Source organism: Heterocephalus glaber, unplaced genomic scaffold, assembly GCF_053883595.1.
Source record: "Heterocephalus glaber isolate CG9 unplaced genomic scaffold, H.glaber_assembly_v1.0 deba00001572, whole genome shotgun sequence".
Classification (NCBI taxonomy): Eukaryota; Metazoa; Chordata; class Mammalia; order Rodentia; family Bathyergidae; genus Heterocephalus; species Heterocephalus glaber.
In genome coordinates this window covers 17,831,798-18,120,155 of record NW_028258357.1, presented here as the reverse complement: position 1 = coordinate 18,120,155, position 288,358 = coordinate 17,831,798, and the positions used below count along the sequence as shown (strand labels likewise).

At 39.2% G+C, this 288,358-nt stretch overlaps 4 protein-coding genes, 1 long non-coding RNA gene and 2 pseudogenes across 24 annotated transcripts in view; 2 read left to right on the top strand and 5 right to left on the bottom strand.

The window, feature by feature from the left end:
* The window catches only part of Slc17a8 (solute carrier family 17 member 8), a 52,582-nt gene extending 12,336 nt beyond the window's left edge, over nucleotides 1-40,246 (bottom strand). Inside the window, exons 1-10 of one of the 3 annotated variants that reach the window (XM_087192666.1) lie at nucleotides 39,722-39,820; nucleotides 25,002-25,281; nucleotides 20,209-20,461; nucleotides 13,209-13,327; nucleotides 11,302-11,416; nucleotides 9,347-9,434; nucleotides 3,939-4,025; nucleotides 3,442-3,581; nucleotides 3,163-3,312; nucleotides 2,151-2,283 (exon numbers count right to left, since the gene is read on the bottom strand). In XM_087192666.1, the coding sequence (XP_087048792.1) occupies nucleotides 2,151-2,283; nucleotides 3,163-3,312; nucleotides 3,442-3,581; nucleotides 3,939-4,025; nucleotides 9,347-9,434; nucleotides 11,302-11,416; nucleotides 13,209-13,327; nucleotides 20,209-20,322 (946 nt within the window). In that variant the 5' untranslated portion in view covers nucleotides 20,323-20,461; nucleotides 25,002-25,281; nucleotides 39,722-39,820. Of the gene's footprint in view, nucleotides 1-2,150; nucleotides 2,284-3,162; nucleotides 3,313-3,441; nucleotides 3,582-3,938; nucleotides 4,026-9,346; nucleotides 9,435-11,301; nucleotides 11,417-13,208; nucleotides 13,328-20,208; nucleotides 20,462-25,001; nucleotides 25,282-39,721 lie in introns of all 3 variants that reach the window. The other 2 variants (XM_087192664.1, XM_004844871.3) reach the window with 2 other exon arrangements.
* A 16,418-nt stretch (nucleotides 40,247-56,664) lies between these two features.
* Scyl2 (SCY1 like pseudokinase 2) lies at nucleotides 56,665-122,499 on the bottom strand. Of its 4 annotated transcripts, none has more exons than XM_087192660.1 (18): nucleotides 122,256-122,499; nucleotides 110,706-110,908; nucleotides 101,542-101,699; nucleotides 97,768-97,912; nucleotides 86,584-86,733; nucleotides 85,092-85,313; nucleotides 84,289-84,405; nucleotides 83,585-83,710; nucleotides 82,510-82,686; nucleotides 80,812-80,934; nucleotides 73,912-74,025; nucleotides 70,363-70,495; nucleotides 68,579-68,697; nucleotides 64,464-64,564; nucleotides 63,062-63,128; nucleotides 62,844-62,936; nucleotides 60,796-60,915; nucleotides 56,665-59,846 (listed from the first exon to the last, which is right to left on the bottom strand). In XM_087192660.1, the coding sequence occupies exons 2-18, from the start codon at nucleotides 110,880-110,882 to the stop codon at nucleotides 59,211-59,213; spliced, it is 2,778 nt and encodes a 925-aa protein (XP_087048786.1). In that variant the 5' UTR covers nucleotides 110,883-110,908; nucleotides 122,256-122,499; the 3' UTR covers nucleotides 56,665-59,210. The 4 variants fall into 4 exon arrangements, with proteins under 4 accessions (XP_087048786.1, XP_087048788.1, XP_087048787.1 ...); XM_087192662.1 differs by having other exon boundaries at nucleotides 122,367-122,498; XM_087192661.1 differs by lacking the exon at nucleotides 122,256-122,499 and adding an exon at nucleotides 121,934-122,248.
* Nucleotides 74,054-80,502, bottom strand: LOC147823604 (acyl-protein thioesterase 1 pseudogene; annotated as a pseudogene).
* A 14-nt stretch (nucleotides 122,500-122,513) lies between the features above and the next one.
* LOC147823603 (uncharacterized) lies at nucleotides 122,514-131,307 on the top strand. Of its 3 annotated transcripts, none has more exons than XR_015443555.1 (3): nucleotides 122,514-122,735; nucleotides 122,836-123,192; nucleotides 131,019-131,307. It is a non-coding gene; the product is annotated as an uncharacterized LOC147823603 (long non-coding RNA). The 3 variants fall into 3 exon arrangements; XR_015443554.1 differs by having other exon boundaries at nucleotides 122,836-128,908; XR_015443553.1 differs by having other exon boundaries at nucleotides 122,836-131,307.
* A 26,217-nt stretch (nucleotides 131,308-157,524) lies between these two features.
* Actr6 (actin related protein 6) lies at nucleotides 157,525-179,762 on the bottom strand. 11 transcript variants are annotated; one of them, XM_087192649.1, is made up of 11 exons: nucleotides 179,607-179,762; nucleotides 177,128-177,245; nucleotides 176,523-176,591; nucleotides 174,088-174,211; nucleotides 172,561-172,696; nucleotides 172,410-172,466; nucleotides 167,487-167,585; nucleotides 167,313-167,391; nucleotides 161,221-161,392; nucleotides 159,470-159,608; nucleotides 157,525-158,120 (listed from the first exon to the last, which is right to left on the bottom strand). In XM_087192649.1, exons 1-11 carry the CDS (start codon nucleotides 179,672-179,674, stop codon nucleotides 157,991-157,993), a joined length of 1,191 nt encoding a protein of 396 aa, XP_087048775.1. In that variant the 5' UTR covers nucleotides 179,675-179,762; the 3' UTR covers nucleotides 157,525-157,990. The 11 variants fall into 11 exon arrangements, with proteins under 11 accessions (XP_087048775.1, XP_087048777.1, XP_087048774.1 ...); XM_087192651.1 differs by having other exon boundaries at nucleotides 159,470-159,548; XM_087192648.1 differs by having other exon boundaries at nucleotides 179,537-179,736.
* A 5,171-nt stretch (nucleotides 179,763-184,933) lies between these two features.
* On the top strand, nucleotides 184,934-287,204 carry Bltp3b (bridge-like lipid transfer protein family member 3B). Of its 3 annotated transcripts, XM_087192810.1 has the most exons (22): nucleotides 184,934-185,246; nucleotides 226,594-226,756; nucleotides 228,115-228,153; nucleotides 229,709-229,800; nucleotides 233,615-233,804; nucleotides 234,333-234,473; nucleotides 235,551-235,721; nucleotides 238,585-238,765; nucleotides 243,400-243,483; nucleotides 245,239-245,421; nucleotides 245,968-246,086; nucleotides 249,452-249,593; nucleotides 252,056-252,249; nucleotides 253,657-255,152; nucleotides 255,435-255,610; nucleotides 262,978-263,117; nucleotides 264,272-264,422; nucleotides 267,619-267,872; nucleotides 268,214-268,322; nucleotides 283,164-283,357; nucleotides 284,597-284,666; nucleotides 285,164-287,204. In XM_087192810.1, exons 1-21 carry the CDS (start codon nucleotides 185,203-185,205, stop codon nucleotides 284,627-284,629), a joined length of 4,296 nt encoding a protein of 1,431 aa, XP_087048936.1. In that variant the 5' UTR covers nucleotides 184,934-185,202; the 3' UTR covers nucleotides 284,630-284,666; nucleotides 285,164-287,204. The 3 variants fall into 3 exon arrangements, with proteins under 3 accessions (XP_087048936.1, XP_087048935.1, XP_087048937.1); XM_087192809.1 differs by lacking the exon at nucleotides 284,597-284,666; XM_087192811.1 differs by lacking the exons at nucleotides 184,934-185,246; nucleotides 284,597-284,666 and adding an exon at nucleotides 186,790-186,883.
* On the bottom strand, nucleotides 260,519-261,259 carry LOC147823602 (receptor-binding cancer antigen expressed on SiSo cells-like; annotated as a pseudogene).
* Nucleotides 287,205-288,358: the final 1,154 nt, after the last annotated feature.

The window sequence follows — 288,358 nt, the reverse complement described above, 5'->3', positions numbered from 1 at the left end:
TAATACCCACTACCTACAACCTAAGGGAAAAGGGATTTATTTCAGCTCATAGTCATAGTCCATGGTCAGGGCTCCTAGGAGGAAAACAGGGCAGAGGACATGGAGGAGGAGAGCTGCTCCCATCATGGCAGCCAGGAAGCGGAAAGAGAAGGGAGGGACAGGAGGGAGATGCACCCTCCCAGGTCATGCCCCCAGTGACTGCCTCTTCTGACCAAGATTTTCTTTCAAGTTCCAGGTTTAGTAGATCATTTTGGTCAACAGGAACACAACTGAATAACTGATATAATTATAGAACTCCTAACATTACATGGAACAGTAGTGTCCCTGAGATTTAATCACCCTTCAAAACCCTCATCTTTGAGTGCATGAAACTTGGGGGGGAAATCCAGATATAAATCGTACCAGTCTGTGGTCTGACCCCAAGCTGAGCATTCTGATCCCACCTCCTATGGTTCTCCACTCCACCCAACCATTCTGCCCTTCCTTCCTTTTATTCTCAAATACACCCTATTCATCCCTGCCATGGGGCCATTGCACTTGCTTTTCTCTCTCCCTAAAACACTTTGCTGCAAGAGTTATAACGAAGTAGCACATGATGAACTGCCAACGTAGTCATGTGGTCACAGGAATCATTGATACGACATTAAACACAAGAGGAAAACACTTGAGCTGAATGTAGAAGGATATAAAGAGAAGACCAAGTGGGAAGTAAAGACAAGAAGAACTCACAGTAAACAGAAAAGAGTGAGCAAAGCATCAGACACAGAAAAATATGTTCAGGGATTGGGGTGGAGGCCTATAAGCCAGTACCAAATTTGAATATTAGAGGAGTAAGACTGGAGGTGCTTTACTAGTTTCCATTTGCTGCTGTAATGAATGACCATAGACTTAGTGGCTCAAAACTACACAAACTTATTGTCTTAGAGATCCAAAAGTCAGAAGTCATACATGGGTCCCACTGAGCTAAAGGAAGTTGTCAGCAATGGCGTTCACTCTGGAGACACTAGAGGAGAATCCGTGTGTGCCTGCTCCAGCTCCTAAAGTCCACTTGCATATCTTGGTGGGGGCTGCATCCCTCTGACCCCTGGTCTCCTTGTCTGACACTTACCTTCCTGCCTCCTCTTAGAAGAATCCTTGTGATTCCATTGGGCCACCCAGCTAACGTGGAATAAGCTCCTATTATGATTTATATCTGATGCCCCCCAAAACCTCATGTGCTCCTAAGTGGGGCTTTGAGGAGGTGACTGGATCATGAGGCTCAGAGCTGACTCTCTATTAGGAGGTGGGGTCTGGCCAGAAGAGGTGGATCACTAGAGGTGTGGCCTGAGTCTGTCTCTTTCCTGCTCCTCCTGTGATCCCTTTCTCTGCTTCTCACTGCCCTGCCATGGACTGTTTCTCCTCTCTGATGCCCCTCTGCCATGCCACCCTGCCTTGGAGCCAACTGACTATGGACTGAACGCTATACAGACTGTGAGCCAAAATAAACCGTTCCTCCTTTCAGTTGTGGATGTCAGGTATTGTGTCCCAGCAATTATTAAATCGTTGATTTAATAATCTGCAAAGTCCCCTTGGACCTGAGAGCAAATATTCAGAGATTCTGAGAACTTGAACATGGACATCATTACCCCTACTATAGCCACCCTGAACAGCAGCCTGGATGCAGAGCCCTGGAGCTTGATCTCTGCTCCCAGAGTGCAGGGCTGCACTTGACAACATTTCATCTCTTACACAAACATTCAAGCCGAAGTCAGGCCCAAGCATCCCTGGCACAGCTGGAATGCCCAGGTTTACTGTTCAGACTCTGTTCTCAGATTGTGCCTACTCCTGTGTCCCTTCTAAATGGGCCAGACTCATCTAATCTAGAGTCGGAGCATGCCCATTTCCTCCTGTTCAACAGAGTAACCCAGTTGACCTCTTGCCCATAGAACACCTTATCTCTGCCTCCCAACCATTACAGCTGACCCAGTCCACTGAAGAGGTAGCAAATGGTGACTAAGAGTGCTGGTAAAGAGCTCAAAGACCTTGCACAGGATCTGCCACTCAAGCTAGTCACTTTCTTTTATCTTCTGTTTCACTGACTGGACATCACCTCTAAAATACATCTGCAGTCCTACAGAAGCCACGCAAACTCACTATGAAGACCACCGTACCTCCACAGTTCATGATCTTTCTGACAGCCGTTGTGGTCAAAATTTTTCGGCTTCTTAAATAATCAGCCAGTTGTCCTCCGATAGGCACAACAATCGTCATCACCATGTGTGGGACCGCTGACAGGAGACCCACCTGGAAGGCAAAGAAGCACTTGGCACCTCTGCTTTTGCTGAGAGACGCATCTCCCTGCTCACTCCCACTCCATGCCCCTACGGCCACCACTGAACTGAGTCACTTCGCATGGGGCCCAGGGAATTCAGTGAGTGAGCAAATGGGACAGTGAAGGCCTCTCTGTCTCCTCCATAGATTGGAAGCTCCCTGAGGACAGCGATGGCTTTTACACATCTCAGAGGCCCCGGTAGCCAGCACAAGGCCTGGCCCACGGAAGGGAGAATCCTGGCATACAGTGTGTTCCCCGATGGCAGCCAGTTCTTCTGTGGTTTCTTCTGACAGTAGCTGTAGCCATGCAGACATCTACCTCTGCTACGCTGCTGCTGCTCTGTGCTGTTGGGGGAAGTTTTTCTTCTGTTCTCATGATAGTTTATGTTTCCCCGTTGAAAACCTCTCTCCATGAAACATGGACAATCTAATGACAGTGGCCGGAGACATTGAAAGTAGCTCTTAGCAATGGTGGTTACTGCTACAACCAGTTATAGAGTTGGGGTGGCTGGGAAGATGAGCTTTAAGCATCTTGCTGGTACTCACTAAGAAGTTTATAGAGAAAAATGTCAAAATCTTTTTATCGTTGTCTAAAATGCAATCCTTGAGTTAGCTTCAAACACACTTTGAGTTTGGGTAGAAACCAAATCTTTGAAAGCAGCTTAATACAGCTCTGACCCTCCTTAAGAAGAAATCAAATATGCCGCACACTCTGCACAGAATATATACCTTGTCTGACCTCCAGGCTATCGAGTATCACAGAACTGTTATGAATTATGAGCATACAAAGATATTCCTGGTAGAATCAAGAGAGTTAAAGTTCAAGAACATCTGAAGTTTCTGAGTGCTTACCTTACTTATTGCAAATCCAAAGACCTCTTCAAAATAAGCAGGCTGACTTATTAGGAGCAAATAAAAGGTCCAGCTTCTGCAAAAATTTGCCACAATGATTGCATAAACTGGCAACGAAGTGAAAAATCTTTTCCATGGTGTATTAAATTTCTAGGGAGTAAAAATACCATGATATTTTAGTGGAGATATTGACATCTTATTTTTTATGAGAATAGCATAATCACGTAGAGGAATACTCACAGAAAAGAATGCAACCCTTATCAGTGCACTTATACTTACACTTAAACTAACCAAATTGGCTCCTTCTCCTATACTGGTCTCAATATAAGTCTTTTCCTCATCAGATATTGTTGGGTGAGCTGCTGGGCACTCGTAGGCCTGCAGCAGCCAAAACATGTACCAAATAATCCCAAACATACCTATAATTAAAAAAACAAAACACTTTGATGACGTAGTCTCATTTTCTTCCATCTCTAAATCTTTCAACTTTTACAATATTCCCAAATAACAATATATACAGCCAGAAGAAACCATTTTGTTGATTTTTCTGTTGCTGTCAACTGACATTTAAAGAAAGATAATATTTTCTTGTTTTAAAAATCAACTTTAAGATAAACATTAAATTAATTGCAAGGAGACAGGTATTCCACTCCATGATAAATTTGTTTTAGTAATCACTACTTTCATACAGGAATAAACTCTTAGCCAAATCCCTAGACAGGAAAAATGCCATCTCCGTAAGTCACCATGTGAACTAACGGAATCAAATCACTCACCGTAAATGTAAAAGACCGAGGCCCATCCAATGTACTGCACCAATACCCCCGCCAGGGGCATGGCAACCACGGCCCCCGCGTAGGACCCTGAAACGAGAAGACACGAAGCAAGTTGACCCACGGCCAGGCGAGCCTTGTCCCTCACTGAGAAGTCCCATGGTAAAGCTGAAGACAAACCAAACAACTGGAGTCAAACTCCTACCCCGGGGAGCTTCAGGCGAACTCCCAGCGTGCCTTAAAATGGGGTTTCCTAGGCCGGGGATTTAGCTCAGTGGTTTCGCCGCCTGCTGCGCAAACGCAAGGACCCAAGTTCGATCCCCGGTACAAAAAAAAAAAAAAGGGTTTCCTGGGGAGAAGGTCACTAGCATGCCCTTTAACTTCTCCTGGGCACCACAATCCAGAATTACGGGAGAGAAAGAATCAGGAGAGAAAAAACCTAAAAGAAATTTTGGAAATGCAACTAGCCACAATATTGGCTGCTGAAAATAGCACCCTAGGGCCAGGGATTTGGCTCAGTGGTTTCGCCGCTTGCTGCGCAAGGACAAGGATCTGAGTTTGATTCCCAGTACCAAAAAAAACAAAGAAAGAAAATAGCACCCTGAAGGAGCATATGCAGCCTGCCTTTCAGATCTCGCAGTGTGGAGGAGTCTCGGGTCTTTAACGAGAGATCCTGAACTATTAAAAGGATCACACTTTTATTAGTCTTGATTTTTTTTTAAACTCAGGAAATAGTCAAACTCCAAGATTGCAGGAGGGCTATCATTTCTACTCACTTCCTACAGGAATGTCTTTTTAAGTTTATTTCTGTTGAATAAAAATTACAAGAGGCCATTGTTTTGGATGAGGTTCTTGGGCCGAGCCCCAAAAGAACAGACTAAAGATCAACATGGGGGTCACTCAAGCTAAAGTTCCTTGCCACCAAACAAAAACTAAGCTGCTTATCTGACTTTTCAAGAAACCAGGAGATGCAGAACAAAGGAAATCACCAACAGTGAAGAGACAACTTACAGAATGGGAAGAAAATTTTGCCAGCTACTCTTCAGAAAAAGAACTAATATCTAGAATACATAAAGAGCTCAAAAAAAAATCGACTTCCTAAATTTAAGGACCCAATCAAAAAAATGGGCATCAAAAATGAATAGACACTTCTCAGATGAAGAAATACAAATGACAAATAAATATATGAAAAAGTGTTCAACATTGCTGGCCATTCAAGAAATGCAAATGAAAACAACACTGAGATTCCGTCTCACTCCAGAAAGAATGGCTGCTATCAAGAAATCAACCAGTAACAAGGATGGGGAGGCTGTGGGGAGAAAGGAACACTTCCTCCTTATTGGTAGGACTGTAAACTGATCCCTCAAATCAGTTTGGAGATTCCTCAGAAAACTAAAAGTAGAAATTTCATTTGACCCAGCTATTCCCCTTCTATGTATCTTCCCAAAAGAGTTAAAGACATAGTACCACAGTGACATATGCATACCCATGTTTATAGCAGGGCAATCTTGAAACAGCCTATATGTCCATCAACTGATGAATGGATTTTTAAATGTGGTATTTATATACAATGGAGTACTACTTTGCCATAAAGAAGGATAGACTTGAGTCATTTGTAGGAAAATGGATGCACCTTGAAACCATAATGTTAAATGAGGTAACTCAGACACACAAGCTTAAATATCACATAGTTTATCTTATATGAAAAACTCATTATATATAAAGTACAAAATAAAAGATAGATAATAGAAAAAAAGAGAAAGGGAAAAAAGGTATCATAATCCAGCACAGGCTGTGTATTTGAAAGCGTATCCTGATTTATTATTAATTGTCTCACATGTTTTATATGTTCTTTGGCCTACTAGTCTGGTTTTCAATCCGTGTATACGATAATTAGATTTATGAGGCCTTATAAGATAAATAAATGAATCTGACGCTGGAAAAATAAAAATGGGGTGAAGGGGGAAGAAAGGAATTGAAATGTCCTCTGTACTTATACCAATCCCTACAGTGAGGGTGATTGCTGGGTACCACAAATGTGTACTAATAAAAGTCAAAAGGGAAAAGGAAAAGAGAAAAGAAAGAGACCCAGAAAGCTGGATATGGTGACACATACCCGTAACCCAGCAACTTAGGAGGCTGAGGCAGAAGGATCAAGTTTGAGCCCAGCCTGGGCAACTTAGGGATTTAGACCATGTCTCAAAATAAAAAAGGGCCGGGGCCAGGATTTAGCTCAGTGGTTTCGCCACCTGCTGTGCAAGAGCAAGGACCTGAGTTCGATCCCTGATACAAAAAAAAATTAAATTAAATTAAAAAGGGCTGGGGATGCACCTCAGCGTGAAGGCCCTGGCTACCATACCCAGGAGTGCAAACAAAATGAATGAAAAAAGCAGGTGGGTTTCAACTGGCACAAGTTCCCTCTGACTTAATCCTTACTTTAAAAAAAATTACCTGGTGCTAGCCAGTTATTTTTCTACTGTTTTATGTGCTTGTTCCTGATGACATACAAGGAAAGCAACTTTGAAATAACCAGTCTGCTTTTAGTTCCTTGTTTCTGCTTTGTTTAGCCTTTCTCTGTCCATAAAACCCAACCTCTTCTCCTCAACCCATTTGGAACAATGATTCTGTTTCGCCGATTCCAGAATCTAAAATAAAATCAATTAAGATCTTTAAACTAAAATTGTTGTAATTTTGCCCTTTGATTTTTTTTCTTACTTTGCAAACACTTAACCTTGTGACTACCTGCCCTTGTGTGGATGTTTATCTTGTCTAGACAAGATTAGAGGCGCTGGAGGCCGTGGCCTGGCCTCCCTATCTTGGGCAGCTCCAGGACATCTACTAGGGAAACCCCAGCCCTGCAAACTGAATATGAACTGAATTGAAAAGTTACTATCTGAAATTTCCCCTGGCCTATGAATGAGAAAACTCTTGTTTCAGAAAATGGTAGCATGAAAGGAAATTCCATATCCCAAAATCCAATGCTAAGGAAGGTTTGGGAGAATTAGAGTAACTTGCAAAGAACTGGGTTAACTTGCATCATTCTAAGCTGGGCCTCACCCTGTAGGAAAGAGACTCATGCAGAGATGAGATTGGAGTGAAATATCTCCTGAGGTTGATTTTAAGGTGAACTACGCTATGTATATGAAGAAGCTTTGTAAGCTATAAAGGGTTACACAAATGCCAACTGTTACTGCTTCTATCATGTACAGAATGACAATGCACTTCTTTTTTAACCTCATAATTCCTCAAACTAGTAAAGCAAATGCTCCAGGCCATAGGGTAGGAAAGAGCTGCAGGTCTGACTCTGTGAGGAGGAGGTGGTCTTTTGTCTGAAGCCAAATGCCCTGCGAGGGAGAGGAGAGGGTCTGGTTTAAGTGACAAGAAGGCACATTTGTAACAAGAGGGTCAAAAATAACCAACAACTGCAGTGCACTGAGTCCTTTCTGTCCCATTACTGGGCTACGTGTCCTGTACCCGAGATTTTATTCAACCCTCTTTCAACCTGATGACTTAGTACCAATATTATCCCCATTTTTATAGGCAAAAACTAGGCTCAGGAAGGGGAAGTAAATTGGTAGAGGTCACACAGATATAAGGAACAGATTTCCTGGACAGGGACTCCAGTCTGTGGGACTCCAACACCCTTACTCTGTAATAATTCATTCCTGTCTCCTTCACACAAAAATAGCCAATGATTCTCCACTGTAAGCGTTATTTCTTTGGTAAAATTACAACTTGGCCTAAACTGTCCTTCTTTCCTGTCTATCGAACACTTTCTCATCCTTTCAGACAGGGATCCAGTCTCATCTTGTGTCATATGCCTTGAGCATACTCCCGAGAAGGATGCTCAGCACTTATCACAGCTGTCCTGGGACACAGAGCTCACTTCTGACCCTTGTGTGCTCCCTGGGGAGGACCGGGGAGGCCCTCGGTGACCACTAGTGGCATGGAGTGGGAGAAGGGCAGAGGGAGGGTGGGAAAGAGTGCCCAACTCTGTCCTCACTAGCCATGAGAATTTAAATCTCATTTTCCTCTCCAGCCTCAATTTCCCCAACTGTAAAACAACAAGATGGGACTAGATATTTTCTAGGGTTTCCTTCTCACACTAGTATCTTCTGAGATTAAGAACTGATTAGCCCCAAGCTTGTGTTTCCTTCTAATAATATTTCACCTCTGATGTTTTTTGAAACAAGGCCACACCTTAGCTAGGAAATGCAATAAGGCCTGTGACTTTGATCAGTTAACTTTCCTAGAGAATCAAATCACTTTAAATCAGCTCTTTTGGGGCTATAAAAACACACAAAGAGCGGGGAGTGGCTGGTAGTCATTCTCAGGTTTGCTGTCAAATCAAAATGAAAGGCCTCACACTCAAACCATCCAAAGAAATGAAGGTCGAGGATCGGGTAAAGCTCAGTAGCAGGGCAGAAATGCTCGTGAATTGCAAACAAGAGCCCAGAGATGGTTTCAAGAGAGGCTAAAGAAGGTAAAGATATCTCAGATACACATTCAATTCGAAACCAGGATTCCGGTGAGTACTTCACACCAAATTACTGTAAGAATTTATTATTGTCAATATTTAAAGTAGAGAAAGAGATAAATTAAAATATTCATAGGAATAAAAAGACTTATTCTCTCCTTAGTGAAGAAATACAAGTTAGCTTGTCTTAGGAAATGCATGTTAGCTTGAAAAACCAGACAGACATCTAAAGATGGAGGGAGAGAAGAAGAAGAAAAGGGGAAGGGGAATAGAAAGAATTAAGATATTTTAAGTCCCTATACCAATTCCTTAAGACGAATGGCAACATTAAATACTGCAAACATGTAATTATGAAAAATAAATAGGCATTAAAAAAAGAAAAATCAGAAAGACCAGTGAAGAACCAAACCAAGATGGCGGCTAAGTAAGATCTTCTGGAGATGTCTTCCCAGACAGACCTATTTGAACAGCTATTCATGTACCAAACCACCTTCCACAACAGCTAAGAAAGCCAGCTGAACTATGCTAGGGAATATTAAGGAGGGTTAAAGAGGAAGAAAGAGTTAATATCTTCAAGAATAAATTCTTTAATTAATAAAACAAAAAACTAATAAAAGCTGCTTTATTAGCCACCAAGTTGAAAGTAGATGCCCGTATGGAAAAATTTCTCAGTGAAAATTTCTCAGTGAAATGAGAACCCACAGAAGATTTCACAAGAAGAGCTCTGCAAGGAAAAAGACTTTGGCTCCTGGGTGAAGAATCTGATTTTCAACAAAGCAGAATGATCTACTTCAACTATAGCACTAACCCAAATTCAATGGCTGAATTGTCCTGGTTACTGCCAACCGGTCCCAAAAGAAGAGGATATGTTTGATAGCTCCTTAGAATGAAAACTAGGAGTTGAGTTATCCGTGAAGAGTTATTCTTAACTTACCACAGAAAGAAGTGGTGGCCAGTCGGCTTCTCTCCAAGGGTGGTGCCCACTTGCTCCACATCCCATGGCAGGCTGGGTAGGTCACACCCTGGCAGAAGAATGTAAAGTCGATTATTAAATTTGACTCCAGTTTCTCTTGGTGTTTAAAACTCCTTCACTCGGGCTACAATATAAAGCCAGTATATATACACTGGTGCGATTAGAAGTCTGTGCCCCACCAAATTCATGTTTAAACCTAGTCCCCAGGGTGATGGTATTGAAGATGGCCCTTGGGAGGGGGCAGTGAGTGAGAGGAAAGCCCTCTGGAAGGGGATCGGGGCCTCTGACAAGAGCCCCCAGAGAGCACCATCCCTTTCTGCCAGGTGAGGACACAGCAGATGACTGCTTAGGAACGATGCTGCTGTCCTTCATTACACCCTAATCTGCCAGCACCTGGATCTCCCAGCCTCCAGAACAGTGAGAAATAAATTTCTGTTGTTTATGGTATTCTTTTAAGGAAGCCCACACAGACTAAAACAGATACAATTCAGATATGTTATTTATTTATTTATTTTTTGGTACCAGGGATCGAACTTGGGTTCTTGCACTTGCGCAGCAGGCAATGAAACCACTGAGCTAAATCCCCGGCCCTCAGCTATGTTAATACACAGCACAGATACTAAAATTCAAATACAGTTCAAATGCAAGTGTGATGGGGAATCAGAAGGAAATCTTTATATTTATATTTTATTTATGTTTATATTAAAGAATATCAGTGTAGGAAGCGACTTCCGCCTGCCAAATCTGAGGCTCGGAGTCATTAAAGTGCTAGATCTCAGTACTCATCTCCACAGCTGCTAACGGCGCTTTTTTTTTTTTTTTTTTTTGGTACTGGGGATCGAACTCAGGTCCTTGTCCTTGCGGGGCAGCAGGCGGCACCACTAAGCTAAATCCCCGGCCCACTGCTAACGTCACTTTGCACCCTACCAGTATTTCTGAAAGCATAGTACATGTCCCTCCAGTGGGGCTAGAGGTGGACTTCAGATGTAACAACAATCCACATCCTTAATTATAATTCTTACGTGTATAATATGCTTTAGACAAATATGTAACTTGCACATCAAATCCATGATTTCAAAGATACCATTGCTTACAATGGGAGTGGTTTTGATTTTTGTGTCTTAATGGAGTTGATCTAGGGGAAACACAGTAAGAGAAGAGTAAGACAAGTTGTACGTGGAATAACAAAATATTGAAGGTTAGAGGTGAGTGTCGGAGTTTGGGGAATGTTGTTCTACATCAGGAGTTGGCAAGCTATGACCCAGTTAGACGCACCATCTGTTTTCGTACAGTCTGCAAGGTCTTTACATTTTTAAGTGGTCTGAAGAAACCTCAATATAAGATATTATTGCATGGGCACATAAAAATTGTATGAAATTCAAATTTCAACATATAAAAGCTTTCATTAGAACACAGCCAGGCCTATGTGTTTACATATTGTCTATGGCTGCTTTTGCACTGTATGGCAGCCAAGCCCAAAATATTTACCTTCAGGTTCTACATTATGCTTCCTCTTCTATCTAATTAAATCTTCATATCAGACCACATGCTTAGAAATGTACATATTCTTAATAAATGCATTTAAATTGCCCTCACTAAAAGAAAGAGCCCTTGATATGGGAACTTGTAAGTTTGGAGCTTCAATTTCATGCTCTATTTAAATAAAGACAGTTGGATTAGATCATATCTAAGATCATTATGGAATAAATGGCCCTTTATTATATTGAAATGTGTAGTCACACAAGGCATTTTAATTAAAGTAGTCATGAGGATATTTAATTAAAGTAGCCATCACTAGAGAGCTGAAATGGCAGGACAAACCAGCAGATAGGAAAAGAGTAAAAGAAGCAGGATTTTCTAAAAGACCGTGCTGTCTCTGGCAATGTGGAAAACTGTGAGGAAAGTGGACCTCCTACCTCCACCAGACCTTGCAAAATTCTGACGCCCATGACACAGCCGTAATGCACTCTGGCCGCAGAAGGGATGAACATGTTCAAAGTCGACGTTAAGAAAATGGCGGCTCCAAAGACCCTAGGACACCAAAGCACAGTGTTAGCGGGCAGGTCGATGACACATGAGGTGGTCACTTAAATGTTAAAAATGAGCCTAATGGGTCATAAAAGATCTTTATGAAAATTAAGAGAAATTAGTTCAGTACAAAAGACAGTGTACTCGGGTCTGGTGTGACCCAAGCTACATTCCTAGGCTGCTTGGATTCCCAAGCTCCAGTCACGGACACATCTGTGGCAGCACAGCAGCGTGCACATGAGGACAGTGTCCTAGGAGTTTGCAGAACAACTAGGTTGGACTTGCTGGAGGCCCTGGTCCTACCCAAGTGACCCTTCCTACTATGACTTCTGTGTCTTTCCAGTTTTGCTTCCTGCTTCCCATACTGCTCTCAGTTTGCCACGAGGGGATACTGATTATCTAAGAAGCATCATATGACCTGGGGTCACCCCAAAACAAGTCAGATTGTGTCCTCATCTGAGCCTGCTATTCCCTGCCCTGCTGACCCCACTCACCTTTCCCTGCCCTGCTCGGCCCAACAAGCAACATTCCCTACCTCTCTCCTGCATGTTGATGACACATCAACCCATTTACACGCTGGGAAATCGGGTTATGTGTGATTTCTTTTTTGAAGCAGAGGTGTAAGTAGTGCCCAAGGGGACCAGGGCAGCCAACATTTGATTACATTTTAAAAGGATAGAATAAGTAAATAACAAGAAATAAAAATAGAAATTAGACAAGAACATAAGCAAAGATAGGCATATTCATACATATTTAGATCTTATGGGAGTGGCTCTCAGATTTTTTGACACTGACCCTTAAAATATGTTTTATATTGCAGCCCAGTCTATACACATACACACAAATCAAGTTTCAAAGTCCAATAGCTACCCTTACATGTGATGCACTCAGATGTTTTCTATTCAGTTTTATTCTATTTTTTTTTTAATCTCTTCTATTTTTCTCTTTTTCCAAAAACAGCTCATTGGTAAATCACTATATTGATTTCTCAACCATCTAATAATAGGCATTTCAGAGTCTGAAAAATACTGCTTTACAAACTGCAAAATAGTTCATGAAGTAGATTTGTGTAAAGTCATGTGAGAAATATATACATTGGAAAGGACCTGAAATTATTCAGTACACGCCTTCACTGGCACATGAGACACTCTACCACATCTCCCCCAAGTGGCGGTCCTCTTGAGCTTAAATACCTCTGGCAACAGAGAACTCTCTGCCAGTGGGAACAGCCCATTCTGCTCCTGAACACTTAAGTGCTTAACCACCTCCTAGAGAGTCTGAAGAGTGTTAAAGACACAGCGTGCAGTCTGGACGCAAGCCCGTCCTACACATGGGGCGGCACCTTCATGGCTGAAGGTGGTATTAACATAAGGACAGAAAGATCTCAGTATGTCACTGGTCAAAGGGAACCAAAACACAATTCAGTCCAATGCTCACTTCACAGAAGAGGAAACTGAGGCCCAGGGAAGGAGGGCATGTGACTCTACAGAGGTAACTCAGTGAGCCAGAGAGGGGTCAGGAACCATTTCTCCTGACTCAATTAATTGCTCTTTTTTTAAACCACCAAATCACTTCATGAGTCATAAGATAAATTATACTGAGGAAGAAAAGTAAATCAAAAGAGACTCTGAAGAACAGGATTATTTGGGATCAACATCTCTGAATTGCATCTGTCTGGATGGCTCCTGTTTTTCATTCTGCACCCCCAAATTGAGGACCAGCTGTGCCGATTTTATAAAGGTACCAGGTTGAATTATAACTTGAGCAGCACTCACAATACATCAATTTACCTTACCTGTTAGCAGCAAACTTGTTTGAAATGAAACCACCTGGGATTTGCGTCACGATATAACCCCAGAAAAAAGATCCATGGATCAGGCCCACAGTCTCCGGGTCCCAGTTAAACTGTGCTGTCTGCAAACAAGAAATCAGATACAGTTGTGCTCATAAGAAAACAACTGACCACACTTCACTGATGATGCCACATATAAAAAGGACCCCATGAGGTCCTTTTTTCCTTCCTTCTGTCAACAAGTATTTCTTGAAGGCATTTTGCATACTTAAGGATATCAAGGTCCCTGCTTGATGAATCTCAGCTTCTAGGGAGAGAAAGGAGAGATAAGCACAAAGTTATACATAAAATGTGGTACACTGAACAGTGACGAGCACTAAGGAAAATAAAATAATCCGCGAGGCAAACAAATTGAGTTACTGGGTTGTTTACTATATTAGTCAGGTATCAGTTTGTGATAGCATAAAAGGAATCCAAATCTTAAATCGCTCAATTCTTCCCCCTGTGATCCTGGGGATCAAACCGAGGATCGTCCGCCTGGTAGACAACGGTTCTGCCACTAAGCTACTCCCCGGCCCAAATCTCTATTTTCTTAATGATCATAACAAACACAACCTGCCGGGTTCATCCAGCTGTTAATGGTCACTCACATCACCACTCTGAGGAGGTGGTGCCTGGCATTCTCAGACAGAAATGATACCTGATGAAGGACACTGGGAGCTGCTGACCACTGACTTTCGTCGTCATCTGAGCCCCTAAAATCCTAGAGACTTAGACATTTCTCCAAAGAAGCATGCAAATAGTCCACAGCTACATGGAAAGATGCCCCAGGTCCCTAATCATCAGGGAAATGCAAGTCAAAACCACAATGAGATATTATCTCACACCTGTTAGGATGGCCATTATCCAATAAATAAATAAATACACAAGTATTGGTGAAAATGTGGAGAAAGCAGAACCCTTATGGGTTGAATGTAGGATGGTGCTGTCAGGATGGAAAACAGTACGGTAGATTCTCGAAAGCCTAAAAATAGAACTAAAAGTACAATTCAGTGAACAAACTTTGGGTATTTATCCAAAAGTACTGAAATTGGGATCTTGAAGATACCTACTTTCACGTTCTCTAACGCATTATTCACTACAACCAAGATATGGAAACAACCTGACTGTCCACAGACAAATGGGTAAAGCAAATGGGGTGAGTACATTTAACGGAATACTCTTCAGCCTTTTAAAGAAAAAGGAAATTCTGTAATATGCAACAACTTAGATGAGCCTGGAGGACATTATGCTAAGGGAAATAAATCAGTCACAGAAACACAAATAATGCATGGGCCCACTTACACGAAGTCTCTAAAATATCACATTCATAGAATCCAAGAGTGGGCTGGTGGTTGTCAGAAACTAGAGGGAGAGGAAATGGGGTTATTCCATGGGCAGAAAGTTTTAGTAAAACAAAATGAATAAGGTCTAGAGATGTGCTGTACAACATTGTACTTATACACATTAAAATGCATTACCAGTGTAGCTGTCATGTTAAGCATTCTTTTCTACTGTGGTTTAGATCTAGAGTGTCTCCCCAGTCCCATTAATTTGGAAGGTGATTGGATCACAAGGCCCTGTGCTCACCGGGGACTGATCCACTGAGGAGCTGATAGCTAAATGCGCTGCTGGAGGTGGGGTCTGGGCCGGAAGAGATGGACCACTGGGGGCGGGCCTTTGAGAACCACACCTCTCTCCCGGCCCTCCTTTCTCTCTCTGCTTTCTGGCTGCTGTGGGTTAAACAGCTTTCCTCCCCCGGCCCTCCCACCGTGTTGCTTCTGGCTTAATAAAACTCTCCTCCTTTAAATTACCAGTGTCAGTTATTTTGCACCAGCAACAGGAAAACTAATACATTTTCTTTTCTGTTTTGGTTTGTTTTATTTTATTTATTTTGTTTTCAGTGGTGGTACTGGGGACTAAACCCAGGGCCTTCACTGAGCTACATCTCCCACCCTTACATTTTTTATTTTGAGACAGGGTCTCTGTTAAGTTGCCCAGGTAAAATACAGATTATCATCATAAAAAAATAAAACCTCCTTTCTTCAAGGAATGGCATCCACATCAAATCCCTGGAACCACAAATGCTGCCTTCTTCAGAGAATGGTTCTTTACAGATATGAAAAAGCCAGAGATCTTGCAATGAACTATCCTGGATTAATCACCTGGGCTCTCAGCCAGAGACAAGTAAGTGTCCTTGGACATGGGCAGGGAGATTTGAGACAGAAGAGCAGACACACAGACAGGAGGAGACCATGGGAAGACTGAGGCAGAGATGGATCGATACAGTCACAAACCTCGAACTCTGGGAGCCACCTGAAGCTGACTGAGATGAGGAAGTGCTCTCCACCAGAGACTTCAGAGGAAGGGAGGCCCCCCTGACACTTTGGCTTCAGACTTCCAGTCTCCACAACCATGGAAGAATACATTTCTCTTGTGTCAAAACATCCAGTTTGTGGGAATTTGTTACTGCAGTCTTGGGAACCAAATACAGGTACTTAATATAAATCACCTCATTTGATCTGCAAAGCAGTCTTTTTATTTTACAATAAAGATTAGCAAAGAATTGCTGGACAATCCAGCTCCTGTCTCGCTAAGCACACTTGCTTCTGAGAGGATTCCACCTCCACTTCCCTTCCATGGGATTCTCTCCTATTGACCACTGGGGCTGAAAGCTGCCCGAAGAGTGTGTCTTTGTCTGGTGTCTGTCTGTTGTCTCTCTCTCTCTCTCCTTCTCTCTCTTTCTCTCCCCCCTCTTCCTTCCTCCCTCCCCCTACACACACACACACACACACACACACACACACACACACTTAGTTCAACAGTAGTAGAGTAGTAGGTCCTTGAACTGAAGCAAGTTCCATGGCACTGGGGTCAGGTAACTCAGCCCATGGCAGGGCAAAGCCTCATGAATTCAGCTCTGGCACACGGGGCAACTTGCTCAGGGGCCCAGAGCCAAGAAACAGCAGGCACGTTTGGAAGCAGGTCTGGCCAGTTCTAAAGCCCACCCTCTTCACCCTACAAGACTGATTACACAGGAGAAGGACTCTGGACTTCTTCCTGAGGGTTATGAATCAGAAGGTTTCTCATACATCCGGGCATTTTTTTTTGCTTACCATGACAGACACTATTTAGGTGCTCCTTGTTCATTTTGTTTGTGTGTTGTACTGGAGATTGAACCCAGCCCCTTGCATATGCTAGGCTAGCACTCTACCACTGAGCTACAGCCCCACCATCTTTTATTTGGAGACAGAGTCTTACTAAATTGCCCAGGATGGCCTCCAACTTGTGATCCTCCTGCCTTGGTCTCCTGAGCAGCTGAGATTACAGGTGTGCACCACATACCCAGCTACTTCGTATGTTGTAACTCACAATTTTCCTTCCTTCTTTCCTTCCCTCCTTCCTTCCTTTTTCCCTTCCTTCCTTTCTTCCTTCTTTCTTTTCTTTTGCTGTTTGTGCTGGGATTGAACCCAGGTATGCTGTCACTGAGTGACACTGCCAACTTTAATTTATCATTATTAAACAAAAAAGTAATCATCTATGTATTAGCTAAAAATCACTCTTCATGCCACTTGTAGAACATATGCCATTTAATATTTGCAAGACCTACCTAATCATACCTACTTCTCTCTTTGGAAAATGAGGATTCTAAGCCAGGCACACTGGCACACAACCACAGTTGTGGCACCACAGGGCCAGCATTCTGGGAGGCTGAGGCAGCAGGATCAGAAGTTCAAGCCCAGGGGTGGGGATTTAGCTCAGTGGCCCTGCGCCTGTCTTGTAAGTGCAAGGTCCTGAGTTTGATCCCTGGTACCAAAAACAAACAAACAAAAAGTTCAGACCCAGCCTGGACAGCTCAGTGACTTAGCAAAAGCCTGTCTCAAAATAAAAATGAAAAGAAGGAGGCAGGGGTATAGCTCAATACGAAAGTCTTGGATCCAATCCTAGTACCACATCAAAAACAAGAATTCTAAAGTATCTAGTTTTCCCATAAAACAAAACAAACAAAAATGTCAGCCATTCAGAGCCCTTTGTAGACGTGCTCAGCTGATATCTAAACTTTGTTGTATTTGGGCAAGAGAGGAATGGCCTACCACAAATTGGAGTTGTACTAGAGCCTCCGAAATGCTACTAACCTCCTGTTCTATTCTTGAGGCCGGAGAGAACAAGGTAAAGCATCCTTCAGCTCTTAATCAGTTCCTCTAAGGCTCCAGAGGGCAAAGCTGTAGACACTGGAGAGAACATACTGGCATTGTCCCTGGGCTTTATCGAAATGTCGTTTTATATGCCTCAGAGGAGACTCTATTGACCTGCCCTATCTTTTCAGGCAACAAACAAATGCAAAAACAGCATCTCATTTTGATCCCAGCCTCAGCAGACGAGTTTTAATTAGCTGGCCATGCTCACAAAAGGCTGAAAGAATACCTGTGATACACATCTGCAACCTGGCCAATATACATCATCCCCTATTTTACAAATGCATGATATGCTCCTCCACCTCTATCCCAGCCCCCTAAAACTGACGCCTATCTGTTTAGGACAGATTCAGCTGTGCCATCAAAAAGAGGCTGGCTAGAACCATCTCCATGGTGCTCTTTTCCACTGCACAATAATCCTTAGTTTTGTTTTGTTTTTTAAAGCATTCAGGCCAAATAAAGACCTCTTTTTAATGGACCAACACAAATTTTCCCAAGCCAGTGCTTGGCAGGAGATCTTTCCAGGTGATGCTAATAGATGTGACACAAAAGACCACATCCCGTGCCGCCTGGTCAGGCCAGGAAATCCTGCACCCGCGTCCCCGTCCTGGGGAGTCCCAGGGGGAACAGAGCAGCACAGGCACCAAGGCTCAAAGTGTGGCCTGAAAACTGATGAGCTCCCAGGCACCAGCATAGGAGACTCCGGTCTCCAAATCCGGGTGTGGGCCTGAGAAGCATTAAATGCTTCTCAGCAAATGCAAATGTTCACAGGAGCCATTCCAGAGCACGTGTTCAACTCAATAAAATATAGGAGGGGTGATCCAAATAATGGCAAATGCCTAAGTTATAAAAATTTGTTACAGTAAAAGAAGCATTGTCCTTAATCCTCCTTTAATTACTCCCCCTAACTTTGAACACACTTAGCCCATCGTTCTTGGCCTTTTCTGAAGCAGTTCTGGAGTCCTCTTTCTTGAGTGTCTTTATGAGGTGTGATTTTTTAAAAAATATAGTGAATGTCACTGCCAAGCGTCATCGAATGGAAAGGCAGGCTTGTGAAAACATTCTGCTGTGTCCTCACCCTCCTCAGTCGCAGCGTCTGGCCCAGTGCAATGTCTGTCTGCTCCCCAAAGGTCAACATTTTGAATCAATTCAAGACATTAAGGCAGCCACGATGGTGCAAACAAAGACACAAAAGAGGACTCCAGAACTGCTGCAGAAAGTGGCAGGAATGATGGGATCCACGTGTCTGAAGCAAGGCAGAGTATTCTGAAGGGAATAGATGGCAATGTGTCTTTTAGAGTAATAAGTTTTTTGAATTTAAATATTCACCTTAATTTTCCATCACACCTCATCTATTTATTTGTTGGATGTCCACTGGGCACATGTTTTCATTTGCCTTTTTTTCCCTGCATAACCTTAGGACTTCTTTTGGCCTGTGGTTTAAGAAATAAACTACATTTCAAGCTTCCAGTGATTCACGAGACAGTATTATGAAGTCATAGCAGAGTACGCTTGGTTATGCCTGCCACAGCCTCCGCCCTGAGCTCTTATCTGCTCTCTTTCCTCCTTCAACCTGGCCTCCTCCTGCAGGGCAGTGACCATTCTGGAGCACAGATCTGGTTCTCCCTAAAGCCTATCTGTGACTCCTCACATTGGCACCGGCCCCTAATTTCCTGTGCTCCCTCCATATCTCCATCTGCATTTCCTTACTGGGAGTTCTCAACCTAGCATCTATGGATGGAACCCTGTGGATCTGAACTGGCATGGGAAAGTCAACATCTTTATTTTCCTTAACTGTTAGCTGAAATTTAGCATTTTCTGCAAACAGGAGTGTAGACAACAAGCTACAGTAGAGTTATCAGTACCCATAACTCTGTCACTATGGTAATCATAAATATGTTCAAATCATATTGTAGTTGTTCCCAGTATTGTAAGCACCCTACCACTGAACTACATCTTCAGCCCTACAGCAATTTCTGGATCCATTGCTAGATTTTGTCATCTGATGTGTTAATTAAAAAGCCAATATGTTGCTGGGCACAACAGCACATGTCTGTAATCATAGCACTTCGGAGGCTGAGGCAGGAGAATCACTGTGAGTTTGAAGCCAAATAGTGGCATAGTGAGTTCAGGGCTCACCTGAATTACATAGCAAGACTCTGTCTTGAAAAACAAACAAACAAACAAAAAAGCCCATGGGTTGCTATATTACAAATTTTATTTTTAAATAATTTAATATCTGTATTTTAATATTTGGCTTCCTTTGTAGTTCTTTATTTTTATGTTAGGAATTTAAAACATGTCTGACAAAGTATTCATAATTATTGCCAGGTTGCCAGAGGGGTTCATAGTACAGAAAAGGGAAGTGTTCGTGTCACAGTTCCTTAAATGAGTTCTCATCTGTCTCTCTCTTTCAGCCCTTCATACATGATGCTCCTGTTTTTTCAAACATTCTTGTTCCCACCCCATAAACACCCTCTGTCTGGTCCAGCCGTCATTTGCTCTGGGACTTCTCTCACAGTCTCACAGCCTGGGCTAGACCCTCCCAGGGGTCCTTATACCCCCAGTGTAGCACCCTGAACCCCAAATTGTCATCAAGGGCCCAGTCTGTGTAGCTCACCCTTCTCCCCCCGTCATCATGCACAGGGCCAGAGCACAGTGGTCAATTTCCACTCGCACCACACCATGAATGAACTGCAGCGGCCTCATGTAGCAAAGCACTGACACAACTACCTCCGGGGAGAAAACTGCCCTAGATTGACACTGACCTGAATTTCTGGTTTTCCATCTACATACACGGTGCTGTTGTTGACCATTTCCACGATTGCAACGCCAAGATTGCACCGAATCCCAAAGGAGATGCAGAAGCCCAGCCCACTCATGATGGCAATGATGTAGCGCTTAGGGAAGCCACAACAGTGGCAGTCACAGAGCGGGGGCCGGGGCCTGGGGGTCCGCACTGGCTGCCCTTCCTCGCTCAGCTCTATGCTATCTTCTTCTTCCTTGGTCCCATCGATTTTTCTACAGAGAAGAAAAAACCAGGACTGGAGAAAAATAAATTTGTATCAAGCAAAATCAAAAAGCACACATACTACAAAAAAAAAAAAAAAAAGAAAGAAAACCTAAAGTGGGATTCAGCCTGCATTTTTAAAACTTATCACCATCATTGGGGCAGAGGTAGAAATGGTCAAAGTGTGTTATATCCATGTACAAATTTGCCAAGATGAAATCCATTAATCTTTATAACTAATATTCACTAATAAAAATAAGTAAAAGTAAAAATTATCATGATCATCATTATTAAAGTCAATCCTAAGGGCTAAAATTACTGATGTTCTGGAGAAACACACAACACCACGAGCCAGCCAGTGTTATCATGGCGTTTGGTAGATTGAGGCAGTGTGAGCCCATGTTCAGAGTCCATGTCCTGAACGTCGCTGCTGTGCTGACGATTCAGGGGTCTTACACTGCGGGTCCAGCTAACTATTACACTTAACCTTATTTTTAGGGTCACCAAAGCTTGCTTACAAGGTAGACAAGAAAAATAAAGCCACATGCAGATTCTTTCCTTTCTTCTTTGTCTAGGTCTTAATTTTAAAGTCTTGAGTCTTTTTCTAAGTTTTCTTTTTCTAATGCAGTAGAAGGTAGGAAGTACATTTAATATCACACACACACCCAGTTGGCTGTGGATACTTTCCTCCTTAGGGGCTCTTCTAAGAGAGAAATATTCCAGCACACTTTATCCAAACAGTGGGATTATTCACTGACTTCCACGGGTTCAGAATATGACATGTCGACTATAGTGAATTCATCCTCTTTTTTAGCCAAAAAAATTATCAGGCAAACAGAAGATAGTGGGTTATAAAAGGAGCTGGAGTCCTCTCACATATGGTACTCTTTCTGACAGTGCCACCATGACCCAATGAGTGTCCGAGTTTTTGTAAAGAAACATAAGCAAACCTCACCAATTTTCATAAATTTTAAAATCAATAATAAACTTCTAATACAATATTTAACAAAATAGATCAAAACACAAATAATTTGTTCTCCAGTCCATACAGAAGATGATCTTGGCAGCTCTTATGACAAGGTTTAAAGTCCATGTACAGAATTCACTTCGGCTCGTCGGATTCTGACCTCTCCGGCACACCAGGCTCCATGCTAGGTGCTGGGGAATGAGAGTGAACACGCTGTCCTGCCTGCCCTCCTCCAGCCCTCAGGCCAGTGAGGAAGGTAGACACATAAATACAAGCAGATACATTTGTGGGATGATGTAGATTTTTGTTGAAATCCAAGCAAAGCAACCCCAAGACATGGGAAGGAGCTAGCTAACCAAGTTCCAGAGACTAGTTGGCTTACACGACAGAGATCTGTTTTCCTACAATTCTGGAGATCAGAAGTGCAAGACCAAGGCTTGGTTTCTGCCAAGGCCCTGCCCTTGGATAGCAGAGGGCCACCTTCTCCCTGTAACCCTTCACATCACCTTCCCTCTGTGTTCAAACTTCCTCTGACAAGGGCAGCTGTCATTTGGATTACGGCCTCCCCCAGTGACCTCATCTGAGCTGAACTATCTTGTAAAGGCCCGCCTCCAAATACAATCATTCTCTGAGGTATTGGGGATTAGAACTTCAAACTGTAAATTGAAAGGAGGGGGTACAGTTCGTCTCATAGCAGGCTGCGTCCTACACCGGCTAATCACAGTCGCTCTCTCAGATGGCTGGTGATGACAGATGCATGTAAATGATTTACAAAGAGCTTTACGTTAACCACTGCACAGTTTCCCTGAGCATCACTCGGGCAGCACGGGCATTACATCCTGACTGTCCCAAGTATCACTTGGGCAGGTGTCATTTCAACCAATCCACTTGTTTTATACTGACTCTTTTTACATACTTTTTTATTTAGAATGCTATATTTGCCTTTGATGTTGTTTCTAATGAAACCTAATGATAAATTCTGGTTATTTTCTTTTACTAGTTTTGTTAATATTATTTGTGAAAAATAATATAATTTTGTGCTACAATCTATAAAAACTCCTATAGTAAGTACATTAGACATAATTTTATACTTCTCCAGGACTCAGTGATGTTCTTTTACAATTCAAAATGAACACATTTGGGCCACTGAGACTGAACAGGAAGGAAGTGCCCAAAGATCCGCAAAAGAAAAACCTGAAATGGGAGAACTGTTAGCATATCAGAGAGGAAAAGTCTGTGTTAGGAAATGGAATGACAAAAAAAGCAGTCTTTGTATTGTCACCTATTCATAATACAGAAATGATGGAACTCGAAAGAAGAACTGAAACTAAAAGAATTCCCATCATGGTCAGTGATTATAATAATTCTGTCGGTGCTGTTGACAGAGTTAACCATCTAACATCTTACAACCAACAAGCTATTCTGTAATCAAAAAGAGAGAAAAAATATTATAAAATATGTACCTTCTGTACCAAACAATAGGGAACTTGTTCGTTATTTATTCAAATCAGGGAGTTCAAAAAGTCATTTACAATTTAGATGTGTTTAACAGACCAAATTCTTGAAAAATATAGGATAGCAAAACGCCAGCCAGGATGTGCATCATCGCTGTCTTTATCTTTACATTGAGTGGGTAGATACTTTATTGAAATTCTGCCACCCACAGGAAAAAAAAAGAAAGGCCAACATGACAGTGTAAAGTATGTTGTCCGAAGAAAGACAATAATGAAAAAAGAATTCAGAAAAAGACTAGCTACTACTGTCCAGATTATTACGATGTGTGGTGTATTGAATCTTTAAGATATTCCATATGCGGAAAAATTACCGAATAAATTTGATAAAAATGTCATTTTTATATTTCTTTTTTTTTTTTTTTTGGTACCGGGGATTGAACTCCGGACCTTGCCCTTGCAAGACAGTCGGCGGAACCACTGAGCTAAATCCCCGGTCCGTATTTCATGTTATTTTATAAAAACGAAAAAATATGCAATTTTTGGTCATCCTGTATTTAAATAATTGGACTGGGAAGTGGTTAATAAAGGCACATACTTTTGCTGTTGCTATTACTGTAATTGTTACCAGTCATAAGCTCACCATCTATATACATGCAGGTATTTTCAGTGGAAAGTAATAAAGATTAATATCTTTAGGTACTGTGGCCCGTGGGGGGGGGGGGGGGCTTAATTCAAGATGACGCCACAAGGAGGAAGCAAAAAGAAACAAAAAAAGACAATAGAAGGGAAAAATGGAAAAAAGATAACCCTAACTGCGCTGGCTCCACCAGCTTTGGCCTGGGCATGAGGACCACGCTCTTCACGGCCGCTCTCTGCCAAGGACCGAGCAGAGCAGACAGGAAAGCCGTCCCTTCCTCCACGGGGAGGCCCCTCTGACAGGCGGCTGCTCCAACAGCTGACCTCGGCGAAGTGTCCTGCACTTCAGTGCAGCCTGAAACCCGTCATCTCCCAGCCTGTTCCCTTTCGGGCTCCTGCGCAGGCGGCTGGCCACCTAAGTGCTCCCCCAGCCGCCTCCAGCTCCTTCCCCGTCTGCCCTCCATGTCTTAGGCATCTCGTCCCGTCTTGCTCCTTAGAGGACCCGAACCGGCACAGGCACCTTTTGTGCATGGCACCGTCTCAGATGTCCTGAGACTTTCCAGAGGAATGAGGCAGCAGTACCAGGCGGGAGGAGGAGGGGAAAGCAGTGAGGCAGGCAGGCATCCCCAAAGAAAGGAAGGGTGGGCTGCAGCACCTGAGCTTCCCGACCTGAAGCCGCCTGCGCTGGCCCTGCCCGGTTAGAGGCTGGATGCGGGGGCTTCGGAAAAGACTAGGCATGGGTTCCCAGTTTCCCTGACAAAAGTGGCAGCTAGGCCACCACTTCCAGGGACCGTGGGGTCAAGAGCCAGTGTGGACTGACGGCCCGAGTTGCCTGAGAGTCTTTTGCCCAAGCCGGGACAGCAGGAGGGCAGCACCAAAACTCACTGGAATTTCATTCCCACCGGGCAGGGGCCTCGTGTCAGACTTGCTTTATTTTTAAAAACATTAAAATAGTGGGAGGACTGAGGAGAGCGCTTACCTGTCATGCGTAAGGCCTTGGGTTTGACCCCCAGCACCACAAAATAATAATAGTAATAAAACGCTAAAGTGAAGGAAAAAAATACCGGGACATTTCTTGTACGAGCAAGCTCAGAGAGGAAGATGGAGGGCCACCTCACGCTGTGTAACGCAACAAATCCTTTGCATGGATAACGCGGATGTGATCGCCAACTCTGCCGCTTCTATACAACCTGTGTAACTCTGGACAAGGCAAGTGGTCTTTCTGAACCTCACATTTCCTCATCTGCACAGTAATTGCAACATTTATCTCATAGAGTTACTATTAACATTAAATGAGGCTACAGTACAAAGAGTCACATACCACCACTAATAACTGAGTAGGCATTGACTAGAAGTTAGGGTCTATCCCATCCCTGATGTTTCCCTAGGGTGGCTTTGCTTTTCGCTTTTGTGCTCTGGGGATCAAACCCATGCTCAGCACTTTCTTTATCACTGAGCTACACACCCAGCCACCTTCAAGGGTCTTACACGTACCTGGTTAGAACACTTAGCACACTGAGTTAGGATTTTTGTTTTCATCAACGCAGAAGGTGGTGAGTAAATGTTTTCTAATTTGAATACATGAATGAATGAATGATCTTCCCATGCTGGGAACTGTAAGCACGCTGAGGGCACGAGTCTCTCATCTCTATTCCCAGTGCTCACCACAGGGTCTGGACACAACGAACCGTCATTCAGTTGAGTGCCATTGGTGGATCAATACCAGACATTACTGGTGCAGTACTTAGAGGCAGGGGAAAGGATCATGTCACCTCTGGCGGAACAAAAAAGATGGCAGAGAGGAAAGTTATTTAAGAATAAGGGAGAAAGAAAGAATTCCTTTCTTAGAAAGTGGAGAACGTTAATTACCCATAATAGCTGTCTACTCTATTCATGTCGCTCTCCGTGTCTGCGTGGGCTCCGTCTTTTAGATCAGACTCTTCATTCTTTCCGGGGTGACATCGTCATTGTTACTTCTCCAGATATAGAAAGCTGCAGGCTGCCAGCCCTGCTTCACACAGCCTGAAAGTTTGTGCCCTGCTGTTCTACACAATTGCCCAGTGAGCCTTTCAACCCTGTGGATCTAATTGCTTAAGATGTGCTGAGGAGCCTTTCAGGACTTACAGAACTACTTACTCACGGTTGAAACGTTTCCACCAATTGTGGAGAAGGCTTTGCTTGGTTGTGTACATAGTATGGTCAACATTTAAAGCACAAAGCAAGCAGAACTTGCAAATAATTTTGTAAGTTTTTTAAATCCATTCACTTGCACACTGTATTTGTTCAGGGATTGTGAGCTGGAAGATGGGAGATGAATTTGGCTCCTCCAGGTTGTTTGAAGGATTAAGGGAGTTAATATATATTAAAAATAAAAACAATAAACCTCAGAGTGCTCCAAGTGGAGGAGGTAGTCAACATCTTTCGATTTTCTTCCTTTTTTGGGTAGAATAGCAACTCAGTGATTGCGTGGAAAACACAGTTTTGAGGTAAATGTGACCCTCTCAGGATGCAAATTAAATACTGTGTTTTCAAGAGGAGCCATGACAAAATACCACAGACTGGTGAGCTTAAACAACAGAAATTTATTTCCCACAGTCTGGAGGCTGGAGTCCAGGGTCAAGGCACCGGCAGGGCTGGCCTCAGGCTGGGCTGCCAGATGGCTGCCTGCTCGCTGCGTGTGCACCCTGCTGTCTCTTCGTGTGTCCAAACTTCCTCTTCTGGCAAGGACACCGATCATACCCAATCCTATCAGGTCAGGGTCCACTCTAGCACCCAGCAGAGCTGCACAGGCTTTGAGCTCTTAGCTTATGCTGTTTCTGTTTTCCTCCTGGTAATTTTGTCCTTCCTCATCTCCTCGTTCAGGCAGAGTCCATGTTTCTCACCTCCATGGGGAATCAGACAGACAGTAGGAAAAAAGACTTTTTTTTTTAATTTCAAAACTTTCAGCCACAGCTGACAGTCCTGTAGCCACCTTTGACCCATAGACATGTTTTGCTTATGTGATATAATGTGTGTATGCAGAGGTTTGCCTGTATCTCAGCCCAACATAAAAAAGGACCAGAAGCAAACATATGTAGCGTATAACCATTACTTGCGGCTGTCCAGTATCTTAGGTGCCTCTTGAGATACTCGGTCTTACCAGAACAGCAGAGAAAGCTGCTTTTCCTAGGCTGTCTTGCAGATGCAGCATGGAAGAAGAGGACTGTGCTAAATCGGAAACGCGTGAGGTGGAGATGTAGTTGCAGATGGAAGGGACAAGAAGAGGACCCAGTATGGAGGAGAAATGGCAGTGCAATTGGTGGTCAGTGCAATGGTGGAAGCAAGTGTTACTCCGTGACTGATTTGGGATTTCCAAAACAAATCATAAATATAATCCATACTTAGGACCAGGCAGTGAAGGCAGCTCTGTTTTATTCAGAACAGTGTCATGGTGATATAATATGTTGTCTGCTGCTTTTCTTCTTGGCTCTCCCAGGAATGAGAGTGCTTCCTAACATGCTTTCCTAAATTTCATGTCCCTTTAGTGAAAGTGGATTCTGTTGATTGCAACGAAGAGCTCTGAATGATAACAGTATACTGCTTTATGGACGTGGAGATCATTTCTGTACATTAATATATAAAATATATACAACAGAGGCTGGGGATTTAGCTCAGTGGTTCCGCTGCCTGCCTCGCAAGCACAAGGACCCGAGTTCAATCCCCGGTACCAAAAAAAAAAATATATATATATATATATATATATATATATATATACACAATGGACCCTCAAATTACAACTGGCCTGACAGACAAACAACTTGGGTTATGACCAGAATTTTGTTTTAATTTACCAACAAAGTCTTGAGTTACCTCCTGAATGCTGGCAGCTTGTGCTTCCAGATGGTCTCAGATATGGATTTAACCCTTAAAGAGCTCTGGAAGGAACATGACAGCATCCTTTCCTGTGTGGGGTTCATTGAGAAATTCTGGCCCATTGTCTCTCTAAGGACCCTGAGATCTGCCTGTGCACAGGAGAGAGACTTTGAAAGCTGTGTAGAGGAGCCTGAGCCTTCACTGACCAACTTGAGTTACAACCAGCCCCCAGGAACGAATTGAGTTCATAAGTCGAGGGTGCACTGTATTATATAAAATGTATATGTGTGTATATATATTATTGTAGTCTATCATACATCATATCATCTCTATACATTCAAGGGTTGGAATATAGCTCAAGAGCACAGCACATGCTTACCATGAGCAAAGGTGTTGGTTCAATTGCCAGCACCAGAAAAGAAAATGTATTTTCAGGCTAAGAGAAAATGAGAGATGATTGAAGGAGAGAAGGCTGGGTTTAAAAGCTTGTAAGTCCTGCAGTCCAAAAATGGGCAGCTGAAACGAACAGACACTTCTCAGACAAAGAAGTAGAAGCAGCAAATAAACATAAAAATTGTTCAACATCACTGTCATTCGAGAGATGCAAATGAAAACAATGCTGAGATTCCACCTCACTCCAGGAAGAACGGCTTTCAACCAACAACAAATACTGGTGAGGTTGTGGGAAAAAAGGAGCCCTGCTCCACTGTTAGTGGGAGTGCAGACTGGTGCAACCACTGTGGAAATCAGTGTGGAGATTCCTCAAAAAACTAAGATTAGAGGTCCCATTGGACCCAGCTATTCCTCTGCTGGGGATCTTCCCCCCAAATTAAAAGCACCATACTACAGCAATATATGCGCACCCATGTTTATAGCGGCACAGTTTGTAATAGTTAAATCTTGGAAACAGCCCAAATGCCCATCAACTGGGGACTGGATAAAGAAGATATGGGGTTTTTACAAAATGGAGTACTACTCAGCCATAAAGAATGATAAACTAGAGACATTTATAGCTAAATGGATGCACCTCAAGACCATACTCTTAAGTGAAATAAATAGGACACACATGTAAATATCGAATTGTTTCTCTGGTGTGAGAAACTGAAAGTGTAAATGAGGACCAAAATGTATAATAGATATTGTGAAATAGGAAGAAAAGGTTCAAAGGGGAAGAAGAACAGGTGAGGGAAAGGAAAGCAGGGAAAGAAAAAAATGAGAAAAGAAGGAAAAAGCAGAAACAAAGTTTTTTGTAAATAGGGAAGGGTGGAGGGATGGAAGGGAGGGCAGAGGGATGGGGAAAAACAAGAACCAAGATACATCATGTACAGGTACAAATTCCCAATGATGAATGTGATCATAATGTATACTAAAATGTGCCAATAAACTTAATTTTTTTTAAAAAGCTTATAGACCTTAGACCGTGCTTCTTGGGCAGACCCTTGAGGTGGGGAGTCCCTGGAAGCAGACTCCAAAGATCAGCTGCTAGCCTGAGTACTCACAGCTTGCTGGCAATGAGGGCCTGCTCAGAGCGGTAGGAAAACTATTCATAGCCTCTGATGCTCTTTAGGATCTGTTTCACCTTCCCTGTGGCCACCAGAACAATGAGAATTGAATCCCAGCACGGAACAGATGGGGCATGTACGGGGCCTCCCAGGGGTGGAGGGCAGGGACCACACACAAAGGATCAGGTTCTGACTACCACAACAGGAAGCAGGACGTATGCCCAGGATCAGATCCTGAATGTGCTAGATTTGGAGGAGGTGGGGGAAAGTTGTCTAAGGGCAACATCTGCTTTCTGCTGCCAAAAATACAACACCTAGACTGGCTGAGTTACAAAGGCAGAGGTTTATTTGGGCTCATGGTTCTGGAGGTCTAAGGTCAAAAGGCTGCATCAGGTGATAGCCTTCTTATTGGCAGAGTCTCAAGGTCATAGAGGGCAACATGTGGCAAGAGACAGGAAGCGTGTGTGTGTCTTCTCTTATAAAGCCACCCAGTCATGAAGGGCCCTCCCTAATGACTTTATCTAACTCCAATCACCTCTAAACAGGAGGTGTTATGGTCTATCATACCTCATATTATATTTATACTTTCAGGGCTGGAAGTGTAGTTCAGCAGCAAAGCATGTGCTTAGCATAAGCAAAGCTCTGGATCAGTCACCACCTCTGAACATCATAGTCAGATTGAGTTTACACCCTCTGAACACCTCCCAGTGGAGATTACATTTGAACACACAAAGCCTCAAGGGACACATGCAAACCACCTACAACATGAGGCAGGACTTGTCAATACAGAAAGGTGGATTGACTCTGGTCCTCCAAAAAAACGTGTTGAAGTCTTAGCCCCTAATACTTGTGAATATGACTTTACATGGAGTTGTGGTCTTTGCAAAATGTAATCAAGTTAAAATGTGGTCATATTGCATTAGGATGAACCCTCATCCAATGACAACTGTTCCTATAAAAAAAAAAAAAAACAGAGGCACAGGGACATGGGGCAGAAGGCCATGTGACAACAAAGGAGAGATTTGGTGATGGATCTACAAGTCAAGAATGTCCAAGGATTTCCAACAACCACCAGAATGTAGGAAGAGGCCAGGATGGAATCTTCGGAACCTCCAGAGAGTGTATGTCCCTGCAGACACTTTGATTTTGGACTTCTAGCCTCCAGAATTGTAAGATAATAAACTTGTATTGTTTTAAACCACCTACTCTGTGGTACTTTGTTATAGCAGGCCTAGGAAACTAATGTAGGGGCGCTGTCCCATAGAATAACATCCTGGACCAGCTAGAAAGATGGTTCTAATAGGCTCCTAATGTGGCTCTTGGAAGCAGAAACAAAATTCACATGTAAAGAGGAGCCTGATTATTTCTTTTTAATTTTATTGTGTACTAAAGTCCAGTCATGGGGCTGGGGATTTAGCTCAGTGGTTCCGCCGCCTGCCTCGCAAGCACAAGGTCCTGAGTTTGATCCCCAGTATCAACCCCCCCACACACACAAAAACCTAAATTCCAGTCATTACGTAATGCTCAGAGACACAGGCTATGGCCACCATAACCTCATTTTAAAAGTAACTTCAGGGTTTCTTGTGGTTCCATAAATGAACAAAGTACTTCCCGGAAGTGGGATTTGACTGTCAGTGATGTCTCTTCTGAATAACTCCTGAAGTGGGCACATGATGAAACTAGGTCGTGATCTAGTAGCCATGTTCACCTTTGTTCCTTTTATCAGTAATGCTCATTCCAACAGAGAACACTCATGATTACAAAAGTGTCTTTTCTTTCATCCAGATCCACATCCTGTTTTCTTCTGTTTCAGAAAAACAGGATATTGAATGAGCCTATTTTATAATTCTATTTCATTTTTAATAATTAGTATAAAGACAGTTCAATTTGATCCAAACATAGAGATGAATTAGTGACAATCTGCTGTTCCTTTAACTTGAGTTTTGATTACCATTATTTGGAATATAAAAATTGATTGTTATATTTTCAATGTTAATCATGCTCCTAATCAATTAAACGGTCTTTCTCTAACCAAATAAGAGAGAGAGACAGAGAGAGAGATCCAAACCATTACAGCAGGTTATAGAAAAAAAGACCAAAATGCTCAAAGAAATTGATATGCAGTAGTGGATTTAACATATAAGTCCAGGAAACCCACAAAATAACTATATTCCTCAGAAGGCCTGTAGGATACTTGTGCCCTTTACTAAGGCAATAAGGAATGGGATGGTGATGAAGATGCCAGGATGACCGAATCCTGGAATAGGAGATGCAGCATAATACTGAGGTTGAGTAGATCTTACTCACAGATGACTGACAATACAGTGCTCCTAGGGGCAAAATAAATGGGCGTGACCATAGAATATTGCTTATATACAATTGGAAAAGATCAAGAACTGATGGATGTGTAGGCTAAGGTTGGCTATCCCAGGGGAAAGTTATACTCTCTTGCCTTGTTTCTAAACCAGATTCTAAATGAGAAGCCAAAGGAGAATTTCAGTCTCCATGGCAAAGGAAATTATAACACCACAGAAGGTGTGTTAGTAGTGGTTTCCCCAGTCCTTCCTGAAAGGGATCTATAGCCATTTGTTTGAGTAGTCATAAACTACAAAAAGATTGCCTTGATTCTTGAAGATTAGTGGATAAAGGAGCAAGTTAATGTTGGTATATGTGCTGCTAAGGTGAGAACAGTGGTAAGTTCAATGTTAGTATTCGAGAGCATATGGCACTATGGTTCTTGTTAGATTGGGACTCATGAAGTTCAAGCAATGAGTGGACCTAGCATAGATCCATCTCACAGTGGATTCATAGGAAGGAGAATCAGAAGTTCACAAAACTCGATCAGTTCTCAAGGGCTGGTTGTAACTCAAGTTGGTTGTAAGTCAATACAGCTGAGATCTGGATGTTTACCTGGGTACACACTATACATAACAAGAGGCAGACGAAGCTTCCATTAACCTAATTAACCCAAGCTGTTTGTATGTCAGGGCAGTCATAACTTAAGGGTCCACTGTATATAATTAATGATCTTGTTCTATCTCAAACACAATTAGAGAGATCTTCTGGACCTTCTTCAGAACATCACATTGATCAATTGTGGGTCACAGATGACACTGCGTTATTTACACCTCATGAGCACCAAACAGCCATGGGGCAGGCTGACTTGCCAGTGATGTTAGCCAGCATCTGTCACTAGCCACCCAGTCCCAGAGTAGTGGACTTGGGAATGAAGCAACCATGGTAGCTGAGATGGAGGCTACGTAATGGCTCCCACTCACCAGTGTTGAACCCTGAAGGTGGCACACCCCTGAAGAGAATAACCAGTTTTCTGGTGACAAATTGTGTACATCAGACCCCTTCCATCACATAAAAAGTAGCAATCCATCCTGACTGGAGTTGATACATATTCCTGATGAGTTTGCCTTTCCAGCCTGCGAATCTGGGCCAGCGTCACTATGTGAGGATTCATAGTGTCTGATTTGCCAACATGGATCCCTTATACAAACACCTCAGAGCAAGAAAGGTGGTATAGCAGTGGGCACGTGACAATGGAATCCACTGACCTTCCCACACACTGTACCCTCCAGACGATGGCAGCCCCTGGAGTTGAGAAAGCCTTAAATAGGTAGCTGAGGCACCAACTTGGAAATGAACCTTTGTGAGGACAGGGTGCTATCCTTCAGGATGTGGCATATTGTTTAAGCCACCAGTTATGTCATGGTGCTACATCCCCAGGGAGTACGATTCATCCATCTGAGAAATACAAGACGACAGAAAGGGGGGCCCTTCCCCACCATTCTCAGCAGCACACCTTAACTCCGTAGGTCTAGAAGTTCTATTGCACAAAGAAGAGTCTAATTAAGGAAGTGAAAGGCCTTCGCAATGAAAACTATAGTACGCTAAAAAAGGAAATTGAAGAGGACATCAGAAAATGAAAAAAAAAATCCCATTCCTCAATAAGCAGAACAAATATGGTCAAAATGCCTATGCTTCCAAAATTGATATACAGATTTAATGCAATCCCAATTAAAATACCAACAGTATTCATCACAGAACTGGAGAAAACAACCCTAAAATTCATATGGAACCAGAAGAGACCCAGAATAACAATCCTGGGCAACAAGATAAAGAGGAGGCATCACAATCCCAGAATTAGAGTTATATAACAGAGCTACAGTGATTAAAAACAGCATGGTACTGGCACAAAAACAGACTTGTGGATCAAGGAATGGAGCGGAATACAGGATGCAGAAATAATGTCAAACAGATTTAAATATTTGTTCTTTGACAAAAGGTCCAAAAACATACATTGAAGCAAAGATGGCCTCTTTAATAAATGGCGCTGGGAAAACTGGCTATCCACATGCAGAAGATTGAACCTAGACCCATATCTATCACCTTTACTAAATAAAATCAAAATGGATCAAAGAACTAAATGTTAAGACAGAAACCCATACACATACACATAAATAAATAAAACAGAAACACTTAAACTGCTGGAAGATAAAATAGGTAAAACTCTTGAAGTCACAGGTGTAGGCAAGGACTTTCTGAACAGAATCTCAGTTACACTGGAAATACTACCAAGAATCAATGAATAGGATATTAAACTAAAATGCTTCTGCATAGAAAAAGAAACAACCAATAGAGTGAAAAGACAACCCACAGAATGGAGAAAAACTTTTGACAGCTATTTCTCAGGCAGAGTAGGATATATAAAAAAATTTTAAAAAACAAAACAATCAGATTCCTAGGTGGTCATGGTGGTGCAGGCCTGTAATCTGAGCACTTAGGAGGCTGAGACAGGAGGCTCAACATGAGTTCCAGGCCAGCCTGGGCTACATAGTGAGTTCAAGGCCAGCCTGGGCTACATAGAGAAACCTTGTCTCAAAAAACAACAGGGCTGGAGATTTAGCTCAGTGGTTCTGGCGCCTGCCGTGCAAGTGTAAGGTCCCAATTTCGATCCCTGGTACCAAAAAACAACAACAACAAAACAAAACAAAAACCAGACCCCCCCTCCAAATAAAAGACCCAATGGTAAATGGGCAAATAAAATGAATAGACACTTCTCAGATGAAGAAGTACAAATGACCAATAAAACATATGACATTGCTGGCAATTTGAGAAATATAAATTAAAACAACATTGAGATTCCACCTCACTCCAGAAAGAATGGTCATCATCAAAAAATCAAGTAATAACAAATGCTAGGAAGGCTACGGGGAAAAAGGAACCCTTCTACACTGCTGGTGGGAATGAAAACTAGTACAACCACTATGGAAAGCAGTATGGAATTTCCTCAGAACACTAAAACAAGAAACTTCACTCAACTTAGCTATTCCCCTTCCAGGTATCTTCCCACCAGATTTAAATACCTCTTACTACAAGGATCCATGAATATTCATGTTTATATCAGCACAATTCACAAGACCTAATCTTGGAAGCCTTCTATATGTCCATCAACAGATGAATGAATAAAGAAAACGTGGTACTATTCTGCCATAAAGAAAGATAAACTTAGGGGTGGGAATTTAGCTCAGTGGCACCATGTCTGCCTCGTAAGTGCAAGGTCCTGAGTTTGATCCCTGGTACCAAAAAAAGAAAAAAGAAAAGAAAGTGACAAGAAAGATAAACTTGAGTCACTTATAGGAAAATGGATACACCTTGAGACCATAATGTTAAGTGAAAGTGGACACATAGGCTTAAATATCACACGGTTTCTCTTATATGACAAACCAAAATTATAAATGAAGAGTAAAGTAAAACATAGATAATAGGTGGTAGGGAGATAGATCTGTCTGAAATGGAGAGGGGATCGAGAGATGGAGGGAGGAGGGATGAAGGGGAGGGGAAGGGAAGGGATAAAAAAGTAATTAAGTGTACGTACCAACTCCCCACAGGGATGTACACATCATGTACTGCAAACATACACTAATAAAAACTTCTTTTTAAAAAGGAAATAGGAAAAAGAAATTCCTACCAGATTAGTAAGGAGTGTGAATTGGGTACTACATCCAGTCCCTGGTTCATTCCCCTCTGCCACTGCTCCCTTACTCTAATCCCAGCCACCAGGAGCTGAGAAGATTTTCTCTCCCATCATGATACTCCTGCCTTGGAGCTAGCTCAACATGGACTGAATCCCATGAAACCATGAGCCCAACCAAACCTGTCTTTCTTTAAGTTGTGAGTGCCAGGAACAAGGAAACTAAGACATCTGATCTGAAACAGAAGGAAAACAAAGAAAGCAGGGAAGAGGGACAAAGAAAGTGGCAGGAGGAGGAAGGTGAGCTTCATTTCTAAATGGGACAGCCAGGAAGTCCTTTGTGGGAAAGGATGGTGCAGAAGCCAGAATTGGCTCTGGGTAGGTCCAGTAATAGCCAAGGAGGCCCATTAGCATTGAGTGCAGTAAAGTAAGGAAAGATGCTGAGATGAAGTCAGAGAGGCTTGTCAAGGTCCTATAGGTCACACGGGCCATGAAGGCCACTGCAAGGACACCAGCTTTAACACTGAGTGAGGTGGGAACCGTGGGAAGGTTCTGAGCAGAGGTGAGATGTGATCTGGCTTCATTGAACAGGATCTCCCTCTTGCAGCCAAGTTGCCTGAGGTCGTGCCAGCAGGGAAGCAAAGGATGTTGCAGCCAACAGAACCCAGAGTCATGTGACCTCAGAGCATCTTTAACAGGTCATGCTTGTTGATGGAGCAGGAAGCACACACATAGTACAGTTGTTTAATACACAGGCAATAAATGGCCCCATCTCTTTAAAAAGAAAATGCTCATACTGGTAAGGGGACTCTCCCTCAGGCTCCCTCGGGCTACAAACAATTAGGAGAAAATTTCCCTCAGTTCTAGAAGTTCACGGCTATATTGCAGACCAAGCAACTCAAAACGAGTGATCTGAGTGGTAATTTGATCTCAAAACAGTAAGAGGGAAGAAAAAAGACGCTTGGTTAGAGAGGTAGTGTGATGTGATGGTTAATACAGTATGTATATTATCAGGCCCAGGGTGAATGTAATTGCTGTGTACCGCAGACATCTACTGACTAAAACATCAAATTTAAGAAAAGAATATGAGTGTAGAACTGGGCATGGTGGCACACGCCTGTATTTCCTGCACTTGAGAGGTTGAGCCAGGAGGATCACAAGTTCAAGGCTAGCCTGGGTTACCTAGCAAGACCCTGTCTCAAAAAAACAAAAGAAAGGAGGGCTGGGGGTTTAGCTCAGTGGTTCTGCCGCCTGCCTCGCAATCCCAAGGTCCTGAGTTTGATCCCTGGTAACAAAAAAAAAAAAAAAAAAACCACACACACACAAAAGAAAAGAAAGAATAAGGGCATAGACATTTGCAGCAACATGGATAGGACTGGAAGACATTAAGTGAAATACCAGGCAAAGAAAGGCAAATACGACATGTTTTTACCCATATGTGTAAGCCTAAAAGTTGCTTTCATAGAGGTAGAGAGTGAAAGAGTGGTCAGCAGAGGCTAGGAAGTGAAGGGAGGCAGGTGGGACACGGAGCTGTATAGAGTACTGAAATTATAGTTAGGAAGAGTAAGTTTTCCCATTCTGCAGTAAGGTAGGAAACTGTAGTTCACGATTGTTTGCTACACATATTATAAAGCACAAAAGACAGGAGATCAGCTGCTCCTAATACAAAGAAATGATAAATTTTAAGGAGATAGATACGCTAATTTGATAGCAATACACTGTATACACGGTTCGAATGATCAGTCTGCTCCATAAATATGGACAATTACCATGTATAAATCTTTTAAAAAGTAAAAAAGAATATGAGCATAGAATGTCTGGTTTGAAGCCACCTCTGCCACTTCTAAGCCGAGTGGCCTTAGGCACATGACCTCTCTGTGCCTTGATTTCCTCATCTATAAAATTATAACTGCTTGGGCTGGGGATTTAGCTCAGTGGTTCCACTGCCTGCCTCACAAGCACAAGGTCCCACATTCAATCCCCAGTACCAATAAAAAAGAAAAAATTATAACTGCAGTAGTCCCCTCTTTATGGAATTAAATGAGTTTACAGTGCCTGGAACATGCTATGTGCTTGCCATTACTATTTTTAGGCCTATGTGATCCGAGAAAACTCATATTGTTGTTGAACTTGAGCAAATCAGCCTATCAATTTCTGGACACTTGTTTCCAAGTTTAATGCCTTCGGTATCATCTGTATAGTCCAATATTAGACCATGAGTAGATCTTTCTTCCTGCACTTCCTTTTTAAATGATTTTTATTGGTTCATGTTTGCAGCACACATGGCTGCATTCACTGTGGAGAACTGGTCCAGGTGCACAGCACATCTTAATGGATTTTTTTAATCCCTTCTCCCCCCATGTCTTGTTCCCCTTCCTTTCTGCAAAAGCTCTATCTCCTGTTTCCTGTCATCTAGATTTTATTTTGCTCCTTAATGTATTTATGCTCTGGGTTTCTCACAGGAGAGAAACTATGTGATACTTGAGCTCGTTCGTGTACCTGCTCTATTTCACTTAACACTTATAAACTATGACCGTGCCTGTTTTGCTGATTAATAGTCCAGCGGCTCCTGGCGGGGCCTCTCCAGGAAGGCTAAGAAGGCCTGACAGTAATCAGCCCCACGCATGGCGCTCAGTCGCCCCTGCGCAGCGGCCCCTCCCCTGACCCAAGGCGCCACCGCAAATCCCACTGGGAGGATGAGCTCCACTCCTTCAGGAGGACCCACCTCTGACTCCTCCCTGCGAGTCAGAACGCAGGGTTTCTGACTGCCATATGCCCCCCGAAACTGAACAGTTCTTTGTGGGTTTTGTTTTTGATTTTTTTACATTGGGCTGTCAATTGGTTTCATGTGACAATCACTAAGGTATGGAAGGAGAAAATGAACATTACAGTATATGCCGGCTCTTTCTTGGCGAGCGCTTTGCATACAATTATCTCAGAGCCTCCCCTCCCCTTCACACAGTCGCGGGGCCGCGCTGACCTCTAACTGCGCTCAAAGACCACTGAAGCTGACGATCCCTTGGATCGCTGGTCCTTCTTCTGCCAATAATTTCTACCTAACGTTGGCTGAAAAAAGAGGCTTGAGTTAGGCTTTTTTTCCCTAAAGCACTCCATAGCTAGGACTGCGATGACAACATCTAGCATTTATTCATTACATTCTCTGACTTCAGCATTTTGTTGTCTGCTCTTCTGTTGTCCTCTGATGTCATTCCGTGCAAACTGTTGGAAGAGCCCTAGACCCAGGGCTCATTTTGGGGTTGATGGCACGCAACTCAGAGATTACTAATTTGTTAGATTCCTAAGCAAACTGATTTGATAAACAGAGATCTCCATGTGCTTCATCCAAGCTCACACAGCAAAACCAGCTCTTTAAGCTAAATTTCCTATTGAACAAAGCAATTAAATTTTTTTAAAAAAGCCATTAAACAAAAGTTTCAAAAGAAAATGCCTAAATATTTTTTGCCAAGTATTTTATAAACGGAGCAGTTAGTTTCCTGATTCTAATGGTGACTGAGATCCAAAATCATAATTTTATTTCTGGAAGGAATAAAGATTCCTTTGTCATCACTTGAATAAACCAGTTAAGCCACTGTGCCTTCCTTTTGCATCTCTAATCAAATGAACGCCACCACAATAAGATGCTACCTGGGGAGTGCTCAACAGAAGATAAAACACTCTTTTAAAAATGTTACTGTAATCATTTTCTATATTTGGCTGGGTCATGCTGCTGTCACCGAGCTGGGTTTTCTTCTATATATGATAATTCAACATAGCTGGGTGAAGCCTTTTTGTTTTTAATTTCTAAAGTAATAAGGCACCCGACCTCATTCTTTTACAATGAAAGCTCATCAAGAGTGAAACAGCGAAAAATTCAACTCCAGCAGGAGTAGATGTGTTATAAAATGCAAGAAACAGAATCTCTGAAAGAGTCCTAGATTGCCAAGAAAGTGTCACTTTAAAGGCAAAAGTTTTTAAATTTAAGAGATAACATAGAAAAGATAAAAGGAGATGCCAGGTGACATATTCACTCATTGGGGTGAGAAATAATTATTCAAACACATACAAAGCTAGTCAAACATATTTTTCACATTTATTTATGTAAGAGATATAATGGAGTCACTTTACCTTGTACATAAGGAATACTGATTAATTCATCTCTAAAACCTGAGATGTTTACTACCATGTCTATAAAATATAATAAATTAAAATATAACATCAATTCATTCATTTATGGCAAACTCTCCCGGTGGTAATAGTGTATTTTACTTTTAAAATATTTATTTTGTCTTGGACTAAAACCTCACACTTAATAGTACTGAACATTTTCCCACTGTTATCATGGGAGATTTCTTGCTTTAAACAATACTATTTTTAAAAGTTACCTTCTTGAAACTGTCATGCAACTAGCCTTCTCTTTGAAAAATATTACATCAGGAGTCAGTTTATATTTTATATAACAAGCTTTAAAATCGCAAATATTTAATTTTCATTAATAGTGAAAAGCTCTTCAACTTATTTCAACTTGAAGCATAACTATATTTCTCACTACCATTGAATTTACATGAAATACTGTCTCCTGAAATCTTTTCTAGTTCTATACCAAGCATACTGTTGCAATATCATCACCATCAGTAGTGCTAATCCTGCTGGATAAATGGAATACTTGTCTTGATATTTTCCTAATTCCACCCAATAGTTCTGATGCACTTTTTTTTTTTCCATGCAGACTTCTGGCTCCGGAAGAGGCTACAGAAACCATCAAATCTGACCACTCCGTCCTCATTAAAATAAGGTTTTATAAATGCAATACAAAGTCTCACACATGGGCACGGTGAGGCTGCTCAGAAATAAGCCTAAAGTTTGGATTCAAACTTTACCTTTGTAAAATCCTCAGTGAATCTCCCACCGCAGTCTTCACTCCTTCCCTCCCGGGCTTCAGAATTTTTTCTCTGAAGGTATCAAATGCTTTAAAAGGCATTTTGGAAAGGGTAGAGGCACCTCCAAGCCGTTACCAGGAGCTCTCAGAAACTGTCATCCTCCCTCATCTCCAGTGTGGGGAGCGCTCTGTTTCCCTTGATGACCACCTGGAAGTCAGTGCTCTGGAGGGAACTACTTAACATCAAAAAGGAGACGATGCCCAGCCCCAGATCGTCCAAGGTGGGGGGGGGCGGGGCGGGCTGAGGGGTTTCTGGCCAGGAATTCAGTCCCTTCCAAAAGCTGCCAGCTCAGCAGCAGCCTGTGGCGCTGTTTCAGGCAGCCACCAGCAGACTGAGCACAGCCTCTCTTGCTAGCTCCAGCTGGAGAAGCTAATGTGGGCTCCAGCCCAAAAGGGGCCCAGACCAGCAGCATCTGTGGCTGAGCTTCAGCCTCTCCTGCCTCCCTGGCTGGTCTCTCTCTCTTTCTCTCTCTCTCTCTCTCTCTCTCCCCCTCCCCCCCCATCACAGTAATGCTGCCCCAGGTAACGCTATAGCAACCTGCACACCTGCCCCTCGGCCGCCTTGGCTTATTAATGGGCTCTCGGCCAGAGCTGGCACTCGATGAAGTTTATGAAACATTTACAAGTTCTTGCTTTTTTGAGGTCTGGCCCTGCAGACAGGCTCTCAGCCACCACTTGATGCCTTTCATTCCCCTCGTAGGAGTCGTGAAACTGTTGTTCAGCCCCGCACTGGCATGGATGTGTTCCCCGGAGAACCACCTGCCCTCGACTAGCCTGATGCAAACCCAGGCCAGACCATCTGGAAGGACACTGGTTTGCTTCTCGTCAACGGAGCAGGCTCTCTCAAGACGTGACGTAGATGCCATTGGGACCATCCAATTGAAGAGAGCTCAGTCAGCTCTGGCACCTGTTAGAGCTCCTCACTGGCTCCTTGTATCCTTAAGATAGAGAAACCCTTAGTCGTGATGCTCAAGCCCTCTGTGGGACCCAGCTTCCTTCTCCCTCTGCTGAACCTGAGCTCACCAAGCTCCCTATTGCCTCTGGGGTTTGTTTAGGCTGCTGCCCCATCATCTGGATCACTTCAGGAGCTTCTCTCCTCTTCAGATGAGGTGTCCCTCCATCATCAGCTGTCCCCTACCGAAGCAGGACCTGGCTGGGAATGGGTGGGGCCTGAAAGCCTGCTGGACTCAGGTTAATGTGCTACGCTGCTCTCAAATTTATGGGCGGCAGGACGGGTCCCCCATCAATGATGTCACCTGGAAGAAGCTGCCTTTATCTGCAAGGTGACTGCGAAACCATGTGCCACAGACACCCAGCTTTTCCAGGAGCCATTTCCACAGGGCTGGTCACTGCCCTCCACAAGTCACAGTCCAGTCCTTCTCTAAGACTGGACGTAAGCTATGTTGGAGCTGGATGCTCAGTAGGCTAAACACTGCTAATCTGCTGGAGTCTTTCTACGTGGTCCAAAGTACTCTTTATATATTATCACAATCTTTCCCATGCTGTTTTGTGATTAGTAACTTACTTTCTCCAATTTTACTTATTGGAAACTGAGGCAAAGAGAGGTTAGTCTTGTCTGAGATCACACAACTAGTAAGAGAGTCTAGTGTCACATCCAAAAGCTCTCTCTCTTCCATTCTTCCCTTTTCTCTCTTCCCTCCCTTTCTCTTCCTACCCACACTTTACTGCAGCACACTTTGCATGTCATGTCATTCACTTATTTCAAGTGGACAGTTCAATGATTCTCTGTAACTTACCAAGTTGTACAGCCATTGTCATGAAGCAATTTTAGAACATTTCTGTCATCCCAATTAAGATCTCTCATATTTACTGTGAATCCCCATCTACCATCCCCTATCCTGCCTCTGATAACTGCTAATCTGTTTTCTTTTCCTGCAGATTTGCCTTTTCTGACAATGTTATAGAAATAAACCATGTTGTACAGTCTCTGGCTTTCTTTCAATTAGTGTGATGAGTTTGATGTCTACCCAAGACCCAGCATACATCAATAGTCTGTTCCTTCCTTTTATGCTGAAGAATACTTCATTGCATGGATATACCACACACTGCCCATCTAGTGAGGTACTGATGTACATTCAGGTTATTTCTAATTTCTGGATATTGTAAATAAAACTGTTATTTATAAACATATGCCTACAAGTCTTGGTGCAGACATGTTTTCATCTTTCTTGAATAAATAACTAGGAGTGGAATTGCTGGTTCTTAGGGTGCATGTATGGTTAACTTTTAAGAAACTGTCAATTTAGTTTCCACAGTGGCTGCACTATTTTACATTCCTACCACCATGTATCAGGATTCTAATTTTTCCACATTCTCCCCAGTATTTGTTGTCTGCCTTTTTCAGTATAACCATTCTAGCAGGCATGGTAAATATATCTCACTGTAGGTTTAATTTACATTTCCTTCATAATTAATGACACTGACTATCTTTCTACATGGTCATTAGCCATGCAAATCTTTTGAGGGGTGAAATTTCTATATATATTTTCCATATTTTAAAATGGTTTTTCGTTTTGCTTATTATTGAGGTGTACCAGTATGTGTCCTGGATACATGTTCCAGAGATGCCCCATGTTTACCAGAGCTGACTTTTGCAAATATTTCCCCCCGGTCTCCTGTTCATCATTTTACTTTATTCATTCTGTATTTTGAAGTACGAGCTTTTCTTGTTTTGACGAGATCAAATTCATTTTTCTTCTTCTATGAACTGTACTTTTGCTACATCTAAGAACTCTTTGCCTAACCTGTGGCTGCAAAGGTTTTCTCTTAATGTTCTTCTAAGTTTATTGTTTTCAGCACTTATGTTAAGTCTAGGGTCTATTTTGAGTTCAGTTTTATGCATGGTGTGAGATAAATGTCTAAGTTTGTCATGTGATGATCCAATTTTCTCAGCATCATTTGTTAGAAATGCTACCCTTTCTCCAGTGAATTGTCCTGGCGTCTTTGTCAAAAATCAATTAAACAAAAATATAGAGATTTATTTTTGGACTTCCAATTCTATTCAGTTAATATATATGTCTATTATTAGGCCAGTATCACACTGTCTTAACTACAGCTATATAGTTAAGTTTTGAAATTGGAAAATGAAAATCCTAACTTTGGTCTTTTTAAAAAGAAATCGGGCTGTACTAGATCTTTTGCATTTTACATATAAATTTTAGGAACAGCTTATCCATTTCTACAAAAAAAAAAAATTCCTGTCCAGCCCTGTGCTCTTATTTTCTGGTCACCAACCTTGCCAACATAACCTCCCAAGGCTCAAAATGCTAAGGCCCCAAGAAATCACATATCTAAACACTCTACCAAGTCTACCTGGCTCCAAAGAGCTCACTTGTTTGTTGAAAGAAAATACAATCACAATAAAATGTGGTTAACATACTCTAGGGCTACGAAAGCTCTACTGGTGGGCCATCTAACGATTCCTCAGCCCACACATACCTTTAAATTTTTTATCTCTTACAGCACATAGTGGAAGCATTACTAGCCAAAGCTGTTATCAGCCTCAAATAGTTAACCTCAAATGGCTGCTGAGGGCACTAACCATTCCTGCAGAATGTTTTGCCCTTGAAACACACTTGGATCTACTAAGTTTCAGAGTAGTACTTAAGATGATTAATAATAATAATAATGTTTCTAGAGTATTTTCTGGTCCCAGATTTTAAGCATTTACTATGCATTAACCCATTTATTCCCCACAATGACCCTGAGGTAGATGTTATCACTGCATCACTTACAGATGAGAAAACTGAGGCACAGAGAGGTCAAGTTACTTGCTTAAATTCATACAGCTAAGAAACCGAATAGTAGATGGGATATGGACCCAAGAAGTGTGACATCAGAACATATACAGTGGACCCTTGACTTATGAACTCAGTTCATTCACAATGGCTGGTTGTAACTCAAGTTGATCAACTGAAGGCTCAGGCTCCTCTACATAGCCTTCAAAGTCTCCCTCCTGCACACAGGAAGATTTCAGCATCCTTAGAGACACTGGCCCAGGATTTCTCAGTTAACCCCACACAGGAAAGGATGTTGTCATGGTCCTTCCAGAGCTCTCTAAGGGTTAAATCTGTATCTGCAGATCGGGGATTTAGCTCAGTGGTGCCACTGCCTGGCTCAAAAGCGCAAGGTCCTGAGTTCTATCCCTGGTACAAAAAAAAAAAATCTGTATCTGAGACCATCCAGAAGCACAAGTGGCTGGCATTTGGGTCTTATCTCAATACTTTGTTTGTAAGTTAAAACTAAAATTCCAGTTCATAACCCAAGTTGTTTGTATGTCAGGCAGGTCATAACTCAAAGGTTCACTGTACTATTAACTTCTACATGAAAGCTGTCGATAAGTGAGATCTAAAGCCAAGGGTGGTGGTACATGCCTGTAATCCTAGCATTCTGGGAGTTTGAGGTAGGAGGATCACAAGTTTAAACCAAGCATGGCAACTTGGTGACTTGGTGAAACCCCACCTCAGTATGAAAAAAAAATGTTTTAAAAATGGCTCAGTATGTAGCTTGGTGTGATGGCCTTGGGTAGAATCCCGTTTTGAAGAGAGATGAAGGGAGGGAGAAGGAGGGAGGGAGGGAGAGAGAGAGGGAGAGGGACAGAGAGAGAAGCCAGTGGTACAGTTTAGATCTAGAATGTGGCCCAAAGGTCCATGTGGGAAAAGCTAAATCCCTAGCTTGGTGGGATGGTGGAGCTTTCAGGAGGTGTGGCCTAATGGAAGTCTTTAGGTCACTGCAAGGGTGTGCCCTTGAAAGAGATCATAGGATCCTTCTCCCTTCCTCTTCTTTTCTTTTACTTCCCAACCATGAGTGAATAGTTGTGGTCAACGATGTGCTCCTGCCATGATGCACTGCCACAGGCCCAACACAATACAGCCAACCAGTCATGGACTCAAATTTCTAAAACCATGATCCAAATAAACCTTTTATCTTTGTAAGTGTGTTATATTAGGTATTTGTTATAGCAATAGAAACTTCACTCACACAACTAGAAATGAGGCTGAGCCTCATTTCATTCATTGGTTCATTTGTTCCTTTTCTTGAGGGTCTACTAGGTGGCAGGTTCTTTTTAGGCAATGGTGATACAGATTGGACTGTGATGTCCTCCTTGAAGAAACAAATAAACAGGAAATGAATGTGTCCACCACAGAGGATTGAGTGCCACAACAGAGGGTTACGGGAATGCAGCAAGGATGCCAAGCTGGGCCTACAGACGGGTGGACAGGAGGGCTTCCCAGATAAGGGAATGGTAGTGCATGCATTCAGGATGAGACAGAAACATGTGGGAATGAAGACAAACATGAAAGACCCTGGCATATGGGGAAGCTTGCACAGTGTCTGACAGCTGGGTAGGTGTGTCCATGGGGTAGAAAACAAGGCCGGAGTAATGACCTTGAGCACTCAATAATTCAGTTGTTGCAGAAGAGCATTAAACCATATGTTCCCCATCTCAAAGTATCAAATATGGCAAAGACAGAGGAAATTATTATGAGCAGCACAGAATTCACTGCAGGACGTGAAACAAAAGCATTGCTCCATGCTATGGGTATATAAACCACATGTACACTAGAAAAAATGCCAGCCACTGGTATGTACTTGATGACTTCCCATCATCCTCTACTAAAAAACCTCTTCCCTTAGAGAACATGTATTAACCAAGATTTCCTTAGGGGTGCATGTCCAGATCATAGCAACTCCGTGTTCTCTGGGAAATTTCCAGTGTCCCCACTGTCTCTCATTTAACAGTGACAGACCTGTGAATATCCTGTATGACCTTTGGTGAATGGACCAGGAACAGGCGCTTGAACTACACTGAGCCAGTAAGGTACCAGATTCTCTTAATAATTTAACTTTGGCATGGAAAGACTGCCAGTTAACCCTAAAGCACCCTGGACTGGAATGGTGGGGTGTCTACACACTAACATTATGGGTCAGAGAAGCAGAAAATATGAGTCTGACAGAGTAAGAAGAATGAAATTTTAATAGGATGAGGGGGGAGGGTGTTTTTTATAGCATTCTAGTCCCTGTCTGTCCAAACTCAGCTGTCCCTCTGTCCTTGGATTTCATGAACTACCCATGTCCTTATAAGAAACTGTCCTCTTTTGGTTTAGTTAAGATAGTTTCTGCTCCTCACAAATGAAGAACCTTGGCCACTGCAATTATTTAAAACCCAAATTCTGTAATGCCAAGTCACTTCTACCTAACACACATGGGCGAGCCTACCTGGCCAGCTGTGACAGGTGGAACTCTAATTTGCAAGAACAAAGCAAGTACACCTCCTAGGTTGGTCATGAGCCAGGTTGTTCTAGTCTTCCACCTGTACCAAAAAAGTAAACCAACAAATACCCCCCAAAAAATGAGGACAATGTTTTCTCCAGGAAATAATTTCATAAAATCCAATTAAGGTGTTAGATGGAGAATTTTAACCAGTGTCAGGGCTAAAGACCAAATTATCCTCCTTTCTGGGCTGTGAATATTGCTCAGTGATAGAGAGCACTGGCCTAATGTGTGCAGGGCCCTGGCTTTGATCCTTACCCAAGATGTCAATGCCTGACACCTACTGAGGGCCTTTAGATAGACCCTCTATACAGTAACTCTGACTGCCGATCACAACTACAACCCTCTTCAGCTGGAAGTAGTCTTCACCCCTTGGCCCCTCACGGCGGTTAGGGGTACTTCTTCAAAGGGGGTAATATTGTAGATAGGTAAGTTAGATTATCTTGTAGGCAGTTAGACAGCCCACCCTCAAGGTACCAGCCCTCAAGGCCCTAGGCCTCAAGGTGTCAGCCCTCCAGGAGCCAACACAGTGAGGAGCCAACATTGAGAACAACTGAGATACAGTCACTGGTTAGGATTATAGAAAGAAGAGGCACTACTTCCTCTAGAGATAGACAGCAGTGATTGATATTCTAAATGGGAAATTCCTTGTGTGTGACATGTCTTCCCATTTGATCCCCACGTAATCAATATTACCTGGGTGACTGTACTTGTGATCTTATTGGTTGGTCATGGTTTTGTCCCACCTCATGCCCACCTTGTAAATTTCCACTGGGTCATATAGTTTTGTTCCACTTTGTACCCACCTCACCACATGGCTCTGCTGTATAAAACATCTTTGAAAAGCGGGTGGGTGGGCAACCCACTTTCCGGTCCCCATTCTGCCTCTCTTAGGCAGAAGCTATATTTCTCTCAATTTTCCAACTCTTAAATAAATAAATAAATAAATGAAAAACTATTCACCTTTTTGGGTAAAAGGTTGTTATGGTTTAAATATGAAGAGCCCCTCAAGACTAAGATATTGAGGGCTTGATGCCCAGTGTAGCACCACTCAGAGTGAAGCACAGAACTGCGATTGGATGATGGGGGCGGGGCATACCTCATCCACAGATCAACCCATTGGTGAGTTCACAGCTGATAAACTCAGGAGGTGGACCACAGATGGAGGAAGTAGGTGTCTGGGGTGTCTTTGACTATTCTGTCCTTAGTCCCTTCCTCTCTGGCTCTTCTCCTTTTTATTCTGCTTCCTGGCTGCCATGAGGTGAGGTGCTTTTCTCCTCCACAGCCTTCTGCCATGTTTCTGCCTTGAAGCCAGCCAAACATGGACTGAACCCTCTGGAACCATTACCCAAAATAAAATATCTCCTCATTTCGGTTTTTTATCTCCGTTATTTGGTGACAGCAATGAAAAGCTGACTAGACACGGATCCCATAAGGAAGTGAAGGTAATGAAAAGAATGTCATCTTGGGGTTCCTTCTCTCCTGAACTCAGTGACAATTTTTCTAGCCAATTCTAGCCAATTCCACTCAATACCCCACTTCCACACTCTCCTACTCAGGCTCTCCTAACATCATGAGACCAACATAAAAATTTCTTTTACCCAGGATTTTTCTCAAGCCGTTAAAGTCTGGATATTCTTGATAACTCTCATTAGTAATGACCAATATGTACATGTCACTTGACTTTTCATTGAACCCCATATCTGATTTTAATTCTTTCATTAATAGTCAAACTCGTCTACAAAGTTCTTTCAAATATGATTTGGTTCCCCTAACAATCTTGTAAAACAAATAAGCACTTAGAGAAATCAAGCCTCAAATTTCACCCAACATAATCTAGAGCCAAGAGAATTCAGAGAACTGGAACAAGACCTTACAGCCCATATCCTGGGCTTGAATCACTATGGTCCAGTTCTTTGAGATCCTATGATCCTACTATGGGTAGTACAGAGTGGCTTTAACATATCTCAAAAAAGATGTACTCACAATCTTTGTGTCTTTAAAAACTTTACTGAGCACTTAAGTATAAGTATGCTTGTGATAGCTACCACAGAAATTTGAAAAATAAACAGATGCTGATTTTCAAGATACTTACTAGCCAGGTGCAGCAGCACATGCTATATTCCAAACACTTGGGAGGCTGAGGCAGGAGGATAAAAAGTTTGGGCTAGGGCCCAGGGATTTAGCTCAGTGGTTTCGCCACCTGCTGTGCAAGTGCAAGGACCCAAGTTCGATCCCCGGTACCAAAAAAAAAAAAGTTTGGACTACTTAGCAAGTTCAAGTCCAGGCTGAACTACAGAGCAAGACTCTGTCTCCAAAAAACAAAAAACAAAAATCAAAACAGACAAAAAAAAAAAAAAGATTACATGCTAATATGTTTACTTTCATGAAAATATCCCACTGGATTTCAACCTGCCAAAGATTAAAACTAGACCCATACCTATCACCATGCACTAAATTAAGATGGAAGTGGATTAAAGATTTAAATATTAAGACAGAAACACTAAATTTGCTGGAAAATAAGTTAGGCAGAACCCTTGAAGACATTGGTATAGGAAAAGACTTTATGAACAAAACCTCAGTGGCATGAGAACTTGCACAAAGAATCAACAACTGGGATCTTACCTTATTAAAAAGCTTCTGCGGGGCCAGGGATTTAGCTCAGTGGTTCTGCCACCTGCTTTGCAAGCGCAAGGACCCGAGTTCGATCCCTGGCACCAAAAAAAAAAGCTTCTGCACTGCAAGAGAAACCACCAACAGAGGTAAGAGACAACCTACAATGTGGTGGAAAATTTTTAGCAGCTATACCTCAAAGGACTACTATCTAGAATATATAAAGAACTGAAAAAAATTAGACCCTCCAAATTCAAAGACCCAACTCAAAAATGGGCATCTGAAATGAACAGACATTTCTCAAAGAAGTAAAAGCAGCAAATAAATATATGAAAAAATGTTCAACATTACTGGTCATTTGAGAGATGCAGATGAAAACAACACTGAGATTCCACCTCACCCCACAAAGAATGGCTGCTATCAAGAAATCATCCAATAACAAATGCTGGTGGGGCTGTGGGGAAAGAGGAACCCTGCTCCATTGTTGGTGGGAGTGAAGACTGGTGCAACCACTGTGGAAATCAGTATGGAGATACCTCAAAGAATTGGGCTTAGAGGTCCCATTCAACCCAGCTATCTCCCTGCTGGGGATCTTCCCCAAAGAACTAAAAGAATCATACCACAGTGATGTACGTGCACCCATGTTTATAGCGGCACAGTTTGTAATAGCTAAAGCTTGGAAACAGCCCAAGTGCCCATCAACTGGAGACTGGATAAAGAAGATGTGGGTTTTTTATAAAATGGAGTACTACTCCGCCATAAAGAACGAGAAACTAGAGACATTTATAGCTAAATGGATGCATATTGAGGCCATCCTCTTAAGTGAAATAAATAGGACCCACATGTGTAAATACCGAATAGTTTCTCTAGTGTAAGGATAAGTGTAAATAAGGATATACATGGATAAAATGGCCTAATAACATATTTCTCAGGTTATGTTTCCATTGCGTGTCATATGATTGTATCAAAATTTAAAGTAGGGAGCTTGGCTTATGCGGAGTGTGCTAGCTAACTGGAGTTTTTTTCCAGACCACTATCTGTTCAATGTTGGTTTTGGGGATCTTTCTGAAACAAATCACATCCTCTGGTGTCTTATTGGTGCTTGAGATGCTTTTTCTTTTTCTTTTCTTTTTTTTGGTACCGGGGATCAAACTCAGGTCCTGGCGCTTGCACAGCAGGCGGCGAAACAACTGAGCTAAATCCCCAGCCCCTTGAGATGCTTTTTTAAGCTATATGAAAAAATGTTTAAGTGCTTTTCAGTTTTGTTTTGAGTTGAGTTCTACTGTATTTGAATATTATTATAGGTTTTTTTCCCTTGCATTGTTCTTCTTTGAATGGTTTTAATTTTTGTATGTGTGTGTGTTTGATAATAAAGTTATTTAAAAAAAAAATCCCACTGGAAATGAGGCCAAACTGACAATAGAGTGAGGAGAAATGAACATAAAGCATCGGTTAATTGACCATGGATTAACACTGCCACTATCTGCCTCAGACTGGAGGAGACCCTCCCGAGGGGAGGCTGATGTGAGCCTTTATTCCACTCCATTATAATCGCTCCCTCATTTGTTTTCTGACTGGAGTTTCATAATCTCATTTTAGTCTCATAAAGTAGGATGGAAAATTGGATGTGACAAAATAGAAGGTCAAATAGACATTCCCATTTTTCCTTATGAAGAAACTGAGGCTCACTCAAAAACCTCTCCAAAGTTACTGTACAAAGTTTTTGTTGGAGCCAAGATTTAAACCCACCTGATTACATATGTTCTCAATTCTACCACCCTGCTTTATTAGACCCATTATTAGACCCATTAATTTCAGCAGAGTCCAGTACTGGAGTTCAATTAATTTGGCTCTGTGTTGCTGAACTGTAGGATTTTTATACCACAATTAAATATCTCTCTGTGACACTTTGTGAATATAAATTTGCATACATGGACATCTAAGAAACCTACTAGGATCTATTTTCAGCCTATCACCATAGTTACCTAAATATTAGGTGTGATTTGTTTTTCAAAATATATTAATGAATTTTATTTTAATGGTCAAGAACTGGGTATAATGACTCATTCCTGAAGTCCCAGCACTCAAGAGGCTGAGGGCAGGAGATCCCTTAGGCCCAAGAGCTCAAGTTCAGCCTGGGAAATGTAGCAAGACCTCCTCTAAAAAAACAAAATCAGGTAGCTAAAATATAGAAACGTACGGATCCACTGCTATTAAATATTTCACACTTTTCATAATTTCCTACGCTTTTTTAACTTCTTCCTAGCTCCCATAAGCCTCACAAGGACCTACAGAACTAAATAGGGCAGACTGCTCCACTTCACTGTTCAATCCCAACACGTAGAGGTGACCAGGGATGTTTTGAGGTATCACACAGACAAGAAACCAACTCATTTGCTTGCTGCCATTTGTTGCTTATAGCAAATTACTTAACATTTCATGTTAGAGTGTTATGGCTTGGATATGATCTGTCCCCCAAAAGGCTCATTGTGTTGAAGACTTGACTGATAATGAGCTTTGGAAAAGTGATTGGATCATGAGGGCTCCAACTTTATCAGTGGATTAATGAATCTACCGAAGGATCATAACTTGATGCCATTATTGGGAGATGATGGAAACAAAAGGCGAGGCCTGCTTGAAGGAAATGGATTATGGGATGATGACCCTGGGGACTACAAATGGTCCCCAGCTCCTTCCTCTCAAACTACGGTTCTTTTGCTCTCTGCTTCCCAGCTGTCATGAACTAGCCTTACTTCACCATGCACTTCCGCCATGACATTTCTTCCTTGCCACAAGCCTAAAAACAATGGAGCCAGATGAGCATGGACTGAAATCCCTGAAATCACAAGCCATGAACCTTTCCTCCTTTGTTTTCCCAGATTTTCTCATAGAGATACTCCTTCCTGCTGCCACCAACACAAAATACTCAATTTTCAAGCTTTTAGTCTATTTTCTGACTGTAATGACAATGGAATTATTTTTATTTCATATGTTACTACCTGTGTGCTTTGAATATACACTGGTTCAGGTATAGTCTGAAAACTTTCCTTGTGAGGAAACGGGGAATGTTGAAAGAATGATTCAAGGATATTTGGGTTGCATATAAGATCAAAATATGCTAGTTTTAGTTACTTTTTTGTTGCTTGAACGAAATACCAGACATCCACAAGTTGAAAACAGAAAGGTGTATTGTAGTTCACAGTTTATAGAGGTTTCAGTCCATAACCGACTGGCTCCAAGGTGGGGTGGCACAGCAGAGGGGCATGGCAGAGGAGAAGCAATCCACGGCGGGGCAGATGGAAAGCAGCAAAGCAGCAGCACTGAGCCACTTTTTCCCTTTTATTCCACTCAGGCTACAAGCCTATTGGTTGGTGCCACCCATACTCGGGGTGGCCTTCCCATTATCCACACCCAGAACTATGCTATGAGTGGGCTAATTTAGTTATTACACAGTTAATCTACACTCACACACTCTAGATCCAGCCACCTACAAAAAACCCCACCTATGAGTGCATAAGGCATCGGAAGGATATCCACATACAAGCCATAACAATTAGAAAACCTGGCAATTTCGTAAAGATAGTTGTGTCATAATAATGCAAACTGAAATGTTGAAAAAAGTCAAAACCAGAGCATATTTTGGAAGATTTATCACCCTCTTGAAGGTGCAGGTAGAACTCCCATTGTGCAATAATTTAGATAATTTCAACATTATAGTAATGAGCAGGGGTAATATTTAGGGAGAATCAAGAGAAAACAAATCCACACATAACTTCCACAAGTATTTCTTCTTCCACAAGTATTTCTCTCGAGAGCCTATCATTTCATTGATTCAATACCACAAGCCAGATTTGAGGGAGGGGTGCAGTACTGGGAATTAAACTCAGGACCATGAACATACGAGATAAGCACTCTACCGCTGAGCTGCATCCTCAGGCCTTTGTATTTATTTTGAGACAGGGTCTAATTTGCCCAGGCTGCCTCGAACTTGCAATATGCTTGCCTTGGCCTCCTGAGTAGCTAGGATTGCAGGTGTGTGCCACCACGCCCAGCAAGTTGGATATTATCAATATTTTCTCCAGCCTGTGTTTTAAAAAATGCACCTATAACATGGCCAATATAATGACTACTTGGGAAACAGTGACATCTTCTGGTAGTTTATAAACTACACAGCAGATATCCTCCCCCACCCCAAAACCAGCTAGTTTTAAAAGAATGATTTATTTATTCTATATCTATTTATTGAGCCCCTACACGTGACTCCTTAAGTTTCTGAAATATCCAATAAGGTATAAATGATTAGATGAAAATAACATTATAGCTCACTTATTTTGCTTCTTGCCTTGCTATCATTCTTGGCTCTAATAGAAAACACTTTAAGCAGCTAACATTAATTCTACTTTTTTTAGTCATCAAATTATTTGAACAGATTTCCCTTAATTCAAGTAGTTTTCATATAATATCAGAATTCAAAAAGACTTTGGAACAGTTACCTATTATAATCTCCTCCCTAGTAAGTCTGTCTTCATTTCATATGTGATTCCTAAGTAATCATTTGATAAAAGCATTAAGTTCTTTTTAAAAGGCTCCATGCATCTGGGCTCAGGGCCTACCTTCTCTAAGGCGCTGTGCTCCTCCTCCACAGCTGTCACTGCATGCATCCCACTGTTCTGAAGTCTGCTCTTCACACGAACTCCTGCAGAGCAAGGCCTGCTTTTCACTCTATATGTCCCAGGACTCACAGCACCACAGCTAGAACATTCTTTTGGCCTGTGTGTGCACATGTGCTACTAAGGACTGAATTCAGGGTCTTCTCACTGAGCTACATCTCCAGCCCTTTTTTACTGTTTTTGTTTTGTTTCTGAGACAAGGTCTCACTGTGTTGCCCGGCTGGGCTTAAACTCATGATCTTCCTGCCTCGGCCTCCCAGAGCACTGGGATTACAGACAAGCCACCATCCTGGCTTGGCCTATGTTTCTGAAGAGTAAATGTATTCCAATTTTTCTTGGTTGAAGTTGGGTTCTTTGTTGCTCTATGTCCATCAGAAGGAAGGCACCGGTACCTACTGAGCACCTCCCCATAGCAGGAGCCAAGCCAGGGGCTCACACATTTCCCTCACTGAATTCGAATAAGCCAGTTTGTGCACAGTCGAAAGCAAAGTGTGGTCAAGGAAAACGATGTGTGGTCCAAACAAGGCAAGCCAGGCACAAAGGTTTCCATGAAGGGCTGAATAGAATTCAGAATTTCTAGAGAAACGATGGCTCAATTTGGGGCCAACTTCATAAGCATTTCTTAAAAATGAGATTTTGAATGTTGGCCAATAAAGATTGCTGCCAAGTGCTGGAGCACAGGAGCTGGTGCTGACTGAGGGCGGATTCTCACAGTCTCTGCAGCCAGAGCCAAGGACAGAAACTCACCGCTCCTGAGGCCTGGCTCAGCGAGGGACCTTCCCAACTAGTGATCAGGAGTGCCCGCAGCTACAGACAAGATTACTTAGAAGCATTTTGGGCTGTGTTCCAACACATGAACAAATGCATAAGGAATCTTGTCTTGTGTCCACAGAGCATGAATGCTATAATTTTAGTCTACATTTTTTGTGGTACCGGGGATCGAACTCAGGACCTTGTGCTTTCGAGGCAGGCACGGTGCCACTGAGCTAAATCCCCAGCCCTGTTTTTAGCCTAAATTTAAAAAACAAAACAAAATAAAAACAGACACCCACACACCCTGTATCTGGTGCACAAGTCCATGCCCTGTATGTTTCTAGTGTCCTGGGAAATACCTATTTGACTGGTCCCATCATTGTATTTAGAAAGACTGGTGGGGTTAGGGATATAGATGTGGAATAGACCTACACGAATACTGATTACTGCAAACTCTACACACTGAAGTCTATCTCACCAGCTATACACAAATGTCAAACATCGGATTTGCCAGCAACCTAGGACACTACACAAAAGAACATATCCAAAAAGTAGGCGGGAAAATCAGAACTGTATCAACTAGGTATAATTAAAATAGCAAAACTGTCCACTACTGGCACATTGCTAAAAAATTTTTAGAAAGAGTTTTAAATAAAGGATGAATGGATAAAGAAAAGTGGTATTTCCACAATGGAGTACTACTCTGCCATTAACAAAGACAAATTTGAGTCATTTGTAGGAAAATGGATGAACCTGGAGACCATAACATTAAGAGAAGTAAATCAGACACACAAGCTTAAATATCGCATGGTTTCTCTCATATGGAAAACCCAGAGTAAAAATAAAGAGCAAAATAAATATAATATGAAGTAGGGAGATAGATCTTTCTCAAAAGGGAAGGGATTCAGGAGATGGAGGGAGGGAGAGGGGAGGAAAGGGGAGGAAAAAGAGGAATGAAGATGTGCTGTGCCCATGCGTCAGCTCCCCACAAGGGATGTAAACCTTGTGTACTGCAAAGGCCTACTAATAAAAAATCAAAAGACAAAAAATTAAAAATAGGGCCGGGGATTTAGCTCAGTGGCATTGCGGCCACCTCGCAAGCGCAAGGTCCTGAGTTTGATCCCCGGTACCAAAAAAAAAAAATTAAAAATTAAAGTTTATCCATTTTTTAAAAAGGTGAGTCAGCCAAGGTGAGTCAGCTGCTTTGGAGAGGGTGGTTTCCATAGGAACACAGTGCCAGTGGTGAAGGAACGTGTCAGAGGGCGTGGCCGAGCGGCACAGTTGCCACGGTAGCAGAGCTGGATGCGACTGGCAGTGCTGGAGACCCTCTGCTTGGACTGGGGGCTTCCTATAGTGGAAAAAATGCACAAGCAGAACCCTGAAGTAAAATGGGTCTTTTTGCTGCTCTTGCTTTGCAGGGCCATGCCAGTGCCCTCCACTGATGAAGCCTAACATGCCACCAGCTGGCAAAGAGCTGAGAGTACCCAGCTCCAGGAGCACCAAGCAGGGCAGACAAGGAGAAGTCTGGAGCTATGAGATGATCGATTGTGGTCGTTTGCTCCTCTGGGTATGATGCTTCCATATATACCCTCGCTGTCTGATGTTTATTCAGCACTGGAAATGTTTAAAATATATGCTCTATCTCAAGACTGAGTACCAATAAGCAATGTAAAATATTTCACTCGGGGTTTTTTTGTGATTTACATCAGTTCCATGCAGACGTGATATTTTTGATATATTAACCTAAATTATATTAAAGTTAATTTCCCAATTTTTAATTGGCATACTAGAAAAACTTTAAATGACATATGTGGCTTGTATCCCAGGTAAAGTTATCCCTGAGTGGCCGGAATATCCAACAGCTTCATTTTGGTGAAACAGCCTTTCCAGCTGTACCTCTCCTCCTCCCCACGTGTGAGCTTTCGTTCTGTATGTATCTGGGTTCTATAAGCACCACTAACCCCAGCCCTCCTCAACTCCAGTTCAAAGAAGCAGTCCCAAAGCTGATGCCGACTTCAACACCAATTTCCAGGATAAATACATTTATAGTGCCCAACAAGCACTGAACATTTACTTGTTATGTACATGACTGAACAAAAACATCTCTGGAAGAATTCATACAATAAAGGACATGACGGGGTAAAGGGCCCTCAAGCGCAGAGTAGGAAAAGATGTCGCTTCTACTCCTGGTCTAAGCTCCTTGGGTTAAGTCATGCAAACCCCAGGCCCACTGTTTCTACAACTGCTCAGAGAAAGACAGAGCTGAATTATTTGTTTTATTCTAACTTAAGTAATAAAATCCTTTTAGGGATTAAAATTAACTTTTAAAAAATACTAAACTAAAAGGTGGAACACATTATACTTATTAAAAATAAACTCTGGCTTCAGGTACAGAGTGGCTCCAATGTAAAATGTATGTCTTACTACATGTCACAGACATTGTTGCAGATGGAGCTCTTAAAATCTGGTACTGTCTCAATTCTTACAGATTCATTTGTCTTAAAACTGTTCCAAGACCAGTAAGTCACAAAGTATGAAATCACAACTTAATATGGAAAGGTTTAAAAAGCTAAAATTTATTTGGTACACATTTTGCTTTCTATCAGGCATTTTCACATACTCCTTTAAGCAACCTTGTGAGGTATTTTACAGGTTAAAAAAACACAACTACCTCCTTAATCAAGAAGAAGGGTTATAAGTGTTGCTAAAAAAACAAAACAAAACAAAAACCAAATTCGGGCTATTTCCATTTCCTTTATGCATTCTCTACATATATCACACATTTTTAGCATTAGAAGAAAAGAGAACCAATTCAAATAAAAGGAAATCTTTTTTGTAATTTTTGTCTGTAGGTGCCCTGTAACCTATCAATTTTCTGCTCTAAGCTCAAGAGGCTTAAATGCTTTCAATATCTGAAATAATTTTAAGGTGATCTAGCACTTCAAATACTTTGTTCATATAGGAAACACATTTGCCTAAAAATAGCACAGTTTTTCAAAGGCAATTTTACAACAGAAAGAGGCAATGAATGGCTCATTTGATGGAAATGATTCCAATAAAATACCTTTGAGAAAGTAGAAAAAAGTGTAAGAACATCTTTATAAAAAATGCAGCACCGTCACTGCCTGGTGAGCAAACATTAACAAGTGAAAATTACCTAAGAATTACACAGTATTTTTTTCAAATAACCTATTTTCAGATTTAGAAGTTCAAGTCATATAAACTGCTACATTAAGGGTTTCTTCTAATTAGGAAGTGATTACTGACAGCAAGTCCTTTTATAAAATAAAAAATAGTCCCCAATAAACGGCAACTACTGAATTGTTACAAAGACAAAATCTTCAATTAAGTAATTATGCCATTTGTAAGCTTTTCCCAAGAGAAATCTTGTGTTAAAAACAAAATAGCTACTCTGGTCAAGTTGTAGATATATTTGACAAAAATATTTTGGATCTTTCTGGTTTTCTTCATTTCTTAAGACAACTTTCTTCAATAATCTTATCAGTTCTATAATCATGCTACAAAGTACAGCTCACAGAAAAACTAGATGTGAAAGCTAACTTTTATTTTTAAACACCCCCTTCCTTTACTAAATATTATCAGCAATGTCATCAAATTATAGTTTGTAATCAAATACTATCTATTAAACAGATATCGAGTGTGTATGTGTATATGTATTTTTCAATGACTATTCATAGTCAATGAATAAACTTAGTACCAGCGCACTAAACTTCATATGGTTTATTTTAAATGATTGCTGGTTCCAAATAATTAAAAACCACAAACTGTACGGGAGCAACTATACTACACAGACAATTCTTTAAAAGATAAAGTTATCACATAACAGTGGAATATAATTTTTAAAACTACAAATGACAGCATAAGGCTCTGTGGTTGAATAATCAGCAAATTAAAAACAGCAGAGAAAAGTTTTGAGAAATGAAACATGTTGCCGGTTAGGAGAACTTAATTCTTTCCTTTCTAAAAATGGCTGATTATGGACATTAAAATGCTCAAACAAAAGGTTGCTGGAATTTCTAGAAAAGATTTCAGCTGCAGTATTTGATGAGGTCAGACTATCATGGCAAGCTGAAAATTAATCTGTTGATACAGAAGATACAACTGTTCATTCGTAGTGAAGTTTAATTACATTTGAAACAATACAGCTGAAATCTCAAGTTTACTCATTAAATATAGTTTAATTCTTACAAACTTCCTTTTGAAAATGTAATGCACATGTGCTGCAACCTCATAAGTTTAAATTCAAAATGAAATATCAAGGCAGGAGTCGGGGAAATCACATCAGATTCCTTTGCCAATAATCTGTACATATCAGTACATAGCTCTTCTGCGATGCGGTAGGAAAAAACAGATCCCAAATGTATCCAAGTAAATGCAGAACAATACATAGCTATTTGAGGCAGATCATGCGAAAATATAATGTACAATGATTAGTTTGCATTTAAGATGATGTATAATGCTTTCTAAACCAATAAAATTAAGATAAGTTAAATTTTGTAGCATTTGTTCAGTCTTTATTACTAAACGTTAGTTCATCTGAAAAGTAAATGAAGACTGGAAGAAGACAAAATCTGATCATTTTTATGCTCATCATTTTCTCAGTCATACTAAATGCAAACAAACCAATACAGCATCAAGATTTTTCACATATTAAAATGAAGACTAATGACCTGGGAAGACAGACTGTGTACCAAGTAGAACACAAAAAGGGAGTTTGCAGTTACCAATTGTTTTTTAAAAGAACACAGATATACAAGGCAAAATAAACATCTGATTTAAAAATTCTACTATTCAAGATAACTCAGTTGTCCTTTTTTCTCTCTGACACTGGTAAGGATTGGGGTTTTAAAAACCTGAAGAGGAGTTTGTAAGAGGAAAAATTCCTCAGTGCTTTAAAAAAACTCAACTGGTTAGGAGTTCATACAACTACTCTGCTGGCTGGCGTGGCAACAGATGCTGTCTGTCACCAAACCATTCACTTTGCAATAATAGTTGCCTCGAGCCAAGTAAACAAAGATGTAAATTAGCCTACCCATGATTAAAACAGAAGTAATCCTTCAAAACTAGGAGCAAGACACCTCACCCAAAAAGATCTTTCAAATCATTGCTAGCTGAACTGCCACTGGTCATAGCAGTGGGTGGCTGTGCAAAGTTCTGTGGGTTAAAGAAAGGGTTACCCTGCATGCCGAAGGTAGCTTGTCCCATCATGCTCACCTGCGGTCCCACTACCGAATTGCCCAGACCTGGAGAACCTTGAGGAGGTACAAAGTGATTAAGCCACTGATTTGGTTTCTGTTGTGATAGCTGGTTCATGCTAACTTTGGGTTTCTGAGGACCAAAGAGATTATTAAGGGCAGACATATCTGCGGGTCTCTGTTGGGTCTGCTTCACGCCAGCACCCAGAGCACTGAAGCTGGGCAGGGTGGGAGGTGCCCCCGGAGTCAGAGTGCTCACTCCGGGGGTGCCTGGACTACTGAAGAAGTTCTGGTTTGTGTTAACCGGCATGCTGAATCCCGAAGTCTGAAAGCCCATATTGCCATTTAGGCCATTTGTCAAATTTCTCCTCGGATTATCAATTGGTGTAGAAAACATCATGCCCAGGCCCGAGGAAGGAACTGAAGTGAAGGTACTTGAAGCAGAAGATTTGGGGGTACTGACAGAGAGGCTGCTCAAAGATGACATATTATCCATCAATGTGTCTGTCAAGTCCTTAGTCTGAAAAATAGGAGGGAATTACGTATATCCAAGAAAACCAATTTACTTCATAATTAAACATTTGACATTAAATTATAAAGGACAAGTTAAAAAATACAATCAACAATCTATACCAAGTCAACAAACTGTGGCCTACAAGCCCAATACAGCCTGCATCCATTTTTGTATAATTTTACAGGTGAATATTTGCTATCAATTCAATGACCGTGAACACTAACATTAAACTCCAATTACATAAATCGTTAACTTCCCAGAGTAGAATTACACTTCTCATTAGTAGATCCTTATTATGAAAAAGGGATCCTTTACTATTCTGAATTTCATCAAAATTTTGTGGGAATCCATTTTTTTCTTTTTATATTCTGCTTCTTGGCCTGCAAAGACTTTCTTCTCAGAGGAAGAATTTCAGTGATTAAGAGATAACAAAAATAAAATATGTTAAAGCTTATAAGATGTAGTTATTTTTTAAACTATTAAGAGTGTAAATTCTACAAGCAGAGCCCTTGTTCACTGCCACAACACCAGTGTCTAGAACAGTACCTGCAACACAGTAAGAAATAAATACTGGTCAGGAGAAGGAGGAATATCTTCCTAACTCAAGTCACAAACCTGTCATTGAAAAGCCAAAAACTGTGATTGGCTAAAATTCATTAGGAGCATAAATATAATATTCCTGATCATTTCAGAGTGAACAGAACTGAATTGGTACTATGAGACCTAATATGTTTTTACACTCCACCTACTCATTCACCTCTCTCTCCACTGGTAACAAGCACTGGCATGCAAAGCGGTGCATTAGGCAGGTTATGGAAGAGGTGCAGGGAAACCCTTATAATGACTCTGTGGAAACTGCACATTAGAGTATTCTTTGAACTGCATCTCTTGCCCACCCTCGGAGAGTAGATTACTAGTAGAGCAACTGACATCACACAGATGGGATGACTCTGACCTGTTTTACTGGAGCGATGGTGGTGTGTACTTGTGGGTGAAGAGGCTGCTGGCTTTTCAGCTTCTGGGCCTGCTCCTGTTCTTTTGCTAATTTTTGTTTTTCTTCGAGTGTAAGTGATGCCTTAAAACAAAACAAAGCAAAACGTCAACTGGCAACTTCATAATTATTTGTAGAACAAAAGATTTTTTTCCTCTGGTAAAGTACACCTAGGTCTAGTTGGCAGTGCTTACTACAATGGATCCTTGATTACAAACTCAATTCATTTTCGAGGGCTGGTTGTTACTCAAGTTGGTCATGTGAAGGCTCAGGCTCCTCTACACAGCCTCCGAGTCTCCCTCCTGTACGCAGGGAGATCTCAGTGTCCTTAGAAATTGGCCCAGGATTTCTCAGTGAACCCCACACGGGAAAGGATGTGCTAATGTTCCTTCCAGAACTCTTCAACGGTTAAAACTGTATCTGGAAGCACAAATGGCCAGCATTCAGGTGTAACTCAAGACTTTGGTTGCAACTTCAAAGTAAAATTCCAGTCATAACCCAAGTTGTTCGTATGTCAGACTGGTCATAACTCAAGGGTCCATCGTACTTAACTGCAAAGCAAACTCCAGTGTTGGTGAATGCCACAGGTAAGTTCTATTTCTTTTTTTTTTTGGTACCGGGGATCAAACTCGGGTCCTTGCGCTTGCACAGCAGGCAGCGAAACCACTGAGCTAAATCCCCGGCCCTTAAGTTTTATTTCTAATTACTACCAGATTTAACTCTAGGGAGAAACTCACAGGATCGGTGCTAAAATCTGTCTATTAAAAGCATTCATTAGAATCATCTTCTAGACAGAAATGAGAATATCATTAATTCCATTCCACAAAACTGGGAGATCCTGTTCAGCTCTATTTCATTCCATAAAGCTATGGAAGAACTAAACCAACAAGTTCTTTCACTGTCAATGTCTGCATCAAATTTGATGCTTCTCTTTTCTTTTATCAATTTTTATAAACTAAAAGCTCATAACATCTTACAATTTTGAAAGCTGCTATGTCCCATGTTTCATTGGCTTGAAACATACAGGTATTCATATTTTGCGAATGAATAGAAGAATGACCTCAGCAGAAGTCTAAACCTGGCAAGTACTTTTTTTTACTATGCTAACCAAAATTTCAATAAGGAAGTATTGCTTTATTATTCAAAGTCAGAGGAAGAGTGGAACTTTTTCATCTGCTTTTTGTTTGGTACCAGGAATCCAACCCAGGACCTCTTGTTTGCCAGGCAGGCATTGTGCCACTGAGCTACATCTGCTTTTGAGATGGAACCAAATCTATCTTTAAAATTCTCTTGAAAATAGTGGTGATCCACCATTAGTAAGATACATAAACATATATATATATATGCTTATCGTTTCTGTGGTATTCCTGACAAAAAATGTAAAACCTTAAGTCTAATTAACAGAAAACATTAGGCAAATTCAAACTGAGCACCATTCTACCAAAAAACCGACAAGTATTCTTCAAAAATGTCAAAGAGAAAATCTGATGGGCTAAAAAAGTTAGTTGCCACCATGGAATGAAAAGAAAGTAAGGTTACTGGGCTTAATTTTAAAAACGAAAAGAAAAAGAGGAAAGTGTGGCCGGTTGTGACACAAGCCTTTAATCTTGGCTACCCAGGTGGCTGAGTCAGGAGGGCTACAGGTTCTAGGCCAAACTGGTCAATTGAGATCCTGTCTCAAAATAAACAAATCAAAAGCGCTGGGGGTGTAGCCCAGTTCTCCCTGGGTTCCACCCCCAGTACTGCCAAACGGAGCAAAACGGAACGGAGCAAAACGGAACGGAGCAAAATGGAACGGAGCAAAACGGAACGAAACAGAACGGAGCGGAACGGAGTGAAACGGAGCAAAGCGCAACGAGTGGAGCAAGATGTGATGGCACACAACTGTGCTTCATAAAGGTAATTACGGGACGTTTCCTGGTGAGGTGCCAGATAGTATTTCCCAACAAGCCTCTGGTTTACAGGAAGGCCCACGAGAGAAATGAGTAGTAAAAAGCAGTAAGATAACTCACTCTTTTATGTTTATTCTGTAACCCATCTTCTTTATTTTCTGATTCACCGCCAGTCAAAAGGTCTGTTCCAATGTTGTTAAAAACCCTGTCAATCTGACGAAATGAAAAAGTTCATCAATTGAAGAGATTTCAATAAAAAATGTAATTCACTGCTTAGAGATTAAAAGACTTAAAGCACACTGTCAAGCACTTTCGGCAAAAATTAGTTATCTTCCTACCTGATTCCCAGCATTTGTAACTTTTGTCTCCTCAGAAGTATTCATTTGATTTCCTATGTCCAAAGATCTATAGGAGAGATGAATAGGAAAACATATAAAAATAAATTTTTATTTCACTGTTTAAGGACAATTTTAATCGTTTCCACTATTTTCTACTATTAATGTCTGCTTGCTCAAAAACATAACATTTGTAGATAAGTCTTTTTAAATTCAACGTTTTGAAATTTACTGGCAAATACACAAGGGGTGCTAGAAAACAAGGCAAGCATGGCTCTTATAGCCTAATATCTCACTGAGAGAGAAGACATGATTTGGGAAACTGAGGATTCGGTTCAGAATCTGACACTAACAATAAAAACTATAATCACTGCGATGTGGATCAGAACTGTGTCTTGAAAAATAAATAGGACTTAGATAGGAAGAAACAGGGAAAGCCCCTTTTCCTCTTCAAATATTTATATTAAGTATCTGTTTCGGGGTAGGGGTGCAGCTTAGTGGAAGAGTGCAGGCTTAGCATGTGTGAGGCCCTGGGTTCAATCTCCAGTACCAAAAAAATGAATAAACTGTTTTTACCTATAATATACTTCTAAATATTATTTTCTAAGTCCCTAAATTAATGCAGCCAATGCATCAAACTTCTCACATGTATACATCACAAAACACTTGGAGCACACACAGGACTGTATCACCCATTTCTCCACTGTGCCTAGACTTCCATATTCTTCACCTTATAACAGGGCAGAAGCTAGAGTTCCTATCTGGGGATCTTGCTTATGACTGATATAAATTTTATTGTATCTTTGATTTTATTTTTGGTACCGGGGATTGAACTCGGGAACTTGTGCTTGTGAGGCAGGCAGCAGCACCACTGAGCCAAATCCCCGGGGCCCAGTATCTTTGATTTTAATAACATGTTTTAGTGAACAATTTCCATCTTTGCCTTCTTTGTTTGAATGCTAGTATTCTGCAAATAATTTAGAAAATCCTCCCTAAAAATAAGAGGTGAATGTTGTGGTACTACATGCCCTATAGGTGTTCCTGGGGTTAGAGAAAAGGACAGTGAGAAATTAAAACACTAGGGCTCATATATTTGAAAAATCAAGAGTTTACAATACCAGTGGCTAATGCCAACAAGGGACTTTTCTCAAAACACAATTTTCTTTATGTAAAGAAAATGCAAGATTTTATCATATTATGTCTTTGTACTAAGAAATGCCATTAGATTCTCAACAATATCCTATTTTAACTCAGTTCAAATTAATACACTTGAAATTTTTAAAATGTTTTACATATGGTCAAACTAAAGTCTAGCAACTTTCCTATCCCATACTGCAGAAAAGCAATCTTGGGGTAACTTTCATTTTGCCCCTGAGCCAGGTACGGTTCATCTGAATCTACTCACTTCTGCTGTTCTTGCATTATATGAAGTTGCTCCAGTTTAGTCTTATGTTCAGACTCCAATCTGCTCAGCATCTCTTTTATGACGGAAATGAAAGAGTTGAACTGGTAAAAGAGGAAATTGATAGTACTGTAACATTTCAAGTTTGCAGTAAATGTCATTAAGATAGCGCAATAAGATGATCACACTATGCTCCACTTTATCAATAAAATAGGGCTCACTCCGCACCAATGGCATAACAAGGATAGCATATTTAAACTCAGCAGACCACAGCGAGCTAAAACAATCTTTTGTGTGGTGGTATGGTTTATCTTTGTAGTTGATGAGGCTTTTAAGTTCCACAAAACATGTCTCAACAAATTTTATATCCCGAGTTAACAGCTTTAATTCAAGGGTCTTATGTAAGTTATATATTGATAATTTGTGCCTACTGGGAAATAATTTATTTAATAATACAGAGAAAATCCCTATTTATTCAGACAGTTAGAAAAATGACATCTGGCCCACATAAACCTTGTTCTCTGAAAAGCTGGCAGAAATTAAATGTACATTATCTACCTTCTAGACAATCAGCGTTCATGAAGTATACCAAACACTATTGCTTAATATACTATAAGCTTTGGTTAAACTTTGGGTAGCTGCTGATAATTCTTATGTTACTTCCAGATCTTCATAACAAGTTGTATGAATGACACCAGAAAGAATCTAGAAACCACTTTCTCCTCCTTAAATCTTATAACTGTATCTCTTATACAGACACTATTCTACTGATCTTCTCAACACTCCAGAGCAATTGTATTAGTATTTTTACTTTAGCCTTGGGCTCAATGAGAGAGACACAGCAGCCCTCAGAAACATTCCAGAGCTCCCTTGGCAGAGCTGGAAATCAGTCCCTGAGCCTGAGCCTCTCACGGCTCTGCCCGCCACACCCTCCAGCAGCAGCTCCTTCCTGTCTTCTTACCCTGAGAGTGCAAAAGGCCTATTTCCTTCTCAGTTCACCAACACTGACTTTCTGCTAATTAGACCTAAAAACCTTTTACTGATCCTAACAGAAAAGTGTAAGTGCACAGCTCAAAAACTTCACAAACTGAATGAAAAGAATGAATGGGGAGCCAGACGGAGAAACCAAACAGGGCCAGAAGCGTCCTGTGGCCCTCGGGTCCCTTCCCAGCCCCACGCCCCGGGAAAACACTGTTCTGACTTCGGGCGGGCAGCACACACCAGTTTCAGCTGTTTGGGTATTGTAGCTAAATGGAATCCTTCAGTAGATCCTCTCCTGCATTTGGCTTCATTGCTCAACACTGTGAGATTTATCCGTGTTGCAGCACACAGCTGTGCAGAGCTAACATGGCAACCTGACTGCTGTTTTCAAAGGAAGGATAGGCTTACGAGGCTGGCTTTTGCCTGGTGTTCGGGAACTTCCACGTCAGGAAGGTTCCCTTTCTTAACTAATTGGCTCGCTGTGCCTAAACTGTCTGTATGAAGAATGCTCTCTGTACCGAACACCTGCTTCCCTTCTGGGAGTCTGGAATTTGAGAGCAGATAGAGGGTACTCCTTGATTACCTCTCAATAAAAAAAAGTGGGTGCCAAGTTTCTCCTGAGTTTCCCTGGTTGTTCACATTTCACACATGTGGTCACAACTCACGACTGGGAAAATTGAGCTCACCCTGTGCGATTCCACTACAAGAGGACTCTGGCTGGGAGCCTCCACCTGGTTTCCGCAGGGAGACATTAGTAGGTTTTTCCTTCTCAATTCTGTGTTATATCCCCTCACCACAATAAGCCAGAGCTGAGAGTACAGCTTTGTGTACATCGTTTTGAATCATCCAATTTGATGTCTTTAGGAACTCTTCCTAAAGACATCAGAGGTTTTTCCGTGACTGCTGCATGGTATTTGCTATTAATCAAATTTTAAAATATGTTTTTTTCCTAAGTTAATGACTTTTTTCATTTCATGTATAATATATGTATTTTAAATCATGACTGACAGAGAGGGAAGTCTAGAGTTAGAAACCCTGACCATGAGATGAGGAGAGCAGAGCACACCCATGCTAATAAGCCACTGTAAAATACCTGATGACAGGATTCACAGTACTTCTCCAGATGAAAATTGGCCCTACAAGAACCAAAAAGCTGGAGAAAATTAATACAACAATTCAAATAGAAGTATACATCCTAAAATAAGTCCTTGAAAATATTTTTAAACATCCTCAATCAGAAATAGGAGAACTAAGGATATAAATGACAAAAGCTGCAAACTGCTTAGAAGTATCCTATTCATCCTCAATGTTCACTCCCATTTTTCTAACCCCAACCCTAAACCTGCCACCGAAGACATAAAGTGTCAAACCTGGGGACAGACTCAAAGGATGTGTCAGACTGTATACTTCCACACCTCTGCTCACCCAGCACCCCTAACACCAAAAGCACTCTTGTCTACTTCAGCTTTCTGTTTCTTTCATTGCTCTAATTCACTTTTCAGTCCCTGATTCTAAACCTTCCCTGCCTGTCCTTCTGACAAGCTCAGATGAACAATAACTCTTCTCAGTCTTTTATATCATACTTCATCAAACATCCATCCTATTGTGAATAAAAATGGCTTACTGTTTGTGACTCCAAACTCAAATTTTCTCTCAATTTTTGTTTCTGGCACCAATCTAGGGTTGAGACTACACAATGAAGAATAAGCTATGGCGACTAGCTTTAGAGTTTATTCCCTTCAAGAAAAGTCAGTATAGGGCCAGGCATTTAGCTCAGTGGTGCCACACCTGCCTCGCAAGACAAGGTCCTGAGTTCGATCCCTGGTACCCAAAAAAAAAGAAAAAAGAAAATTCAGTATAGGCACATAGCTGTGATAACCACAGCAGAGAGATAATTCCGCAGTAATTTTTCCAGTCATTACCCCTGTGCTCAAATATCTACAGCATTCCAAGTTCAAATACCTGAAGCAGACAGGGATTTAGCCTTATTCTAGTCTCACTTGATCTCATTATTTCCCTTTCTATGCAACTGAATTATTCTTTCCCTTTGGCAGACAGGCTCTTAATTCATGATCTCCTCCTTCTGTTATCTATGTCTTTGTATAATCTCTCATCTTTGAAGGCGGAAGGAGGTATGACCTGCTTCAAAGCAATGGAATGATGACAAAGGTGGTAGGACGCTACCGGCCTGACTACATCATGAGGCTGTGGCTTCCATCTTGCTGGCCGACTCTTTCTTGCTGGTTGTGATGAAACAAGCTGTCCCACTGGAGGACCTCAGGACACGGAAGTGACAGTGCATCCGGTTAACACACAGTGAGGACTCAGGACCCCACTGTGTGTTGGCCGGATTCGGCCCCAAAGACCTCAATCCTGCCTTGGACCATTTAAGTGAGTGTAGAAGGAGATCATGCCCCAAGTGGGTCTTCAGAGGAGCCCAGCAGGGACTCCAACTAAGCCCACCCCTGGCATGGCTGACCCATGGAAACTAACAGAACTGCTTTAAAACCAAAATTGGTGGTGATTTTTTTTTTTTTTGGTACCGGGGATCAAACTTGGGACCTTGTGCTTGCAAGGCAGGCGGCAGAACCACTGAGCTAAATCCCCGGCCCTGTGGTGATTTATTATGTAACGATAAATAATAAGTACAATCCCCAAACACATTCCATGGCTTTGTTCATGTCAGCTTCCCAGCCCAAATCTAAAGCAATCCCAAATGCTACACCTTCTAATGTCCCATCCATTTACCACCTCCCAGTGAGGCCTTCAATAATCTACCCTTCCACCCCACAACCCTTCCACATCTAACTCAAATTTTTCCTTGTTTTAGCAATTTTGTCTAATGACTTTTCCTTTTTGGTACTGGGGATCGAACTTGGGACCTTCCACTTGAGAGGCAGGTGGAGGAATGTTTTAGCAATTTTTAAGTGCAGTATATTATTTATTAAAAAAAAAAAATGCCAAGAAAACAGCTGAATAAGGCCTGGGGATTTAGCTCAGTGGTTCTGCCACCTGCCCTAAAAGTGCCAAGGACCCGAGTTCGATCCCCAGTACCAAAAAAAAACACAAAACAAAACAACAACAACAACAACAACAAACCAGCTGAATAAATTGAATAAACCCCAAAATAGTCCTACCTGATTAAGATTCAGGTTGCTTTCAATACTCAGGGGGATGAGATGAGGCAATACTTTCCCGGCCAGCTGCTCTTTGGTAATTCCCAACTTCTTATGAGTAAAAGTGCATTTGTAAATACCTGATAGAAAAGAATGTGACAAAATGTATGTGCTAACAGTAATTTAATAGAAATCATAAGATACTTTGATAATCAGTATAGCACAGTAAAAGTACAGGACCTACACCTTACTGACTTCTTCAGCAAATAAAACTCACCATGTCCAAAACTTAGTAATTTAATTCAACTCCACGTGATCCTTTCCTAGTGCTCACCCCTATTTGCTCAAACTTCAAAGCTTCACCTGCTACACCCATTCCACCGTCTCTTTGGCTAAACTGCTTGGGAGAATGCTTGGCATTCTCTGAACACTGTTGTATTCTAAGGGTTTTGAAATAATCCAAAGCATGAGAACACACCATCTCCCACTATTTGTGTTAATGTACACATGACTTATAATTCAAACAATTCATTATTTTATTAAACATCTTACTGAATCCTTATTTGCTGGGCACTATGCTCATTACCTTTTGTTTCACTGAATTCTCGTAAGAACCCTAGAGTGATGCTTTTATCCTTGTTCAATAAATGAAGAAGCGTTCCACTATGCCATACTTTTGCTCAAGAACACAAACTTCTTAGAGCACGAAAGATTCAAACAGTACACCAAGAGTTCTACATCTAAGAGAGGGCCAAAATAAATACTTGCTAATCATTCCTACAGTATTTACCAAGGGCTTTATATAAGCTGTGCACTACAGTAGATGTCAGGATACAGAGATGTATAATATAGTTTTTGTTAAAAATAAAGAACCTCAGCAGCACTTCAGAGGCTGAGCCAGGAGGTTCCATGAGTTCAAGGCTGGCCTGGAGTACATAACAAGATACTGTCTCAAAAAGCGAAAAATAAAGAACCTCAAATTTAGTAAGAACACACTGTCGATGCTTTTGTGCTTCTCCAGTCATGACTGTTCCTGTCAGTACGGCAGACCTCTGGCATTTTCAGCCTGCACTTCCTCAGCTCTCACTATGCACAAGCGACTTCAGAGTTTCTTGACAGAATCATTTTAACTTGCTGATAGCATCAAATGTACAAAAAGCTAATACACATGTCATTAGTGAAACATACTGGCTAAGATTCAAATATATCTAAACTTTAAAAATAAGCTCTTCTTCCATTTATCAGTTGTATGATCTTGAGTGACTTACTTTAACCTAAGCCTCAGTTTCCTTGTTTTAAAAAATAATTCCTAAATTGATAATGTAAAATAGGAAGAAAAGGTCCAAAGGGGTAGGGGTAGTGGGAGGGGCAGGGGAAAGGAAAGAAGGGAAAGGAAAAATGCTCTCTGGATTAGAGGAAGGACAAAATAAGACAATGCAGAGAAAAATACTTTACCTCTCAAAAGCTGAGTACCAAATAAATATCAAGTATTACTAAGACTGGCATCAGCATTTCAGAGGTCAGTTTGTCTCTCTTACATAGTACCTGTTATGGGGGAAACTATGCTCTCACATTTGTGAAACTATGGTTCCTAATTACCTTATTATTTTTTATAAATGTCTATTTTTACTGCTTTTGCTAAAATCAATACACAGAGAAAATTTATATTATGACATTTATCCACTCATTCTTCAATTACTGAATGTTATATACATGAAAAGAATAATGTTTTATACATTAGGAAATATATTTGCATAACTGTAAAACAATAAAACAGTGGCAAATGACATTAAGTTTTCAGCTACCTAAAATTCCCATGAGGACTGCAGGTTCCTTGGATGGAATCTGTTGTAAGAAGGGCAGGATATCATCAAGTACAAACCATTTATCCAAGTATTCCAGTATCTTTCCTAAGCACACTAATGAATTCACACGAACCTATTAAAAGAGATAATCACATTAGTGATGTAAAGTCTCTGTAACCCAGAACAAAATATTTAAGTGTAAATTTAATCTTCCTATAGATACATGCTAAAATTTCAAGAATAAAAAGTTTTGAATCCATGCTTTAATAACACAGGAAATTCACTTAATTACTAACTTTCTTGACTTGCTTCAGAAAGAATTTATAATTGTTTCACCACGACAGTAATTAGTTAAATACAAGGAATAATTTCAATTTTGTAGTATTCTAAACAAAATGATAGGGCTGGAGAAGCTTTAATTATCTATGTGTTTACTAAGAACATTCCTTTAGGAGCTTTTTAATTTTATAAAAAAGAATACATTCTCCTCACCAACTGACCAATTTCTCAGGGACACCAGTATTTTACTTTAACTCAGGTTCAGTGTGTTCTTAAACTAAATATTTTAACATTTGACGTTATCTGTATTTGTCTAACATAAAGTTTTCTATTTCTAAATATATCTTTAATACAGTTAGGGAAAACTGACATTTAGAAACTCTCCTCAAAATTCTAAACTCACTTGGCTTTTGATAAATATGTAAAACCCTACACAATCTAGTTTTTAGCCGGAATTTGTTAAGATGGAATACCCTTTTAAGTCAAGACCAGAACAGCAATAAAACTAGTTAAAAAAGAAAAAAAAGCTAATCTAAGAAAAATAGAAAATAATTTGGTTAAAATTGTACCATATTTCTGTAGGAAAAATGAATTTTCCATTTCTTTTTTTTTTTTTTTTGGTACCGGGGATCGAACTCGGGACCTTGCGCTTGTGAGGCAGGCGCTGGATCCACTGAGCTAAATCCCCGGCCTCCATTTCTGAAAAACAATGAACAACTGCTTTCTGAAATTTAAACAAGAAATACTATAAATTCTAAATGATATCTGAAGGCTTAACTTATTCTCAGAGTCAGTTGTATAGAAGAAAGCCAGGCTTGGTGGTTCGAACTTATAATCTCAGCACTTTGGGAGATTGAGGTAGGAGGCTCCCAAGTTCAAGCTCAGCCTGGGCAACTTAATGAGGCTTTGCCTCAAAATAAAAAATTAAAAAGGGCTGGGATCCAGCTCAGTGTAAATGCCCTGAGTTCAATCACCAGTAACCCCGGAACACACACACACACAAATGAACTGCTCCATCTAGTTGGATATATTTAAGGGAAAATGAAGATTAAAATACTGGTTCAACTTTATTTTCTTTTACAATATATAAAAATTAGTTCTTTTCGAAAAGCATAGTAGTGCACACCCGTAATCCCAGCACTCAGGTGGCTGAGGCAGGAGGATCAGCATGAGTCTGAGGCCAGCCTGGGCTACTAGTGAATTCAAGGCCAGCCTGAGCTATACAACAAGACCTTGATTCAAAAGACCAAAAATTAATAAATAAGTCAATCACGTGGGTCATGAATAAATATAGCTCTTAAGAGTATTTCACCTAACTCTATGCAGAATTTATTTTTCTCCATTTTCAGGGAACAATATTAAAATACAATTCTAACTCATGACATTTTTTCTTTTTTTAGGAATTTCCTAATTAGAATTTTTAAGCCTTGGAGAGTAAGTCTTATAAATGCAATTTAGAAGTACTTATTTCCCATTCTGCGGGGAGACAGGCGGACTAAAAGTATCTAAAATACACTTAAAAAGTAATGCATAAAATGCAAATTCCTTCTCCAGTTACATCTAAATTCATTCTTTATAACTCCTTGTTTTATTTTATTTTTTTGGTACCAGGGATCGAACTCAGGTCCTTGCGCTTGTGCAGCAGGTGGCGAAACCACTGAGCTAAATCCCCAGCCCTGTAATTCCTTTTAAACAGCATGTCTTTAAGTGCTGGTTAGCATCATTAAGAGACGCAAACCTCAATGGGTATGAATGCAGATCATCTAAGTATCTATGCTTCCCACACATCCCTGCACACACAGGCAGAACTGAACGCGTACTTTGAGAAAATGTATGCTAAAATAAATGTACACTGCCATAAAATAAGGGATAGTATAAGGTTTCTGGAATGGCATTTTGAAAACTGAATTTTAAGCTGCATACTAGTACCATCCTTTCTGAAAACTCAATCATAAAATGAGAGGGGCCAGGGATGTAGCTCAGCGGCACTGCACCTGCCCAGCAAGTGCAAGGTCTGAGTTTGATATGGGGAGGTAAAATTAGAGAAATTCAAAGAAAAGGGCTACATTTCAAATCCTTTTAACAATGACAGTGAAAGACACTCAGAGAGGTACAGAGACTTTCTCAAGGCCACAGGGGCAGTTATAGTTACAAAATCAGAATAAGAACTCAAGGGTCATGATTTCATTGCATCCCATGCTTACTCGTTTCCATGATTTCTTTTCCTACTATGGTCTTAGGTCTTTCATCTGCGAGCCTTTCTACCAAGAACATGAACTGTACTGGTTTAGACAGCTATAAAGTACAATCATGTCAAGGTGCTTCTGCCTTTCATTCTATTAAGCTACTAATACTCATTTTTATTGAAATTCACATTCCACCAAATGAAGATAAATGGGATTTCCAAAGAAGCTCTTACAAAATGCAAATTTAGTAATATGCTCATTATCAAACATCAATATAAAGAATTGGTCAGGAAAGGAAAAACAGGCCTGCCTTTTCTAAAGCTGCTATTTTGAAAAAACTATTTAACATTGCTTTCATAAAGAAATATCAATGTGATAAACTCTTAGATTTAACGTTACAGAAAAGTTAGGGACGTTCATTGGTTTCAATGTAAGATAATGCAAACTATGTTATTTATTCTACCTTTTTGATTATTTTAACTTAGTGTTAAAATTTTGCATTCAAAGAAACTACTTTTAATCTACATATTTTTTGTACAACTATTTCCCCTACTTACACTCATATAAACTTGTTTTATTGTCATCTACTTTTTCTAAAAATGGGTAATGGGAGATAAGAAATTTAAAAACTCATGACTAAAAATGAAGGCCATTTAAAAAGATTTTAGGCTTATATACCAAGTTAAACTCTGCTTCTTTTTTCCCCCACATTTCTTTTTCCTGTACCAAAAATGAAACTCAGGACCTTGAGCTTGCCAGGCAGGTGTGGTGCTGCTGAGCTACATCCCCGGCCCTCTGCTTATTATTTTAAAATAATAAAACTGTTGAGTTAAAGCAGAAAAGGATTAAGAAAAAATTTTTCTACTGAAGCCTTCAAAGTTAGGGAGCAAGGAATAAAATGAGGGATGCAGTATTGTAAAGTATCAGAAAAGAAAACCTACAATTCACTTTTACAGTACTATATACACGGTACAGACAAGACAAATTATAGTAATAAAATATAAGTGTTATTAAACAATGAGGAATATATTAAGCTACTGAGAAGTGGAAGACAAAGAAAAGTTAGTAATATGCAACTACTTACAGCAAGGGAAGACGTTTGCAGACAGGCATTTTTAATTCTTGGTATCAAAGCATTTTTCATGGATGGGTAGTCTATAAGGTTTGCAAAGGTTGGAATGATGTTCAGACAGAGCTCCTATTAAAAAAATAAATAAGATCAATCTTAGACAAAGATTCTCTCATGCTCTCACATATTCAAAAGCATTTTGATCTGCACGGCTCATTTGTCAAATAGTTTAAAATAAACTTCCATGTATATCATATTATTTGGTTTTCTTCAACTCTTTGCAAAAAGAAGAGTTATAATCCTTTTTCAGTTTTACAGATGAGTGAAAAGGTTCAAAAAACCTCATTCAAACTTGATCACAAAGCCAGCTGTGGTGGTGTGCGCCTGTCCTAGCACTCACAAGAGGCTGAGGTAGGAGGCTCCCTGGAGCCCAGGAGTTTGAGCCCCGCCTGGCTAAAATAATAGCAAGACCCTGTCTCCAAAAAACACAACTGACTCAAAAACCAAAGAAGTTATCCTAGGTCATAATAAGTAGCATATGCTATTCAAAATGATCCTGGTAGCAAAGCACAGGAGAAGAGACTACTGAGAGAAATGGAAGTGCAATAGATTGATGACACCATGAAAACTTGAAAACATTCATTTAGAGTAAGCAATAGAAAAGAGTTAGCTAGGAGTCAATTATCAAAGTACTGGCATGTATTTTATTCAACTCATCCCGAAATTTCCAAAAGGCAGATGTATCCACTCAGAACTATAAGAATAATGTCAGTGATATAACTTGTGGAGTTACAAGTAGCTGGGTGTGGTGGTGCACACCTGTAATCCCAGACCTGACTTCAAACCTAGTAATGGAAAAAAAAGAAATACAAGCTACAGGCAAGGATATGGTGAAACTGGTACTCTCATGCACTGTTGGTAGTAATATAAATTATCACAGGCACTATGGCAAACACTGCAGAGTACCTTAAAAGAACTGGCACTAGAACTAAAATTTAACCCAGCAATCTCACTCTTGCACATACAGCCAAAAGAACTGAAATCAGCACGCCGAAGAGATCCTCAAGCACCAGTTCACTGCAGCACTAGTCACATACCAAGAACAGAAACGGCACAGGTGTACATCAATATATGAATGAAGAAAATTGGGGAGATATGTATATTGTGAATATTATTTGGCCATGAAAAAAGAACTAGGTCCTGTTAACTGCAGCAACACGGACGGAACCAGAGGACTTTATGTTAAGTGAAGTAAGTGAGGCATTCAAAGTGAATGCTGCACACTCTTATGTGTGGAAGCTAGAAAAATAAAATAGTGGTTATCAGAACCTAGGACTGAAGGAGAGGTGGGAATGGTTAACGGGTACAGAGATGCAGATGGGTGGGAAGAATAACTTCTAATGTTGTGCGGCACAGCAGCGTAACTACGGTCGACATCAACTGAATACTTCAAAAGAGCACGTATGGAAGATTCTGAACATTCTTCACATAAAAAAAATGATAAACGTCTAAAGTGGTAATATGCCGATTACCCTGATCTGATTATTATACACTGTGTACACGTACTGAAATATTGCACTCTACCTCATAAATCTATGTCCAAAAAATTAAAAACATGTAACAGATTTTAAAATACAAGCTACATCTGAGGGGCCACTTTGCACAGCTGAGAGAATGGGCAAGGGTTAGCAGTCAGGGAGATGCTGGGTTCCTGCTACAAAGGAGCCTCCTTAAGGAAGATCACAGAAAGGGGACGCGCTGTGCTGCACAAGCCCACCCAGAGCAGGAGGTTAGAGACTACAACGCTGGGCTAAGGACTGAAGCTGGGCTAAGGACTGAAACGCTAAGCTTTCTCCCTAAGAGGAAACAGGATGAGGAATTTAAGAACAGGCGACTGAAACAGAAGAAAACCTCAGGGAAGTCTACCAGCAAATTCTAAGCAATTCTGCTTATTTTATACTTTTTCTGTAATTAGTGGTGCTGGTGGGGAGGGGGTAACGAACAGTTTCTATGTTTAATTTAATGGGTAAGTAATTCAAAATACTATGTCAAATATACACATTTATAGTGCTCCTATTTAAGGATACTATCTTCTGCAACCCATCTTGTACCTTTCTAAGCATTTTCCAGAATCATCTCTAGTATCTTAAATATTTATAATCAGCTTTACTTTTCAAATATCAGTTTAGAGCCTGGTGTGGCGGCATGCGACTGTAATCCTGACACTCTGGAGGCCAAGGCAGAAAGACAAGTTTGAGCCCAGTCTGCGCAACCTGACCGACCACTCAGCAAGACCGACTCAAAATACAAAAAGGCCTGGGGATGTAGCCCAATGCAAAGACCCTAGGTTCAATTCCTAGTCCTGCAATAATTAATTAATTTAAAATTTCAATTCACAAATGAATTTAAGAAGTTATATTCTAACCTTCTACTTGCATGAAGCTTGAGGAAAAGATTCTTGTTTCCTACTTTGTCTAGGACTCTTACAAATGTTTGGATATGCTTTATTAGAGTCTTCTCACCAGCAACAATGAAAATGGTTCGATTAGTAACCAAGGATTTATACTGAATGAGATTAAAATGCTACTTTCTAAAACATAGCAAAGTTGTACTAGTCAATTTGAATTGTATATTAACTTTTTAAATAAAATACTGGCTTGATACTTTCTGGTCAACTCTGGGGGGGATAAAGGGCCTTTCACATCCCTCAACCTCCTTTTCCACCCTTAATCTTACTGAATATAAAACCAGGTTGGTTGTACAGGGTCTGTGGCAGTGTTTCAAGAGGCTATAATTACAACTCATCCGATAGAGATGAAAATAGAGGTAAGTACTGTACATCTTCCCCATTTATCCCACGGCCTAATCATAAAGGGAATAAATTAACATCAACTTCAACTCTTAAATAAACAGTAGGCAAAGACAGAAATAAGTCAAAAAAATGATCTGAACTATGTGGTATTTGGCTCAAATTAAGAAAACGATTTAAGAAATCCCTTTGTTTTTCTTTATTAGAATTTCTTTACTGGCAAAAAGACTGTAAATTTCTAAACATGAAATCATTTGTGTGGTGAGAGGTTTTTAGTTTTTAACACAAGTATTCTTCCAAAGCAAAAAAAAAAAACTAAGTTAGTTTTAATAGCAATCCTGAATGTTTTTCCAGACAGAAAGTCCAATGAATCAGAATTTAAATAGTAAAGACTACAGAAGTAAGAGTTGGCAAAGTGTATGCTATTTTAAGGACTCCCTTCCTGGAAAAGCAGGACTATAAATGCATTAAGAATGGAAAGAAAGGAAAGGAATAAATATGAGAAAAGGAAAAAATGGAAACAAACTCTTTGTAGATAGGGAGGGGTGGAGGAGTTGAAGGGAGGGCAGGGGAAGGGGGAAAAATAAGAACCAAGAGAGATCATGTAAAGGTGCAGATTCCCAATGATGAATGTCATTATACTGTACAACCTAAAATATACCAATAAAATTAATTTTAAAAAAAGAACGGGGACACTGGGCTGGGGGTGCAGCCCAGGGGTAGAGCGCTCGCCTAGCATGCACAAGGGGCTGGGTTCAATCCCCTGTGCTGGGGGTTAAAAAGTCACATGAAATTATTCTCTTCTATTCTCTTCTCATCTATCTCTTTCCCTTACAAACTAACTTCACCACAGAAGAAACTGCATTAAGAAAAAGGCACATACACTCTAAACATTTCATCCACGATTATTCATTTAGAAAGCAGAAAGATGGTATACAACAATTCAAACTACAGTGAATCAAACTTTCCTCCATACTAGCACCTTTCTTTTTTTTTTTCCAGAATTATATTTTATTTCACATTGATAGAAACCATGAAAAACATTTACATTGCCCCACATTACAGCACAACATTTCAATGGAGTATTTCTCGCTATAAATAAGATCTTACTGATTTGCATAACTAAAATAAGTCTACAGTTCTTCAAGGTAAAGCAGAATGACATAGTAAATGATTGTTTAAAATTTTTAAATCCAGGTAAACATATGGCTTCATTATAAACATCCTAGTCCATTACCAGATTATTTCCATGATCAATTAGCACTATAAAGATGCATTCTTGCTGGGGATTTGGCTCAGTGGTGCCGCCACCTGCCTTGCAAGTGCAAGGTCGTGAGTTTGATCCCCGGCACCAAAAAAAAAAAAAAAAAAGATGCATTCTTAACATTGTTTTGGTAAGTTGAAATACAGCAGGGCCCGGGATTTAACTCAGTGGTTTTGCCGCCTGCTGTGCAGGCGCAAGGACCCGAGTTCAATCCCCTGTACCAAAAAAAAAAAAAGAAATACAGCAGGAAATTAACATAGTTCAGAAATATTAAGCATATATTTTTGCTACATTTTAAACTGTATGGTAACTCTTCCATATTTATAGGGTTCTGATTAACCTTTATTACCCCAAAATTTGTTTTCAAATAATTTTTTACTATTAATCTGCAAATTTTGACTATTTAAAATCAAATGCTTTGTTTTTGTGTTTGCACAAAAGACTAATTTTAAAAAATAATTTGAAGTGAAAATTTCAAATAAGACCATTGGCAGATAAAAATAAAGCAATTTTTTCTTTTTTTTTTGGTACTGGGGATCGAACTCAGGACCTTGTGCTTGCGAGGCAGGCAGCAGAACCACTGAACTAAATCCCCAGCCCCTAGCAATTTTTTCTAATGGATTGTTTTCTACAGTAGTTGGTTTCAAACATATGCACAAAAAAGTAATGTGGCAAGGAGACTCAATAAGAAATTAGCTTTTAAAATCAGTCTTAAATATTTCTGTATATACCAGAATATGATCTAATTATTCAACTGCTTACAGAAAAAGTAAGATTTTATTATCTGAATTCTAAATAACTAAGTCTAAATTTGAACTAAAGTATAATTATTTGAAATATATAATACAAGAAGTTTAAGTAATGTTTGGTTTCTTCTAAAGTTACATAGATTTCAAACACCATGTGTCTGTAATTCAGAATGTCAAATTATAAAATGTATTGACAGTAGATGTATATGGCAGGGAGGCAATATATTTGGTCTGTTATGAAGGATAATCACAAAAGAAAACATTTTTTTCTTGAGAAAAGAAAATATTAAAAAGAAATACCATCAAGGAAAAGAAAAACTGATCCCCCAAATAAAGGGGCCATTAAATGAAGAGAGCCATGTTATACTGACAAAAGCATTATCCCTATTATCAAGAATAATGTAATAGGGCCAGGGATTTAGCTCAGTGGTTCCGGCGCCTGCCCTGCAAGCACAAGGAACCAAGTTTGATCCCTGGTACCAAAAAAAAAAAAAAAGAATAATGTAATAACATCTAATTCTTATGTATTACGATCATTTTGAATAATGAACATATATAGAAAAATACTGACATTGCATGGTGACTAAGCAATTTTGGAATAAATCCATAGACTATGTCACAGCATGCATAAATCATTTATACCTAAACTGTTCATTTTACTTGAACAAATTATCATTAGCATACTGGTAATTTTGAAATGATGTAATAAAAAAATTTTGTTGCAGTATTTTATTATTTTGCTGAATTATATTTGAGAAAAAGAACCTAGCTGTCTCACCTATTTTTTTTTTTTTTGATACTGGGGATCGAACTCAGGACCTTCCACTTGCGAGGCAGGCGGTGGAACCACTGAGCTAAATCCCCGGCCATGTCTCACCTATTTTAATACTGGTATATTCTGGATCACATTATACAAATACATGTATAGAAACTTAAAAGATCATAAATTTCCCACAAGGAAACGTTATTTATTATATATCACTGATGTGAATTTACAAAACATTTTAACACTGCAAACATTAGAAGTTTTAATATTGGGCATGGGAAAAAGTTTAGACTCTACTACAATGCTGCCGGTGTACTTCTACACAAGGCCTCTTAGTGTCATCAATCAATTGGAGGTAGGAGTTTATCAATGAATTGCTTGACATCCATCATTTCCTGTTGACACGAACTATGCACCATGCTTTCATAGGTTTTGAAGGTTACATTGGCTGGATTTACCAACGGTTTTAGTTTTTCAACAGGGAACCAAACATTAGGGGAACTAAAGGGTCGCAATCTCCATAGCACTGGAGAATAGAAATGTCTTTGTTAACACCGCTGATAGGACCCTGAGAAAATCCTCCCAAAATAATTGTTAGAAGGAATGCCATTCTTCAACTCTTGCTCTATTAAAGCTTTTACATTTTCTGCTGCCCGTTTAATTCCAGATTCATCCTCCTGAGAATCTGGTGAAAGCCCAATGTTGTCAAACCAAGAAGGCATAGCCATGTTCACATTGAACGTTACAGGCATAACTGGCGCATGTGGGCAGATATATTTGATATGTGAACTTCTGGTACCTGCAAAAGCTTCTGCCCATCCATGCCCAGTATCTCCCAATCCATGAAGGAAAATAACCGCGGCGGTGGCTTTCCGGGCGGCGGGCACGATGGCTGGCATCGGAGCAGACATACTATTGCCGCACATCCACCGGTTGGGAGGACAGCGTGTCGGAAGCGGAAGGGAGAGCGCGCTCGGCGGCGGCCTAAGGGCGGCGTGCGAGCGGCGAGTCCCGGCCCGCCTCACAGGGCGCGCGCGCTCGAGCACGTGCGCGCCACCGCGGCGCCGCACCGCCCTCCGCTGGCCCCGCCCCGCGCTCCATACTAGCACCTTTCTAATAAAAACAAGTCTACTTCATGACACATACTTATCAACTGATTCTTTAGTTAGGCATGTACATTTTAATGACTGTATCATTAATGCAATGCAATAAATATATTTACTATTGAGTTGCACAAAACATTAGGACTTAAACCTACAAGGTATTTCACTCCTTCTGCTTTAAAAATCAAAATCATCATCAAAGAAAAACAAATCCGACAATGCACCTGGATCTGAATGGAAGGCGCTTCCAGTGCTCGGTACACCATGGGCAGGACGCTGTTCTTTATCTCATCGGGAGGGGTTTTGGTTAGCAATAAATCCATTTTTTGTAGGAAAATTAACAAAATCTGTTTTGAAAAAGGAAAAACATGCATTAACTCCTAGAATCTTTAAAAGATCTGATATATGGCAAAATTTAAAGTTTCTTCCAAAGGTGTATGTATTTTGACACTCACCATGTTGCTAGCCTGAAGGCGTGGAAGACAAAAACACACAAATCAAGTGTTTTACATCTCTGGGAACATAATATTTAATATCTGTTCTCGATTTAATCACTTAAATAGACTAATTCCCTCACTCTCACATGCCTACAGTAATAATCACTCGCCCATGAGAACCAACGATCTGGAAAGCTACTGGGTTAAAAAATAAAGTCTGAAGGCAGCAAAGTCAGCCCAAAGAAGTAGATTCCATCACTCAGCTTCTATAAAACTCGAGAGAAGAGGGGAGAAAGAAATGAGAAGGTCTGGAAGGAGAAACTCCAGGAAGAAGGATTTTTAGCTGTCCCTGATTGTTTTCAACCTAGCTGCTCCACATTCCTAACTTATAAGGAACAAACTGCCCCCTTCTATTCATGCAGAGTAGTTTTGCCAAGACTCAAATTCTTTTAAGAGACATTTTTAACTGAACAACTAAGGGGAGAGGGAGTATGCCAAAAGGGACAAAAAGGAATTCAGGTTATAGGTTTCTTAGGATACTATCTCGAGAGCCGCGTAGCTTAGGGAACCCGTGACCCTGTCCACTTCCCCCTTGATGGGGACTCTTGGAAGGGTCCGGGAGACCCTCCTGCTTCAAAGCCCAAGCTCCTTCCTTGATCGTTCCCTGATCCACAGCAACTCTGACCACACACTGCCTCGTCCCACCCTGCAAGGGAAGGACTACAAAGCTCATACATCAGACAGTGCATAGCTGAATGACAAGCTATTGCCCTACTACAGCAGAAACACAAAATATTTACTCTGTGCTGGAAATTTTCATGTTATTCCAACAACTCTTTTCATTTTAGAAATGAGGAAATGGAAGCTTTAAGATGGTAATGACTCATCTAAGTCTACCCAGAAAAAGAAGCCCAGATTCAAATCCAGGCATGTGATCCCTCTGTGCTTAAATCTAAGATGACCTTCATCCTGGCAAATACATATTGTAATACAGCCCATGAGAGAGTAACTTTTTCACTTGTGACACATATACACATCATTTCCATGGTGCTCTAAGCAGTCTCCTCTTCTACTGAAAGTATTTATTAGCAAGAAAGAGAGAGCAAACTGGCACAAATTGACTACAAATTAAAGACTGGAATAACAAATCAAACAAAAATACTTAAAAGTGCTAGAGGAAAATTAGTATTTCTTTTCCCAAACATACAACTTTCAATAAAGTCAACTGAGAGCAGTACAATACATGCAAAATTTTACTGCAATTTATTTGTAACTTATAGACAGCCAAAGACATTTCCGGCAAAGTTTAATTTTAACTTTAGGAATGGTTCAAACATATGCAAAGTAGCTTTCTAATTAATACAAAAAGAAAGTCTCTTATACTTACCTGAATTTTTAAAAAGCCATATTCACTTACTTTGTTTGCAGTAGTAGTCATTATCGTGAATAACAGTAGATAAATATGCAAAAATACCTAAAACATACCTGGATTGGCTCCTGCTGTTTAAATACAGGGCCAAGTTCAGGTAGAATCAATCTGACATATTCTTCTTTGGTGCATTCCTCAGCAATCAATAAAACATTGGGCAAAACAAAAGGAACCATGTCAGGATTCACAAATTCTGATGTCAAACAAGGCAAAATTCTCTGCACGATGACACGCTGAAAGGCAAAAGTGTTTTTATAAAAACCAAATTTATTTTAGGCCTTTGGAATTGACACTGAAGTATATAGTGTCCAATCCCTTTAGGTAAACTGACGATATAATTTATGTTAACATTAGTTTACTTTTTAGAGAAACATCGGACACTATCGCTATGCTAAGACAAACAGTGTAGGTGGGGAATGTCAGGGGTAAAGGGGAAATATGGTCCCATTTTTAGGAAACCTTCCTTTAGCCTTCACTGATGTATCTCTCTTCATTCATTAGTTACAGTTCGCATCACAATTTAAACACTGTCCTACACTGCTGACTGTCATCTCAAGCATGTCAACCCTATCTGCATTTACTGTAATAACCTGGAGAGCCGGGACAATATTCTATGCTTCCTCTTTACTCTTCGTACCATTTAAGTTCAGGGCTGGACAAACAGTAGGCAACCAGTGCCTATCTGATAAACACCGGGAACTTCTGCGACCAGAAAATACCAGCTTTACAACCAGTGCTTCGTTTAGCATTCGTCAACATTTTTCAGACTGTTTTACACACATAATTTAATAAGTCAGAGGGGAGCTAAAGGAAATGGAAAAGCTAACATCAATACAGGAGTATCCTCTTAACTACTGCTGAGACAACTTCACAACAACAGTCACGGACTTCTCTTCTGACATTTAACGTCCAACTGCTGCCTTGACACAGGTAGTATCCTTCCAATTTTTAAAATCCTGTTTATTTTCTGACCATAACAAAACTTTTGGCTTTAGTCTGTAGCCTTTTATAGTCTTTTAGGTACCCAAGGCAAAAGTTATGTTATTTCCTTGAAAGAATTATTACAGTAAGTCAAAGTAAACTTTAAATTTAAAAATACTGACTCTGAGAAAAAACTGATAAACAACAAACCTTGGGCAGTTTTGGTAGAACCTTTGGCAGTCCTTTGAAAAACTGTGATTTCTGAAGATTATCTCTTTGGAATAAGCTATCAAAATATTGAAGCGTGACTGCACCAACATCATCAAAGAAAGGAATCTAAAAATAAGGAAATAAATTATTTTTATTAACATTAAATTGAAAGTACTTCTCATATCTGAAACTGCCATATGGTGAAAAAATATTCAGAAACATTTAGCAAAATGGTAAAGACTGGTTTAATAGAAGATCTAATTATAAAACTCAGAATAAGAAAATAACTTTTCTTTTCAAATACAAATATTCAGAATTACTACTTGTGAGTTGGATGAACAACTTTTTTTAACTCTGAAAGACTGAAAGATTAAGTAAAATATCTTAAAAGCATAAAGAACAGTAGCTATTTATTAAAATCCATGTTCATATGAGTGAAAAAGGTTCTGACTTTTTTGAGAGTCCAGAATGTCTATATAACTGTGTCTCTTAACACTATTTATTTGAAATTTTTCTATCATGACACTTATGTAAATTATTTAGCTGTTGAAGAGTAAAAGAAATTGTGTATTTAATATGCTCAAAAACACAGATGCTATCTAAGGACGAAATTGACTAATATCTTGACTTAGAACTTAATCTACTTTAAATTTTTTTCTTCATTTTTGTCCCACCAGCAACTGCAGAAATCTGTGTGTACTCACCTTTATCATTTGATCTGCATCTGGTCTTACAGCTGGAGTTACATTTAACAGTAGTTTCACGTGTTCACGGACTTCCTCAGGTATGCTTGTAAGTGAACTAGATCCTAAACGACTCAACTATTCCAAAGAATAATAACATTAAACATGAGTATAAAATACCCAAAAAGATATATAATTATATTAATAGTGTGTTTACTCAGTGTAGATTGAACAAAATGCTAAATCTTCTTTCTCTTTTTTTGAGACAGAGTATGTAGTTTGCTATGTAGTTCGGGCTGGCCTTAAACTCACTATGTAGTCCAGGTTGGGCTCGAACTTGCAGTGATTCTCCCACCTCAGCCTCCCGAGGGCTGGGATTACAGGCATGCACCACAATGGCCAGAAAAATGCTAAATTTTCTGTTGCAAGATATCTTATCTTTGGCCGGGGATTTAGCTCAGTGGTTTCGCCACCTGCTGCGCAAGCGGCAAGGACCCCAGTTCGATCCCCAGTACCAAAAAAAAAAAAAGATATCTTATCTTTAATATATACCTGAAATTGTTTCCAATCTTAAACAAAATGCCCAGCATTTTAGACTGTACTTTAATACTCACAGTAGTAAATGCTGATTACAGTTGTAGTAACAAACTTAAACTAGTGGTTCATTACTTATAGAAATTACTTTTATTAAAATAATGCAAACTGGAAATTCATGCAAAATGGAAATGAGGCACTAATTTAACAATTTTCTAACTGCATTTTAGAAACAATTTCAAGAAATTTTAATACATTTTTAACACAAGTAAATATAAATAGGCAAATACCTGATCCAACTGCCTACTAAAACTTTTATATATATCTTGCTTGTTGACTTCAAATATAGGTTTCCCTTTATGAAATACAGCATACATAACAGTTCCTAGAGAATACATATCACTGGCTGTTTCACAGCTGACAGATAGTATGTATTCAGGAGCCAAATACTCAGGATTTGGAAGACATAATGATGGTAAATTCAGGTCCCATTCTTTACAAGGAAACTTAGGCTGTAATAAAACAGAAAAGAAATGACACAGATTCAATATTTCAATCAAAGCAAACCATTATCAAGCCACAGCAATCTATCTTTAAATCTGTACTGCGTCAAGTAAAACTGTCACTATCACCTTCAATTCTAAAATCTCCAAACCCCCATATCTGGAACATACATGGCAATAAAGTGAAAGATAAGAACGCTCATAACTGAGATCACTGAAGTCTCTTCCATTAAAGGAATTACCCCTAGAAAATGCAGTATGGCCAGGCAAAGGTCTGGCTCATGTTTTATGCTATACAGGCTTCAAGTTTAATGGACTTAGAGAAGACAGTTGCTTGAAACCTTGTTCTTCCACTATGTGATTAGTTAACAGCTTCAAAAGACTGTAGTAAGAATTAACATGTTCATGATGGGGCTGTGATTCATATGTCTCACTGCCAGAAGGCTTGAATCACCAGTGGTACACGCACTGTCCCATCAGGTGGCTTTTAATTAATTGTATTAGTGAAGAGTCTGATAAGAGTGACGGATCTCTTGTACCACCAGTGGCACCAGCCGCCCGATGGGACAGTCGTGCATGTACCACTGGTGATTCACCCTGGCAGGAACGTGTTAAACACATACGAAAGTCAGACCTAGCACCATGCCAGTCTATAGTACACTTAAGCAGTACTAATTCTTTCAGATTCCCTCAATTCCACCACACTGGGCAACTCAGGCAGGAGGATCTCAAGTTCTAGCCAAAACCGGGCAACTTAGTGAGACTCTGTCTTAAAATATAAAATAAGAAGGGCTGGGATATAGTTCAGTGTGAAAGAAGAAGAAAGCTGTTTAAATTACAAATCCATTTTAGGTAAATTATGGTGCCTTTAAAAGCAACATATAGTAAACATCTGAAAAATAACAGGTGCCATCTCTCAAAAGGTTTTCTTCTACCCAAAGGAGATTATTAAATTCAGTAAATCGGGGAAATGTTGCTAGGGATTCTCAAATGTAGTCAGCATGTTTGGCATTCTGAGGGCAAAAAAACCCCTATTTAACACAATAGCTATCAAATTTATTTAACTCTGGCATCCTTTTCTCAAGTAATAATAACTTCTATGGAGCTGTTGAGCTGAAGAGTACTAAATGTTCTATGAAGGTGTAAATGTAAATGTCCTACTATACACACAGTCTATCCGTACACATGAATCAGGGTTACACTAACCCTCTAGTCCATTCCAGGTATAATCACAAACTTCCATGGCTTTGAAAAATTGAAAGATGAAAACTTTCTTTACCTCTTGTTCAGAAGGATTGGTCGATGACACACAAAAATCAAAACCCATTATTTTCCAGGCTCCACTTTTATTTAAAATTATGTTTTCTGGAGTAATATTCCCATGAACCATTTTCACACTGCTGTGCAAAAATGATAATCCTTCTGAAACCTGTAAATAAAAAGTTATTTTAAGTAAAAATCCTTCCAACTGCAATAATAAAATGTCTCATAAAAATCATAATTATTGCTGGTTCTCCCAGTCAGAATTTTGTACGTCAACTAGCAGTCCAATTTTATCACAAATGCAGAAGTGTAAAAATTCTCAGGTGCCAGGACAATCTAAGCATTAGTGGGAAAAACTGGATTATAAAACCAAAGAACAACTACTGTATCTACCAAGTTCCTTTCTGTGTACATATAAGCAGAAGGAAAGAGAAAAGCAGACTCACTGAGAGAAAAATTAGGGAAATAATCCCTTTCACAACAGCATCCAAAAAATGAAATACCTAGGAATCAATCTAACAAAGAAAGCAAAAGACCTCTACATTGAGAACTAGAGCACTCTGAAAAAAGAGATTGATGAGGATATAAGAAAATGGAAATACATCCTTGTTCCTGGGTAGGAGGAACCAATATAGTGAAAATAGGCATACTTCCAAAACTACTATACAGACAGATTCAATGCAATACCGATTGAAATTCCAACAGTATACTTCACAGAACTAGAGAAAACAATCCAAAAATTCATCTGGAACCAGAAAAGGCCTAGAATAGCAAAAGTAATTCTAGGCAACAGAGACATGGCAGGGGGTATCACAATCCCCAACTTGAAACTATACTACAAAGCCACTGTGATAAAAACAGCATGGTACTGGCAAAGAAACAGACCCGAGGATCAGTGGAATAGATTAGAAGATGCAGAAACAACTCCAGAAATATTCAGCTACCTCATCTTTGACAAAGGAGCCAACCATCCTCACTGGAGGAAAGATAGCCTCTTTAATAAATGGTGTTGGAAAAACTGGATTTCAAATTGCCAAAGATTAAAACTAGACCCTATCTGTCACCATGCACTAAACTAAAATCCAAGTGGATTAAAGATCTAAATATTAAGAGGCCAGGGATTTAGCTCAGTGGTTCCACTGTCTGCCTCGCAAGCAGAAGGATCCGAGTTCAATCCACCGTACCAAAAAAAAAAAAAAAACTAAATATTAAGACAGAAATACTAAACTTGCTGGAAGATAAGTTAGGTAGAACTCTTGAAGACATTGGCATAGGAAAAGACTTTATGAACAAAACCTCAGTAGCAGGGGAACTAGCACAAAGAATCAACAAATGGGATCTCATCTTAGTAAAAAGCTTCTGCACTGCAAGAGAAACCACCAACAGAGCTAAGAGACAACCTACAAGGTGGGAAAAAAATTTTACCAGCTGTTCCTCAGACAAAGGTCTACTATCTAGAATCTATAAAGAACTCAAAAAATCAGAGCGCCCAAATATAAAGACCCAATTCAATAACGGGCATCTGAAATGAACAGACATTTCTCAGACAAAGAAGTAAAGGTAGCAAATAAACATATGAAAAAATGTTCAAGATCACTGGTCATTCAAGTGATGCTGATGAAAATAACACTGAGATTCCATCTCACCCCAGAAAGAATGGCTGGTATCAAGAAATCAACCAACAGAGTGAAGCTCAGCTGGTCCCAGCACCCGGAAGGAAGCTCCCCCACTTCCATCCCAGGCTCCTAGGGCCAAGAAGGTGAGCCAGTCCCAGCACCCGGAAGGAAGCTCCCCACCTCCATTCCAGGCTCCTAGGGCAGTGAAGCTCAGCCGGTCCCAGGACCTGGAAGGAAGCTCCCCTGCTGCCATCCCAAGCTCCTAGGGCACAGAAGTTGAGCCCCGTGGGTGCCAGAAGCACACCCCGCCCCCCGCCGTGGAAATGAGAAGACATATAAACAAGCCTCAAAAACAGACTTCCAAATCACCTGCAGCAACCCCAAAGGGAAACGAGATGGAACACTCTGATACTCAACCACCTGGACTCTCTGAACTGGCAACAAAAGAGGATCTGGGAAAAATGAAATCAGAAATAATTACTCAGATAACAGCAAAGATTTTGCTTATGGTGCAAGACATGATTAATAAATCTAGAGAGGACACACATTAAAAAAATAGAGGATCTGAGGAACATGATGGAATCCCAACATAGGAAACAAATGGAATCCATAAAACAGATACAAACAGATTTCCAAGAGATTAAAATCTCCATCGAAAGTCTGAGCAGCAGAATGAACCAATGTGAGGATAGAATTTCACATATAGAACAAAAGATTGCAATTAGTGACCAGGAAAAGAACAATTGCTTTAAAATTGTAAGGGAACATGAAAAATCAATCCAGTAGCTGCTAGACGATGCAAAGAAGAATAACATAAGACTGATCAGAGTGAATGAAGAAAGAGGAGAGAGTGCAGATGACATAAAAAAACTCTTCACAGAAGTGATGGCAGAAAACTTCCCAAGGAGGGGAAAAGAACTTGACATACAGATAAGTGAGGCATATAGGACTCCAGCTAGCCTTAATCAAAAAAAATCTACACAGAGGCATATAATAGTTAGGATTCCAGAAATCCAACAGAAGAACAAAATTCTACAAGCAGTGAGAGAAAAGAAATAAATCACATACAAAGGAAAGCCCATCAGAATCACAGCAGACGTCTCAATGCAAACCCTCAAGGCAAGAAGAGCTTGGAGTGATGTAATTCAAGCCCTAAAGGAAAACAGCCTCCAAGCCAGATTGATGTACCCTGCAAAACTATCTTTCAAAATTGATGGAGAAATAAGATACTTTGATGATAAAGAGCACCTCAGGAACTTCATGAATACCAAACCGGCACTCCAAAAAATTTCTGACAATACCCTAGGAAAAGACAATGAGGATCACAACCCGAGGAAACCCAGCAGAATGAATCCATTGGGCGTGACAAATTAAACACAAAGGGGGAGAATCCAACAAAAAGAAAAAGTCATGACAAGCCTTTTAAAACTTTTGACTTCATCTCCCTAATGAGTGTACAATTCAATCTTATTATTGTACTGCTTAGTATTTTTTTGATTCTAGAGTTGCACACCATTCCTTGTGCTATACTGGCTATTTATCATCTTCTTATGTCTACATTTTAATTGGGTTGTCTATTAATGAGCTCTAAGAATTCTTTATATATTCTGCTCATAGGTTATATGCATTGTAAATATGGTCTGTTTAAGGACTACTTTTAATTTTAATGATGTCATTTAAAGTTCTAAATTTTGATGGAATCTCATTTATCAATTTTTTTCTTTTATACATCATATCTTTTGTATCCTAGGTAGTTCTTGCCTACCCTGAATTCATAAATATTTTCCCTTATAATTTCTTCTTAAAGTTTTATACTTTTAGGTTTTCTTATTTAGGTTCATAGATCCCTTCAAGTTATTTTCATGTATAGGAAAAAAGGGTTGAGGTTAATTTTTTATATATGGATACCAGGTGTTCTAGTGCCGTTTGCTGAAGACACTGTCTCTTCCTCAGCTCTTGAATCAAGTTTATATTCTATAAAATGCTAATGTTAAATAATCTCTCAAAAATCAGTGGACCATATAATGTGTGGTTCTATTTCTAGATTCTGTTTTATTCAAATGATCTATATGTCTGTCCTTACACCAACACTGCCTTGATTACTGTAGCTTTAGAAGAAGTCTTAAAATTGGGTGCTAAACGTCTTCCAACACTGTTTTTGTTTTTGGCTTTTCTGGGTCCTTTGTACTCCTACATTAATTTTTAAATTTCAATATCCAGTTCTTCATTTATAGCAAGTATACACAGACCTGAATTTTTATATATACCTTGCGTTTTCTAAGTACAAGTTCTAGGGGCTCCTATAGCTTTCTTAGTATTTTCTCTGTAGATGGTCAGTCATTTCATCTACATATAAAGATTTTGCTTCTGCTGTGCCAATCCTATCTTAATTGTGTCATTTTATTGCCAGACTATTTTGGTGGGGACTAGGTTTCAAAGTTTAATGGACAGATAAAGAGTAAGCATATCTGCCCTTGTTCCCCACCTTAAGGAGAAAACATTGTATCTTCTCCATTCATACAAGGCGGTCTCGCTGGAAGTATGGAGTACATGTCTTTAATCTGTTGAGAAGGTTCTATTCTACTTCTAGTTTCCTGATAGCTTCTACCATGAACAGCTGTAGAATTTAGTCCAATACTTTTTCTCCAACTAGTGACAGGATCATATGGCTTTCTCCTTTCCTCTGTTAAAACAATGACTTTTGGGGGTGGATCTTCCAATGCTGAACCAACACTGCCATCCCTATAACAAAACCACTTTCTACATCTTGCCAGATCTGACTTCTAATAGTTTGTTTTGTTAAACAAATTTCTATCTATGTTCATACTTTTTTCTTCTATTATCTTTATTCAATTTTAGGATTAGCACAATGTTGATTTCCTAAAATGAGGGGAGAAGTGTTCCTTCTTTTTTCTGCTTTAATCGTTTGATATAATTTATCAATTAAAATGTTTATGAGCCTGCTGTTGTCATAAGATAAGTTTTCAAGCTAGGAATATACTTTCTTTAATAGGTGCTATTCCAATTTTATATTTCCTCCAGAGTTAGTTTCATTAATTTGTCTTCTAAGTTACTTCTTAGAAGTTGTCAAATTTATTTCAAAAAAGATCTTTGTAATATGCTTTCTATATCCTTTTAAATTGTGTAAAATCTGTGGTAATGTCTCCTAGATCTTAATATTGTAATTTTAAAAATGTATAACTGATATTGTGTAACAGGAAGAAAAGGTCTAAAAGAGCAGGGGAATTGGGAGGGGTAGGGGAAGGGAAAAAAGGGAAAGGAAAAAATATGAGAAGAGGAAAAAAATGGAAACAAGGTCTTTGCAAATAGGGAAGGGTGGAGGGGGTGAAGGGAGGGCAAGGGAAGGGGAAAAAAATAAGAACCAAGAGACTCATGTAATGGTACAAGATCCCAATGATGAATGTAACTGTATTTTATACCTAAAATGTACCAATAAAGTTAATGGGGAAAAAAAAAAAAAGAAATCAACCAATAACAAATGCTGGCGGGGCTGTTGGGAAAGAGGAACCCTGCTCCACTGCTGGTGGGAGTGTAGACTGGTGCAACCACTGTGGAAATCAGTATGGAGATACCTCAAAGAACTAGGATTGGAAGTCCCATTTGACCCAGCTATTCCCCTGCTGGGTATCCTTCCCAAAGAATTAAAAGAATCATACCACAGTGATATATGCTCACCCATGTTTATAGTGGCACAGTTTGTAATAGCTAATCCTTGGAAACCGCCCAAATGCCCATCAACTGGAGACTGGATAAGGAAGATGTGTTTTTTTTTTAAATAAAATGGAGTACTACTCAGCCATAAAGAATGTGAAACTAGAGACATTTATAGCTAAGGGGATGCACATTGAGGCCATCCTCAAGTGAAATAAATAGAACACACATGTAAATCCTGAATAGTTTCTCTGGTGTGAAAAACTAAAAGTGTAAATAAGGATCAAAATGTATAATAGATATTGTGAAATAGGAAGAAAAGGTCTAAAGGAAGAAGGAAAATGGGAGGGACAGGGGAAAGGAAAGAAGGGAAAAGAGAAAATATGAGAAAAGGAAAAAAATGGAAACAAATTATTTGTAATTAGGGAGGGTGGAGGGGATGAAGGGAAGGTCAAGGAATGGGGAAAAAATAAGAACAAAGATACATCATGTAAAGGTACAAGATCCCAATGATGAATGTAACTGTGCTGTATACCTAAAATGTACCAATACATTTTTTAAAAAGGTGAGGAAATCTTTGACTCTTGAGTTACAAACAGAGAATGTTAAGATTTTCACATACTGCACTTCACACTGAAATTTAGTTTTTCTGAATAGTACTGTGCTGAGTTTCCAAATATTCAATTGATGTTCATTTACTCTCACACTGGATTAATATTTGGTATTTTTTTTGGTACTGGGGACTGAACTCGGGACCTTGAGCTTGCAACGCAGGCGGCGGCACCACTGAGCTACATCCCCGGCCCAGTATTTGGTGATTTTTATATTCGCATCTGAGATTACCACCGGGTTTGTCACCAAAATGGAAGATTAGCTCTGCTTCCAGGGAGCAGTGCCTTTTGGCAAGCTAATGTGCCCTGACCTCAGGACACTGTTCCTGGTTCTCCTCCAACTCCACTGCTCAGTGTTTTCAGTCAGCTCCACTGGTTCCTCCTCAGTCCCCCAAACTCCTGGCGCAGTATCCAGACCACAGGCACCTGCACTGCACTCGCGCCTCCTCGGCGTCACTGCTTTCCTCCTCTGCTGCGTGCTAACTGCTCCCCGATCGCCCGCCTGGGCCTCTGATCTCGAGTCCAGGCATGACGATCTGACCGCTCTCCTGGCCTCTCTCCTTGGATGTCTGGGAATCACCACAATCTCAGGGGAATCCAATTCTTCCTCCCTGTAGTCATTCCCATGTCTGTTAATGATCATTTCACTTTTCTAGTTACTTAGGACAGAAACCTTTGAGTTCTTCTGTATTTCTCTATTTTTCTCACACAGCTAACCCTATTATCTCTAGCATCAACACATACTTAGGACACGACCCAGTCTGACCACCTTCCTACTCAGGACCATCGTTATCCCCAGCCTCGGTCACAGCAGCAGTCCCCTGCCTCTTCTCCTTGCTCTGCTCTCGCCCTTCTTCAGTCTGGCGCTCAGTATAACAGCCGGCGTAATCTGTTAGACCTACTCGGATCGTGCCACTTCCTGCTAAACCTTCTAAAGCCTTCCACTCTCAGAGTGAAGCCCAAATTATCCTCTGGTTTCTAGGCCCTGGCTCCCCAATGGCCCTCCGATCTTCTCTCCCACACTGGCCTTCAAGTTTACTCCTCCCTAGCACAGCATGTATGTCACTATTCCCTGCACGTCATGTACTATCCTGTCTTAGAAACTTTGTACTTGTGGTTTTCTCTCCCTACATCATTCTTTCTTCCAGGTATCAAGATTCTTTGAATTTTCAAGGTTTTTTCTCAAATGTCTCCTTTTCAGTGATATGTCCTTGACCACTTCATTCAAAAGTGTCTCTCATCCAAACCATTCCTCTGTCCCCTTCCTTTCATTTTCTTCTCCACGTCACTTATCAAAATCTAATTTACTGCCTGTCTTTCCCATGAGAACATCAGTTTCAAAAAGGCAGAATTTTTTTGTTTTGTTCACTGCTATACCTTCAGCACTCAGAACCATGCCAAACTTAAGCTGTCAACTGTTCACTTACAACTTTCAACATGAAGACAAGCCACCAGTGAAGAGTGTAAAAAGTATTACACAGTTTAGGAGATACCTGGGTGACTAGCCTTTTAACATTGGGCAGGTGACTGAATTTGTACAGGTCACAGTTGACACATGATTTTATTTATTTATTTTGGTACTGGAGAGCTAACTCAGGACTTTGTGCTTGCAAGGCAAGCAGTGGCACCACTGAGCTAAATCCCCGGCCCCTGACACATGATTTTAAATTGTGGTATACTGACTTATTGGTTTTTTTTGAGACAGGTCTCACTACGTAACCGAGGCTGCCCTCATGTTTGCTATATAGTCCAGACTAGCCTTGAACTTGTGATCCTTCTGCCTCAACCCCCTGAGTGCTGGGATTACAGGCGTGTGCCACCATGCCCAGTGGGAAAAACCCTAAATTTACTACGTGTTTCAGGCACTGATTTGGTAGATGTTTTTATGTAATTCTCAGTTAATCTGTGGAACCATTTTATAGTTGGAAAAAAGTTCAGATGCTTACTACAAAGCTACAGTAATCAAAACAGGGTGGCACTAGCATAAAGACAGACATGCAAAACAATTCTATCCCCAAACAATGGGATAGAATCAGGATCCCAGAACCATGATATATGATAAAGTGATTTTTGACACGAGTACTAAAACCATTCAATGGGAAAGGGCAGATTTTTTCAGCAAATGGTCCTGGGAAAAACTGATATCCACCTACAAAAGAATGAAGCTGACCCTTCTACCATTTATAAACATTAACTCAGAGCTGTGGTGTAGCACAGCAGTAGAGTGCATGTTCAGCATGGGCAAACCTCTTGGTTCAATCCCTAGCACAAAAGAAGGGAGAAAAATGCAAAGTGGATCAAAGATCTATCCTAAGACCTAAAAACCATAAAACTCTTAGAAGAAAAATAGAGGAAAAGTTTCATGACACTGGGTCTGGCAATGACTACTTAGCCATGACACCAAAATCACAGGTAATAAATGGAAAAGTATATGAAATAGGCTACCAAAATAAAAAAAAAATCTGTGATTTGAAGAGCATAATATAGAGTGAAAAGGAAACCAACAAATGGGAGAAAACCGTATGTTTGATACAGGGTTAATATCCAGAATATATAAAAAATCTTATGACTCAACAATTCACAAAACCACAACCTGATTCCAAAGTGGACAAAGGACTTAATGAGCAGATGCACCTCCAAAAAGACACAACAGCCAATAAGCACACAAAAAGACACTCAAGGTCACTAATCATTAAGGAAATGCAAATCAAAACCACAAAGAGCTGTAACACCTCAGACCCATCAAGATGGCTACTATTTTAAAAAAGAGCAGGGCATGATGGTGCACACCTATAATCTCAGCATTGGGAGGCTGAGGCAGGAGAACCATTTGAGAGTTTTAGGCCAGCCTCCGCTACATAGTGAGACCCTGTCTCAAAAAAATATTGGATAGGATATGGGAAATTAGAATCTTTGTGCACTGCTGGTGGAAGTACAAAATGACGCAGCCACTATGGTAAACAGTATAGGTAGTTTCTCGAAAAACTAAAAAGAGAATTGGCGTATCAGTTCTATTTCTGAATGTATATCACAAAGACTTGAAAGCAGGGTCTCAGAGAGATATCTGTATGTCCATGCTCATAGATGAAAGTAACTCGAGTGCCAACTGATGGTTGATGGACACCTGAGTTGTTGCTAATATGGTGCAGGCATCAATGGAGTATTATTCAGCCTTAACAAGGAGGGAAAACCTGACACATTCAACATCACAAATACACCCTGAAGACATTGTGCTAAGTGAAACAGCTCCTCACGAAAGGACAAATACCATATGGCTCCACTCACATAAAGTACACAGAATAATCAATTCATAGAGACAGGAAGGAGAATTGTGCTTGCCAGGAACTAGGGGAAGAGGGATAGGGAGTTACTGTTTATTGGGTACCATTTCATTTTTGCAAGATGCAAACACTTGCAGAGAGGGGTGATGGTCATGACTGCAAACCAATAGAACATACTTAATGGACTAAGCCGTATACTTTAAAATGGATAAGATGGAATTCTACCACAATGCTTTAAAAACTACTGTAAGAGAATTATAAGACAAGCCAAAGACTGAAAGAAAGTATCTGCAAGTTTATCCAACAAAGGACTTGTGTCCACTACATGGAAAGAAATCTTAAAATAACTTGCTGATAAATAAATAAATAAATAAATAACCCACTGAAATTTGGGCAAAGAATCTCAACAGATATTTCACCAAAAGCTATTCAGATAACAAAGAACCATATGAAAAGGTGCTCAATATCACAACTCATCAGGGAAATACAAATTAAAGCTACAATGAGCTACCAGTGCACCCTAAAATATAAAAGACAAAAACATGTCAAGTTTTAGCAAAGTAGGGAAAAACGGAACTCTCATAAGCTGCTAATAGGAGTAAAAAATGGTACAACCACTTTGAAAAAGTTTTGTCAGTTTCTTTAAAAGTGAAAGATTCAGGGACCGGGGATTTAGCTCAGTGGTTCCGACTCCTGCCGCACAAGCACAAGGTCCCGAGTTCGATCCTCAGTACAAAAAAAAAAAAAAAAAAAGTGAAAGATTCAAATACCATTTGATCTAGCCATTCCACTCAAGGTATTTACTTAATCAAGAGAAATGAAAGCATATGTCTGCTCAAACACTTTAACACAAATGTTCACAGCAGCTTAATTTGCAATAGCCAAAAACTGGAAACAACCCAAATGATCACCAATAGGTAAACAGGTAAACCAACTGGTATATGCATATAGCAGACGACTACTCAACAATAAAAAAAGAAGAAGAAACTACTAACAGGTACAAGATGGGTAAATCTCAAAATAGTGATTTTTTTAAGCATTTTTATTAGTATATGTTTGTGCTACACAAAGAATATATTCATTGTGGGGTACTGGTATATATACATATTATATCTTGATCCTCCTTACCTCCCCTTCCACTTCCCCTCCAAAAAGCCACGCCAAAAATGAGTACATATCTGTCTTATAAGACTATATAGGGGCCCAGGATTTAGCTCAGTGGTTCCAGCACCTGCCTTGCAAGCGCAAGGTCCCAAGTTCGATCCCCGGTACCAAAAAAAAAAAAGACTATATATTTTGCCTATGTGCAGTTTATTATATGCCAATTATGCATTAATAATGCTGTTAAAAAAATAAAATGATCTCTGTATCCAAGGAACTCAGAATCCACTATAAATCTTGTCTCTGAAGCAGAGGATACTAATTACTCTGATAAGCAAAGAAAGGAAAATCTGAAAAAGTAGACATACACAAAAAAGGCAAACAATACCTCCTGATATCTACTAAATTTCCTTAAAGGTATAGTATGTATTTTATTCTTACTGAATACTTTTTCTTGGATACAGGGTCTCCCTCCGTAGTTCAGGCTGGCCTTGGACTCACTATGTAGCCCACACCTCAAACTCATGGCAATACTCCTGCCTCCACCTTCCAAGTGCTGAGATCACAGGTATGCAGCACCACACCTGGCCCTAAAAATACTTCTTTATTTCAACTTAATGCTTTGTTTATAAAAGGGATTTACATAATTTAAAATTCACAAAGAACCCACCCCATCCACCAGCCAATAAGTGCTCTTCCTCAAAGGTTACCAATGTTATCAGTTTAATATACTAAATTTGTATTTGGAACACTAATTTAAATTTGACAAAAAACTACAAAAACAATTCTAGCGCATAAAAATAATTTTCAAATTACTGACAAGAACCAAAGCTTTACACAAACTAGTTTACATGGATAAGTCTGAAATAGCCAGAAAAAAATTTTTTTATACTTTTGAATGTTGAATAAAAATACATACCTGAAGCAAACCATATTTAGTCTCTACATCATAAAGTTTATAATCCTTAATGTCTGGAGGTAGAGAGGAAGGTAGATTTTCCCAGTTACCAAGAACGTTGGCTAAACTTGCAAAAACTGGTTCTGTACAAAATGCCAAGCAATCCCTGTTTTAAAAAAATAAGTCATTACTATCATTTTTATACATAATCAAAATCAAATATACATAAAATATCCAGAGGCCTTATTACACTATCAATAAGCTAGACTTTTAAAATTTGTAAATTTCAGCATAATATACTCCAACCAACAAAGTCAGGAGAATAAGAATCATAAAAAGACAAATAGCCCAATCTTTTTAAACTAACTGTTGTCACAATTTTTATATACTTTTTTAAACTTACAAAGTCAGGATATAAAATGTTTCAACTGTGCTTTCTCAGATGACTGACAGTCTCGATGAGAAACCAAAGAATGGGTATAAGATAGGGTTAAAGTACACCTTTGATCTCCTTCCTGCTAAGGCTTTGTTTTCAGAATATCCTCAAAGAAACTTGCAGATTATTTCCTACAGATGCTTCATGAGGAACAAGAGGCAAAGGAAATTCTCCACATTCCTCAATTATTGCTTCAATCAAAGCATCTTTGCTTTATTTTATGTATCATTTTGAAAGGTATAAGTGTTTTATTTTTAATTACTCCTTTTCAATTAACAAATTCACAAAATGTTAGATACTGATTTTCAATAGAAATACACTGTACTGATCTGATCAGAGCTCAGGCTCTGAAGACAGACAGATACCTGACTTCTGGTCCCAGTATTTCTGTTCCCTGGCTTGGTGACATTTTGCCCATTTGTAAAATGGTGATAACAGATACACTGTGAAGGGTTACTATGAAGATCAAATTAGATAATCGTGTAAAGTACACAGCAAAGTATCTAGTGTGCATGCTCAACAGTGCTTTCCGTTGCTATATTAGCAAGCATTCAAGCCTTAAGCCCTATCTAACATTTTAGGACTGGCACTTTGGGCTCTGGCACTAAACCAAACCAAGTTTCTTGCCAGGATAGTAACAAATATTCACTCTGTTGTTTCATAAGTCTGGAATGCTTTACCAACTTTCCTTCTGCCTTGAACCCATTTTTCAAATGCAGAAGCTTGATGTGTATGAGAAAGACAGTGTCACTTGGACTGAAGGAGGGAAAGGGTCATATTGTACGAAGGTCACTATCTTGTTCGGTACTCTCAGCATTCAGCTCCTTAACACAGTGGATACTAGACATTCTTTTCTTGAACTACTGAAGGGAAAGTTGCTCATATACTTTCCCCCAGGACTCATGTATTTTAGCAACTATTATTCTGTTCCACTCCATCTTGACCCAAAAATCATCTTTGGTCACATCAAAATCCATATGATTATGCTTCAAGCTCTAAGGCCTTATGCTCTTGCATGAATATTCATTCCCATTATCATTATGGTAATACAGCAGAAGTGCTATATCCTTTCAAGAACCACTGCCTTGAATCATAGCTTCCTTCCTTTCTTTGCCCAAACCCCCTCAACAATAAACATTTGCTATCCTTTACTAGGCAAATGACCACTAGTTTTCTTTTACTGTCACAAACTACAAACACTATAACCTTGCTGTCTTTATTTTTCAACATTCAAAACATTTATTCATAGTCTTCTTATTTAATTCCTTATTCTATCACCCCCTTAACCCACTGCTTACCTAGTAGCTACTTTCCACTTCAAAAAAAAGTACAGTTCATTTAACATGAATGAATGGCCTCATTTGTGCTAGAATTCATCTCACTATTTTACTAATTCTTCAACCATCCTCCTTTCAGTTCCTCCTACAGGACTTTACTCACATGTCTTCCCTGCTGGGCTCCTTCACATTTTCTAGTTTCAAACTGTCATCCTACTAAAATGATCAAATGTCACTAACAACTTCTCACTAGCCAAAGGTGATGGATTCTTCTCAGCCCTTATTTCCTTTTTATTCTGTCATCCTTAGTGTTAGTGGGTCCTTTCCTACCTCCTTCGGCTTTCATGACATGCTGCCAAGTTTTCAACCGCCACACGACCATCACCACTCCTTTCTCTTTCCCCGGCATTCCCACCACCACCACCACCACCATCCTATGTTTCAAGGTTTTCTTCCATGTGCTGTCCTTTTCACCCAGGTCTTGAAAATTTCATTTTTATTCTTGGTTTCAATTATAGCCTCTATGCTCTACCCATACCCAGTACCAACTCTGAACTTTCATTTGAATTACTCTCAGATTTCCTTTGGGTAATTCCAGCACCATCTCAATATTAATTCTTTGTATAGACAATTTGGGGGGGGGGGTACTGGGGATTGAACTCGGGTCCTTGTGCTTGTGAGGCAGGCAGCAGAACCACTGAGCTAAATCCCCGGCCCTTCAATATTAATTCTTTAGAAACCGAAAGTTATTTTCCCTTTCCCAAAGTGTCCCAATTTACTGTATATTAATGCTGCCATAATTTTTACACACTAACAATTAAGAATTCATAGTCTCTGAGTTGTCCCTGTTCCTGATCACCAATAAATTCCTAGTTCTATGATGTTTAAATCACTATAAAAGAAGCTGCAGGGACAAAGTGTAACACTTTGGTTCTTCTCCCTTAAGAAATTTAAAATGTAATTATGAGGTATGAGACATGGAGGTGTAAGTTAAAATAATAGGGTTATTTTTACAATAAGAGACATGGGAACATATTTCTGAGCAAGCACAGCATGGAAGAGTTAAGGAAAAAAAATGGGCTCAGCAATCAGGCTGATGAATAATTCCACTCTGCCACTTAATACCATACAGTTTATCTCTAGTCTATATAATTCTGAGACTTAAATGAACTAAACAATATAAAGCATTAGCATTAGTTTCTCATATGGCAAGTGTTTGTATTTTTTGTTTTAGATTGATAAAAAGAAGGGAGGGGGGATTACTGAAGATTCCAAAGAATTTTTCAGAAACCCAAAACACAAAATAGATAAAAGCAAAGCTATCCTGGCTGAAGGGAGATGGAAGCATGGAATCCACCAGCTGTGTCCTCCCATTGCCTGTTCCTCCTCATCATTAAAACCCTAAGGACCACAGAACACAAAAGGCAAACCACTTCATTACGATCTTCCAAACTGAGAGGGGAATACAATCTGCTAAGGAAGAAGAAATAAACTGGATGTTATAAATAATGCAGAAACGGTTTACAAAGCTATGAAAGCACCACAAACTCGACAGCCTGGTGAAAATTACATAAATCTTCACTTTCTGGTCATTCTCAGCAACATTTCCCAAACTCATCTTTAAGAAAAATACATGGCAAACTAACCGAGGGCTATGGACCAAAATGCTGATTAGAGGTGAAGGTTAAAATTATCTAAAACGGCACTTGCTACACACACAAAATTGGTCCTCAAATAGTGAATCGATAAAAAAGAGAAGAGAAATTCTAGCAAATTAGCAAAGACAGTTACTTTCAGGCAGCAACTACAGCCCATCCTTCCCTTACGTTTTCCATTGTGACTACTCCAGTGCTGGCAGAGTAGCAGGACTCAAATACAGACCGTGGCAAGTGAGAACAAAGTCTTCATGATATTTCCAAACCAACATCTACATGGACAATGCAAAGAAATCTTAAGGAAATAATCCCCTAGAACTCACCTCTTAGTTTATAGGAATTTTTCACTGATGATATTTGAAATAGACTTCAAATATAAAGTTATTTTTCATTCAAGAAGTCCTATATAGGTTTTATAAAACTTTACCTTGATTCTTCTAAAGGGTGCTGTACAGTAAGAAGTCGAGGGTGTCGTAGCCGCGTTAACTGCTGGACTCCTCGTTTTAGGGAATCGATTATTTGATCCTTTTCAAATTTTTGATATTTGTCAATCAGCTTTTTATCAAAGACAAAAACAGCCACTTCCTGACAAAAGAATTATGTCACTTATTTTAATCAAGAAATGTATAAAAGTAATAAATATTTTATTTCCATGTCACAACGTTCTTACACAACTAAAAACTAATGTCATGGAAATTTTATCACCACTGTAATATTCTTTTGATCAAAGATTTCCTTATGATTAGTAAATCTAAATATTTTTAAAGATATAAGACCCAGCATCTCCACAGGAAAAAACCCCCAACTTTGAATTATGGTATCCAACATACACATAAACTGGATGCTACAAAGTTTCTCCTATGTAATAATCTCTTATTTAACCAGAATTCAAACAAAAAATGTTTAAAATGTAAACATTACGTACTACAAATGTATAAAAAGAGAGAGAAGGGAAAGGGGAGGGGGAGGAAGGGGATGAAAAAAAGAACGAAGATGTGTTGTGTATGTGAGCCAGCTCCACACAAGGAATGTGAACACTATGTACTACACACATGTACTAATAAATTAAAATAGGAAGAAAAATGTTTAAAGTCAAAATGTTGCCTCATAATGATACGCCTGGAGTATACTATAAAATCATGAAAAGCCTTTTGAAAGGCTGTATGTCAACGAGTGCTAGCAGCTTTGACATAGGAATAAGCTATACTCTCCGTACCACCCAATCCCTGTCTCGTTACAGGAAGTCACTGAATGGCTTCTAGCATAGGAAGCTGCTCCCCAAGCACTTCACTTTGAAATCATTCATAGATTATTTATTAAAAGCACACATGCTCTTTGCCATTTTATTCCTTTCATTCTCTTTCAGTTACCCAAGGAAAAACAGTTATCTCGTTAAATCATTTTACTAAATCAATCTAAAAATAGCCCAGTTGATGGACGACATACATAACATAGTAATGTATGATTCTCAGTAGTAATGAAAAACACTGATGAGGCTGGAAGCAAAATTAGCAAAGAATGTTAGGCTTCTAAATTTCTTTGATCAAAGACTTTAAAAGACTGTTTCATAATTTCTGTAAGTCTTTTTTTTTTTTTTTTTTGGTACCAGGGATCAAACTCAGGACCTTGTGCTTGCGAGGCAGGTGGAGGCACTACTGAGCTAAATCCCCGGCCCTCTAAAAGTCTCTTTTGAAAGCCTCTAATTAAACCTACTGCTACCCAACTGTCACATCCAAGTCAGTATCTTTCTATTTACTGTTTTTCTCTTCTAATTGTTTTCTTCTTTTCAAAAAAATGTTGGCTACCTTAGGATTACTGTTTTCAAAAGTTAGCCTAGCAACATAATTATCTCACAAAGATTCACAGCAAAATTCCAAACAAATAAGTTGTTCAAATATTGCTTATTTTTAGTTGGCGGGGCTCGTTATGTATAAATGAGTTAAGGATTTTAAAGGATTGAGTCTCTGAAAAGAATAACGTAATTACAGGTTGGGGATGTAGCTCAGTGGCGCTGCGCCTGCCTTGCAAGTACCAGGTCCTGAGTTCAATCCCAGGTACCAGGGGGGGAAAAAAAGAATAACATAATTGCGAACCATTTTTGAATAGGAAAACATTTACAATAATAACAGAAGATTTAACACAGTGCTCAAACATTAACATTAGATCAGACCAAAATTTGAGTAAATTTCCCTACAACTGACCAGCTGTCTTTGGGAAAATTTTCCCAACAAAAAATGAGGGCACATAATAGTACAAATACTTCATGAGATCATTGAGAAGTAAATGACACAGTAATAGAGAATTTATCACAATACCTAGCACACTACCAACATTCAATGTTAGCGATCACTGTGAAACCACTGACTTGTACCTCGTTATGTTTCTATTACTGATGACAATTTTTTTCACTAGCACATACCTAATCAGTGATGCACATCTGATAAGTGATAGGCACATTCAAGACCAATGATCAAGCGAAAGCCTCCACACCCTGTCCGCTTCATAAAAAAGCTTAGCACATTAGGTTAAATAAAACTACGTGACGAATATCATCATCACTTCTGTGTCACACAGACATAAACATCCAGCATGTAAGAGTCCAGGTAAGGGTCCACTTTCTAAGGTCACATAAACCTGTTTGAGAATACCACTTCTGTCTCTTATTTATGCTGACCTTGAACTCAAACCTTGGTGCTGGTTATTTTCAGACCAGAGTATCAAAAGAAGAAACAAGATAAAGAATAAAATTATTATGATATATTAAAAATGATACAAAACATAAATTATAATAACTGTATAGCTAAAGTTTCAGGCATTAGTCTACCACAAAATCTCACAGTTTCCCAAGTCAACTGACTACTTATAAAACTATAATAGGTAACATTTGCTCAGCTATGTGCCAAGCATTATGCTACATCTTTTCCAGGGATTATTCTAGGCCTCACAGCAAGCCTATGAGACAAATTACTTTATCCTCACTGCATAAATGAGGACACTGTAGAGAAGATAAACGTTGTATCTAAGATCTCTCGTAAGGGATCAGATGAAGAGTCAAAGCTGAAACTCGGGGAGTCTAAGTGTAGGGCCAAAATGCCATTCTGTCTCCTCAGCACCAACATGGGACAATCTTGGAGCACCCAAGTAAAACATGGTACATGCATCAGTGAAGCTGAGGAACAGCTTTAAATAGCACTCATATTCACAGTGAGAATCCCTTACTGACATATTTGGGCCCAGAGGTGTTCCAGATCTGAGATTTTTTTTTCAGATTCTAGAATTCTGCATGTATGTGAGATGTGCGGGGGTAGGCCCAAGTCTAACATGAAATTCACTCATGTTTCTTATACACCTTACCGCATACCCTGAAGGCCATTTTAGTGAATTTAGGGGAGGTAAATTCAGTGCAAATGCATTCTGACTGCAATCCATTACTGGAGGTCAGGTGCGGAATTTCCACTTATGGCGTCATGCTGCCTCTCAAAAGTTTTGGATTTTGGAGCATCTCAGATTTCCTATTTTTGGACTAGGTACATTTTGATCCTTATGAGACACAAGACAAGTGAGAGTTTTATGTAATATTATTCTGAACTAAAAACAAATGACCTAGAAGTTCAAATTCCTATCTCACCATTCATGTGCAAAAATCTTACTTTAGCAAGTGTTCTGCTATCACACATTTTATAATTGCATCTAATTTAAGTGTTTACTTTTTCGAGATGTTTTAAGTCTTTTTAAAAAAAATCACATGAAATGCCTCTTCAGCTCTCGCATTCATTTCACATTCCAAAGAAGAAACACTGTAGTTCACAAATACAGTGGACCCTCAAGTTACGACCAGCCTGCCATACAAACAACTTGGGTTAACTAGGTTACTGGAAGATACATCTGCCTCTCGTCAGCTATAGCGTGTACCCAGGTAAACACCCAGATCTCAGCTGTACTGACTGAGTTACAACCAGCTCTTGAGAAACATGGTAAGTCAAGGGTCTACTGTAAATTTAAAAAATAAACACAAAAATTTTTTTAAAACACAGTATCTTTCTTTCTGAGACTCATTTATTGTTTCAAATCAAAGATAACAGAGCCAAGAATATCGCTCAATGGCACCATGCCTGCCTGGCAAGTCCAAAGTCCTGAGTTTGATCTCTGGTACCAAAAAAAAGATAACAGATTGGGGCAGACAATGTGGTACACATCTAAAATCCCAGAACTCTGGGAGGCTGAGGCAGAAGGATCGCAAGTTCAAGCCCAGCCTGGACAACTCAGGAACTTAGTGAGACCTTGTCTCAAAATTTAAAAAATAAAAAAGAGCTAGGGATGAAGCTCAGTGCAAAGGACCCGAGTTCAACCCTCCATATTGAATTTAAAAAAGAAAAAAAGATGACATTTCTACATAGGTCAAAACAGTTATCAACTGTCTTACAAACATTTTCTGTTTCAACCAGTTAATTATAAGTAACCAATTTCAATAGAATTGTGTTGTTGGGCTCGGGATTTTAGCTCAGTGGTTCCGTCACATGCCTTGCAAGCACAAGGACCCAAGTTTGACCCCCGGAACCAAAAAAAAAAACTGTGTTGTTAATAATTCAGGGTTCATACCCACTTACTAAAATAAAACTCTAGGCCTGCACTTCAAAACCTTTTCATCAGAATATATCATAAACTAATTTCCAACTTGTATCTTTCTTTTATTATCAGATTGGCATTGAAACTTAGATGGTCAAAACGTTTCAGACTTCAGATTTTCAGTTAGGGAGACTCAACCAGTAAAGTCTGCAAATGTCACAAATTCAAAACACTGAAGCCTGAAACACTTCTGATCCCAAGCACTTTGGATAAGGGTTAACCAACCTAAACAACAATTTCGCTGAAACATACCACTTCTGTGGAAGTCAACTCACCTTTTCTGAATGCTATAAGCTTCTTAAAGCAAGAAATACTGTCTTTCTGTTCTCCATGAGCAACAGAAGAGCTAGCAATATCTTAAGACATAGGAGACTTGCAGACATTTACTACCTACTAGCAGTCATAAAGATAAGCATTTAAAAACAGCTTTTTGTTAACTTGAATTAAAATCTTTTTCACCTTTTTATTATGAAAATTTTCATATATACAGAAAAGAGGAAATAGTGCAATCACCTAGTACACCTTATAATTACACAGCAGTTAAAACTAGTTGAAATCTGAGATTCCTTTTTACACAAATATTAGAAAAAAGTATATATAATATTTGCTATACCATTGTTTAGTCACTATTCTTAAATATACATTGGCAAAACAAAGTTACACACTGAAAAGTATTTTCTCAATAGCTTAACTTTAAGCAAAGACTATGAAAAACAATTTTCTTTTGACATGGGTCTCCCCATGTAGTTGAGGCTGGTCTGACACTCACTGCGCAGTCCAAGCTAGCCTTGAACTTGCACTGATCCTCCTGTCTCAGCCTCCTCAGTGTTAGGAGTACAGGCCTGCACCACCACGCCCGGCAGAAATTATCCTAAAAACGGTAATACACATGCTCAACTTTGGCAGCACATATACCAAAAACTGGAATATTTAAGCAACAGAGGATGCTCCATTTGAAGGAGACCTAATTTATCATTTTTAAAAGCTACTTTGGTTACTACAAAGCTCAATGCTGCTGAAAACAAGGCAGTCGGAGTAGTCATATCTAAGTGGGATGACGGGAGGCAGTGCATTCCGGACCCCTAACTGTGCTAGCCACCTCTTCAGAGCCACGAGATGTCCTTCCCTGGGACCTGTGTGGCCCCTTTATAATGGCCATGGTAACTGCCTAGCGCCATCATCTGCCCTCTTCAGGTCACAGTGAGCGAACACTCCTCCTTCAGAACAATAAAGCCGAATCTAAATTTTCATATACATTAAGTTAAAATGTATATGACTTTTGAGAAGACTGAAAGCTAACAACATATAACCCTTAAAATGACCACAGATAATCTACGATCATTTACTTTCTCTGTGGTACTGGGGATTGAAACCAGGGCAGTGATGGCAGGGCTTTCAGGGACGAGTCCCCAAACTGCAACTCAAACCCTTATTTATCGCCAAGTGCCAACAGTGCAATGAAGCCTGAATACTGAGGTTTTAATTTAGAAAAAACAACTCCTATTAACATCTTTTGTCTTAAGAGAACAACAACTTGCGTGCCATAGGTTTGCCACCACTGACCTCAGGCCTTCACACTCCACTACATCACCACCCTTCCTTTTTGTATTTTGAGTCCGGGTCTCACTAAGGCCCTACATTGCTTAGACTGGGCCCAAACCTGTGATCCGTCTGCCTCACACTTCCAAAATGGTGGGGTTACAGGTGGGCACCACCATGCCCAGTTTACGATCAGTTTTTATCTAAGCAACCAGACTAACGTATTAAGCTATGCACAACGATTTCCTTTAAAACTTTCAATTATCGTAATTGAATTATGCCTTTGGCCACACAATATTAGCAAACCTCACTCATGAATACTGGTGCCTGGATAACAAATGTGCATTTTGTAACAATGACGGGACTACGTGCAGTCCTGTATCAGTAGACTGTATAAAATATGAACAATGAAATGTTTATTATGCAACAATTTTTAAAAATAAATCAATCTTCATTAACCTCATAGAAAAAAATTGTTAACTAGAGGTGCTAAAAGGCTCCCAAAGCAGTCAGGGAAAAAAAACAAGAGGCGGGAGAGGGGCAGAGGGAGAGAGAGCAGCCAACAGTCAGGGTAGTGGCTCATTACTATAATCCCAGTACTCGGGAGACTGAGGCACACGGATCACAGGTTCATGGCCAGCCTTGGCAACCCAGTGAGATGCTGTCCCAAAATCAGGGCTGCAGACTCTATGGATTCAATCCCCAGTATTGCAACAAAACAAAACAAAAACCAGGCCAAAAAATATGTTAGTTTGAAGCCAAACTAACATCAAGGTTGCCCTATTTAAAAAAAAAAAAGTTTGCTGTAAGTCATTTGAAAGAAATTTCACAATGTAGAATTCCTCTCTCGTTTTCCTTTTTGTGGCAGGGAGGCAGTATTGGGGATTAAACCCAGCACTTTGCACATGCTAGACAGGTAGTCTACCACTGAGATACATCCTCAGCCTTACTTATCTATCTATCTATCTCTCTCTCTCTCTTTCTATCAATCTATCGATAGGGCTTTGCTAAGTTGCCCACAATGGCCTCAAACTTGCAGTCTTCCTGCCTTAGCCTCCAGAACCGCCAGGATTGTAGGCGTGTGCCACAACCACTTTAATTTCATTTTAATGAATTTAAACAGATGTGTCTAAGCCGGGGATTTCGCTCAGTGGTTCCGGCACCTGCCTCGAAAGCGCAAGGTCCCAAGTTCCATCCCTGGTAACAAAAACAAACAGATGTGTCTAGTGGCTGCCATACTGGACAGCACGGATTTCAATTACTTTCAATTATTTTAGGTGTTATCTTTTAATAAAAATGAACAAGAATTAAAATTTTCAATTAATGGAGAAACTAAAATGAGGCTTCAATGTCAAAGCTACTCCTTTAAGGAATTAACTCAATTCTGACCCCTGCAGTCTGAAGGAAGCAAAGAAAGAAAATTCAAAACTACAGCTACCAAGAATATATTCCAAAACTACCATTCACCCCCAAAGCAATAAATACAGTGGGAAACAGTCTGGCAGTCAGAAGATGAGGACAGGGCTCTACATTTGTGCCTAGCTCTGTTGTTCTATAAGCAGCAACCGAAGCTCCGAAATCATCGGGAGACTTTAGCATAGGAGCTACTGGTATCAGCACAAACACCTAGAACTTTTTTGGCCAAGCTCAGAGATGCAATTATATTACCACGTTCTTAGTAAAATGCACTGTAAATCTGGTGTTCATTTTCTCCTTATCCACAGTCATGTGCTCCACAACAACATTTTGCTCAACAAGGGACTGTATGCATGACAATGGTCCTTACAGGATTATATCTTCCAGATTACATCCCCTAATGACAGCACAGCCGTCTTTGTGAGTACCCAACAACGAAATCAAGAAGCAACATATTTCTCAGAACGTATCCCCATCACCAGCAACACATGGCCATAACTGACTGTAAAAGCAATTTATACTAGTGTCACAGAAGACTGGCCATTTACGTAACTTTAATACCTCATTAATAGTTTTTTAACAAAGTCAATACTTGAGAAACCACTTATTTTCTGGATGAGCTTCTGGCGAAGCGAAAGAGAAAATAATGTTTAAAAATGACAATTTCAAACAATCGGCATTTAAGATGCAGTAATTCCAACTAAATGGCAACAAAACTAAGTTTTATAGGTTAGGTACAAACTACATACCAGCAATCTACCACAGGATCAAGAATACCTATTTCATAAAAGGCTAACCAAAGCCATTTTTTCTTCTTTTCTCTCTCTCCCTTTTTTTGCCAGAGAACAAACTTTAGTGAGTCCTCTAATCAAGGCCAACAGCTTCAATATATTTAGCTGGGAAGTAAACTGAGTTTGAGAAGTCGCAAATACATTCCCACAATTCTATGACTATGAGTACTCATTCTAAAGTATAAATCATTTACATTTTCCATTTATTTCACTCAAAGGGAAATAAAAATATTTTTGTAAACTTTTTTTTAAGACTGCATTTCATCAGATTTGTAATCCTGGACATTTTTTATCCTGTAACAATTCTAACAGAAAGCTGCTGGTAAAAATCAACATTAATGATTCTCCAAATTTCTAAGAACCATCTGTTGGTCTCCTAAGCCAAATTAGGGGAAAAGAAAAAAGAAAAAAATAACTCATTCAAACTACCCTTCACTAAAAGAACAGTCAATTACAAAGAATAAAAACAAAAACAACCACAAAATAAATATACCCCAAAACACTACTAACTATATCCCTTACCTCCCTCTAGTAGTAAATACTATCAAGTTAAACACACACACACACACACACACACACACGCACACCCCCACTACAGAAGTCTATTTTCTACAAGGCTACAGAGGAGGGAATAAGAATCCATTATGTGGACTGGCAGAATAGCTCAGGGTAGAGTGCCTGCTGAGCATGCTCAAAGCCCTGGGTTCAAATCCCAGCACCAAAAAGAAAGAAAAAAGCTAAATAAGGCACACTTAATGTTGGTATAATTTAACTGGACATTTTGCCAGTATCCTAAAACACATACTTTGCCAAATATTACCATCTAACATGCTCAACTGACATGTTTATTTTACTGAGTAAGCAAAAGTAGACTGCAAGATGTTATGGTATGTCAATCAATATCTCTGTATCCCAGAGAAGCAGAGCACATTTAAAAGCATTTGTTTTTGTATGGCTTCATAAGATGAAATGAGAACTAAAGCGCCTACTTAAGAACCTATTAAAGAACTTTTGGTATTTCATTTTTTTTTTTCTCTTTTAAGAACGTTTGGCATTTTTTTTTTTTTTGGTACCGGGGATCGAACTTGGCAACTTGTGCCTGTGAGGCAGGCAGTGGAACCACTGAGCTAAATCCCTAGCCCCGGCATTTCTTAATATAGATACATATACTTCTTAATACTTAGCATGTGTGTCTGTCCAGCTAGACTGAATAACTTACCTGTTTTGTTGACTTTTTGGTGCCATTAAAAATTTTCCAAGCTAGCCCATTGCCACCACTGGCAATGTGTCGACCAACATCGAATTCCCGAGTGACAGGATTTCCCATGACTGCACTGGTGACATCGGCTGTCACTTTCGTAACCGTACTCTTCAATTTATTAAGCATGGACTCCATGGCTGCAGCACTGGGTACTCAATTACCTAGAAACGGCAGAACATGAGAGAACTGAGCACTTTTTGTCTAAACACTTATAATTTAGTTTGAAGAACTTAACAACCAACCACCAATGAGCAAAACAATGCTATACCGACAGTTGTGTGTTAGCTTTCTTTTTAAAGAACTCAATACACTTGAGTGCAAATTTAAGTCTAGAACCAAACTGTCCCTCTCAACCTCGGTTCTCAGAAACCAGGAAAAGACATACAGTACTCAAATTTGACAGTGATGTGGAGGAGGAGAATGAATGTTGCTGAACTTACATAACATGGATCCCGTAAGACTTAATAATGTGAATATTCACACCAAAAACAATAAAAAAACTAAAAAGATCCAATGCTATACTAAGCAATAAATTAATCTTATAAAGTTTTATTTGCTATTACAATCATAATACTGAGCTATGAAATCATTTTCTAAAAGAAAACCACGCTGGTTCAGCAGCATATACATGTAGTCCCAGCTACTTGGAAGGCTGAGGCAGGAGGTTCACTTGAACCTGAGAGTTCAAGACCAGACTAAGCAACATAGTAAGACCTCATATCAAAAAACGAAAAAAAAAAAAAAAAAAACTCAATAAAATAAGTATTTTATACAACTTTAAAAAAAAAAAAAAACAGCGGGCCTGGGATTTAGCTCAGTGGTTTCGCCGCCTGCTGCGCAAGCGCAAAAACCCGAGTTTGATCCCTGGTATCAAAAAACAAAAAACAATACAGGGCCGGGGATTTAGCTCAGCAGTTCCGCCACCTGCCTCGAAAGCACAAAGTCCCAAGTTTGATCCCCGGTACAAAACAAAAAAAAACCACAATACAAACAAGAAAAGCACTGATAACAAAAAGAAAAATGTACAGTTATGAATAATCAATAACGCAAAATAGGAAGAAAAGGTCCAAAGGGGTAGGGGTAGTGGGAGGGGCAGGGGAAAGGAAAGAAGGGAAAGGAAAATGATGAGAAATGGAAAAAATGGAAATAAAGTCTTTGTAAATAGGGAAGGGTGGAGGGGGTGAAGGGAGGGCTAGGAATGGGGAAAAAATAAGAACCAAGATGCATTATGTAAAGGTACAATTCCCAATGAGAAATGTAATTGTGTTGAATACCTATAACGTACCAGTAAAAGAATTTAATAAAAAAGAAAAATGTACAAGTATAAGGTCAAAAAATACTCTTAAAATTTTACACAACAGTTATTAATGATTAGTGTTATTAATGACTAATCGATAATTGCTTATTAAGCATAATAATCAGTTAAGTGTATTATTTACAATTGCTGGTCTTAACTTTTCTCATTTGGTCAATTAGACTCTAACTGTGCTGACGACACCTGTTGTCTAAAGGAAGCTTTCTTCAACCTAGAGGGTTCCCATCTCTGAGATTACATGAAGACTGTTCAGGGGATACATGGGCTTAACTACTTTTAAGGCAGCACTTTCTAACCTAAGAACTCAGAGAGAATTCGAGGTATTATTAAACCCACACGAGACTTTGTTATTTAATGCACTAAGCATATGTATCACCATTTCACGCTTATAAAATGTTTTTAAAATTATTTCAAAATAATTGGTTTCCTTTCTAATACTATATATAAGTTGTACATTTTAAAAATATTACTCTGGGGGGGCGGGGATTTAGCTCAGTGGTTTCGCCACCTGCTGCGCAAGCGCAAGGACCTGAGTTCGAATTCCGGTACCAAAAAATAAAAAAATAAAAAATATTACTCTAGGGCCAGGGATTTAGCTCAGTGGTTCTGCCGCCTGCCTCACAGGAAGTACAAGGTCCTGAGTTTGATCCCTGGTACCAAAAAAAAGAAAAATTACTCTAACTTCTGGCCATGTTGGAGGAACAAAGGCTTAATTCACCTTTTTATGTTTGTTTTCCATACTAGGGGTTAAACCTAGTGCCTTTGTACTGAGGTAATATCCTGCATCATGTGCATGTACTCTCTCTCTCTCTCTCTCTCTCTCTCTCTCACACACACACACACACACACACACACACACACACACATCCCTTTTTGTCAATAAACTGCCCAACCTGGGTAAGAATTTGCAATCCTTCTGCCTCAGCTTCTCAGAGGGCTGGGATTAGTCCTTAGCCTCCAGCCTGGCATGAATTCACCTTCTTAAACAGCTAGAAAACTGGGCAAAATAAATAAAACAAATGTTTCCAGACAGGTAGTGAGGGTCTGTGATCTCAGTGAGACAGAAAACTAACAAGGTGAACCCTCAGTTCATCCTGGCTTGTCTGGAGACACATTTCATACCACAGAGCAAAGTGCAGAATCCAACCATTCGCCCAGCTAAAATGTGGAACTGAAGGGACAGACTCAGAAATGCTGAGGTGGCTGAAGTTCGGGGGACAGAATTTCCAAGGGAAAGGAACTGCATATGGGGAAAGAGCACAGGCCCCCTTCATGCTTTGTTGAGCATCATGCTGCACACAGGTGGTGTAAGTCTCATCAGAGCAGGGCAAGGGCCAGCTAGAGAACTGTGAGCCTAATGGCTTCAGAGTTCACACAAGGCTGCAAATGATTCAACAGCTTCTCAGCCAGCACAGAAAGTCCTAACTGACAGGAAGGCATTTAGCAGAAACACGAGACAGACCATGCCTAGGTATCAGGACAAACCTGCACTAGCTGGGGGGGGTGGCACCTGCCTGTTGTCCCAGCTACTCTGGAGGCTGAGGCAGGACGAATACTTGAGCCCAACCAGGAGTTGGAGACCACCCTGGGCAACATGTCAAGACTCCATCTTTAAAGTAAATGAGTAGATGAATGATAAAAATGCTCTAACAATTCTCAAATGACCAAATTAACCCCAAATTATGAAACCGCCTACCAGAACAAAGCCCAATACTCATGAAAGGAAGACACACAAAATCAGACATTAAATGATGTAACATCCACAATGTTTAGCATGCAATCAATAATCATCAGACATGACAAGAAGAACATATATCAACTAAAAATATCATTCACTCAAAGAACTAGGGCTGGACGTCCCATTTGACTCAGCTATTCCCCTGCTGGGTATCTTCCCAAAAGAATTAAAAGAATCATACCACAGCAATATATGTGGACCGATGTTCATAGCAGCACAATTTCTAATAGCTAAAAGTTGGAAGCAGCCCAAATGTCCATTAACTGGAGACCGGATAAAGAAGATATGGTTTTTTTTATAAAATGGAGTACTACTCAGCCATAAAGAATGAGAAACTAGAGTCATTTATAGCTAAATGGATGCATATTGAGCCCATACTCTTAAGTGATATAAATAAAAGACACACGTGTACATACCGAATAGTTTCTCTACTGTGAGAAACTGAGAGTGTAAATAAGGACTAAAAGGATTAATAACTAATAATTGATCTTTTGAAATAGGAAAAGGTCCAAAGGGGTAGGGGTGGTGGGAGGAGATGGGGAAAGGAAAGAATGGAAAGGAAAAATTATGAGAAAAGAAAAAAAAATGGAAAGGAAGTCTATGAAAATAGGGAAGGGTGGAGGGGTGAAGGGTGCACAGGTAATAGGGAAAAAATAAGAACCAAGATACATTATGTACAGGTACAAGCACACAAAGATAAATGTAAATGTACCGTATACCTAAAATGTACCAATAAAAGAATTTAAGCAAAAAAAAAAAAAAATCATTCAATAAAAATAGACTACAAAATGACAACTGTAGAATTAGGGAAGACATGAAAAGGCTACCATACAAAATAATTAAAGGAAAACACAAACACAATGAAAGAAAATGGGAAAAGACCCAAACAAAAATTCAAGACATGAAAAACAAAGCATCTCAAACTTGGGATGAGATGAAGAGATTACACAGCTTTTAAGAAGAAAAAACTTGAAGATGGGGTAAAAAGGTAAAAAGAAATGAACAAAACCTTGGTGACTTGTAGGACACTATCATGGGTCTAACATTTTATAACTAGATCCCCAAAATGAGGCGGGAAATATTTTTTTTAAATAATGGCCAAAAGTTTTCCAAATTTCATGAAAACTACAGAAAGCTCCAAGAAATTCAATAAACCACTATGAAGAATAAAGATAAAGGAAACCATCCTAGATTTATCAAACTAAATAGCTGAAAGTCTGTGATTAAAAGAAAACTCTTAAAAAGTGGCCAAGGAAACTGGTAAATTACAGTGGACTCTCAAGTTATGACCGCCCTGACATATAAACAACTTGGGTTAACTAGGTTACTAGAAGATTCCTCTGCCTCTTGTCAGCTATAGCTTGTACCCAGGTAAACACCCAGATCTCAGCTGTATTGACTGAGTTACAACCAGCCCTCAGGGACCATGGAGTTCATAAGTCCACTGTACCTCTAGAACAAAAATAGGAATTTCCCTGGACTTCACATCAGAACTTATGCATATCAGAGAACAACAGACTAATCACTTAAGGTAGAAATAATAAAATGTATTGTTTTATAATACATGTCAAAGTAAGGAAAACGAAACAAAGGACAACAGTAAATAGAAGTATATTTCTGAAAAATCCATACATTGTATGTGAAGTACTATTAACATCATTTGAAGGTATTGTGGTAAATTAAAGACACAGATTGTACACCTTAAAATAACAACTAATGTAATGAAGAAACATTACTAAGAGGACAACAGTGATGACAAAATTGAATCCTAAAGTAAACTGAATAAATACAAAAGGAGGAAAAGTAGAAGGAGCAAAGAACAAATGTGGCAAATAGGAAATAAATAGCAAGATGATTGATGTAAATCCATCCACATCAATAATTAAGTGTACTAATTTTACACTAATTACTGAATTTTAAATTCCAGTTAAAAGGCAGATATTACCAAACTGAATTTAAAAAGCAAGATCTAACTATATGCTCCTTATAAGAAACTGACTTTAGGGCCGGGGATTTAGCTCAGTGGTTCCCCGCCACCTGCCTTGCAAGTCAAAGGTCCCGAGTTTGATCCCCAGTACCAAAAGAAAAAAAAAGAAACCGACTTTAGCTCAGCATGGTGGTGCACACCTGTAATCCTAGCCCTCAGGAGACTGAGGCAGGAAGATCACCATGAGTTTGAGGCTAGTCTGGGTTATATGGTGAATTCAAGGCCAGTCTGAAATGTATAGCAAGACTCTGTCTCAAAAAAAAAAAGACTTTAAAAATATAAGGACACAGGTAAAGGAGGCATACAAAGCTGGAATGGATATATTAATAACAGGCTAAACAGACGTCAAGACAAAGAGGACATCCCATAATGATAAGGTTGTCAATTCGTCAAGAAGACATAAAAATTCTAAATTTGTATATATACTCAATAAGAAAGCTTCCAAACACGTGCAGCAAAAATGACAGAATTGGAAAAAGTTTCTACAGTTTTATATGGAGGGGGAAAAAAAAACCAAACCAGTAAAGATACAAATCTCAACACCACTATTAAATGTTTAGGTCCCAGAGACCTGTGCTTACTGCAACTGATAAACTCCAACGTCTTAATTAAATCATCCAGAATCACAATATAAAACCTAGAAAACCAATCCTTTGCAACTATTTAAGCTCTTGACAAAAAACTTCAGACTCCATCAACATAAAAACATGTATTTCAAAACTATCAGATACACAAGCAAAAATCTGTGAAGATTACTGGACTAAAGTAGCACTTGTCCGTATCCTGTTTTCTCCACTAATTATATTCATGTAAAAAATAACCTTTTTTCTATTAAAGCTCTGAATTATAAATGGCAATTGAGATTCATATTTCCTTTTTAATTTAATGCTGTATTTTGGTAAGTAGTTACAAATGCTGATAGTGGCATTATGAAAACATTTATTTGCCATGCCAAGGTGTTCTCTCTATGAATATCCGCTACTACACTTAAAACTCTACGGCCAGGGATTTAGCTCAGTGGTTCTGTCGCCTGCCCAGCAAGCACAAGAACCCGAGTTTGATCCCCTGTACCAAAAAAAAACCTCTCTATCTAATCCTCTAACTCTGCCTGACATATCACAGGTCATGCACCTTGTCATCTACTGGGAATAGAGATGTACATGGAAACACTTCTGCTCTTTAGGGACTCTGTCCAGAGGCAAACTCAGGCTGGTAAAGTTACAGCAGTTAACTAGAGACATGAATGTAGGATGCCAGGAGCACGTTAAGATGAACTCAAAATTACGTGTTTTTTAGGTAGGAAAAAAAGGAAAAGAGTAAACAGAATAAAGGATTACTGTGTGCCATGATATGGAAGAAAGATTATGGTGTGATCCAAAGACTACAAAGGCCTCACTGTGAAAACAAAGGATATTTTCAGAGCAGATATTGAAATGTGAGATGTTTATCTATTATCTAGAGAGTCAACACAGGGCAGACACGGAAACTCACTGGATGGTTTCATTTTTATTGAATACCCACTACGTACCTGATACCATGTACAGTATTAGAAGCTGAGGAGGAAGTAAAGGAAAAACAAGCTGTGAAGGATCTACCTTAAGAAGGAAAGAGGCAGATACATAAAACCACCACAGTACCAGCCTAATAAAATGCTACAAAATATACAATGCACAGCATGTTACAGAAGCAAAGAGAACCAGACCAGAAGAATTCTGCTCCCGAACAGTAATGTCAGAGACGCTTTTAAACCCAAGTAGGAATGAACTAGACAGAGAATGGGAGAAATGTAGGAGTAAAAACAAAACAGATAATAGCTAAAGGAAAAGAAGAAAATATGGCAAAGCAGACTAGAAAAGCCAGCTCACCAAGGGCAATGTGTAGTAAAATATCAAGCTATGAGAAGTCACGGGAAGGTTTCTGGCTTGATAAGATAATTAATCACTCTGTGGAGCGGAGAAAGATACATAGCACACAGGGTGGGGTCAGGAAATATGGTCAGACTGGTCAGACTGAGAAGAACTTCAGTATGTACTTCAGGAATGACATATATGTAGTTCAGAGTAAAGCAAAAATGAATAAAGATAAAGACACATGGAAATACAGACAAGAAAGACAGGGAAGAGTTGGTGGGTGGAGAGGCTATCTGAAAGGTGACTAGTTACATGGATATTTATAATTACATATTAAACGGTGTTATGTGTTTTTATGCACTGTATTTCACATTTTAAGCAAATCTGAAAAGAAAAAGGAGTTGCTGAATTAAGGAAACAGTGAGAAAGGAGAAGAAAAATAACATACAATATAAAACAAGACACTTAGTTACGAATGAGAGAAAGGAAAGAAACACAACTAGAAATCCCATCCCCGCCCATCTCCAATGTCAGAGTCTAAAAGAAAGGAACCCATTGGCCAAGGCAGGGCATACAGGAGACAACAGCTTTGTGGAAGGAAGATCTCAACTTCAGACATGCAGAATCTGAGTTGCCTGAATGACACTCATATGAAGATAGCAGATTTTTTGATACCAAGGCCCAAAATGTAGAAAAAAATGTCTGGGCTGAAGGTAAAAATCTGGGCACCAAGATCCAGTATAAAAAGACTGTGGCCTCAAAAAAGTTACCCAAACAGACCCAAGAAAATAAGTATATCATGAGACTGACAGAAGGCCAAGAACAAAATGATTTCAATGAGCTTACAGAATAGGACCTGCCCTTAAATGAGATTTTTAATTATTACCAATAGCTATCTGACACATAAGAAACAGGCCAGGGCACAATGCCTGTAATTCCAGCTCTTGAGAGGCTGAGGTAGAAAGATCACAAGTTCAAGGCCAGCCTTGGCAACTTAGTGAGACACCTCATAAAATGAAATAAGGGAGGGGAGGGGAGGAAAAGGAGGAGAAATAAAAAGAGCTAAGATGTGTTAGGTACATGTAGCAAAATAAAAAATAGCAAAAGGCCTGGGGATGTAGCTGAGTAAAAAGGCTCTAGGTTCAATCCTCACTACTTCAAATTATGAGAGAAGGGAGGATTTTGTGCCCATGTTCCTATATACGGTGCTTATTTATTCATATCTAAAGAAAGAGGATCTTAAGATATATTTTTGAAATATACATTTCTGCTGTGGGAGTACTCAGAGATTACTAGAAGTTTTTTAAAAGAAAATTTTTAAAAATTATTTAAACCATTCTTTGATGTAAAACAGAAGTCCTGTTTAATCTTACTAGAACAGACTATACCAGCTGTACTCTTTTTATAACTACAGAAACTATCTATTACCAGTTATGCCAGAAATTATTACTTATAGGAGACAAGGCTAAGTTAAAAAATAAATACATACATAATGGCTGCAAAAAATTATTATGTATGTACTAAAGGTGAAAAGCACCATGAGAAACAAGAAATGAAACAGAGTTAGTAATTGGTTAAACTTAAAACCACTGTACAGTATGATTTAAAAAGCAACATGAGAAACTGTGAAGCAACATGTACTTAAGTATCAAATCAAATGGTAACTTGAGCCAGACATAATGTCACATGACTATAATCCCAGCAATGAGGCTAAGGCAGGACACAGTTCAAGGCCATCCTGGACTACATAGATGATTCAAGGGCAGCCTGGACTACACAAGACCTTCTCTCAAAATGCAGGGCAAAAAAATAAAAAATAAAAAAAGACAGGGCGTGGTGACATTCACCTGTAATTCCAGCACTAGGGAGGCTGAGGCAGGAGGATCACTGTGAGTTCCAGGCCAGCTTGTACTACATAGTGAGTTCAAGGCCAGGCTGAACTACATAATGAGACCCTGGCTCAAAAAAAATTTCAAGAGTTGAGAGTTTATACCCAAGTTTTCTTTTGTTTTCAATGCTGAGATTGAACCCAGGGTCCTCACACTGAGCTACATCCCCAGCTCTTTTTTATTTGGAGGTAGCATCTTGCTAAGTCGCTCAATTGCCTAGGATGCAATCAAACATGATCCTTCTTCCTCAGCCTTGCCGGTGTGCTGGGATATCGGGCATGCACCACCACATCCCAGTTTACTCCCTAATTTTTGGAAGGCTCAACTCCGAAACTCCTAAATGTAAAATAAAGTAGAATACAATGTGAAAACAAAGTGAAGTAATGTCTAAGAAAGATAAAGGCTTTCAAACTCTGGTGAACATCTAAAGAACTTGTTTAGCCATAGAAACATCTGCCTACTACCTCAAACCTTTAGATTCAGAATTGATAAAAGTTGCATCAGGCCATCTGTAGCTTGAGCTAGATGTTGCTGATGAACAGAAAAGTGTGAGAATTAAGTGTCATGCGGTTAAGTACATGATCTTCAGTAGCAAGGAAACCTGAGTTCAAGTGGCAATTTTTATATGTGGTAGAGCTGTGACCACAAATAACCTCCTTTATACCATGTATAAGCTATAGAAAGGAGGGAAGGCCACCCAGTCAGGTGACTGTTGTGAGGGTTAAAGATGATGCACGCAGAATGATCAGTTCAATTCCTGACACAATTTATTAAGTGCATAATGAATTCATTTAACATTTATTAAGCACTTACACATATCAGGAAATAAAGAATGGCTCGTTAATTTATTAAGCATTAATAAATATGGCAACTCTGCAATGGTTTCATGAGAACACACAAGGAGACTCTATCCTAATCTGTAAAGTCTTCCCTGATATGAGCCGACTGATGAATAGGCCTCAACTGGATAAAAAGGAAAGGAAGCTGAGTGAGGTGTTGCACACCTAGTGATCCCAGTACTTGGGAGGCTGAAGCAGGAGGATGGCTGGGGGTTCAGGCCAGTCTGGGGTACAAAGCTACAAAGCAAGACCCTGTCTCCAAAAAAACAAAACATTTTTTTTAAAAAGGAAAGGAAGAGCATTTCCAGGCTCTTGGAGATGCTTCCCCAAAGCATAACCAAAAGCCATGTAGCTGAAGAACAGAAAGATGGACAAGGTAACCAGAGGAGAAAAGGAATGCCAGAAAGCACTGTGGAGATGAGGCTGGAAAGACAGAGGGCCAACCACGCAGGACCTCACAGGGCATGGTAAGGAGTCCAGTTTCCCCTACAATGAGAAGCCATGGAAGGACTTCAAACATGGAGACTTGATCAAATCTGCATTTTGAAAAAGCCACTTGGTTCAGGATGAAAACAAAGGACCACAGTAGATGCAGGGAAGCTATAACCAAGAGGCCCATAAGGCCATCTACATGAGGAGTTGGAGATCAGACCCAGAAAGCCTGGTGTTAAAGATGTCAAGACTCGTGAGAAACTGAGCATGAGGCATGAGAAGAACTGAAAGCTCAACACCTATAAAAAGAGTGGAACAGTAAGAGGACCTATTTCTTTTCCTTGAGATCATGAATTGCAAAAGTGTATGAGTTGTTATTCCCAACTCCAAGTTTGACTTGCACAGAAATACTCCATTGTACGGCAGTGCAATGCGCCTGTATTTATTTTATTGAGAGTTCACGGAACTGAAGACATAAAAGAACAAGTTTCTGCATACGTGTAAAGTAGATCCCAAGAGAATGAAGGCCCTCATCTTCCATTAGGTTCCCTAGGTTCTTCACACAATCTCCACTCCCAGCAAGCTTTATTTTAGAAAATAAGTGGCAAGGTTCCGAAGGAATCTGCAACCCCTCCAATTTTCAAGCCATCGGGACTAGGATGATGGGCTGGTTTAGAGAATTTTTATTAAACTATTACTTTTTAAGAACTGAGCCATGCTACTTTTAAAACCTACACATAGAATATAATTTAAGTGTCATCATACAAATTCTGAATTTGATGTGCAAAAAAACTTTTAAGTTACAAGTCACTACTGGCAATGGAGCTTTTAAGTTACTTGAGTCTATCTCGTCGATCCCGTTAGAGGCAGACTTGATCACACTGGTGTTCTGATCACAGGTATGTGTTCAGCCGAATCCCAAGAAGTTTTTACAAGCTTTATCGATCTAACTCATCCCTTCTCTCTCGCTTAGAAAAACAAGGGGTGCAGGAGCCACCGATGGGGATATTAGCCTTAACAAAACACCTGCCCCACCCACCTCACACAATAACCTTCCATTCCCCATACTGCTACCACGGAGGAGGACGCCGGGAGGGGAGGGCCCAAGTTGGTGCCCCAGGTTACCAGAGCCGGACCTCAGAGCCGAGCGTAGCTGCCTTACGCAGTCCCAGAGCAGTGTCCTATTTTCCAAAAGGGGACCGAGCTCCCGCGCCAGCGACTCTCCGTCCGGCAGGAGACCCCGATCCCGGGTCTCCCGTCGCCCGCAGGCCGCTTCGGGGCTCTCGGATCCGCTCCCCGGCCCGGTGCTCGCCGGACCCCGCGGCCGTCACTAGGTAACCGGCGGCCCCGGAGGCCTAGCCTGCGCTGGGCCCGGCCCCGGTCTGCGCTCGCCGGCCGGGGAGCCCCGCTCGAGGGCGGCCAGAGAAGAGGCGGCTCCGGGCCGCCGCCAGCGCTCACCTCTCGCGCGGCTCCCAGGAGGGGTGGCGCTGGGGCTCGCTCCCCCCGCCCCCTAAACGCCTCCCGGCTACGCCTGCTCAGCTCCGCGTCTGGCCGCCGCCGTCCCCTTACTCCATTGCCGCTCCCAACGCCGTGGCCGCAAAGGGTGGAGCTGAAGGAGGAAAAGGGGAAGGGAGGGAAAGGACCGGGAAGGAAAAGTCCGGGAGGAGTAAAAAGGCTGAGACCCGCCGGCTCGCGCATGACGTCACTTCCGGCCTTTCCGGAAGGGGCGGGGTATGGGCCGGTGGCTGGAGCCGGTGCGCGCGCCATTGGCGGTACTTTTGACTCCGTGGTTCCGTAGTCTTCTCAGCCTTAGGAGCTTCTGGGCGCAAGATGGGGCGGGCCGAGTTCCGTGAGCCCTAGAGGTGGCTTCTGCCTGGAACGGAGGACGGATAGCCCTGTGGATTCCAGGAGAATGCAGTGTGGAGACGAGGGAAAAAGGTGAAGGGACCTCCCTTAGGGCCTGGGGTCTCGCCCCTTTCCTGCCCCCCCCCTTCCGGGTTGCCAGACGGGGCCTCTCTTTCCTAATCTACCCTTCCAGGTCCGGGAAAGCTCAGACTTTATTATATTCGCATCACCGGGAGACCTTGTTAAGGTGCAGATTCTGGTCTTCGGGTCGGAGAGTCTGCATTTCTAATGAATTCCAGATGAGGCCAAAGCTGCTGTTCCCCCGGCTACACAGAGCAACGAGGGGTACCCAGCCTGCTCACCTAACGGCGCTTAGAAAGGTAGACTGTCCGCGGAAAATGCCTATGTTCCACCTATCACAGCCTCTCAGCCTCCTGAACCCCACCGGGTGGCCTCGCCGGGTGGCCCCACCCCAGCACCTCTGCCCGCTCCGGCTCCTGGTCCCTGCAATGGACCCTGGCACGGCTTCTATTACAGAAAGAGTTTGAGGGTACTAGATTTTTATTTCTGTCATTTTGTTATAAACATCTCACCATGTAAGATTAGGCATACTATTTCCATTTACCGGTAGTCTAAGGAAGGACAGAGCATAAGTTCTTGGATTCTAACCCCCCCCCCCAAAATTATCTAGAAACAAATCCTAGATGTTTGAACTTATTCTTTTATCATTTATAAAATTTTCAATTAAAATTTTACTGGGGTAGGGGAGAGACTGCTAACTAAATTATACAATCTGGAGGGGGGACAGGGTACTAGTTTGAAGTTTAGCTTTCCAGATCTTTATTTCTATTTGTGTTTAGAATCATGGTGTAGAAATGCTTCTGTTCAGCTCATTAGTTTTTCATTTTTGGGGGGTTTTTTTTGGTTTTTTGTGCCGGGGATCGAACTCGGGACCTTGTGCTTGCGAGGCAGGCACTGGAACCACTGAGCTAAATCTCTGGGCCTAGTTTTTCATTTTTGTTTTGGGTTTTTTCTTCCTCCTCTTCCTCCTCTTCTCCATGAAACCTTCCACGTTATTCCCTTAGCACCATTCTAATAACAGCCTATTATTCCATGGTAAGGTTATGCCATTTAACCTAATTTCCTTAACTGTTCCCTAGGTGATACTATTTTGATTATTCACAAGTTTTTGTTATTTCACACCAAATTGTTTTAAACAAGAACAGCTGATAAACACATTGATTAGTATTACTCACTTTCTTGCCCACTTCCCTTTGAGGAACAGCTTGGTCACAACAGTAAAAAAAGAAGAAAGAAAATAACAAAGAGCCAGTTGGAACCACAGCTCTGTTGTAATTAAGAGTCAAATTACTTCCATGCCTTTTAAATGTATTCTAAAGAAACAGTTCTCAAGATTAAGTATAGCTGGTAGTTAATCATTTAGTGTTAAGGGTATATAAGCTCACAAAATGATGTGTTTCATCACAGTAAAGCAAGTTCCTAAATTTACTCTTTATTGGCAAATACTGTAATGTGCTAAACGGCAAATCTACTTTCGTGCATTGGCAGTTTCAATCTCGAATTTTTCTTGGGTTATTTCATAGATGATTTTTTCCTAATCCCGCCTTCTTTCTTGTAACCCTTTTAGGTATTGGATCTTCTTAACTAGTCCTCCAATTTTGTGCAGTTATTCCCTTTACTATCCATCTTTTATTTTCAACCTACTAGTAGGTGTCTTCAAATTTACCCATAAAGCCCCTGTTTGTACCTCAAAGCACAGTGAAATTCTTAGTATAGCCTTTTTCTTGACATCCAGTTCTTGATTTATGATTGCCTGTTCTGGCTACTCATGTATCTCTGCCAAAAACAGTGCCTACCTGAAGGTCCTAGAAAAATAAGAACAATCCAGACCCAAAGCTAGTATAAGAAAGGAAACCATAGAGCAGAAATCAGTGAAATTGAAACCAAAAGCACAATACAAAGAGTACATTAATTGGAGTTGGTTCTTCAAAAGAATAAACTAAATAGACAAACTCAATCTTACAAATAAAGGAAAGAAAGGACCAAAACAATGCAATTAAAAATGAAAAAGGTGAAATCACAACCAGCCCTGCCAAAATCAAGATTATTAACCTCAAAAATATTTACACCAATAAATTGGAGAATTCAGAAGAAATGGATAGATTCATAGATATACATGAATTACCAAAATTGAACAAGAAGATTAAACCCTGAATAATCCAATAAAAGGCATTGAAATTAAAACTAATTTTTAAAAAAACTACAAACTGAGAAAAACCTAGGTCCAGACATAAATACTGCAAAGTCTACAAAAATTTCAGGGAAGATCTAATACACATAAGCTCTAATACCAATGAGCTCCTCAGGCTCTTTAATGAACTCAAAAGGGAAAACATACTCCCAAAGTCATTCCTGGAAGCCACCATTATCACCCTAATTCCAAAACACAAGGATACAACCAAAAAGAAGAAACATTGACCTATTTCCTTAATGAATGTAGATGCAAAAATCCTGAACAAGGTACTGCCAAACAATGCAAAGAACCATCAAAAAGATCATACATCATACCAAGTAGGCTTCATCCTAGGGATGCAAGGATGGTTCAACATAAGCAAATCAATAAATGCAATAATCCCACATACACAGAAGCAAGGAGAAATATCACATGATCATCTTGATAGGCAAGGAAAAAGCCTTTGACAAAGTCCAACATCCATTCATGATAAAAATAACACTGAAGAAAATAGGTGTAGGTCGAGTGTGGTGGCATATGCCTATAACCCCAGCACTCAGGAAGCTGAGGCAGGAGGATCATTATGAGTGGAGTCCAGTCTGTGCTACATAGTGCAAAGCCAGCCTAAACTATATAGCGAGAGCCTGTCTCAAAAAACCAAAAAAAGAAAATAGGTATAGGACTTTATCTCAATCTGATGGAAGCCACTTATGACAAACCTACTGCCAAAATCATATTAAATGGAGAAAAAACTGAAAGCTTTCCCTCTAAAATTAGGAACAAGACAAGGATGTCCACTGTTACTACTCATGTTCAACATAGTAACTGACCATTAGCAAGAGCAATTAGGCAAAAAAAAAAAAGATATGAATGGGGGAAAAGTAAAATTATTCTTATTTGTGGATGATATGATCCTCTACATAAAAGACCCCCCAAAAATCCACCCAAACAACTCAGAATTAATAACCAAATTCAGCAATGTAGCAGGATACCAAAAAAAAAAAACACAAAAATCAATAGAATTCCTGTACACCAATAATGAACCCACTGAGAAAGAAATTAGGGAAAAATATTCATAATAGCACCAAGAAAAATTAAATATTTAGGAATTAAGCTAACTAAGGAAATGAAAGACCTCTGCAGTATTCTGATTAGGACTGTACTCTGAAAAAGGAAATCAAAGAAGGCATCAGAAAATGGAAAGACATCTCCAGTTCCTAGATAAGAAGAATCAATGTAGTCAAAATGGCCCTACTTCCAAAATTGCCCTAATGCAGTCCTAATGAAAATACCAACAGCATACATCACAGAACTGGAAAGGACAATCCTAAAATTCATAAGGAACTAGAAGAGACCCAGAATAGCAAGAGCAATCCTGGATAAGAGGACAAGAGGGAGGCATCAAAATCCCAGACCTGAAGTTATGTTACAAAGCTACAGTGATAAAAACAGCATGGACACAAAAACAGACATGGGGATCAATGGAACAGAATAGAGGATGCAGAAAAACAATCCTAAGCACATGTAATTATTTGATCTTTGACAAAAGGACCAAAAACATACACTGGAGGAAGAAAACCTTTTTAATGAGTGATGCTGGGAAAACTGGTGTCTACATGCAGAAGATTGACTCTAGCCCCATATCTCTCACCATGCACTAAACTAAAATCAAAATGGTTCAAAGAACTAAATGTTAAAACAGAAACAATCCGCTGGAAGATAAAATACGTAAAACTTGGGCCGGGGATGTAGCTCAGTGGCACTGCACCTGCCTGGCAAACACAAGGTCCTGAGTTTGATCCTGGTTAAAAAAAAAAGATAGAAAAATAATAGGTAAAACTCTTAAAATCATGGGTATGAATAGGGACTTTCTTAACAGAACCCTGATTACGCAGGAAATGGTACCAAGAATCAACAAATGCAATCATGCAAATTAAAAATCTTCTGCACAGGAAAAAACAGCATAAAAAGACAACCTATAAAATGGGAAAAAATTTGCCAGCTATTCCTTAGAGAACTACATCTAGAATATATTAGGAACTCAAAAAAAAAATAGACCCTTCAAAATAAAATACCATATATAACATGGGCAAGTGAAATGAATAGAGACTTCTCAGCAGAAGCACAAACATGTGAATACATAAGTGCTCAACATCGCTGGCCATTAGAGAAAAACAAATTAAAACAATATACTGAGATTCCATCTCACCCCAGAAAGAATGGCTATCATCAAGAAATTAAATAATGGGCTGGGAATTTAGCTCAGTGGCACTCCATCTGCCTTGTAAGCTCAAAGTCCTGAGTTTGATCCCCAGTACAAAAAATAAAATAATAACATGCTGGAGAGGCTGCAAGAAAGAAGTAACCCTTCTACACTGTTGATGAAAATATAGATTAGTACAACCATCATGGAAATCAGTATGGAGATTCCTCAAAAAGCTTAAAACTAGAAAGACATCATATTATGCTGATACATGCATATCCCTGTTTATAGCAGCACAATTCATAATAACTAAATCTTGGAAGCAGCCTATATGTCTACCAATAGGCTAATGCATACAGAAAATGTGGTACTTAGGAACAATGGGGTACTACTCTGCTGTGAAGAAGGACAGACCTGAGTCATTTGTAGGAAAATGGATGACCCTTGAGACCATAATGTTAAGTAAAATAAACCAGACACAGAAGCTTAAACACCACATGGTTTCTCTCATATAAGAAACCCAAAATATAAGTAAAAAGCAAAATAAAAGATAGATGGTAGAAGGCAGATATTTCTCACACGCAAAGGAGAGCAAGAAATGGAGGGATGAGGCGGGAAGGGAATGGAAGGAAAGTAATTGTGTTGTACACATATCAGCTCCCCTCAGAGTGTAAGTAGACACTATGTACTGCAAGCATGTACTAATAAAACAATTTTTAAGTAGAAATTAAATGAGCACATAAGTACAATGCATACATTGCACAAAATCGCTCTCCATAAATGTTTATTGAATAAATGAATGTTCATACAGTGTTTTTTCTCCTTTAGATTTTTTCATAATATACCCATATATAACTGGATGCTTTTCCTGGCCTCCCTCCTTAGGGTGTGGCCTTTGTTGTATATCTTTTTCCAGCAGCTGGTTCAGTGCTCTACCCAGACTCGGGTATTAAGCCTCCAGGCACTGGTTGATTCGAGGCTATTCATGATCTCAAGTATTTACCAAAAGATGTTAATTTGACTTAGTTTTGATCAATAATGCAAAGGTTGGAAACTCAGATGCCTTTGGAGAGTCAGTATTTAATTATCAGATGTATAGAGAAGGGTAATATATATATATTTTTTCTTGAAACCTATACCCTTCCCAGGCTATTTTAGTTCTTCCTACTTAATACAGAGAGACATGCTGGGACATCTAGTTTACTGTAGCAAAAACAACAGGACAATACACAAAATGGCAGTTGGTGGTATCACTGCCTGGCCTACAGTGGAGAATGGCAGACAGTGGTGAGCCGGAAGTAGCTGCGATTCTCAAGTGCAGGGCCTGATAACATCTACGGAGCAGGTGGCATGAGTGGTAAAAGAACTTAGCAACAGACAGAATACAGGAAAGACGAGATCCCTGAGTACTGTGTCCAGGACAGCAGGTGAGTTTCCAAGGGAAGAATGGTGCAGTCAAGATTGAGAGATTGGGGTTTTCATAGGGAAATGAACATGTGGGAAGGGGTCTGAGTTGGGAAATGTAAGCATCTTAGAAACAAATTTCCCAGGCTGGGCATGGTGACATGTGCCTGTAATCCCAGCACTCAGGAGGCTGAGGCAGGAGGATCGCCATGAGTTCGAGGCCAGCCTGGAGTACACAGCAAGACTGTCTCAAAAAACAAAACAAATTGCATTTCTCAGGACATCCTGCTCTTTGTTAATCTTTGAGGAACACCTGTGTTGTAACTAAAGTTGCACATCAAACTTGGAAATTATCAAGGCCTCTTGCTTAGTCCTCAACAGAAGGCCCTTTAGAGTCCAACAAAGGTATCTATGTTTTAACCTTTTGGAGAAAGATCTAGCATTAGCTCAGGGGAGGAAAGGATGGTTTTTGTATTTACTTTTATCTTGTGCTGTTTTCAGTCCTCCTTAATGCAGTGCTTTATGACTGTCCTGTACACACAGGCAGAAGTGTGTTGTCAGAAGAGATTTGGGTGCTGAGTACTTTAACCCTTTTGTTACCACACAAATGAAATGGCCCTCATTTATATTGGCTGATTTTGGTCAGGCATTAATTTAGGCCCAGCACTGTGCTTGTGAGGCCCTGTGATTTTTAAAACACAAGTTTAAAACCCAAAATCTAACATGAAATCTCTCTCCTCAAGGTCTTGCTGAATCGCTAAGTTGCCCAAACTGGGCTAAAATTTACAAACTTCCAGACCTTCTGCCTCAGCCTCCCAGAGTTCACCGGGGTTACAGGCATACACCATCAACCTGGCTCAAAATTTTCCATGTTAGCCAGAAGTGGTGGCGCATGCCTGTGATCCCAGCACTCAGGAGGTTGACGCAGAAGATTGCCCTGAGTTCAAGACCAGTCTCAATTACATAGCAAGACCTTGTCTGAAAAAAACCCTCCCATTTTAACACAAGATTCTGTGTGTGTGTGTGTGTTTTACTGGGGACTGAACTCATGGGCACTTTACCACTGAGCTACATCCCCAGCCCTGTTTTCTATTTTTCACTTTGAAACAAGGTCTCACTAAACTGCCTAGGCTGGCCTTAACTTGCCATTCTCCCTCAGCTTCCCAAAAAGCTGGGATTACAGATGTGCACCACCAGGCCCAGCTACAAGTCAATTTTTTTCAAAATACTTTATAACCTACCCAGGCATGGTGGCACACGCCTGTAGTCCCAGCACTCAGGAGGCTGAGGCTGAAGGATCGCCGCAAGTTCAAGGCTAGACTGGGCTACGTAGTAAATTCAGGACCAGTCTGAACTACAAAGAGAGACCTTGTCTCAGAGCAACAATAGGGCTGGGAATTTAGCTCAGTGGTTTCACCACCTGCTGCACAAGCCCAAAGACCCAAGTTTGATCCCCAGTACCAAACAACAAAACAAAAGCAAAACAAAACAGAAAAGTATTTTGTAAGCAAATAAATCATGACTGTGACCAAACTTAGTCCATAGGCCACTGGTTTAGAAGTTCTGCTAGAAATTTTCTGTAGTTATTGCTTTTGTAATTTTGTTAAATTGAAAGCTAAAATAAAACATTAATTCTAATCTGATTGCTAGGGTGATAAGAAGCTTAATTAACAATGGAAATGACCAGACTGTTGAGTTAAGATTAACTTAATATTGTGTTTTAACATAATAACAGTAATTCTGCAAGAATCTTGCTTTATTCAATAATTTGTAATCTCATTTTCTCAGTAGTGCAAAATAATTTATGTGTTTTGTATTTTTTTTGGTACCTGGGATCAAACTCGGGTCCCTGCACTTGCACAGCAGGCGGTGTGCAAAATAATTTATAAGCATGACTAATAACTTTTTATTAATCTAATGTTTGCTTTAAAAGCTGGCTAATGTCATTCTATAATCAATACAATCAGAAAATAAAATCAATTTAGTTTATAACCCTCATATCTATTTTCAGGTCAATTTTGAAAGAAAAACTGTAATATAACAAATTTAAACTTTCCTAGTATTAATTGAATTTATTGCTACTCAAGTAGTTTTCTTTTATATTATCTAGAAATGTAAGAATTTTATAATACTGATTGAATATGTGTTTTTTATTTTATCAATCTTTATATTTGCATTCTTTTTCTAAGCTGTGGAAAATGTTTGGAAACAACAAACATTGTTATGTATTCTTCAACTGATAAACCTTCCTTTCCTGGAAAATATTTTAGAACCTCCCATTAAAATATAAAATCTGCAGGGCCAGGGATTTAGCTCAATGGCACTGTGCCTGGCTCAAAAGCACAAGGTCCTGAGTTCGAACCCTAGTACCAAAAAAAAAAAGCGCTACAATTAAGTAAAGAGAGGGAGATATCGTTATTTCTAACACTAGCCAAAACAGAAAGAGTTTATATCTACTTGAGTAAGAGACTATTTTTATGCCAAATAATTCATAACTGTTACTGTTTGGGTCTAGATGTCCCCCTGAAGCCTCATGCGGTGGCTGAATCTGGAATGTGTGATGCTGGGATTAATGGTGTGTGATCACTGAACCACTACACTGATTGGCTTGGCACCACTCTAATCCCGGCAGTCTGAATAAGATAAAAGAGGCAGAAAGATGCTGTTAAAGTCCCTTGTTGCTTTTGCTATGTTCCACCGCCATGAACTGTGCCCCCTCTGCCATGTGCCACCCCACCTTGGAGCCAGCCGATTATGGACTGAAACCTCTACAAACTGAGCTAAATAAACCTTTCTTCCTTTAACTTTGGGTGTCAAGTATTTTGTTTCAGCAACAAGAGAAAATTAACTAAAAAATTATTTCACATATTTGCCCGTGGTAATTTAAAAAGTGAGAGCAGATCCATAAAATAAGCTGGTATTCCCTCTGTTTTGTAAATTAATCACTGAATTTTCATTTACTCTAACAAAGGAAGGCATTGGTTATGAACTACAAGGTTAGTAGTATCATTTACAAGAATTTATTTATGTCAGTCATCCTCTTCCTGCCCCACTCAAAGTTCTGTCACATCCATTTTATGGCCCTAAAATAATCATCACAGTTTCTATCAGTTTATTTATTCCTGCCCTAAAGAATACAGTCTAGTAGGTGAAAGATTCATGAAAGAAGAAAGTTTCAATTCAATGAGATAAGCCTTATAATGAAATCAGCCTAATTTGTGGATAAGAGATTTAGGAAACCCTATGATGTAGGAGAAATATAACTCCCAACCTGCTAGATGTCAGATTGCCAAGTTTGTGTCCCCTGAAATGGAAGAATGAATGCCAAAGACAAAGGAGGTTAAGAGAGAGCTCCTGAGAGACAGGCGGGGTCCTGGAAGTGGGTGGCCACTAAGCCCCTTTCTAGGGGCCTTCATACAGCAAAGTCACAGTCACAGTGTGGGTAGAACATGGTCAAACACGATCAACCTACAGGACTACAAGTATGTCCGCTGAGCTGATACTGATGCAAAAGGGATCAATATCAATACTGATCCAATAGGGAAGCGGGTCACAGAGCAAGGGTACATGGAAAGAATAAAGGCATTTCGGGGAAGGGATGGTCCAGATGCTGTGGTCACCCACCTGGGCAAGTAATGCCTACTTAGTGCTAACTGCAGCATAATTCCCAGTTACTGCTTATCCCTTCGGGTGGCATGTAGGCCTGGCCACTGTGCCTTTATGTCGAGTCTCGGTCTTCTTCAGACACACCTTCAGCCACAATTCTGATGTGTTTACTTTTTCTGCTAACTTCTTTGAAAGCCCACTCCCCCTTGACTGTATATTAATTTCTACCTAACTTAGCTGCCTATAATACCTGTAAACTGAGTGTGACTCCCTTCCTTTTTATTTCCAACTCCAAATACTCCAAAACCAGGTGGGAATGATAGGTATAAGATCTTTAGTACTATTGGGATTTCAGCAGAGAGACCTGATGTGATGTTTTCTCCTAAGCAGGCCAAATAAGAAAAGAAGAGCAGACTCCAAAGCTGAGGACCAGAAAGCTTCAGGTCCTGAGAGGAGCTAGCTAGTGAGTAAAACATGTGGACCCAGCCAGGCATGGTGGTACATACCTGTAATCCCAGCAATCTGAGAGGCTGAGGCAGGAAGATCACAAGTTCTAGCCTAGCCTGGGCAATTTAGTGACTTAGTAAAACTGGTCTCTAAATAAATAAATAAATAAATAAATAAATAAATAAATAAATAGGGCTGGAGATGTAACTCAATGAGAAGGCCCTGGGTTCAATCCCCAGTTAAAAAAAAAAAAAAAAAAAATGTGGGGCTGGGGATTTAGCTCAGTGGTGCCACCACCTGCCTCCAAAGTGCAAGGTCCTGGGTCCCCTGCCTCTGGACGGACCACGCCTCAAGGACTCCGCACAGCATCTGAATCTGAACAGCAGAGGCGCCAGAGGAAACATAAAGGCCATGGTTATGAGCCCCAGAAGATAGAGCAGAAGTGAACAACAGAAAAGGCCTTTGTGATGCTCCTCAATGAAAATTGAAGCCCACTGGGAAAGTGAAGAAAAACTCTTCAATAAAAGCACATTGGACCACAGTGGTTGGTAAGTTGCTGGCATCAGCACCTCCCACAGAAATCCGGACTCGCATAGGGGCAGGACGGATGGAACCTGCAGTAGAACCTTGCAGAGTTTAATCCTGCAGGAGGTCAGGGACCTCAACTTGGGCCTTGCAGCCAGAAATCAGCCTGAATCTCAGTGGACTACAGCTGGCTTGCTCAGACTACTCGACTTAGACCCACACACTGCTGCCCACATTGCCTACCAGGACAGCAGAGACATATCCTGAGGGAGACCTTTTTTTGTTTGTTTTGTTTTATATATTTTTTTCTTTTTTCTTGCCTTTTTCTCTCTATCTTTTCTGGCTCTATATTTCTCTCCCTCTTTGTTCCTGTTCCTGTCCCATTCTGAATTTTCTCTCTTTCTGTCCTCTCAACTGTCACTTTTATAGGAAGGTGAATACAATTTCTAGCTTCCCTATTGTCAGTCTGTCCTGTACTTGTCTCTGTTCTTTTGCTCTGTCTTCTCCTCCTGTCTTCAACAGATCCCCACAATTTGCATGATCTTCCCGTGTCCTCTAGCCTCACCTCTAACCTTTTCCTCTCCCTCTATCTCTCTACCCCTCCCTCCCCAATCCCTGCTAAATCCTTAGTCCTAAAGGTAAATTTCCCATATTGAAGGGTTTACTTACTACAAACATATTTTGGGCTGGCCCTAGATTTTGATCTAGCTCGAGCAGTTAAAGGTGAGAGATTAACTGCTACCACAAAGTGTCATTTTCTAAGCTGTGTTTGATGCTATTATTGTTGCTGATTGTAGCAATTGGGCTAAGGTGTTATGATTGATCTAATCAGTTGTCCTCCCTGGTATACTGAAAACGAGATTGCCTAAGAGGCATTAGAGATTCAAAGCCTAAAAAGTCCAGCTATACCTGGAAGATATCTCTGAGAAACAATCACTCCATAGGGGCTCTAAACACAAGTAATAACGATACTCAAGAAATACTGGAGTATCAGTGCAGGAATTAAAGCAAAAAACAGTACCAACAACAGAATTAAAAATGAGAAGACACCTTGGCAGGACACAAACACAGACTTCCAGTTCATCAAAGGCAAATTCTGGGGGAAACGAAGTGGAAAAATATGATAATCAACCACCTGGACACCCTGAACTGATAGCAAAAGAAGTAACAAAACAGATGAATGAGGCTCTAGAAAAATTCAAAACAGAAATAATTTCCCAGGTAACTACAGAGATGGTGAGCAGAGTGAAAGACATGATTAGAGGCTCTAGAACAGAAACAGACTAAAAAAAATAGATGAGCACAGAACCATGCTGGAAGCCATGAATGTCCAGCATAAGAAAGAAATGGAAACCATGATCACCCAACATAGGAAAGAAATGGAATCAATGTAACAGATTCAAACTGATATCCAGGAGATTAAAAACTCCAATGAAAGTATTCAGAGCAGACTGAGCGAATGTGAAGATAGAATATCAGATATAGAACACAGAACTGTGGTTAGTGACAATGAAAACAGAGATTTCTTCAAAATAGTAAGAGACCACAAGAAATTAATCCAGCAACTTCTAGATGATGCAAAGAAGAATAACATAAGACTGATAGGAGTCCATGAAAAAGCAGGACAAAGTACAAATGACATAAAAACAAATGTTCACAGAAGTAAGAGTAGAAAACTTCCCAGACAGAGGTAGAGAGGTAGATAAGTGAGGCATATAGAACTCCAACTAGCCAAGATTTAAAAAAAAGAAAAAGCTACACTTAGACATACAATAGTCAAGATCCCAGAAATGCAACAAAAGAACAAAATCCTACAAGCAGTTAGAGAAAAGAAACAAATCACAACTATATTGAACGAGAGTAGTGATAGTGGACATCTTTGTCTTGTTCTTGATTTTAGTGTGAAGGATTTCAGGTTTGGACCATTTAGTATGATATTGGCTGCTGGTTTTTCATAGATGGCTTTTATCAGATTGAGGTAGAGACCATCTATTCCAATTTTCTGTAGGGTTTTTATCATAAATGCATGTTGGATTTTGTCAAATGCTTTTTCTGCATCTATGGAGATGATCATATGGTTTTTGTCCTTGGCTCTATTGATATAGTGTATTACATTGATTAATTTGCATATGTTGAACCGTCCCTACATCCCTGGGATGAATCCCACTTGGTCAGGGTGTATGATCTTCTTGATAATCTTCTACATTCTATTTGCCAATATCTTATTAATGATTTTCACATCTCTGTTCATAAGTGAGATTGGCCTATAGTTCTCTTTTTCAGTTGGGTCTTTCTCTGCTTTGGGGATCAAGGTGATGCTTGCCTCCAGGAATGAATTTGGGAGTATTGCTTCCCTTTCAATTTCATTGAAGAGTTTAAACAGTAGTGGCAGTAGTTCCTCTCTAAATGTCTTGTAGAATTCAGCAGTGAAGCCATCAGGACCCGGACTTTTCTTAGTTGGTAAGTTTTTAATTACTTTTTCAATTTTATTGATTGATATTGGGTCATTTAGAATTTTGAGATCTTCTTTGATCAACTTTGGTAATTCATATGTATCTAGGAATCTGTCCATTTCTTCTGTGTTATCCATCTTATTGGCATATAGGTTCTCGAAGTAGGTATTGATGTTCCTCTGAATTTCTGCTGGGTCTGTTGTAATTTTACCCTTTTCATTCCTAATTGCATGGATTTGGGCCTTTTCTTTCCTTTTTCTGATAAGGTTGGCTAAGGGTTTGTCAATTTTGTGTACTCTTTCGAAGAACCAACTCTTGGCTTGATTTTTTGTATCATTCTCTTAGTCTCCATTGCATTGATTTCTGCCCTGATCTTTATAATTTCCTCCCTTGTATGAGCTTTGGGTTTGTCCTGCTCTTCTTTTTCTAGAAGCTTGAGGTTCAACATCAGGTTGTTTAATTGGGCTCACTCTGTTTTCCTAATATGTGCATTCACTGCTATGAATTTCCCTTGTAAGACTGCTTTCATTGTGTCCCATAGATTCCAATATGTTGTATTGTCACTGTCATTTAATTTAAGAAGCAGTCTGATTTCTTCTCTAATTTTCTCTGTGACCCATTGGTTATTCAGAAGTGTGCTGTTCAATTTCCATGTGTTTATGAAATTTTTCCAGTTTCTTTTGCTATGGAGCTCCAATTTCATCGCACTATAGTCTGATAATATACAGGGGATAACCTCAATTCCTTTGCACTTACTTAAATATGTTCTATGAGTGAGTATGTGGTCTATTTTAGAGAACAACCCATGTGCAGCTGAAAAGAATGTGTATTCTCATTTTGTAGGGTGGAACACTCTGTAAAGATATGTTAAATGCATTGTTCAAGAGTTCAGTTGAGTTCTAGTATTTCATTGCTTATTTTTCGTCTAGTTGATTTGTGACAGTGGGGTGTTGAGGTCCCCCACTACTATTGTATTAGTGCATGTATGACTTTTCATATCCATTGGCATTTGTTTTTTATAGTTGGGTGCACTAGTGTTTGGTGCATATATATTTATTATTATCATCTCTTCCTCTTGGATTGTTCCCTTTACAAGGATGTAGTGTCCTTTGTCTCTCTTAATCAGTGTTGATTTGATATCCACTTGATCTGCAAAGAGGATAGCTACTCCTGCTTTTTTTCAGGTTCTTGTTGCATGGAATATTGTTTTCCACATTTTAACTTTCAATCTATGAGTTTCTTCTTTAATTAAGTGTGTTTCTTGTATGCAGCGTATTGCTGGATTTTGCTTCTTGATCCATTCTGCCAGTCTATTGCTTTTGATTGGTGAATTGAGACCATTAACATTGATGGTTATAACTGATACATACTGACTGATCATTGTCATGACTTTTTCTTTTTGTCGGATTCTCCCCTTTTGCATTTAATTTCTTTTTGCACCCAATGGATTCATTCTGCTGTGCTTCCTGGGGTTGTGATCCTCATTGTCTGAACCTAGGATATTATCTAAAATATTTTGGAATGCTGGTTTGGTATTCATGAAGTTCCTAAGGTGCTCTTTATCATGAAAGTATCTTATTTCTCCATCAATTTTGAAAGATAGTTTTGCAGGGTACATCAGTCTGGGTTGGAGGCTGTTTTCCTTTAGGGCTTGGAATACGTCACTACAAGCTCTTCTTGCCTTGAGCATTTGCATTGAGAAGTCTGCTGTGATTCTGATGGGCTTTCCTTTGTATGTGATTTGTTTCTTTTCTCTAACTGCTTGTAGAACATTGTTCTTCTGTTGGGTTTCTGGAATCTTAACAATTATATGTCTATGTGTAGATTTTTTTTGATCAAGGCTCTTTGGAGTCCTATATGCCTCACTTATCTGTATGTCAAGTCATTTCCCCTGCTTGGGAAGTTTTCTGCCATAACTTCTGTGAACAGTTTTTTTATGTCATCTGCACTCTCTTCTTTCTTCGTTGACTTCAGTCCATCTTATGTTATTCTTCTTTGCATCGTCTAGCAGCTACTGGATTGATTTCTCATGGACCCTTACAATTTTGAAACAATCTTTCTTTCCCTGGTCACTAATTGCAATCTTATCTTCTATATCTGAAATTCTTTCCTCACATTGGCTCTTTCTGCTGTGCAGACTTTCAATGGCATTTTTAATCTCCTGGAAATCTGTTTGCATCTGTTTTATGGATTCCATTCATTTCCTATGTTGGGATTTCATCATGTTCCTCAGCTCCTCTATTTTTTTAATCTGTGTCCTCTCTAGATTTATTAATCATGTCTTGCACTATGGGCACAATCTCTGCTGTTATCTGAGAAATTATTTTTGATTTCATATTTTCCAGATCCTCTTTTGTTGCTAGTTCAAGGAGTCCAGGTAGTTGAGTATCAGAGTGTTCCAGCTCATTTCCTTTTGGGGTTGATGTAGGTGTTCTGGAAGTCTAGTTTTGAGACTTCTTTACATGTCTTCTCATTTTGACGGGGCAGGGAGGGGGCGCTATTGGTGCCTGCGCTGTTTACCTCCTCTGGGTTGGGAGCGGTGGAACAGTGGCCCCAAAGCCCCTTCCTCCTGGCTGGGAGCACTGGAAAGGCAATTAGACAAGAGAAAGAAATAAAAGGAATAAAGATAGGATATGAAGAAGTCAAATTGACATTATTTGCTGATGACATGATACTCTATATAGAAGACCCCAAGGATGTCACCAAAAGTCTTCTACACTTAATAACCAAATTCAGTAGAGTAGGTGGATACAAGGTCAACATACAAAAATCAATAGCTTTCCTCTACACAAACAACAGACTCACTGAGACAGAAATAGGGCAAATAATTCCTTTCACAATAGCATACAAAAAACTGAAATACTTAGGAATCGACCTGACGAAAGAAATCAAAGACCTCTTCTCTGAAAACTATAGCACTCTGAAAAGAGAGATTGAAGATGATATCAGAAAATAGAAAGACATCCCCTGCTCCTAGGTAGGAAGGATCAATATAGTGAAAATGGCCATATTTCCAAAACTGCTATATAGATTCAGTGCAATCCCAATTGAAATCACAGCGGCATACTTCACAGACCTTGAGAAAACAATCCAAAAATTCATTTAGATCAAGAAGAGACCCAGAATAGCAAAAGCAATTCTAGGTAACAGAGACATGGCAGGGGGTATCACAATCCCCAACTTGAAACTATACTACAATGCTACTGTGATAAAAACAGCATGGTACTGGCAAAGAAACAGACTTGACGACCAGTGGAACAGATTAGAAAATGCAGAAACAACTCCAGACACACTCAGCCACCTCATCTTCGATAAAGGAGCCAAACACCCTCACTGGAGGAAAGATAGTCTCTTTTAATAAATGGTGCTGGAAAAATTGGGTTTCAACTTGTCAAAGATTAAAACTAGACCTATATCTCTCACCATGCACTAAACTAAAATCGAAATGGATTAAAAATCTAAATATTAAAATAGAAATGCTGAATCGGCTGGAACACTGGTTAGGTAGAAGAACTCTTGAAGACATTGGTGTAGGAAAAGACTTTATGAACAAAACCTCAGTTGCCCGTGAACTAGCACAAACAATCAACAAGTGGGACCTCTTCTTATTAAAAAGCTTCTGCACAGCAAGAGAAACCACCAACAGTGTGAAGAGACAACCCACAATGTGGGAAAAAATCTTCACCTGCTCTTCCTCAGACAAAGGTCTACTATCTAGAATCTATAAGGATCTTTAAAAAATCAGACCTCCCAAATTTAAAGACTCAATCAGAAAATGGGCATCTGAAATGAACAGACATTTCTCAGATAAAGAAGTAGAAATAGTAAATAAATACATGAAAAAATGTTCAACATCACTGGTCATTCAATAGATGCAAATGAAAACAATGCTGAGATTCCACCTCACTCCAGAAAGAATGGCTGCTATTATTAAATCAACCGATAAGAAATTCTGGCGAGGCTGTGGGGAAAGAAGAACCCTGCTCCACTGCTGGTGGGAGTGTAGACTGGTGCAATCACTGTGGAAATCAGTATGGAGATACCTCCAAGAACTAGGACTGGAAGTCCCATTTGACCCAGCTATTACCCTGCTGGGGATCTTCCCCAAAGAATTAAAAGAACCGTACCACAGCGATATATGTGTACCCATGTTCAAAGCAACACAATTTGTAATAGCTAAAACTTGGAAGCAGCCCAAATGCCCATCAACTGGAGGCTGGATAAAGAAAATGTGGTTTTTTTAATAAAATGGAGTACTACTCACCCATAAAGAACAAGAAACTAGAGACATTTATAGATAAAGGGATGCATATTGAGGCCATACTTTTAAATGCAATAAACAGGACACACATGTGTAAATACCAACTAATTTCTCTGGTGTGAGAAACTGAAAGTGTAAATAATGATTAAAATGAATAATTGATAATGTGAAATAGGAAGGAAAGGTCCAAAAGGGCAGGGGAAGGTGGGAGGGGAAGGGGAAAGGAAAGCAGGGAAAGAAAAAATTATTAGAAAAGGAAATAATGGAAACAAAGTCTTTGCAAATAGGGAAGGGAGGAGAGGAAATGGGGAAAAAATAAGAACCAAGATACATCATGTACAGGTACAAGCACCCAATGATGAAGGTAAATGTATTGTATACCTAAAATGTACCAATAAAAGAATTTAAGGAGAAAAAAAAAAAGAATGTGCAAGGTCCTGAGTTTAATCCCCAAACTTGGTACCAAAGTTTGGTACCAAAATAAATAAATAAAATTTAAAAATAAAAATAAAGGGGCCTGGGATTTAACTCAGTGGTTCAGCTGCCTATTCCACAAGCGCAAGGACCCGAGTTCCATCCCCGGTGCCAAATAAAAAATAAAAAAGTTTTAAAAATTAAAAAAAAAAAATGTGTGCACTGCTTTAGTAGTCAGCCAGCAAGTTTCTCTTTTCACAATAGGACAAGATCCAAAGGGCTGAACTGTCCCTTCCTTCAAGTCAGGAATGATGTAGACCCCAGAAAAGAGACAGGATTCCTTTAGGCGCCTACACCGGAAACTGACAGCAGCCACACTGCCTTTGCAAACTTCTGAGAAGAAAGGACAATTTATCTGTAGGAGAAAAGCAATCAGTCACTTCTCTGCAATGTTAGGATGTAGAAGATAACTGTCAGGCAACATACACCATTCATCTGTAGGTAGAAAAGCAAGGAAGGAGGGAAGAAGGAAGATAGGTAGGAAAGATATTTGAGGATTACCAAAAATTCCTATGTAGCTGGAGATGTACCTCAAAGGTAGGAGTCTTGCCCAGCAGGTATGAGGTCCTGGGTTTGATCCCAGCAGGAGAGAGAGGGGGGAGGGGAGGGGAAGGGGAGAAGGAGGAGGAGGGAGGGGAGAGGGAGAGGAGGAGAGAGAGAGGGAAAATAAACAAATGAATGAATAAATAAATAAATAAAGACACTACAAAGAAGTAAGCAGATGATGGAGAAAGATAAAGATAGAAGAGAGCAGGGCCGGGGATTTAGCTCAGTGGAACTGTGCCTGCTTTGCAACCACAAGGTCCTGAGTTCAATCCCCAGACCAAAACAAAAGAGCAAACACTGGTAGTTGGTGCACTTTGATCTTTGCTCCACTCTGTTGCTCCCAGTTTGTACAAGTAGGTACACACACACACACACACACACACACAAATTCTAAGGGTAAAAGTTAGGGTGGAAAAAATAGAGTCATACTCTTAAGGGACATTAGAATGAATACTGACCCATTTCTTCAGTAGGGGCAGAGGCAGGAAGGGTATCCCAGGGCTGGGAGGGCAGCAGATGTGCAGAAGCGGGGAGCAGAGGCCTTTGAAGGAGAAGGCGTGAGTCATGTGAGTCACTGAGGAGTGTGGGGCTTGGGGGTGGAGGGAACCTAAACTCCTTATCTTGTTGGGGCAGATAGATAAGAAGGGAAAACAATGTGAGGTGGAGTAAACAGTGCATCTGGGTTGGGGAAATATTTGGTGTAAGTTGAGAATTCCTAATCTGAAAATCTGAAATGCTTTCAAATCTCAAACATCCACACAGAAAAAAAATCTGAATCACATCTGGTCCCAAACACTGTAGATAAAGGATATTCAGCCTGTATTTCACTTTCAAATAATAATTATAACCATGTAATAAATAATAATTCAAATAATAACTTGGTTTCAAATAATAACCACAGGGCGTGGTGGTGCATACCTGTAATCTTAGCACACAGGAGGCTGAGGCAGGAAGATTGCTGTGACTTTGATGCCAGGCTGGGCTACATAGTGAGTTCAAGGCTATCCTGAACATAATGAGACCCTGTCTAAAAATAAAAAAAATTAAAAAATAATACACAGAAGCTATCTTTCTCTCAATAAATTCTTCCTACTCTTAAAAAAAGAATAATAAAGCAATATGCATGTCATTATTGAAGCAGGAAAGTGCAATGCAAGAGATGAATGCTAATGGAAATCTAACAAAATTGGAAATAAATAATAAAAGGTGGTCAAAAATTATTTTAACTCCTGGAATATAAAAGTATGGAAAATAGAAGTGAAAATTAAATGCAAATTTTCTGAGACAGTCATGTCAATACCTTTCAGTGGACCAATTTTTATGAGCACGTGGGAGGCTGAGGCAGAAGGATCAAGTGCTAGCCTCAAACTCACAGTGACACTCCTGCCTCAGCTTCTCAAGTGCTGGAATTACAGGTGTGTGCCACCAGGCCTGGCATTGTGATGACTTTAAACAGAATGATAACAGTGGAGTTAATGAAATATGGTCAAATTCTTAATACATTTATAAACATTTTAGAAAAAATTTTATTTTAATTTCACTACTCATTTGAGTAGCAGACAGTACTTTCAGTGGCGTTACTTTTCCGAAGCACCAATAAAGAATTGTTCTTCAGTTTGTTTGTTTTTTTAATGTAGGGTGTTTTATTGGTACATTTTAGGTATAAAATACATTTACATACATCATTGGGATCTTGTACCACTGCATGAGTATCTTGGTTCTTATTTTTTTTCCCCTTCCCCTGCCCTCCCTTCACTCCCTCCACCTTTCCCTATTTGCAAAGATTTTGTTTCCTTCCCTTTTCTCATATTTCTTTCCCTTCTTTCCTTTCCCCTACCTCTCCTACTACCCCTGCTCCTTTAGACCTTTACTTCCTATTACACAATATCAATTATACATTTTTAAAATTAAAATATCAAGACCTAGGAGACATTACCATAGATTTTACAGAATTTAAAAGGATATAGAAAGCATATTACAAAAATCTGTTTTGAAATAAATTTGACAACTTCTAAGAAGTACCTTGGAAGACAAATTAATGAAACTAACTCTGGAGGAAATATAAAATTTGAATAGCACCTATTAAAGAAAGTATATTCCTAGCTTGAAAACCTACCTATATGACAACAGGCTCGTATAGATTTTAACTGATAAATTATATCAAACATTTAAAGCAGAAAAAAGAAGGAACACTTCTCCCTGCATTTTAGGAAATCAATATTGTGCTAATCCTAAAACTGGATAAAGATAATAGAAGAAAAAATAATGAACATAGATAGAAATCTTTTTAACAAAACAGACTATTAGTAGTCATATCTGACAGTATGTAGAAAGTGGTTTTTTAATAGGGATGGCAGTGTTGGTTCAGCATTGGAAGATCCACCCCCAAACGTCATCATTTTAACAGAGGAAAGGAAAAAGCCATATGATCCTGTCACTAGTTGGAGAAAAAGTATTGGACTAAATTCTACAGCTGTTCATGGTAAAAGCTATCAGGATACTAGAAGTATAACAGAACCTTCTCAACAGATTAAAGACATGCACTCCATACTTCCAGTGAGAACACCTTATATGAATGGAGAAGATACAATGCTTTCTCCTTAAGGTGGGGAACAAGGGCAGATATGCTTACTCTTTATCTGTCATTAAACTTTTTTTTTAATATTGGCAAACACTGGAGTTGAGTTTAACAATGCACTATTTTGCATCATTCTTTTACATGGTTGTATTTTTTTTTTTTTGCTTTTTTCCCCCCATTAAGTTTATTGGTACATTTTAGGTGTAAAATAGTTACATTCATTATTGGGATCTTGTACCTTTACATGAGTATCTTGGTTCTTATTTTTCTCCCCCTTCCCCTGCCCTCCCTTCACCCTCTCCACCCCTCCCTATTTGCAAAGACTTTGTTTCCATTTTTTTCCTTTTCTCATATGTTTTCTTTTCCCTTTTTTCCTTTCCCCTACCCCTCCCACTTCCCCTGCTCCTTTAGACCTTTACTTCCTGTTACACAATATCAATTATACATTTTTTAAATTACAATATCAAGATCTAGGAGACATTACCACAGATTTTACAGACTTTAAAAGGATATAGAAAGCATATTTCAAAAATCTGTTTTGAAATAAGTTTGACATTTTCTAAGAAGTAACTTGGAAGACAAATTAATGAAACTAACTCTGGAGGAAATATAAAATTTGAATAGCACCTATTAAAGAAAGTATATTCCTAGTTTGAAAACCTACCTATATGACAACAGCAGGCTCATATACATTTTAACTGATAAATTATATCAAACAATTAAAGCAGAAAATAGAAGGGACACTTCTCCCCTCATTTTAGGAACTCAACATTGTGCTAATCCTAAAACTGGATAAAGATAATAGAAGAAACAAGTATGAACATAGATGGAAATTTGTTTAACAGAACAAACTATTAGAAGTCAGATCTGGCAGGATGTAGAAAGCGGTTTTATTATAGGGACGGCAGTGTTGGTTCAGTATTCAAAGATCCACCCCCAAAAGTCATCATTTTAACAGAGGAAAGGAAAAAGCCATATGATCCTGTCAGTAGTTGGAGAAAAAGTATTGGACTAAATTCTACAGCTGTTTATGGTAAAAGCTATCAGGAGACCAGAAGTAGAACAGAACCTTCTCAACAGATTAAAGACATGTACTCCGTACTTCCAGTGAGAACGCCTTGTATGAATGGAAAAGATACAATGTTTTCTCCTTAAGGTGGGGAACAAGGGCAGATTTGCTTACTCTTTATTAGTCCATTAAACTTTTTATTTTCTTTTTTGTTTGTTTGTTTTTACCTGTCCATTAAACTTTGAAACCTAGACCCCACCAAAATAGTCTAGCAATAAAATGACACAATTGGGTTAGGATTGGCAAGGTAGAAGCAAAATCGTTACATGTAGATGAAATGATCATCTACAAAGAAAATACTAAGAAATCTTTAGGAACCCCTAGAACTTGTACTTGAATTTAGCACGATTAGAAAACACAAGGTATATATAAAAATTCAGGTCTGTGTATACTTGCTATAAATGAACAATTGGATATTGAACTTTAAAAGTTATGTAGGAGTACAAAGGACCTAGACAAGTTAAAAAAACAAAAACAGTGTTGGAAGATGTTTAGTACCTAATTTTAAGACTTCTTCTAAAGCTACAGTAATCAAGGCAGTGTTGGTGTAAGGAAAGACATATAGATCATTGGAATAAAACAGAGAATCTGCAAATAGAATCACACATATATGGTCCACTGAGTTTTGAAAGATTATTTAACATTAGCATTTTATAGAATATAAACTCAATTCAAGAGGGGAGGAAGAGATAGTGTTTTCAGCAAATGGCACTGGAACACCTGGTATCTGTATATAAAAAATTAACCTCAACCCTTTTTTTCCATACATAAAAATAACTTGAAGGGATCTCTGAACCTAAATATGAAAGCCTAAAAGTATAAAACTTTAAGAAGAAATTATAAGGGAAAATGTTTATGAATTTAGGGTAGGCTAGAACTACCTAGGATATAAAAAACATGATATATAAAAGAAAAAAACTGATATTTGAGATTCCATCAAACTTTAGAATTTTAAATGACATCATTAAAATGAAAAGTAGTCCTTAAGCAGACCATATTTACAATGCATATAACCTATGACCAGAAGATATAAAGAACTCTTACAAAAAAATAAAAAATAAAATAAAAAAGAACACTTACACCTCATTAACAGACAACCCAATTAAAAAGTAGACATAAGAAGATGTTAAATAGCCAGTACAGCACAAGGAAAGATGTGCAACTCTAGAATCAGAAAAATACATCAGTACAATAACAAGATTGAATTATACACTCATTAGGGAGATGAAGTTAAAAGTTTTAAAAGCCTTGTCATGACTTTTTCTTTTTGTTGGATTCTCCCCTCTTTGGGTTTAATTTGTCACGCCCAATGGATTCATTCTGCTGGGCTTCCTGGGGTTGTGATTTTCACTGGAGTGCTGGTTTGGTATTCATGAAGTTCCTGAGGTGCTCTTTGTCATGAAAGTATCTTATTTCTCCATCAATTTTGAAAGATAGTTTTGCAGGGTACATCAATCTGGCTTGGAGGCTGTTTTCCTTTAGGGCTTGAATTACATCACTCCAAGCTCTTCTTGCCTTGAGGGTTTGTATTGAGAAGTCTGCTGTGATTCTGATGGGCTTTCCTTTGTATGTGATTTGTTTCTTTTCTCTCACTGCTTGTAGAATTTTATTCTTCTGTTGGATTTCTGGAATCCTAACTATTATATGCCTATGTGTAGATTTTTTTTGATTAAGGCTAGCTGGAGTCCTATATGCCTCACTTATCTGTATGTCAAGTTCTTTTCCCCTCCTTGGGAAGTTTTCTGCCATCACTTCTGTGAACAGTTTTTTTCTGTCATCTGCACTCTCTCCTCTTTCTTCATTGACTCCAATCAGTCTTATGTTATTCTTCTTTGCATAGTCTAGCAGCTGCTGGATTGATTTTTCATGTTCCCTTATGATTTTAAAGCAATTATTCTTTTCCTGGTCACTAATTGCAATCTTTTCTTCTATATCTGAAATTCTATCCTCCATTGGTTAATTCTGCTGTGCAGACTTTTGATGGAGTTCTTAATCTCTTGGAAATCTGTTTGTATCTGTTTTATGGATTCCATTTGTTTCCTATGTTGGGATTCCATCATGTTCCTCAGATCCTCTATTTTTTTATCTGTGTCTTCTCTAGATTTATTAATCATGTCTTGCACCATAAGCAAAATCTTTGCTGTTATCTGAGTAATTATTTCTGATTTCATTTTTCCCAGATCCTCTTTTGTTGCCAGTTCAGAGAGTCCGGGTGGTTGAGTATCAGATTGTTCCATCTTGTTTCCCTTTGGGGTTGCTGCAGGTGATCTGGAAGTCTGTTTTTGAGGCTTGGTTCCATGTCTTCTCATTTCCATGGTGTGTGGGGGGGGTGCTTCTGACACCTGTGCAGCTCACCTTCTCTGCCCTAGGAGCGTGGAATGGCTGTAGGGGAGCTTCCTTCCAGGTGCTGGGACTGGCTCAGCTTCTCTGCCCTAGGAGTGTGCAATGGCAGCAGGGGTGCTTCCTGCTGGGTGCTGGGCTGTTCTTCAGTTTTTTAAATTAAATTTTGTCTCCTGTCCTAAGGAAACATTGATTCAAATTTTGTAGCAGTTCTGACCAACCTAACTGAAGTTTCTATTAATTGTTTAAGACAAAAGGTGGTAGTAAGCATATATAAGAGACAGTTTTCCATTTATGAATTTTGAATAAAACACACTTTAAAACTTATTTGTACATTGGTTGTTAGGTACTCTACACTTGATTTCTTTTTTTTTTTTTGGTACCGGGGATTAAACTCGGGTCCTTGTGCTTGCGCAGCAGGTGATGAAACCACTGAGCTAAATCCCCGGCCCTACACTTGATTTCTTATCAAAAACAAATATTAAGTGGCAGCCAGCTGGACTTAATGAGATCCTGTCTTGAAAACAATTTTTAAAAGGGCCTGGGATGTAGCTCATTATGAAGGCCCTGGGTTCAATCCCCAGTACTGCTAAGAAAAAATATATATATGCAGTATATATCTGGGCATGGTGGCACACAGGTATAATCCATAGCACTTGGGAAGCTGAGGCAGGAGGATCACCATGATTTTGAGGCCAGCCTGGGCTACATAGTCAGTTTAAGGCCAACTTCAACTACATAGCAAAACCTTGTCTCAAAAAGGAAAAAAATACATATGTGATATATATTACATATATGTAATAAGTGATTAGGGGCCACATTACATAAATGTTTGATTCTATATCACTTAGCCAAACTTTTCACATAAGGTTTTCTGCTAAAATGGGTGCCATTTCCAAGTGGGAATTTAAAAAGAACATTCCCTCTCTCTTCTTCCTTATCACTCTTGCCTCTCTCCATTTCTTCTTTCTTTACCCTTTCTGCTTCCTCTAAGTGAATTATGCCTCTTTCCTGCATGTGCAGAAGTTAGAAGGGACTTTTTTTTTTCATTTTTCTACTCCCTGCGTGTCACAAGCAGCAGTGTCATAAAGCAACATATTGGTTCCAATTCTGCAGCAGGCCACAAAGGGAGAAAAGGAAGTTGACACAGGCGGGCAGAGGAGCAAGCTGTAAGGACTGGCGTCTGAGGATAACCAGGCTGCAAGGGGGTCTTGCTGAGGCTGAGGCGGGAGCTTTCCGCAGGGGCTCCGATATAATGAGCTTGGCCCTGTTCCAGGGACATTTTTCTTCTCAGTCTCCCTTCGACTCACTCCTTCACAGCTGTTCAGACCTCTGCTCAAAATGTTACCTCTCCTAAAGATTTGAGGCTGTCAAAGACAGTTGCCCACCTGCATCCTCTAGCCCCTTACGCTGCTTTATGATTTATTATTATTGTTGTTTGAGATGAGGTTGGGGCTATCTCAAGCCTCCCTATGTAGCTCAGGTTGGCCTCAAATTTATAATCCTTCTGGGCCGGGGATTTAGCACAGTGGTGCTGCCACCTGCCTTGCAAGCACAAGGTGCCAAGTTTGATCCCTGGTACAAAAAAAAAAAATTGCAATCCTTCTGCCTCAGCCTCCCAAGTAGCTGGGATTACAGGTGTGCACCACCATGCCCAGAAGCTTTGTTTTTGTCACTTATAAGTACATAAAATTATATCACATATTTGCCAATGTGTTGTTGTTGTTTTGTGGTACTGGGAGTTGAACCCAGGACCTTGTGCATGCTAGGTAAGCACTCCACCCATGAGTTACATCCCAATATATTTTGTCTTTTTGTTCTTTGAGATTGTTACTTTAGGAACTGGATCTGCCTTTTCATCACCTAGTACACACCTGCATATAGCAATCATTTTTGATAGAATGAATTAAAGGGGACAATTCCATGGTTGAAATGTGACCTGAAAAGGAGAGGTCAAAGGACAGGCAGAAAGGCACTGTCTGGATACAAATTTCACACTGGCAGGGCTAGGAGTGCCCTCTGCAGCAATATCAGCCACAGGATTATTTCTCCAGATATGTGTTGTAGTCTAGGATTACCTGTGGTATAACCAAAATTGGAAAGGGAGAATTTACCTACTTTAAGAGAATAATGCTTTAGTGTACTGTATTTTAAAAACACCATTTACATAGAGACCATGTAATTACAATGTAGGATTACTTAGATGAGTGTTACTATGGAAATACAAATAATTTTTATTATTATGGGCAAACATTTCACAATGATTGCTTAACCTAGTTTCACATATAGCACATACACAAAAGAGGAAACTGGATTTTAAAACTGGATTTGCTAAAAAAATTTTCAAGTATTCACAGCCTTTAAAATTCAGAGGCCTTCTCCCACCCAACCCCTATCCCCAGCTGTAACACTCTTTATCTACCATCGGTCAAAAATAGAAATTTGTTTCCCATGTTGAATTCCTGACTAAAAAAATTTCTATTAAATATTTGGGAATCAATTTTATGCAAGCACCGATTACTTTACTGGATCTGGTTAGCAAGAAACTTCAGAAGCATCTGCGTGGAGATCTTGATGCCATAGCTGTAGAGTATGTTGAGAAAATGCCAAAAATGAGAATGTAATAATAATGTTATACCTGGTGAATGCCTGTAATCCCGGCTCTCGTGAGGCTGAGGCAGGAGGATCGCTGTGAGTTCAAGGCCACCCTGAACAACATAGCAAGACCCTGTTTCAAAAACCCTAAATAAATGAATGAATGTTATGAACGGCGATAATATGAAGGCTTTTTTTAATATCTTCCGGGCAAGTTCTTTTCGGAAGCCCTTTGATTACCTTTCTTCTCACAGGCGAAGTCTCCCCTTGTTTGTGGGGTCTACCACCTCCTCCCCTATCATCCATGCCTCCTTCGCTCGGCGCTCAAGGTTGCTCCTCGCGCTTTCTGCTTGTTTTATTCTCTCCGCCTGTCCCTTTCTTCCGGGGCAGGACGCCTTTCATACTGGCCTCACAACCTCTCCCCGGCCCCAGGGCAGCAGACTACGAGTCTTCTCACTCGGTGTCTTTCCGCAACTCTTCCGATTCTTTAATTTGGATTTATTTTTTCTTTTCCTTCTTTAAGATGTAAGCCTCGGCTCCCACCTCATCTCCTGGTCTCCGCCCCACTCCGTGCCCCTCCGCGCCGCCCCGCTCTCGTCCTGGCGGTCTCAGGTCTCTCGCTTTGCCCCCCGTTCTCCGTGTCCACCCGAGAGTCCCACATTTTATTCGGCTCGGTTCCCTCCGCTCCTCCTCGGTCTTTTCCGCCAAGCCTCGGGTCCCAGGTCCCTAAGTTTTCCCTGGGCGCTTAGCATCTGCATTCTCCAGGCTCGGGTCTCCCTTGTCCCCTGGCGTCCTTCTGTGCCTCCGCGACTCCAGCAGGCTTCTCGGGTTCCCCGGAGCCCCCCGGCCCTGAGGTTCCCACTCCCAGACCCGGAGTCCAAATCGGGGCATCTCACTTCATGTGCTTCTTTGGGTGGGTGAAATTGGGAATCATCTACGCGGGGCATAGGTAGCCTTTTTTCTAGGAGTCTGTTCTCAGCATTTGCCCACTAGTCCTTTGATATTTGGGATTTTCCTTTGTAAGGGAGATGTCTTTGGACTGTGAATAAGCTAGAATTGTGTGGTGAGTCACCCACATTTCCTGAATGTCCCTTGAGTCTGCCCGGGCGGGGGGGGGGTCGCTGCTCCTCCCCTCCTCCCCTCCCCAGCAGTCATTTACGGTGGGAGAATTAAGAAACAAGCCCGATGAGCTCCCTCCTCCTGTCAATGGAGCGGGTGGCTTGCCTAGCCTTCTTCCAGTTCAGCTTTGATGAGAACGGGAAGACAGTTGTTCTGGGGATCCCCTGGTCCCCGTCACTGGAAAACCCAGTTCGGCCTATGGGGCCTCACTGCTGTGTTTGTGCACACACAGTGCTGGTCAAGGGACACAGGCTCGTGCTGGATGGAAATGCTGTGGCAGCTGAGGGCCTCTTTACTTTTGTGGGTTTGCAAGGGACCCGGGCTTGCTTTCTGGGGCTTGGATCCCCACTGCGTTTCAGGGATATAGGTGATCTCTTGGTGAACGGCTGGGTCTCCCGATTATGGCCCTCCCCCAGCCCCAGAAGGGCTCCTGCTTGGAGGCCCGGATCCTCAAGGCAGCAGAGTTTCAAGTGTGGCCTGGGGACGTGACTGGGGCCTGGGGTGTGTCACTTCCTCTCTGAATGCATGACTGGGATGGACCAGACCGGGCTCCATTGGGAGGTCACAGCGCCGGGCTGTTTGAGGGCCTGCTGAGGGAGGACACCGTGGTTGCAGCCTCAGGTGGACCCAGCTCACCTCAAGCATTTTCCAGAAGATGCAAGCTTCGGGAGGTCCTGCAGCGAATTGTGCTCGGTGCAGTCCTGGCTTCCCTCCTCCTCTGTCCTTGGTCTGCACGACTTTTGGGGCTGGTCCTGAACACCAGGCCCTGCCCAACTGCGGAGCCCAAGGAGAAACCTGGATCCGTCCACTGCCTGCCCGGGCCCTGCCCTGGGTCCTGATCGGATTCTGCACCGCAATGCTCTGCCCAGCCCACAGACAGCTCCTCTCTCAGCGACACCTAGGCTTCCTCTCCTGCCTCTCCCTGCCTGCCCTGGGCTCGGGGCTCTCTCTTCACCTCTCCACTCAACCCTCTGCTCTGGGAGTCTTCCCTGGCCTCTCTGAGCCCGGAACTGGTTTCCCCCTTCGGGCTCAGCCTCATCTGAACACAGCAGGCTCTTCCGTCCTGTCTCAGCTGGCTGCCCCCAACTCGGCTGTCTTGGCCAAGAATCACAGGGTTCTGCTATGTATTCCAGTCAGGCCCGAATTCCTGGTGATCTTCCTGCTTCAGCCTCCTAAGTGCTGGAATTATAGGTGTGTATCAGCAATCCCAGCTATGATGTTTTCTTTCTTTCTTGGCTTTTTGCGAAAGGGTCTTGCTACATATTTACCCAGCTGCCCTCAGGCTTGTGATTTTCCTGTGTCAGCCTCCAAAGCACTGACCAGGCATGTGCTACCACACTTCCTAATTTAGAATTTTATGTAACTTCAAAGTATTTTTAATACCAATTTCCTAAGACTTTCATGTGGGAGACTAAATAGCATCATAGATGACTAGGTGCCTAGGCTGAAATATGTGGGCAAGTCGTTTAGCCCCTTTATGTCTCAGCTTTCTTATTTATAAAATGGGAACGATAATATAATCTCATAGTAGAGCTGTTAAACATTTGATATTTACATCAATACAGTAAAGGTAGGGTTGTTTTTTTTTTAATACAAGATTCGAGCTGGGCATTGTGGCATATGCCTATAATCCCAGCATGTGGGTGGCTGAGGTAGGAGGAAGGCCTGGAGGATTGCCATGAGTTCGAGGCTAGCCTAGGCTACATAGTTCAAGGCTGACCTGAACATAGTGAGACTCTGTCTTCAACAACAACAACAACAACAACAATAATAATATTTTTAAATGAAAATATAAGAGTCAAAGGCATTACTAATGTTTAAAAGATCATAGAGGAGGGCATAAATTTATGTGCTTGAATTACTAGAATTTCATAGCTACCAGACCCCCCCCTTTTTTGAGACAGGGTCTTGATACAGGGTTCAGGCTGGCCTTGAACTCACTGGATAGCCCAGGCTGGCCACAAACTCATGGCGATCCTCCTGCCTCAGCCTCCTCAGTGCTGGGATCACAGTTGTGTACCACCACACCCAGCTCACTAAGCATTTTTAATATATACTATTTCCCAAACTTTGTATAACCACCAGAACCCACAAATAAGTGTAATGCTCCTGCTTGAAATAAACTCATTTTCTAATGTGGATAGTAGATGTTCGATATTAGTCAAATATTGCCTTTTCATAGACAATCATAAAATATGATAGGGATAAGTTCAACCCAAGGAGGTTACAAAAATCTGAGGAGGATTAACTGACCAAATATGAGAGGTTCAGGCTAGGACTGTGGAAGAAATAATGCCCAAGAGGTATCTTAGAGAATTAGGAAAATATTCCAGACAGAAGGAAAAATGTGAGCAAAACCAGAAAGCACAGCCGGGCATGGTGGCGCACATCTACGGTCCCAGCACTCGGGGGGCTGAGGCAGAATTGTTGAGAGTTCAAGGCCAGCCTGGGCTACAAAGTGAGTTCAAGGCCAGGCCGGACTACATAGCAAGACCTGTCTCAAGGGGAAAAGAAAGAAAGAAAGGTGAGGGGGAGAGAGAGAGAGAGAGAGAGAGAGAGAGAGAGAGAGAGAGAGAGAAAGCAAAACAGTTCTGTGATGCTGGAAGAGAGATCTGCTCTGACATGTCGGTGGTTACTCTCAGAGGGGGAGGATATGAATGTACCTCCACTGGCTGACCTTCGAGAGTGACTCAAGAGAGAGCAGGAAGGTACTGGAAACAAGCAGCCAACCCCTCTTCCAGGAAGTGGGGATTCTCCTTACCAGGAAGGTGCTGTGTTAATGTTCCAAGACTCCGGTAAGGAGTTTCTAATCATCGGCATGAATGACAGACTGTTGCCAAATGTTCTGAAGATACTACCCTAACCCTGCGTTGCTCCTGGGAAGGTTGAAACCTTAGACAAATATCTTCCCTTTCAGTTTCAGTGGTTTTTAAAATTTCAGCTACATTGTGCTTTCTGTTGTTGGGACAAATACTTAAAATACACAATTCAAAGGCAGAAAGGTTTACTTTGGCTCACTGTGTCAGAGGTTCCAGTCCATGGTCACCTGGCTCTGTTGTTTCTAGGCTTGTGGTGAGGCAGAAATATGGCGGAAGGGCATGGAGGAGGAAAGCTGCTCCATGGGGGAGGGGCTGGTGACAAAATGCACCCTGCAAAGCCACACCCCCAGCAGGGTGTGGCAGTGCATACCTGCAATACTACCATTCAAGAGGCTGAGGCAGGAGGATCACCATGAGTTTGAGGCCAGCCTGGGCTACATAGACCCTGTCTCAACAAAACAAATCAAAAACAAAGCCACATCCCCAGTGACTGGCTTCGTTCAATCAGATCCCCCCTCCTAATAGCAGTCATGAACTCATCAATTGTCCAATAATGAAGTTAGAGCCCTTATCATCCAGTCACCTTCCAAAACACCCTCAGGTGGCAGCCAAGGCCTCAAAACTGAGCTTTTGGGGACATTTTAGGTAACAACCATAACAGGCATAGCTTTGTATTTATGAGCTTGGACCAGATAATATCAAAAGTATCTTCCCATTCTTTGGCTGCTATCAATCTGTGAGTAGCGAGTTAATGTGGGGAATGTGTAACAAGAATATGGTCTCTGTTTGCGTTGAAATGGAAACTGTTAGGAAGTGAGTGCTCTACACTAAAGACCAGAAATGGTATAATTTCAAGATGTTATTCAACATGTTTTCAATGTTTTATTTCCTGGATGTAGTGGTGCATGTCTATAATCCCAGCACTTAGAAAGCTGAGGCAGGAGGATCGCCACAAGTTCGAGGCCAGCCTGGGCTACAAAATGAGACCCTGTCTTGCAACCACTGTGGAAGTCAGTATGGAGATACCTCAAAGAACTAGGACTGGAAGTCCCATTTGACCCAGCTATCACCCTGTCTTCCCCAAAGAATTAAAAGAATCATACCACAGTGATATATGTGCACCCATGTTCATAGCAGCACAGTTTGTGATAGCTAAAGCTTGGAAACAGCACAAGTGTCCATCAACTGGAAACTGGATAAAGAAGATGTGTTTTTTCTTATAACATGGAGTACTACTCAGCCATAAAAAATGAGAAATTAGAGACATTTATAGCTAAATGGATGCACAATTGAGGCAATAAGTGAAATAAATAGAACACTCGGGCTGGGGATTTAGCTCAGTGGTTTCGCCGCCTGCTGCGCAAGGGTAAGGACCAGAGTTTGATCCCTGGTACCAAATAAATAAATAAATAAATAAATAGGACACACATGTGTAAATACCGAATAGTTTCTCTAGTGTGAGGAACTGAAAGTGTAAATAAGGATTAAAAAGTATAATAGATAATGTGAAATAGGAAGAAAAGGGGCAAAGGGGAAGGGGAAGTGGGAGGGGTAAGGGAAAGGAAAGAAGGGAATGGAATTAATGAGAAAATGGAAACAGTCTTTGTAAATACGGAGGGATGGAGGAGTTGAAGGGAGGGCAGGGGAAGGAGGAAAAGTAAGAACCTAGAAACATTATGTAAAGGTGCAAATTTCCAATGATGAACGTCATTATATTGTGTACCTAAAATATTGTAGACCCTGTCTCAAAAAACTAAAATGTTTTACTTTTTTTTTGGTACCGGGGATTGAACTTGGGACCCTCCGCTTGCGAGTTTTACTATTTTTAAATTGAGTGACATTCCTGTAACATTTGCTAATTGTTTATTTTGAGCAACATGAATATACTACTATTCAATTAAACTTGTTCACAAAGAAAAATGGAACATTTTTTGAGGGTTCTCAGGCGTTAACAGCCAAAGACAAATTCCTAAACCAGCTGTTCTATGCCACCTAGTGACAACTCCATAAATTACACTTATTAGGCTAGGAAAGAATTAAATTCCTCATGGTATTGTCCTTGGATTTTAGGGTAAACATTTTGGGGGGAACTTATTTTTCCCCTTGTATAAATAAATTCCAGCTGCAGTCACTGAAAAGCTTTTCGATAAAATTTTGATATATTTCCATGAGAATTAACAGTCTCATTGCTAATGCTTCAGACTTTGTTTAGACTTCTGAGGTGACTCATAATTTCAGGTATGACAGTCTTTGCTTGATCAAACTTTGTCAGGGCCCTGAACCTTCTCCTAGCCCCGCCCCTGTACTTCCTTTCAGAATCTGACAAAGAATGCTGCTTAGTTAGTTTAGCAGGAACTTCCTCCCCTTGATATCTGATCAGGTTGTTCATCTTCCACCTGCCAGCTGATGTCTGCTCACCCTGGCCTGACCTCAGCAAGAATGCCGTTAAGTCCCTTTAGCCAGAATCCTCTTTACCCTGAGGCTTCCTCTTACTTATCTGTCATCCCGACGCTGTCTTTGTACATTTTGTGCTGGAGTAACAGAATGTCTGAGACTGGGTACTTTATAAACAACAGATTTCTTTCTTACAGTTGTAGAGCCTGGTGGCGGGGGGGGGGGTCCATGGCCAAGGGTCCCATACCTAGCAGGGGCCTCCTGCTGCATTGTCCTGGCAGAGGCAGGCAGGCAGGATAGAGGAAGGGGGACCAATTCTTTCATCAGGAACCCATTCACGTCACAACTAACCCACTCCTGTGAGAATGCCATTAATCCATTCACCAGGGCAGAGCTTTTGTGACCCAGTTACCTCTTCAGGTTCCCACCTCCCAACACTCCCACTCTGGGGATTAAGTTTCCAACACATGAACTCTATGGAGACGCAAACCATGGCAGACCCCAGCCTTCTTGGCTATAATTCCCACTTGCATATGCTGGACTTGGAACTCAGGCCAACATCTCTCCAGGGCAAGATTGTGGTAGTGGTCTCTGTACCTATCATAGGGTCCTGAAAAATGCTTCCTTTATCACTGAATGCTTTCTTCAGTAGCAGGTTGTCTTAGTTACTTTCCTGCCACTCAGACACAATACCCAATACCCACAACCTAGATGAGGAAAGGTTTATCTTGGATCACAGGTTTAAAGGTTTCAGTCCATGGTTGGCTGGGTCCAAGGCAGGGGGCATCACAGAGGAGAAACAGTCCATGGCATGGTGGGCAGGAGGCACAGAGGGATCAAGGGAGGAGGAGGGAGATCATGCCCCAGTGACCACCTCCTCTCACCAGGATTCACCTCCCACATCACATTCGGCTGTAAACTCATCAGAGGACTAATTCTCTGCTGAGTATCACACACTCATGGTCCTTTCACCTCCTTAAAACCCCTCCTATGAGTGTGGGAGGCTTTGGGGGGCATCTGGACACTATAAACCATAACACAGGTACTATCTAGGTAAATAAATGATTTTCCAATTTAAAGAAATTTTGAGATAAAATTTTTCTTCTTTCATATAATATGTATATGTGTATGTATTTAGATAGGTGAGATAGATGTATTTCAAGACTGAAAGCCATTCTGAGACCTTTCTATTTCTGAAAATCTTTCCTTCCTATTTATAAGTGGATTGTAACTGCTTTTTTTTTTGTAAAGGTAAGACCTGGAACCCAGACAGGGCCTCAGGTACCATACCAATGAGGCTCAGAAAAGCTGTGGCATTTAACATTTTAATGTTTACTGTGAGTCATATAAAGAACTTTTTAAATAAAACACTACTAGCACACACCTGTAATCCCAGCACTCTGGGAGGCTGAGGCAGGAGGAGTGCAAGTTCAAGCCTACCCTGGGGAACTTAAGGATACAGTGAGATCCTGTCTCAAAACAAAAAATATATATTTATTTTTTGTTACTGGGAATCAAACTCAGGACTTTGCCAGGCAGGCATGGCACCACTGAGCTCTATCCCTGGCCCAAAACAATAAAAACATTTTTTAAAAGGCTGGAGATGTACCTCAGTACAACGGCACAGGGTTCAATCTCTAGTACTGCAAACAAACAAACAAACAAACAAATAAATAAAATGGTACATTTCTGCCAAGACAGTAGTGACCAAAAAATTTCAGTGAACTGGCTTTAGTCTGCACTCTTTCAAACTTACTGTAAGGAAAAAGTAAACCTTATACATACACATGGTATATTAGTTTTTCCAACTTTATTGTACATTAAGAATGACACCTTTTAAATACAATACTGTTTTAAGAGACAGAAAAATCATATAAGCCTATAAACACTTTGACGAATTATTAGTCAAAGTCTCAAAACTACCTTCTACCCAAAACTGACCAGTGAGACAGTTAAATTCGTAGCCTTCAGCTACAAAGAATTAAACTACATTCACTTTCACCTTCTAGTGAAAAATAACCTACTCTCAAAAAACAGCACAAGCAATGCTAAGGGAGTGCAGCTCCTAAATGAAAATACGGGCTGACTTATAGTTTACTGGAATAACCCTAAGAAGCCTTTGAAACATCAGCCATGGATCGAAGTATTTACATGACTTAATCTTAGACTGAAAAGTAACACAGGTCTTTAGCCTTCTTTAAGGAAATGCTGAAATTAAACTTCAGTTACAACCAATCAAGACTTGCATTCAGAAAGGTCCCTTAAATATCAAATTTCTCTTCACAGATACTGTGTCCATTTTCTTCATAGTCCTCTCTCGTCACCACCATATCTTCAAAGTCATCGTTCTCTGATATCAACTTTCCACCTTCCCAGGCATAAGTAATAGGGCTGAAAACAAAGGTAAAATAAATGAACTAAGATCATTTTACAGAAATTGTCAATGGATAATTTACAGAAATGAACAACCGAAATGCCTGAAACAGTAATTACTAAAATGTTGCAAGGTCTACCCAACTTAAAAGAAAAATCATTTAAGATATACAAGTGCTATGAATTTTCTCTTATCCCCCCAATTTATATACCCTCTACTTCCAATGAAAAAACAAAAATACAAGGAAAAGAGCAAAAGATGACTAATAGGAAAAACAATGTTGTAAGTCTAAATCCTGTTTGTGGCAAAGATATGTCCTCTGATTAATTGCTATGGCAACTCAAGATATGGCTACTAACCCTCCCTTTCAAAAACTCCCATTTAATAGATGTGAAAAAAGAGTTTTGAGAGGTACAATGGGAACTACAATTTAGTCTGGCCTAGGATTTAAATCAAAGTGTTTCTAGTCTACATTTTTGCTGCTACACTTTGTTGCCTTTAATAAATGAAACACCTCAGCTAGGCTTGGTGATGCCTTTTTTTTTTAATTTATTGAGATAACGTCTCACTAAATTGCTAAATTGCTGCCTAGGCTGGCCTCAGACTTTTCTATTCTCCTGCCTCAGCTTCCCGGAGCGTCAAGATGATAGACCTGTGCCATCATACCTAGGTAAAAATTTAAAATTTTGTTTTGTGAGAGAGTCTTGCTATGCAGTTCTGGCTGGCCTTGAATTCTGTGATAGTCTTGCCTAGGCTCCTGAGTGCTGGATTACAGGCGTGTCCACCATGCCTGGCTTTTTAGTTTTAAAAAATTCCAGAACAAGTTATGGATTGGCATAATTTCCTCTTAATGGCTTAATTTCTAAATTTCTATTTTTTTGATAAAAATAGATACAAACTTGATTTCTTTGCCTATCAAAATCTCTTAGGAACAAAGGCTCATACAAAACGGATTTAACTTTTTAATTTAGTTTAGTTATTTTCTTGGTACTGGGGACTGAACTATATAGCCTAAGTCCCTTTTATACATTTTATTTTGCAATATGGTTTATCACTAAATCACCAAGTTGCTCAGGCTGGACTCAGACTTGTGATCCTCAAGCCTCAGCCTCCAGGCGGAAGGAGTCTAATGTTAACTGAGCACTTGCTACGTGAGAAATGTTATTGTTGGCACTTTGCACTTCATGCCATTCAATTCAGACATCTAAAGTTTATCACTTCCATTTTTGAAAAAGGAAAACGAGAGCTCAATAGGTGAAATAAACCTGCCAGTGTGGCAGAAACAGCTTTGAACTCAGGTCTTCGTATAGACCACCTTGTCCATGACAGGATGTCCACGTTTCATTTCCACGTAAATGACACTTACTTCTCAGGCAGCACAACCGAAACATCATAATCTGTGGGAGTAAGACATCGAACTTCTGAGTAGACGCGATCTCTAAATCCTGGAAAAAGGGAATTTCCGCCTGTCAAAACGATGTTCTTAAAAAAATGTGGCTGCATTTCTTTAAGAGAAAAAAGAAAAGAGAATAGGAAGGAAAAAAGCATTAGGAAATCTGCTTACTCATCTTTCTGGAAAGACACAAATGGGAGTTAGGTAAGATCTGATTGTGGATTACAATTCCTCATTGGGAAACCATATCATTTTTAGGTCCACAGTTTGTAATAAGGTTATAGTTTACACAGATGGAGACATGAAACAGTAAAATATGACCAAACAAATCATTAACAGAAAAAGCTCAGCTGAGGGATGGAAGAGCTACTGACCACTTACACACACACGTGAGCCACACACAGAAGATAAACATCGTGGCAGACCTTTGCTCTTTCTAACCCTTCTTCCCCATCATGGAGAAGGTCCACTCTAGGCTGAGAGTAGAAGCTACTCTAAGAGTGAAATGGTCTTTCATGATAAACTTTTTAACTTGCAGGCCCAAATTCCGACGTTATATAAGACAGACATATTTATTGTTCAGTACTTAGCTTTGATAGTGAGAAAACAGTCTATAATGACATGTAAAGCAAGACTCGAAGTGTAAATAAATACCCATTAAGATACATGCCGACAACACAAAGTACCACCACGTGAGCCAGGAAAAGCCCCACCAGAAAATCCACCAGGAACGAATGGGTGCCGGCCACCCCACCTAGAGCTTCTGCCATCAACACAGTTCCCTCATATTGACATTGAAGATTTGTGACACAACACCCATGTGGTGTAGTACAAAATGTTGTACAGGTTCTGATCACAACTTTATATAAAATGTGAAATTAATACTGAGAATAGTTGTGAAATAATTGTTAACATGATAGCATTTATGTGACTTTCTTTTTTTAAAAGGAGACGAAAACACGCTATACGTGGATGTGTTAGGCTTTCTTCAATGCCTAGACTGTTCCTTGTGAAGCAGGAAGATAAGATGTAAAAGTACTATAAAGGACTTGAGGGCATTTACTTAAATCATGCTTCAAGAGAAACTGGAAGTCACTTGGAAGTGCCATACTTCAATCTCCTTAAAACTAATCCTGTATGTTAGTCCAAGTACGTAATACAGAATAAGCCAGTCCCATCAATACCCCCAAACCATTACATTCTAAATTTCTATTCTGTACAGATTTTGGTTAAAAAAAAAAAAGAAAAATTTTTTTTGAGTCAGGGGCTTGCAATGTTTTTCAGGCTGGCTTTCAACTCACTATGTAGCCCAGACTGACCTCGAACTCATAGCAATCCTCCTGCCTCAGCCTCCTGAGTGCTAGGATCACAGGTGTGTGCCACCAGACCTGGCTTGGTTACAGCTAGAGTCCAAGGCCAGCCTGTATTACATAGCGAGATCCTGTCTTTAAAAAAAACAATACTTTTCTTAGATGATTACAGCAACTGAATATTCATGCAAAGATAGATTTCTTCATGTTTAAACAGTTCATGATACTTTAAAATAAAACTTATAAGCCAAGACAAATCAAGTAAGAGATACTCAAGGGCATTATGGGAATTGGAAATCTACAAATAAAACAGACAACATTTGCCTGAAATCATTTAGGAGAAACAGTGTTCCACGAACTCATGATTTTTGAAAAATATCCTTATTCTTCAATATTTTACTATAATTTATGTACCTTCAGGCAAGTTTTGAATGGAATAGACTATAGCCTCTGGAATTCCCATTTCTTGGATGCCTATGTCCGAAGGGTTAAAGAGTATTTCTGGAACAGCGAATCTTTCATTGGCCAGACGGAGAATTTGTTCCCCAGATTTGTATTTTCCACTCAAGACCATCTCTTCCCTTGGCTTAAAGAAAAATGAGATGAGAAGGTTAAGTTACATTATCCACTTCACATGACTGATAATCATCACTAAGATTTAGTAATGCTAACATCTTGGCTATGTTCTCGGAAGTGTCCAGTCTCAAAAGTTAAAATATGGCTTTCCTTCCTGTTGCCAGAAATACACACAAAAATGTTGCTGACTCTAATTTGTAATTCCCTGCAAAATAACCTAGTAGCTTTATTGTAGCCATTTTAAAAAAGAAAAGAACATAGAAGATGGAACTTCACAGTATATGTACAATGGTATACCGATTCAAATTTCTAGAGAACATACACTCAATAAAAAACCCTTACTGTATCTTGTGTTTCTATCACTATCAACTTCATTCCCTGACTTTGGATGTTTATTGGACATGTAGCTCTGTTCTATTAGGATTTCTTCTTTTCCTTGTGTAAAAAGCCTACCTCTTAGTTGAGCACGATAACCCACACTTGTAATCCCAGCACTTTGGGAGGCTAAGGCAGGAGGATCTCAAGTTTTTCCCAGCCTGGGCAACTTAGTGATTCAGCAAGAAGCCATGGGGCTGAGGATATAGCTCAGTGTGAAGGCCCAGGGTTTAATGCCCGGGACGGGGTGGGGGTGGTGGGGTGAGGGGATCAGTTTTCAAATTATTTAAGCAAATACATCATCTTTGACCTTGAAGTTACTGTAAAATGCCAACTCTGTATAAAGCCTAAGTACAGCAAACACAAATTTGAAGCAAAGCTGATTCATATTCTTTGTTATTTACTTTCTGCTAACCAGCCCATTCTGTGAGCTGTGTTCCTCAAGAGGCTAGGAAAAATAAGTAAAAAAGCTCCTTCTACAATATTCTACACAATACAGTCCCTTTCAATTTTACAAAGACTCTTCAGCTCTTCTAGCTTCAGCTTTGGTCACTGCTTCATCTGACTTACAGATGCAGCTTTCCTCCCATGACAAAATACCCCGTCCTTTATATAAATTTGAAAATCCTGAGGCATCTCACTTCTGAGCACCCCCACTCTACTCGAGTGCATCCTAAAACCCCTAATAAGCCCTTCTTTGGCCTTTGACGGGTCCTAAAAATTCACTTCGCCCCATGAAGTCAAAAGGTGGGTTAAGTTCCTTATTTCAGCTTCAGGGACCTTCTCAGACCCAGTATGGTGACAGGTCCAAACATGGGGATTCATTGTATCTTTCTGTTTGTTCTTGTCTTCCAAATTTCCCTAGATAAAATGAAAATTAAATAAAAATATTTGACCTGAGCTCCAAAAAATATATATATATAAAAATACTTAAGATGTATCAATTATTAAAGAGTAATATATGTAAAAAATTATTGTTTCCTTAATATGATCAGTTATCTGTCGGTCTAGATTTCAGCTTCTTCATGGTTTTCTTTCTGACTTCCAAGTGAAAGGACCCTCTACTGTTCTCTACTATCATGCTATACTGTCACGTTACACATCTACTACCTGGCACAGTACCTGGTCATAGTAGATAGTCAAGAAATTCTCTTTCTTTTGCTTTTGAGACAGGACCTTACAATGTAGTTCGGGCTGGCCTTGAACTCAAGGTGATCGGCCTTGGCCTCCCAAATGCTGTGATTATAGCCAAGGCCACCACCACCAGCGTCTGGTAAATTCTTGAACAATGTGCTGCTCTCTGTGTTAGGCATTTTACATACAGCTGCCCACTGACCTCTCAGAAAACCCTGTAAGATAGGCATTTATTTTGGCCTGTCTGCTCACTGGGTAGCCCAGGCTGGCCTCCACCTCATGATCCTCCTACCTCAGCCTCCTGCATGCTGTGATTTCAGCTGTGTGCCACTGCTCCCAGCCTTATTTTCCTTTCATTAATGACACGGGCATGCTCAGGAAGGTTACATGACTAGCTCAAGATCATTCTTATAACAACCCAAAGCACATACAAAACGTTCCACTCACTGCCACTCTTAACCTGGTTGTGAATGATCTAGATTTCTATCACTAGAAAATTCTATGCTCACAATGCTATTTTTAAATAAAAACTTCCTGAAAATTATACAACATTCTAGGATTAAGGGAAGCTATAGATCATTTTTAACCCAATTAAACTATTGCTGTAATAACAAAAAAGATTATCATTCCACACAGGACCACAGGAGTATTCTTCCTTCTTAGGCAGAAAAGAAAATATTTCCTATAAATTTACAAGTTCATTTAAAACTGCCATCGGTTGGAATTTAAGGGATAGAACTCATTTCGTCAACACTCAACGTGAAACCGATGCGGACCTGGAGACTTTGGTTGACAAAACATTAGCGGTTGGTTATCTAGTTCATAGCCCTGGTTCACAGGCGAGCACCACACGACTGATAAACATCTAAGAGCCAGTACTGGATGTGCCTGTGAAATGTCAGCACGAAAGCCACTAATCGTTAGTGTATAATCTGGTCCTACGAGCAGTTTTTGTTTCTGAGAGTCTAATTCGAAGAGATTTTTTTTTGTGGACATAGGTGACTGAAGGAATTTACAAGGGCGGCCAGGAGGGCAGCCATGATTCAGTCGATGTAGGCCCCGATGCCTGCACAGTCTCAGAAATTCACCCCCGGGACCATTACAAAAATGACTGGTTTATGTTCTAATGGCTCTGCAAAGAGTACTCCTTACTAATGAAGAGGGCGGTTTCCCAATTTAGGTCAGACAAATGTATTACACTTTAGCAGATACGCTTTTCTGATAACAGATAAAACTGGAATTTCTATCAGTTGTAAACAGTAATGATACTGAGACCTCATTTCTATTATTATTACCAGGATCAGCACTAGAAAATCAAGGTTGCAACTTTTCCACAGGCATTGAAACCTTTTTTCCGGAGTCCAGCCTAACTATACAGACCAGCCTGGTCTCAAGCTCATGATCTTCCCTCAGCCTCCTGAGTGCTGTGATAACAGGTGCATGCCACTTTTTTGTTTGTTTTTTGAGACAGAGTCTCGCTATATAGTTCAGGATGGCCTCAAACTCATGGCAATCCTCCTGCCTCAGCTTCCTGAGTGCTGGGATTATAGGTGTATACCACCACACCAGCTAAACTAAAAATATTCTTGAGTAAACTATCAAAGTCAAAATTTTAATAATATCCTAAGTATAAAGGCTCTCAAATAAGTATCTTTATTTTTCATTTTCTAAAATAGTGTTTCTAATTCCATTAATATTTCTTAGCTTTGGTACTCATCAAAATTTTTGAGCCTTGGGTAACAACAAAAATAAGTTCAACAGTGAAGAAATTTAAAATAATACATTTTAGGATATCTTCGTGTAGACAAAATATGGATTGTGATAAAGTATATAAAATATGGATTGTGACAAAGTATACACTTTAACAATAATTGATAAAGATTTACCATTCTTTTTGAGGGAACTCAATCTACTGTTTTTGGTTTGGTGTCATTTGTTTTTTCGTGGTGCTGGGGAATCAAACCCTGGCCTACATGCCAGGCCCTGATGTAGGCACAGCGCTCATCATCCAGACATCATTTTAAAACAAATAAACATATTTGCTGTAATATTCCATTATCTGGCAAGAGCCCAGTCCAACTGACTTTGCGTACTCCGACATAAAAGTACACATTCCACATGAAAATCAGTAAAGAACTGAGTTTATATTGAGTTAATGAAGTATAATCTATAACCAGATTCTGTTCACAATTTTAAGTTTCAAACCATCTTCTATGGCTTAAACCTTTTCTCCAAAAGTAATAACTAAAAGTATAGTCAACTTGGAGAATGACTACAATTCTGCTGGCTCACTGTAGAAGGTGCTAATGTGAGAAAACAAGGCTTATGGTTTGGCAAGGAGGAAACTGGCAGTTTGGAAGATAAGGTCCAATAAACTAATGGTTTCTCATTTCCAGGGCAGGAGAAGAGTTTTTAAAAAGATAAAGTCCTAGTTGACTGTCCAATTATCCACAAAGTTGTTTGTTTTTTTTTTTAAGTTTTCAAACTTACAGACTAAGCCATGCTAGGAAAAACATGTATATCATTTTTATTTTTATTTTCTCTTGCTCTCTTTCTTTTTGGTTTTTTTCAGACAGTGTCTCACTACATAGTCCAGGCTGGCCTTGAAAACTCAGGGATCCTCCTGCCTCCACCTCCGAGTGCTAGAATTATAGGCAAGTGTCACCATGCCAGGCTTTGTTTCGTTTTTTAATGTCCTTCATGATCCAATGATTAGTAAGGTTTGGGGAGACTGGAAATCATGAGACATTACTCAGAATTTATTCCTGTCGAAATGCAGATTACCACTGTAAATTAAGGGTGCCTTAATTCTCTACAAGGTGTCTTATATCACTAAACTGTTTATTTTTATTTTGTGGTATGGGGCATTTAACCCAAGGCCTCACGCCAGGCAAGTGCTCTACCACTGAGCTACATTCCAGGCACTTTTTATTTTATTTTAGGACAGGATTTTGCTAAATTTCCCAGGTTGGTCTCAAGCTTGCAACCCTTCTGCCTCAGCCATTTGAGTAACTGGGATTATAGATGCCTCTGGCCATAAGACTATTGGAATCAGCTATAAAACAGGAAGATGATCAAATGTGTCTATCGGGATAAAGATTTGGTGTCTAAATGTTCGCGGCAGTTTTCCTTGCTGAATTATGATTGATATTTCACCCTATAATCTGGTCAAAATAAATAATTATCTAAACCATGTATGCATCAACCAGCTTAAGGCAACCTCACAAATGAGTTAACAGTCCTTTTTTAAAAATTTGGTGTTTATCATTCACATATATGGTCTTATCCTTCTTTTATATTTATACTTTTTTTTTTACTTATACTTTACTTCATATTTATGTACTCCTAAGCATGAATTATTCTGTACAGACTTAAAAGTACACAGCTTTCTAAAACTTGCTTCCTTTTAAATGATTCTAGAATTTACTCATGATCGTTTTCATTACTGCTTATACAAATACAAATATATCAAAAATCATTTATTCTCCTTCTGTTAGTGGAGGCTATTTCCAACTTCTCAGTATTCTAAACTATTCTATAATGAATGATATCGTGTCTCCTTACATTTCTGACTAGAAATTTTTAACTTCCAGACTTTAGTAAGCCAACAGCTAGCAGGGCAAACTTCACATTTACCCATAGATCTGTCTTTATCTCAGCTGATGAAAGATAAGAAATTATTTTGACATCCAAGACAAGCTGTTTCTCAAGACTTTGAGAGTGCACTGGAATTTGCCCTTGGCCTTTTTCTTTTGCTTTTGGTGGTACTGGGAATTGAACCAGGGCCTCACGCAGGCCAGGAAGAGCTCTGTGGCTGATACATCCCCAGTCCTGACTCGCCCTTTTCAACTACAACCTGATCCTACGGGACCAAACCTGAGTAAAATTTAGTCCAGGGTTAGCTCTGTCAGTAATTTTTACAACAGGAAAATGACCAGTTTCTCACGGGATTTAAGCTAATTCTTAAGTAAACCAAAAAGAGTTAATTGTAACATAGGTCATGATTCTGCTTATTTCCAACATCTGTCCCATGTCCTATCATGTGGCTGACAGATTTTTCTGAATAATTTAGTGAAAAGCTTACTAATCAAATTTGTACACTTGCACCTGGAGAAATGGTCGCCAGGAAGGTAGTCCGACTTTAAGACCCTGCCAATCCTAGCCAGATGTGAAATGCTTCGAAGAAATATTACTGAGGGTTTTTTGTTTGTTTTGCTTTGTTTTTTTTGCATTACTGGGGATTGAGCACAGGACGTCTGCACTGAACTGCATCCCAGCTCTTTCTGTGTTTTTTATTTTGAGACAGGATCTTGGTAAATTGCCCAGGCTGGGTTTAAACTTGCAATCCTCCTGCTTCAGTTCACAGAATGCTAGGATTATAGGTGTGTACCACCAGATCTGGCAAGGATTTTTCAAAGTACCTTACAAAAGCCCTTTTTAATTGTACTGAAGTCAGGCAAAACATAGTCTACCATTACTGTATTGTCTTCTCCTTTCAACCTGTAAGACAAAATAAAAGAGATTTATGAAATACTTTAATTACGAGAAGCATCATCCAAAAATCAGCTTTCCAATTCTTAGATCCTTATACATACTTTGCAATATCCATGTCTCTATAAAAATCCTGAGACACATAGCACACATCTTCTTTCACTTGATTAATAACATGTGTTTCATCCATAACATGTAGCTGTCTAGAAGAAATAAACATTATAAAATTTGAAATGGGAAAAAAATAACATAATTAACATTTCAATTATTTTTTTCTGGAATTAAAATTTGGGGTAACTGATTTTTTTTCAAATATTAAATTCTTTTTTTTTTTTGAGACAGGGTCCTGCTATGTTGTTCAGGCTGGCCTTGAACCCCAAAAGCCCACATGTTAAAGGATTGGTCCTCAGTCAGGTGCTTCCAGGCAGTGCTGGAGCCTTTGGGAGGCAGGGCCTGGGGGAACTCAGGTCACTGGGGGCGTGGTGGGAAGGGGACATTGAGATGCCAGCCCCTCTAGGTCCTCTTTGCTTCCCAGCAGCAAGGAGGGAACTCTTCCACCGAGTTCCACAGTAATACACTGCTGCTACAGCCCAGAGCAGCAGGGCCCAGTGACCATGGACTGAAACCTCCAAAATCATGAGCCAAAATCAACCTTTTCCTTTAGTAAGTTAATTATGTCAGGTATTTTGCTACATTAACACAAAGCCAACCATCAACACAATGTAGTGTTTCAGTTTGCTTCTCAGGTTTGTTTACCTTAGTTTTGTTGACAATACAGAAGTTTTAAAACTGTTTTTGGAGGAGGCAGTACTAGGGATTGAACCCAGGCCCCGGGCTGCCTGCTTATTTATTTATTTATTTATTTATTTTTGAGGCAGAGTCTTGCCATGTAGTCCAGGCTGGCCTTGAACTCACTGTGTAGCCTAGGCTTGCCTCAAACTCACAGTGATCCTCCTGCCTCAGGCTCCCAAATGCTGGGATTACAGGTGTGTTCCTTCACTATTTATATGTATGTGTATATATATATATACATTTTTTTAAAGACTTTATCTTGTTCTCTTTGAACTTTGCTTTGGTTACATGGGTGTGTTCATTGTTTGAAAATTCACTGAGCTGTACTTTCATGATGTCCATACTTTTCTGTATGTTTTACCTCAGTAAAATTTTTTTTTTTTTACAGTTGTGTGTAAGAATACATATCCAGGGCCGGGGATTTAGCTCAGTGGTTCCGCCACCTGCTGTGCAAGCGCAAGGACCCGAGTTCGATCCCCAGTACCAAAAAAAAAAAAAAAAAAAAAGAATACATATCCTTTGTTATTTTTTCACTGTTTTTTTTTTTTGGTACTGGGGATCGAACTCGGGTCCTTCTGCTTGTGAGGCAGGCAGCAGAACCACTGAGCTAAATCCCCGGCCCTTTTCACTGTTTTTATGGTTAGCACCTTAAATTTATTTTAATTTTTTGTGGTACCAGGAATGTAACCCAAGTTCTTTATGCTGAGCTATATCCCCAGCCCTTTTTCTTTTGAGACAGGGTCTTGTAAGTTGCCCAGGTAGAAAATGAACTTGTGAATCTCCTGGTTCACCCTTCCAAGTGCTGGGATTATAGATAGGTATGCACAACTTAAATATATTCTTTTTGTGGTTTTTGTTTGTTGTATTTTTTGGTTTTCCGAGACAGGGTCTCACTTTGCAGTTCAGGCTGGCCCTGAACTCACTGTGTAGCCCAGGCTGGCCTCAAACTCTTGGCGATCCTCTTGCCTCAGCCTCCCGAGTGCTGGGATTACAGGTGTGTGCCACCATATCCGGCTTTGCTGTAGTTTTTATACGTCTTAAATCCTCATGTCTGAACCTCCTCTCCCTTTTGATTTGCTATTTCTAATCTGACTAAGGTAGGGAATTAAATAGTCAAACTTTCTGAAACTGACCCCAGATATATTTGGTTCTACAGTGAACAACATCCACATAACCACATTATAAATGCTATTTATGAGCTCTCATAAATGCTATTTATGAGCTCTCATGAGCTTTCATTTATGTTATGAAAAACAGTATATAGATGTTATAAAAAGAAATGGTGCCAGGTACGATGGTACACGCCTGTGATCCAAGCACTCGGGAGGCTGAAGCAAGAGGACTGCAGGTTGGAGGTCAGCCAGGGCTACCCAGAGTTCAAGGCCACCCTGGACTAGAGACTCTCTCAAAAATAAAGGAGATGGATTGGGTGGAGGAGGAGAAAGGCAAAAAAGAGGAGGAAGAAAAATGGCACAGCATCAGATTAATGAAAAAGTCCTTCTCTAAAGGTTGCACACTATATTATTCTGTCCCGTAACATTTTTTTTTTTTTGGTAACATTGTTGAAATAACAAAAATAGACATGGAAAGCAGATTAGCAGTTGCTAGGAGACAGGAATGAGATTGCAGAGCAAATATAAAGGGGTAATAAAAGCATTCCTTTATGAAGGTACAGTTCTGTCTTGATTGTGGTGGTTACACAAATCAATACATAGGATGAAAGGGCACTGAACAGTGTTTAAATGAATGCATGTAAAAATGGGTAAAAACTGAATAGGATCTGCAGCCTAGTTAACAGTGTTATACCAATGTAGATATCATTATTTTATTTGGTACTACGGTTATATAAGATGTCACCTGAGAGCGTACCAGTCCCTTGACTATACTGGTTTTGTTTTTTTGGTACCGGGAATTGAACTCAGTACCTTGTACTTGCAAGGCAGGCATTGACTATACTGGTAATGGTGAACCTTTTCGAGACCGGGTGCCCAAACTGCAATCCTAAATCCACTTATTTATTGCAAAGTGCCAACACTGCAATTAAGCCCGAATACTGAGGTTTTAGCTTAGAAAAACCAACTCGTACAACTTGTGATGTCATCACAGAGATGGCTCTGCGTGCCCATCTTAGTACCATTCTTGCAATGTCATGGAGCCTGTAATTATTTCAAAATAAAAAATTGTTTTTAAAAGTACTAGGGCTATAGGTGCCCATCAACAGATGAATGGATAAAGAAAATACAGTGTATATCTACAGTGGAGTATTATTTAGAAAAAAAAAAAGAAATGAAAAGAAATAGATGGATCTGGAGATCATAAAGAGCAAAATAAGCCAGACTGGCAGCCACCTGCCTCGCAAGTGCAAGGTCCTGAGTTAGATCCCCAGTGTCAAAAGAAAATAAAAAGCCACACTGGGAAAGACAAATGTTGTGTGTTCTCCCTAAGACGTAGAGTCCAAAAAAGATGATGTGCAAGCAGAAGGGAAACTGTTATTAGACAAGGGGATAGGAATAGCAGGAAGGGGTATAAGGCCGGTACTGGGGGAATGATATGATCAGAATATACACACTGAAACCCTTCGTGTGAAACTAGTGCGCAGGGCAGGGCAAAGGAGGCAACAGGGGGTTGAAACGATCAAAATATGTTATGTATATGTACGAATCTGACAACGTGAAACCCATCAATCTGTACAACCAATATGCATTAATAAAAAAAGGTGTGAAATAAACAAAAAGTACTAAGACTAAGCTGGGTGCGGGCCATGCACCCATAATCTCAACTACTTGGGAGGCTGGGGCCAGCTGGGAAAACTTAACAGGACTCTATTTCAAAATAAAAATTTAGGGGCCTGGGATTTAGCTCAGTGGCACTGCACCTGCCTGGCAAGTGCAAGGTCCTAAGTTCGATCTCCAGTACAGAAACAAACAAACAAACAAATAATAATTTAAAGGGGAGTGGCTAGGGATACAGCTCAGTGGTACAGCACTTGCCTAGCATGCCCAAGGCCCTGGGTTCCACCCATTGTGCGAGGAAAAAATCCTAAGACTGGAGGGGATGGGAACTGGGGATGAGGGCTAAGGCAGGGGTCCCTTTTTTATTTTATTTTATTTTATTTTTTTGGTACAAGGGATTGAACTCAGGTCCTTGCGCTTGCGCAGCAGGTGGTGAAACCACTGAGCTAAATTCCCGGCATGAGGTCCCGTTTTTAAAGAAAATGTTCTAAAATTGACTGTGGTACTGGTCGTGGTGGTGTACAACTATAATGGAGGATCGCTGTGAGTTCAAGGCTAGCTTGGGCTACACAGCGAGACTCTGTCTCAAAAAACCAAAATAAAAAAATTATATAATTGATTATGGTGATGGTGTACATATTAAAAGCCAGTGAAACCAGATACTTTACATGAGTGAAATTGTATGATATGTGAACTATATATGTGAATTATATGGTATGTGAAATTTATATCCATAAGCTATTTTTTAAAAGGCTTGCAAAAGGAAATGCAGATTTACTTATTTTCTCATAGAAAACACAAGGTAACAAAGAGACACTAACAGTAGCTTACCATTCAAAGTTAATATTTCAAGAAACTGAGATTTAAGAATGCTATTTGAAGCCAGGCATGGTGGCACAGGCCTATAATCCCAGCACTCAGGAGACTGAGTCTGGAGGATTGCCCTGTTCGAGGCCAGCCTGGGCTACATAGCAAGATAAGATGCTGTCTCAAAAAACAAGCACATAAAAAAACCACTTAAATGTTTATACACAATGAAACTAAAAGTAGTTGCCCAAGTAAAATTCAAGATAATTCAAGATGCTGGAGAAAGCTGGGAGATGGCCAAGTGCACTAAATTTCTCATCAAAAGGATTAAAAAATAGTGGATTATCAATATTGGTTAATCAAGAAAGAAATATCATACATTAGTAAGGCTCAGAGATCTTAAAACCATAAAAACAGATATAATTCAAATACTACACTTTGTGTGGAGTGTTCTGACATGAGAGGAGATCTATTTTCCTTTTTAGATCCTTTTTCTCTATATGGATTTTTGTTACTCTATTCAATTGCATATAGTTCTGCAACTGAAACATCACAAGTATTTATGTGTTTTTAAGCAACAATAAAGAATTGCTGTTTGTAGTTACAACTAAAAGTAAAAAAATTCTTTTTAATTACTTTATAAAGTTCGTTCCTTTTACCCTCCCATCCTCCCAAAGAATCAAAAGCAAGTGTTACCTGTACGAGATGATCTCCTTTAGGTGGTTGGTTAAGAGCTTTCCGCCCACATTTATCCTAAAAGAGGAGAATTCAACTTTGGTTCAGTTATCACACATTTCATCCTAAGAAATAACATGAGATAAGAAAAAAAGAATTAAATGCAACTCACCGAATAATTGCTTCTTTTTTCTTTTTACTTCTACAATACGGAACTATATGTGTAAAAGAATATCCACTGTCTACAATAATACAGCACAACTCAGAAGGGTTGTCTCGGAAATACCTATGTGCACTGAGGGTCCCCGCTATCAAAAGAAAGCAAGAGAGAAAGAACATTTTAAATAAAAGTATACCATTTAAAGCAATAAAGAAAACTAAGGCAGGCAGAAAGTTCCCATTAACTGTAAGAAAAATGTTAATTGATAGTAATATTCATTAGCTGTCACAAGATCTTCATAATGTTTAAACTTCTAAAGTTCACACCTATGTGGTAAATATAAAAAAAAAATTCAAGATCGGTTGTTTTGTTTGCTCAGAACTGGGGACTGAGCTCAGGGCCTTCATGCTGACTCACATCCTTGACCTTTTTTAAATTTTTATTTGAGACAGGTTCTCACTAAGTTGCTCAGGCTGGGCTCAAACCTGTGACCTTCCTGTCTCAGACTCGTAGGGTGCTGCCTTGTGATGAGTTTTTAAAGATAAATTTCATGGCTTTTAACAATCCTATGACAGCAGTTAATTTTCCCCAAGCACTTACATGTCAGGCTCTATTCTAAACTCTACATAAGGGGTGTGTACGGTACAGCACATACTTTCATGTCACAGCAATACCATTTTACAGATGAGAAACCTGAGGCACAGCAAAGGGAAACCATGTGCCCCAGCCACACAATTAGGAAGTGGCAGAACCAGGATTTCAATGTGGACAGTGTGACTTCAAAGCAGGTCTCTCAACTGGGGACTACTGACATTCTGGGTCAGTAACTCCTTTCGGGGGCTTTCCTGGGGATTAGATGTTTAGCAACATCGATAACCTCTACCCACTAGATGTCAGTAGTCCCTGCCAAGTGTAACACCTACAGATGTCTCCGATGTCCCCGGGAGGAAAATCACCAGGGCTGAGGAGCCTCCTGCACATTATGCTCTTTTTTTTTTTTTTTTTTTTGGTACCAAGGATCGAACTCGGGACCTTCCGATTGCGAGGCAGGCGGCGGATCCACTGAGCTAAATCCCAGGCCCTAGATTATGCTCTTAACCACTGCCATGTACTGTTGCTTATAAGGGCATAAATCCTCGAGCAAATTATTTAAATACTTCCATTGGACACTCAGGTAATGCAATCGTAGCCTTTAGCAAACTTGTTTCTCAATATTTACTGATTGCTTTCCCTCATTCTGGCAACCGAAGTTATTAATATTAATGAAAACATTAATAATAATGGCAAGCCCAAGCTGGGTGTGGTGGTGCACATTTGTGATCCTAGCACTCAGGAGGCTGAGGCCCAAGTTCAGTCCAGCTTGGGCTACACAGTGAGTTCAAAGCCAGCCTGAACTACATAGCAAGACCCTGTCTCAAAAACAGTAACAAAACAAAAAACCAATAGTAAACCCGTGAATGACAGAAAGGATAACTAGCTCAGGCTAATCTTAGATAGTATTATCCATATAACAGAATTTCAATGAATACTTTAACTTACCATTTACTCTTAATACTGCTTGAAACTGGTATTCTTCAAATAGAATTTCATTCATTGATTCTTGAATTGAAGTGAAGTTAAAATACGGTTCTGTGATAATAATATTAGTATCTAAAAAATCAACCTAAGAAAAAAAATCCCCAAAAGTTTCATAATTTGTAGTGACTATCATCATCACTTGTTTTACACAGATAAAAAAATTATTTAACCCTCACAATAATCCTGATGATCATCCGCATTTAATGGACGAGCAAACTGAGGCAGAGAAAAGTTGAATAAGCTACTTAGGGGCTTAGCTAGAATTTGAACCCAGGGAATCTAAATACAGAATCCATGTACTGCTGGGCACAGAGGTGCACACCTGTAATCTCAGCTATTCAGGCAGCTGAGGCAGGAGGGTGGAAAAGTTCAAGGGCAGCCTGAGCAACTTAGCAAGACCATGTATTAAAAAAAATAAATAAAAAGATGAAAAGGTCTGGAGATGCAGCTCAGTGCTTCCTGGGTTCAATCTCTATCTCTCTCACACACTCAAAACAAACAAACCCCACAAATGAAAAAGCACCCCAGAATCTGTGTGCTTAACTATTAATGCAATCCTACCTCTCTGGCAGCATTAATAAAATGGAACTGCCAACCTGTTAAAAAAAATTCATGCAACAGTAACAACTGATATAACCAGAGCCACTGTTATTTTATTTTTAATGGAAAAATGGTAAGAAGCTTCCAGATATGTTTATTTGGAGAATTTATATATATAGAAAACTCAACAGTCTCCACTTCACCAATTTAGGGGCGGGGCCCCGATCCCTCGCCTTCTCCAGCTTGGCAGTGAGAGCCACAGAGGCTGGGGCCAGGACACTGCCTCCCGAGGGACGGTGGCTCTTGGCATTTGTCTTTGCAATCGGTCTCGGTGGCTTCCACCAGCTCAGCCACAGTGCCCATCTTCCGAGAGGACTCACGTGAAGCAGCCGGTGGCGCAGGTGACTGGTGAGCCAGGCTCCCCACGCCAACCTTCCTCTGACGATGTGACAGCGAGTCCCCATCGTCAGACAGAGCTGGCGGGAAGACCGAGCGCCCCAGGACCCATGTCCCGGACAGTCACTACCAGCTGAGCCTTCCTGTTCTCCACCAAAGTGGCGACACTACCGACCCCCGCTCCACAGACAGGTGGTCTCCTAAGGGTACATTCCCATGGCCACAGCTTCTGTCTGGGCCCCAGCCACTAGTCAGCTGCTTCTCTTCCTTTGCTTCTTTTCCTTCTTTCTTTCTGAGATAGAGTCTTACTATGTAGTTCAGGCTGGCCTTGAACTCTTGGTGATCTTACTGCCTGAGTGCCAGGATCATAGGTGTGCGCCACCACCTTTGTTTCTGGTCTGTACTTGTAAACCAGCTTATGCAGTCGTAGCAGACCAAGGCCTGGGTGAGTTGGTCACTGCCAGAGGCTCTTTCAGCCTCTTACAGAGGAGAGTCTTTTGCCACTGCAGAGATGCAGTGGGGTAACTGACAAAGCAGACAAAGGCCCTTTTGTGCTGGATGTCCAGTTCCTTGCCAAAATTCTGAAGCCTTGCCAGGCCTGGTGGTGCATATCTGTAATCTCAGCACTAGGGAGGCTGAGGCAGGAGGATCACCACGAATTTGAGGCCAGCCTGGGCTACACAGTGAGTTCAGGGCCAACCTGAACTGCACAGTGAGATCCTGTCTCATAAGACAAAAAAAAAAAAATTAGGCCTTTTCTCAAACATGGGATTTAACACCGTTTTTGCTTCTCGTGATAGCAGTGGCCTGGGGCGTCTTCTCCTTTGGCTTTTCTTTTTGGCATCTTGGGCAGCTGGAGGAGAGCTCTCCCAAATATTCTTTAAAAGTATTAAAACTTGAACATAGGGCTGGGGATTTAGCTCACTGGTTTCACCGCCTGCTGCACAAGCGCAATGACCCAAGTTCGATCCCCGGTACCCCCCCAAAAAAAACAAAAACAAAAACTCGAATATTCCACACAATAGCCATTAAAAGCACAAAATTTTCTTGTAATATCCAAATACATTTAAATCTGTAGGAAAAAATATTGTGAAAATAACAATGGCGCAGTGAATTTGTCTAATGATAGCAGAAATCTTGGGCTGGGGATGGAGCTCAGTGGTAGAGCACTCACCTAACATGTGGAAGGCCTTGGGCTCAGACCCCAACATCAGAAGAAAAGAAGTAGAAATCTGAAGTTAAATTTTAATCTTGAATTTCATATAGACTCTCTCCAATTTCCTCTTTAACATGGAAATACTATTCATTTGCATTTATTAAACATTTAGAAAATCAAAGGTAGGCAAAGTTAAGTGAGTGTACTGAAAGCACACTGCTAAGTCTATAAATCTTAAAATATAAGTTCTAAGTTTTCACTTGAATTAGTCACAGAAATAGAATTTCAATACATACTAATTTACCTGATACATTTCCTTTCCAAAAAGGTAATCCCAAACTTGTCGTTGGACATCCCAATTCACCAAGTAGCCCTAAAAAAACTTTAATAAATTAATTATCATGAATATTTAAACAATTCTTAAAAATCAGATTAATATTAATTCTAAATCATTCTAGTTCTTTATGCCTAATGCTTATGTTTAATGTTCTTTATGTCTATGTCTAATGCAATTTTTGGTCTAATGCTGTATGAATTTCAAACTAATTATAATGGTATTTTTGTCCCTGTAAAAGTTCAAAAATTGCAAATTAACAACAATCAAAACCTCAAGAACACACCAATATATAGAAAAAGTATTCTCTATACTTTTGTCTTAAATTAGTGTGTGTGATACCACCTACACAGATTTAGCATAAGTAAAATTCAGTATTCACAATCAGTAGCTAAATAATGGCCATTTATTTTTACCAAGACAATTTAATTTTAATTTTTGGTTTTAAATAGATCTTAGTTAAAATTTAAGTCAACTTTTCTCAGAAATCCAAAAATATTTTCATACATAGGCACAGTCTTGTAGGTACAATTAAAAATTAATTTAAATGCTAGAAATGACACATATTGGGTTACCTTTTGAAAAGGAAGGATGTAAAAGAGTCCTGAAGGGTCTTTTATTTCATCTATCTGGTTAGCAGTAAATGTTTTAAGACGTGCTGTTTTTGACCTGAACTGACAATTGGGAATAACCCTAGAACAAAGAAACACAATTATCCTGTAAATATTTAGTTTTTAAAAATATCTTCACCTAACCACCACCCCCGAGGCCAAAAGATAAGTACATTCAAAACCAGTGTTGCTCATTCTGTCTTCAAATAATTTTAAAATTCCTTTAAAAAAAAGATTCTAATATTTAACTGGTTCTATAATGGACTCTTTATCCTTCTCAAATAATCTTCCAGAAATCCTTAGATGTGAGCATTGACTCTGCTACTGCACAGATGACAGCCAGGTTTGATAAAGGTCCTAGTCTTTTGGGCTTTAATGTGGAAATTCCTTTTTTTTTTTTCAGTACCAGGGATCGAACTCGGGACCTTGCGCTTGTGGGGCAGGTGGCGGAACCTAATGTGGAAATTCTTAATACCATTCAGGTCACAAATTCACAGGTTCAAAACTCTGGCCTAAAATTAAGTTTCCATGCAGCAAAAGATTTTCAGTCAGTCAAAAGGATGCTGGCTATGGTGGCTTTCCTCAAGATAGCTGGCCCTGCTTCCTCCAGGATGTACTTTTATCTTGCTTTGTCCTCTTTTATTTAGCCCAAGCTCACTCTGCAGAGCCAGTTTCTTCCTCACTCTTCATTTTTACTTTTTCAAATAAACTTTGCCACTGCTTTTTTTTTGAGGTTTTTTGGGGGGTTTTTTTTGGTACCAGGGATTGAACTCAGGTCCCTGCACTTGCAAGGCACGCAGTGGAACCACTGAGCTAAATCCTCAGCCCATGCCACTGCTTTTATTTTAAAGGATACAGAAGTAGGGGGCCGGGGATTTAGCTCAGTGGTTTCGCCGCCTGCTGCGCAAGTGCAAGGACCAGAGTTCGATCCTCGGTACAAAAAAGAAAAAAAAAAAAAAGGATACGGAAGTAGGAACTTCTTTTAAATATTGCTGTAGCTCATCATGAACTTACACTCTGCAAAGAAAGTCAAGTCAGAGTCATGAAACACAGGTATGTACGTGTACACACACACCATCACATTGGGAGTACACCGATAAAACGTTTTGTGTCTGCTTATTTCACTTATTTACACTACAATCATTTTCCTTACAAATTTAAGTATTCTTTGAGAATAGCATTTTAAGAAGCTTCATAGACAAGGTGCAGTGACATGTTCCTGTAATCTCAGGTACTCAGGAAACTGTCACAGGAAGGTCCCCTAGACCTGCAGTTTAAGGCCAGCCTGGGCAACATAGTGAAACCTTGTTTCTTTCTTTTTTTTTTTTTTTTGGTACCAGTGATGGAACTTGGGTCCTTGCGCTTGGCAGCGGACCCACTGAACTAAATCCCCGGCCCCCTTTGTTTTTTAAATGAAGAGAGACAGAGACAGACTCAGGGAAGAGGAGATCCAGAGATACCAAGTAGCTGAGCACTTGTTAAAGCACAAAGCCCCGGGTTCCCTGGGTTTGATGGCCAGCACCAAAAGGAAATAAAGAAGCTGCGCTGCTATTAATCTCATGGTTGTATTATAATGTATTTAGCCAATTTTCTATTATTTGGTTGCTTTCCATTTTTTTGTTAACTGTACACTGTCTATAAATAATACAGAACATCCTTGTACTTACTCTTATCAAGTACCTCTAGATGATTCCATAAGTGATGACAAAATTGCGGTCAAAGACTATTAGCTATCATATAAACTGTCAAAATGTTGTCCCGAAGACTAAAAAAAATTACATTCTTATTCAGTTTGAGTTCCCTCCTTAAAAAGAAATGAGGGCTGGGTGTAGCTCAGTGGTAGAGTACTCACCTAGCATATGTGAGGCCCTACGTTTGATTTCCCAGACGCGAAAAAAATGCTTATTCGAACATAAATTTTATGAATATGCATCTTATGAATGAATTTTAGTACAGTAATTAATTGACTTTGTCAATCAGGCCAGCCATTAGGCTAAAGCCTGCAAAGTCTCTATACCTTTAGTCGGTAGCCTTTTGATTTTGTGGGTCATCGAACACTTTAAAGATCCAGTGAAACTTATAATCATGTCCTCAGGAAATACAGATACACCCAAAATGTTGCCCACAACTTCTGAAGGTTCATGAATTTTCTTGATTGAGTCCTTTCCTGAGAAATGAATGCATCGCTAAAAGCATACTCTCCTTGGCTATTTTGTTAGAAAACGAAACACACACCTCACTTGCGGAGCGCAAAGCCCAAACTAAACCAAAGTCAATTCCATTTCAAAGCATCGCAACCCCAACGGGACTCCAGCCAGAAAATCCTTAAGGCTCGGGTTAGGGCCCCGCGAGGGCGCTTGGAGACTTACGTACGGAGAGAAAACTTTGCAACCAGAACTTCTAGGTACACATGTCTTGTCCCCTGAAGAAATCGAACACTTACGAGACATTTTCATGGCTGTAACCGATTTTAGCGTTGTAGGCTCCGTTATCCAGCACTAAAGTGGTCATTCTAGTCCAAACCACACCGTATCAACCGTCCCTTTCCCTTCCGGGCCTTTCTGCTCAAGCGTCTTCCGGTTCTCTATGGTGTACTGGGCGGAGCGATAGAGCACGTTTCCGGTTACCCTGGCAACGGAGGACGCCGGAAGCCAGACAGTTCAACGCCCTGCTAGTCAGCGAGCATCCCGTTTTTTGTTTTTGTTTTGGTACCGGGAATCGAACTCAGGATCTTGCGCTTGCGAAGCAGGCAGCGGAACCACTGAGCTAAATCCCCGGCCCTGGTTTTAAATGCTAACTTGTTTAGGTAATGGCAAGATTTGTCAGAACTAGAAACCGCTAAGTGCCTTTTCGTCCATTTGGTAGTTTCCTGACTCCTCAGATTAACGTGCGCCTGCACGTTTCTTCTAACACCAATGGCTGACAGGCTGTGTATGTCTTGGAATAGTATTGTCCATACAATGACTTAAAATTCAAAACCTTTAGCAGCGTGGAATTGGATATGGGGTCTTTCTAGCCTCATTCCCTGGCATTGCACAACCGATTGTGGGATCCAATCATCATGAATTATATATGTATTGTTTTGTCAACGTCTTTGCTTTTAAGCTCACGTTTACACATTCTTCTTTCCCTGGCACTTGTTTTTTTGTTTGTTTGTTTTTTGTTTTTTTCCTGGCACTTGTTTTTCAGCACTTGGCTTACGTATCTTACCTCAAAAAGTCTTGTTGACCTCTGACAGGGGCACTCTCTATTCGGATTCCTGGAATTAGGTGACTGTTTACGTTTTCCTTTTATAGCCCATGTTTCATAATAGTTAAGAATGGATTTGGGGTTGGAATCCAGATTTTAACACAAAATGACTGCGTAGCCTTGGGCGATTTAGATGATAAAGATTAATACATAACATTTACTGAGTGTAAGTTCTTCCAATAGCTTTACATATATGAACTAAATTAATCTTTACATCTCTATGACATACATAGTTAAAAATAGAGGCTCTTGGGTCGGGGATGTAGCTTAGTGGTGCCACTGCCTGCCTTGCAAGCGCAAGGTCCCCAGTTCAACCCCCGGTACCAAAAATTAAAATTAAAAAATAAATAAAGCATCTAAATTTAAACTTCTGGATGAAATCCTGGCTCTGCCTCTAAGTGGCTTGGACAAGTTAGTTAAGTACTCTGTGCCTTGGACCTCATATGTAAAATGAAATAGTATTAATCACACTCCCTTGCTGAATTGTTTTTCTTTTTTAAATTTTTATTATTTTTTGAATTGTTTTATGAAGAATAAATAATAAAAGTCAAGTACCTGGCAGAAATTATTATCATCACCCTCTTTTATCTAATCATCTTCTTTTAACTTCCTAGATGGAAAACTCCTTAAAGTCAGGCACTCTATTTTATTGGTATCTGTGTTTATTTGTATCAAGACATCCACTGAATGTTTAAAATTAAGCATTAAAAATGTTTAAAATTAAACTGAATTTAGCCATTCTATTTTCTCCAACTTAATATTGAAATGATGAGATCTCTCTCTCTCTCTTTTCTTTGGTATGGGGAATCTAACTCAGGAATTTGTGCTTTCGAGGGAGGTGGCAGAACCACTGAGCTAAATCCCCAGCCCATGATGAAATCTCTTAAAGAATATAAATTTTATTTTAATCTTCCTTTGTCTTTCCTCTCCACTTGCATGCACTGTGGCCAAGAATATTCTCGTTCTTGACTTTAGCTGTCACTAAATACATATGAATCCTAAACCTGAATTTCTGTTTTTTCTTTTTCTTTTCTTTCTTTCTTTCTTTCTTTCTTTCTTTCTTTCTTTCTTTCTTTCTTTCTTTCTTTCTTTCTTTTTCTTTCTTTCTTCCTTCCTTCCTTCCTTCCTTTCTTTCTTTCCTTTTTCTTTTTTTTGGTACTGGGATTAAACCCAGGGCTTTTGTGATGAGCTACCCCCCCCCCCCCACTAAGTCACTAAATTGCCCAGGCTGGGCTCGAACTTGCAATCATTCTGCCTCAGCGTCCCAGAATGCTGGAATTACAGGCATGTATAGTCATGGCTGGCTCAGAATTTCCACTCTTAAATATAACCTTACAAAGTTTCCATGTAGAAATCCTGAGAAAGTCTTAAAGGCAACAAATTCAATATTGTATATTATCTCCAGAACTGCTTGTTCGATCTAAAGTTTTTATCTCAATTATTGATCTTCCCCAAGATCCACACAGTGCTTCAAAGTGGAAACCTTAATTATCTTCCCCACTTATCTTTGACTAAATCCTGGAATCTGTCATTGACTCTCCTTCATCTCTAATGATACTGCCTTATCTCTTACCTGAAATAATGCCACCACCTTCTCAATGCCCTTCCTGCCTCCATTCTCTTTTTCATCCCCTGTATTAAAGCGTAATTAGCAGGAACCGTTTATCTAAATCAGAAATATGGCTATGCTGCCCACTTCACCCACCACAGAAGTCTTCACGGCTTGTTATTGCCAATTAAATAATGTCTATATATTACACTTACAATCTCATCCCCCTCCAACACATGTTACAGAAGCATGCTAGGTCTCTAGGGGAAAAGAAGCCCTGATTTGTAGTGTTTGTCAATTTCTATGGAGTCAAATAGAAATTGTGTCATGGCTGATTTCAAACTATACTGAACGCACCAAACATAACAGAGTCGGGAAGAGATTCACACAGATGGTTCTTAAGAGCCAGTGGATGGGCTGGGGATTTAGCTCAGTGGTGTTGTGCCTGCCTTGCAAGCTCAGCGTCTTGAGTTCGATCCCTGGTACCAAAAAACAGAAAAACAAACAAACAAACAAAAAAGAGCCAGTGGAACCAGCTCCAGCATAAACTGTTCAATAAAAGCTCTGAAAAAAAAATAGTTCTGACTTTCTTCGCTTTTATACCGTGGACTTTCCCCTTCCAGGTTTTAGCATGAGTAATCTCAAGCATGTGCCTACTACTTTTCAAATACACATACATTTTGGCAATGTATAATTTTAAAAGCATTAAAAACATAACCATAAACAATGACTATCTGGAACAGATTAAATCATATTCATGAGTGAACCTGCTTTATCTCCTGTCTTGTTGGTCCTGTATTAATGTGAGTTAATAAATCTTTGATAATTATTCATTATATATTTGTATGACAGTCATACTTTTGATTTTTAAAAAAATTGTACTTTGAGAGTTAACTAGAAATTAATGAACATGTAAATTAACTTAAAAGCAATACTGAATTTATGCTGATTTTGTGGTATGTATTTTCTCAATTCAGGGAAAGTAACTGAAATTATTATTTTCACAATGAAAAGATACAGTTATTAACTTATGAAGTTCTTTACTGTTTATTAGTTTGAAAAGGAATCCATGTGTTGTTCTAATCACAGCAGGCAACTTGTCATCTATAATAGCTTTCACACTTCTGTTCTTTTTCATCATTGCATTCCACCTGCCTAGAATATTCTTTTCAGGCCTGGGACATAGCTCAGGGGTCAAATGTTTGCCTAGCATGCCAGAGGTCCCAGGTTCTATCCCTAGAAACAATAAAAATAAAATAAAATGTCCTTTTCTGCCTAGTGAATTAATAATAATGGCTAACATTCCGTTGTGCCTGGCACTCTTCTAAGTATTTTAGGGTTATTGGCTCAATCTCAAAACAACTTCATGGAAGTATATAGCACCACAAGACTGAGAGAGGTCCGATATCTTTCCTGTGATCATGTAACTAAAAAAACCCTGCAGAGCTACATTTAAAATCCAATCCTTTAATTTCAGGATCACTTATTTTTAACAACTGAAAGTTGTTTATTCTTATCTTTGAAATAATATCTCCACTGTAAATGTGTTTGAATGAATCACTCCATACTCCATACTGTGTTCTCACAGTACTTTGATCCTGTTTTTGATAATGGTAATAAATACTAAAACTAGCAGATAATGAAGTGATATGGTATACATTTTGTTAAACAACTTACATGAATAATCTTGCTTGTCCTCACAAAATGCTATGAGTTAGATACTGTTAGTATTACCTCCATTACATGAGATAAAGATTTAAAAACATGCCCAAGTTTACCCTGCCACAAAATGGCTGAGCCAGCATTTGAACTAGGGTCAAATGACAGAGCCTTAAATCTTAGTGCTTTTGAATCTACACCAGGCTGTTAACCCTTTGATGGCAGGAACAGGTTTTGGGGGTGGTGGTGTTTTGTACAGACAATCCTAGATACTTGAACAGTGCTTGGTTTATACTACATGAATGTTAAGTGAGTGAATAGTCAAACCATATATCTATCTTTTCTATTCTCATGAATTTATTTTAAGACAAGGTTTTGGTACGTTGTCCAGGTTGGTCCTGAATGCCTGGTCTCAGTCGGTCCTCTTGTGTCAGGTTCCTGGGTAGCTGGTAGTACAGGCACTGAACCATTGGGCCTGGCTCCATATCTCTTCCATTCAGAAAGGCACCTTCAAAAAGGATCAGGTTGCTGGTTCTGTACAACCCCGCCCCAACCACACACCTTCCTGATACAGCCCTCAGGGGGCGTGTCCTTTCCTTTTTAGACACCTCTCTGTAGCAGTTCTCTCTGAAAAGAAAGTTGGTTTGGGGCTGGGTGGGGTGGAGGTCTCTTTCGACAATTTCCTTCCTTTTTACAGAATTTTCAAGGGACATTTAAATACTTATTTTTCAGATACTACACCTAGGAAAGTGGGATACGATTAACGTATTTTATAAATGGTTAAAATGATGATAAAAGTAAGGAAATTTCCTGGAAGTCAACAGCTAGCAAATACTAGAGCGAGGACTTGATGTCGTGCCTTTTAATTTCTAGGTCTTAGACTCTATTGAGACACGTTGTCAGCTTTTACTTCCCTTAGGATTGGAATAATTAGCGGAGACTTTAAACTATAGCACTTAGCCAAGGGAAAGATCTTAGCAAATGAGAAAAAACCGACGGAAGAATATGAATAAAGTTGAGCAGGTCCAGTAGAGCAAGACAGCAGAGCAATTTATGGGACAGATAATTAAGTTCTGAGGAAATGAAAAAGAGAAGCGAAGGGAAGGGAAAGTAGAAACGGAAAGGAAACTGCGCGATGGAGGCAAAAGAAGGCGAAGGGGGAAGACTAAGACCCGGACAGGCTCTGGGGTCGGGAGTCTAACGACCCTTCTGCGCAGGGGCGTGGCCGAGACCTCCCGCGCCCGCCCCGCGTCCAGATGGCCCCGCCCTCCCGCGCCCAGCTCCTGTTGCCCCGCCCCTCCCCGTTGCCCCCCGCCCCCGCCCTCCCCCGTTCTCTTAGGTGATGCTGCAGTCAAGATGGCGCTCGCGGTGGCCGCGGCGGCCTGAGCGTCATGCTCCGGGCTGTCGGCGGGGTCAGTGGCGGCGGCGGCGGCTGGGGCGTCAGCCGGGGCCTTCAGTCTCTCCCGGGCGTGAGCGCCCAGGCGCCCCTCCTCCGGCCGGGTGGGGTCGGAGTAGAGACGGCCCGGAGGAGAAGAGGCGCTGAGGAGCGGCGAGAGCGCTCGGCTCCTCGCGCCTGGGCACCATGGCCAGCATCATCAAGAAACAGATCCTGAAGCACCTCTCCAGGTCAGTCAGCGCCTCGGACGCGGGGCCGCCGCCGCTGCCGCTCCCGCCCGGCGCGCGCGGGGCGGCCTGCGGGCTCGGCGCGGGGCCGGGGTCGCGGCTGCGGGGCCTCGCGAGCTGTGGTCCCCGCGGGGACCCGGCGCCCCCAGGTGCGGGCTGGACGCCCCGGCCGGAGATGCGGAGCTCGGTGGCGCGCCGGTCCTGGAACGCCCCCGTCCCTCGCGCCGCGCTCGTCCCCCACTTGGCGCTGGCGCTCGCGAGCAGTGCGGGGCGTGGCTGCTTGCTCAGTTAGGGTTGGATTTAGGCAAAGCACCGGTTCCCTGCTTTGACAAGTTGTTTCTGGAGTCAGTTGAGTCCCCCATCATTTTTACTAAAGAGCTTTGCATCCGAGACCCTTCTACTCCGGGAGTTAACATCTGTGATGATTAAACCTCCGAAATGTCATTCTTTCCATTTCATAGCGCAGTTTTAGTCAGAAACATGACTCAGTAGACTGGCAGTTTGTTACTGCTCTTGGCTTCTCCATATTTGTCTCAAGACACAGGCTAAATGCAGGAGCTGGCTCCAACTTGGTAACAGTGAATTCACAGCGCCTGGTTGGTCCTCTTCCCTTCTCTGTTATTTGTGAGCGGATGACTACTTTTAACTGATTTTTTTAGGGAAAGACTTGGATATAATGATAACTTGTGTAGTAAGCGTAATTCTTGATTTTCCAGATTGTTTTCTACCCCGGGTGGTGTATTAGGGGACAAAGCAATACTTACGTGATTCAGCAAATACTTTCCTGATTTATAACGTTGAATAAGGTAGTTTTTTTTTTAAAGTGGCAAATTGTAGCAACATTTATAAATACTACGTTTCTTAATATTGTCACTAAATGGGAAGTTCCTTTTAAACTGTACATATGGGTCGGGCGTGATGACACAAACCTGTAACCCCGCTAGGGCAGGCGCATCATAAGTTTCAGCTCAGCCTGGGCAGTTCAGCGAGACGCTGTGTCAAAATAAAAATGGGGCTGGGAAGGCCCTGGGTTCAATCCTCAGTACAAAATCAATCAGTCAATCAATCAGTAGTACCTATGATCAAATCATGAATTATTTTGGAAGGTTTTCTTTCTTATTGTTGTTATTTCGGACAAATGTGGCTTTTTCCCTCCATCTTTTGTATTATTCGCTCCACCCTTTCTCACACCCAATTACACAAGAGAATTCAGGTCGACAGGAAATGATTTTTAAATTTTTATTAGTGCAGAAAAGTGTGTTTCATTTTGGCATATTACAGGCATATAAAATACTTTGATCATTTCCACCTTCCTTTATTCCCTACCTCATCTTTAATAGAAAATAGTTTGAATGCCTGTTTTCTCACTGTCCCAAGGATGATGACAGCTAGTACCACTCTAGATGCCTAGAAGGAAATTTAATTGAGTCGGTAAGCGCCTTAGGGCATTAGTGTTTTGTTCTGTTGTGGAATTCCATTTCAGAAGGACTCTTTTGTTTGTTTGTTTTTTGGTACTGGGGATGGAACTCTGGACCTTGCTCTTTCAGGGCAGGCACTGGAACCACTGAGCTAAATCCTGGGCCGAGAAGGACTCTTTAAAAAATTAAGAACAAGGCGTAATGACTGGCTTCACAAAATAGGTAACACCCAGGTGCTGGGAATTGAGTCCTTAGGGTTACTTTGTGATCTGTGTGATTTCCTATAGATGTGTGGTAAATTGCAATGATTTTTTTCAGAGCAAAGTGGGGTTTTTTGTTGTTGTTGCAAGAGTTGTATATATTCGTTTATTAAGCAAGTTAATATTTGGAAATGCTTACAACCGTAAGTAGCACATAGTAGATAGTATATAGATTTTTTCTATTATTAATAAATTCTTTAAAATGTATCCAAGCTCAAAACAACCAGTGGTTTTATTGTTTTTTGGTTTTTGTTTTTTTTTGAAAAAGGGTCTTGATACGTAGTTTGGGCAAACTATTTAGTTGAACTCACTGTGTACCCCAGGCTGGCATCAAACTTGCAGTGATCCTCCTGTCTCAGCCTCCCAAGAGCTGGGATAAGAGTTAAGTTTTTGACACACTTCAGTTATTTCATATTTCAAATTGTCCTCAATGTAGGTGACTGAAGAATATCGAATTCATGTTTTTGCTCTTTCTAAGAAAAATACAGTTGTTCTTAAATCTAAACAGTATTCATAGACAAAACAAACCGCAGGTTTTTGATAAACTGTAGTAATTAATGTAGGAATGAAATTTTGAAATGACTAGGGCCAGTTTAACCGTATGGATTATCCATTGTCATGAAGATGTCACTATATTGATCTAGTTATAGTGGACCCTCAAGTTACGGCCCGGGTGACCTACCTACGAACAACTTGGGTTAATTAGGTTAATGGAAGATTCATCTGTCTCTTGTTATCTATAGTGTGTACCCAGGTAAACATCCAGATCTCAGCTGTATTGCCTTAACAACCAACCTGAGTTATAGCCAGCCCTTGGGAACTGATTGAGTTCATAAGTCAAGGGTCCACTGTATCTGGAATACAATTTAAAACAGTTTAACAGCAAATACTGTTGCAATCCATGTCACTTTCTCAAAGGTGGCTTTTCCTGACCACAGTTTAAAATCTGTAACATTCATCTCTTTTGTCATAATTATATTTCTATATAAGGTGTTTTTCATTGTACACTTGAATGAATGTAAACTCCATGAAGACAGGGATTTTTCTTTTGAAACTGGCATGAAGTAGGCACTCAATGGCTATTTATTGAATTAGTAGTGTTATGCCACTAATATTGTCATAGATTTGAAGATGACTAGTTTTCTTGTGGTTTTAGGAAGCAATGAGTAATTGAATCACTAAATAAGCATGGTGTCCTGGAAAGGCAGAGCTAAGAAAATAACCTAGGTCTTTCTGTCCCCCTACCATTTTTATTGGGGATCAAACACAAGGCCTTTGCACTGAGCTACATCCCCAGCCCTTGTTAATTTTTAAAATTTTGATACAGACCTTGACAAGTTGCTGAGTTGCTCAGGCTGGGTCTAAACTTGTTACCCTCCTGCCTCAGCCTCCCAAAGCAACTAGGTCTCTATATTGTGCAACTTGCCTTGAACTCTTGATCATCCTGCCTCAGCCTCCCAAGTGCTGAGATTACACAATTGCTCCACCATGCCTGGCAGTGACCTACTTGTTATAGGTGAATGTAGGGACTCTACCAGTCAGAAAGAGGACTGTCTAGGAACCAACAAGAGAAAGAAGAATGTTCACTCAGCCTTGAGATTGAAGTATAGTGAAACTGCAAGATGAAGGGCCAGGATGTAGCTCAGTGGATCTGTGCCTGCCTTGAAAGCTCAAGGTTCTAAATTCGATCCCTGGTACTGAGGGGAAAAAAAAAGATTGAAACTAGCACTGTTGTTCAGATGTAGGTTATTTAAGAAGCTGTTATGTTGGAAAAGTTATGAAAGAGGAATTGTTAAGAGATTAACAAATGCTTTAAGTAAATGGTGAACTACTTAAGAAGTGTAAATCTATAAATTTTCTTTGTTGTTTGCATTAATGAAAAGTTTTTGTAGTTGACAAATTTGAATGGAGGACAGGGAGTGTAGTTGGAGGGGGAGCAGGTTAAGGTGATTACACATTTAAGAGGTGGCACAGGCCTATAATCTCAGCACTCCAGGAGGCTGAGGGAGGACAATTGCAATTTTAAGCCCAGCCTGGCAATTAGCAAGACCCTATCTCAAAATTAAAAAAAAAATTTTTTAAAAGCCGGGGGTGTGGCTCAGTGTGAAGGTCCTGGGTTCAATTCTCAGTACGTAACTCACCCCTACACTCCCCCCCAACACACACACATGAAAGTGAAACAGGAAAAGCTTTTGAAGGAGAGATTTACCAGGATCATTCAAACTAGAAACAGCACAGGGTGTTTTGGAGGTTTTTCTAGGAGAATCTTTTCACAAGGGAATAGAGAGCTCTAAAAAATTGTTGGGCTTGGTGGTTCATGCCTGTAATCCCAGTACTCAAGAAGCTAAGGGAGGTGGATTGCTGGAAGTTCAAGGCCAACCTGGGCCATGTAGTGAGTTCAAGGCCAGCCTGAACTAGGTAGTGAGACCCTGTCTCAAAAAACCAGAAAAAGAGCTGGGGATTTAGCTCAGTGGTCCCACCACCTGCCTTGAAAGCACAAGGACCGGAGTTCGATCCCTGGTACCAAACAAACAAACAAACAAACAAAAAAAACAGAAAAAAAATTTTTTTTTTTGGTTAAATCAGATGTAAGAAAGGAGATAAGAGCAGCCGCTACCTTTCAGCCCCTACCTACTTTCATGGCTGTTTGGCTTGTGTGTGTGGGTGTGTAGACAGGACTGTTGAGCTGTGTACACTGGAGCAGTCCGGGCCTGACCAGAGTAAGGGAGGATTCAGATACGTGCCCTTGGCCCCGTCTCGCTCACCTCAGGGCTACTGTGTAAGATCTCAGATGTCCTCTGGATGAGCATTGCTTGGACAGCCGTGCCCTGGTCAGCTTTGCCCCTCCGAGAACATTTGGCAGTGTTTGGAGACCTTTTTGATTTGATCTGGGGGCGCCGCTGGTGGGTTGAGGCGAAGGGTGTGCTGGACATCCTCCAGTGTGCAGCACTTTCTCCCCGAGGTAATGTTATTTGTTATTGTATTTTGAGATCAGAAATTGGTTTCAAGTGTACAAATGTGTGTCAGATGATTAAGCCATGGTACTTTGCAAGTTGAGGTTATTCTATCTGCAAGTAAAAAAGTGCTCTAAGTGAATTTCTGTTTAAGCAATTTCTGTTTAAGTGAAATGGGAAATTAATAGGACGGTCAGAGAATCAAAGGGGGCTCTGAGCAGTGAACCAAGGGAGGAATAGGAACCTGCTAGCGCATGGATGTCTTCAGAAGAGCTCTGCACTTTCCCCTGAGCAGCATGGGCTTCCTTGGTCTCAGCATTGCCGACCAGGCTGTTCCCCGAGTGAAGAGCTACTCCGAGCCCTGTGGGATGTTCCGGTGTGGCCAACTGTCCCCTTGGAGGCAAAGTTGCTCCAGGTTGAGAACCAGAATTTTTTGTTTCCTTAAATTGACCTTATTAATTTTTAGGTAATCTCCAATAATATGGATTTTGACACTAGATGTACTAGTTTATTTAACAAATGCTTTATTGTCCCCTTTGTACAAAGTACTGCTCTATAGTCCTGGGGATATAGCAGTGAACAAAATAGACAAAAGTCTCTGTACTTGTGGGGTTTACATTTGAACCAGTAGAGGAGGATAATTATAAGAAAATAAATAAAATAAAAGCCAGGGATTTAGCTCAGCAGCACAGTGCCTGCCTGGCAAGCACAAGGTCCTGAGTTTGATCCCTGGTACCAGGAGAAAAAAAAACAAGACCTGATAAATTAAAAAAATTTTTTTTTAAAAGGGCTAAGCCTAGCACTTGGGAGGCTGAGGCAGGAGGATTGCCACGAGTTGGAGGCCAGCCTGGACTACATAGTGAGTTCAAGACAAGCCTGAATGACCCAGCAAGACCCTGTCTCAAAAAACAAAAAACAAAACCAAAAAGGGCCTAAGAAGCTGCGCATGGTGGCACATGCCTGTAACCTCAGCACTTGAGCAGCTGAGGCAGAGGATCACTACGAGTTTGAGGTCAGCCTGGGAGACATAGTGAGACTGTCTCAAAAACTCAACCCCCCCAAATTAAATATATAAATTACGTAAACAAAAAGACTGGGGATGTTATTCAGTGGTACAGCGCTTGCCTAATACATGCAAGGTCCTAGATTCCGTCCCCAACACCGAAGAAAATGGAGGGAGGGAGGAAGGGAGCAAGATTCTTGAGAAGAGACCTGAAAGAGGTGGTAGGAGCAAAAGCAGTGCCCACAGGTGGGAGGTTGTGTCACATTTTTGAAATAAATCAAATCTTCCAGTATAGGCGAAGTGGAGTGAATAGTGAAGTGAGTAGGGGAGGAAGAGATTAAAGAAAAAATCCAGGCCCTGGGCCTGCAGCTTAGCTTAGTGGTAAGATGCCTTCATGGCAAGGCCCAGGGTCGGACCTCCAGTGATGCACAACAAAATAGCAAGGAAAGGCCAGCTCCTGTGGGGCCTCAGAATGACTGACTTTTTCCCTGAAGTGAGACTGGAAGCCACTGAAAGGCTCGCAGCCAGGGCTAACCAGGCAGGCTGGTGGGAAGTAGGAGGACAAAGGCCTAACTGCTGTAGGCCAGTGAAGAGATGATACCATCTGGGTGAGAGATCGCCAGGGTAGATGCAGGTGAGCTCTGGAGAGAGTCGTTTTCTGGTTGTGCTTTGAAGGTAGAGCCAGAATTGATTGACCCATAAGATATGCATTGAGAGAGAAGAGAGCAGTAATGGATGTTGTCTTAGTTACTTTTCTTGTTGCTGAGACAAAATATCCAACACCAAAAGTTAAAGGAGGAAAGGTTTATGTAGCTCACAGTTTGTAGAGGTTTCAGTCCATAATCAGCTGGCTCCAAGGCAGGGTGGCATCGCAGAGGAGAAACAGTTCATGGCAGGCAGAAGGTAGCAAAGCAACAAGGGAGGACCACAGCTCTTTGTATCCCTTGTATCTCATCCAGGCTACTTATGGAGGGTAGCACTGACACCCTTAATCCTCGTGCCCTTGTTCCTTGCATTGCACCATGAATCAGTCACACACTCTAGATCCAGCCACCTCTGAAAACACCCCCCTGTATGATGGCATGAGGCTTTGGGGGGACGTCTAAATACAAGCCATAGCAGATATCTTCCAAGTTTTTGACATAAGCAACTGACAAAATGGAATTGCTGTTAATTAAATTGGAGAAGACTGCAGAAGGAGGAGGAGGCTTAGGAGAAAAGATCAGGAGTTTGGTTTCGGGTATGTTAATTTGGGTGACTGGTAGATACCTAAATGAGTATACTGTACCTTCTTTATATTTGTGATCTAGATTAGACTACACATGTTTCAGTCTGGCAACAGTCATGTAAGTGCTTTTGTGTGGTTATCCTTTGGCTTATGTCATAGATAACTGTGTAAAGTGAATTATGAGCTGAATTTTCAAGAAGCAGGTTGCTATTAAGAGCACAGAACTATCTGAAATAGAACGAGTGTCTCTTTCACAGTAATTTCTAACTAGAGCCAGATATTCATCCCTGTAAAAGTTACTTCCAGGAGACTGATTTGAAAACTTCCAGTGAAAAGGGGATTGGATGCATGCTTGTCTGGTAGATACAATATTATCCTAGAATCACAAGGAATCTGTTCCTGTTCAGTGAAGGAAATTATTAAAACATAATTTGTCACTTACCCAAGTTCTGACAATAGTGATGAATGTTAGGTCGTTGATCTAGTATCATTTTCTTTTCTTTTCTTTTTTTTTGATACCAGGGATCAAACGTGGGACCTTTCCACTTGTGAGGCAGGCAGCGGAACCACTGAGCTAAATCCTGGCCCATAGTATTATTTTCATTTGATTTTTCTTGCCTGTTCAGGTTGTGGTTCTCATCTAATAGTTTGCTTTTCTTTTAACTGAATTTTCAACACTTCCTTTACTACTCTTTTATAATATTTCACCATCCTGCTACAGTATGTCTGGGAGATCATTGCATTACAACCCTTAGACTCTGCACTTCTTTGAAATTGGGGAATCATTATCTTTTGACTAAGCAATTCTTTGAAGTTGAGGAACATAATTTCTCCATTTCTCTTTACTTGCATAATTTTATTTTTTGCAATATTACACTTTAAGAGCCGGGGATTTAGCTCAGTGGTTTTGCTGCCTGCTACAATATTACACTTTGCCTTAGTATTGCAGTTACTAGTCTAAACATTTCTTTAATAAGTTGATCTCTTAGCATTTATATATGCCTAAAAATTCTGCAGTAAATGGCTTAGGATGAGTAATATTTTTATTGTGCATTGGTATTAACCTGGATATTAGTGCTTTGAGCTCTGTTTTCATCTAAGTTACAACTGAAAGTCTTTTACTACTTCTGTGAGTGAAAATGAAAAGCTATATCAATATCAGGTTATAAAGATAAAATTGAGAGCTGAAGTCGGTGCGATTCAGGATATAATAATTTATTGTTTGTTTGAATTTTCAGGCATTAGATTTAGTAATAATTCATTGATTTATTTTGAGATGTCTCCCAGACAAGATGAATGTTGTATATAAATTTTGAGTCTCTATGCTAGTCTATCCTGTAAGGTTTAGTTTGATTTTTATTTCTATGTTCTCCTTCTATCTACAAATCCTATAAAGAGAGGGCTGTCTCAGAGGAGCCCCTCTGGGCTCCTGACGCACTCCAGGAAGGGGACAGTGTGCTCCCAGACGGGCGACAGGTGTCCCTCCCAGCAGGGCTGTCCCTGGGATCCTGCGCAGACTGGGGGGCAGCAAAACGGACTGTCAGGGCCAGGCCAGGCACCAGCTGTTTCCATGGCCCTTGGGGAGGAGAGAGTCCCCAAAGAGCTTCCTGGGTTGTGACTCAGTGGGAAATCGTTTCTTCCTCTTTTTTTTTTTTTCTTCTTTTTTCTTTTTTTGGTACCAAAGATCAAACTCAGATCCTTGCGCTTGTGTAGCAGGCAGGCGGGCGAAACCACTGAGCTAAATCCCCAGCCCTTCCTTTTTTTTTTTTTTAATGATGATTAATGTTGTTGCTTGTTGGTGTGAGTGTGTGTGTGTGTCTGTGTGGTACTGGGGATTGAACCCAGGGTGTACACACTGAACTTCAGCCCTTTTTATTTATTTATTTATTTGGTATTGGGGATCGAACTCGGGACCTTGGGCTTTCAAGGCAGGCAGTGGAACCACTAAGCTAAATCCCCAGCCCCCTTTTTATTTTTTGAGACAGTCACACTGTTTTCCACACTGGCCTTGAACTTGCTCTGTAGCCCAGGCTGTCCTGGAACTCAGCCTTCCAGTGCTGGGATTACAGGTGTGTGCCACCACACCCAGCTTTTTAACATTTGTGTGTGTGTGTGTGTGTGTGTACTGGGATTGAACTCAGGACCTTGCGCTTACCAGACAGGCTCAGTGTCACTGAGCTACATCCTGGCCCTTAAAAATGATTTTTAAAATGCTGCATCTTATATTGTTCTCTTGTAGGTTATTTATTTAATTATTTGAGACAGATCCTCACTGTGTTGCCCAGGCTGCCCTTGAACTTGTGATCCTCCTGCCTCAGCCTCCCAAGTATCTGGGATTATAGGTGTGTGCCACTACTCCTGACCTTTTGTGCTTTTCTAAAGTTTAGATCAGCATTGTTTTTCAGTGTTAAATGCATCCCTTGCCTCTATAGTCAACCTAAAATCTATCCAGAGCCAGTTCAATTCGGTGTAAATTGATATTATTTTAGTTTTTATGCAGTTGAGCTGAGATTACAGTTTCTTAAAACATGCTTATTGTAACAAAGATTGTTCTGTATTGATAATGTGGTTTCAGTAGAGATTGACTTGTGTTGCAAGAAAAAAAAAAGAAAGGAAAAAGAGAGGATCTCTGGTTTCCTTTTGCCATTGCTAATATAGCATCAAATACTGTTTACCTCTAATATTTTCTATTTGTAAATTTTTGTGTGTAATTTTTTGTTTTGTTTTGTTTTTGTGAGACAAGGTCTTGCTGTGTAGTTCAAGCTGCCTTGAACTCACTGTGTAGCCCTGGCTGGCTGGCAGCAATCCTCCTGCTTCATCTTCCTGAGTGCTGGGATTACAGGGCTACATTGTGTGCCACTATGCCCAGCTCTTTGTGTGTAATTTTTTAATCCAGAATTAACATTTAGAAATAAACTTAGTGATACCAGAAAATTCAGTGATTTTTAAATGATAAAACAGTACTTTTAAATATTGATTTTCTGTCTCTACTGTTTATCTCTGCTCTGTTGTAACTTTATATATAACTGAGATATACTATAAAAAGGGACTTACATAGCCTAGTATGGTGGCGCATGTTTGCAATTCCAGCACTCGGGAGGCTGAGGCAGGAGGATCACTGCCAGTTTGAGGCCAGCCTGGGTTACATAGTGAGTTCAAGACCAGCCTGAACTGTATAGTAAGCCCCTGTCTCAAAAAGCCAAAAAACAAAAAGGGAATGTACATAAAATCTGAGCATTATCTTATCATTAAGGAGTAAGTTTCATTTTCTGAGTATTTCCATTGATAGAGGTTTTTTGTTTGTTTTTTTACCAGTATTTGAAGAAGATTCTGTAAGATACAGAAAAAAATGAAAGTATGGAAACAGTCTGATAGAATTTGGAGTAGACTATAAATAAGTCTTGTGAGAAAGTCAAAGGAAAGTACAAACAGGAGAGACCATGAGACAAATGTGATTTAAACATACTAGCTTGAAGAGAAACAATAAAACAAAAGTACACAGATGACAGCTTGAAGATATAAAATGGGTAGTGATTAAATCTTTTCTTTGACTGGGACAGACAAGATAATGATTCAAGGCAAATATCTGGAGAAGTGAAGTGTAATTTTAAAGGTCATCCAGCTTGTTTGCAGTTTTCTTTTCTAATACTGTCCTTTTCTTTCTCTTCCCCACCTGCCTTTTATTCTCTCACTTCCGGCAGCCAGATGGCCCCACTTCCTTTGTGACAGCCGTCTTCTCTCAGGACTTGCTCTTCTGGTCTCTTTTCTGTGGGCAGTTTTAACTCAGCTAGTTTTCATTGATCTCCATGGCTTTGAACTCTTAGTCATAAGATTTGTTTTATTAAGGCAAAGCCTGCATTTTTGTTTGTCCTGTGGAGTGTGTCTCTGTCAGGGTGCCTTAGTTCCCAGGCCTGCTTGCCTTGTTCACCATCGTTTCCTCAGCATCTGCCACCAAAGTTGTGGTGTGCAGAAGTTCCAGAAAGCAGGTTCCATTGGCTAGAGAAGTAAATGTGTACCACCTTGTGTATCCCTTCCTGGGATACAGAGGACATGGATTGGCTATCCCGAATACTAGAGTTCTCTAATACACTTTGAATATATACTGTAGTCTATTGATCTTTTTTTGGTTTCTTTGTTTTGTTTTGTTTTGTTGAGAGAGGGTCTTCCTATGTAGTTCAGGCTGATCTTGAACTTTCTGCATAGCCCAGGCTGGCTGGCGGCCTCAAATGCCAGTGTTTTGTGTGTTTTTTTGGCACCAGGGAATTGAACTCAGGACTTGCGCTTGCCAAGCAGGCATGGCACCATTGAGTTAATCCCTGGCCCACCCAGAGATCTTCTTGCCTCAGCCTCCTGAGTGCTAGGATCTTTTTTTTTCTTTTTTTTTTTTTTTTGGTTTATGGATTATTTCTTGTGGGTGACTTTGTGCCTTAGTATTGTCTGAAATAAGGATTGCAGTTGTAATTGAGGCTTTTGACAGATAAACTAATTGTATAATTTGTATTTGTAGGCTGCTTATTTTGTAGCATGCTTATCTTGATTCATTTCATTTGACACTGTGGCTCAGGCTTTGTACAACATTGCATCTTATTTTTGTTGGTTATCATCTTAATATAAAATTCTTTTTCAAATATGAGTGTAATCACTAGTAGGAATACCAAAGGTAGAGAGAAAGAATCCTAAATGTTTAATTCCTCTTAGAGTGGAGGCAGTGTTCACCTTTAGTTAATCCAGTGTGAAATCCAACCGTATTTTTGAGTGCATCACAGCTAAATATTTTGATCCTGTCATTCTTCTCTTCTTCCTTCCCTTAAATTTGCTCCCTTCTGTGTCCGCTGCGTCCCCATCCCCTGCAGCGTCCCCTGCTGGCTGGTGTGCTGTGAGTTGCATATTCACCTAAGTGAGTAGCAGAAGTCTCAGGAACCCTGGCACCTGACTGCTTGCTTTTTCCAGGAGTAGGGGCCTCTTGTCTGAGTTTCTTGCCCGCAGGTAATGCTTCCATCCCCCACCCTTCTGTTTTTTTTTCTTCTTTGTTTCTTTACACAACAGCACTTACTGTGTCCCACATAAGGGTACTTGGAATGCAGAACTTTTGAATTCTTATTATTTCAGTCAGATGCCTGTTTCTTGTTCTTCACCATGTAGCTACAAGCTCATATAATTCTCCTCCTAGAATGTCTTTTCTAACAGGTAAGGTTTGGCCACAGGCACGCTTAACAATGTAGCCAGCTCCTGGCAGTGTTGCAAAGGAGAGTTTTACAATTTACAGTCAGCTGTTTGGAAAGAATAAGAGCAGTTGATCTGCTCTTGTGGATAAAGTTTCATAATTAATATAGTTAGTAAGGTATGAAGTTTGTCTTGATCATGAGGATGTTTTGGTCAGTTTTCTCATCCACCATCGAAAGACTTATGAGTTGATTTTCTGTGTTTAATATTAATTATTATTATTATTTTTTTGTACCAGGGATCAAACTCGGGTCCTTGCGCTTGCACAGCAGGCAGCGAAACCACTGAGCTAAATCCCCAGCCCTTTCATATTAATTATAATCTTTATCAAATAGATTGAAATAACTCACAATAGCTGTGTAAATGAAATTCATTTTTGCACAATATATGGGTTTCCCACATTTCCATTCTCTCCTTCCCCGTGCCTTTAAAAATTTTATCATCAGGGAAGGCAATTATGTTATAAAACCACTCTCATGGAAATAGCGAGTTTGTTTCAATTTAGGATTCAGTGGAAAGCCCAGAATCTTGTATCATTGAACACTTATAATCCTTTGGAAATTTATTCACCTAAGCAGTTTGGATATTCTAAAACTGTCTTGGTAAAGCTAACTGTGCACTGGGACTACAGCCCAGTGACAGAGTGGTTGCCATCACATGCGAGGCCTTGTGTCACTCCTCAGTGCTGCCAAAAAAAGAAAATAAAAACAAAAATAAAACACCATGAGTGGAATCATGCAACTCATTATGTACTTAATGTATTCATTATGTACAGTAATGGAACAGTTAATAAGTTTCTTATATATTGGCTAGTAATTATGTAGGTGCGAAGACTTAAATATTGCTTTTCTTTCTTATCTGCCATGATTCCATGCTATCACTGGGAAATCTGGATTTCAACCAGAATTGCCAGAGGAAAGATGCCAGTTTTTACTCTCAGGTAGAAACTTTTTATTTTATTTTGTTTTTTACTCTTTGGTACCGGGTATTGAACTCAGGACTTCACGCCTGCCAAGCAGGAACAGTCCTGCTAAGCTACGTCCCCGGCCTGTTTTTAAATTTTTATTCATTCATTCATTTATTTTTAATTTTTTATAAGGTAGAAACTTTTGAGATTCACTTTAGTATATTAGTAGTTAAGATCTTTTTTTTTTTTTTTTTTTTCCCCTTTGAGATAGGCTCTCGCTATGTCACTTAGGCTGGCCTCGAACTCACAGTGATCCTCCTGCCTCAGCCTCCTGAGTTCTGAGATTATAGGCATGTGCCACCACGCCTGGCTAGTTAAGGTCTTTTTTATAATGGCATTCAAACATGGTTCTGGTTTTGTTTATATCTCTAACAAATCCTCTGGGACAGTTGCCTATGAAGTATAGTCACAACTGTAATCTTTTGCTTTTTCTCAGTTATGCCTCTTTAACATATCTTTTTTAGTATGATTTGTGCTTAGGTGATATGAATGTATTCTAAGTTTAAACCACAGCTGTCTGTGTGTATATTCAGGTCACCACAAAGATTAAGTCCTTTTACTTTACCTTCTCATTTTAATCAATGACATTTCCTTTACTTTTTTTTTTGGTACCAGGGATCGAACTCAGGTCCTTGCACTTGCACAGCAGGCGGCGAAACCACTGAGCTAAATCCCCGGCCCTGACATTTCCTTTTTACTTAAATAACTTTTAAGTTTTTCCTCTTATTCCAAACCTAGGGCATAGCGGACTGCTTGTCACAAATTTGAATATTTCTGTTGTCAGTGCCCAGATTTAATTCATCGTTTCTTGCATCAATTGTTGCGATTAAATATTCTTATTTCCTTCTGGTCTCACTTCTCTATTCCATCTTTGGCATTGTTACCAATAAGATGTTTTAAAAATGCTAATCTTGCTAAAACTCTTTTAATGGTTCATCTTCAAACTTCTAAAAAAATTTTCTTTACAACAGGTTTTTTCCCCCCAAAGAATTCTTAAGATAGAAGTTCACTACATAAAATAGACAAAAGTAGAACTCTTCTCCCATCCAAGTATTAACCAGGCCCGACCCTGCTTAGCTTCTGAGATCAGGTGCATTCGGGGTGGTGTGGCCATAGACAAAGTAGAAGTCTTCCAGCTGAATTGGTTATGGGTGAAGAGGAGTCACCCGGGATATGCTTTCCTTTTTTTTTTTTTTTTTTTTATGCTTTCCTTTTTTATTTCTTCTCCCACCAGGGATGAACCATGAACAGCACCCTTAGGGCACTGTTGAAACAACAGAGATGCATAACATGAAACCTGTATGTTCCTTGTTATGGAAGACAAGTCCTTCATGGTCATCTCAAAGCATGTCATTCCTTTCCAAGCTATCCAATGCCTTATTGTACCTCTGTGCCTGCTGTATGTGACCCTGTAACCAAAACCATGTGGCTGCATGTCTGAAATGTCCTTCTCTGCCTTACCCTCCCGGCAAAAACTTACCCTGAAAAACATAGATCCAGTGCTGCCTCATCTGTGAAGCCTCACAAAGCAATCTTCCTTATTGCTAACAGAATTAATCACCCTTTCCCATGCCTTCATTATCTTGCTCTCATTTTTATTGGATCATCTATTACATCGTCCCGAGCCCATACGAAGATGGTAATGTACTGCAATGATTTGTTTACTTGCTTTTCTCTAATAATAAACTTTGAGATCCCTGAAACCAGTAACTGTTTTATTTGTTTAAGTTTCCCGGGTTGCCATTCGTGCTGAAAACACCAAATCAGCCCGCTGCAGACAGGCAGGTCTGCAGGTACGGTCCCGAGGTCACCAGTTGTGCTGAACACACCAAATCAGCCCACGCCCTGGCAGCAATCCACTGCCCCCCCCACTCCCCTGCTCCTTTGGCCTCTTCTCTGTACAGCCACCTGGTTCCACACTACAAAGATGCAGAGGACACTGGACCACCAGACCACTGTACTGGAGCTAATCAAATTCTCAGCATTTAAAGAATTCCTGCCCAGAGGTAGGGGCTTCTGAGCCGCTGTCCCACTGCTCCTGGTCCGGAGGAAAGGGCCGCCCGGCCACCATCCCTCCCTCTCCCAACCCAGAGGAAAGGGCTTTTGGGCTGCCATCCATCCCGCCACTCCCGGCCCAGAGGTAGGGTCTTCTGAGCCGCCATCCCACTGCTCCTGGTCCAGAGGAAGGGGCTTCCGGGCTACCAAACGTTCCACTGCTCCCGGCCCAGAGGAAGGAGCTTTCGGGCCACCATCCCTACCACTGCTCCAGGCCCTTGGCCCACCTCTCCCATCTCAGAGGAAGTGAGCCACGCAGAAGTCAACAGCACCCCGCCCCCCGCCCCTGCCCAGTCAAAATGAGAAAACACATAAATAAGTCTCAAAACCAGACTTCCAGATCACCTACAGCAACCCCAAAGGGAAATGAGATGGAACACTCTGATACTCAACCACCTGGACCCACGGAACTGGCAACAAAAGGGGATCTGGAAAAAATGAAATCAGAAATAATTTCTCAGATAACAGGAGAAATTGTGCCCCTAGTGCAAGACATGATTAATCTAGAGAGGAGCTGAGGAACATGATGGAATCCCAACATAAGAAACAAATGGGATCCATAAAACAGATGCAAATAGATTTCCAGGAGATGAAAAACTCCACTGAAAGTCCACACAGCAGAATGAGCCAATGTGAGGACAGAATTTCAGATATGGAAAATAAGATTGCAATTAATGACCAGGAAAAGAAAAATTGCTTCAAAATATAAGGGAACATGAGAAATCAATCCAGCAGCTGCTAGATGATGCAAAGAAGAATAACATAAGACTGATCGGAGTCAATGAAGAAACAAGAGAGAGCGCAGACGACATAAAAAAACTCTTTGCAGAAGTAATGGCAGAAAACTTCCCAAGCAGGGGAAAAGAACTTGACAAACAGATAAGTGAGGCATATAGGACTCCAAATAGCCTTGATCAAAAAAAAATCTACACATAGGCATATAATTGTTCAGATTCCAGAAACTCAACAGAAGAACAAAGTTCTATAAGCAGTTAGAGAAAAGAAACAAATCACATACAAAGGAAATCCCATCAGAATCACAGCAGACTTCTCAACACAAACCATCAAGGCAAGAAGAGCTTGGAGTGACATATTCCAAGCCCTAAAAGAAAACAGCCTCCAACCCAGATTTGTGTACCCTGCAAAACTGTCTTTCAAAATGGATGGAGAAATAAGATACTTTCATGACAAAGAGCACCTTAGGAACTTCGTGAATATCAGACCAGCACTGCAAAAAATTTTACACAATATCCTAGGAACAGTCATTGAGGATCACAACCCCAGGAAGCAAAGCAGAATGAACCCATCTGGCATGACAAGAAATTAAATGGAAAGGGGGAGAACCCAACAAAAAGAAAAAGTCATGGCAATGATAAGTCAATACATTTCAGTTATAACCATCAACATTAATGGTCTCAGTTCACCAATCAAAAGAAACAGACTGGCGGAATGGGTCAAGAAGCAAAATCTAAAAATATGCTGCATACAAGAAACACACTTAATTCAAAGGGAAATACATAGACCGAAAGTTAAAGGGTGGAAAACAATACTCTATGTGACAAGAACCCAAAAAATAGCAGGAGTAGCTGTCCTCTTTGCAGATCAAGTAGATTTCAAACCAACACTGATTAAGAGAGATGAAGAGGGACACTACATCCTTGTAAAGGGAGCAGTCCAACAGGAAGAGATGACAATCATAAATATCTATGCACCAAACACTAGTGCACCCAACTATATAAAACAAATACTAACAGACGTGAAAAGTCATATATGCACTAATACAATTGTAGTGGGGGACCTCAACACCCCACTGTCACAAATAGATAGATCAACTAGACTAAAAATAAGTAATGAAATACTAGAACTCAATCGAACTCTTGAACAAATGAACTTAACAGATGTTTACAGAGTCTTCCACCCCACAAAATCAGGATACACATTCTTCTCAGCTGCACATGGGTAATTCTCCAAACTAGACCACATACTCACACATAGAACATGTTTAAGTAAGTGCAAGGGAATTGAAGTTATCCCCTGTATATTATCAGACCATAGTGCGATGAAATTGGAGATCCATAGCGAAAGAAACTTGAAAAATTTCATAAACACGTGGAAATTGAACAACACACTTCTGAATAACCACTGGGTCACAGAGGAAATTAAAGAAGAAATCAGACCGTTCCTTCAATTAAATGGCAATGACAATACAACATATCAGAATCTATGGGACACAATGAAAGCAGTCTTACGAGGAAAATTCATAGCAGTGAATACGCATATTAGGAAAACAGAACGAGCCCAATTAAATAACCTGATGGTGAACCTCAAGCTTCTAGAGAAAGAAGAGCAGGACAACCCCAGAGCTCATACAAGGGAGGAAATTATAAAGATCAGAGGAGAAATCAGTGCAATGGAGCCTAAGAGAACGATACAAAAAATCAATGAACCCAAGAGTTGGTTCTTCAAAAGAATCAACAAAATTGACAAAGCCTTAGCCAACCTTGTCAGAAAAAGGAAAGCAAAGGCCCAAATCCATGCAATTAGGAATGAAAAGGGTGAAATTACAACAGACCCAGCAGAAATCCAGAGGATCATCAATACCTACTTCCAGAACCTATACGCCAATAAGATGGACAACACAGAAGAAATGGACAGATTCCTAGATACATACGAATTACCAAAGTTGAACGAAGAAGACCTAAAAATTCTGAACAACCCAGTATCAACCAATGAAATTGAAAATGTAATTAAAACCTTATCAACTAAGAAAAGCCTGGGCCCTGATGGCTTCACTGCTGAATTCTACAAGACATTTAGAGAGGAACTGTTGCCACTACTGTTTAAACTCTTCAATGAAATTGAAAGGGAAGCAATACTCCCAAATTCATTCCTGGAAGCAAGCATCACTTTGATCCCCAAAGCAGAGAAAGACCCAACCGAAAAGGAGAACTATAGGCCAATCTCACTAATGAACATAGATGCAAAAATCCTTAATAAGATAATGGCAAATAGAATGCAGAAGATCATCAAGAAGATCATACACCCTGATCAAGTGGGATTTATCCCAGGGATTCAGGGATGGTTCAACATATGCAGATCAATCAATGTAATACACTGTATCAATAGAGCCAAGGACAAAAACCTTATGAATATCTCCATAGACTCAGAAAAAGCATTTGACAAAATCCAACATGCATTTATGATAAAAACCCTACAAAAAATTGGAATAGATGGTCTCTACCTCAATCTGATAAAAGCCATCTATGAAAATCTAACAGCCAATATCATACTAAATGGTCAAAAACTGAAATCCTTCACATTAAAATCAGGAACAAGACGAGGATGTCCACTATCACCACTCTTGTTCAATGTAGTTCTGGAAACATTAGCCATGGCAATTAGACAAGAGAAAGAAATGAAAGGAATAAAGATAGGAAATGAAGAAGTCAAATTGTCATTGTTTGTAGATGACATGATACTCTATATAGAAGACCCCAAGAACTCCAGCAAAAGTCTTCTAGACTTAATAACCAAATTCAGTCAAGTAGCTGGTTACAAGCTCAACACACAAAAATCAATAGCTTTCCTCTACATGAACAACAGACTCACTGAGAGAGAAATAGGGCCCATAATTCCTTTCACAATAGCATCCAAAAAACTGAAATACCTAGGAATCAACCTAACGAAAGAAATCAAAGACCTCTTCTCTGAAAACTATAGCACTCTGAAAAGAGAGATTGAAGATGATATCAGAAAATGGACAGACATCCCCTGCTCCTGGGTAGGAAGCATTAATATAGTGAAAATGGCCATACTTCCAAAACTGCTATATAGATTTAATGCAATTCCAGTTGAGATCCCAGCAACATCCTTCATGGACCTTGAGAAAACAATCCAAAAATTCATTTGGAAGAAGAAGAGACCCAGAATAGCAAAAGCAATTCTAGGTAACAGAGACATGGCAGGGGGTATCACAATCCCCAACCTGCAACTGTACTTCAAAGCTACTGTGATAAAAACAGCATGGTACTGGCAAAGAAACAGACCTGAGGAACAGTGGAACAGATTAGAAGATGCAGAAGCAATGCCAGACACACTCAGCCATCTCATCTTTGACAAAGGAGCCAAACACCCTCACTGGAGGAAATACAGCCTCTTTAATAAATGGTGCTGGAAAAATTGGGTTTTAACTTGCCAAAGATTAAAACTAGACCTATATCTCTCACCATGCACTAAACTAAAATCAAAATGGATTAAAGATCTAAATATTAAAATAGAAATGCTGAACCAGTTGGAACAGAGTTTAGGTAGAACTCTTGAAGACATTGGTGTAGGAAAAGATTTTATGAACAAAACCTCAGCTGCCCATGAACTAGCACAAACAATCAACAAGTGGAATCTCTTCTTATTAAAAAGCTTCTGCATAGCAAGAGAAACCACCAGCAGTGTGAAGAGACAACCCACAGTGTGGGAAAAAAATCTTCACATGCTTTTCCTCAGACAAAGGTCTACTATCTCGAATCTATAAAGAACTTAAAAAGTTCAGACCTCCCAAATTTAAAGACTCAATCCTAAAATGGGCATCTGAAATGAACAGACATTTCTCAGACAAGGAAGTAGAGATAGCAAATAAATACATGAAAAAATGTTCATCTCTGGTCATTCGAGAGATGCAAATGAAAACAACGCTGAGATTCCACTTCACTCCAGAAAGAATGGCTGCTGTCATGAAATCAACCAATAACAAATGCTGGTGGGGCTGTAGGGAAAGAGGAACCCTGCTCCACTGCTGGTTGGAGTGTAGACTGGTGCAGCCGCTGTGGAAATCAGTATGGAGATACGTCAAAGAACTAGGACTGAAGTCCCATTTGACCCAGCTATTCCACTGCTGGGGATCTTCCCCAAAGAATTAAAAGAATCATACCACAGTGATGTATGTGCACCCATGTTCATAGCAGCACAGTTTGTGATAGCTAAAACTTGGAAACAGCCCAAATGCCCATCAAGTGGAGACTGGATAAAGAAAATGTGGGGTTTTTTTTTATAAAATGGAGTACTAGTCGGCCATAAGAAATGAGAAATTAGAGACATTTATAGCTAAATGGATGCATATTGAGGCAATACTCTTAAGTGAAATAAGTAGGACACACATAGTTTCTCTGGTGTGAGAAACTGAAAGTGTAAATAAGGACTAAAATGTATAATAGGTAATGTGAAATAGGAAGAAAAGGGCCAAAGGGAAGGGGAAGTGGGAGGGGTAGGGGAAAGGAAAGAAGGGAATGGAATTAATGTGAGAAAATAGAAAAATAGGAACAAAATCTTTATAAATAGGGAGGGATGGAGGGGGTGAAGGGAGGGCTGAGCAAGGGTGAAAAATAAGAACCAAGAGAGATTATGTAAAGGTGCAAATTTCCAATGATGAATGTCATTATATTGTATACCTAAAATGTACCAATGATTAGAATGAATAATTGATAATGTAAAATAGGAAGAAAAGGTCCAAAGGGGTAGGGGTGGGGTAGTGGGAGGGGCAGGGGAAAGGAAAGAAGGGAAAGGAAAAATGATGAGAAATGGAAAAAATGGAAATAAAGTCTTTGTAAATAGGGAAGGGTGGAGGGGGTGAAGGGAGGGCTAGGAATGGGGAAAAAAATCAGAACCAAGATGCATTATGTAAAGGTACAATTCCCAATGAGCAATGTAATTGTGTTGTATACCTAAAATGTACCAATAAAAGAATTAAAAAATAAAAAGTTTCCCAAGAGTCTGATGAGTTTTACCATGAAGGATATTTGTCTGATTTTGTCAGATATTCTGCTGTTTCAACAAAATCTAGATAACCAGATTTTAATCAGATTTTAACATTTTTAATGTTAGCAAAACATTCATTTTTTTTACCCCAGCAGAGAAATTTCTTTACCATTGAGATGCATCTACAGCCCCTTTGATTTTTTAAATACTGTACTGTAATTAAAAAAATTTTCAGATGGGGTCTCATTGTGCTGCCTTGGCTGGCCTCAAACTTGAAACCCTTCTGCCTCATCTTCCTGAATAGCGAGGAGCACAGATGTGCGCCCCTGGACAAACAAAGCTGATCTGTGGGCAGAACATGGTTCGCAGGCTGCCAATTAAAAACCTCTAGAGCTCTTGAAATGCTTATGTGGAAAAACTAGTTATACAAGACTGATTTTCTTTACATTCATTTATAAAAATAACCAACCCAAGAGCCAGGCATGGTGGTGCACGCCTGTAATCCCAGCACTTGGGAGGCTGAGGCAGGAGGATCGCTGTGAGTTCGAAGCCAGCCTAAATACAGTCTACATAGGCAGGCTACGTAATGAGTTCAGGGCCAGCCTGAACTACAAAGGGAGACCATGCCTCAAAAATCCAAACAACAACAACAACAACAATAAAAAAACCAAGCCAAACAGTGTAAATTGAGAATTCTTTTAAAAAATTTTATTATGAGCATATCTTGATACCTTGTTCCATTAATATTGTAGGTTTTATTTTAAAAAATGATGTTATGCCTTATGTAATAAGCCTTAAAAATGACATTGAAAACTCCTTGAGGGTAAGAATTGCCCTATATTCCTACAATACCTTGTAAATATTTGCTGAATATTGTTAAACTGGAATTTTATCAGTGTGATAATAGAATGGTGATTATAAAATACCTTTTAGTTAAGATCAAATAAATTTGGTTATGGTCTGAGATATGCTTCGGTGTGACCTTGAGCAGTTTACAGTAACTCACATTCCAGTGAAAGGAGGAAGTTGGATTAGATAAATATTCCAAATCCTAAATATTTGATATTCATTGCTTGTATGAAGGTTGCCTGTGACTCTATTTTTTTTTAGCTTAGCTTAAAATTGCTTTTAATATTTTCATTAAGTGACAAATGCAGTGGGGTGTTTACAAATAACCATAGTTAAATATCTTATATATTCTTACTCCTTTATATTTTACTAAACAAGTCCTTTCCTTTTATTTATGTATGTGTTTATATGTATTTGTGTATCATATATCTCATTTAAGCAGCTTTAGTGAATATAACTTAGAGACAACAGATCTCACATGTTTAAGATGCACGATTCAGTGGAGCTTTCAACATATATATTGACTAGTGACACCATCACCTGTCATTAAAAAAATGAACATATCCGTTGCCCTGTTCCTCAGGCCCCTTTGCAGTGCCCTTCCTCCCCTTGTGCCTCATCCCTGGTCACCACTGGTCTAAGATTTCACTTAGACTAATTTGTACTTTATAGTATTAATTTGAATTTTAGACACATGAATCATGTGATATACTTGTTTTAAAGAATTCTTTCACTTGGCATAATTGTTTTGCATTTAACCTATCTTATTGTATGCCTATTTTCTTATTACTGAGTAGTATCCCACTGTGGGTATTTTACAATTAGTTTATCCATGAAGCTGTTCATGAGTATTTGGGCTGTTTCTGATTGTTGGCTGTTATGAGTGAAGCTGTTGGGAACATTCGTGCATAAATTGTCGTGAGGACATGCACTGTATTTCTTTTGAGTAAATACTTATGAAAGTCCCAGCTGCTCCCTACCTTAATTTGCTCCACACTCAGCCTCCTTAATTGGAGCAGGTAAATAGTGGTCTTTGAGTGTGGTTTCTAATCTGTGATTCCCTAAAGACTAATGGTTCATTCACCTTTCCATGTACTTCCTTCCATCTGTGTGTCTCCTATTGTTTGAGGGTCTGTTTAAATCTTTGGCCTATCTTATTAATGTGTATCTTAATTTTCAAGTTGTAAGAATTTTTCTTAATGTACAAGTTCTTTTTCAAATATATGTTTTGTAAATATTTTCTCCCAGTCTGTGGCTTACCCTTCAGTAACAGTGTCTTTAGAGGAGCAGATTTTTTATTTTATTTATCTTTTGCTGTGCTGGAAATTGAGCCCCACAATCTTGTGCCTGCTGAGCAAGCACTCTACCACTGAGGTATACCCCCAGCCAAGTTTATGGTTTTGCTAAGGTCTGATTTACTGACTTTTTCTTTTATTGTTTATAATTTTTTTGGCATTAGATTGTCAAACTCAGGGTCACCAAGACTGTCTCTTACACTTTCTTATAGAAGTTTTACTGTTTTAGTTCTTAGATTTAGGTTTGTGATCCATATAAAGTTAATTTTTGTTATGCAAGCGAAGGATCAAGGTTTTTTTAATGCATATCGTTGTACAATTGTTCCAGTACTATTTGTTAAATATACTGTCTTTCACATGGAATTGAATTATTTTTGTTTCTTTCTTGAAAGTCAATTCACTATAAATTTGGATCTGTTTCTGCACGATCTAATTTTTTTCAGTGGTTAATTGTTTATACAAATGTCAGACTGTCTTGATTACTATAGCATTTTGATAAGTACTTGTTGAAATTGGTAATAAAATACCTCCAACATTGCTTATCTTTTTTTTTTTTTTTTTTTTTTTTTTTGGTACCGGGGATCGAACTTGGGTCCTTGCGCTTGCGAGGCAGGCGCCGGAACCACTGAGCTAAATTCCCGGCCCAACATTGCTTATCTTTTTCAGAGTTACTTTGGAAATTTTGGATCCTCTACATTTCCATGCAGATTTTAGAATTAGCTTGCCATTTCTATCAAAGCCTCCTGAGTTTTGCTTGGGTTTGCCATGAATCTTATCTCTGGGGAGAATTGACATCTCAACCATATTGAGTCTTCATATCCACTAACATGTTTTATTTCTCTATTTATTTAGATCTTCTTTCAGCAACATCTTGTGATTTTCAGGTTCTAGGCCTTAAACACCCTTTTTCATATTCATCCCTAACAGTTCATATTTTTATGCTTATGTGAATAATACTTTAAAATTTTCAGTTTCTCTTTGTTGTTAGCATATAGAAACAATTAATTTTAATATTGAAATTTACATTAAAAGTAGAACTTTCATAAATAGCTCTGAATTTTTAAAAAATAAGGTTTTCAGGACTGAGAGTATAGCTCAGTAGTAAAGTACTTGTCTAGCATGCTCAGAGCCCTGGGTTTAATCCCTCACAACACCCACCCCCCCAAAACCCAGATCTCTGTCTTAGAATACTTTCAGACTTACAGAAAAGTTAGAGTTAGTACAGAGACTTCTCAGATATCCCACATTCAGTCTCTGCTATTATTAATATCTTACATTCGTTTTGTACAGTTGTCAAAATTAACACATTGATAAATTATTAATTATTCTCCATACTCTTTTCACATTTTCTTAGATTGTTTTTTAAAGACCTAATGTCCTTTTTATGTTCGAGAGTCCTAGGCTATATACTATTTTATATTTAGTCATATCTTTTTAGGTTTCTCGTAACCATGCTGATTTCTCAAACTTGCCTTGTTTCTGGTGACTGTGAGAATTTTGAGCAGCTTTGTGAAATGTCTCTCAGTTGGGATTTGTCTAATGTTTTTCTTATGATTGGACTAGGGTTATGTGTTTTGACAGAAAGACCACCAAGGTTGAGGTCTTTTTTTTAATAGACAGTGTCTTTCTGTGTTGCTCAGAGTGGCCCCAAACTTCCAGGCTCAAGCAATCCTCATGCCTTAGCTTCTGGAGTAGCTGGGGGTATCAGCATGCACCACCATGCCTTGCTTAAGAGTGTTTTTCATCATATCGTATTGTGTCATATCATATCATAGCATAACATATCATGGGTACGTACTGTCAACATGTCTAGCATTGTTGAGGTTAACCTTGGTCACTTGGCTAATGTAGTGTTTGTTAGGTTCTCTCCTGTAAAGTTGCTCTTTTTCCCAGTTTGATAGTAGACACTTTGTAAGCAAATACCATGTGCAAATACTAAAGGAGGTAGGACTTATGTTCGACTTCCCTAAGGTTAAAGTGTCTGTAAACTATTTGGACTTTTTTGGAAAGGAGATTTGTCTATTCCCTCCCAGGTTTTTATTTCTTCGGTTGTATATTTGCCTCATAATTTGGGTTATTATCCAGTACTGTTTTACTTGTTTTGTTGCTTATGTTGTTCCAGCTGTGGTTGTTGGGAACACTTTATCTGGCTCCTTTGTCCCTCAACTGAATTTTTTTACATATTAGCCTTATATCTTGCAGCTTGTTGACCTCATCTGTTGGTTTCAGTGATGCTTTTAAAGATTCTGTAGGATTTCCTATGTAGGTGATTGTGTCTGGGGAAAAGAATGGACAGCTTTTCTTTCTTTCCAAACTGAATGCCTTTTATTTTTCTTGTTGTATTGTGTTGTCTGGAGCCAACACTACACTGTTGATAAAAGTGATGAGAGCAGACAGCCTTGCCTGGTCAGGGGGAAAATGTTTGTCTTTCAAGTATGGTTTTAGCTTTAAGTGTTCTGTAGAAATCTTGCATAGTTTAAGGAAAGTCCTCTTCTGTTTCTGTTGGCTGAGAGTTATTTTTCCATGAGTGGGCATCGATTTTTTTGGCAAATGCCTTTTTATCCCGCTGTTGAGATCATCACAGGATTTTTCTTTTAATATGGTGAATTACAGTAGTTGATTTTTGAATGGTTCCTTAGTCAAGATATATTATATACAGTTGGCCTCTGTATCTCAAATTGAACATGTTTGAAAAAACAATGCATCTGTATTGAACATTTACAGATTTTTTTTGTCATTATTCCCTAAACAATATAGTATAACAACTACTTACATAGCATTTATGTTTTCAGGGTTTAAGGACTCTACAGATGATTTATTTTATTCAGGAGGATGTGTGGGAGGATACTTGTAGGTTGTATACAAATACTGTGCTATTTTACATCCTTGGTGAGAGTTATGGAACCAATTCCTTGTGGGATACCAAGGGAAGACTTATTTTAAACTAGGTCAGAGTTTAGCTTGTGAAGTCAGGTCAGTAGGATATGATTACTATTTGAAAAAGAATGAGTAGAACATGTTAGACTGTATTAAACTATTTCTTAGTGAAATTTTTGGTTTTTTTGTGTATAGGTGTGTATTTACTGAATTGTAATGTTTATTTCTTACCTTAGTTCATGTCCAAAATTTTGAAAACTTTTAAACTAATTCACTTTTGAGCCTTTAAATGGTGAGGCATAGAGCAGGGCTGGAAAGCAGTTAGCCCTGAGAGGAGGAGAAGGCCAGATTAAAAGAGGAGCAGTTTAGGTGGCAGGGAAAATATGAGGAACCTGAAGGTTTCTACAGAAAAGCCCCATCTGTTTCTCAGAGTTGTTGTTGTTGTTGTTGTTTGGTCTGTTTTTTTTTTTTTTTCCAGTACTAGGAGTCGAACCCCAGGGCCTTCTAGCTAAACTAGATCCCCAGCCCTTTTTATTTTTAACTTTGAGACAGGGGCTCACTGAGTTGCCCAGGCTGGCTCGAGCCTGTGGTCCTCCTGCTTCACGGGCCACGTGGCTTGTTTCTTAGCTTTGTTAGAGGGATCATTATGGCTGCATAATGAAGTCTATGAACAAGATGTAATTAGTTGCAGATTATTAACTTAATGTTCCTAGCCAAAGACTTTGGCAGTCTGTCAGATTTTGGGAAGTCTTTTCCAAAACAGCCTCTTTTGTATAACTTTAAAGTGTGCTCTTATGGTACATTCCTCATCTAGGAATTTTTTGGAATACTGTCAAGCAGAACTGCTGAATTAATTTGCTTACATAAAGATACGAGGTGTTATGGTCTCTTCATATGTAATGAGAATTTAATCTTTTTAGGGGCACACAGTCTTGATACTAGCTAGTGATTTCAGATATACTAGTTCATTTTAAGAGTTTGAGTTGAGTCCAGTTCAGGAGAGTGAAAAATGACGGAGTAGAATCTTCTGGTGCCTTTTAACTCTAAAATGTTACAGATCTGTTTCTTTCTCTGTTGTACTGCATTATTAACTTTGTCAGGTGGATCTTGAGGTAGTGTAGTAGTTTCAGATTGAGCAGCCTAGTGCCATTCTAACTTCTTTTTCTTTTTGGTGGCACCGGGGATGGAATTCAGGACCTTGCCCTTGCAAGGCAGGTCAGGCACCATTGAGCTAAATCCCCAACCCATTCGAACTTCTAGATGAGTTAGACAGAATCAGAGAAGCATATTAAAGACATTTCCTTTGTGATTTTTGACGCTTCCCAGAGAAGAGTGAATCCTTAAAATGTATATTGTTGCCCAAGAGGTATTAGGTCATAATAAGTTAAATAATGAAATTATAATAATGTTAAAAATCAACTGGGCAAGGTGGCACAAGGCTGTAATAATCCCAGGACTCTGGGAGGCTGAGGCAGGAGGATTGCAAGTTCAAGCCCAACCTGGGAGTTTAAGGTGTCAGTGAGATCCTGTCTCAAAAATTTAAAAAGGGCTGGGATATAGATCACTGTAAAGGCCCTAGGTTCAGTCCCCAGCGGTAGGGCCAGGGGAGGATATGACCAAATCAGTGCTGAAATAATTTACTTTAGGGATGTCTAAAATCATTTTCTCTAAAGCAGTTGTGGTTACGTTTTTATGTGTCTAAATCTGGCAAAATATCATGGACTTCGTTGAAGCCCATCCAAGAACTGCAGATTAGGAGTCCCTTTTTATTTTATTTTTTTTTATTAAACAATTTAATATCCTTTTTTCCCCCCTGGTACTGGGGATTGAACTTAGGACCTTGTGCTTGCAAGGCAGGCATGGCACCACGGAGCTACACCCCTGGCCCCTACATCCATTGTTATATTTCCTGTAAAATCTAGTTTTCATCCTATAGCATAAAATAAATGTAGAATAAGAATGACTGTTTCTAATTACAACTGTTATTTAAGAAAATATTTTCAAGAAACAAGCAGTTCTTAAGTTTAGAAGAATGGTAGTAGGCATGTGACTATCACAACATGTGCAATAATAAAAACCATAAATAGTTTTTGGGATAAGATGAATACTTCAAAAAATGTGTATTTGCTGATTAAAATTTTAAAATAATGTCTCAGGAGTTAGTTACATGAATGGAGAGACAAGTGTGGAGGAAGGTATATAACCAGGTCAGAACAGTTTATAAACTTACATTCTAAGCTCTTTGTAGCTCTAAAGTTCTATGATTCCATTCCTATACATTATATTTAACTTGGTCATGGTTTATTTCACAAATCTGTTTCATGTTGCTTTGGCGATAAAATAGCTCTATGGACCTTTGTTTTAATGTGATGCAAGTTTAGGTAAATCATGACTAAAATTTATAGTGTGTAATATCAGATATGACGTGTATACCTTTCAGTGGGGGTCCAGCACTCTGGGAGGTTGGGGTAGGAGGAGTACACGTGTGTGTACACACATACACACACCACACACATTTTTTGAGATAGAGTCTCACTAAGTTGCTAAATTGCCCAGGCTAGGCAAAAACTTGTGATCTTTCTGCTCAGCCTCCCAAAGTGCTGAGATTATAGATTACTATGCATGTATAGCTAGCTTGCTTCTTTTTCCTCTCCCTCTCTCTCTCTCTCTCTCTCTCTCTCTTTCTCTCTCTCTTTCTTTCTTCAATAGTGGGGCTCAAACCCAAGAATACTGTACAACTGAGCTATAGCCCCAGGCCTTTTCCTCTTATTTCACGTATTTTGGGGAGTGTGCCCTTGAAGGGGATGTTGGGACCCCAGCACCTTCCTCTCTCCTTTCTCCCTGGCCGCTGTGAGGGGTGCAGGCTTCCTTGCTGTATTCTCTCTGGCTTGCTCTACCACCTTGCCCCAGGGCAAAGGGCAACAAGGCCAAGTGACTATGGACTAAACCCTCTGTAACTGAGACAAAATAAACCTTTTCTCCTTGTAGGTTGATTTTTTCAGGCATTTGGTCACAGCAGTGGACAGCTAACACACTGTATCATAGCTAAAGGGATGCTCTCCCTTTGGACATCTAGCTGCCTTCCCCTTTCCTTGTGTCATTGAGATGAGCATTCTTTTATACACCAGGCAAGGTGCTGCCTGACTTCTCCACTAACTGCCCCTTTCCCTCACACATACTCGTCCCACCCTGCCCAAGCCTGAGGAGCTGCACATCCAGACATTGTGTTCATGAGTTATTTTAGTCTGCCTCTCTCGGCCCCTAGCTGTTCTTCCTTCCTTCTTTCCTTTCTTTTAAGCATGGCTACACTTTTTCGGAAATACAGTTGGGCTCATGTTTCTCTGTGCTTCAGTGTTAGTTATTTCCCTTCTCTTTTTACTTTTTACATATGTAGAGTATTAATGTGCTTTCCAAGAGTCAAAGGTGTGTTATTCCGTGCCACCTGACCTCTTTCCTCCCCTCATTAGGTAAGCAACTTCATTGTCTTCTGGTTTTTTCGTTTTGTTTTGTAATGATAAGCAAATATATGCACGTTTTCATATTTTCTCTTTTTTTCTTACACAGAAGTTACTGTCTTCTTTTGATTGGTGCAAAAATTGAAATTAACTTCAAGTGTCGTGAAAATGTAGTTTTATTTTACAAATAAAGTGGCATAGTAAGCCAAATAGAGCAAAGTGAAGCTCTCAAATGACCAATGTATTTAATTTTTGCAGGTTCATTCTTTCCATTGCCTCTTGTCTTCTTTTCCTCCCTTCTTTTAAAAGAAATTACAATTAGACATAATATTGGGGATTAACTTGAATGTTGATAAAAATGTAAAAAATAGCTTTTAGGATGTTGTTATGTAGACAGTCAATGTTTATTTAACTTACTGTTCTGTGGCTGTATTTACAGATCATGTTGATGTTCTCAGTGATAAATTTTAAAAATTGTAGTTTTCTGAGTGCCTTCCAATAAAATAATTCTGAACTATTTTTGTGTTTATTACATTTTATTCTAATTTTTTGAAAACTAATGGTCCATGTATCCTTCAGGTAAAAAGATAGTTGCTGGATATGATGGTTCATGCCTAAAACCTCACTTACTTGGGAGGCTGAGGCAGGAGGATTCAAATTTCAAGGCCAGTTTGGGCAACTTAATAAGACTCTGTCTCTCTCTCTCTTTCTTTTTGTTTTGTAGACAGGGTCTCACTCTCTAGTTCAGGCTGGCCTTGAACTTCTTATGCAGCCCAGGCTGGCCTCAAACTCATGGTGATCCTCCTGCCTCAGTCTCCTGACTGTTGGGGTTACAGGCGTGGGCCACCACACTCAGTTTGACCAGACTCTCTCTTAATTTAAAAAAAATGTGAAAGGGCCATGATGTAATTCAGCACTCCCCCAAGTTCAATCTGCAGTACTCCAAAAGAGAAAACGTCCCTTAACCAGAATCAACTCATTTCTAAATAGTACTTTTTCATCTTTAAGTGGTTATATAAACTTATCTTTGGGTATAAATTCTGAACTTGGTTTTAAAGGGTAGAAGAGATGTAATAAGGTGAACAGCTTCTAATATAGAACATACTTGAAGGACTGCAAGGGACTTCTGCGGACAGTGCCCATCTCAGCCCGATGGACTGTGTGTGAGTGCCACAGTGTGCCTGCAGACCCAGCAGTGCCCAATGGCAGTGTCTCCAAGTCCTCAGTAGTCACGGGCCAGTTGATGATACACTGTGAGATCCAAGTGTATCTGAAATTGAGCAAATAAATGTGTAAGTTATAAATTGAGAACCTACTGTGTCTTAGTACTATACAAGATGCTATAGAACAGATGATAGGAAGTAGTGAACTTCTGGGCCAGGGATGCAGCTCAGTGGTGCTGCCTGCCTGGCAAGTGCAAGGTCCTGATTTGGATCCCCGGTACCGAAAGAAAAGAAAGAAACAAAGCAGTAAACATCTAACTTTATTTCTTGGAAAAATTTATTCTCAAGGTAAAACATTTTTGTTTCTCAAAGTACAGATGTTACTTCAGTGCTAGCAAACGTCTTTCATTTCTTCCTCTGCAGACTGGAGAGCACTCTGTACAATTTTTGTTAGCAGCTCTACTTAAAAAACTGGAATTTTCTGAATTTAGCTTTTTAATCACAACCCAGAGAACTAATCTGTAAAGGAGTCTGCCCAACCTTTGGGGTGAAGGCACGACACCGTCAGTGTGTAGCACTGCTGAGTTCCTAACACGCAGCAGGTACCAGGCTGTGCGCTAGAAGATAGTTAGGTCAGTTAGGGCTCCAGAGAACTCCCAGTCCAGGGTTAAACACTGTAGCACAGGGTATTCATAGTACCTCCAGGAGGCGTAGCTTTGCGTAATGTCAGGGCCATTTGCTTAGGACTTAGGCTGCCCATGCTCAGTTCCTGGCTCCAGCACTCTGTGTGTCTGTGATCACTTACTGCCTCAGTTTCCCTACTCTAAAGCAGAGACAATATGACTACAATAATTTCACTCCTTACAGTTATTAGGGTACATGAAGATGAACACTGAAGGTGACGCAGCCTATTTATGAAGTAAGAGAGGTTTATTAAGTTCATAGTTTTGAAGGCTCAAAGTCCTGATGCACAGACCTGCTGCTGTTTGCATCACCTCGTGTGAATGGTGGACTGCCGTGGTTCGGGCGAGTAGGGAGCAAGCAAGCAAGCGATTCCATCTGAAGCCTGGAGGGAGGGGAATGGTAGATCAGAGTTCCACAACCCCAAAGGACTGACGGACCTTGCACCAGGCCCGCAGCACTCAGTGCGGCCACCTTGGGACTGCGCTTTACAGAGGTGGACCTAGATGGAGACCCTGGGCCTTGCAGAGGCAGGAGTTTGCTGCTGGAGGGAGGTCTAGGCATCCAGGGACTTTGGGATGGGAGAGACGGGGAAAGGAGTGGTCTTTTCAGAAGCTTCTGAGTTGTTGAGCTTGGCAAGGCTGCCGGATAAAACTAGTTGGCTTCTCTCCTCTTAAAAAAATGTTTGTTTTCTTTCATACTTCACTCAGTCCCTCCTTAAACTCCTTTGTTAGTTTCTTAGTGGTCCCTGACCACAGTCCTTGAGCCACTGTAGTTTTCTGTCCACTGTATTTTCACGCCCGTGATGTCACCTATCTCATGATGCTAATGTCATCTTGTGACGTCGGTGATTACCAAGTCTGTACCGGCAGCCAAGTCTCTTCTTGGGTATCTAACGAACATCTCTTTTGAATGTGGGTGGTGGGGATGGTGGTGCTAGTGACACGCGGAGTTGAGTCCCGGGCTCATGCGTCCTAGGCAAGTGCTCCTCCACTGACCTACCGCCCCTGCCCTCAGACAGGCATCTCAGGAGTAAGCTGTTGATAGCCCAAGAGCAGGACCTTAATTCCAAACTATCGCTCCCTGTCTTCTTGACCCCAGTAAAGGGAGCTCTGCCTCCCAGTTACTCCGACCACAAGTGCGCTGTCACCCTTGACTCCTGTCCTGCAGTCGGCCCTGTGGTCTACACCTCCTTCTTTCCACCTCCTCCTACTGTTCTGCTTTGGTCCAAGGCAACTTCTCTCACCTGGGGCACTGCAGTGGCTTCTTCTGGGACCCCCTTTTCTGTCCATGTCCTCCTTGTGCTGTCGAAAGAGTGACCCTTGGCCGGGGATTTAGCTCAGTGGTTCCACCGCCTACCTTGCAGGCTTAAAAAAAAAGTCCTCTCTTCATTTTCCAGCCGCGGGGGGCCTTCTTTGCGGCTCTTGAGACCTTTCAAGCATGTTTGCATCTCATGTTTTTGGCCCTCTGTCCTCTGCTTGTGGCATGCTTCCTCCAGATACTTGTGCAGCTGTATCCTTTAGATATGGCTTCCTTTCCTTTAGATCCTTCTCGAATGTCTTTCTTTTTTTTTTTTTTTTAGTAAGATTCCTTTCCTGTCCTCCTTCACTTACACTTACTGTCTTGTTTTATTTTTTCTCCAGTTATCAGAATCTGACTTACTATATATTTAACTTACGTTTTCATTCCTGTTAAGTTCCATGAAGGCAAAGAGTTATCTCTTGTTCATTTTCAAATCCCCAGTGCCTATTAAATTATAAGTATCAACTAATATTTATTGAATGAATGGATAAAATGGTCAAAGTCTTGTACAGTCCTCCCCACCCCCACCTCCTGCCTTGAGCTTGGTCCTTCCAGGTATATTTTCTGCTGTCCTGGCCTTTTTGCTACATTCTAGATGCTTAACCTTTTTTCTCTTTCAGTTATATTTTTGAAAATCTTATTTATTTACTTATTGTGGTTTATTTGTTTACATATTTGTTTACTTATTTATTGAGGTACTGGAGATTAACCCAGGGCCCTCTCACTGAGCCATATTCCCAGCCCTTTTGATTTTGTATTTTGAGACCGAGCCTCACTAAGTTGCCCAGTCTATATTTGATCTTGCAATTCTCCTGCCTCAGCCTCCCAGAGTGCTAGGATTACAGGTGTGCACCACCATGCCTGGCTTCAGTCGTATCTTATATGATGCTTCCTTTGCCTCAGAACCTCCAAACTGTTTGTTACTTTCTGCTTTGAATACTTTCTTTTCCTGCCTAGTTAACATCTGTTCATCCTTCTGATATCAGCTCCAAAGTCCTTGTTTCAAAGAAGCTCTGCATTAGGGCTACTGTGATAGTCTTAGTCTTGCTGACTTGCATTTGACCTTCTGCTAATTCACCTGAAAACGGCATAAGGCCACGGCCTGGAGTGCAGAGCTCACCAGTGTTATGAGTCTGAGTAGTAATGAGCACTTACTAGACTCTTTTTCTTTTTCATTTTTTTTGGTACTGGGGATTGAACTTGGGTCCTTGTACTTGCACAGCAGGCGGAGAAACCACTGAGCTAAATTCCTGACCCTTACTAGACTCTTTTTAAGCTCTAACATTCTGCCACAGGGATACAACAGGTTTTTATTAAAGATCATCTATGTTTAGCAATGGCAGTTTATGGCAAACTTCTTGGTATTGAATCAAACATGATTAGTGGGGAGTGTAGTACAGCTTAGCATCATTGGTCAAGTGTGGGCTGAAAATGAAGTCGGTATTTCTCGGTTGATGTTCTGGGCAAGGATGTGAATCCAGATGGAACCTGCCTCAAGAGACCCTGGTTTGAGTTGCAGGAGAAGTGCGTGGGAACTGATGCTCTTCTTGTTGACAGGAGGCCATGTGGCTGACCCAGTACATTTGGTTGCTTTAGTATTTAACTTCAGAAAAGGTGAAGGACTCACTAACTCTTACTAACCAGCAGTTAATTTTGTCAGTATGTTTACTTTTGAAAAAGTATTTACTGGGTAAAGTTAGTTACTTTTTTTTTTTTGCACTTTATTAAATTCTTTTATTGGTATATTGTAGGTGTACAACACAATTACATTTCTCATTGGGCATTGTACCTTTACATAATGCATCTTGGTTCTTATTTTTTCCCCATTCCTAGCCCTCCCTTCACCCCCTCCACCCTTCCGTATTTACAAAGACTTTATTTCCATTTTTTCAATTTCTCATCATTTTCCTTTCCCTTCTTTCCTTTCCCCTGCCCCTCCCACTACCCTTACCCCTTTGGACATTTTCTTCCTATTTTGCATTATCGATTATTCATTCTAATCATTAGTACATTTTAGGTATACAGTATAATGACATTCATCATTAGAAATTTGCACCTTTACATAATCTCTCTTGGTTCTTATTTTTCACCCTTGCCCAGCCCTCCCTTCAACCCCTCCATCCCTCCCTATTTACAAAGATTTTGTTCCTATTTTTCCATTTTCTCATATTAATCCCATCCCCTTCTATCCTTTCCCCAGCCCACCCACTTCCTTCCCCTTTGGCCCTTTTCTTCCTATTTCACATTACATATTATACATTTTAGTCCTTATTTACACTTTCAGTTTCTCACACCAGAGAAACTATTCAGTATTTATACATGTGTGTCCTATTTATTTCACTTAAGAGTATCGTCTCAATGTGCATCCACTTAGCTATAAATGTCTCTAATTTCTCATTTCTTATGGCCGACTAGTACTCCATTTTATAAAAAAAACCCCACATTTTCTTTATCCAGTCTCCAGTTGATGGGCATTTGGGCTGTTTCCAAGTTTTAGCTATCACAAACTGTGCTGCTATGAACATGGGCACACATATATCACTGTGGTATGATTCTTTTAATTCTTTGGGGAAGATCCCCAGCAGTGGAATAGCTGGGTCAAATGGGACTTCCAGTCCTAGTTCTTGGAGGTATCTCCATACTGATTTCTACAGTGATTGCACCAGTCTACACTCCCACCAGCAGTGGAGCAGGGTTCCTCTTTCCTCACAGCCCCGCCAGCATTTGTTATTGGTTGATTTCATGACAGCAGCCATTCTTTCTGGAGTGAAGTGGAATCTCAGCATTGTTTTCATTTGGATCTCTCGAATGACCAGTGATGTTGAACATTTTTTCATGTATTTATTTGCTATCTCTACTTTCTTGTCTGAGAAATGTCTGTTCATTTCAGATGCCCATTTTGGATTGGGTCTTTAAATTTGGGAGGTCTGAACTTTTTAAGTTCTTTATAGATTCGAGATAGTAGACCTTTGTCTGAGGAAAAGCATGTGAAGATTTTTTTCCCACACTGTGGGTTGTCTCTTCACACTGCTGGTGGTTTCTCTTGCTATGCAGAAGCTTTTTAATAAGAAGAGATTCCACTTGTTGATTGTTTGTGCTAGTTCATGGGCAGCTGAGGTTTTGTTCATAAAATCTTTTCCTACACCAATGTCTTCAAGAGTTCTACCTAAACTCTGTTCCAACTGGTTCAGCATTTCTATTTTAATATTTAGATCTTTAATCCATTTTGATTTTAGTTTAGTGCATGGTGAGAGATATAGGTCTAGTTTTAATCTTTGGCAAGTTAAAACCCAATTTTTCCAGCACCATTTATTAAAGAGGCTGTATTTCCTCCAGTGAGGGTGTTTGGCTCCTTTGTCAAAGATGAGATGGCTGAGTGTGTCTGGCATTGCTTCTGCATCTTCTAATCTGTTCCACTGTTCCTCAGGTCTGTTTCTTTGCCAGTACCATGCTGTTTTTATCACAGTAGCTTTGAAGTACAGTTGCAGGTTGGGGATTGTGATACCCCCTGCCATGTCTCTGTTACCTAGAATTGCTTTTGCTATTCTGGGTCTCTTCTTCTTCCAAATGAATTTTTGGATTGTTTTCTCAAGGTCCATGAAGGATGTTGCTGGGATCTCAACTGGAATTGCATTAAATCTATATAGCAGTTTTGGAAGTATGGCCATTTTCACTATATTAATGCTTCCTACCCAGGAGCAGGGGATGTCTGTCCATTTTCTGATATCATCTTCAATCTCTCTTTTCAGAGTGCTATAGTTTTCAGAGAAGAGGTCTTTGATTTCTTTCGTTAGGTTGATTCCTAGGTATTTCAGTTTTTTGGATGCTATTGTGAAAGGAATTATGGGCCCTATTTCTCTCTCAGTGAGTCTGTTGTTCATGTAGAGGAAAGCTATTGATTTTTGTGTGTTGAGCTTGTAACCAGCTACTTGACTGAATTTGGTTATTAAGTCTAGAAGACTTTTGCTGGCGTTCTTGGGGTCTTCTATATAGAGTATCATGTCATCTACAAACAATGACAATTTGACTTCTTCATTTCCTATCTTTATTCCTTTCATTTCTTTCTCTTGTCTAATTGCCATGGCTAATGTTTCCAGAACTACATTGAACAAGAGTGGTGATAGTGGACATCCTCGTCTTGTTCCTGATTTTAATGTGAAGGATTTCAGTTTTTGACCATTTAGTATGATATTGGCTGTTAGATTTTCATAGATGGCTTTTATCAGATTGAGGTAGAGACCATCTATTCCAATTTTTTGTAGGGTTTTTATCATAAATGCATGTTGGATTTTGTCAAATGCTTTTTCTGAGTCTATGGAGATATTCATAAGGTTTTTGTCCTTGGCTCTATTGATACAGTGTATTACATTGATTGATCTGCATATGTTGAACCATCCCTGAATCCCTGGGATAAATCCCACTTGATCAGGGTGTATGATCTTCTTGATGATCTTCTGCATTCTATTTGCCATTATCTTATTAAGGATTTTTGCATCTATGTTCATTAGTGAGATTGGCCTATAGTTCTCCTTTTCGGTTGGGTCTTTCTCTGCTTTGGGGATCAAAGTGATGCTTGCTTCCAGGAATGAATTTGGGAGTATTGCTTCCCTTTCAATTTCATTGAAGAGTTTAAACAGTAGTGGCAACAGTTCCTCTCTAAATGTCTTGTAGAATTCAGCAGTGAAGCCATCAGGGCCCAGGCTTTTCTTAGTTGATAAGGTTTTAATTACATTTTCAATTTCATTGGTTGATACTGGGTTGTTCAGAATTTTTAGGTCTTCTTCGTTCAACTTTGGTAATTCGTATGTATCTAGGAATCTGTCCATTTCTTCTGTGTTGTCCATCTTATTGGCGTATAGGTTCTGGAAGTAGGTATTGATGATCCTCTGGATTTCTGCTGGGTCTGTTGTAATTTCACCCTTTTCATTCCTAATTGCATGGATTTGGGCCTTTGCTTTCCTTTTTCTGACAAGGTTGGCTAAGGCTTTGTCAATTTTGTTGATTCTTTTGAAGAACCAACTCTTGGGTTCATTGATTTTTTGTATCGTTCTCTTAGGCTCCATTGCACTGATTTCTCCTCTGATCTTTATAATTTCCTCCCTTGTATGAGCTCTGGGGTTGTCCTGCTCTTCTTTCTCTAGAAGCTTGAGGTTCACCATCAGGTTGTTTAATTGGGCTCGTTCTGTTTTCCTAATATGCGTATTGACTGCTATGAATTTCCCTCGTAAGACTGCTTTCATTGTGTCCCATATTTTGCAATATGTTGTATTGTCATTGTCATTTAATTGAAGAACTGTCTGATTTCTTCTTTAATTTCCTCTGTGACCCATTGGTTATTCAGAAGTGTGTTGTTCAATTTCCACGTGTTTATGAAATTTTTCAAGTTTCTTTCACTATGGATCTCCAATTTCATCGCACTATGGTCTGATAATATACAGGGGATAACTTCAATTCCCTTGCACTTACTTAAACATGTTCTATGTGTGAGTATGTGGTCTATTTCGGAGAATTACCCATGTGCAGCTGAGAAGAATGTGTATCCTGATTTTGTGGGGTGGAAGACTCTGTAAACATCTGTTAAGTTCATTTGTTCAAGAGTTCTATTGAGTTCTAGTATTTCATTACTTATTTTTAGTCTAGTTGATCTATTTGTGACAGTGGGGTGTTGAGGTCCCCCACTACAATTGTATTAGTGCATATATGACTTTTCACGTCTGTTAGTATTTGTTTTATATAGTTGGGTGCACTAGTGTTTGGTGCATAAATATTTATGATTGTCATCTCTTCCTGTTGGACTGCTCCCTTTACAAGGATGTAGTGTCCTTCTTCATCTCTCTTAATCAGTGTTGGTTTGAAATCTACTTGATCTGCAAAGAGGACAGCTACTCCTGCTATTTTTGGGGTTCTTGTCACATAGAGTAATGTTTTCCACCCTTTAACTTTCAGTCTATGTGTTTCTCTTTGAATTAAGTGTGTTTCTTGTATGCAGCATATTGTTAGATTTTGCTTCTTGACCCATTCTACCAGTCTGTTTCTTTTGATTGGTGAATTGAGACCATTAACGTTGACCGTTATAAGTGAAACGTATTGACTTATCATTGCCATGACTTTTTCTTTTTGTTGGGTTCTCCCCCTTTCCATTTAATTTCTTGTCATGCCAGATGGGTTCATTCTGCTTTGCTTCCTGAGGTTGTGATCCTCACTGTCTGTTCCTAGGATATTGTGTAAAATTCTTTGGAGTGCTGGGTTGGTATTCATGATGTTCCCAAGGTGCTCTTTGTTATGAAAGTATCTTATTTCTCCATCCATTTTGAAAGATTGTTTTGCAGGGTACGTCAATCTGGGTTGGAGGCTGTTTTCTTTTAGGGCTTGGAATATGTCACTCCAAGCTCTTCTTGCCTTGATGGTTTGTGTTGAGAAGTCTGCTGTGATTCTGATGGGTTTTCTTTGTAAGTGATTTGTTTCTTTTCTCTAACTGCTTGTGGAACTTTGTTCTTCTGTTGAGTTTCTGGAATCCTAACAATTATATGCCTATGTGTAGATTTTTTTTGATCAAGGCTATTTGGAGTCCTATATGCCTCATTTATCTGTATGTCAAGCTCTTTTCCCCTGCTTGGGAAGTTTTCTGCCATTATTTCTGTGAAGAGATTTTTTATGTTATGTGCACTCTCTCCTATTTCTTCAGTGACTCCGATCAGTCTTATGTTATTCTTCTTTGCATCATCTAGCAGCTGCTGGATTGATTTCTCATGTTCCCTTATAATTTTGAAGCAATTTTTCTTTTCCTGGTCACTAATTGCAGTCTTATCTTCTATGTCTGAAATTCTGTCCTCACATTGGCTCATTCTGGTGTGTAGGCTTTCAGTGGAGTTTTTCATGTCCTGGAAATCTATTTGCATCTGTTTTATGGATTCCATTTGTTTCCTATGTTGGGATTCCATCATGTTCCTGAGCTCCTCTCTAGATTTATTAATCATGTCTTGCACTGGGGCACAATTTCTCCTGTTATCTGAAAAATTATTTCTGATTTCATTTCTTCCAGATCCCCTTTTGTTGCCAGTTCCGTGGGTCCAGGTGGTTGAGTATCAGAGTGTTCCATCTCATTTCCCTTTGGGGTTGCTGTAGGTGATCTGGAAGTCTGGTTTTGAGACTTATTTACATGTTTTCTCATTTTGACTTGGGTGGGCTGTTGGTACCTGCACAGATTACCTCCTCTGAGCTGGAAGAGGTGGGAAAGGGGCCAGGAGCAGTGGTAGGGATGGTGGCTCAAAAGCCCTTTCCTGTGGGCTGGGAGCAGTGGGAGGGATGTTGGCCAGGAAGCCCCTTCCTCTGGACCAGGAGCAGTGGGATGGTGGCTCAGAAGCCCCTACCTCTGGGCTGGGATCGGTGGAAGGGATGGTAGCCTGGAAGCCCCTTCCTCTGGGCCAGGAGCAGCGGGACAGAAGGTGGCCCAATAGCCCTTTCCTCTGCTCTGGGAGCAGTGGGAGGGATGGTGGCTGGGAAGCCCCTTCCTCTGGACCAGGAGCAGTGGGACGGTGGCTCAGAAGGCCCTACCTCTGGGCCGGGAGCAGCGGGACTCAGTACGGTGGTCTGGTGATCTGGTGTCCTCTGCGTCTTTGTAGTGTGGAACCAGGTGGCTGTATAGAGGAGCAGGGTCGGGAGGGGTCCAGTGGATTGTTGCCGGGGCGCGGGCTGATTCGGTGTGTTCCATGTGATTCGGGACCTCAGTAGGGTGTGCGCAGACCTGCCTGTCTGCAGCAGGCTGATTCCAAGTTAGTTACTTTTTAAGGTTTTTTTTTTTTTTTTTTTGGGTACCAGGGATCGGATTCAGGTCCTTGGGTTTGCGAGGCAGGCGACGAAACCACTAAGCTAAATCCCCTGCCAAAAGGTTGTTTTGAGGATTAAAGAATGTATATGAAAGTATTTCAGAGTACCTTTGCAGCTTGTTATCATCATTATTATTGGTTGTTACGTTAGGTAAGTATGTTCAGATTTTTCATTATGTGTCCTCCTTCCAAAATGAGGGTAGAGTTGGGGTTGTCCTGGGTGCCTTACCCTGAGTATTAGATGCAATGGTAACGTGTGCATACACGCAGAGCCTGGTACACACGAAGCCCTGGGAGAAGCTTCACTCAGTTTTATGTTAACTGCTATTGTTGCCTTTTAAAAAAAAAGTTGAAGTGTTTTTATTTTTAAGTCATCATAGAGAATCTTAAGTAGAATTCAAGCTCTATTCTGTGACTTTGGCACTTGGATTAAGCACTTCATGCTTTAGTTTCCTTAAGTCTCATAGGAAGGATAAATGGAGCTTGTACACCTAATTCAGGGTTTTATTATTATCATTTTTTTTTTTTTGGTGTTTTAAAGAGTCACACAGAAAGCATCAAAATGGACTGGTAAATAGAGTTGCATTGTCTTCTTAAACTTTTTAGAACAAAATATATGTTCCAAAATTTATTTGTGGAACGATCAGAGTCAGTTTCTAAAGGCAGCACGGATACCTTGTGAGCATCATTCTTGGGACAGCGAGTGACACCTGCTGCTGCTCACTGTCCCGGTAGAGTCCCCTCATTTCCTCGCTGTCTCTGGAGCTTGGCTAACAGCAGGGACTCATCAAATCTGAAAGTCAGTGTGAACCAGAGCTTGTGTGTTACAGAAATACAGCATTCACTTGTGTAACTGTGTAGGAGAGCTATGTATAGGAGAGGTCAGGACAACAGAACACATCGACTATGGGTCACAGTGCAGCCTGTCACCATGGCTTTGTGGTTCTCAGGGCTGCTGTACATTTGTAATGCTTGGTATATTTGCACAACTGCTCTGGGGTACAGTAACTGACACTAAAATAAATGCAACATACATTCTTTTTCAGATTTACCAAAAATTTATCTCCTGACAAGGTAAATCTAAGTACCCTTAAAGGAGAAGGTGAATTGAAGAATCTGGAGTTGGACGAAGAGGTGCTTCAGAATATGTTAGATTTACCCACATGGCTTGCTATCAACAAAGTTTTTTGTAACAAAGCATCCATTAGGGTAAGATTTTGATATCTGTGGAGGGACTTTTATGTTTTCATTTTTTATTTCATCTCTATCTTTTGAAATAAATACTGTGTTTTAGATAATTCTATAAAGAAACATTAATGTAATTCAGAAAAAATCTGCATAAGTGCTTATGACTATTTTGAATGTAATTGAAGTCATTAATATTTTAATAATTTGTAGATTTCAATTTTGTTTAAAATTTAATTTTATTAATCTTTTAAGTAAAATTGTCAATGTGTTAGTAATAAAATAATTGCTTCATTTTGGCACATATTCAAACATAGGTTTTTGTGGGGTTTATTGTCAAATGGGAGTATTTCAAATGACATAACTTATGTCTTAGAGTACACATTATACTTTTATTAGTGATTTTAACCCTTTTCCTAATTTATTTCATTGTCGCTTTGAGGAATTTTAACTTTATTGACTCATTATTGTTAAATCTACTTATTGTGAATTATTTTAATTTTTACTCTTACATGTCAAATTGTATAGCTTAATTACTTTTAAAGACTGGGCTTAGTTTGAGAGTCTGCTTAGTAATAATACTGCATGGTAATTTTTTTCATAAAATTAAAATTTGGTTTTCTGAGAAAAAATTATGTAAAGTTTCCTATTCCTTTGATGCTCTCCTTCCATTTTGGTTCAGTCTTCCATAAACTCCATATCTACATAGACTTGACATTTTAGCATTTGAACATTATTTAATATTGCCTATACTTTACATTAATGGCCTTTTGTGTTCGTTTTGGATATCTACAAAAATACTGGTCAGAATTCTAGGGTTAAACAAATTGCTAAATGAACAGATTAGTGACTATGTTTGGCTGGGAACTCTTTTATTTTTATTTTTATGTATTTACTTTTTTTGAATTTTTGAGACAAGACCTCACTATGGAGTTCAGGCTGGCCTAGAACTCACTGTGTAGTCCAGGCTGGCCTCAAACTCAGAGATCCTCCTGCCTCAGGCTCCTGAGTGCTGGGATTATCAGCACACACAACACCATGCCTGGCTCTAGGAACTCTTTTTTTTTTTGGTACCAGAGATTGAACTCAGGACCTTGTGCTTTCGAGGCAGGCGGTGGAACAACTGAGCTAAATCCCCAGCCCTAGGAACTCTTAAATTAATATATTAAAATATATTTTAAGGACTTGGAAAAATATAATTGAAAGAACTTGAAATTTTTATTTAAACAGTTGGTTGAGAAAATATAGCTGTTCAATTTATTTTGCAATTTAAGAGAAAATTCATCTGATAGAATTTGATGTTTGTCACTAGAGCATCTGTTGATTACTGTCTTATATTGCTTTTTAATAATTCATTTTAAAGAAAAAATATTTATTTGTAGATCCCATGGACAAAACTGAAAACACATCCTATCTGTTTGGTAAGTTCTGAAACCACTTCAGAAATAAGCATACGTATATGCAAATTGTCTCTACTCCTGTTTCATGGAAATGATTTTCTGACCACTTCCTTTTATTTTGGTTGGACTTAGCTTTTTCTGCCCTTATGTGACAAGTTTGAATTTCAAAATAAGGAGATATTTAAGGTTTTTTAGGTGTAGAACAGTGATGGGTGAACCTTTTAGAGCTTTCAGTGATACAAACAGTGCACTATGGCACACATGCCATAGGTTCACCACCGCTGGTCTAGAACATCATGTTCAAAGTTGGTGTATTTTATTGTCACTTAGCTCTTTTTTTGTTATTGTTAGTGGATTGCACCCAAGGGCTGACACATGCTAGGCAAGCATTTTACCACTCAGTTACATCCCCAGCTCTTTTCATTTTTTTATTTTGAAATAAGTTCTCACAAGTTGCCCAGGTGGGACTTGAACTTGCTATCCTCTGGCTTTAGGCGCCCAAGTGCTGGGATTATAGGGAAAGTGTGCACCGCTATGCCCACTTGTATCATTTAACTCTTTATTGGCGTACTGTGGAATTGTTCCTCTAATAACATTTGTTCCAGACTTTCTGTGTTTTTGCTGATACTGAAATAATGAATTAAGTACTATGTTCTTTACTGTACCTCACCCTCCTCTCCCCCACCCCGTTCTGGGGATCGAACTCAGGACCTTGCACTTGCCAGGCAGGCATGGCACCGCTGAGCTAAATCCCCAGCCTGTATTTCACTTTCTAAGGAAAATTGAGAATTGATCATTTATTGATTCATTTATTCTATCTTTGTTTTTGTGGCAATTTTGGGGGCTGTGAGCATGCTAAGCACAAGCTACCCTGAGCCTCTACTCTGTACACTATTCCATAAATATTTGTTGATCACCTGCATTGTACCCTGAGAAGACTTATATTTTAATACAGACTGATTGAACAAGTATATAACTAAGACACTGCAATTTCAGACAATAATAAATATGTATATGAGGTGGAGAATGAAGAATGACTATAGTTGTGTTAGTGATAAATACCCAAAGACATTACATCTTTCTTCAAGAAAAAAAAGTTTTTTTTTCCGAAAAAGACCTTTACCACTATGGAAGAGTTTATTTTTTCATATTTCTTACTTCATAATTTTCTTAATTTTATGTCTAATGTATCAGGTTTTAGATTAGGATAAGCTTTTTGGGGGTGGTTCAATATTATTTATATATAATTTTTTAATTCATAGTGTAATACTTTGGAGATTGGAGACTTTCATAAAATTTGATCTTATCAACGAATGGCTATATTTGAATTTTTTCATATTCATAGAATATGCACAACTTTCCTACTAGATAATAAATGACTTGAGATAGGGCTGAGTGCTTTGTTTTCCATTTTTTGGCATTTGTCTTTTTAAATTTTTAGAGGCATATTTAAAATTACTCTGCTTACTTACTGTGTACTTTGCTCCTGTGAAAAGAATCTTAAGTATACTTCCATAATATATAATAAAATACATGATAAAATAAGAAATGTTTATATTATTAATATTTTTATTAGTCTCTAGATAAAGTAATAATGGAGATGAGTACATGTGAAGAACCTCGAGCTCCTAATGGCCCATCACCAATTGCAACAGCTTCAGGACAAAGGTAAGAAAGGTTTACATTATTCTGTGTGGCTGGGTGTCAAAGGGAGTTTTTTTTTTAGCTGTTATCTGCAGCAACAGGACATAAAATTAAACCTCTTAACCACAGTCTCTTTCAGTCACTTGTCCCATCAAACATTTTAGAGGTTTAGTTGTATACATTGCAGAAGTAGCCAGGTGTGATGGTGCATGCCTATAATCTCAGCACTCGGAAGGCTGAGGCAGGAAGATCGCCGTGAGTTCGAGACTAGCCTGGGGTACATAGTGAGTTCAAGGCCAGCCTGGACTACACAGCAAAACCCTGTCTCAAAAAAAAAAAAAAGAAAAGTAGCAGAGATTTTTAAACTTCTTTTGTTCATCTTGGTTTCTTTACTATTAAGTAGTAATGACCAACCAAGTAATGATTAACCATGGTTGCAGCAGAAAATGGAAGCAAAAGAGTTTAGACATTCTATAAATCAGATAGTCTCTTAGTTTCTGAATACAGCAGTTCTCCCTTGTCAGTTCACTTTTCGTGGCTTCAGTTACCTGTGGTCAGCTACAGCTCAAAAATATTACATGGAAAATTCCAGAATTAAACAGTTCATTAATTTTTAAATTTCATGATATGAGTAGCATGAAATCTTGAGCTATCCATCCAGGGGTGGGAATCATGCTTTTGTCCAGTGCATCTGTGCTGTATAGACTACCTGCCCACTAGTCACTTAGTAGTTGTCTGGATTATCAGATTGACCATCTGGGTATCAGTGCTAGGTTCAAGTAAGCTTCCTGGAGAGTCGTGGAACGTTAAGTCACATACCTAAGTTGCTTGCCTCACTTAATCTTACCATGTAGGCATTGTTTCATCTCACATTATCAAAAAAGAAGGATGCATACACTGGAATAAAATATTTTTCTATTTTAATATTAATATAAGGTATGATCAAAATACATTTAATTTTAAAAAATTATTACAGTAAAATACACATTAATCTCCCTCAAAATACTTCTCACCTCAAGCACATATCTCATCATTCCTTCCACTTTCTTTCTTTTTTTTTGATACCGGGGATCCAACTTGGGTCCTTGCGCTTGCGCAGTTGGCAGCAAAACCACTGAACTAAATCCCCGGCCCCCTTCCACTTTCTTAACCAGATCTGGAAGTTCTCTTTTGTGGGTCTTCAGTTAATGCTGCCGTGTCTGCCTTTATGTTCTGAATTGATTTAAAATATTTGCCTTCTACTGTCATTTCACTTTAGAAAAGAGCCAGAAGGTGCACAATGCCAGATCTGGAGAATAAATAAGATAAATGAAGACACACCTTAATGTTTTTACCAGCCCGCCTTCCTGTTGGATGGTATAGGGCAGCAGCATTCACCATATTTTTGATCACACCTCATAAAGGCACCTAGGATTCACCTTTCTGCTTGGACTTAGTGACATGACCTGAAAGTGTAGGCTCCAGTCGCTGACTTAATTTCCACCTCTGAATGACAGGTTCTCCAGTATGGATTGTAACGTTCATTCATTCATTCAGTTTTGATGCTGGGTGTTGAAGTGCATGCTGGGCCTGTGCTCTCTCACTGAGCTGCATACACTCCCAGGCCCATCTGTTCTAGTGCTGTGTGCATTCAATGTTACAATCAGGCTGGTGGTGTAGCTGAGTGCTAGGGCACATGCTTGGTATATGTAAGGTCCTGGGTTCAGTACTCAGTACACACACACACACACACACACACACACACACACACACACACACACTTCAAATATGGTTGGCTTTTTTCAAAAGAGATTTCCACATAATTATTATAGCAATGTTTTTTCCCCCCTCTAGGAATATTTCTATCTTAAGTAATGAGTATTTGTCCTTCGGATCAAAGCAGCTCTACTCTAGGATGCTGATGAGCTCTTCCTCTTCATTTCTTAATTTTCTAAGTGATGAGTAACTGGCCACTTTGCTTTATAACAAAATTACCTGAGGCAAACAAAAGAATATGTAAATTACTATGCAGACATCATTTCACTTAAGGGTAACAGTAACCTTTTGAGGCAGATATTTTTATACATGAAGAAACTGAGGCTTAGAGACTTTCAGTATTTTAGCAATAAATCATTACTTCTGATAATAGTTACACTATAAAGTATTTGTTATGAGCTGATAGTCTACTTGGCTAGGCACTATTTCATGTAATTACATATAAAGTATTACTTATTTAAAAGATGAGTTATCAGGCACATCTAGACAGATGCACACCTGTAGTCTCAGCCACTCGGGCTGAGGCCAGAGGATCATTTGGGCCCACAAATTTGAGACTAGCCTTGGAAACATAATTAGACCCTACCACAAAGAGCGAAAAAAAGGGAAAGAAAGATAAAAGAAGAGTCTCTGCTATTTGTAAACTCAACAACAGCAAAATGAGTTATCAGGCTTAGAAACTTACATAATTTCTTCATTAACATAGTAGATGGGAAGGGGGATGTGGCTAACGGGCTCAGTCTCAGGCATGTTGTGAGGAGCTCAGATGGAGATACCCAGCGGGCCTCTGAGTTGTACAGTCTGAAGCCAGAGATCTGGATAGACAGAAACGTATAAATGATGGGCAGATTGGTGGGGACTGAAGTAATGTGCCCTTTGGGCAACTTCTTCCTCCCCTTCCTGCGAGTATATATGGCTAGGTACTGTGATACTCCTTCTGCAGTGCGGGCTCTCCTTTCTGCTGCTCTGTGCCTTTGCTCATGCTTTCTTTCCCCTGTTGTAAGAGTTCTCTTCCTTTGCCCATCTTTCTGTGGAAAGATGTATGCCTCCCTAGTTAGAAGCAGTTTTTTTCTCCCATCAAGAATCCTGTTGAGCCAGGTGTGGTGGCTCACGCCTGTACCGAGAGTGTTTGAGCCTGGGCTACACAGTGAGTTCAGAGCCAGCCTGAACTTAAAGGAGGACCCTATGTCCAAAAAAAAAAGGATTCTGTTGATTCCTTTTTAAAGTTCTCGATTACAGATTGACTCAGGTTACCAGGATATATATATATTTTTTTTTTTTTCTTCCCTAAATAACTTGCGAGCCCTGTAATGCTATAACCAAATTTTGATTTTCTTTATGTCTCAGTATCATTCATGTGCAATAATTAAATATGTATTGAATTGAATTAGAAAATGTGAATTTTTTTTTTTAAATTATGACATATTTTGGGCTAGGAATTTAGCTCAGTGGTTCCACTGCCTGCCTCAAAAGCACAAGGTCCCAAGTTCTATCCCCAGTACCCCCCCAAAAAAATTATGACATATTTCTGTTAAACTTTTTAACCTTCTTTGTGTTAAAATTTAGCTTTCTTATTTGCTTTATAGATGTTAACTGACGGTGGCTTTTTGAGGGTAAACAACTGATTTAAAAGAGACCAACTTCTAATTTTTTAAATCTTTTACAATTTGAGAACTTTTGGGGCCCAATGCTGGGGATTGAACCCAGGGGCTCCCACGCGCTAGGCAAGTGCTACACCACTAAGTACATCTCCAGCCTGTTTTATTTTTTGAGATGTCTCTTCCTAATTGCCCAGGTGACCTTGAACTTGCAACCCTACTGCCTCAGTTCTCCCAGTTGGCGGGATTGCAAGTGTGTGCCATTACACCCAACAAAAACATGTCTATAAATTAACATATAACCAGTCTAGATTATCGTTTCAGCAACAAATTTGTAGTTTTTAAAAAACAAAAATGAGTAATAAAATAGTAAAGCAGTTTGTATGTGTACTTGTGTGAGAATATTAACAAATAACTTTTTCTCGTAATGATTTTTTTTTTGTTGGCTTTAGTACATTGTATTTTGTTTTGCTTTGTTTTCCCAGTGAATATGGCTTTGCTGAAAAAGTAGTTGAGGGAATTACTGTTTCTGTAAATTCTATTGTCATCAGAATTGGAGCAAAAGCTTTCAATGCGTCCTTTGAACTTTCTCAGCTGCGAATCTATAGTGTCAATGCAAAGTGGGAGCATGGAGATTTAAGGTTTACTCGTATTCAAGATCCACAGAGAGGAGAAGTAAGGATTTTTTTTCTTTTTAAAGTTTTAGTGATAAAACAAAGACTTTTAAAAGAATTACATCTTGTGGCTGGCTGTATTCACATACTGCTAGATATCTTCATCTTGCCTTATAAATGCGCCTTTCTCTGTGTTATACTTAATCATGTAATTATAAAATGTGCATATTTTAATGCTTTTCCTTTATTAAATTTTTACTTTAAGAATTAATGATCTCTTTTAATTTCTCATCTACTTAACTGAATTTTAAATTTATAAGACTAAAATACGCTTTTTGGTAACATTACTCAAGTGATTTTTATACTGTATGTGAAGTTTCTTAGAATAAAAAGATTAAGTTTAAAAATGATGAATATAATTATTAAGATATGTTACTGAATCTGATGGAAGTTTTATAATTAAAAGCTGAATGATGAATATTTTTAGAATGCCATGAAAGTTGAGAAGATGCCTTCTTTTTTTATAAATTCACATTTTTATCATTTTATTTTACATGAGTATGTGATGCTAATCTCCATGTTCTCTTAGGTTTTGACATTTAAAGAAATAAATTGGCAGATGATTCGAATAGAGGCAGATGCTACCCAAAGTTCACATCTTGAAATTATGTGTGCTCCTGTTCGATTAATAACCAACCAGTCAAAAATCCGAGTCACACTTAAAAGAAGAGTAAGTCATCCTTAGCTTTTTCACTCGTTAACTATTAGACTTGGTAAGAAATTTTAGATAACTTTTTTGGCAAAATATTAGCATATTATGAGTGGCATATTAAAACAATACAAAATAAAAGGAAATATAATATTTTAAGCAATATTTATAGAAAGCCAATATAATTATGATTCTTCTATTTTTCAGATTTAATGTGAACATTTTCAAAATTTTTATTTTTGATAAATTGAATAGATTCCTCAGTTGTCCAATATTTGTTGAAATTTTCTCTCTTACAATTTTATTTCTGGGGCTGAGAGAGTAGCTCAGTGCTAGAGTGCTTGGCTAGCATGTGGGAGGCCCTGGGTTCAATCCCCCAACACTGCCAAAAAAAACCCCCCTAAAACAAAACAAAACAAAACAAAAAGTGCAGAAGAAAAGTAATTTCATTTCTATTAAATCTTGCTTAAGAATAAATAAACAGCATAGCCTTAATAATTGAAATCTAAATCTTAGCATTAGTAGTAATTTAACTATGATTGGTAATTTAGATAAATTGGAATGATGATCAGTTAATGTTTCAGAACTTGAGATTCACTATGGCTTTGATGAAATTTAATGAGGAAGTGATGGTGGCTTTTAAACAGGCTTCAAAGAAAGACTCAATGATAAGCTTTGTATCGCTAGGTATAAACAACTATTAAATTGAAAAGACTTTTTTCTACATATCGTCCTTAACATAGATAACCTGAAATGTGGATAAAATACCATTTTTAGGGTTTAATTAATTTCAATGCCCCTTTCTCTGCCAGAATTAGTCAAATTAATATAGGTAATTATATGAGCTGTCACCTATACATGCAAAATTATGTTAGGTGCTGTGTAACTTGTACTTGTTAAAGTACAGGATTTGTCAATTTTTTATTACTACTGTTATATCAGTACTAGGAGATAATCTTCTGTTATAGAAATTCAATAAATATTTGTTGAATGAAAGTATCCTTATTTGATTCTATTAAAAACTTTAAGCTTTTATATAAACACAAGTGCATTATAATTTTATTCTTAACATACTTTTATAAATCTTTTTTCTAACAGTTAAAAGACTGCAATGTCATAGCAACAAAGTTAGTTCTAATATTGGATGATTTATTATGGGTTTTAACGGATTCACAGTTGAAAGCTATGGTACAATATGCAAAATCTCTTAGTGAAGCAATAGAAAAATCAACAGAACAAAGGAAGAGTATGGCTCCTGAACCTATACAGGTAAGCTGTAGATTAAGAGGAAAAACACTTACTTTTTGGGTAAATAGTTTAAAAACCAGAGTGACTAGTTGTTTTCTTTATATGAAATTGATTTTAAGACTGAGACCAAAAATTTTCTTTATCTAGATATCTTACTGTATAATTATATATATATTTAATATCTATATGAAAAAACTACATATGTTAGTATTGGATAGTGTTCATTTTGTTTAGAGTTCTGTACTAAGGACTAGTTATTGATGACATAAAAGTATTTGATGTTATAAGACATCTTTTCAGGAAGCTAAAAAATACAATTTAAAAAACTCTGAAGTAAAAGAAAATGTGAATAACACCTGGGTAATTATAGGCATAGGAGGGCGTGTTGAGAATTGATAGCACAGAGAACTAAAATCATAGGGCATTGCTGAAGTTGAAAACAAAACTTCTGTTAGAATTTTCTAGTGGCTGGGGCAAAAAACAGGGAAACATAATGAGCTATTATCACTTTCTTAAAATCAGAAGCATTCCTGGTTTGTCTAAAAATGTTTGCTTTCTCAGTGTTAATTTCTGAGTGAAGCATATGAAGATCTTTGTATTTATTTATTTATGTTTTGGTACTGGGGATTGTGAGGCAGGCGGTGGAACCACTGAGCTAAATCCCGGGCCCATGAAGATCTTTGTAGAAAGGACATGGGAAACCCCAGTGGGTACTGTCTTTGATAATTTTATTGAAAGTACAAGTAAATTTCTTATATCTGCCTCTACTAAAAACTTATCAGATACTATAAAATCATACTTCTGTGAAGCGTTTTTGGGATATAACAGTCATGTCAGGTACACAGCATGTTGTGATCTCTCTGGGTTGGTACATGGGAGTGGCATGCATTTGAGGCTTCTCACGGCTGTCATTGGCATTTCATTGGCATTGTTCACTGCCACCTGTTATGACATAAGGCACAGAGGTACACATTTTAATGTGAAAATAAGGGTCATCTGATCCTGCCTTCAGGGACCTCAGAATGTAATGGGAAGTGAAATATAAAACAGATATTGTAGTTCAGTGTAAATGGAGGCGTAAAGAAATAAAGGAAGGGAGAAGGAGGAGCTATAAAAGCCCAGAAAAGTTTTAATTGTTTGCAGAGTCTGGAAAGGTTTTACAGAGAGAACAATGAGATTGTGACTTAAAAAGAAGCAACACGGGCCGGGATTTAGCTCAGCGGTTCTGCCACCTGCTTCACAAGTGCAAGGTCCCGAGTTTGATCCCTGGTACCAGAAAAAAAAAAAAGAAAAGAAAAGAAAAGAAAAGAAAAATGAAAAACAAACAAAAAAAAGCAACACTTCGGGCTGGGGATTTAGCTCAGTGGTTCCGCCGCCTGCTTCGCAAGTGGAAGGTCCCGAGTTCAATCCCTGGTACCAAAAAAAAAAGAAAAGAAAAACAAAAAACAAACAAACAAAAGCAACACTTCACAGGCAGACATGAAAGAAGATATCAGAAGAAATCGAATTTGCAACAGATGATATTGTTAAAGAACATGGGATTTTTCTAACAAATATAAAGAGTTTGGTGTTGTGAGGATATATTACAACTTTCCAAGTTTTATGTTTTAAGGAGATCAGTTTCAACAACTTCCAATTTGATAGGTGCTTTTTCTTTTTCTTTTTTTTTTTTTTTTGGTACCAGGGATCAAACTTGGGACCTTGCTTGTGCTTGCGAGGCAGGCGGCGGAACCACTGAGCTAAATTCCTGGCCCCAAATGTGCTTTTTCTTAAACTTGATCTGAGAATGTACTTGCCTTTAGATGTCAAACTGGTCCCTCCTTCCATAATGCTCTTACTCTACTTTACAAATGAAAAGTGTTCTTCTTACTCATCCTTAGTCTAGAATGGATTTGTCTAGGGAGAACAAACATGCTGGGAATAAGACAGGCAATTTGAAGTATGGCTGTTCTGTTGGAAGTTGATGACTAATGACAACAAGTCACACGATTTCCATTTCTTTGTTTTGAACACATCTGAAGGAGAATCTAATAATTATCAGCTGTTACATTATTAGAAATAATTTTATATTATAGGGCACATTATGAGTCCTAGTACACAAAATACATATACTTTGGTTTCCATAAATATGTTTTATTAATAAATTGCTCTAACTTTGAAAGTTGTTAATTTTTTTAAGTGCAAGATTTGGTCTTCATTTTGATAATTATTACAAAAGTTTCATGTTCAGCTCTGTGGCTCCTGTATCCTTATCTCACAGCAAATGTGTATGTACATCCCCAGTGCACACTTACATACTCATCCTAGGTTATCAGAGCTTCATCTATGTCCTCACATTTCAACCACATTCTATGCCCTTTCTTGGGAGAAGAATACCTGAACTCAAAACCTTCTGCTTTCTGGTTACTTCAGCTACCTAAGTGGAGAGGACACATTGCATCTTTTGTAAGGCATTAGGCCACTTACAGAGTTAAATTAATATTCCAAATGCTCCTATAACACAATGATTTTTTTTGTATAGGACATGTCATAGTATATACAGGGCTTACAGTTATTTTCTTCTTAGTATTAGAACTAATATTTAAGTAAGCTGCCTTTAACATTAATAATTATATTATCTAAAATATGGGCCATAAGTATGTTAATATGACTACTCAAATATTTACTGAAACATTGGGTTCATATTCAAATTGTATATAATTCTCCAGTTTTAAAATTTTAGAATTTATATAATACAGAAAATATTTTAGAGAAAAACTGAGTTATTGACAGAAATGTATTTTGCTAGATTTTATGATTTTATTACTGAAAATATTTAGGTGTGCTTGTGTGTGAAAGTTCACGTGTGTAAAATGCAGTGATGATGCAGTTTTGGGTGTTGTAGAGCTCCACAGTTACTCCATCCACCCAGCAAGTGAAGACGCCACAGACTTCAAATTCTCCTGACCTGAATGATGCAATTGTGAAACTATTCAATGACTTTGATGTTAAAGAAACCTCCCATCATTTAGTGATTTCTCATCTAGATCTACACATATGTGATGATATTCATGCAAAAGAAAAAGGTATTAAAATGTTTATTTCAAAATATTTTGACTTTTCTAGAATTGACTACAAAACTAGATTATTTATACATGTATTACTGTGTGTAGTATTCTGTAATATAACTTATAATTTTATCTTTCATATGAATACTTAGATGGAATTCATAATTTGATGGAATTTATAATTTATATATTGGTAATTGCTTTTTTTTGGTACTGGGGATCAAACTCAGGACCTTGCGCTTGTGAGCATTGTATATTGGTATAAAATTTTATTTTGCTGAAATAATTAATACTTAAGCTTAACTAATTGTTACCTATCAGTGCTAACAGTAAAATTAAGTTAAAAAAAACACTCAAAGACAGTGGCTTCAGATGTAGCTCAGTAGCAGCAGAGTGCTTGCTTGCCTCATTGAAGCCATAGTCCTGGGTTCAGTCCTCAGCACTTCAAAAAATAAAGAAGCATAGACTAAATAGATGACATTTTTGGATGAAATATTAGACTTGCCTTTGAATTAATTAAAAAAAATTTTTAAATTGTTCATAAATTAAATTTTAGCCTATATTCTCTTCATAATTATGTACACATGTTTTCAGCGTTGTAGTTGACCTACCTGTTTCTGGATCCATGAACACATGAATACAACTAAAGACTCTTTAACATTGGTTTCCTCTGACTCATCCTCTCAAAATTTGGTTTGGAGTCTAAGTTCCAACTGGAAATTTAACTTTTTTTCTTCTAATTATTGTTCCTCATATTTATCCTTATTTAATGGACTCAGATTATCAGGCTAATCAGGAAGTTACTCCTGGTTACTTTAACAGTCTGTGGTTCCAGAATAGAGGATGCAGAAACAACCCCAGCCACATTTCAGCTATCTGATCTTTGACAGTGGGGCCAGAAACATACACTGGAAGAAAAATAGCCTCTTTAATGAATGGTGCTGGGAAAACTGGCTTTGCACATGCAGAAGATTGCATTTAGACCCATATCTCCCACCATGTACTAAACTAAAATCAGAGTGGATCAAAGATCTAAATATTAAACAGAAACAATCTGCTGGAAGATCAAATAGGTAAAATCTTGAAGACATAGGCATAAGCAGGAACTTTCTGAATAAAATACCAGCTGCAAAAGGAAACAACATCAGTATCACATCAAACTTAAAAGCTTCTGCACAACACAGGAAACAACCAACAGAGTGAAGAGACAGCTACAGAACAGGAATTTTTTGCCAGATACTCCTCAGAGAGAGGACTAATACTAGAATATATAAAGAACTCAAAAATTAGACCCCCCCCAATAAAAGACCCAATCAAAAACGGGCAACTGAAATGAATAGATACGTCTCAGAAGAAGTACAAATGGCCAATAAATACATGAAAAAGTGTTCAACATTTCTACCCATTAAAGAAGTGCAATTGAAGGAACACTGAGATTGCATCTTACTCCATGAAGAGTGGCCATCATCAAGAAATCAAGTAATAACAAATGCTGGTGAGGCTGTGGGGAGATGGGAAAGGCACCTTCTCCATTGTTGGGGGGACCCTGAACTGGTGCAGCCACTGTGGAGATCAGTATGGAGATTTCTCAGAAACCTAAACTAGAAATTTCATTGAGCCCAGCCATTCCCCTTCTAGGTATCTCCTTATAATATGATATTATATTATAGTGATCCATGCATACGCATGTTTATAGCAGCACAGTGCTTATGAAAGGATAAAGAAAATGTATTCATTCACAAGGGAGTACTACTGTGCCGTGAAGGACAATATTGTAGTCAAGGACAATGTTGTTTGCAAGGGAATAGATTTAATACAGGACACATAATTTATAGGATTATTTTATAATACTCACCCAAAAAATCAAATGCAGAGGAGTGCAAGACATCTGTCCACACACTGGAGACCTGAAGAATCCAGCTGGGGGCTGGATCCCACAGCAGTGTCCTGCACAAGTCTAGCTAAAGGCCTAGAGCCCAAGGCAGTGTCCTCTATGCACCCAGCCAGAGGCCTAGAGCCCATGGCAATGTCTCATGCAAGTCTATATCAAGAATCTGCACCTGGAAGGCCCAAAGGCCAGTGGTGGAAGTTAGAAATCCTGTGCCACCAGCCTGAGGGATCTGCATTGGAATCAGGAAGCAATGCTGAAGGCAAAGACCAGAGACCCCATGAGAGAACGGCAGCCACCCCGGCAGCAGCGAGGACCTGAGCTCTGACAATGACAACTGCCGAGTTTGTGTCAGGAAAACCAGCCGTGGCAAGCTTCTCCAGGAAAGTCAACAGCAAACAATCTTCCCGTCCAGTTCTCTGCATGGCGTTGGCAGCAGTCCTCCCCACCCAGAGCCATGCTGACTCCGTTCAGCCTGATGTTCCAAGCTGACCGCTGGCCCATTCACCACAGACAGACTGGGGTCTTTTGTAGGAAACGGATGCACTTCAGGACCATAACGCTAAGTGAAGTAAGTCAGACACACAGGCTTAAATGTTTCAGAATTGCTCTTATATGAGAAACCCAGAGTATAAATAAAAAGCAAAGTAAGAGATGATAGGAAAGAGGGGTTGGATCATTTGCAAGAGGGAAGAGAACCAAGAGGTGGAGGATGTGGGGAGAGACTGGAGAGAAGGAGGATGAAGAAAGAATAAAGATGTGTCCCGCACGTGTACCAAGCCCCACAAGGAATGTGAACGTTGTATACCACAAGCATGGACTATAATAAAATTTACAATCAAAATTCAACTTACAGGCTAAAGAGTAAATGGGTTAGAGCTGAAGAGAAAATTATTTTAGTATATGTGCTGCTGAAGCGAGCACTGAAGGGAAAATTATTAAACTTGATGAAACTGAATAAATCTCATAGGTTGTAAGAGTGTAAGTAATAAAGAGAAGCTGGAATATAGGGAAGAATCTGTGGTCCCCTAGTCCAAGTGCTAGACATTTCTGTCTCTGTGCCGAGCACGCCCTGGGCTTGCACGTGTGGAGGGAGATCGATCGGCAGGCAGGCAGGCCTGCATGGAGAGCTGCGGTGAGCCTTAGAACCAAGCTAGGACCAAGAGCTTAGAAGGATAGAGGCATTGGACCCGTGTACCTCAGACCTGACCGGAGTCTGCATAAACCCGAGGGGATTACGGCTTTAAAGCTGAGGGAGTGAATATTGAGTCCTGGCTATCTTGCAGCAGAAGAGACCCAGCCTTCCTCAGACAAGCAGCCAGGAAACAGTGAGCGGCGGCGGGGGGAAGGGTGGAGGACGAGGTGGAGACTGGGGGCTGCTGAGGGACTTGTTCTCCTTATACACGTCCATGTCATTTGACTCAGCGTTGTTATCTTCTGCTTTAGTGATTTGAAAGTAAAACCCTCAAAGTTAAATCGAACCAAAGTAACACATTGCGAACCAAAGTAACACAATGCGGTGGTCGAAGTTAGTAATCGGCGTTTTTACGTAATCTCTCTTACGCCCCTCAGTGTATTATTTCCCCACAGAAGAGCTGGGTGATTTCACTTAGGGAAACCCCCCTCCCCCACCGCACCTCCCACGTGTGGAGGTCTGTAGTCACTTCAGCTATTCTGAAATAGAAAAGGTTGTGCAATGGTTTCCTCAGTTGGTGAAAAATTCATTTGGTAGCGAAGTCCGACTTGACCAACACATTATTATCTTCTTTTGCCCACTTAGTATAAATATTTACACATTTTGCTGCAGAGCAACTGTTTTTTATTAGTGCTGCCTCAGAAACTGCTAGAAGTTAATATACTTTGTATATAACATGTTTATTTCATGCAATCTAAAACTTCCACATTTTGCAACATTTAGCTCCCAAAGGTTTTAGATAAGAGAAAGTAGATAAATTGGAATGAACAAGTTGATATAGGAGTTCATACACAGCTATATCTTAGTTTGTGTTTACCTCTAGTTGACCTCCCTGGGCTGTTTTAAACTTTGATTTTTATGTTTTAGATAAACTGATCTCTGATCCACCTTTGACCTTACTATATCTGGGTGACTTTATACAATTTACCTAATCTAGTGGATTGAGTGTCCTCTTTGCTAAGAGGCGTGATGATGTGGTGAAGTGGTTGAGATTTTCTGGGTTTAAAACCCAGCTCTACACTTAAGTAGATTTTTGGTTATTGTTTTTTTGAGACAAGGTCTCCTGTGTTGCCCAGGCTGGCCCGAATTTGAGGCGATCCTCCTGCCTTCATTTCCCTAGTGGGATTACAGGCCTGTGCCACTGTGCCCAGCTTTAAATCTCTGTGATCATGGCTCCTTACTCTCTTTGTTCCTCAATTTCTTTATCTAGAAATTGGGCATAATAATTATACTATCTATTTCATGGGACTGTTAGGAAATGAAATGAAATGTGTAAGTATTGAATACGATGCCTGGCATATGGTTAGGATTTATAAAAGTTCCACTACTATCATCTCTAAACTCTTGGAAGATTTAGATACTATTTTTTCCTTTTTTATTTAGTCCAGTATGTAGCAAATGATAGGGACTTAGGAAGTACTTATTAGATTGAATTGCATTTCCTAAAATACTGATGTGTAGTATCTGGATAAGAGACACTTACTGCTACTTGGGCTCTAATTGTGCTAAATATTGAATGTCTGATATTTAATTTTTGTTTCCCTCATTTCCATCTTTTTCTTTTCCTAGAGTCAAACAGACGTATTACCGGAGGTGCTATGCAACTCTCTTTTACATACCTAACCATAGATTATTATCCTTATCATAAAGCAGGTGTGTATAACCATTTCTTTAAAATATGCAAATCTTCTTTTAAAGTTATATGGCCAGTTTTAAATTTTTTGTTTTAATTGAATTGTTTAAGAGGGAAGAGATCAAGAGATCCTGACTATTTTTCTCCTGGCCATTTTTTTCTTTTTTAAACCAAGAAAATAGAATTGCCATAGAAAATATTCATACATTTTCTTTTGGAGGTTCATGTAGATTGTTAGAAACTGTGTTAGAAATTGACAATTTTGTAAATAACTGATTTAAAACTTAAAAACAATCAGAATATGGCAGACTTATATTTGTACTATTTTGTTAGGTACAAAAGCCAATTATTAATCATTGTTTTGGATATTTAAATGATATAATTATATAAGTTATGTATATATGATTTGGGGACCTTTCATTTTTCTATACTTTCTAAATTTTATCAGTAAGTAAGATTTAATACATTCTTTAATCATCAAGTATTGATTTTTTTTCCAAGTAATAAAACAAAAAAGTATGATTATTTACAGCCAAATTAAGTAATTTAACCTTAGCACCTGTCTCTGTCTTTTGGTACTATGTGGCTTATTTTTATGATTTACATAAGAACAAAAGTCATAAAATCACAGTGGATATTCTGAGACTGGCAAAAAGCAATATAATGCTTATGTTCATCATGTTTCTACTTACCAGTGTTTATCATTTCTCTTTTAGTTGCTGGCAAAAATTGAAGGTTGTACTATTTGTTTGGATTTTCTTTTGTTTGTTTTCTTTTTTGGGACAGGGTCTTGCTACACAGTTCAGGCTGGTCTTGAACTCACTATGTAGGCCAGGCTGGCCTCAAACTCTCAGCGATCCTCCTGCCTCAGCCTTAAGAGTGCTGGGTTTACAGGCATGCACCACCACACCCAGTTTAGTTTTCTTTCTAAGGGCTTTGTCTTATATCCTGTCCTGATTAATAACCTAGTTACATATACTTACAATCTTAAACTGTAGAAATTGTTCATACCTTAGATAGTACTTTGATTTATAGAGTGGGTTTTATCCTCCCACCCCTTTCTTCCTTCCTTTTTTGTAGTACTGGGGATTGAATTTAGGGCTGTCGCACTAAGCTATATCCCCAGCGCTTTTTAAATTTTTTATTTTGAGACAGTCTTGTTAAATCATTAAGTTGGCCAGGATGGGCTCCAATTTGTAGTGTGCCACCACTTCCAGCTGGATTTATTTTCATGTACGTGTTTCTTTTCTTAGTTATAAAGAAACCTAATCTCGATTTTGTATTTTCCTTCCCAAAACATACATATCTTTTTATAACTGATGTTTGACTTGAGAAGTTCTGTTAGTCTCTTAAATTAATTATAATAATCATCTTACCTTTTTATACAGTAGATTATTGTTAGTCACTTTACAACAAATCATTGATGAAAATAATCTTTTCTTAAGCATTTTCCTGGAATTTTCTCCAGTGGAGGTTTGTCAGGTGATTGAGCACCCAAAGAAGTTTGACCAGTTCTGTGGCTTTGGATCAAAACTTTGAGTGCAGTTCTAGCATGGATGCGTTCTCGATAGAACCCTCCAGATCATTTGCTTTGAACAGCTCTTTCCCTCTGTTCTAAAAGTCTTGTATTTCAGAGAAGTAGTGGTGACCGCTAGAATTGTTTTGGATGATTAAAGACTACATTAAGAAAGTGATTAAGATTCATTAGGAGCATTGTTATAATAGAATAGATAAAACTGCATTTTTTTGTGAAATGCCTGTTACTCATTTTACAGGAGATAGTTGTAATCACTGGATGTATTTCAGTGATGCAACCAAAACGAAGACTGGATGGGCCAGTGAGTTGTTGCATGAATTTGAGTGCAACGTTGAGATGCTTAAGCAGGCTGTGAAGGATCATCACGTGGGTTCACCTCCCACATCCCCAACACACGCCTCTCCCCAGCACATACAGACAGGTATCTTCCGGCCTCCCCTGAAGTGAAGTGTGTGTGTGTGTGTGTGTGTACATGTGTGCGATTATACTTTCTGTAAATAATATGGCATTAGTTTAATGTTTAAAAATCTTGCAGCTTTCATTTAGACCAACATAAGCACTTTAAAGGTTAATATAACCAATAAGAGAAAGAACAGGTAGAATTTTTCAGACTCTTAAATGACCGACCAGTAAGTCTCTCATTTTTAACATTATAAGAGAGTGACTAAAGGTGATATGAATATGATTACTGTGTAAACATGAATAAATACCGCAAAAACTTACATTCCTTTATCAGTTTATAATTTATACAGTATTTCCACATATTATTTGAGAAATGAGTGTTCATGTATATTTCTGTAGCTGTCTAGTAATAAGGAAGTGGCTATTAAAAAGAATCCTGTAGGGCCAGGGATTTAGCTCCGTGGTTTCTCTGCCAGCTGCACAAGCGCAAGGACCCGAGTTCAATCCCCGGTACCAAAAAAAAAAAGAATCCTGTAATAAACCAAAAGGAGTTTCATTCCCACAGAGAAGGATTCTGCTGTGAAAGGGACCTCCAGAATGTCTGCAGTGTTGCCCCAGCAATCCAAAGCTAAGCTGATGTCAAGTTCTGTTGTGGTTAGACTTGCAGATTTCAACGTGTACCAGGTGTGTGGTATTTTTTAATTTAAATCTAACACTTTTAGTATCTCATACAAGCTACTATAATAACTGATGCCACCATTTTATTTAAAACCATCTTAACAATTTTTGTGAAAAGACCAAATTAAATGGGATAGAAAATATCAGTTCATTAATTTTTATTTATGTGGTTACCCAGAATTAGCCGAACTGTGAAGTCAACAGGATGGTACTTTAGACTGCTGGCCCTGCCCAAATCCTCTGATGCCAATTATAAGTTCAGTTTCAAGGGTTCCCTAAAATTACACTCAAGTTCAGTAATTCACCAAAAGACTCACAGAACTCACTGAAATCTGTACTCATAGTCACTTTTATTACAGGGAAAGGGTATAAATTAGGACCAGCCATAAGAAGAGATAGAGAGGGCAGAGTCGGAAGGGTTCCATATTTGAAACTCGCTTGTCCTTGGAACATGTTCCTCCTGTGTCCCACTATGGATGGTGTTTAATGGTGTACATAAAGTATTGCCTGTGGGCTAAACTCAGTCTCAAGACTGATGGAAATGTCCCAGCATCCCCTGTTCCCCTGAAGCACAATATGGTCAGGTGTGGCCAGCCCCAGCCAGAGTCATATTGTTAGCATCACTATCTGTTGCCAATGCAAATAGGAAATTAGAATTCTTGGTTGAGTCTCAGAACAGGGACAAAGGCCAGGACTCTGTTTAGAGACCAAATTCGATTGATTGATTGATTGATTGATTGATTGATTTGAGACAGGGTCTCACTATGTAATCCAGGCTGGCCTTAAACTCACTATGTAGTCCAGGCTGACCTGAAACTTGTGGTGATCCTCCTGCCTCAGCCTCTCGAGTGCTGGGATTACAGGTGTGTGCCACCACACCTGGCTTTAGAGACCAAATTTCTTAGTACACAGTGTGCTATTTGGAAGAAACAGAAATGCCTTTTTCACTCTACTTAACTAGTAAATACTGTATTGGCTATACTGTGAACTTCATTTTATAACTAAGAACTCTGTCCCCCTTATACTAATACTCTTATTCAGGCTGCTAATCCTATAACATGGTCTAATATCACAATCCTTGAGACCAACAATATAGAATATATGGCCTATTTTAAAAAAATAACAATGAATAAAGAAAATGTGGTATTTATACACAATGGAGTAGTATTCTGCCATAAAGAAGGATAAACTGAAGTCATTTGTAGGAAAATGGATGCACCTTGAGATCATGATGTTAAATGAAATACATCAGACACACCACTTAAATATTTCTCTTCTGTGAGAAACCCAAAATATAAATAAAATGCAAAATAGAAGATACATGATAGGAAATAGGAAGATGGATCTTTTGCAGAAAGGAAGTAGACCAATAGATGGAAGGAGCGGAGGAGGGCGGTAGGAGAGGGGGATAAAAAAAAGAATTAAGATGTATTGTATGCATGGACCAACTCTCCACAAGGAATGTAATCATTATGGACTGCAAACGTGTACCAATAAAAAATAAAAATTGAAAAAAATAACAGTTTAGATCTTTGTATTATTTAAAAATTGTTCTAGTTTATTTTGATGAGCCTATGATTTTATATGAAACGTTTTTATTAACTCACTGGTTTTCAGGCGGGCTCAGTTTACTCCCAGGGCACATTTGACAAGGTCTAAGGACAAATTGTAGCTCTTACCAGTGGAGGGTGCTGCTGACCCCTAGTGGGCGAGGCTGGAGATGCCGCTGTCATCGCGCGCGGTGCAGCCTTCCCCGAAGAATTGCCTGGCCCAAAGCTCACTACTGCCAGTGAGGAGAAAGCCCAACTAACAGCTATTTTCTCAATGTGGAATTGCTTCTTGACATTTTCTTATATACTACAGCTTACTTAAAATTTAGGTCAGTTCATAGAGAAATGAGGGATGGGACTCACCCACAATGTCAAATGGCAGAAAGGAAGGTATGGTAAAGAAACTCCACATACACAAACACGCCAAAACCAAAACAGAATAAGTAGCAGAAAATAAAATAATATGTCCATCCCATTTTGAGTAACTTGACTATTGAAGGAAAAAGAGGGCTGGGGATTTAGCTCAGTGGTTTTGCCGCCTGCTGCGCAAGCCTAAGGACCTGAGTTCGATCCCTGGTACCCCCCCCCCCAAAAGGAAAAAGAAATAAGCTCCTGTTTATTAAAATACATTGACACTTAACTTGGAAGGATTTGTTTCTCTTTATGCAGAAAAAGCCTGTTTTATATATAATATGAAGAAACTGACTTAAATGTATAAAAAGTGCAAATAAAAGATTTAATTACAAGAAGAAACATCTGTGAAAAGAGTATTCTGCTTTTATTTATTTTTTTTTGGTACTGGGGATTGAACTCAGGACCTTGCTCTTGCGAGGCTGGCGCAGTGCCACTGAGCTAAATCCGCAGCCCGAGAGTATTCTGTTTTATATGACAAATATATACATTGGTCAAATGAGTGAAGAAAGTTAAAATAACTTTGAGATGCATCCTTAGGTCTGTTAAATTGGAATAAGTAAAATCAATAAAACTTAATCATTTGAAATTTGGAGAAATATATTTTAAAATCGAATTTATAATTATAAATTAGCTGTTTGGGGAGAAGAGTGAAAAAAATTTATCTAGAACCTTAAAAATAACAGATCTTTTGGAGAAGTAATTTAAGATCCCACACTAGCAGGCATGTTGGGGCATGCCTGTAATCCTAGCTACTCCACAGACTGAGGCAGGAGAATGGCAAGTTCAAGGTCAGTGAACAACTTAGCCAGATCTTATTAAAAAAAAAAAGAAGAAGATGGGGATTCGTTGGGTGCTGGAGATGTAGCTCAGTGGTAGAGTGCCCTGCACCTAGGTTCAAGTCTCAATGCCACCAAAAACATTGTGTGACTAAAATTGCTGTCCATCCCCAGAATTGTTTCATCACCACAAATGAAACTCTATGTAGCTTTACTGTTTTTCATAATAATGAAGAACTTATGGTGAAGAATTATTACAAAGAATGCAGTAAGGAAGGATTCAGCCTTGAGGATGTGAATCTGCATCCTTCCTCTGCCATTTATTTATCTATATCATTGTCATTGTTCTCTTCTTATTTTAAGGCTCTAATTAATAAGTTTGCAAGGACTATTATACAAAATTGATTTTATAGCTAATAAAGATCCAAAATGGTTGTGGGGTTTTCTGAGTAGTTGGTGGCTAAAAACAGTGTGAGGTTAATGTGAAGTTAAATATATATATTTTAAATTTTCATTGGCAGTTAACCGTTGAAAGTTATTGGAAGTATTTTAAAAGAGTTTTACGTGATGTCTGATGTGCAGACTTCTTTGGAAAGGGCTTTATTCAGCAAATTTAATTGTTTTTTTTCAGGTCTCTACAGCAGAACAATGTCATTCTTCTCCCAAAAGTATGATTTCCTGCAATAAAAAATCACTGTATCTTCCACAAGAAATGTCAGCTGTCTATGTAGAATTCACAGAATATTACTATCCAGATGGAAAGGATTTTCCAAGTAAGAGAATTTTCTGTTTTGTTATTTATTCATTATTTGAAAAGTTTTGAGTGGTTATTTTTTAGTGTTTCTGAGTTATCTAAATGTGAAAAAAATCAAAGTCTATTCTTGTGAAGGCAGGTAGCAGAATCACTGAGCTAAATCCCCAGCCCTCAAAGTATATTCTTTATTCTTGTCATTACTATTTGTAGTACATTAATAAAATATACGTACATACTACTATTTGTTCATATGTTCTTTTCCTTTATTACTATGGCATCCTTGATGGCTGGAATCCTATGGTGTTCATGACTATTTTTATCCCTGAAGTTTGACTCATTTTTGTGCTTAGTATCTGTTTGTTAAAAGAATAAATGAAAGATATATCAACCCTAGAGAACCCCATTTTATTGAAAAATAAATAATTGAAATAGTCTCTTAGGTTGGAGAATATTTTTGACTGTTTCTAAATGGCCAAGTGCATACTTTAGTTAACCTTTGGCACATACATTTTGTTAGAAATATTGAATTTTTTTTTTTTTTGGTACCGGGGATCGAACTCGGGTCCTTGCACTTGCGGGGCAGGTGGCGGAACCACTGAGCTAGATCTCCAGCCCAGAAATACTGAATTGTGTGAATTTTTATTTGTAAGCCACTTTAGTATCCTAAATTTAAAAGTTATTTTACATTTAGTGTTCTTTGAATATTAAAGTTCTATACTGTTGTCTCAGTTAATCTGAGTTCTTCAAATTAAAAGTTTGTCTTTGTTTATGTGGTTCTTTTTCCGTTATTTTCGACTCTGAAAAGTGGGGTTGAGAAAAGCTGTTTAGATGTCAGAGGAAACACAATTGAAGGTTTCTCTCTAAAAGTGGAACTCCAGAATGCTTAGACTTACTTTGCCTGTGTGTTTAATATTGACTTAGTAATTTCTGATGCTCATGCAGTGGTTTTTGGTTTTGTTGCTAAATTTTCTTCAGTGCCTTACTTCCTTTCTATTCCCAAAGATAAATACCCTCATATCATAATTGCATATCTCTGATAGGTCTGAATTTTAACTTTTTGTCACCTATCTTGTAACAAACTATAAATCTTTTTTAAAAGGCTATGCTATTCTTTTTGTGTTCTTTGTGCTTAGTGTAATATACAAAATGTAGTCAACATTCAGTGGATCTTTGCTAAAGGAAAGTGAATAAATGAATAATGTAAGCAAAAATCTCATATACAGGACACTGTTAACAATATTTTCTCTGATCTGGTTTCCCATCCCTTGGATTCATTTTCCTTGACCTAGTTTGTTCTAAGCTTACTAGTTGTATATACTTTTAGCTTTGGTAAAAGCAAATATGTTTGGATCTTTACTCTGCCGTTCTGGATATCAGCAAGTGTTATACATGCTAATTGTAAATACGAGTTTATTTTGAGAGAGCTATGATAAAGATTGTATTCATTTGATTGTTCAAGAGATACTTGGATACTCGAGTTTTACTTTACCTCAGGCACTATTCTAAACGTTGATTAAAGCGGGAAATAAAACCATGTTTGCTCCATGCTTTAAGGAGTTCTACCTAGCATACCACTTTTTTTTTTTATTCTTACCAGTCTGTGTCATTTTTTCCCCACATTTCATGGGTTTTATCTGGCAGATTTGTCCATGCACGTATGATACTTTAATTATTTCACCACCGTCACCATGACCCCCTTAATTTCACGCTTTGGGGTGTTTCGATATATATTTTAATCGTATTTATCTCCCCTATGACCTGCCCTTACACCTCCCCTCCTGGGCAATTATTAGACAAGAAGGTCTCGTCTCATTAACAGTCTCCTTTCTACTTTCTTGTCCACACATTAGGGAGAACATGCAGTATTTGTCCGATTTATTTCACTCAACATGATGATCTCCAAATCCGTCCATTTTTCTGCAAAGGACAAGGTTCACTTTTTAAATGACTGATTAATAAGCCATTGTGTTCCCACATATTCTTTATCCGTTCATCTGTCAATGGGCCCCTGGGCTGTTCCATTATCTTGGCTGTTGTGAACTGTGCCACAGTAAGCACAGGTATAGCATACCACTTTCAAAGGAAATTGGTCATCAAACTTAAAAGATGCAGGTTAAGATTCAGAGGATAAAGTCCTTACAGAAATACACCATTGAGAACTACAGTGTTGGTATGTTACTTCATCAATAGGGTAATATTTTTAGAAGTTTGCTTCTCTTTGAAAATAACCTTAAAAAAAGACATCTGAATAGTTACTTCCTATTTATTCCTCTAAACTTATATTACATTAAGTATTTTTCAGTGGAGATAGAAAATGATTTTTACTATTTCAGCTACCATTCACATGTTACTCTAATTGTGTATGTATAATGTTTCAAAAAGTTTTAAGAAAGAATAAAACCTATTAAAATATCTTTTCTGTTCTTGGGGGACATTTAGAACTGTCCATTAACAAAATTAATTTTTTTTTTTCCTCCACAGTTCCATCTCCCAACCTTTATGGCCAGCTGAATGCACTGCAGTTTACTGTGGATGAAAGAAGCATTCTGTGGTTAAATCAGTTTGTGTTGGATTTAAAACAGAGTCTTAATCAGTTCATGACTGTGTACAAATTGAATGACAATTCAAAATCTGATGAGCATGTTGATATTCGAGTTGATGGCTTAATGCTAAAGGTATAGGCAAGCGGCTGTTAGAATAAAACCACTTTTATGGAAGAAAAGTTGGCAGCATTATAAGTTTTAGGATTTAAGATGGATATTTATATATAAATCAGCTTCACTATAATATTAATTTTGATTTTGAAATTTCAGATTTGATTCTCTGTTATAGAAGCTTTAAAAAACTGCCCCCTTCCTCCACTTGTGTACTTCTTATGACTGTTTTATCTTTCTCTAAAATTTCTATGCATTTACAAATAAAATTTAAATTGGTCATTTTTCTCTGCGTTAGAACTGATAAAATTTTTCTTTCAAGAGAGATAAAATTATGCAACAAAACTTTAAATTGAGTTTTATTTATTCACATTTATTCTATTATTAATATCCATAGATCATAGAAAGTTGCTTTTCATTATACCCAAGTAGTTGGTAATCTGAGCTCTATAGATTTTTAAGTTTTAAAGGAAAGAAGCTAAAAGAAAAAAGAAAACTCCTGGCTCATATAGCTTAGTAAATAGAATGACTTAGACATGGATGAAGGTTTTGGTTTCTAAGCCTATTGCTGATAGACTAAATTTACATACCCTAAATTCTTCCCTGTAAAATGATGTTAATAATACTCAACAATTGCACTGCAGAAATATTTTAAAGATCTTCTCAAGAGTTTATAAAATTCAATATTAAAGGACATGTTTTATAACATATAGCAATGTTTGCATCTTCTGAATATGGGCAGTATTAAAGTGAGTCATTCTGAACTCTTCGGTATCAGTATTTTCAGGACTGAATTTAATTATCCCTTGAGAATTATCGTAGTAAACAGTTTGACTTATGCTTTTAAGTTTACATTCTTGCTAGTTCAGAAAACTGATTCTAATGACATCTATCCAGTCATTCCGTTCTTTCATCCAGTCATTCTCCAAAACATTTGGGGTTTTTTTTGGGTTTTTTTTGGTACCAGAGATCAAACTCGGGTCCTTGCGCTTGCAGGGAAGGCAGCAGAACCACTGAGCTAAATCCCCAGCCCTCTCCAAAACATTTGGATTGAAATATCCTAACAAAAAATCTTTCCAGACTTGGCACTTTTTTCTGTGCACTCAGGCCACAGTCAACATTTATTAATGATGATTTAGCTCCATTGTATTATTTTTATTTCGTGATTTATTATGTATAAAATATGACACGTACATTATTTATGGGTCTTTTTGGAGAAAGTTATTCTCTTAGTGGTCAACTATTTAAGTCCCTTTTATTCAATTTGTAAAAAGTTTTGAAAGGCAGAGAGTTAGTGTTTTCCATCTAAATAGGAAAGAATTATTGTGGGGGAAGATAAAAGAATTCCTAAGTTAAATCATGTTCTTGATCATTTTATCTTCAAGAGGTATGGATTTGTAAGCTGGACTAATTTTTTTCCCCTTCTAGTTTGTCATTCCTTCTGAAATGAAATCTGAATGTCATCAAGATCAACCTCGTGCTGTTTCCATTCAGAGTTCTGAAATGATTGCCACCAACACAAGGCACTGTCCAAACTGTCGACATTCTGATCTAGAAGCATTGTTTCAACACTTCAAAGATTGTGATTTTTTTAGTAAAACATACACTAACTTCCCTAAATCTTGTGACAGTTTTAATCTTCTGCATCCAATTTTCCAGAGACATGCTCATGAACAAGATACCAAAATGCATGAAGTTTATAAAGGAAATATTACTCCCAAATTGAATAAACACACCCTTAAGACTTCTGCTGCCACAGATGTTTGGGCTGTGTATTTTTCTCAGTTTTGGATAGATTATGAAGGGATGAAAAGTGGAAAAGGACGACCAATAAGTTTTGTAGACTCTTTCCCTCTATCTATCTGGATTTGTCAGCCAACAAGATATGCAGAGTCACAGAAAGAGCTGCAGACTTATACTCAGGTAGCCATAAATACATCCCAAAGTGAATCTAGTGATCTGGTTGGTCGACTGAAGCGGAAGAAGCTGCTAAAGGAGTATTACAGCACAGAGTCCGAGCCTGTGGCAAATGGTGGCCAGAAACCCTCATCAGACCCATCGCTAAGTGTTTCCTCTTCATCATTGGATGCAGATATTCATGTTCTGGTTCATGTGCATAAGCATGTTAGTATGCAGATCAATCACTACCAGTATCTGCTTCTACTTTTCCTACATGAGTCACTTATTTTGCTTGCAGACAACTTAAGGAAAGATGTAGAAGCTGTGACTGGCAACCCTGCTACTCAGACATCTGTTTGCATTGGACTCCTACTCAGAAGTGCAGAACTGGCTCTTCTGCTGCATCCAGTGGATCAACCAAATCCTCTTAAGTCTCCTGTTTCTGACAGTGTGAGCCTGATGGTTCCTGAGGATTTGCCACCAGAAAATGGAGAATTTTTGTCTTCAAAAAGAAAGCAAGTTAGTAGTGGTATAAATCAAATAAGTGTCGGTGTTAATCACATGTCAGACAATAGATCTATGAGTGTTGACCTTAGCCATGTCCCTTTAAAGGACCCTTTGCTTTTTAAATCAGCTAGTGATACAAATCTGCAAAAAGGTACTTTTCTAGACTGTTTATCAGATAAGCATTTAGGGAAAATAAGCGAAGATGAAAATAGTGGACTAGTTTACAAAGGCGGGTCAGGAGCAATTGGATCAGAAGTAAATGACAGAAAACATTCATCTTGTACAGATTCAAATCATGTCTTAAACCACCAAGAAGACTCAAGTAGGCTGTCATTTGATAATGATGGTAATCAAAACATTCTTTCAAATAGTTTAACTAATAAAGGAAATGAAACCACGGAGTCACTCTTTAAGCCTGAAGATCTGCTTCTAGATGCAGCTTCATCCCCTGACAACCCAGAAATCAGTAAAGAAGAGGCATCCGCAGTGAGAACACTTAAATCACAGTCATCTTTAAGGTAACAACGTACTATTGGAAGTTTGGGGCTTTCTGTTTTTGCTGTCTGTGCACGTGAGTGTATTTTGTTTGGGGATGGAAACCCTCATGACAAAATGGTATAGCAACATTGTTAGAGTTAACAAAAAGTAGATTTTTCAAAATATGAGATCTCTTTGAGCTTATACATTTAAATATAATTTAAAAACTTATAGGTGCTGTGTGCATATTTTAATTTTGTTAGATGTGGTTTAAGAAATTTCTTGTTTTTATGTAGTAATCTTCTAGTAATTTTGTTTAACAGTGGGAAGCCTAAGGAACGTTGCCCACCCAACCTGCCTCCACTCAGTGTTTCTTATAAGAACATGAAAAGAAGCCCCTCACAAATCTCCTTGGATACCATTTCCCTTGACAGCGTGATATTGGAAGAGCAGTTGTTGGAAAGTGATGGAAGCGATAGTCATGTATTTTTGGAAAAAGGTAAACCAGTACAGTGTAAGAATTCTTATTATATACCAGAGTCTGCCAAAAAAATATATACACACTTCAGCTGTTCACCACACTAATACATGCCTGGAAGCTAATAGCTGCCACTTCGAACACCTTTGTAACTGTAGAGGCCAAAGGTAACTGTATTAATCCCATGATATCCCAATACATTTAGTATTGAAGTATTTATGCACACTTTTCTTTTCCTGATGTATACCTTTTTTGGTGGACTCTATATATCAACAAATCTTGTAAGAAAAGTAATATTGAATAATTTTAAGTTATATTACATAATTGTTAATTACATCCAAAGAAAGATTTAGTTATATACACACACCAAGAGTACCTAACTTTCTCATGGTAGTTCCACTTCTTTTTATTCATTTTTTTTTACTTTATGAATAAATAAAACAGATTGTCATCATCAGATAATGAGCGGATAACTGGTGTATCATTATCTTCTGATTAGTTCCTCAGTACAGACATAAACCAAGAAGAGTCTTACAAAAGAGAAACAAACTGATAATAACACAAACTTTCTTTTCAACAAACTAAGATAAACTATTAATATAAATCAAACAAATTAGCACATATATTGCAGTATTTTTACACTTGATCTTAGCCAAAAGGCCAAGAAGCGATTGTAGTATTTTTAAAACAACAGAATACGTAATTTGGGGGAATCCATTGCTCCTTTTTTAAAAAATAAATTTTATTTTATTTTATCCCATCCCCCTCTCAAGCCCCTCCCCTCCCTATGTACAGAAGCTTTGTTTCCATTTTTTCCTTCTATTTTCACTTTTTTCTTGTCCCTTCTTTCCTTTCTCCCTCCCTCCTCCTTTGTTCCTCTTCCCATTCGAACACTTTCTTCCCATCCATTGCTCTTTTTAACCACATATCCCTCTTTATAGCTGACATGTAGTAATTATTTATATATAGTCACTTAGATCATAAAGCAGCCAACCTTAGGGCCACCCACTTCTTTTTTTTTTTTTTAGTACCAGGGATCAAACTCAGGACCTTGCACTTGGGAGGCAGGCGGCAGAACCACTGAGCTAATTCCCTGGCCACCCACCTCTTTTATAGAAGCCCCTATATCTGACAGTTGGATTAGATGGGACTCATTTGCCTGGTGGATTCTCAATTATGTGATCCTGTGCCTGGGATTTTTCCAGACTGGAGCCAGTGATTTGCAAAACCTAGATTATTTCACATATGTGGTGGTATATAATGGAACTGCAGGATCCTTTCTATTTCATGAGAGGTGACCAGTGTCCCAGTAAAGGCTGCTATGAATGATTTAGCATTAGACACAGCCCCATAAGTAAGATATTGGAGACATTGTAAGCAGGAATAAAGATATTGGGGATTTCTAAGCAGGAATAAAATCATGGGCCAAAGTCAGAGAATAGAAAGGCAAATATGAATTATTTTCTATTTGAAGCCCAGAGCAATTGAAAACAGCTTAGATGAGACAATACTATAATAATAAATATATGAAAGGAAGCCACATTGTGGTACATTGTGCTATAATCCCAGCATTTAGAAAGCTGAGGCAGGAGGATTGCCACCAGTTTAAAGCCAGCCTGGGCTACATAGTGAGATCTTGTCTTAAAAAAAAAAAATCTATATCTATAGATATATATATATATCTATATATATATCTATATCTATCTATCTATCTATCTATCTATCTATCTATCTATATATCTATCTATCTATCTCCAAAAGAGAGAGAACAGTAAGTGTCATTACCATGATTGTTACAGTAGCAGCTTCCATTCATTGTCAGGTGCTATATTATCCATTTTGTGCTGTCACTTCATCTGAGAATGCCGCAGACTGGGCCATTGATAAAGCCTGGAAGTTTGTTCCCCACAGATGGCAAGGCTGGGAACCCTAAGACCATGGCCCTGGCAGCTTTGGTGCCTGGTGTGGGCTGCATCCTCTAGGAGGCGTGGCTCCTCTGCCCCTGCATGATGCGGAGGGAAAGGCCAAGAGGCTGTTCTGACCATTCCTTGGGTAGGGGCCTTGTGCTCCAAAGGCTGCCTTCACATTGGCAGCGCTTGGAGTTTTGAGGAGACATTCAGATCATAGGAGGCGCTTAAATAGTTCACCTCATTCAGTTTGAAACACAACCCTGTAATAATAGTAGCCAGCATTTATTTGGCACATTTTCTGTTTTGGCACTGTGTGTGTGTGTGTGTGTGTGTGTGTGTGTGTGTGTGTGTGTGTGTAAATGCATTTATCCCTCACAACAATTCTACCAATAATATACTGTTGTCTTCAGAGAGGTTAAGGAAGTAACCCAAGGTAACACAGCTAGTCAGTGGTTCACTAGACTCTGTATACCAGATTGCCTCAGCTCTGTGAGGCCCGTTTATTCCTGTCCTCATTTTATAGGTGTAGAAACTGAGGTTCCCAAAGGTAAGGTAATTTGCTATAGTCATTATTGTAGGTGGAGCTTGGATTGTCACTTTTTGTTTTTTCTAGGCTGACAGTTACTAGGTACTTACTATACCAGTTACTGATTTAAGCACTGGATCTGTTTTTAACCTTCAGAGAAATATAAGGTAGGAACTATTATTATCTCCATTTTTAAAAAGAGCAAAATGAAGCCTAGGGAGGTTAAATGGTTTGCCCAAGGTCATGCAGTGAGAGGTGGAGTTAGCATTTGAACACAGGCAGACTCAAAGTCCAGACTCTTCTAACTGACTTGAACAAGCCTTCATAACTAAATTTACTCGTCGTATAAAAGCCAGAAAACAAAGCTCCCTTCTAGGTCCCTTTTACTCTCACTTGGTTGGAACAGCTAGTCATTCTACCTGCATGGTAGATGGTATGTAAAAATAGCAGACATTTATTGAACACCCTGGTTACCTCTGCCAAGTGCTTTGAAATATATTGTTTTATTTGATCCTCAAAACAATCCTAATAAGGGATTATTGATCCTTTTTTAAAAGAATAGATTTAGAAACTGAAGCTTAGGGAAATTAAGTATCTTGTTCAAAGTCATGTAGCCAGGAAGTAATAGAGGCAGATCTGTTAGCTAGTCCTATCAAAAGCCTATACTTTTAACCAGCATACCTGTTCCTCAGACTTGAAGAATGATTACCGTATGTAAACAGAAATCCCTACTCTAACTCATTATATGTAACACATAGCACTGTGCTTTCTAGTATACCACTTAAATGTACTCATAGGGATCATAAAAAACGATTCTAGATTCACAGATAGCCCTAGTTGCCTGTCCCTTGTCTCAGTTATGGTTTAAAGTTCTCTCTGAACAGGATTTCTATCCTAAGACCCAAATATTCTTCAAAAACAGTCTTGCAAATGTCCCTACTTATTCTCAAAAAAGCATAGTGATTTTCTTATTTCTAATTAAATAATAAAAAATACAATTCAGTGTGGAAACCTTGGACAGAATGACCATAATTTGGAAAATAAAATCACCCCAAACTCAAACATTCTAGAGCTATCATGTTGTATTTATTCTGTGGGTTTGTATGTACAGTATTTGCATGTCATAGTTGTTTTCTTGTTGCAGAGACACAATACCCATCACCTACAACCCAAAGCAGGACAGGTTTATTTTGGCTCACAGTTTGTAGAGGTTTCATTCAATAGTCAGCAAGCTCCAAGGCAGGGCAGGCCTCATGGCAGAAGGGAGAGAGCTCATGGCATGGCGGACAGGAAGCAAAGAGGGATGGAGGGGTAGACCTTTCCAGGCCACGCCCCAGTGACCACCTCCTCCAACCAGGCTTCACCTCTCATCATCCCATTCAGCTATAACCTATCAGCAGACTAATGCACTGGTGGTGAGTACCATGTCCCCACGACACAGTCACCTCCCCAAAGCCCCACCTATGAGTGCATGAGGCTTTGGGAGCCATCTAGTTATGTAGGACAGCATGGACTAGGGATGTGGCTCTAGGGTAGAGCCCTTGCCTTGCTTGCAGGGCCATGCTTGTACGATATAAACCAGAACAGTGCATATATATGTGTGTGTTGTCATTACATATATGACTTTGTAACCTGCTTTTTATGATGTGTAAGCATTTTCCAATATTAAACTATTTTGAAAATACTTTTAAACCTATATAAAATTGTTATAAAAATGTATCATGACCTTTTAGGCATTTCCCTAATGTTGAATGTTTACACTATTTATAATTTTTCACAGTTACAAAAATGCTATCATTGATATCTTCACGCATACATTTTTGCCTACATTTCTGATTACTATCTTACAATAGATTCTAACACTATACTTTTTTAGGATCTTGTAACACTTAATTGGTAATATTCCTGGCTCTCCTAGAACTTTTTTCTTTTCTTTTTTTTTTTTTTAAATGGTACTCAGGGGCTGGGGATTTAGCTCAGTGGTTCCACTACCTGCCTTGCAAGCACAAGGTCCCGAGTTCGATCCCCAGTACCAAAAATAATAATAATGGTACTGGGAATTGAACCTAGGGCCTCACACATGCTAGGCAAGCACTGTGCCACTGAGCAATATTCCCAGCCCTTTTTAATTTAATTTTTTGATATTAAAATTATTTATTTTATAATTATGCACATTGAAGGAAAGTGTGATAGCAGAGTTCTTTTCCACCGTAAAATTATACCCATTTATTTAACTAGAAACACTAGCTTGAGAGGTACCAGCATATTCCATTTGTAATAATTTCTCAACAGCAAACAACTGTCTTGTATTTGGAGCATGTTGAGAAAAATAATGCCTCAGTAGTCTTTTTTGACTATTTCCTTTGAGTCTCAATCACTAAGAGTCCAAGGTACTTTGGGAGAATCCTTGTGTCCCGCATGGCCTGATGAATGCATTAAATCAAGCAGTATGTTTATATCCTGAAAATACTCTTAAACCCATGTACATGTTGTGTGGCTTGTGGAGCTCAGATTTCCCCTCTGGCACTATGACATTTGGAGCACATTTGTTATGAAAGTTTTACCCCGATTTTCTTTTGTTCCTTCTTCATTAGCCTCTTTGCTTCCTTTTTAATTTTCTTCCTTTGTTGTTCTGCTGCTCTCATTTCTCTGTCTGCTATTTTCTGTTGCCTCAGAACTTCCTCTGCTTGCCAGGCTGCATCTTCTTCTCCCATGCGTTGGTATTTTCTTGCCAGGTATCCAAGTTGCCTAATACAGAGGATTGATGAATAAAAGGCACATCTTGTGTGGCTGCTAATCTACTGGAGAAACCTGTGCTACCATCTGGAATGCCAAAATTTAATGGTTCCCTCTTCTTAATAACAATGTTCTGAGCTTTTCTTTTCTTTTCTTTTCATGCAAGCACTAGGTGTCATGTCCTTAAAGTAGTCAGGTTCCAGCTGCTCCAAGGCATTCTGCTGTGTGGCCGCACTCCCATCCCCGCCTTCCATCTTCACGCATGTGGGAGCATCTTCATCCCGGGAGGTCCGCTCTTCCACATCTGTCTGCTTAGGAATTGAGGAATAATCAGCAGTAGTTGGCAATGTAATTTGGTCTCCACGTAATTCCCTTCCTCTAAAGAGATTAATATGCCAGATCTGCATATTAATCTCTTTAGAAATGAGAAAACTGCTGCCAGGCAGGTACAAACTTTAAATAACCGAAACTGAGTGATGGCCATGATGGGTATCAAAACCCGCCTGCCTCTCTGCCCAGTGGAGGCTCCGAGCTGCCACAGGCCAAGCACACATGAGGCATGCGTGCTGCCCAAATTTAATTTTTTATTGAAATCTGGTCTTAAGTTGCCCAAGTTGGCCTCGAACTTGGGATTCTCCTGCCTCAGCCTCCCAAGTGCTGCAATTACATATGTGCACCAAGACACCCAGCTGCTCTGAACTCCTAAAAAAGTATTCTCTTGGGGCAGGGGATTTAGCTTAGTGGTTCTGTTGCCTCCCTCCCAAGCGCAAGGTCCTGAGTTCAATCCCCAGTACCAAAAAAAAAAGTATTCTCTGTATTTTATGGGACCTATTATTCATCTGTATGTATCATACACAGAGACATATGCATACATGCATATATATACATAAGCTAGCCATGTATTGTGTACGTATTTATGGATATATTTATGAACACTTGCACACAAACACATAGCTGGACTACCAGCTTACTATAGGCTCTTCACTGGTCTTCTTACAGCTACATATTTTTGTTCATTTGCAGTTTATTCTGTAGTCAGAATACTGTTCTAAAAATGCAAATTGTTTGTGTGTGTGTGTGTGTGTGTTTGGTACCGGGGATCGAACTCGGGACCTCGCACTTGCGAGACAGGCGCTGGCACCACTGAGCTAAATCCCCACCCCTAAAAATGCAAATTTGATTGTGTGGTTTTCCAAGTTTAATCCGTATATCTCCTGCTTGCTGTAAAGTTGTTGAGTCTAAAATCCTTAACATCTGACAGTGTTCTATGTGATTTGGCCCCAGCTTTCGTTTCCTGTGGTGTTTTGCTTTCACTTTTTTACTCACTGTGCTCCATCTGCGCTATGGAATATCTCAGTCTTCCTCCCAGTTTCTTTACTGTGATAAACTGTTGCCTGCTTCAGGGTTTTGTTCCTGTTCCTGGAAAGCCCCTTTCGTTCTGTTTAACTTAATAAAAATATTTTTATCAAAGAAGCCTTCTTAAAACCATGGGCTGGGAGGAAGGCCATTGGAGATGCCTTTACACATTAGCTCCTCATACCGAAATTGTATTTCCATGCATCTTCCCTGTCATTACCTGGTAGTTTATTGTCACCATGATTGCTAACCACTGAGGTGAGAAGCCAGTTATACAGTAGTAAATGTGATAATAAATTGAGGCTTGCATTTTGTAACTCTTTAGGTTTTCTAATCTAATTTTTCTAATTTTATGGATTTTTAAAAGTATTAATCTGTGATAAACACAAAATTTAAAAAAAATTTTAAACTACAGATAGTTTGAGAAATACTGAAATACAACACATTGAATATTTAGGCAGCTAGGGAGGGATGGAAAATAATGACAGTAGTGATGGTGGTATTAAGTTCCTATAAAATACAATTAAGAGTTGCTGGAGGGTATTGAGAGGAGGAATGGAGTGGAAGGAGCCTGTTGATTGGACCAGCCTTGCAGCCACTGCTCGAGAGGAGCAGATGCGCTGTGTCCCTCAGCAGAATATTGTTTCAGACGCTCTAAGTTTAGGGCTTAGTGTCTTTAACATTTTATTCTTGGAAATTACTGCTTATTATTTGCTAACCGATCAATCTAAATTTCTTTTCCAGTTTTTTAAACAAGACATGTTTGAGAAAGAGTTGAAGGGATCATCCATTTTGGTTAAATAAACTTCACTATGTGGATCATGTGTAAAACCGATTTTATTTGCTGTGTATTATTTCAGAAATTAAAAAGGACTCTACCAATCACCAGAGCCCAGCAGAGAGTGTGAGCACCAGTGCAAATCTGCAGAAATACGGTGAATCCTCTCCAGATGCCATTAGTACGAATTCAGAGGGTGCTCAAGAAAACCACGATGACCTGGTAATCACTTAGAGGAATTGTATGAAAAAAATGCCATCAGCTTTCTTTCATATTCGATGTGTACACATCTTAAGATACTAATGTACAAGAGGAATTCTTAGATGGTGGTTGGTTTACTCTGCTCTTTCTACTCTTGAGGGTGCTTTCTTCCTCTGTAATAAATTGGCTTTTTTTCTATTTACATTTCTAAATTTGTTTTTAATCATTTTGAGGAGGGGAGGACCTATCTTTGTTTTCTGTCTTATCTTTTTTTTTTAACCTATATTTTAGTTTCTTTTAAATATACTTTTTAGAAAAAGTTTGATGCAAGGAAAAACGTCCTTATAATATGGGGCTTTCTACAAAGAAAATTCATTACTATTTTTTTTAAACCTTTCTGACCTAGTGGAATATTTATAAGAAAGACTTTAAAAATGTATTATTGTCCTACTTTTAGTGAAAATCATTTTACATGGAAAAGTCATATAATTAATCTTTGCCAACTAAAATAGTTTTCCTTGACTGAATGAAAAGACTAAGTTTGTTATTATAGATTGAGTATCCCTTGTGCAAAAGTTTTAGGATCAGAAGCATTTTGGATTTCAAAAAAACTTTTGGGAATATTTGCATATACATTGCAAGATATCTTGGAGATGGACCAAGATGAAAGATGAAATTTATTTATGATTCATATACATTATATACACATAGCCTGGTAATTTTCTATAAAACTTTTAATAATTTGGTGCATGAGCTGAGTGTGGTGGTTTACTCCTGTAACCCCAGCACTCTGGAGGCTGAGGCAGGAGGATAGCCGCAACTTTGAGGCCAGCCTGGGCGATGTAGTGAGTTCAAGGCCAGCCTGGACTACATAGTGAAATTCTGACTCAAAAAACAAAATGAAACAAAACCAAAAAAATAATTTTATGCATGAACCAGAGTTTCACAATGCAGAATTTTCCACTTGTGGCATCATATTGTCAATCAAAAAGTTTCAGATTTCTGATTTTAAAATTAGGTTATATTCAACCTAAACAATGTAACTACTGGTTCTGTAGGTCATACATATATTTCTAGTTTGATAAAATGTCGCTGTACATTTAGAAATGAATGGTCATTTATTTCTTAAATTTAATTACTTGGTACACTGATATTATTTATGTGATCGATAATAGATGTCAGTCGTGGTGTTTAAAATTACTGGTGTTAATGGAGAAATTGATATCCGAGGAGAAGATACAGAAATCTGTCTTCAAGTGAACCAGGTGACACCAGATCAGTTAGGCAATATCAGTCTTCGGCATTATCTTTGTAATCGTCCAGTTGGTAAGTTTTTTTTAAACTACTTTGCACACAAAATAATATGATTTAAACTTGTTTTTTTTGTTTTGCATATGACTAATCGATGGTCTTCTCGTTGATATAAATTGGTTAAAAGGAGAAACTACAAATAAAAATGTCATTGATCTATCATATTTTTATTGGGAAAATACACAGAATTCCATATCTGATCCATAATATGTTGAAATAAATACAGTCTTTCATGATAACAGAGTTATGCTATCACCTCACATTCTGGGAATTGCAGGTAAAGGTGCTATTAGTCTATAAGCCACCATCATAGGAAAAAAATTGGCTTTGTGTCTTTTTTCTGTGTTAGGCCTTGCAATTTACAGTATATCTGCTAAAAAAAAGAAATTCAGGAATTTTATATTAAGTGTAAATCCTGAAACCATGAAAAATGGAGAAAGCTAAATTTATATCTAGAAAAGTTTCATAGTGGACAAAAAACCAAAATTAATTTGAAACAAAATTTCAGAACCTAGACCTTGTTTTATATCCATTCTCAACACTTTTCAAATGGTACACTCTTACATTATTTACAGTTGCACAATTCTCTTTTATCATTTATAGCTCACTTAATACTATGTCCTATTACTTTGTTTCATTTTGTATCTAACCAAATTATTTTGGGATGCCTTATATGTGGGGTTGTACAGTCAGTGCTAATACCTTACTTTTTCTTAACTGTCTCGGTTTTTTTGAAGAAGAAAGAAAAGGAAAAAGAGGGAAGATGGGAGAAGGGAATAAAAAGAAAGGAAAAACAATAAATAGTTTAGCTTGAACATTTCAGACAGTAAGCAATATTAACAAACGTGGTTAAGCAACAATTTGTATACATTGTTATCACTCTGACAGTGTTGCAAAGTTGGTTTTGATTTTTTTGTTAGTTGTTTTTTTTTCTGTTATCTGTGGGTCTTGAATTCTTTGAATGGGAAAATGTATTAATCACCTTTTCCTCACTAGAACATAATACCTGCTGCCCATAAAGGAGCAAGAGGCGAGGTTTAGTGTGGCTCACGGTTTCGAAGGAGGCTGGTGGCCTCCAGGGGACAGCTGCTCACCCCCCGGCAGCCAGGAAGCAGAGGGAGGAGCCAGGTCACACCCACAGTGACCCACCCCTTTGACAGGCCCCACCTCTAGTAGCAGTCGCCTGTGAACTCATGACTATGGCACCCCTGTGGTTCGATCACCCACTGACAGCCCCATCTCAGAGTGCGGAGACTTGGCCTACACTTTACAACTAAGCCGCGAGACACTGCACAGTAGTTCCATGGTATCAGGATGGTAGGGAGGAGGGATTTTTTTTAACCTATAAAGATTTTGTTTTATCTCTGCTCCAAGATACCTTTTTGGGGGGATAGTATTGGAGACTGAACCCAGAGCCTTCACACTGAGCTACATCCATTGTCAGCCCTTTAAAAAATTTTTAATTTTGAGACAGGGTCTTGCAAAGTTGTCCAGTCTGGGCTTAAATTTGTAGTTGTCCTACTTCAGCCTCCCAAATGCTGGGATTACAGGTGTGTGCCCCCTTACTTACCTGCTGATTTCTTTTATTACTGCATCAATAAGGTAATGCTTGTTTTTCTTGATATAGGGGAGAATTCCTACCATTACCAGCTGTTTCGTTTACCTTTTTAAATAAATTTAAAATATCTGAGACTTTAAATATTTAAAGAATTCTTCAGAATTATGTTTGATATATTTTCTGTATTTATTATAAATGTTAATTAATAGTACTAACATTAATTAAATGCAATTGTGTGCCTGAAATAAAAATTTAAACAACTCTCCACTTTGATTTGTATATAGAGACCTCTCTTAGGTACATAAATATACATATTTTTACTTTTTGGCAACCCCTACCTTGCAAATACGTATGCATTTGTCCTCAGTGACATTATTCACACCCGTGCTGAGGGAAAATAAAAAGTCTTTCTGTCATGAATTTAATTAGTGGGGTCTTCTTGGGTGGACTTACAGGATAATTAACTTTCATACCCAGAAACAGAAATGGCTTTTCCTTTCCAAAACAACTAGTTTGTTTTTTCCTCATGAGTTCTATGAATTATGAACCTGGTCATCCTTTTGTCTTTGTTGCTAGGAAGCTTCTTTTTTTTTGGTACTAGGGATCAAACTCATGACCTTTCGCTTTCGAGGCAGGTGGCGAAACCACTGAGCTAAATCCCCAGCCCTAGCACAGAAATTTAATGTATTGTGGGTCATTAACCCTACCACTTATCTTCACCTTTTCTTATTTTTTTCCTTGTTTACTCATTTTTATTTGATCATACCCTGTGCATATTGTTTCCTGTTTATTTGGATCTAAGCAGCATAAAATAAGAAAATAGTTACTGTGAGTGTCAGTTCACAAGTAATTTCCTTCAGTAGTTCCACTGGTAACTTTTTAAAAGTCTATGAGAACTTTGTTGAAATTTAAAATTTTCTTTTTAAACTTGAGTATTTATAGCTCTGTAAGCCATCTCAGATTCTTTTTAGGAATAAGGCCAAGGCATAGATAAATACAATATATATATAATATATATGTATACGTTATTTTATATATAATCATATAGATATTCTTTTGGGGGATTACTGGGGATCAAACCTAGAACCTTGCGCTTGCAAGGCAGGTGGTGGCACCACTGAGTTAAATCCCTGGCCCCCACGTATATATTCTTTACAGTAATTTCAATCTTATGTTTGTCTTTTTTTTTGGTACTGGGGATCAAACTCAGGTTCTTGTGCTTGCGAGGCAGGCGGTGGAACCACTGAGCTAAATCCCCGGCCCAATGTTTGTCTTTTAATAGAAACATTTTACTGAGGTCTTCTCTATTTACTTTTCCATTATTTAAGGGCCCAATTTAATGAGGAAGGTACAAACCTGACTTTGGTTGCTTCTTGAGAAATAACTTGCCAGGCACTTTAAACATCATGACTGTGTATTACACTCAGCCATTCTGTTACATGCGTGTAGATAGGTACTCACTCCAACACATTCTAAGTATCTGAGGTATGTATCATATCAGTTATCATCAGAGGTATCATATTAGCTATATCATGACATGTTTTTACTATTATGAAAAATAGAAAATAGAAAAGTCAACACTAGTCACAGACAATAGTCATATTTTTTTGGTAGCACTACAAAGTTATGATTTTTTATGTTCATTTTCCCTAGGTTTTGATCGGAAATCTGTAATTCATTCCAAATCTTCTCCTGAGATTCTGCTGAGGTTTGAAAGTGGGCCTAGTGCTGTTATACACTCTTTGCTTGCAGAAAAAAATGGATTTCTACAATGCCATATAGAAAATTTTAGTACTGAGTTTCTTACATCTTCTCTTATGAATATTCAACATTTTCTGGAAGATGAAACTGTTGCAACAGTAATGCCAATGAAGATACAAGTTTCTAACACAAAAATAAATTTAAAAGTATGTTAAAGGATAATTTTATATTTTCATGTTATTAATGTTCACACTGCCTACTTCAATTTTGACTCATGTCTAAGACTGTCTTCTCTGTAACATACCCTGTATCAACCCTGTATTAAAATGAACTTAGCAATCTTTATGATGAATGATGGAGATCCTTCTTACAAGTTAGAAAATGTCAAAATAGATCAGGTAGTCTTGCTGTGTCACCTAACACATGTATAGATATACAATATTTCTAACTTATTAAAAATACTGATGTAATGCTGATTTTAAATGATTATTTTAATTTCATCATTTACTTTAATAAGAACATGCCAATACTGTTTCTCTTCCTGTAGGATGACAGCCCTCGGAGTGGTACAGTATCCCTTGAACCAACTCCTGTAACTGTGCATATTGATCGTCTTGTTGTAGAGAGAAATGATGATGGCTCATTTCGTATCAGAGGTATATGAAAAATAAACAAATGTCTTAAAATTTGAAGTTAAATTATTTATGTGCTGATTGTTTCCTTTTGCTTATTATGTACTTTGTGTTTATGTATGTATGCAGTAATAGATGACTGCTGGACACTTTCAGTATATTGTAATAAAATATCTATGAGCCAGACACAGTGGTGCATGACTGTCATCCTAGCTGCTCAGGAGGCTGAGGCAGGAGGATTATGAGTTTTATGCCAGCCTGGGCAACTTAGAGTCTGTCTGAAAAAATAAAAAGGGCTTGGGGTGTACCTCAGAGGTAGAGTGCTTGCCTAATGTGTGTGAGGCTCTTGATTCAATCTCTAGCATCACAAAGGAACAAGAAGGGAATTAGGGAGGGAAGGAATAAATCTGTATATAGACCCTGGAAGTAACTCATCTATAGTTGGCTTAGCACCCGTTTTGCACATGTGTTTTGAACAATAGTGAGAGAGGCTTTCATGGCTTCCATGCCTCTTGATCTCACTTATGTCTCTTCCTTGAACTCTTTTAGCTTTATTTCTCACTCTCCTTTCACATATACCCACTTACCTGATGTACTCCTTGGCATGAAACTTGCCATATAGTTTTCCATCTCTCTGTTTCTCTTTGCCTTGTTATTCCTCATTAGAATTGCTCACTGGTGTGTAAATATTTTGTTTGTTTACTTAAATATTTATTCATGTTTTGGTGCAAGGTATTGAACCCCAGAAACCCTTGTCTGTCGCTGAGCTCTGTCTCCATCCTCCTGTGTAAATTTTGCCCATCCTTCCAAGGTTATCCCAAGCTTTTCCTTTTCCGTGAAGCCTTCTTTCTAATCTCATGAGTTCTAATGCTTACGGTGGGTGCTTTTCTGTAGGTAGTTACTTATAGTATGTTGCTAGATATTTAGTGTTGTGGCCCCCCCATACCAGGCAGGAATCAAACTCAGGACCTCACACTTATCAGGCAGGTGTGGTGCCACTGAGCTACACCCCTGGCCTGATATTTACTTTCTTAATGTTTGTTTCTGCACACAGATTTTAAGATGTTTAACGTATGGATCTTACATCTTGTAAGGTAGTATGGAGTAGCAGAGAGAATGTAAATCAGTAGACCTGGATGTTCTCATCCTCACTATTTTAGTAGCTTATTGAGGATGAAACATGAGTGACTACGTATATTTAACTGCTGATCAAAAAACCTCATGAAATGTCGGAAAATACGTAAAAACATAAAGGTCATTTAGGAGTACTTCAAAAGAATAAGTCCATTGGGAGGTCAGAAATTCTTAGAAGAAAGCTGGGCATGGTGGCACATTCTTGTAATCCCAGACTCGGGAGGCCAGGGCAAGAGGATTCCAAGTTCCTGTCCAGGCTGGCTTACGTAGCAAGTTCAAGGCCAGTTTGGGCAGTATCACAAGACTGTCTCAAAAAACCAACCACCAAATAAACAAAACTAGAGAGGCGAAACCAGATTAGCCTGTAGCTATAAACCCATGAAAGGAGACTGTTGCTGAGGTAGGAGCATTTTGTGAAGAATACTTAATTCCTCATCACTTGGGACCAACTGGAGACAGACAAGGAGTCAGACCGACAAAGGTCAGAACATCAGCTTCATTACTCATAAAGGCTCAGGTGGAGACGGCAAGGCGAGTCTGTGAAAAGAAAGGCTTGCTGCCTGGCTCTGGCCGGTTGCCTGCTTTCAGTTCCCCAAACCGGGTCTCCCTTACAGAGAAAGCAGAACAGAATGCACCCTTTCTGCACCAAAGGCAAACACCAGAGTGAGGACAGGGTAAGTCACACATACAGAGCCCCTGTGCTTTCTGATCTCATCAACTCCAGAAGTCATAGCTTCTTCCCTAGGAAGAGGTGAGAAAGGAGGCCAAGCAAGTGGAGGAGAACTGTTAGGGAAGTTCCTCCTCAGAAAGAGACTATCCCGTCAACAACTGAGGTCAGAATGGGACCCTGAAGCAACAGCATCTAGACAGTGCTGTTTGAGATCCTGTGTTCCTGCCAAGTAGGGTCAGTTCTGTGGCTGCTAATTCCACTTCAGCGATTCCACTCCTAAATACGTACCTGAGAAAAACTTGTACAAGAAATAGCTCTGTCATGGAAACAACCCAAATGCCGTGAACATAAAGCGTGGTAGATTGATGTAATGGAGTATTATTCAGCAATAAAAAGACTGACATAGTGGTACATTTCACAACGTGGATAACTTTGCAAACATTATGCTAATTGAAAAGCAGTCACAGAAGGACAAGAGAATTATGATTCTGTTTAACGAAGTGTCCAGGAGAGGCACATGGATAGAAACAGGAAGTAAAGTAGCGCTGCCCTAGTTCTAAGGGGGATGAGGCTGGGTGGGTGGGAATGGGAAGGGACTGAGAAGGCACTGAGAGTGGGTGTGGGGCTTTCGGGCTGATGAAAATGTTAAGTGATTATGGTGATGGTTGCACCATTCTGTAGGCATAATGAAAATCATTGGATTGTACACAGTATGTGTGAGGTATATGAAGTCTGATTTGTTTTAGTCAAGCTGGTTTGGGGGATTTTTAAAAGTCTAGTTTTAGAACCATGAGACATCTGGGAAACCAGGCCCACACCCCAAACCATAGCAGGGTTTCATGATGGGAAAGGCTGCTGCTTGCCCTGGACAGTAGGTTTTGCAGTTTACAGTGCTGCTGTTACCGCTTCACAAATTCAGCTTTAGTGTAACTCTTGCAATCGATGCTGTTTCCACTGTTTTACCAGGAACTTGACCTTTCAGCTGCTGTCATGCTACTGCCTCCAGAATGAGAAGGAATTTACTGCATTTCCTTCCCTTTTCCTGTCACTGGTATCTGAGGAAAACGTAGGGTGGGTGTAGTCTTACAGCCAACAGCAAAGTCATGTCCATGGAAAGGAATCTGGGAAACTGAATAACTAGTTTTTTTCCAACATTTACTGAAGGAAGCAATTTTTACTCTACAAAATGTAGAAAGTATGAAATTCTTCAAACACAGAAAAGTATTGAGATGATAGCCAAAATGAATGGCAGACAGCCTACAAAAACCATTATGATTAGGAACAATAAATTTTCATCAGACATCCCACTGGTGACAACAGATGCTAAAGGATAGTTAATGCCTCAGAGTTCTATGTCAGAATAAAGTGAACCTAAATTTGCATTAATTCATTCACTTATTTATTGGCTTTTTGAAACAGAGTATCTCTATATAGTTCAGTCAGGTTGGCCTGGAACTCGCTGTGTAGACCAGGGTGGCTTCAAACTCGTGGCGATCCTCCTGCCTCAGAATCCTGAGTGTTAGAATTACAGTGGGCGTTACCATGCCAAGTCCTAAGCTTTTATTTTAAGGCACAATAAAGGTAATTTTTTAAAATGCAGAGAACTACTTAGTCAAAATGAAAAATCAGTGAGGAACAGCAGTAAGTAAAGAAACTAGTAAAACTTGGATTTAAGTCTGAATAATAATGTATAAGAATACAATTTTCTTAAAATATGCAACTAAAATTCCAGATGATGTCAGCAGGAGAGGTTGTAGTGGGCAAAAAGGGGTGGGCAGGATAGGGAAGTAAAATTATACTAAAGTTTCTGTCTTTTTGGGAGCTGGGGAAGATAACACTAGACTTTGATTATAGCAATGTGAGCTTAAATAGTATTGTTAACATTACATACATTTGACTTTAGCCTTAGATGACCCAAAATAATAACTTTTGAACAACCAGGGGATGGGAAAAACTGGATCAAAAATATCCAATCAATTCAACAAAAGACAGGAAATGGAAAAAAAGGTATAAGAAGAAAGCAAGGTAAATAGAAAACATTAAGTTAGATGATAGGAATAGTCATTAGAGTACATATGAATGATTTAAATTCTCTTGTTAAAAGACAGTGGCACTAAGGTAGAGTTAAAAAAAGATTCCAAATGTATATGCTGCGTAGAAGATATTTTCTCAGAACAAATGATACACCAACAATGAAAATAGAGTAGTGTTAAAAAAATAAAATATATACACACACACATACATACATTTACGTACACACATATACACACAAGACAGATACTAATAAGGAAATGAGTGTTAGGAGAAATTGAATTTAAAACTGAAAGTATAAAATGGACAGGCAGATTTCATATTGATAAGAGACATCCAGATACCTGCTCTATCATAACGTTTATCAGTCTAGTAGCATAATTTTACAAATATAAAGCAAACTTGTTGAAATAAGAATAAATGGAATCATCATACTGACATCATATTTAGAGACTTTTACCTTCCCCTTAGACTACATACTCATAAAAAATGTTTATCATGGAGAGTTTTAATAGCATGCTTAACCATCTTCTAAAGAGAGATCTCCTTATCTTTGGATTCAACAGACAGGAAATTTTAAATACACATGAAACTTCTATTTATTGAGTCTCAAAGAAAATTTCAACAGATTTCAAATCATAGAGTTTATGCAGGACACTTCTCTACTTTCAGTGTAATAATGTTTGTCACTGACACAGTGGTGTAGCAGAAAACTTTTGTTTATAGTTGGCAAATTTTAATGTATCATTTGAAGTAATTCTGAGAATTGTTGGCAAAGAAATGTTCCCTGCTCTAAAATGCCATCATTCTAAATAATTCTTGATATTTCTCACATCACAATCTTAGTGTCTGACTTGCTAAATAATTACTACTTGCTAAAACAATTATTTAAGTCATATGTTTATAATACCAGTTAACATCCATATTTAGAGAAAAACAGAATTAAGCATCATTTTGGTGAGTAAAAACTAATATAAAAATCAAGTTTCTTCCCTGTTTTTTTTCTCCAACATTTAAAAAAAATCTATAATATACAGTATAGTCAAGCACATATTTTATCAGTAATTAACTCTATTTGATATAGTAGCTGAAAGCAGATTAGTGTTACAGAAATTATATATTTGTATGAAGAGAAGTTCAATTTAGATTTGTCTTTAACATTGAATTTAGCATATAAATTGTGGATGTACCTTTTAAAACTCAGTGACAAGATGGTGCATGCCTGTAATCTCTGTTGTGTGGGTTGCTGAGGCAGTAAATTCCTGAGTTCAAGACCTGACTGGGCCATTTAGTGGGACCCCATCAGAATAGAGGGTGGAGATATAGCTCATTGGTAGGATGCCCCTGAGTTTTATCCTCAGGACAGCAAAAAATGAAAAGCTGAGTGGTACAATGGATGTATGTTATATTCTTCAGGTTACTGGTACTGTACAGTATCCAAGATTATTTTAAAGTATTCCATTGATACTGGAAAGAACAACAAATTGTACACATAATAACATCAACTTTGTTTTATAGGGATTGCATTTTTTTTTTTTTTTGGTATTGAACTCGGGACCTTGTGCTTGTGAGGCAGGCACTAGAACCACTGAGCTATATCCCTGGCCCGGGATTGCATATTTTATCTATCTGTTCCAGAAAAGCAGTGTTGTGAAGCAGATTGTGATATGTTATTTTTCATATGGTATGGAAATTTAATTCCATCAGGGTCTGGTGTATGTAGTGAAACACATAGCCAGCCTAGTGTACTACACATATATAGCTGATAGGTTAGTGTATTGTAAGTATGGGTCAAGCTAATATGTCAAGTTATGGCAAATAATTAGCAGCAATTTTATTTGCTTCTAGAATTTAGAAGGACATTTTGGGATTGATTTGAATGGTCCTTCTCAAACAGTTAAGAAATTTCAAGCTATGCCCTTTCCCCTCTTGAAGTAAATTTTATTTAGAAAGCAAGAGCATTCAAAATAATCTCATTAGTACCTATTTCAAAAATTAGCTTTAGGTGTTTGTTGGTGGTGATAATGGCAGCTTACCTAATATCTCTTCACTCCTCCTTTTCACTTAATGTATTCTAAGCTATACTTGCAGCTGCTCTAGATGTGATTAAATAAACCCCATCATTTAAAAATAGGTCCATATATTCTTTTTTTTCCTCTCCTTATCACAGTTCTTCACACTTCCTTAGGAAAGTCTTAAAAAGAATTCCTAGTTTTTCAGTAAAGACTTTAAGGAGAAACTTCAAATAACTTTTTAGAAAATAACAAAGGTACACTCCAATTTCTTTCATGCTTCAGTGAAATACAACTAATTAGGTACATTGATAATTTAGGAGAAAAAGAGATAAATGCATATGTGTAATTACAGAGCCATCTCCTAATTCAGCTCCCTTTAGCAGCAGTAGCCTGCTCTGAGCAGTCTTTCCACTCAGCGTACTGAGGCTCTGGCTGCTGCCCTCAGGGACTGTGGCCCTTCTAGCATTGATCTTCAATCAGAAGCATTTTGAGGGAAAGGGGCATTGTATATTTATATCAATATATATTGGTGGATATTAAATTTTTAAAGATCTGTGATAAACAGCTTTTTTCCCTTAGCAACATACCCTTAAAATCATTTTTGTTTGGTTCCTAACTTGAAATGATTGTTTTAATCACCAATCCAAAAATATGGTATAAAACTTATTAACTCAGAAGAGTATCAATGTGTCCTTGCTTCATTTTGAATAAGCAGAGCACTCTTAGAGTCTGTTGTGAGACATTGCTGAGCATCTACCATGGTACTAATAAAAATGTTGACATTGGGGCCGGGGTTTTAGCTCAGTGGTTTCACCGCCTGCTGCACAAGCACAAGGACCTGAGTTCGATCCCCAGTACCAAAAAAAAAAAAAAATGTTGACGTTAATGTATTGAGATGAAAAGGTGTTCATGACACTCCACTAAAGGAAACAGCAGGGTACAACACAATAAATGTTACATTGCTAGTGTTTTACTTAAAAATGCATTGATGCATGGGAATATCAAGAAGTTATCTAGAATGATGTTGAATTTTAATCTGTCTCTGGGAATGAGATGCTGAGTACATTTTTCTTTGTGTTTAAAAGTATTTTTTGACCTGTGCTATTATAAAATATTTCTAAAGGTAGGAAATTAAGAACTGATGTTATAATTAGGTGAGATGATGGATAGTTAATTAGATTGGTTGTGGTAATCATTTCACTATACTGCGTATATATCTCAGAACATGTACACCTGGAATATATATGATTTTATTTGTCAGTTATACTCAATTTTTAGAAAGTAACTGGAAAAAAAAAAGACTTCCCATTCTACTGCACACCATAGCCTTTGTCCATTGTAAGTGACTACAGGTAGTAAAAGGTGATTTCTGGACTTTTTCTTTTGTTCATTTGTCCTCTATGTCTAGTCTCATGACACTGCAGCACTTTATGTAGCTTTATGGTTTCTCTTAAATATCTGGTAGCATGAGTCCTCTAATTTGTTCTTTAAGATTGCTATCATATTATAGGTTGTTTGTATTTCCATCTAAATCTTAAAATATGCTTGCTAATTTCAACCAAAAAAATATAGCTTAGAATTTGATTGTGATAACATTTAAAAAAGTATTAATATTTAATTAATGGTTTTTGGTTTATAAAGTTCTTTTACATTAAATTTTAACTCACTGAATTTTTACCATAACCTTTTGTGATAGGGAAATGTTCTTACCATTTTCTTTTTGCAAATGAAGAAATTAAAGTTTAGATAGGTTGAGTGACTTGTTCAAGATCAGATAGCTAAAAAGAAAGTGATAGAGCCTAACTTAGGGTAAAAAGTATATGCTACTGTAAAGATTCTGTGTGTTTTGTCCACGAGGGGCATGGATTTGCTTATGAGAGTTTATACTGTTAGAAACAGTAGTTCCCCTAAAATCTTGGAAGAAGTTAAAACAAATAAAGAGAAGTTCATCTTTCTAGTAACAGACTCCAAACGTTCTGGTTCTCTTCTTGCTTTCTTCTTATGTCTTTTCAGCCCTTCTCAAATCTACCTTTCTTCTTCCTGCCTCTCCTTCCCCATTTCTTCTTTTAACTCCTTTCTCTTTCCTACCTCCTCCTTCCTGCTTCTCTCTTTTTAAAGTTGGCCTTGAGGATTATCTCCCTTTTTATCTCTTCCTCTTTATCTTCCCATACATGTGCTTTCCTTTTCCTCTCATTTCCTCTTCTACATCATTTCTTCTTTTCCTCTCCACCTTCTTCACATTCTCTCACTTTCCATTTTTCTCATCTCTCAGTGGTTGAAATAAAATGATTTTTAGAATCATTTAGCCAGTGTTTTTATTATTATTATTAAGAGCCTATGGGTAGAGAGAGGTAGGTTGAATACAGTGGCTCTTTGGTTCTCTGTCATCCTCACTATAGCCAGTGTAAACAGTTTTCTTTTTCTTTTCTTTTTTTTTTTTTTTTTGTACGGAAGATCGAACTCAGGACCTTGCGCTTGTGAGGCAGGTGACGAAACCACTGAACTAAATCCCCAGCCCCAGTGTAACCAGTTTTTATCTTTATTTCCTATTGGCATCCCATACCAGATTTCATTTGAAAGAAGAATTTTGCTCTTTTAAAACTTTGAAAGCCAAATACATTATAAATTATTAATCAAGTAGGGGCATTACGAGTTTTTTGAGATTGAAAAAGGAGAAACAGCTTGGCTTTTCCGTGGCATGGTACCTGAGCTTCTCTTGTGGTCATCACCAAGTGGAATTACCGGTATGCTAGCATGATGTGCATTGCACACTGATGCTTAGGCAACCACTAATTTATTTCCTGTTTATATGACTTTGTCTCTTCTGGCCACTTTATATAAACAGTTTTTGTAGCTTTTTTCCCTAGTTATACATTACTCCCTCACTTGCTGTATAACAATATTCTAATTAGTTTCTGAACTTCACCCACTATAATAAAGTAAATCAAGAACAGTCCAAAACTAGACTTGATGGCATTTATCCATGATGGAACTATTACATTTTTATATACATAATGGGAGTGAAATTGATGTGACTGCTACGGAGGCTAATTTGACCATATGAACAAAAGCCTTATAGCTGTTTGTATTTGGCTTAGCTGTTCTCTTTTGGATATCTTCTTTTTGGTACTGGGAATTGAACTCAGGACTTCGTGCTTATGAGGCAGGTGGCAGAACCACTGAGCTAAATCCCCAGCCCTTTTGGACATCTTTTTAAGGGGGAAAATTAAACAGATTTTACTTGTCTACTCAGTATAATTTAATTTGGCAAAGTGGCCTTTGCTCATTTCATGTGATTTTGAATGACCTGGCAGTCCTGTGACCCTGTCACAACAGTGAAAGTTTCAGCTCTTGGGTTGTGATGACTGGTCCGTAGTTGCCTCTGACTCAAGCATTCTGAGTCATTTTTGTAAATTTATGAGAATGCTGAGGGGAGGGTCACTGACTGCAAAGCTCCTTTGTCTGGGATCACTGCCGTCTACTTTTGCCGTCGTATAACTGAACCAATACAGAGGAAAACAAAAAGTGGGCCTGAGAAGTGGAGAGTGAGGCTCCTGAAATGATGCTCCAAAGACACCACATGAATCCCAGGGTCCAGCCATGCCTGAAGCGAGCACATGACTTGTACTCCTGTCACAAAACAAATACATTTTCTTTTTTTAATTCACTTGCACCCTAAAGTATTCTATGTGACCCAAAAAAGTAATGTTTATAATTATTTTTTAATGACAGCCTTTTGGAGATAGAATTCACATACCATAACATACCATTCACCCATTTAACATGCAATTCACTGGTTTTTAGTGTACCCACACATGGTGCAACCATTACAACATTTTCATCACTCTCAAAAACCCCTATTCTAGCACTCTCAACTCCATTTTTCCTGATTATATTAGTCAGCTTTCTTGTTGTTAGATACAATCCTGGACACTCAGCTTAAAGGAGGAGAGGTTTGATTTAGCTCATGTTTCAAGAGATTCAGTTCATGGTCTGTAGTCTTCAAGGCAGGAAGGTCATGGCAGAAGAGTGTGGTGAACAAAGGTTTTCAGGTCATGGTATCTGGGAAGTACAGCAGGGGAGCAACACCAGAGATGCACAGGTGAGGGACCATAAATAGTACCCAAAACCACGCCTTCACATTTCCCTGCTGCCCAGACACACCCAGGTGTGTATCTACTAATTTGATAGGCATTTCTTAATCCAGTGAAGTTGACATATCAGGATCAACAGTCACACTGGTACTCAGGCAGCCACTAAATTACCTTCTTCTGTATGACTTTGTCCATTCTGGACGCTTTATATAAATGGGATCATGCAAGAAGTGGTCTTTCGTGACTGGTTTCTTTGGTACAATATAATGTTTTCAAGGTTCACTTGAGTTATTGCATGTATCAGTACTTCAGTCCTTTGTATGGCCAAGCAATATTCATTGTATGAACATACCACATTTTGTTTATGCATTCATCACTTGATAGACATTTAGATGTTTTCTACTTTTTGGCTGTTATGGATAACATAGCTAGAATTCATGCAAAGTTTTTACGTGGACATATATTTTCACTCCCCTAGGGGTATATATATCTAGCAGAGGAGTTGTGGGACATGAGACAGTTGTATGTTTGAGCATTTGAGGAACTGTCAGACTCTTAACACAGTGGCCGTGCCGCTTTACCATTAGTAGTGCACAAGGGCTCCAGCTTTTCACATCCTTGCCAACACTTGTTGTTATCTGACATTTTGATTATAGCCAACCTAATGAATAGGAAACAATATATCATTGTGGGTTTATGTTTCCCTGATGGCTAATGATGTGGGCATCTTTTCATGTGTCTGTTGGCCATTCGTGTATCTTCTCTGAAGAACTGTCCACATCTTTTGTCTATTTTGAGTTGCTCATATTATTGAGCTGTAAGTGTTCTGTATGCAAGTCTCTTATCAAATATATGGTTTGTAGGGCTGGGGATTTAGCTCACTGGCACTGCACCTGCCTTGCAAGCACAAGGTCCTGAGTTCGATCACCGGTATGACACACACACACAAAATCAAATATATGGTTTGTACATGTTTTCTCTTGTTCTGTGGGCTTTCTACTTTTAAAAAATTATTTCCAGTGTTGGGGATTGAACCTAGCATTTCACGAATGCTGGGCAAGTTTTCTACCACTGAGCCACATCCGCGTCTCCGCTCTTTTGATAGTGTCCTTTGAAGCACACTAGATTTTTTTACTTTATTTTATTTATTTATTTATTAAATTCTTTTATTGGTACATTGTAGGTATACAGCACAATTACATTTCTCATTGGGAATTGCACCTTTACGTAATGCATCTTTGTTCTTATTTTTTCCCCATTCCTAGCCCTCCCTTCACGCCCTCCACCCTTCTCTATTTACAAAGACTTTATTTCCATTTTTTCCATTTCTCATCATTTTTCCTTTCCCTTATTTCCTTTCCCCTGCCCCTCCCACTACCGCTACCTCTTTGGACCTTTTCTTCCTATTTTACATTATCGATTATTCATTCTAATCATTGGTACATTTTAGGTATACAATATAATGACATTCGTCATTGGAAATTTGCACCTTTACATAGTCTCTCTTGGTTCTTATTTTTCACCCTTGCCCAGCCCTCCCTTCAACCCCTCCATTCCTCCCTATTTACAAAGATTTTGTTCCTATTTTTCCATTTTCTCATATTAATCCCATTCCCTTCTATCCTTTCCCGTAGCCCACCCACTTCCTTCCCCTTTGTCCCTTTTCTTCCTATTTCACATTACCTATTATACCTTTTAGTCCTTATTTACACTTTCAGTTTCTCACACCAGAGAAACTATTCGGTATTTACACATGTGTTTCCTATTTATTTCACTTAAGAGTATCGCCTCAATGTGCATCCACTTAGCTGTAAATGTCTCTAATTTCTCATTTTTTATGGCTGAGTAGGACTCCATTTTATAAAAAACCCACATTTTCTTTATCCAGTCTCCAGTTGATGGGCATTTGGGCTGTTTCCAAGTTTTAGCTATTACAAACTGCACTGCTATGAACATGGGTGCACATATATCACTGTGGTATGATTCTTTTAATTCTTTGGGGAAGATCCCCAGCAGTGGAATAGCAGGGTCAAATGGGACTTCCAGTCCTAGTTCTTTGAGGTATCTCCATACTGATTTCCACAGTGGTTGCACCAGTCTACACTCCCACCAGCAGTGGAGCAGGGTTCCTCTTTCCCCACAGCCCCGCCAGCATTTGTTATTGGTTGATTTCATGATAGCAGCCATTCTTTCTGGAGTGAAGTGGAATCTCAGCGTTGTTTTCATTTGCATCTCTCGAATCAGCAAGTGGGATCTCTTCTTATTAAAAGGCTTCTGCACAGCAAGAGAAACCACCAGCAGTGTGAAGAGACAACCCACAATGTGGGAAAAAATCTTCACCTGCTCTTCCTCAGACAAAGGTCTACTATCTCAAATCTATAAAGAACTTAAAAAGATCAGACCTCCCAAATTTAAAAACCCAATCCAAAAATGGGCATCTGAAATGAACAGACATTTCTCAGACAAAGAAGTAGAAATAGCAAATAAATACTAGTTTTTAATTTTAATGAAGTCTAGTTTAATCCTTCCTTCCTTCCTTCCTTCCTTCCTTCCTTCCTTCCTTCCTTCCTTCCTTCCTTCCTCCTTCCAATACTGGAGATCAAATCTACAGGCTTTGCACTGAGCTGCATTCCTAACCCACTTTTTATTTACATTTTTTAAGAGAGGGTCTTGCTAAGTTGCCCAAGAGGGACTCAAACTTGCATGGCTCCGAAGTGCTGGAATTATAGGCATATGCTCCTGTACTTGGCTCTTTTGTTGCTTTTTTTGCTTTGAAATCTATTGCCAAATTTGAGATCATGAAGATTTAGCCTTATGTTTTCAAGATTATTTTGACTATTCATAGTCCTTTGCCATTCCATATGAATTTGAGAATCAGGTCGATAATTTCTACAAAGCAGCAGCCCCCATTCCAATAGAGGTTGCATTAAAGCATTAATCATTTGAGGGAGTATTGCTATCAATATCAAGTCTTCCAATCCATAGACATGGAAATATGAGGATTTTTCCATCTATTTAGATCACATGAATTTCTTTCATTGATGTTCTTTTTACCATAAAACTTGTGCACTCTTGTTAAATCTATTCCTGAGTTCTTTTTGGGGGGGGCAGTGCTGGAAATCAAACCCAGGGGCTTTTGCCTATTCTTTTTAAAGATATTTTTAATTAAATTATTTTCACAATTTCATTATGTTTCTTCACTACAAGAGTAAAGAAATAGAATTTATTTTTGTATATTGATTTTGTATCCAGCAACCCTAAACTCATCCATTAGTTCTAGTAGTTTTTTCTAGTTGATCTTTAGTTCTTTTTTCTGTATACAAGATCACTTCATCTATGAATAGAGATAGTTTTGCTTCTTTCTTTCTAATCTGGGTACCTTTTATTTCTTTTTCTTGTCTAGTTGAAATAGCCAGAGCTGGAATCTCTAAGAGAATGTTGAAATGATGAGAGAAGACATCATTATTTTTTCTTTTTGGAGACAGGATCTCCTTATGTAGTTCAGACTGCCCTTGAACTCACTATGGGGGCCCAGGCTGACTTCAGACTCATAGCAATCTTCTTGTCTCAGCCTCCTTAGTCCTAAAATTATAACCATGTGCCACTATGCCCAGTGAGAGCAAACATCCTTGTCTTGTTTTTTATTTTTGGCAAAAAGGGAAAGTATCCACATTAAATGTGATATTTAATATAATAACTATGTTTATGATAGTAACTGTGATAGATGCTTTTTATCAGATTGAGGAAATTCTCTTATTTTTTTTTTGTTTGTTGGTATTTTACCATGAAAAGGTATTGGATTTTATCAAACAGGTTTTTTGCATTTATTTAAATGACAGTGTGGAGTTTTAAATAATGTACAATATTACATTAACTGATTTTTTTGGTGTTAAGTCAACCTTGCATACCTGGGATAGATCCAACATGGCCTTGGTATGTAACTATTTTTATACGTTAGTGGATTCATTTGCTAATATTTTTTAAGGATCTTTATGTCCCCATTCATAAGCATATTGATTGGAATTTTGTTGTGGTTGCTTTGGCTTTGGAGTCAGGGTAGCACTGGCTTCACGGAAGGAGTTTGGAAGTGCTGCTTTTCTGTTTTTGGAAGATTTGGTGTTCTTTCTTTTATTTTTTGTTTTTTTAATTTTTTGGTACTGGGGATCAAACTCAGGACCTTGTGCTTGCAAGGCAGGCGCTGGAACCACTGTGCTAAATCCCTGGCCCAGTTTTGGTATTCTTTTCTAAATGTTTGAAAGAATTCAGCAACGAAGCTGTCTGGACCCGGGTCTTTTTTTGTGGCTAGTTTTATTACTATTATTTTATTTTTATATTTATTATTATTAATCAAATCTCCTTGCCAGCCCTCTATCAGTTCACAAGTTTTTGAGGTATGTTTGGGTAGTTTCTGTCTTCCTAGGAGTTTATTTTATCAGCATAGAGTCATCCCTTTGTTTCCATTACCATTTTTCTATCTAAGGTTGGCAGTAATGTATCCTCTTTTCTGATTCTAACAGCTTTTTTTTCTTAGTCTAAACTGAAAGTTTAACAATTTTGGTAATCTTTTGAAAGAATGATCTTTTGGTGTTATTGATTTTTAATTTTTATTTTTTAAATTTTTTGAGACAGCATTTTGCTATGTAGCTCAGGCTGGCCTTAAACTTACTATGTAGCTCAGGGTGGGCTCAAACTCATGGTGATCCTCCTACCTCAACCTCCTGAGTGCCAAGATTACAGGTGTGCACCACCACACCCACCTTGATTTTATTGATTTTTCAAAATTGTTTCTGTCTCATAATACAGTCCTCATACTAAAAAGGATAGAAACTTATTTTAAAATTTGTTTTTTATACAACTTTATTTTTTTAAGACTTCTCAAGTATTTTGAAATTTTATCTGAGCATTGTATTCATTTGTTCAGATTCGCATGTGCTTAACGCTGAAAATCATTCGAGAGAAAATGTCCGAAGTGATTCCGCGCTGTCGACCAGTGGGCAGTGTGAACGGAAGAAACAGCACGGTGTTGAGCGAGCAACTCAGACGAGCCCAGAGGCCCTGTGGCCGGCTCCATCAGTTCACTTGCCTGAGTGCTCCTCTGACGTTTCGAGGGAACAGGTATCGCGAAACCTAATCCGGGTTCCACTTCAGCAACTAAATTAAACGTTAGGATACTAATCATTAGGGCCCTGATTAGCTCAGTGGTGCCGCTGCCTGCCTCGCAAGCACAAGGTCGGGAGTTCGATCCCTGGTACCAAAAAAAAGAAAGAAAAAGAAAAAATACTAATAATTAAAACGTTGTGTTTGCTTATTTAATTATATTGAACGCCCTGCTGTACCGGAGCACTGTGCTAGATGCTGTCTTTGCTTATGGTGTTGAGCAAGTTAAAAAACACTAATTTCTTCTGCCTTCCCGCAATGCTGTCAATATTGTGATTTTTTAAAATTCTCCAGATCTTTTCCATTTTTTCAGAATTAATATTCATATAGATATTAATAATTATTCATCAATATAATCAATATTAAAATAATAGTTTTTTACTTAACATTGTAACAGTTTTTCATATTGCTACATTTGCTTTGTATTTAATTTTAATGGCTGAGTAATATGCATGTGGCTATATTGTCATTTCTGAACCTTCCTCTTGACATTTGTTAACATTCAAGTTGCTTCTGGGTTTTTTTTTTGTCATTATAAACAAAATGTTCACCAGAATTTTAATTCACTCTGATAGAACCACCGAATGAGTTCATTCATCTGTTCATCAAGAAATTATTGGATGACATTTCTGAATGAGAAATATATAAGTGAACAGTATACTGTCTCTGTGTACTAAATAACTCAAAGTCTAGCAGCAAAGAGAAGCATGTGCAGTTGAGTCACAGTGTACCGTGCTAAGTGATGTACTATGGGGTTGGGGAGGTATAGACTACTACTGTACCTAACTTAATCTATAAGGCAGGAAATCTTGAGTTGGGGCTACAAAAAGTCTGAGAACTCTTTGACATTAGAAATGTGTATTTTAATGTGTCAAATACAAAATCTTTAGCTTTATTTATTTATTTTTTAATTAATTTTATTGGTACATTTTAGGTATACAATGTGATGACATTCATCATTGGAAATTTGTACCTTTACATAATCTATCTTGGTTCTTGTTTTTTCCCCCTTCCCCTGCCCTCCCTTCAACCCCTCCATCCCTCCCTATTTACAAAGACTTTGTTTCCATTTTTTCATTTTCTCATATTAATTCATTCCCTTCTTTCTTTACCTTTATTATATACTTCTACTTAAGGGTTAGGGAATGGCTTATTAATGGCTTTAAGAGGAAAAAATACTTTATTTATGTTTTAAAGGGGAGGGAAGACCATGCAGAAGAAAAAGTCTGATGGGACATTCAGAATGAGCCTGGAGCTTAGGAGAAAGGTTTGTGCAAGATCATGATTTCTGTGATAGAGTAGTTGAGCCACAGAAGTAGCTAAGATTATCCAAGAGAGTGACTCAAATGACAAGAGAAGACAAACTACGCAGTCTGATAGAACCTGAAAATTCAAGGGTTCTTAAGATGAAAAGGACGTTGGTTGAAAAGACAAGTGTGAAAGACCATAGAGAAAAACCAGAGAGAGGGGCTTAGAAAAAAGTGAGAGGTCAGCCATGGAGAGGTATGACAGTGAAACAGAATCACTATTAAAATTGCAGGTTAGGAGTTAGCATTTGGAATCCCTGGATCAAAAGTTAAGAACATTTTTAATGTATGACAAGTATTTCCAAATAGCTTCTTGAAGCAATTTGCAATTTAAGTGAACCCTCACTGGCATGGGGTGTTTTTACTATCTCACTGTCACACTTTGGATGTTACATAAAATAGAATGTGTTTCCCGGAAATGATTCAATATTTTTATTTTCCAAATTTATCTTTTCAGCTCATGGAAGAGAATGAATCTCTTAAACAGGAACTAGCTAAGGCTAAAATGGCTCTTGCAGAGTATCACTTGGAAAAAGATGCACTTCTTCATCAAATAAAGAAGATGACAGGTGAATAACAAGAGTGATTATCAGAACTCCAATTATAGATCAGGAGGAGGAGGGTATATTTATGATGTACGTGTTACCAGTGAGTGGAAGACTTTCCTTTTCAGGAAATTACCATGACATGGAATGTGGTGAAGTAGTGACTTTTCTACTAAAGCCAGTTTGGAAAGTATTAGGTACGAACATTACAATCTTTAGTTATTTTGTGTTTTGGGATTCTACCCTTTTTTAAACTGGTGTGATTTGGGGAAGTCAGCACATACTGTAAAATAGTTACATGCTTAATGATAACCAGATGTCATTTCCTAATTTTTATAATCTCATTATAAGAATTTTTTTAAAGAAAAAGAAAACCTGTTGTGTTCACATGAATTACTGAATTTATTTCTCACTATTTGTTAATAATTTACTATTTACAAAGATTCAAATGCTTTTAGGGATAATGTAAAATAAAAGGAAGCTTACATTTTAAATGTTATTAAAATTATGTATTTAAATCTATAAGTATTTAATCACTGTAAAAAGTCCAATCAAATTAATAAATTGCATAATTAATAAGTTTAAGAACTCTGAAAAAACTTTCACCCTGGTGAACTTATTAAAGTAACTTGAAAATGTGAAAAAAGTCACTTTCGATAATGGGTAAGCTATGTAAGTGGGAGCTATAATTTTCAGTAAAAAGATGGTACAAATGTAAAAATAAAAAGCACAAATATTAGTGTAGTCAAGTGATTTAAAAAGCATTACTTGTACATTCCTTTAAACATTTATTGTTAAAGTAAAATTTAACTGTCATTCTAAATTTGGCAGCATTTGTAATTATAAAAATTTTAATTAGTACTATTTGTATTATTTCTTTACCTTTATCATTCCTCTTTAAGAAGAATGTTTTTTGGGGAATTTACCTTTCACACACTTAAAATAACTTCATACCATTCCTGTAGTATCATATTAGATAGGTGTTTGCACATACTGAATTTATAAAGCTAGTTTTGATTAAAGCTCTACGTGATTGATATATATATACAATATATATACATATATATATAGTCTTCTATGATAAGAGTTATTGTTAAATATTGAATTCTATTTTCTAGGAATTAAGGTTGAAAACAACATGAGAGAATCATGCTTTATGAAATAAAAGTATATGAGTGTTTAAAAACAGGCTTTAAAGATTTAAAATATATTTCTGATAGAATTAAACTAAGTGGTATCTATTTTAAAATTCACATTCTTGAACATAAATATATCCAAGTTAGAACATGAAACAGCTGGACTATTTTTTTTTCAACGATACTTGAAAATTCTGAACCATGTTGCCACACTTTATGGTGCTTCACTGTTTGGCATGACTTATGAAGCTGTCCCTGTACTGAGTGCTTGGGGGGAAATACATATCTTGTTTACATTAAGTGTTAGAGTGTTAGGTTTTGTTGAAAACAGTTCTGGCCTTTTTTTCTCCTACATCATCCATTGACATTGACATTACTTAAAAATACAGGAACTCTTGGAGGAGCTGAGGATACAGGCAAGAAGAAATTAAATTGTCATTATTTTACCACAGAGTATTTTAAAAATCATGTGAAACTATGCTTACCTAAAACTGTATGTTACCTGAAGGTTAAACACAGAGGTCTAATTAAAGATTTAAAGTGTATAGCTTACATTTTTAAGTAGACAACTTTTGATTTGTCGGTATAGACTTAGCAAAAGCAGTCGCTATTATAGAAAAGAAGGATTGATGGGACATTAACTTCTTCTGAGCTGATAATGTTTCTATTGCCTTGTTCTATATAAATTAAAATTTTTTCTGTGGTATATTATAATTGCCTAATGTTATGGAAACAATGTCTTCCTTACTCCTTTTAAATGTATTTGATCTTCCCAAGAAAATCATATAAACATGAGTTGATAAACTTCTGAACATTCTATATGCTTCATTTGATTGTTTTAAAAGAAGAATGGTATTTTCACAGAGGTTGAAAATTTGTAACACACCTCCAAAGACATTGTGTCATGTAATATCTAATTCCTACAACAAACCCTGAGAGCTTGATATTCAGCTACTGGAAGCCTCAGAAAGGACAAGTGAATTGACCAAAATTACAGTCAGTAACCTGGTCTTTTGACTCAGCCCATTTACAGACTTTTATTTTAGCTTAGTCATTAATGCGCAGATTTTGCTGGGGCAAGGATAAAAGGGGGAATCATTGCCTCACCTTTTTCCTTTTAAGATGATTATATACATATATATATCTTTTTTGTACCGGGGATCAAAGGTGGTTATATATATTTTTTCCATTAAGTTTATTGGTACATTTTAGGTAAACAGTACAGTTACATTCATCATTGGGATCTTGTACCTTTACATGAGTATGTTGGTTCCTATTTTTTTCCCCTTCCCCTGCCCTCCCTTCACCCCCTCCACCATTCCCTATTTGCAAAGACTTTGTTTCCATTTTTTCCCTTTTCTCATATTTTTTCTTTTTCCTTCTTCCCTTTCTCCTACCCCTCCCACTTCCCTTTTAGACCTTTTCTTCCTATTACACAATATCAATTACACATTTTAAAATTGCAATATCAGGATCCAGAAGACATTACCACAGATTTTACAGAATTTAAAAGGATATAGAAAGCATATTTTAAAAATCTTTTAAAAATGAATTTGACAACTTCTAAGAAATACGTTGGAAGACAAATTAATGAAACTGACTCTGGAGGAAATATAAAATTTGAGTAGCCCCTATTAAAGAAAGTATATTCCTAGCTTGAAAACCTACCTATATGACAAGAACAGGCTCATATACATTTTTTAAGGCTCATATACATTGTAAGTGATAAATTATATCAAACATTCAAAGCAGAAAAAAGGAACACTTCTCCCCTCATTTTAGGAAATCAACATTGTGCTAATCCTAAAACTGGATAAGCATAATAGAAGAAAAAATATGAACATAGATTAAAAATTTGTTTAACAAAATAAACTATTAGAAGTCAGATCTGGCAGTATGTAGAAAGTGGTCTTATTATAGAGATGGCAGTATTGGTTCAGCGTTGGAAGATCCACCCCCCAAAAGTCATCA

Excerpts from the sequence above, each read along its gene's own strand:
- Bltp3b (XM_087192809.1), top strand. The coding sequence starts at position 185,203 with ATGGCCAGCATCATCAAGAAACAGATCCTGAAGCACCTCTCCAG. Across the intron at positions 228,154-229,708 it reads AAACACATCCTATCTGTTTG|TCTCTAGATAAAGTAATAAT; the intron begins GTAAGTTCTGAA and ends TATTTTTATTAG. Across the intron at positions 249,594-252,055 it reads AGATGGAAAGGATTTTCCAA|TTCCATCTCCCAACCTTTAT; the intron begins GTAAGAGAATTT and ends TTTCCTCCACAG.
- Scyl2 (XM_087192660.1), bottom strand. The coding sequence starts at position 110,882 with ATGGAGTCCATGCTTAATAAATTGAAGAGTACGGTTACGAAAGTGACA. Across the intron at positions 97,913-101,541 it reads CACCCTTTAGAAGAATCAAG|GGATTGCTTGGCATTTTGTA; the intron begins GTAAAGTTTTAT and ends TTTTTAAAACAG. Across the intron at positions 82,687-83,584 it reads TTCTACCAAAACTGCCCAAG|CGTGTCATCGTGCAGAGAAT; the intron begins GTTTGTTGTTTA and ends TTTGCCTTTCAG.
- Actr6 (XM_087192648.1), bottom strand. The coding sequence starts at position 179,619 with ATGAAAATGTCTCGTAAGTGTTCGATTTCTTCAGGGGACAAGACATGT. Across the intron at positions 174,212-176,522 it reads TTGGAAAGGAAATGTATCAG|GTTGATTTTTTAGATACTAA; the intron begins GTAAATTAGTAT and ends TTTTTTTCTTAG. Across the intron at positions 159,609-161,220 it reads CATTCAAAACTTGCCTGAAG|AAATGCAGCCACATTTTTTT; the intron begins GTACATAAATTA and ends TTTCTCTTAAAG.